The sequence below is a fragment of the Alosa alosa genome, chromosome 1, assembly GCF_017589495.1.
Source record: "Alosa alosa isolate M-15738 ecotype Scorff River chromosome 1, AALO_Geno_1.1, whole genome shotgun sequence".
Lineage (NCBI taxonomy): Eukaryota > Metazoa > Chordata > Actinopteri > Clupeiformes > Clupeidae > Alosa > Alosa alosa.
Window position 1 is genome coordinate 43891244 of NC_063189.1, and position 288358 is coordinate 44179601.

General features: G+C 42.3%; 7 protein-coding genes across 11 annotated transcripts; 4 read left to right on the forward strand and 3 right to left on the reverse strand.

Moving 5' to 3' along the window:
- The first annotated feature begins 24258 nt into the window (after positions 1-24258).
- atp6v0b (ATPase H+ transporting V0 subunit b) lies at positions 24259-38586 on the forward strand. Its single transcript, XM_048261042.1, has 8 exons — positions 24259-24527; positions 25214-25262; positions 25412-25495; positions 29556-29633; positions 29753-29822; positions 30366-30417; positions 30510-30700; positions 38168-38586. The coding sequence occupies exons 1-8, from the start codon at positions 24461-24463 to the stop codon at positions 38192-38194; spliced, it is 618 nt and encodes a 205-aa protein (XP_048116999.1). The 5' UTR covers positions 24259-24460; the 3' UTR covers positions 38195-38586.
- Positions 38587-42376: 3790 nt separating this feature from the next.
- On the forward strand, positions 42377-121989 carry b4galt2 (UDP-Gal:betaGlcNAc beta 1,4- galactosyltransferase, polypeptide 2). The gene is made up of 7 exons (XM_048249152.1): positions 42377-42838; positions 53318-53755; positions 73913-74148; positions 101627-101814; positions 110102-110224; positions 117629-117733; positions 121486-121989. Exons 2-7 carry the CDS (start codon positions 53410-53412, stop codon positions 121634-121636), a joined length of 1149 nt encoding a protein of 382 aa, XP_048105109.1. The 5' UTR covers positions 42377-42838; positions 53318-53409; the 3' UTR covers positions 121637-121989.
- A 5088-nt stretch (positions 121990-127077) lies between these two features.
- Positions 127078-131201, reverse strand: zgc:113531 (uncharacterized protein LOC541359 homolog). Its single transcript, XM_048263536.1, has 3 exons — positions 130634-131201; positions 128625-128754; positions 127078-128042 (listed from the first exon to the last, which is right to left on the reverse strand). The coding sequence occupies exons 1-3, from the start codon at positions 130970-130972 to the stop codon at positions 127876-127878; spliced, it is 636 nt and encodes a 211-aa protein (XP_048119493.1). The 5' UTR covers positions 130973-131201; the 3' UTR covers positions 127078-127875.
- A 92-nt stretch (positions 131202-131293) lies between these two features.
- On the forward strand, positions 131294-146009 carry ccdc24 (coiled-coil domain containing 24). 2 transcript variants are annotated; one of them, XM_048263524.1, is made up of 9 exons: positions 131294-131564; positions 131900-132074; positions 134657-134826; positions 138725-138868; positions 138985-139089; positions 140825-140879; positions 143506-143569; positions 144643-144745; positions 145020-146009. In XM_048263524.1, the coding sequence occupies exons 2-9, from the start codon at positions 131925-131927 to the stop codon at positions 145678-145680; spliced, it is 1452 nt and encodes a 483-aa protein (XP_048119481.1). In that variant the 5' UTR covers positions 131294-131564; positions 131900-131924; the 3' UTR covers positions 145681-146009. The 2 variants fall into 2 exon arrangements, with proteins under 2 accessions (XP_048119481.1, XP_048119472.1); XM_048263515.1 differs by lacking the exon at positions 131294-131564 and adding an exon at positions 131581-131657.
- A 7404-nt stretch (positions 146010-153413) lies between these two features.
- On the reverse strand, positions 153414-196684 carry slc6a9 (solute carrier family 6 member 9). 4 transcript variants are annotated; one of them, XM_048248732.1, is made up of 15 exons: positions 196652-196684; positions 196164-196249; positions 184919-185276; positions 160780-160936; positions 159861-159992; positions 159387-159648; positions 158247-158379; positions 157916-158050; positions 157604-157707; positions 156206-156443; positions 155923-156057; positions 155693-155792; positions 155436-155536; positions 154756-154926; positions 153414-154616 (listed from the first exon to the last, which is right to left on the reverse strand). In XM_048248732.1, exons 3-15 carry the CDS (start codon positions 184946-184948, stop codon positions 154347-154349), a joined length of 1968 nt encoding a protein of 655 aa, XP_048104689.1. In that variant the 5' UTR covers positions 184949-185276; positions 196164-196249; positions 196652-196684; the 3' UTR covers positions 153414-154346. The 4 variants fall into 4 exon arrangements, with proteins under 4 accessions (XP_048104689.1, XP_048104695.1, XP_048104702.1 ...); XM_048248738.1 differs by lacking the exons at positions 196164-196249; positions 196652-196684 and adding an exon at positions 195274-195354; XM_048248745.1 differs by lacking the exons at positions 196164-196249; positions 196652-196684 and adding an exon at positions 190244-190400.
- Positions 196685-223202: 26518 nt separating this feature from the next.
- On the forward strand, positions 223203-227070 carry LOC125302749. Its single transcript, XM_048256094.1, is given in 6 exon segments — positions 223203-223342; positions 223824-224552; positions 224554-224734; positions 224832-224898; positions 225091-225253; positions 226310-227070. Coding segments are annotated over 6 exon segments (1410 nt in total). The 3' UTR covers positions 226440-227070.
- Positions 227071-270887: 43817 nt separating this feature from the next.
- On the reverse strand, positions 270888-273043 carry klf17 (Kruppel-like factor 17). The gene is made up of 3 exons (XM_048254341.1): positions 272883-273043; positions 271711-272698; positions 270888-271600 (listed from the first exon to the last, which is right to left on the reverse strand). The coding sequence occupies exons 1-3, from the start codon at positions 272964-272966 to the stop codon at positions 271425-271427; spliced, it is 1248 nt and encodes a 415-aa protein (XP_048110298.1). The 5' UTR covers positions 272967-273043; the 3' UTR covers positions 270888-271424.
- Between the last annotated feature and the right edge of the window lie 15315 nt (positions 273044-288358).

Here is a 288358-nt window from a genome sequence, read left to right on the forward strand (position 1 = left end):
GTGCCTCGGGCATCGGCCTAGCCATGCAAATAAATCACTGTTTTACACCATTTATGAGGCTCAAAGTAGCTCCATACTTCATTGGTAGACTTCCGAGGGCCTTGACATTTAAAACGAGACATGGAGAACTTTGGAAAAGCAATGGTAGTTTATTTACAAGACGATTTATACAGACAGTACCTTAAAGGAACACGCCACCCAATGTCAGTAGTAATATATGTTCTTACCTTAACTTTCACGAGTTGAGTCATACCTCTCCGTGTCGTCGGCATGCGTGCACCCAAACGGCTCTGGTCTTGTGGCGAATGTGTTAGCATGTTGATATGCTAGCGGGCTCAGACGCAGCCAGACGTAGAAGTAATCAAAAACATCTACGTTTTCCCGACTTAAATACAGTTGCACGAGTAGTTGATAAAAATGTCTACGGTCACACAACATGAAACGTGGCGATTTTCCAAGCGAATACACAGGAGAACTACAATGTGTGGCGCAATAGCACTTGGGAGTACTTTGACCTAGCGTAGTAATATTAATTAACACCTAATTGTAGATCCTATCCACTACAGAGTTTAGAACAGGGTATATACAGCAATCCTTAAGTTAAATTTACTACTTTTTAATACCTTTTTTACTACCTTCAGATTTAAAAAAAAAACCATTACGACACTGAATTGCAAGTGTTAATCAGCGACCTTTCTATTATTTACACAGATTTTGACAAATATAACATACAAAAAGGAATAGATTTAGAGACTCACTGATGTTGATAACATATTGCACATATTTATTTCACTAAGTAAATAAAAATAAAACAAACTACATAAAATGTGCGATGGAGAGAATGGATAGTTCCAGCACACTGGCTGGCATTCACTGCAAGTAGATGCATTACAAACTGGCATCTTATGAACTGCTGATTCACAAACTGGCACCCACTACATGAACTGGTGAACTATTGTTTGCACGTGTGCTATAGGCCTAATATGAACTTGTGGGCAAATTTGATGATGTAGCCTACCCAGTTTTGTTTTTACCACACGTGAATGACTTTGCGATGTCAGAGTCGGGAAACATTTCTTTAAACAGCTCCGAAATTCCTTCATTGGAGTTCAATGAGTGGTGTTTAACTGCAGTGTTCAGACACCACAGAGCCTCCGCGCGCAGTATTGGTGTGGTGCCCATGGCCACCCGGAGGTCAGACGTTGCTGGAGCCGTAGCATTGGCCAGTAGGCCTACCGTGGCACTAATTTGTGGTGGTGGAGGTGCAGCTGCACAGACAGCTGAGAGTGGTAGAATTAACTGCTCTCTCCGAGCCCGCATTCCATTTTTATGTTTAGTGGATTGCATATGCGACCGAAGTGCGTTAGCTCCCATCCAATTGACATTGATGTTTTTTTTACACACCACAACAATAAGCCAGTCCTTAAACACTGGGTTGTTCACCCAGCTATCAGAACACTTGCATTTGCCCATGAAGACGACGATGGTTGTCCAGTCGTTGAAGATATGCCTTGAAGCAAGTCTAAAATAAAACGTAAGCCAGCCACTTCTGTTGAGCGTGCAGTGTTCTGAGATGATGCCGAACGACCACTGAATATGACGTCAGCATCAAACATAAGTTGAGACGAAAGATCTTTGATTATGTGCCCAGATATGCTAAAGCCCACATTTAAACGAACACGAACTTAAGCAGATAGAATTTCAATCAGAATAGGACAATAGACCTGATATTCTGAAAAATAATACCTAATTTGGAAAAAATAATACCTCTGAGACCACATTTAACACTTTTAATGGCCTTAAATTTGACGATTTTGATTTATCACTTTTTAATACTTTTTAAAACCCTGTGGACACCCTGTAGAATCATGCTTGATCGACCCCTCAGCCTCCCCCTCCCCTCTGAGCGAGAGAGAGGCACACACACTAGAGATGCACTGATGGGCTATTATTTAAACCATAACTGCATAGGAAAACTTATCATCCATCAGCACCAAAGTTTTTTGACCAATTTTCAATACCACACCCGCCCACCATCCGCTGGTTGTTTTAATGTATATGGGTGATGCAGCGCTGCTGACGTGAGGCTAGAAAGCTCTTGCCTGTTCTAGAAAGACTGATCCAATGCAGCAAATATATTAAAAGCCTAAAGTTCTACATTGGCTATGTTGTAGCCTATCCCCAGAATATCAGCAGCAAACTCAGTCTCTGTCTGTCTCAAAAACAGTCTCCAAATAAAACGCATTAATCGGCATGTTGCCTATTCTGCCAGCTTGTGCCAATATATCGTCCAAAATGCTTGATTGCATTGCATTCTCCACATTTTTAGCTAAATTTTCATGTACCACATCAGCATTTTTGTTCAGTGAATCTTTTGTAAATTGCTTTACAATAGTGTCGGGCCCTTGTCAGCAGCCTTCGGCTTGCCTCTTGCCACTATTCACTCCTTGTCTTCCGATGTCATTTCTGAGTCATCTACAGATGTTTACACACATTCACCTCCCTAAACAGAACCAACTTGACGTTGACTTCAACCTGTGTTATATCCTAGATGAGACTGCCTGGGTTATTTTGTTTCGATATATTAGCATATAAAACACATAATTGTAGCCTACCATTCAGGGAATAGGCATTTAAAAGAGAGACAGAGAGTGATATGACTCAGAAATGACATCGGGCGATGGCAGTGCGAGATGTTCAGAACGTAAGAGCTAAAACTTCTACAAACTCAATAACATCCACAGCGGAAAAAGAAGGTAAGAAAAATAGTCGGAAAACGTATGTGTAAGGCAAGCAAGCAAGTTTGGCAGTTGTTACTAAAAATGTGAACATGCACGTTGCACTGTTGTGCGGTGGACTTTCAGAATGAATGGAGTCGGCGTTTCTTTAATATCGAGGCGCCATAGTTTGTCCGATCGGCCTGCTGGTATAAAATGAATTGTGCTGTCTGTCTGAAAAAGACGCGCTCTCTTCCCGTGCAGTCAAAATGAATGGGAGTCTTCAGAACAAGCTTGTCATAGTGTCACCCTGACATGTATCACAGTGCGTAAAGTAGCCTATAATGTGAATGACTTGTTATTTTATCAAGGATTTCTTTCTTTTTGCACATTTTTATTTTATTATAATGATAAAATTGTAAAAGGACGTGACCGAAGCTGAGGCAAGCCAGGCAATAGGCCTATAGGCCCGACGGTAATTGTAAAGCAATTTACTAAAGATTCACTGAACAAAAATGCTGTTGTGGTACATGAAAATTTAGCTAAAAATGTGGAGAATGCAATGCAATCAAGCATTTTGGACGATATATTGGCACAAGCTGGCAGAATAGGCAACATGGCGATGTGCGTTTTATTTGGAGACTGTTTTGCGAGACAGAGACTGAGTTTGCTGCTGATATTCTGGGGATAGGCTACAACATAGCCAATGTAGGACTTTAGCCTTTTAATAGGCTATATTTGCTGCATTAGATCAGTCTTTCTAGAAGGCAAGAGCTTTCCAGCCTCACGTCAGCAGCGCTGCATCACCCATACATTAAAACAACCAGCGGATGGTGGGCGGGTGCGGTTTTGAAAATTGGTCAAAAAACTTTGGTGCTGATGGATGATAAGTTTTGCTATGCAGTTATGGTTGAAATAATAGCCCATCAGCATCTCTAGTGTGTGTGCCTCTCTCTCAGAGGGAGGGGGGAGGCTGAGGGGTCGATCAAGCATGGATTCTAAACTCTGTGGTGGATAGGATCTACAATTAGGTGTTAATTAATATTACTACGCTAGGTCAAAGTACTCCCAAGTGCTATTGCGCCACACATTGTAGTTCTCCTGTGTATTCTTCAATTTCCCCTGGGGATCAATAAAGTATCTATCTATCTATCTATCTCTATCTCTATTCGCTTGGAAAATCGCCACGTTTCATGTTGTGTGACCGTAGACATTTTTATCAACTACTCGTGCAACTGTATTTAAGTCGGGAAAACGTGGATGTTTTTGATTACTTCTACGTCTGGCTACGTCTGAGCCCGCTAGCATTGCAACATGCTAACACATTCGCGCCACGCACCAGAGCGTTTGAGTGCATGTACCGACACGGGAGAGGTATGACTCAGCTCGTGAAAGTTAAGGTAAGAACATATATTACTACTGACATTGGGTGGTGTGTTCCTTTAAGGAATTTTACCGTTCAACGCCATCTTGAATTTAGTCACGATAAGTCGAGTGACGAGTACAAACGAACAGGTATGATAAGGGATCAGATTCCAAAAATAATTCAGTGGAAATGCATGGATTCAGTTGCTGAATCCATGCATTTCCACTGAATCCATGCATTTCCACTGAATTATTTTTGGAATCTGATCCCTTATCATACCTGTAATTTTTCACTAAATTCAAGATGGCGTCGAACGGTAAAATTTCTTAAGGTAGGGGAGAGCCGGGACAGTTGAAACACTTTTTAATTAAACGTAATTTACAAAGCGATCGTACCACACTGAAAGCTAATATTTGGTCACTAGTAACCTACATCTGTCCTCCGTCAAATACAGATGCATTTTCAGCTTTGAACAAAACCGTTCAGGAATTATTACAACAAAAGTTGGACGTGCGTAATGTTTCATTCGTCCCTCCTGGTTGGGACAGTTGAAACAACATAAGGGGACGAATGAAACATACAGTTTAAGCCATATAAACGTCCAACAACTTCGAAATTTTACTACATATCATGAATGGTACTCCCAAAAGGTTTTATTTTAGATACAGTAGATTGTTGCAGGGCTATACGTCTTTGTGCATGTCTGTTAACAACTCATTGCCATCATCGTGAAGCATGTATGAAGCGTTTTTTGAAATATCATGCCCTGTGGATGATTCTGCCATGTTTACAGCTAGAACAGTAAGCTTTCCCATTTATATCATGTTTATATTGTTGAAAATGTCGTTTCACTAGGTTTTTACGTGGGTTAGGCCACTGCACATCCAAATAAGTAGGCTTAACGACCCACCGGCCGTCAGTCTCCATAGGATAACATGGGAAAACTCAACCCCCTACCTGGTGTGCCCAAATGTATTTTCATCTTCCTAAAACTGTTTTTCTATGTCTTACCTCCATAAATGATTGTTTAAACACAGATATTTGTGCATTTAATTAAAATACATGGAGTTACAGCCTGGTCGGGATGATTGAAACACGTGTTTCAATCGTCCCGACACAGACGTATGTCACTATAGCTTGTTTTGCTTTCCATGTAAACAAGCATGCGATATGAAAGTCTGGGATTGTGGAGAACACTAAATCGTCTACTGAATAAGCATTAAGTCACACCTTTACATGAAAAACACTCATTGATAATCGAAAAAATGTAACCGCTAATTAAGTTTAGTTTTGCGCATCAAAACTCGTTTATCGCCAGTAACTCCACTGCAAAAAGTTTAACGTAAAATTTACAACAACTTGCTGGCAGCAAATAACCAGCAAGTTGCTGTATTTCACTCTACAGTACACCTACTGTATATGAAATCACAGTACCTATGCCTGATACTGTAAATGCAAACTACAGTAGTACTACCAGTGCTGTAATGTATACAGTATTGAATTGTCTACCGTATTTTTAATCACAGTACTTATGGATCATACTGTAACTAAGTACAGTAGTAATACCAGTGCTGTAATATTATATACAGTAATTTTGGGAAATTCATATCCTGCTTTATCTACAGCCAGGATAAATTTGGCTAGGCCTAGGTATGGTTTAGCTACACAAACTTGCATAAATAACCATTGACAACTTGTTATCAGTTTGAAAAGCAAGTACATTTATTCACTTTTTTCCGTTTAGAAATTCTCGTGTGCTGCATCCCAACGTTAGACCAACGGTTGCAGTCAGCCTGATCCACCACCAGTAGCAGAGTGAAGCAGCACCTAGCAGAAATAGAAGAAAAAAAGATAAACAGTGTTAGGTAACAATGTTCAACTGAAACTGAAGGCTACTTACAAGTTAAAGTTTAGAATAATCATGTATATATATACTGTATGTTTTTTGAGTTTACTGTCAAAATGCCAGGCTGAAGATGGTGTTAGCATAACTCAGTTTCGCAAGGTATATTTAACGTTAGCCAGCTGGGTGAGCTCATTGATGATGTTTGCTTACAGCAATAGCCATTCGCGCTGTTTGTCCGAACAACGGTTAATGATAGTCAGATGTGACTTAAAGTTAACTTATATCAATATTGTTAAAGTTAGCCTATTAAACTCACAAAACCGTACATGATTATGAGGAGTTAACCCTTTAGGCGCCAGAGGTTTTTTTCCGAAACGATCAATTTTGACATCTTCATTTCAAAAGGCTATATCTTAAAAGTGATAAGAGATAGAGACTTTCTGTAAATTAGAGAAATATTAAGGATGACCCAATGTTTATGTAGAGATTAAATGTTTATATCTAATTTGCATATACTGACGTCATATGGTGGCGGCCATCTTGGATTATAGAATTTTCGTGAAAAGTCGCATGTTTGAATGATAAAATGCACCACTTCTATCCCCCCAAAATGTCCCTCACCTTCTGTATGCTATATTGCACAATACTGAATGCTCAGGTAAATAGTAAGTAGTGAACAAACTGTGTAAATCATTACTAATAAATGGCAGAAACAAACCAAATGCATGTAGCGGTAGACTGGCCTTTTGCTGTAGAGATTTTCCATTTACTACATACAGTAGACACTCTGATTCCATGTATGGGGCACATATATATTATTCAGATGACACACAAACACAAGTAGACAAGACCTGTTTAGTTCAAAAGCTCATTTGCCACGGCAAGGCACAGATCAGGAGTGAGATGACGAGACAAGACAAGAGACAATGTTAGTATTTTTTTTTTTTTTTGTTGTTTTTGTTGATGTTTTTTTGTTTTTTTTCTTAGCTGACAAAGACACACACATCACAAGGTCATGAACACACAAAAAGGAACACATAGTGTACTGTATGTCCTAAATGATCAGGGAAGTAGATAGCAAATCAACCGTGTAAATCATTACTAAATGGCTGACATTTTTTTTTTTTTATGTAGCAGGCCTTTTTGCTGTAGAGATAATGACTCCCTATCCCTATCCATACAGGGCCGGCATTCCCATCATCTTGTGATAGACTATGCATGACCTAATGTGTGTGTGTGTGTGTGTGGGAGAGGGAGAGGGAGAGAGCGTGTCACCACCTCCACCATGCGAGCAGCATGGCCAGATCTGCCTCAAGGCCGAAAGTGGAGAGAATTTGCAGCTTGGACTAGGCCTACTGTCATTCTCATTGCGACTCCCCACACTGCCACTACGTTCCCCCTAACTGTCCTATGAGCACTTCGACCTCGCCTAACATACCCAGTGGCAATAGACAAAGGCTTCACCCACGTTACTGTCGCCGCTGATTGTGGAGAGGCACACGCTCATAAGACAGAAGCTAAGCGCTATGGACATTATGCTACCTCCAGCCTCGCTAAGCCACACCACACCCTGCTAACTTCCTGATGAACACCAACCCGTGAAACATTATTCCCACCAGTGACATTGGGCAAACGATTCAACGTTTGTGCTTGGTGTAGGCTAAACTATGGAGTAAACTCTCACTTTGTCCAGCTGCATCATTGCAAGGCAGGGACGATCTGAAGCCTCACTAAACGAATCACCGCCATTTTCTGAAGGCAGATATTCCCCTTCAGAATCAGGGTCCGCTGAATAGAAGACCCAACACTTCATTTCAGGTAAACTTTTTGATGCCATTAGACGATAATCTAATGCAAATACTGCTGACGTTGACAATATCGCTCTGACAAAGTGGCTCACACGCACACTAGCTCCGTATTTCACGCACTGATTCAATGCGCTGTAGCTAGAAAGTTTTGTTTAAAGCGTGCCCTTTTTCGACTTCGGGATGACGATGACATGTCTGCCATCTAATGGAGTGGAAGTTGAACGAAATATGACACCCTATTTGACTAAATCGGCCGTTTTATTCAGTACCGCATCTTGTCGACTATAGTCGACTGTGGCGCCTAGAGGGTTAACGTTACATAAGTTAGCTGGTAGCAGCTAAACCTCCACGTTAACGTTAACCAGCAGCACATCATCTTCAGCCTAACATTGTGACAGTAACATACTAGGCCTAGCACTACTAGCGAATGTTTTATATAAATTATATGAATATAATAAACTGTAACTTACTTAGAACTAAGGTAGGCCTAATATAAATGAGACTGCCATAACCTTAACATAACATAAAACATTAACGTTAATGCCACCGTCATAGCAACAGCAACTATGATAGCTAGCCTAACTTTAGCTTCTACTTACTTAGTTGATCCAACAAGCATGGATGAGTTTGTAAGTTAGACAGTACAACGTACATAGACTGTACACATGCCCGAATTTAATGTAGTACAATTTCACAATGAAACATTAACGTTACATAAATAAATGCTTGCTTACCATTAAGGTGGAGCTGCGAACTTGACAGAATGCCGAACACCGTTGGTCTGACTGACTGAACTGTTGCTCAAAAATGATCTCCTGCCGAACAGTTCAAACGTCGTCGCGCGGTGCACGTTTAAATTACCCCGTCAAAATTTCCCAGTAAACCATAAATCCATGACTTTTCAATATCTTTTCAAAATGATGATTTGGATGGAAAATCAACATAATATCAATGTCACCTTGCTATCTGGGAGCTTAACTTTGTATTTATGTGCAAAAAGAAAACAGAAAACCCCAACTGATTTTCCGCCATGTTTTTTCAATATTTTCAAAAAGCTGACAAGTGAGGGAGGAGTCAGATTTATTATTGTGTTATGATTCGCAGCAAATTTTTTATTACTGTAGTTTGACCATTTTTGACTATAATTCATAGCGAAACCACAGCAACATACTGTATTCACAAATACAGTACACATTTTTCTCAAAAACAGCAGTGATGCTGTGAATATCACAGAATCTTGTTACAGTGTCCGTGATAAAATGACATAGCAGGAAGATATTTGGCTGATAAAAGGAGGTTAACATGCTCTGTTTTGACCGAAGGACGTCGGTCTATCATCATTACACTCGGAGAAAACTGGATTGTTTCATTCGTCCCGTGTCTCAATCGTCCCGGCTCTCCCCTACTGTCTGTATAAATCGTCTTGTAAATAAACTACCAGTGCTTTTTCAAAGTTCTCCATGTCTCGTTTTAAATGTCAAGGCCTTCGGAAGTCTACCAATGAAGTATGGAGCTACTTTGAGCCTCGTAAATGGTGTAAAACAGTGATTTATTTGCATGGCTAGGCCGATGCCCGAGGCACCGCAACGAAACACTGTTGGTAGCATTGGCTAACTAGCGCCAGATTTTTGAGTGCAGGGGACAAGCCGAGGTGAGCTATGAGACATACGTTCACACTCGGTATCATGTTTCAACACACATTAGGTCAATATCACACTGGAATTCTCCTTTAAGTGTTTAACATATTAATATAAAAAATGGGTATGTCAATTGTTCAAATAATGCCTGAATATGATCTGAATTGTACCACGTTGAAAGATTGTTGAATTTGACTTGAACAAGCATCTAAATGCAGCAGGATATAGTGGGCTACATATACCCTGGATTACCTTAAGATGGAATCTGCCGCCACAGCATCGGATGGGCAGACATGAGTCTATAGCCATCATTAGCAGTGGCTTTCTTCTCTCATTTTGGATAGTTAGTTTAGGCCGGGAGGCAGAAGTGCTTATGATATATCCTATAGGAATGCCTGGAGCACACTGGATTTCCACCTAGAACATACAAAATGGAGTAAAAATATATTTCTGGTACTCTTTAAGAAAAGTGAACTCGGTTACTCTGTGTTATTCATTACTGAATTCATTACTGGGTAACCACATGCTTCTGGCAAGCTGAACTGATGTGTTCATTGTGTGAAAAAAGATAGTGTGTACACACTTAAAACACACAAACAACAAATTATATCAACACAAATAAGCCAACTAATTGAAGGTACAGCCCAATATGGTGGTGTGTTTTGATGTTCGTCGTCGAGCTCAAATGTCAACAATCTTTCGCTATAATTGTGCCATCCTTTAAATAATACAAATAATAAAACAACTCTGATACCTCAACTGTCCCACAGTTACAGACATTTGGTTTTATCAGAGTGATGACTTCACGGTCAGTGATGTCTGTGACATGCAGTGTGAAGGAACGTCTAGAGGTACAGTAGTACTGAAGACAGCAGTCTTCATCTTCAGTCACTCTGAACATCTTCTGTCCAGTACGATCCTTTACCACATATGTGTAGATGATGGCGCCACCAAAACACTCTAGGAAATAAAAGCCCAAGTTGATATGGCGAGAAAGCAATGCAGTCTTCATATAAAGGTTGTCTTCATTGTATGATTATTGTGCAGTTGAGTAATATTATTTGTTGAAATTGTACAGTGTGTGTCCTACCTGTAAATCCATTGTCTTTAGATTCTTTTTGAACCACCAGATAAGGGATCTGAAAAGTATATGAAATTCAAAGCATATTTGAAAAAGAATCAGAAAATTAAAACAAAGAGGTAGGCCTATTTGTAATTTATTGTACAACCCCAACACAGAAAAAGTTGGGACGTTGTGTAAAATGCAAATAAAAACAGAATGTGATAATCGGCAAATATCGTAAAACCATATATAGCTGCAAAAGGGACACAAACAACATATCAAATGTTGAAAATGACTTTAATGGAAAACATATGTTCATTTTGAATCTGATTCCAGCAACACGTCTTAAAAAAAGTTGGGATGGGGGCAGCAAAATGCTGGAGAAGTTGTATCAAGGGTATCAAGGGGGGTAACAAAGTATCTTTATTATCCCCAAGGGGCAATTTGTTATGCAGCCAGAGAGAACACATTCATAAATAAACATAGAACATGAAGGCTCACCAACACTGCCCTACAAAAGCTAAGAGCAGTATCTGCACTTTTTCAAAAAAATGTTTTTTTACACAAATAAGAAGTACATGGTCTGCTCTTCAATCTGTTAAAATTTCATATGGCTGCCTAATAAATTTCATAGCTAAATTTACATTTTTACTTTGCAGAAAAGTACAGTGAAACCAAGGCAGAGTGCAGTATCTGCCCTTACTGCCTTGATTTCACTGGCCATTACTGCATTCTGCCTTTGTTTCACTTGCCCTTACTCTAATAGGGTGTGTGTGTGTGTGTGTGTGTGTGTGCACAGGGACAGACTGGGACTAAAAAAAGGCCCTGGACTTTCTTCTAAAAAGGCACACTACCATTCACACTCACACACACATTAGGTGTCTATCATGATACAGTCTCACAATATTAAATGCCAGTGAAAGTATCATATTCAAAATAGTCAGTCAGATTTTACAAAAAGTAATTAACATATACTTTGACAAATATAAGCAGCAGTGTGCAAAGGTGTCAAAGGTTAGGTTTTGGTGTGCAGCAATGCAATATTGCTTGACATGAATGTCTACAAGAATACCCGATTGATTTTGTTCCATTTTTACATACATGTTTATAAATGACAGAGTTGCCATTGTTAAGGCATCAAGCAGCATATCTTCACTAAAATTGTAGACTACGTTTACACGAAGCAGGGTATTTTCCTAAACGAATATCTGGCCATCTACGTTTGCAAATAAAACTGCATTTACACGAGACAAAACTGTGTTTACACGAACCTGTGTACATACATGCTGTCATGAGCACGCCAAACCACAGTGGCAGTCTAACGATAAGCTCAAGCTCACATTAACCAATCAGAATCCTGAAAAGTTGCCCGAGCCACCGGAAACGGAAGTGTACTCTCTTCTTCAGATAGCAGCGGTAAAGCAAGTTGTTGTCGATACGACAAAAAGGGTCTGCACCAACATAAACGCGATGGCTATTCTGAGCGCATCCATGATCACCTCAGCCCCAAAATGTGAAGTTGCACGTGAGAACATGTAAATGTAAACTTTGGTCGCACATTTAGTGTACTTCTGTCGCATACTGTGACGTTGGCTGCCCAAAACTCCGTTTACCACAGTTTACAACCAAACGCATAAACGAAGTTTTCCAAAAAAATCACTTTGGCCAGAGTTTTTTGGATAACCGCTTTACGGGCTTAATTCTCCATTTGCGTCTAAATGAAAGGCTCAAACGTAGGGAAATGTCTTCGTTTATAAAAATACACATGCTCGTGTAAACGGGGTCGTAGTAAGTACCTCCTCAATTAATATAAAAGTGATTATAATCACTTGCTTCACTTACTGCAAAATGTTATTGTATGGCCATGTAAGTATAAGCAGTAATGAAAAGGAATGTTAACTAAGCAATTGTTTAATGATAAAGACAACAATAGGAGGAATATTTCAACTGGCACCATGATTGTGTATACCGGTAATAAAAGAGAATCACAGAGAGGCAGACCATCTCTCATCTTAAGTCCAAAGAAAAAAAAAACAGAGAACATCAGCTGAGCAGCCACAAGCCACACAAGAGGAGGCAGCGAGCTGCAGGTTCGCAACCCCTGCTCTAGTCCTACTTCGGGTTCGCTAACTTCAACATGTCATATTTCTGGCATCAAATTCAAAATGAACATATATTTTCCATGAAACAGTCAAATTTGTCATTTCGATATGTTGTCTATGTCCTTTTTTGCAACTAAACATGGGTTGTAGATTATCACATTCTGTTTTTATCTGCATTTTACACAATGTCACTTTTCTGTGTTGGGGTTGCAAATGCATTAAACTATACCTGCATGAAATTAACTTACCTGATTAAGTGACAGCAGTCCAGGTGGACAATGAGAGGCTCTTTTAGAGGCATCCAACACAGTGCCTTCATTTGAAGCTTGAAGGGTCTGTACGGCTTCTTAAAATACATGGGAAACATCAATCATAACAGAGAATGTCCTCGATATTATGGCAATAACAGTGGATATTTTGTCAACTAATACTATCTACAACTACTCCTGTGGTATCATGAGCTTGTCTGTCGGCATCAAGTTGGCCCATGGATACAGAGCCTTCATTTGAAATTCCACTAGGAGGGGAGTACGACTTGGCCTGTGTATCTTTACATTATGGGAGACATAGTCAATCATTAGAATGCCATTTGTGATTTAAACATACCCTCTGCCACTGCTTCTGGGCCATTGTTATCATTGTCATGTTGGCTGTGAACATCAAGTGGGGCCATCTGTGAATGCATGTTCAAATTATAATATATAGAAAAATAACTGACTAAAACACATTTAAAATATGGCAAGGGGGAAGATGACTTTGCTTTGTATGTAGTCTGTCCAACCGTAAAAAAGCACTATAGTATGCCCGTTTTGGTCTAAAGATAGCAACGGGGACGTACTGGGACTACATACACAGGTTGTTATATTCAACTCATTTTAAGCAAGTCTATTGGGAGTTTGATCTCATCACATAAGCTACAACATCAAAGGTCACACCTGTTAAACTCACCGTAACATGACATTTACTGAGAGTAGGGAAAAATCTTATAGCCTAAACAAAGCAACACTGTCAGACAGGCCTATGTTTTACCTCTAGTCTATAGGAAAGGCAGGGGTACTGTAGCTCACTGCAAATAACTCCTTAGAACATGTAAATTAGCTGGTTAGGCTATATTCTTTATGGGGACTTTTCATTTGAAAAGGGGCTCTTGTGAGACGTACAGTATGTAGGCCTAGTGTATGTCTACTAATGCTTGATAGCAGAATCCAGAAAGGCTACAGAGCTCTTGTAAAGAAAGTTCATAGGCCTATATGCAATGTTTATTTACTAAGCAGTTAAGGACCTGTATTGAGGCCCAAGCTCTTACAATTGTTTTGCCAATGTTTTATGAATACCCTTTGTTGAATGGAAAAAAAATAAATGGTAATGCCTAGATGTGCAAAGTTTAGTTTAATTTTAACATACGGAACACAGAGCTGCATAAAGCACTCCTGGGGTGGCTGGTGAGGACGACACAGTCTATCTGTCCTTCACATGACCGTACTACACCATTGATGAATTAAAAGATGATACCAAAACAAGCTGCCTGATAAAAAGCACACCTTAAAAATGTGGCACATCCACATTTGCTATACTATGTTTCACCCATTAAAAGCTCAAGATAATAATAAAACTGAAAGCATAAGTTGCTGCTGATTCATATTGAATTAAATGATGATGAAATAGCAAAGTTGCAGTCACCTGGATTAAGGGTTCTGCTTTGGTGTAGCCCTCAGAAAGTATCTCAAGGCTTGCCATTGCCATCCTGGGATCTTCTGCTATTGTTCCAGCTGCAGCAAGACACACTATATCTGAACTGCTGTTTTTCAAAGTGTCAAAGGGATCCTTTTTAGACGGACCTGCAGAGCAAATTCAAATGTCCTAACAGGGTCATCTGGGAATGTGGAATAGTGTAGTAGGCCAAATGTTGGTTACATTAACCAGCGATACAATAAACCACAACTCAAACATAGTGAGGACCACAACCTTCACATGAGCATGGGAATAAAAGGAGACTAGATGTGTTGGGCCTCAATGGTAAAAGTTAACATTAGATGGCCAACATTTGATCCACTATACTCATATTCAGACAAGAAATTAATTTCTTTTGCATTTCTGCATTTTAATCAATTAAGGCATTGGCCAATATTCCTCACCCTCTTCATGACCAGTGTTTGTAGACATCCATTCTGACCAGATATGTTTTTTCAACTCATATTCGCATATTCATCCCATAGGGTTACGCTGAAGAATCATCTGACGTTAGTATCCAACATAACAATCTGTGTTAAGCAGGGGCAAAAGACAGGCCCTTTGACAGCACTGATAGACAATCCTCAGATACCTGATATACTGATCAGCATCTCGGTGAAATATGTACTGTATAATTTCTTATAAACATTCAACTGTTTCCAGTCACATACTGTGGCATTTTGTTGCGGTCTGTTCACTCATGTTCTCATTTTCAATTCTTTGTATGATCAGCATAGTGAATGCTATATTCACCATCAACTACATTAGTGTGGCACCTTTTGTTTACAGCTGTGCCAGTTTCAGTATATCTGTGCTATTTGTTTAGCCACCACAGCATGCATGGCCATATCCAGAAGGCCCACTGTGCTTATTTGCACTCTTTTGGGCTTGGGTGGGTGGTTAGAGAGGTGAGGTTGACCCCATTTTGGTGTGATGAGTGTACAGCACCGCACAACAAAAAGCTTGTGGTATAGTGGTCTATATTGAACTTGTTGGTCCTTGTTAGTCCTTCATCTTAACAGTCTTTGGGCCCTATTTTTCCGACCTGGTGCATGGCAGAAAACGGATTATCATCCCAGCGCAACGTTAAATTATTTTCTTGCATGTCTCTTTTTTTGAGCAACGCGCCAACAGGTGTGACAATTAACAACCTAAGGAGGGGTCTAGCGCGTTGTCTAAAAATCGCTATCGTACATTACCTAAAACACATTAGGCTACTGACCAAGAGAAACCTGGTCAGAAGTCCATGGTGAGTTGTTTATATGTTATGCTTCTTTTATCCACGAACGTGCACCAGTGCACATCCCTGCAATTGCAAAACATTACAAATTACACGATTACAATGGGAAACTTAGAATTAGAATAAAGATATTACAAAATACAGTTATCCCCCATCATTTGCAAATTGGTAATGACGGAGAGGCAAATATAAAGCACAGCTAAAGACGCACTGTCACAAGATGTAAGCAACTCCTCTGCTCGATAAATGTTTTTTTATTCAGTAATTCGAACAAGTGTTCCAGGCTATGTTTTTGACGGTAACCCATTGTCAGTCAATAGGGAAATAGGAATCACATCAATAGGAATGTGTTTTTTCAATTCTGTTGGATATCACAATCAGATTAATCAGATTAGGTGTGTATAACATCCAAACACCCAATACTCGTAGCGCCACCAGCTGGCCAAAGTCAGAATAGAATTTGGAATTTATTAAAAAAATATTAGTTAATATAAATCTGATGATATCCATATGTCCAAACTGTCAACCTGGTCTAGCGCCACCAGCTGACCAAACAGGAAGTGTGCTTGACATTGACAACACAAAAATATCGGATATTAGTATTATGATAATATTCACATGCCTAATTAATGTGTGTGGTATAGCGCCACCAACTGGCAATAGAAGGAGTTTTTCCATTCATTTTGGTTATTGATTTTAAATTCATTAGATTAATTCAGTTTAGGTGCACGTCAACTTACTAGTCTTACTAGGATTTCACCTTGAAGAAGTTGCTGGTATGAACTTTTACATAGTCTGCCAAGGGAACTTAACTCACCGCCTGCCACCGCCTGCCAACTTTCACACCTCTGCCATCTAGCTGCAGGCCAACGTTCCGCCACTGGACTGTCCAGGAGCAACGTACGGGAATATCTTGCAAGCGACTTTTTAATCACCATGCCGGAGAGAAGAGAGAGCCGCCCACCGCCACGGCCACCGCCCCCTCATCTGCTGGCTGATCTACTCACCGGGGCCGAAAGGGGACCTGTGGACTAAACTGCTGGCGAAGCACTATCACCTGCCTGTGGACTTATTGAGTGTTTTTGTTTGTCTTTATCTTTGTCTGCATGAGCGCTGAGTCTGTTTATTTTATGTCTGGTCTTGTTCTGTAAGCCTACTGTCTTTGTAAAGACAGGCTTGCTTTACTGTCTCTGTCTATTTGTCTGTCTGTTTATTTGTGTATGTCTTGGTGTGATGTCACAGGTACGCTGGCGATTATGCCGCTCTGTCTGGCACCTGTTTTGTTTCTTTTGTTATTTTGTAAATTGTTTGTTTATGTCTTGATGCCACGGGTATGCTGGCAACTACGCTGCTCCGTCCAGCATTGTTTGTCTTTATGTGTCAATGTCTTTTGTGTGGAGCGCTTTGGATTGTACTATGTACATGTTAAATGCGCTTTATAAATAAAAATGACTTGACTTGACTAGTGTCCTGGAACACACACACACACACACACACACACACACACACACACACACACAGATACATACACAGATACACAGGCTGACACAAAAAAACGTTCTAATTGATGTCACTAGTCAAAAAACAACTGACACAAAGAGGCACATCATTGCAGCCTACATATTTGGTGAAGTGCCACCTAGTGAGTATCATCATCACAGTGTAAAATGTCACACCCAACAGGAAGTGAGTAAGTGTTTCCAATGTATAAAACTTGCAAAAACAAATTGCACATACATCAGATATGTGCAATGACATTCACACCACACGTGAGTGCATTGTTGGTTTCCGAAATGGCACTGGTCGCAGAGCCACACATGCGCAGGCCTGTCATGGCCGCTTGCGGCTATATTTATATCTTTTTTTTGGAGATGCAAAATGTATCTATGGTGTTGTGCATTCCTTCAAGAGATATATGCAACACTGTGTTTTCCATTTTTTGAATGTGTAATATGACTTCTCAGTAGTGTTTTCATTTTGACTGCTCTTTGAATGTTCTGAAGGCATTGCTTGGTTTTGAGCACAGGTAAAACTGTGCCAGAGCTTTTGTGAATAGAGAATAGAATTTTAGATTGGAGTTTTGTATTTACAGTTTTGATAAAAGAGTGGAAGGCTTCAAAAAATGTGTTTTAGCAATTATGTATGAACCACTGTATTAAAAAATGCATGAGAGCTTGCAACGGTACATATGTGAGTTGTTTATTTAATAATTCTCTCAAAACCTTGCAATAATCATTTTACAATTGTTAGTACAATGAACAGTCTTTAACATATCTTACATTTAAAATAACATCAGAACCTTATCATCTTGAAATATTTTGGGTTAAGGAGGAGATCCGGCTGGTGCCAAATAAGGAAACAATCAGTCATGATATGCAACATATTTCTCAAGATTTTATCAGATCTGCAAAACAAGAGTTGAATTTGCACAGATTATAGATGCTGCATTTAATCATCTTGAATTCTGATGGAAAACATATCTCTCACATTTCTCTAAGTTTCCATCTTTCTGCTGAATATACTCACCATGCCAGTTTTTAATCTTCCAAAAAGTATCGTGTCCTGCAAAGTAAAGGATTTTATTTGGTTAAATGAATTTTTGAAACACATTCATGTAACACCTTAAAGATTTAATTGTGTTTACTTAAAGGGATATTATAAATATTATTTACAATGAAACATCATAAATATTATTTACAATGAAAACACAGGTTCCCAGTATGACCGCCTTCAGCCTGACATCCATGTCCAGTGGAAACTGCAGATCATATTCTAGTTTACTTCCAAAAGTGGATATGTGTCCTATGATGGTTCCATCCAGTGATGTGATCTGTTGGAATATAAAAATAAAAATATTTTCTTCTTTGTCCTGTTTATGTTATGCATTTGAGAGTGTAGCCAACACCACGCAGATAAATGATCAGTAAGTACTACTCTTATAGGGCTCTTAATATATGATCTGTATGCACCCATATCTTGTAAGTCTATACATGGGGAAGGATTGTGAATAGATAGTCTATAGATGATGGGGAAAGTAAGCTGGGCCAGGCGAGGGGCAGACATTAAGGGGCAAAATAAAGTTGGGGGCAATAAATAAGGATCACAACCGGTAATTGCATTTATTAGTTGGTGTTTAGTAATTGTGTGTGTGAGGCACTGGTGAATGTGTGGCATTTTGATAAGTTGCGTTTGAAAAGGGAAATCAAGTTCCTAACTGTTATATTTGTAAGTGCTGAGAATTAGTTTATGGTTCCGCAGATTTGGTGTATGGGGTTTGAGTGACAGGTTTCAGAAATTGTGTGACATGCAAGAATTTTGTTTGTAAAAATGTCCATATTACCGGTAATTTTGTTAATATTAATATTACGTGTACAAAATAATACCTCTGGATATGACCTGAATTGTGCTATGTTGAAAGATTGTTGAATTAACTTGACTTGACTTAACTTGAACTAGGCCTAGCTAAATACAGCAGCATTTCTGTAGTAGACCATACACCCTGGATTACCTGGAAATGGATCCTGCCACAGCATCACATTTTCACACATGTCTCTCTAGCTATCTTCAGGACTGGCTTTCTCCTCTTATTTTGAATGGTCAGTAGGGGACAGATGCCAGAAGTGTTCCATATGGCATATCCTATAGGGATGCCTGGAACACATCGAACTATCAGCTACAACATGAAAAAAAAAACAGAACAAATATACGTATGAAAATACATTACACATCCTTCCATCCATCCATCACAGATGCTTCTGGCAAGCTGAACTGATGGGAATATTCATTGTACAAAAAATTATAGTGTGTACACAAAGAATATAACAATGGCCTATCCACAGATAATAATGTAGTATTTCAATGCAATGCATGACCAACACATACTGTATGAAACAAGGTAAACCATCTTCAACCAACCATCTTCCTATGTATGAAAACTTGCGGCGTTGTCAGTTAATTCACTCAGTTCATTCATCTCTGCATGTCTTTTCAATTAATATTAATGCAAGTTGTTAAGTTGTCTCAGTGCCTCTGCTGTACAGTGTTTTAACCACCACGGCTCAACCCCTCTCAGCTTTTTTAATGACCAGGTTATCATTGTTGCGCAACCATTGAATAGCCTGGCTCTCAGTCACATTTGATTGTACTGATCTCATCCTCTCCTCAAAGAGCATCCACATCATCCCTCACTTTCTTAGTAAAAGCAATCAGACAAGGATTGTTGTTCAAGGGGGGAAACCCTGGGGTGGGTGGTTTTGGAGGTGAGGTTGACCCCATTTTAGTGTGATGAGTGTACACCACAAAGCAAAAACTTGTTGGTATTGTAGCCTATATTGAACTTACTGAAGCTCTTGATTGTCAGAGAGACAAGGTCCTTCATCTTTACACTCTTTATCATGTTAATCCACTAGCAGTCATTTTTATTGATAGGCCTACACTATTAGGAAGTGACATCAGTGTAATGTGAGTGCATGCTTACAGTTTATTGTCGAAATTGTTAAAAACACAAAGTGTAAGGACTTTTAGGAATAAACATTGCCAAACACTAACCTGAAGAATTTGTTTTTTGTTGATGACGCATGTGCTGTTTTGCCCTTTTCTGTAGGCCTAGTCTGCCATCCATCCATCCATCTGCCATGAACATGTTTTACCAGTCTGCTGTTAGTACCATTTTTCTTTGCAGCCATCTGCTGGGGCACCAGTATCAGGGCAAATGACACCAAAAAACTCAACAAGTTGATTAAAAGAGCTGGCTCTGTAATTGGAAGTACACTTGAACCCCTAGAGTTAGTTGTTGAGAGAAGGATGTTGCAAAAGCTCCTTAACATTATGGACAACACCTCACATCCACTGAATGAACTACTGGTCAAACAACAGAGTGTTTTCAGCTGAAGGTTGCTCCAACTGCGCTGTAGCAAGGAGCGTTATAGAAAATCATTCCTGCCCACTGCCATAACTATTTACAACAACTCCCCTTTGTGCCGTGAGAGAATATCTTATGCCGAGTTAACAACCTCTTTAACAGAGACTATATCCAATTGTATTTATTTTTTAACTTGTATGTATGTTTATGTGTGATATATGTTTATATTATTTAATGCTGCTGTAACACCATAATTTCCCTCTGGGGATGAATAAAGTAATCTATCTATCTATCTATCTATCTATCCACTCAGGGTTACTTTCCAGGTCATCACGCAGATCAGCCTGGTGCAATGAAAATAGTTTTAGATTGAGAACGTATTAGGATCCAGAACTTGTATTAAAATACTGTCATATGATGGTTCGTACATCTGTCATTAAGCATGTCTTGTTTGGTTAGCCCTGCCTTGAGCATCTTGACAGTGCATCTTGATTGTAGCCTTTGGCCATATTGTGTTGGCTTCCAGTTCACGTGAACTCCATGTCCTTGTTTAGCCTATCAGGATTGCTGCATCCATTTACACTTAACGCAGCTGGAAAACAAACTTGCAAACCTCTTTTCTTCAGAGAGCTGCAACAGAAATTATGTGTTAACATATTCATGAAATAGTGCACTGTCTGCAACTTAGCTTTAATAATGTGAATAACCAGCATTTTAAAATAAACTCCACACTATATTCACCTTCCTTCGCTTGTGTAATGATAAGATGTTTGCATCAATAATTCAATTAAACTCAATCCAACAGGTTTCTACTGCACAAACTAGAGAATGTCACAGATTTTCTCCAGAATTCGGTGTTGCACCTGCCCCTACCCAGTGAAACAGCGACCTCATGTGGCATTTTTGTAAAATTAGTCACTTACATCCATTGTCTGCTATGGCCTAAAAGCCTTTGCAGAACTGGACTATTAGTTGCGTAGCCCTTTTTCAATCATCATCTCATCTCACACTTTTTCTCACAGTTTCTTATAGTTTTAATTGGAATGGAATAAGACCTAAACCTGCATATTGGATCATTAAAATGTGATAGTGTGCTATTTTTGTGAAAAACAAATGCCTGAATCTCTTAGTGTAGACCCACGCCATTTTCATATGGCAATTTACATTTCAAGACACAAAAAGACGCATATAGAGGGAGAGCAGCTTCACAGAAGAGAACTTCTGACGGCAAATTTGAGGAAAAGTTGGTAAACCACCCTTCTTATCTAATTCGAGGGTGCTGATTCTGAATATTTTGTTTACCAAACTCAATTCTGAGTTCTAAGCCACATAATCAGCATTTTAACATAAAATGGCGATTATTTTAGCTTATTTTCCCCTAAATTGGGTTGATTTCAAAAGTAATCACTAAAACCAAATAAAAATGTTCTCTAAATACATGTTTGTAAATACATGATTAAAGAAGCCATACTGTAGTTTATTAATGTATTTAATGGGAACATGATTACAGTTAACATGTAATAAACTCGAAAATTCTAATAAAAACACAACCATATTTTTATTGCTAACATAGGGAGTCACTTGTGGTGTTTCATGCATTTCATCACAATAACAAACTGCACAGATAACCTTCAACTCAGAATATATCCTACAGTACATATGAACGTAGATAGCGGGAATAAGCCGAATGCAGAACTGCATCTACTGTCAGCAACAACCGACAAGTAAAAAACATTTTACTTCTAGTAACACTGGATTTGGTATGTGTGCTTGCCTCCATACTAGAGCTTGATAATGTGCTCTTCTAATGTGCCATTGAGCAGCATCACTTGTTGGTGGTAGAGCCTCCGATCCACGACATCTAGAAAACAGAGTGGCTCTGGCATAGTGTTATCACAATACCAAAATTATGACTTCGATACAATACCTGCCATAAATATCTTGATACTCGATACTGAAACGATATCCAAATCATTTGTGTTGAATTTGGTGCACTTTTGGTCAATTCTTCAAACTTCTAAACTTCCTACTTAATTGTGTGTGATTAAGTCCTTTATTGTTTGTTATAGCTCATTTATATTGTGTGATGTTTTGGCAATAAATTACCTTTAAATAGCCAAAGTAGGCTAGATCAAGGTCAGTGTTCAAATTACTGCATGCAAATCCCTTAATGCTATGCAGAAGAGCCTAATCTTTAGGCCATCTGATGTAGGCTACCCTAGGCCTTCCTGTGTTTATGGGATCTCTTTGACAGTTGCAAAAAGTGAAGATAGTCTTCTTTGCTCCCAGTGTAATTTAATAAGTATGTTTCAACCACTCTTTGGGTCTTAATCAGATAGGCCTACACCTTTATTACATTACATTTGGCTGACACATTTTTAACCAAAGCGACTAACAACATAGTTAGGTAACAGTGAAGTTTTAAAGCAATTCTCTTAACAATTTTGGGACAATTTTAAAACGGTAGAGTACAGTAAGAATAAGTGCATCAGTGTGCTGTTTTTAAACAGTTGAGTGTCAGTTCAAGATGGTAAGTGCTAGCATCAGCAAGATTCGTTGTAAGTGGTGCTATGAGAGGAAATGTTCTCTAAAGAGCTGGGTCTTCGGGAGATTTTTGAAAATGGAGAGGGATGATCCTGCCCTTGTAGGAATTGGCAGTGTGTTCCACCAACGAGGAACAACAGATGAGAAAAGTTTGGATTGGCCTGAGCGTATCTGTTGCAATATCTGTGTGCATTCCTACATTAGGTTTATTTCTTTGATAGTCAACATCATTTGCTACCACATAACAAATACCAAATAACAATACAAAAGTTTCTTACAAACTTTCCTGCATACTTCTTAAATGTGCTGCAGTCAGATGGGTGTCCTAAAGACATACAGTAACTACTGTAGATCTTGAGCATCTATTACCAGTGTTGAATGAGCAGTTTTTCCAGTGATCACTACTGGACATTCCACATTGCTAGACAGCACTTGAGTGAGGATAGACTTATTTCCACTTCACAAATAACCATCGCTATCTGCAATAGCTACAGTACAGGGACATTAATCAGTTCATAGCTGAGGATTAGGTCCACTTCCCTTTCAGCATTATATGCCGTAATGATGCACTGGAGAATGTTTCTTTTTGTTGCACTATAAAGGATATCTTGTCTAAATTTGTTGCAAATAATGCAATCTCCATAGCACTCTTCAGCAACCCTCAAATAGGCACACTCTTCCATTTTTTTGCATGGCTGGAATTTGAATGATAGGAAAGAGCACCAGTGATGTTTTAACTAGGCAAGCACAGTCGCCTTTACAGTAAAAGAAAAATACAGTGTAAATCCTCTGTAAAGACTGACAACTGTTCATAATAGTTAGTGACAAAATACTTTCTACAGAAAAATGAGCAGTCACCTACTATTCTATCAATTTATTATCAAGGAATCTATTTTGCTTCTAAACGTCATACTGAATTTTAGTTATTATTTCAATTTATATTTTAATTTTAGCTTATTTTCATTTGCTACTTGAGGGTCATTGGGGTAACTCCTGTCCTGTCCTACAACATATCTGATACATAAAGAGTATATTAGTGCCTCATTTTTTGCAATTCCTATGATATCTGATGGCAAAACCAAAAAGTATGTGAATTATGCTAATTAGCAAGCTTAAAACTAAAAATTGAGTTTGGGAAACAAAATATTTGAATTCAGCACCCTCAAATTGTATGAAATAGACCCTTTACAGACTTTTCCCTCAAATTTGCCAACAGGACTTTTTCTGAACGTTTCTTAGCTATCTGCTCTCCCTCTAATAGTGCTCGATCTTTAGCGCAACACTACCTCTGCAATGAGGAAGTAGAATTACGTATTATTTGACAGTCACATGCACAAGTAAGTACATCACATGATCAGCTGATGACTTCCCCTCTCTCTTGATGGGTATAGGATTTTCATCCTTCGCTCTTCCCATTCACAAGACTGAAGGATCGATATCCTTCTACCCTTTATTCATTAGCTAGTATTTGTAGAATAATTAGATTGTACATACGATCTTGTATATAATAAGTCAGCGAAAGTGGCGCTTTTATTGGACTGCATTATGAACGGACACGCTATTCTCTACACCGGGGTCACTTTGGCCTTCTGGAGTACAATTCTCATCGTAGGTAAGTAAACGTTTGTCATTAGCAGTCGGACGTTTTCTTACCAAACACATTTCCCGGTGAAAATGGTACGTAGCTCGATGTAATCTTGTAGACCAAAAATCACCTACAATGCAGCTGTTTTATCGTGAGAGCGTTAGCTAACCAAATGGAAAGATGTTAGGTATGAAGCCACCTTGCTAACCTGTACACAGTTAGCTTAGAGCGTTAGCTAGCTAGCTAACGAGATAGCTAACGTTAGAGATGTCTCGTAACGAATGACTACAGTCAACATTTAGATTATTTACCAAGGTAATTAATAGCTTGACATGAATTGTGTTTCTTTTGATGTCTATCGGTGTAATTGGCCATTGTTGCTAACTGTTTTGTAAAATGCTATCAGATGAGGTCGAGCTTTATCAACGCAAAACAAATTGTGAAACACGGATTTGGCATATGGATGACCACTTACTTTAACTACATACGGACAGTTAGCTATCGATAGCTTGTTTATTAAAATGTACCGCTAGACCATAGGTTCCCATGGTCCGGTGAACTTCCACACACACCCTCAACAAAACGTTGTCATTTTCTTGCCACATACTTGCTAGCAGCTATTTGTGGAAGGCGAAACATTCAACCTGAAAAAATGTTCTGCTCCTTTATTTCTGGCCAGCTTTGTAAACGTGTATGTTTGTTTCCCCCCTCAGGAATATGTTACACAATATTTGACCTGGGATTTCGCTTTGATGTTGCATGGTAAGTTTTTAGTAGCTTGTATAAGTTGCATAGTAGAACGTTATAGTGGAATTCCTAAACTGTGACATCTAAATTGTGTTCGTTTATCTCATGCTCAGGGCAATTTCTTATAGAACTAAAATATTTGGCCTCATTTTGTCTCTTTGTAGGTTTTTGACCGAAACCTCTCCGTTTATGTGGGCAAGCCTTGGGATTGGCTTGGCCATATCTCTCTCTGTCGTTGGGGCAGCCTGGTAAGAATATCCCACTTCCCTTTTCTAAAATATTTTTAGGGAAGCAATAAGTTCCTGGTGAACCTGAAATGTGGAAATAATGAAAAATCATTGGTCTCTCTTTTTATATTCAGTTTTGACAATGTCACAGGCACTGCTACGGCTTATTCCCAGATATCAAAATTTTTTGCAGATATTTGACCACTGGTGGACATCTGGTACACTGTTGGACCACCATCACTTTTAATTTAACTTGTTGTGAATATTAAGAAAATACATGAAATGTTATTAAAATAATAGGTGGAAGTATAACTGAATAAATGAAAAAGAGTTTGGACCACAAGTGGCAAAATATCGTGGCATTTGTGGTCCCGTCCGCCTTTTGCAATCTGGGTTGCCACTGCTTGCAATTTCAATCCAATATACATTTTGTCAGTTTATCCAAACTACTCCACAGTCCACACAGTTCTCAAGCTGTTCTCTAAACATCTTTTTTGTACAATACTGGCTCTGTTATGGGAAATGAACATAGTGTACAGCTTTTTTAAAAGTGCATTATTGCAACATTAAAGGTGCAGTCAGTGATCGTGTGCAATTTCAAGCCCATAACATTTTGTAACATTCAGCAAACATCTTACGATCTGCTCTCACAATGAGCTGCCCACCTCATGAGTACTCTTTAAAAAAATAAAATAAACGGTCGCTGTAGGCAGCACAGGCTCCAAAAACAAACATTTTTTTGGTAGCCTGTCCCCCAAAGAAAAACGAAACGAAACACTGTGTGGAGTTTCTCTGGGAATACTAGGGGTGAGCTACCTCTCTGGTGTATTTTGTTTGGTCCTTGGTTAAAATAAAATATATGTTGTTTTGAACAAAATTGTCTGCTAAGAAATTGAAATATAAACATAATAGGGCTGGGATAAACGATTATTTTTCAAAACGATTAATCTAGCGATTATTTTTTCGATGCATCGATTAATCTAACGATTCATTTTTTCAGTCCGATTCGATTTCGATTCGATTATTGATTATCTCCCCATTAATTCACTAATAGCAACTTATACATGTTTATTTACATATCTGAATGAAAAAACATGAATTCTTTAACATTGCAATATACTGTATGTCAAAGTCAAAGTCAAAGTCAGCTTTATTGTCAATTTCTTCACATGTTCCAGACATACAAAGAGATCGAAATTACGTTTCTCACTATCCCACGGTGAAGACAAGACATATTTTACCAATTTTAAGTCCACAGACAAACATAACATTCAAGTAAACAAAAAAGTAAGTAAATAAGTAAATAAGAGGGCACATATAATAATGAAAAAATAAGAGCAGCAAAATTTTGTTGAAATTGTGCATAGACAGTCAATAAAAAAACTAGTGCAAAGTCAGGCCAATAAGAGGCTTGGGTAGTTCTGTTTGACCTGAGTAATGAAGAAAGTGGCATAGTGGTGCAAGTTATGTAAGAGCAGCAGAAGTGTTGTGTTTTCAGGACAACAACACCAAGTTGTAAAGTGTACAAGTGTGCAAGTGTTCAAGTGTGCAAGTGGAGTAGTGCAGGTGGCCATTGTGGGTCCAATGTCCAGGATGTTATGTAGCTGAGGGTGGAGGGGGAGAGGAGGGAGAGAGTTCAGCATCCTTACAGCTTGGTGTATGAAGCTGTTGGTGAGTCTGGTAGTCTTGGGCGCAGGCTTCTGTACCTCTTCCCAGAGGGCAGTAGATCAAACAGATTGTGAGCGGGGTGACTTGCATCACTCACAATTTTGGTCGCCTTCTGGGTGAGGTGGGTGGTGTAAATGTCCTTCAGGGAGGGGAGTGAAGCACCAATGATCCTTCCAGCTGTGTTCACTATGCGCTGCAGGGCTTTCCTGTTGTATTCAGTGCAGCTTCAGCCCCACACAGCGATACAGCTGGAGAGGATGCTCTCAATGGTGCCTCGGTAGAATGTGGTCATGATGGCTGGTGGAGCACTTGCTCGCCTGAGTTTCCGCGGGAAGTACAGGCGGCGCTGAGCTCTCTTAAGCCAGTGATGCAGTGTTGGTGGTCCAGGAGAGGTCTTCGCTGATGTGCACCCCAGGAATTTGGTGCTGCTCGCTCTCTCTCCACCACAGCACCGTCGATGGTCAGTGGCAGGTGTTGGGTGTGACCTCTCCGGAAGTCAACAACAATCTCTTTGGTCTTGCTGACGTTCAGCAGGAGGTTGTTGTCCCTGCACCACGTGGTCAGATGGTCGACCTCCAACCTGTATTGAGTCTCGTCGCCCTTGGTGATGAGACCCACCAGATGTATGTGTATTGCTCTTAAGATTCCAAAATAAAAGACTACAGTATAGCCTACAAGTGCAAAGTAATGCATTCTTAGTCAGAGGTAGCATTCAATAAAGTTCAGTAGTGTATGTCTAATTGAGTGGCTGTCATTTTAAGATGTTTGTGTGGGAATCCTTGCAATTAACATTAACACAGTTAAAAGGCTGCTGATGTGTGGATGCAATTCATAACGTAGTTAGTTCAAATAACGGTTCGTACTTCTCCTTTGGACAAGCACTTTTCCAATTACATCGGGATTTTGCAAACATTCAGAGTCAATAAAATGAGCCCTGCATGAGTAACAAATACAAGCAGCTGCAAGTAAGCATGCTAAACTTGACATCCAAACAGTATTCTAACGTTAGCTTTGAGATACTGCTTGGTTGCATACTGTAACTTAACTTAGTACATTGAGGAGACTAAACTAAGTTGTGATAAGACCTTAGCAGAGTTTACTTTAACTTTAATGCAGCAGTTTTGAACAAATTTGCGCAGCATGGTCATGATGCTAAGCGGATTTAATAGCAATTTAGCCCACTGTGTTCTATGCAGTGCTTCTATGTGGCAACAACAATCCTTCAACAATCGTGAATATTTTGTTAAATGCACATGCAGAGGAGGAGCAGCGGGCTCGTTACGAGAGAGAGAGAGCGGGCGAGGAAAGTCTGTGTGAGTAAAAAGTGAAGCTCAATGAAATTATTTTATCTTATCTTTATTTAAATTGTAGGCCTACAACATAGAACATCAATGTGTGGTGGCCGGTTTTGATTTCGTGGCGAAAACACTGAAGGTGTAAAATTAAAAATATTTAGCAGCACACGTTATGCTTGATGAATCGACGCTCATATTTTGCGTCGACGTCATCGATTACGTCGACGCGTTGTCCCAGCCCTAAAACGTAAACATAAATAAATGCGACGTCATGCGCAATCGCTGACGTCACCTTTTAAGTTTTAGTCAAGTCTTTGAAATGTGTTTAATGATTTTATAGTATGCATGATTGCATCAATGCTTAATTTTGTTTATGGTTTGGCTTTCCTCTACTTATGGCCGAAATCATGTGACAAAACTAGAGGTGTGACCAAATATTGATACGGCAATATTTTGTATACCTTCTTTTTGAAATGCACTATCAACACGCTGGCCCCCAAGTGTTGATATTTTTACTGAGATATATTAAATTCTACAATTCATATTACTAAACGAACTCATCCGCCTCTTTAACTTACCAGTCATTACTAGTCACTTTCATGTGAGGGGGCGCTTATCAAGTGAATGAGAGTAATCCTGTCCAGTTATTTTTATTTTTCTAAGCGGCACTTAGACTAAGCTAGAACTCTGCATATTGTACAGTGTTTCAATTCGGTTGTGAAATGCATTGAGAAATACATAATTTCATATTTTTTCCTTTTTCCTCTTCCTCCATTCACATTGACATCATGACATATTGTAGATTAATCTTTTGCAATGTATTGAGTATTGCAGAACTGCTGTATTGTGACATCATCGTTATTAAATGCAAAGTGTCATGACCATATCAACTCCTAAGTTACTCACTGACACCCAGACCATGACAATGAGTAATCAACAGCTTTTGGTCTGAGAAAACCTGACACAGTAGTGCGAACATATGCATTGGGCTTTACATTTTTGGCTAGCCCGAGTAATCACCTTTCACCCTATGAGGAACACAAGGACCACTTCAAATAGTAATGTTTGAAAATGTGTCTGCAAAACATTTTGTGACTTAATTATACATGTTCTTGCAGGGGCATTTACATTACTGGATCCAGCATCATTGGTGGTGGTGTTAAGGCCCCTAGAATAAAAACCAAGAATCTTGTCAGGTATGATCACTCTATTTTGTCTTTTGATTTCCCCTTTAACTCTACTATTTCTTGGCGTTTTATTGTAAGTTTTGTGCTAATGTTGAAACTTGTGAATAACTTGTAATAATTTTCCACAGCATCATTTTCTGTGAAGCTGTTGCCATTTATGGAATTATTATGGCTATTGTCATTAGCAACATGGCAGAGGTGAGTTTTATGAAGAGATCTGTTCCTAAATCAACTTGCAAAGTTTCTTACTCAGTTTTGAACTCCATAGTGCTTGGAGTTGTGAGTATGTGGAGTTTTGTGGTGCTTTTCCTTGTGTCTTAAAACAACCTGTAATGTTGGCTGCTTCCCTAATACAGTACATACAGATGTAAACAGCTCAGTGACTAATCTTTTTAAGAAGTTGGGAGACTGTGGTTAAACAAGTGGCTGGGCAACATTACAGGCGTTTTAATACATTTTAGACTGTATTTGCAATTTCACCACCCAAAAAAATGTCAAGTGGCACAACCAAAAGTTTCTTAAAAATATAGTAAATAAATAAAGTAAATTATGAATACTTTATTGTGTACTTTATTTATTCACATTTTAATACATTATTTGAAAATGTGCTAGAAAATGTACTATATAAATAAAATGCTTACTTACTTACAATTGATCAACAATTTTGTCTCATTTGATGAAAAACAATGAGGTGAAGTCCATGTTATGTCTGGAGCTATTTCTACATTCTTCTCTTTGCAGAACTTCAGTGGCACCACACCAGAGACCATTGGAGCAAGGAACTACCAAGCAGGTAGAGAAATGTACCTGGTTGGAGAAAGGAAGATGCTTTTGAAAAGAAATGTGCAGCCTTAACTGATGATAATGCTGTGTATTTTTTAACAGGTTACTCAATGTTTGGTGCTGGTCTTACTGTCGGTTTCTCAAACCTCTTCTGTGGCATCTGTGTTGGCATCGTTGGAAGCGGGGCTGCCTTGGCAGATGCTCAGAATGGCAGTCTCTTTGTCAAAATCCTCATTGTGGAAATCTTCGGCAGTGCCATCGGTCTTTTTGGAGTCATTGTGGCCATCTTGCAGGTACTTTCTAGGGAGAAAATGGTTGTGCTCTTTATCATGATTCTAATCTCACTTGCTTAGATTTCATCACTGAAATGATAGATAGATACTTTATTGATCCTCAAGGGGAAATTCAAGAATGTAGCGGTTGCATGAGCTTAAATTCCAAAGTTATTGCTGTCTTATTTTATGGACCCTTAGCCTGGGTTTTCCCATGCTGCCTTGCGCGGGCGATTTAATTCACGCTGCTAGGCAGCCTGGATACCATGGAGCAAATTTTCGCCTCCGTTAGGGGACCAATCACAGAACGGAGGGAGGGCAGTAAGACGATGACGACACACCGTAGCGTTATGAGCCACGTACAGACGCATTTGATAGACATTCGTAGCGCCCAATAAACGGCTCTGGGCATTCGTAAACCACGTTTCAAATACGAGAAAATGAATGCCTAGTTCCCAGACCCCGTCTCATTTGAGATGAGGGTATGACGTTAGCCAGGCTAATGGACCCTCAGAATGCTGCAGAAAGTTCCATTGAATTGAAGGGCCATCCTATCAGGGAAGCTACACCGGGCGCTAGGGTGCATCAAATTTGAATGGGAAATTTTAATTTCAAAATATCAATTTGGCTGGCATTGCATTTTGTTCCAATTAACATAAAAATGACTTGCACAGTTTTGAGTAATTCCATTGAGATTTAGGGGTGCCACCTAACACATGAACTTTGGCGAAATTTCGAAAAATGTGCAATTTTTAGTCTAATTGCCAAAAGTCAGAGGTGGAAAAAGTATGAAAATATTGTACTCAAGTAAAAGTACCAATACCTTGATGAAATATTACTCAAGTACAAGTTAAAATACCGATCTGAAAATGTACTCAAGTAAAAGTAAAAAGTAGTTCATTTAAAATGTACTTTAAAGTAAAAGTTACTTAGTTACTTTTTTTTGGGGGGGGGTACCAGAACAACCAGTTTTACCAGAGACTTTCTAATGAGGAGATACAGCACTCAAAAAATCCTCCATAGTAATGCATGGGGTTAGTTTGTAACGCCAATATGCCAGTTGTCTACACATATCACAACCCTTCCGCGGCAAAACATTGACATGTGAATACATTGAGCCAATCATGTGGTGTGTTGTAAAATACATTGAGCCAATCATATGGTGTGCTGTGAAGACATTGTGCCAATCATCTGTTGTGATCTCAACAACGGAGCAAGATTGGTGTCGTGAAGCCTTACCCACACGCATTTCTGTGTGGGTAGTGCCCAAAAAGTGTTGCAATATGGCCACCGAGTGGAGGTACTTGCCTGATAAGGATGTTGAGAAATGGAGATCTATGTGAAAAATCACCGGAGTTCTCCTTTAAGTTTGAGCAGTAGTTGATTTTCAAAGTTAGTTGCACTCATCCTTGGGTCGCTTTGCAGTGAACAGTAATCCAGCACAACTGAAAAGCCCCTCACAGGCAGCTGAGGCAGGTAGGCCAATGTTGAGTTGAGTTCCAGTTGCTGGAAACGAGCAGAAGGTTCAGCAGATTAAAGGGTGTCGAACTGGGGGGGAAAGACTTGAAGGCAGCCAATTCAATTCAATTCAATTCAATTCAATTCAATTAAACAGTTCTGGAAGTAATCTGGAACTAAAGATTAGGATTCACAAGAGGGACCCCTGGAATCTGTTTAGAACAATGGACCAAAATCACACCTAATACTGCGACTAATAGGTTTTGTCATACAGGAAATGTCTTGAAGCTGTCTTTACAAACAAAGGCTTCCACAAAGAATTGAAGAAATTTCAGTAGGCACGTTCAATACTTTTTTCCTGTGTCATTTCACTTTAATACACAAAACTCTTTATGTTTGGATTTTTTTATATGTGTGTTAATATATGTGTGGTGAAAATTTCAAATAGACTCACTGGAAGTTTAGGCTAATTACTGGAAAAAAAATTAAGCGTTCAATACTCATTTCCACCAAATATTTATTTTAACTGAATATTTTAACTTCCAAATTAAATGTAAAAATGAATGTCAGGCCGAAATGTAAAGTTTGACTGATTGGATTTTGTATACAAAACATAGTGAAAACTGTCTAAGGTCACTCTCACTCTCCCTTGCTAAAGAGCTAAATGGTTTAGTCCGCCTGCACGATTAAGGTAGTCTATCTTTTGTTTATTTAGTTGAGCGTCGCTAGTAGTGGACTGCTAATTGTTGTGCTGCTGGTGCAATGTCTTTCTCCAAGAAAGCCAAGTCAAGTTACTAAAAACAAAAGCCAAAACAGGAAAAAGAGAGACATCAAAATGAGGGGAAACAACTGCTAATGTTCTAAACAACTAATAAACTTCTTTCCAAAGAAAGGTGAGCACAAACGTCAAAACACGAAATCCCATGGTGTTTGCTTGAATATCTCCAATAATAATAATAATCATTGGTGATAAAACGAACTGAGACAACCCATTGGAATAGCGGAAAATACACTTTCATAGGTTAGGCTAATCTGATGCATCTCCTGATCCATCTCCATCACTTTCAGAAAGACTGCATGGCGTCAGCTTGATTCATGTCCTGTCAGGCTACATGCTGATCTTTATCACTAGGCTAGTGGTTTAGGGCGCGATTTTTTTCTCTCCCTTTCTGTTTCAGTTAGTCTTAACTTTTTTTTCAAGTAATGGGATGGGATTTTTTGATGTAGCGAAGTACAATACTTCACTCAAAAAGTAATCAAGTAAAATTTAAAATACCGATTTTATAAACTACTTAAAAAATACAAAATACACAGAAAAACTACTCAATACAGTAACGTGAGTAAATGTATTTCGTTACTTTCCACCTCTGCCAAAAGTTGACCTGGAAATGTTGAGTACAGTGAACTTTTATACAGTAACATGTTCTATAGGGTTATCAAAGTAAAAGTTGTTTGTTTGCCCTTTGGGCAACTTGGGCATTTCTCAGAATTCAACTTTCAAGATTCTCCATTCACTGTCCTAAAGACAAAATGAATTGAGGTCGATGGGACATGTTCACGTGGCCTTACCCTGAATTCTGTGCAGCAGTGATGGATGTCGGACACACATATACAATTTAATTGACTTTATTGTTAAACACAAAGGGCGATACTGACAAACTTAAAAGAACAAACCCTCTCTAGTGGCTAACTCACTGACTAACAGGGCCTAATGGTAAGAGCTGACACTAACTTAACTAAACTAAACTTAACTGCTCAGCTCCACTGAGCAACATCACCAGGGAGAAATAGAGAGGGAATGGAACCTGAACTCTGAACCTAGCCAGTGTATCTCCCCCCCAGATATGTCTCCCCCACCCGTCACCCAAGAGTAACCGTCCTATTCAAGGATTAGCTTGGGTTTGCAGCGGCAAAGGTTTGGCTGTTGGTTGCAGTCATGTTCAACTCACACACACACACACACACACACACACACACACACACACACACACACACACACACACACACACACAGACACAGACAGACACACACACATAGACACAGACAGACACACACACACACACAGAGAGACAGACACACAAAGACAGACACACAAAGACAAAGACACACACACACACACACACACACACACACAAAGACACACACACAGAAAGCGCTTTCAGATATAACCTCCGGAGTATATGAGGAGGTTTGTCAAACGGAGGTCCTCCCCCTTCGGATGATTCAGATATGATGCTAACCTGCGGACCTAATACTGACCTTATCACGGACGTATGTGTGAGCGACATACGCACATTACAGAATCTCCGTGTGGTTGTCAGTGAGGGGTGGGGAGCTTGTAGAGTTAACAAGATCGCGAGATATGGCCTTAGAATATATCGCGGCCGCTGCCTGTCACAGCTGCTTTTTGTTTACAAAATGTAGCCTATGCATTATGTAGGCTAAAGAAGAGAAATGTATTGTGCATAGGCTAATACTTGAAGTAGGCTAGTCACGTAAGTGCGCACTTGAAATTGACCTAGCCTACAGTATTTGTATAGTAAACACATTTATCTGTTTTCAATGTTATGTACCAGAATAGAACCCCAAATCTGGTTTGCGTTGGAGAGAGAGCATGGACAAACTTTATGGTAGGCTACCAGCCAATTCAGTAGGTTAACTCAAGACTTCAAGATCATACAACGTTTTTAAGCAACAAACAAAATACTAACATTGATAACAGTGAAGTTGTTCGTTTTTTTATGGTTTATTTTTTCCAAAAGCATCCTCTCCCCATGTGTCGCATTTACGTAAGGAGCTTGGAACAAAGTTGGGTTTTCTTCGTTTTCATTTTCTCAGCATATATCAGCGAGCTCAGCAGGTCATGAAGGCTATCAATGAACAGAAAACCGTGTTGGCTAACAATTTATGAAATACTCCTGTTATTGTCGTCAACGACGTCGCTGTAGGCTACTGCCTTTTCAGCGCCTTCTGCTTATGATGATTCAGTCTTCTGAATTCGTTTGTCCTTGCCATGCAGTTGTAGGCTAACGTGTCTCTAACGTTCCCTTCAGGTGTTCTACCAAAATGTTATATGCCCTCATGGACAGTAGCTCCGTAATGTCTGCATCTTTCCAGGTCGGAGATTTTCTGGACAGCACTATGCCACTCCATCATAACACTGGCATTTAAGTCAGATCTAACCACATGGACGCACGAAAAAAACGTCACCAACACGCCCTCTCACTAGGTGTGAATTTTAACCGCATGTTCTACTCCTCGTTCAGACACAGCACATTTACATAATGTCCGGAGGAAATACTAAGGGGGGAGTAGTATAAACACCGGGTAAATTCGGACCGGTTATGTCATTCAGATATACGGCCCCACCGTTTAACATCGGCAGAACCTCCGGTCTTACACGTATGTCTGAAAGCGCATACACACACACACAAAGACACAAACACACACAAAGACACAAACACACACACATATAGACACAGAGAGAGACACACACACACACAGAGACACACACACACAGAGACACACACACACACACACACACACACACACAGAGACACACACACACACACAGAGACACACACACACACACACACACAGAGACACACACACACACACACACAGACACACACACACACACACAGAGACACACACACACACAGAGACACACACACACACAGAGACACACACACACACACAGACAGACACACACACACACAGACAGACACACACACACACACAGAGAGACACACACACAGAGAGACACACACACAGAGAGACACACACACAGAGAGACACACACACACACACACACACACACACACACACACACACACACACACACACACACACACACAGAGAGAGACACACACACACACACACAGACACACACACACACACACAGAGACACACACACACACACACACACACTAATAGCATTGATTAGGTATTCCGCCATATGTATGAAAACAGCGCATGTCTGTTTTGCGATGAAAAACTTGCGCCTGTTAAAAGCAGGTGTAATCAAAATTGCGCTTGAATGCGTCAATTAGAGAAACTTTTAGAGACAGCTGAATAAGTATTCAGAGCATCAGTTTTCTTCATTGTGCAATAAATAGTTCATTTTTTTTAAGTTGATTAGTAGAACTACTAGGCCTACTCTGTATGTCGCTGCTCGTTGACATCTTATTATCATGTATGATCGCTAAAGTTTGTTTCTTTTTAATGTCACAATTGGTTAACTATTCAACTGCGCTTGTGGTTCAGCTGTGGGCATGCAATTAGCTTTGCAGAGGGGCCGGGGAAACAACTACAGATATGATAGTAATATGTAATAACACATCCAACACAGATATGATAGTAATATGTAATAACACATCCAACACAGATATGATAGTAATATGTAATAACACATCCAACACAGATCAAGATCACCTCAAACAGAAACACAGATTGAGCACTGTTAACCACTTTATCCAACAAAAACAGATGTGCGGTGGCACCCCTAAATCATAATGTACTAGACAAATATTTTGCATGTGTTGTTTCTACATATATTGGAACACTTTTAGCACCCAGCCAAATCAAAATTCAAGAATTGTGTTTTTTGATGCACCCTACCGGGCGCGTAACTGAAGTTTTCCGTTCGTGACGTGTAAAAAACATTTTAGAAGACTGGTCTATTTTTTTCGAATGTACGTGCCGCTATCACGTCTGGTGTAGCTACTTCCATTGATTATAGTGGAAGCTAATTGTTGCAGCAGACACAACGCGAACGGAACGCTTCAGTTACGCGCCTGGTGTAGCTTCCCTGTTCAAGGTCCGATATTTAAGCACTATGGCTTGAGTGAGAGTGAGATTGGTAAGGGCACAGCCGTGGGTATAGGCAGAGACTTTCTAATGAGCAGACACAGCACTCAAAAAATCCTCCATAGAAATGCATGGGGTTAGTTTGTACACGTTGTCTACACACATCCCACCCCTTCCTCGGCAAAACGTTGACATGTGAATACATTGAGCCAATCATGTGGTGTGATGTGAATACAATGAGCAAATCATATGGTGTGTTGTGAAGACATCGTGCCAATCATGTGTTGTGAACTCGCCGCTGGAGCAAGATTGGTGTCGTGAAGCCTTGCGCACGCGCATTTCTGCCGAATAGGATGCCCGATGAGTGCCCAAAAAGCGCTGCAATATGGCCGCCGAGTGGAGGGACTTGCCTAAAAGGACTTTGGTATAGGCCTATCCTTTACCAACCCCACATTCACAAGACACATATTGCTTTTATGCATTAATTCTACTACCAACTAATCAATGTTAAAGACATCAAGTTGTGTTTTCAATTGTTTATTTTGATTTTTGTTGTTCATCCTACACCCCAAAAAATAGTTCAATCTTAGTCTAGGCATCTCCTGTTGCCAAGTAATGCAGCATATGTGCACACTTGTTTGACATTTTCCCTTCCTGACATCAGTAGACACCAAGACTATTGTTCGAAACTATTTCTTGGGGCGGATGAGGAATGAACAAAAATCTGAAAATGACTGTTGGATAAAACATAGGTGTATCCTTTACCAACCCCAAATGTTTTTTGTCAGTTGGATTTGTGTTATTCTACAAATAGTCCAATCACTTCTCATGACAACTTATAACTGAGTTACAATCGGAAATACTGAACTACAAAGCACCTGAAATTAATTTATTTTGAAGTGAAGAAACGGAAACAAAATCATTAAAAAAATATATGTTCTGTGGAATATATCCTCATTTTGACAAGTAAATTGTAAAATAAGTTCAGGGTAAAGCAAGACCCACTATGCTGCATGTCATGCTACTGTTTAGCTTGTCCGGATTTTATTTTCTTATAGCGATATATTACCGCCTACTTGTTGTATTTGTGAAATGCATGGAATTCCAAACATACCAAATTTAAAACTTTGTGTTAATAGGAAGACATGTGGAGCAATGTCAGATGACTAACAGTTTCATGTGACTTATTTTCAGTTCACATTACCTTTTTGTTTTTTGCAGACATCAAAAGTAAAAATGGGAGACTAGACACAAGGTGATTGGGAGGTCCCAAGGAAGACAGAAGCTGCAGAGGTGCAAAAGATGGAATGTGTAAATACATAGTACATTATTTAAATGTTATTTTTCTTCTCTTTGTGATTTATTTTTGTTTGTACATTTTTAACCATCATTTGCTGAAGAGTGATATGTTTGCGTCTAATTGTCTTGAAAGAGTGCAACATCTGGGTAATCTACTGGTCCTAGGGACAGAATCCATTTCCAAATCTGAACCAATGAATTAATTGACTGCAAAGAAATAACCATCCTCTATGTGTAAGATTAATATGGCAAGATATTAAAGGGGTGAAAATTGCTATATATTTTTAATGTGAGAACTACTTGAAATAAACACTCAGTCTGCATGATCTTTCATTTGAAAGTTAAATGGAATGTCTTATGATAACTTGCTCTTTAAGTCTATTCGGGTAAGAATATATATATCTATATATATGATGGTACATATGTGAGAATTTCATGTTCATTGTTTAATTTACTGTATGTGCTGTTCTGTACTATATATGAAAGTGAGGTGCAACAAAGTAGTGATCCTGTTGGATGGTGTAAAATACAGTATTCAGTTGTTCCATTGTATGCATAAATGTGATGACAAAGCAAATACTGTTCTAAGTCAGTAACCCAACAGTTGTTTCCAGCTCCCTGAGCAACTTCCATCTTTCTTATATTATGTAGTGTACTCATCTGTGCTTGGTAGTAGTAGAAAAAGACCAGTGTTTCAGACCCATTTGATTTCAAATTATCTGTTTTGAAAGAGGCTGTTTCTCTGAAAGGTTTGCATTGTTAAGGTTGATCAGTCTTTGGTGTCTGTGCTGGCCTCACACTTGGTGGCACTCTTCAGTTACTGGTTGGTTAAAAAAACTAGAAGATATTGTGATCTATTGTGTGAGTCTGGGTGTGTATATTGTGTGTGAGTGTATGTATATGTATGTATATGTATATATATATATATATATATATATATATATATATATATATATTATATAATATTTCACACACATACATATACACACATACACAAAGGGCACATATTTATTTTATTTTGGAAGCATGGCAGTGTCTACCATTCCAGTTCTCAACCCCTTCACCTTAATATTCTCAGTTCCTTATGGTTACTTACACAGCCAGCCTGAGATCAAATTGGTTCTGCTTCCAGATCATACACTGCCCTCCCATCCCCTGTCTGCCATCTCTGTTCCTCTGTGGCACTTGCAGAGTTTGGCTCTTGGTCCTGGTCCTAATCGCGTCAGGGATGTTCTGCTGTGATTCACAGCACTTATGAATCATCTGTCCCAAACTTTTACACAGCAGAGTAGGCTCAAACAGTCGACCAGTTTGCCTTCTGTTTCATTTTGTATTTTCTGTCAGGATTTTTTTTGTTAGTTTCTGATGTGATGACTGACTTTTTTGGCACTTTTGCCAAAAAACATGTTGAAAGACATTTGCTCTCCTTGTGGATATGTATCAATGATGTCTTTGCCCTCTGAAATGTACATGTTGGGAAGAAGCACTGGTATGTGTCAAAAATCACTTTTTCTTCTTTAATCATGTTAGCCCACAATAATAGAATGATTTGTTGATTTTATCATTTTCAAACTTGACCCTGTAAATGACACTTTCTACCATGTGTATGTGCTTGTCTGTTTTTTTTTTTTCTTTTTGAGACATTCCATTATTGTCCTACATAGTAAAACTCAATGTGCTCATGGCAGCCATTAAAACCCAAACAGGAGCTTTCACAAACCTTCTGAAGTAGGGGATGGTGGTTATGGCTATAGGCAATCCCTCCACTTTCGTGATCATCCTAATGGTGTGAAGGATCTCCAAAACCATCTTTGGTGATCTTAGTTGAAGTAGATCATAATTCTCTCCAGGAACAGATCGGCCTCGCACCTTTTTTTTCTTTCAAATGTGGCGGTTTGCTTTGTGGATGTGGTGAACCCATTGTTTTGATGTGTAAAATTGAATCCTCTTGGTTCCCTAATTGTCCTTGAACAAAATAAAAACTGTAAAAAATTAAGATCCATGTTATTTTCTATAATGGTGTGTAGCGCTGAGAGTCTTTGATATTCATGCTTTCATATCAGCCACAGTCTACAACCAATAGCGTTGCTGCAGTAATGCATAGTAATTGTTTGTTTATATAGCATATAACATTTTCCATGTAAGAAGTGCACATTACACATCGAAAATGCTTCAGTTATGTTAATCCATTGGTTAAATGTAACCAGCTGAAAATATCCATGGGCAACAATTACGTGAAAAGCACTCAGACATTGAACAGACCAAGCCAGTAGCCTTGCTGACAGTCTGGATAGCACTGGCACAAATCAGCAGCTCGGTGGACTGCTTTATGGTGGACATAGTAGGATTTTAATATCACCATGTTCACACATTTATTTCTGAGATGTGTTTAATAGGAATCCAGTCTATTCAGTATGTCATATGTAAAGCCTTAACACAGGAGAATATTAGCAGACCATTGCATTTTAGCAATAGGCTACTGTGGTCTGAGAAAATGAAATGATTGACAATTTATATTTGATTATTTGTACTGCATGATCATAGTCAGAAAGTAATTTCTTGACAAGGCTTGGAGTATAACCTGACACATGCCTGTGTGACAATTGTGCATCAGTGTATGCTCATTCTTGGGAATGGCCTTTGAAAATACTTTGTTAAGGAATAATTATGTTTATAGTCAACCATGTCTGTAACACTACTCTGGATTCCTTGGAGACATTTTGTTTTTCAATTTTGTCATGTGCTTTCCACTATTTGATGCAATAGTGTCATTTATTACAGCCCTTACTCAACGTTCCAGAAATCAGTTGCCAGCAGTCAGTTGGCACATTCAAATATGCAAAAATGGCCTTCTCCCTCTTCCACAGCTTTGAAATGGCAACACTATTTCTCTCCTCCCCTTGTAAGGCCAGGGTTATGCCCTTGTTTGGCACTCCTGCATCCTGCTACATGTTAAATAGCACTGGGACGTGTAACCCAGATAGATATGCGGACCCTGAATTTAACCCATTTGTGAGTAGGCTACCGGTATCATGGTCACACACACATACACATACACATACACATATACATACACACACACATACACACAGAGTAGTGAGTATTTTAGGGCACTTTTGCTCTGGATGTTGAAGGACGGAGAGAGCAGTTCACTACCTCCTCTTACCTGAACAATCTGAGGTTTGAATTTGAGTGAATGTGTAGGCTTGCAAAATTCAACTTGCAGTTACCAACCTTGAATACCAGCAATGTCTCAAATTTGTCACTAGGTGGCAGCAGAGAACAAGCTTTTGTGGCAGGTTGTAAACCCACATGATTGTCCAAAGGAATACACACGTGCACATTTATTTAGTGTGTTCATTGTGCAATTTTAAATGTTCCAAGTCAGACTAAACTAGGTTTTCCTCCTTCTATTATTCATCACCATGGTTTGGGTAGTGAGCGTCTGAAATCGGGGTCCTTCATATGGACTTAAACAGAAGATCTTGCCCTTCTACAGCCACCTAGACAATACAACATTCCTTGCATTAGAGTCTGACCAAGCTCATCCTTTAGAGGCTCTGAGTTTTCTAACATATATTTAACATATTCAAAATACAAGATATAATTTTGCAATTTGTAGGCTATTTGATGGGTCTTGTAAAAAGTAGGCTATGGAATTTGTGTAAAAATATTTTTTTCTTTCTTTACGCAAAACAGTTCACGTTTTGAGTTTTAATTTGATCTCTATAATTAATTTGTATCTCTATTTTGCCCAGCTACACAACAACAACGTTGGTATTCCGATTTAATGATTTAACGATGCCTCTAATGCAATGTGTGTGTTTTTGTCTTAATGATGCAGGACAGGGCCTCTTAGGCTATCTAACCACACAGCATAAGTCACATCATGATAGTGTCCTAAAGCTTAGTTTCAAAGCAGCAACAATTAAAAACATGCAACACTGTCTGACTGACTGACTGACTGGTGTGACGTTGAATGCCATACAACAAACATTTTTCTCCCCTTGAATTGACCTGATCATTTTATTTTTGGATTTAAACTGGTAACAGTAGCTGGCTTGCAGTGAAATCGGCTACTCTGATGACGTTTGAACCTTCCGACTCTCCGTACTAGAAAGAAGGGGGAAAAAAACCTGCCTCCAGTGGCTGTTTTATTTGTCCTCATATCCACGCTCATATCTAGCTTAGGAGCAAATATGTAATGCCTATTATGCCTTGGAAATCGCGGACAAATGCATAGTTAGTCTAAAAAATATAGTTGTTGGTAGGATAAATATCTGTTTATTTCAAAAAATGAAGGATCCATTTCAACTGTCTGATATTTTCCAAGACGTTTTGATGCGTGCGCAAGCAAGGCTACACAAAAAATGAATTTACCGATACCATTATCAGTTGGAAATAACGGTATCGCATTGCTTTATCGCGTTGATATTATGTAGCTTTATACTGCACAATCTATGCGTTTTTCTGTCCTTTACGCTTTTTGGCTGAACTGACAGTCTGGTATTATTTTGATAGTCTGCTGAACACCAACAAAGAAATGCATCCATAAGAATTGAATTGGTGCCCTGGCTCGCTTGTTATCACGAGGTAAGAATAGCCATAAACAAATATTGCTGCCTGTTTTAACTAATGTAATATGTGTGTAACGCTTTGTTATGGTCTTTTTCGACTCTATTATTTGAGAAATGCTGACTGCCATTTTGATTCACATTTCAGTAGGTAGAGTAGGCTATCTCGTATTGAACGAACCTGCAGTCTGAATTTTTTTAATGTTTTAGATTCTAGGATATAGCCTATAGTAGGTTGATCGTTGTTGTAAAAACAGAAAATATGCAACTCTGGTCAGTCTGTCGAATTATCAAGGTCTGTGCATACATTGCAGACATGGCATGTGTGATGCTACAGTAGAGCATCCCTTTGCTTTTCTTTTCTTTGTCACAATTGCAGTGGACTCGCTAGACCATGCACCTTTCAATTTCATCGTTCGCGTGGTGCGCAGAGCTATTACAGATAGATTGAAGGGCTTACTACTCTCTTCTTTGAAACATAGTCGGTGAGGTTTTCATTTGTGCTTCATGTCGGCGAGATTGTACCACAACTATCTATGTTATTGTTCTGCAATTTATTTTTAATTAGGCTAGACCATGCAAGTCTGGTACATGATGTTCCCAGTCTCTTTCATTAGAAAATGCTAGCCTCACTGTAGAGTAGGCCTACAATTAACCTCCCATGACGTAGCCTACCATTAACATAAACATTTATTCTGAGTTTTTACATTTGGTATGCTATTATACATTGTGTGATCCGGTGTTGATTTACTGTAAAATATGAGGGCAGTGTCACTCAACTGTGCGTCCTGTTCTTAACTGTTAAGAATGAAAGTTCCCATCTAGCCAACTTATTTGAGTATGACTATGGCATAACATATTCAACAGTGAGGACTCATTGGTTTGTTGCAAAGAAAAAACATGGTGAAAGAAGGATGCCCGAACAATTCTGTTATGGACTGCTCACTGGACGTGATACCATTATCCAGTGGACTCCATCCCTTTCGGATGCCACATTTTGCCACACATATCTGCTTTGAAACCTCACATTCATTCTTTCATATTAATGCTAATACGTTTGTATAGGCTACAGCCATTTGTAGCACAATTTTAGGGAAACATTAATGCCACATTCGTGTATTCACTGTTGCAGACACAGAGCCCATCAATGTGCTAGTAGCTCTTATGGAAAGCATGGTAACTTGAAGAATCAGCTATGATATGGGATATATGTTTCAGCTTCAAGGATCCCTCTACAGTCAGTCTTATTAACGACACTACTCTGTGGGTTAGTTCATTTGAATACTTAAACCAACTCCATAGCATTGCATTGGAGAAGGCTATAGCAGCAGCAGCAGTAGTAGTAGTAGTGCCAACCTTTATTTATTTTGAACTTCAGCATCAACATGTGTGAGATACTGTAAGTTAACTTTGTTGTCATGCAAATTATTACTCATTCATCAAGCAGTGCAGTGGTCTCCCATTCAGGTTCATGGCTGGATGGTGACACTGCTGTGAAAGGAATCTTGTCAGTCTGCACTGTGGGGTGCTTGTGTGGCAGTCATGGCCCCTCTGCATACAAATCACTGGTGCATGTACTCAAGGAATGGTGGAGTGGGTTGAGCAGGTAACAGGCAGCTGGAGAAGACACCCCCTCCAATCCTCCTCCCATCCCAACTTGATCACAATGTTTTATCTGCATGGCAAATATTTATTTGCATTTATTTGCACAGCAACACAAATGCTATTTGTGTGTTAAAAGCACTGTACAAATAAATGAAAAAATACATGATTGTTGGCAATATTTGCAAATAATTGATCTGATAATAGGCGATGGAAATTATAATCAAATCATTTGAAGAATTATACCATAGGGACACTGAATGACTGTCAATAGGCTAATTGTTATCACAGTTGGTTTTTACTAACGACAGGGCAACTCGTATAATTTGACTGATGGCCACTGAGACATCTATGGTGAAAACCCTCTCGTTGACTGGCAGAGATTTCCTCAAGATGTGTCATACATAATCTAGTAGCAGAGAAATACATACACACACACACACACACACACACACACACAACAACAACAACAATTACCTAAATAATTGGCAGATTAATCGATTAATTGTTGCATCTCTAGTTTATTAATTTCTCCAGACAGTTGTTTTGATCTTCTGTGACATTTCTATGATATTTCGAGTCTCGAAGTTATTCATGCTGACAAAAATAAGGTTGTCCTTCTGAAACATTTAGTTGACATTAGACCAATGTATCATTCTGTTTCATGACTAGATGTAGAGGATATAGGGGCTTCGATTGACTTCTGTCAGCAATGAATAAGTTATTAGTTGAACCATATTGACAATTGATCAGGCAAATAGAGTTCGTCTTACCAGTCCTCTCTCTCTCTATCTTTCTCTCTCTCTCTCTGTTCATCTTTCACTTTCTCTCTTTTTGCCGAAAACATAAAAAGGGTGTGGAATAAGGAAAGTCCAGGATGTTGAATACTGGAATATTTTCCTTCTACCTTTAAGCACAGACCTGTAGATAAGCATGCCTCATTTCTTGATCGTTAGGAATGTTTACCTTATATTGCTTCGCTTTAGATGGGTGGCTGGCTAGGAGTGTTTCATAAGTGATGTTGGGATTTGTTGTCATGGGAACCGAGATCCAAGTGACAAAGGTGCTGTCGAGTGCACTGTCTTTGTTTTCATTCATTCCCCACCTCCTCAGTGGCCTTGAGATTCCTTCCTGCCTCAGTGTTTAAGGAGGACCACTGCCTGTGTGTAGTGGTGTTGAGAGATAGGCCTACAGTGCAGTTTAAGCTGCATTTTGCTAGGATGTGTGAACAAAGCGGGAGTGTTATGGTGGACTGCCCCAGTTACCTCTAGCAGAAGCTCTGCCTCAATGCAGCCTTGAGCAGTGGAGGTTTAATTTGTGTATTGGCTTAAGATGATGCTGAGGAGCTCAACACGGAGCAGGCAGAGGCAAGGTTTAGTCCAAAGATGAAGGCTGCGCAGCTTAAATCAGTTCTGGAGAGATGCCGTGGAGATGGGATGCGATAGAGGCTGCACGTATGTTAGCCTAAACCGCACACGGACAGAGGCAGCCCTGGGAGCCGTGAGACTGGTTTTTCCCTTGTCACTGGTTTGTCTGAAAGGTGAAAGTGCTACATGTTTGAATTTATGTTGAATGATTATGCTCTTCGGAGTGTGTTATTTGTCAGACATCTTAAAGGATTAAAGCACAAGTCATTGTGCTAATGTCTGAAAGCCTTAGAGTAGGTGTTGGTAATTGCGAAGAAGAAGCAAATGATGTGTACATCAAAATTGTGAAATATGTTTGTAGGCTATCCATCCCAATAACAAGTGTAATTGTACCCATCAAGTCAGTCAGTCAATCACCTGAGCCCAAGTATGGAACTATAAGCTTTCATATACAAGCTTGATGTCACTCATTCTTTAAATTCAGAAATCAGTAAATTAATGAAATGCCATAACATACATAGGCCTAACCTTTTTCACGGCACATCTTAATACCTTTAACTTGTAGGCTGAATGTTGCACACATGACAGAAGGACTTTCAAACGTGCCTTTTTTTTGGCCCTGTGCTCTCTGCTTACTTCCATTAAATCATTTTTTAAAGGCACAATTGTATCTAAGGTTCACAGTTCTCCCAGTTACATACCAAACAAAGTTGTTAGATTGTATGTTGTATTTCACACTTCAGCTGCAGCATTGCTCCACTATTAAATATGGCATGTAGTAAAATTGACATTTTTTCCTAAATGGTGGTTATTCGTTGGTGTATATCTTTGTAAAATTGATTTAGTTTCAGATTTGACATAGTAGATATTTATTGTACAAGTAAGGGGAGCCAAGTAATGTATTGGTCTTGCTGAACTTAAACTATATTTATGTAAGTCATTCATTATACATTTGTGTATGTATAGAAATTAGTTTTGGATTGACATCACTCAAATTATTCCATAATTTTACATAAGGACTGTCTCAATGGAGTCATGTGGCAAGCATTTGATTGCCCATCAGTCAGAGTGAAGTGAACACTACTACTTGGATTGATTATTTGAAATGTGTTGAGCTGCGGATTATTTCAGCTCACAGTATTGGTTGTATTGGTTGTGGTTGTATTGGTTGTGACAGTAATGATTGGTTGCAGTTGTATTGCTTGTGAGTGACAGTATTGGTTGTAGTCTGTATATTTTTGCCTTTTTGCCTACTGTATAAAAGTCGTATTTATTCCTACTTACATTTCAGGTAGGCCAACATTATTTACACAGCATATCAAAATGCCATGACTCAGAACTAGTATTCCATGAAATACATCACCGGGAATCAGGTGACTGATAGGAACAGGAGTGTGTTAGTAAGGATGTGCAGTGCATGGGAATGATATGGCTCTCTGGAGGCACCCCAGCCCATTCTGGCTGCCTGCCCTGCCGGAGGTGTCTGGACAGGACACCTGAGGGATGATACACGCTGGAGCCACAAGTCAGAGGCCATTGAATCTGAGGTTAGAGCTTCCCTCACCTCCTCTGTGTCTGCTTATCTCTTCCTAAGTCGCACGGTGATTTGACAAGCCGCGTTAATGACCCTCGCTAAGCTCCCGGACTGCGCTGGAAAACACCTCCAGCAGGCTTAGAGGGCCCGTCCGTCAGTGTGTTGTGCCTCCCAATCCCCCCACACACACCTTTCTTGCCTGTGCAGTGTCACTCGCATCAGGGTTTGTAAATGAGCTTGATAGCTAAGGAGGTTAAAATATGATTAAATGAGTGCTTGTTTCTCACAATAGGTAGAGATTGTTATTATATTGCATTGTAGTGTAACAGCAGGATGTTCTCAATTTGAATAAAAAAATCCAATGAAAAATGAAAGCACCTCATGATGACACTGTGGCAGTCTGAATAAAAATGGAATTGAATTTTCAAGCAACATAATATCTCTGCCCCTAATATTGTATGGATTACCATGCATACCATTTCATGCTTTTACAATATATTTCCATTCAATTTCAATTTAATTTCACTTCTAGAGCGCCAAAACATTACACATGTCTCATGGCGCTTAACAGAGTGTATACATTCAGAGAGGGCCCATGAGTAACAGGGGCGAGGAAAAACTCCCTAGAAATGGAGATACATATAGGAAGAAACCTCGAGCAGATCCACGACTCAAGGGCCTGTCCCATCTGCCTAGGGTCATTTACAGAGCAGTAAGGTCTGTCTGTATACATGATAAATATATTCCTGGTGTGTCTGGTTGTGTTTAAAGTGAGTCTGTTTGCACAAACTGTTTGGATATCAGTTATAACAATCAATAATCATCAAACAGCATTGTATAAGTATAAGTATAAGTATATATACTCTTTTGATCCCGTGAGGGGAAATTTGGTCTCTGCATTTATCCCAATCCGTGAATTAGTGAAACACACTCAGCACACAGTGAACACAGAGTGAGGTGAAGCGCACACACTAATCCCGGAGCAGTGAGCTGCCTGCTACAGTGGCGCTCGGGGAGCAGTGCGGGGTTAGGTGCCTTGCTCAAGGGCACATCAGCCGTTCCTACTGGTCGAGGTTCGAAGCGGCAACCCTCCAGTTACAAGTCCGAAGCGCTAACAAGTAGGCTACGGCTGCCCCTTGTTGTGTTTGTCAAATTGGTGAATCACAGTGAATAACAGTAACTGAAGTATTAGTTTACAGTGTAACCTAGTTCACATTACAACTTACAACTATCTGATCACTGGATGTTGTGTTTAAAGTGAGTCTGGACCCTGATGCTGGATTACAGTTTTCTGAATATGCTTGATCACTTATATCCCTTTAACTCAGTAATTAATTTTAAAGCACCCAATAGTTATATAGCATTTTAAATTTAATGGCACAAAAAAGCCCACTCATTGCGCGTCATTTCCTGTGGTTCATGGGAAATCAGATTGAAAGGGGCCTAATTGCAGTGACGAGGATGAGGACCATGAAACCCAAGTCTGTGTGCGGAAGACGAAGCATCACACAGGAGTCGAATCCGTCCTCATCAATTTTGCACTCCCCGCTGAGTGCGTTGTAAACTCACTCTTGGATGAAGTCCCCGTACATGTGGCGGAAAATCTGTTTGTCTGGAAACGTGGCAATCTGTTAGGTGATTCTCTAATGAATAAGCTGGAGCTATCAGACATCAAAGCCAAAACACCCGTCACTGGGATGATAACATTCTTTGTAATTAATTTCACATAAGTTGCTGTGTATGATTCTCCAGATAGTTGGTCTTGGCTTGTTTTGGTGTAATGGTGAGCTGGCCAAGCCTGGCTGCACTGTGGGGTTAATGCTGGCTGGCCAGGGCTATCAGTTGCAGCAGCAGTCTCATGAATTTTGGATGAGGGGCAAGGGAGTGGTGTGACCATGAGTCTTGGCTGCTCGCTGGGTTGGATAGCATCCCGTGTCCGTATCCGCGCACAAACTCGCATGGATGCACCCAAACACACACAGCACACAATCACACAACACACACACACACACACACAAGGACATGCTGCATACCAAAAGGGGGTTTTGTGGGTTTTAGAATACACTGCTTGCTACACAAACAAAACTACATGTCTTGTTGGCTTTTTATCACTTTTCTCTCCCCCCCCTGCAGCTGCACATTGCTAAAAATACAGAGTGAGTGAGGTCATCAAAGTGTGCCGGGTCTCTTTGTTCAGGCTTGATAGCTGCAGGGCTGCACATCCAGAGCTGAGCCTCTCACAGTTCAGTGGGCCCCCGCCGGCTGTAGGTACAAGATCAGCTGTCATTGATCCGAAGACGTAAGCTATACTGCGTAGACTCGAGAGTGTGTCAAAGTGATGGGTGTTTGAGGGGGAGTCATGTGTGCTGTGTCTTGCAGTCAGTCTGCAATGAAAAATGAGTGTAAATGAATGTGGCTCTGTTAGGAGAGCAGGCTGTCTGATGGCTGGTAGAAAAGAAAAAACACAGAAGAATAAAGGGTGCTTCAGGATCTGAATGAGGAGGATCTTCATAATTGAGGATTTGTATATAAATATATGAGGATATATAAATATACAACACAACTACCTCTATTTTTTTTATATATATGTCCTATATTTCTATTTTGATACATACATGTTCTATATTTCAGTCTTGCACTTTAATTTAATGTTTATTGTCTATGGCTATGTCTATAGTATGTCTATGTCTGTATTTAAAGCATGTCTATGTCTGCATGGGAAAGTAAGAAACGAAATTTCAATTCTTTGTATGACCAGTGCATGTAAAGAAATTGACAATAAAAGCCGACTTGACTTGACTTGTGTGAGGGTGTGTATGCGTATGGCTTTGTGTGTGTATATTTGTTTGTATGGTCCGTGTGTGTGTGTTTGTGTATGATTTGTGTATGTGTGTACAGTAGCACTGGCTGTACGCTGCTGATGTGTCTGTGGTGACCCGGGTAGAGCCACTGTGGTGGTGGTGGTGGGGGGGGGGGGGGGGTGGGTCCAGCTGTGTGCCCTACGGCGGCCGGCCTCCTCCTTAGCCTGCCAGATGTTCCAGGGGCCAGGCAGCTGCAGGACATGCCCATTCCTCCTCCTCCTCTCACCCGCTTCTGCTCGCTGTCTCTCTACTGTGCCCGCAAAACCCCACTCCTCTGTTTGGATGGCATAGCCCTCGAACAATAGTCACACTGTGCGCCCGATTCCCTACTCTCTTATCTATTTGAGAGATGTATTTCTGGGAAATATTTCATACTTTAAATCACCTAAATGCCAGCCTCTTTCCCCTGCCAGTGTGAAGAAGTGAGGTGCAATTGTGTGGGTACGTTTTGACAGCCTCTGTTTTTCAGTTCGGAAGGCTGAACTTTGTGCGGTTTTCTTTGGATGCCACTCATCAGTCCTTTTTTTTGCAAAGAAGCTGTTAAGATGCCGCGAGTGCCTTGTAGGGGTCTTGGCACACACAGAGAAGCGTGTCAAAATGTGTGTCAAAGTGGAGTGTAGCAGATTTGAACATAAAGCACAGTGTTTAACGAGATGCACCAGCTAAGCTACATGCTATGCTGTCATGGATGCTAGGTAACATAACAGGCAGGCAGCTATAGAGGTATAACTGTAAATGCCTTTTTAAACACTTGTTTTGCAGTGTTTTTTCTCCCCTGATTGCTTTGGGAAGAATTCACGGCTCTGAGATGGACCTAGTGCTATGTTTAGGAGCTAATTAATAATGCAAGTGCTGATGAAGAGTTTGCCACCGAACAGTCTGCCTGCTATTAAAATTTGAACATATACATGCTGTACACATTTTGTTGCCAATTCCTTGGGACTATCTCCTCATGTTGTCAACCTAAAAGCCTGCAGACCAACATCCATTAGAGTATCACAAAACCACTGGGTGAAATATTCATCTCACAGTAGTCCTAGCCTGTCACAAGACACACTCATTGCTGAAAGATGCTGACACAAGAGGCTCTGTTTGTCATTCTGTTAATTCCAGGTTCTGATCTACTGCCAATGTAATAAATTAGGCTCCATTGTATGTTTACTTTTTGGCTGATGGGCATTATTGTAGAGTTGTACAGACCACTGCTCCAAAAAAGCGCTGCACTAATGAAAAATGAGTGTGGTCATTGTTGTAGTTTAGATACAGTTTAGTAATCTATCAGTGACCTGTGGCTGCTATGAAAAAATACCACATCAGATGTAATGGTACATTATGGTCATTTGGCCAAGGTTTAAATGCCTCTTTTTTTGTTGTCAGTATAAAAGCAAAATGGCAAAGCAAGCAAATGTCACCTTTTTCACTGGATGTGAAATTAGTCGTTTGGCTAATAGCGGTAAGCACTTTTGCTAGGACTGCAGTTTAACTCATCACAGTATGCAGGAGCTGATTACTGTGTAATGAGGACTTCTGAGACTTGTACTGTAGGAGAAAACGCTGGAAATGTCCCCTCCCCAGCCCGCCTGAGTCTTCTCATCGCTTGTTATTTCACACCATTGAAATGTCTGTCTCGCCAGTTTCAACCGTTTCTGATTTACTCAGTGTATTGATGGCCCAGATTGTCATGATGTGTTGATGTGGGCAAAGGCATGGTTAATGTAACAGCTTTTCAGTCTGCTCACATTTATGGATCAACAACAAAGGTGGCATATTTCACTCCACTGTGATGGCCTAAATGGCAGTGCAAATGCACAAATGCACACCTCACTCCAGAGCGACAGAAAGCAAGCGATGAGAAATTGCCGTCATTTTGCCCTTTGTTCACATGGCCATAGACTCTGCGGCTCAAAACGCTTGCTCCCTGTCGTGGGTGGGTACGCCTGGTGATTTTTAGATAGAGCAGCATGGAGCGTACAAGGCCACTTCCATTCATAGCCAAGCCTGTGGCACTCACCACCGTGGTTCAACAAATTATCCAGCGCCCTAATCCCACCCGCCCGCCCGTGCGTGTTTGTTTGTATGTGGTCTGTGCGTGTACGTCTGCAGATGTGCAACACCGCCAGTTGTGCGAGAATGTCTCCCTCTTTGACCCGGGGTCTTTCAGTGGTTGCTAGAGTGTGAAATGAGGAGGCTTTTCCCTCTACGTCTCCTCCGGCGGAGGGAAATTAGCTCCAGGCGGCAGACCCCAGTCTGTTTGGGTCCTCGCTGGCGCGCCTTCCATGCCTTCCACGGGCCCCCCTCTCATCTGCCTGATTGGAAAAACCCATCAGCACTGAAATTGCCCTCTGAAAGGTTTTGATGGCCACCCAGTGTGTCTCTGTGTCCCTGCGCTAGCCCCATCAAGCCTAAAGAAAGTCATTTTCTCACCATCGTTGAGCAAATAACCATGCCTAGAATAGACTTTATAGAGCATTTGTTTATTGCTACGTGTGTGTGTGTGTGTGTGTGTGTGTGTGTGTGTTTTTATTTTTTATTTTTTTGCTTGTGGTTTTTCACTACCATCTATCGCAATCCACAACAACAGTTATCTAAACCAGTGCATCAGATTTACTGTCTGATGCATACAAATTGCTGGCTACACACTAGGCTAGGCTATTTCAATTCAAAGCGTGTTTGGTAATTTCAGATGAAATGGTCCTCAAAAATAAAGTGGCAAAACAGTCTTGCTTTTAGATAAGTGTCCACTGTCAAAGGCTCTAATTGGAAAAACACAAAGCAAAAACTACCGAGCGTGGTAACAAAACATGACTCTGAGGCGTCCCACCATTCATGAGACAGACCTGCCTGTCAGTCACTCCCTATGCAGTGCCTAACCCTAAGCGTGGTCAGTCAGCCATGCGTGTCCCAGGTCAAGAGGGACTTTAGAGAGAGCAGTGGGTTAAAGTGCTATTTTGGCTGTTTCAAAAGAGCTAACCCCAAAATTGATCATGGCAGCTGTCATTGCTCTCCCCAGCTGTGTTTTGAATAGATTTTGCTTTGGAGTTATCAACCGTATAAAGAGTATGTGAAGTTTGATGCTGCCAAATGTTACCCAGATCACAAGAGCAGCAGGTTGAGTTTTCTGTGTGTCTCCGCAGGTGACCTCGCGGAGCCGTCGCCCGGGGGATCGGCGCGGGCTGGAGAGGAGTGACCGGATGCCCGTAGCCGAGCAGCGGCCGCGGCCTCGACCATGACCCGGCTGATGTTGGGCCGGACCCTGGAGCGGATCTGCAAGGGCGTGCTGCTCCTGTGCCTGGTGCACTTCCTCATCATGATGATCCTCTACTTCGACGTCTACAGCCAGCGCTTCGACATCTTCAGCCGCTTCAACAACGGCCGCGGTGCCAACGCTTCGCGGGCCAACGCCGCCGGCGCTCACCACTACTTCTACTACAACTCCTCCCGACCCAACGCCACCTTCGCCAGCTTCCTGGCCACCGCCGATCAGCTACTGCCCAGCGGCAGATCGGAGGCCAACCACACGCCGCCCACTCCCAAGCCCATCCCGCCGTGCCCGGAGGTGCCCCCTGGCCTGGGTAAGTGATCTAGCCCTTCCAGATTCACTCAACCATGACTATCTGAACCAGACAGCACCTCTCCTTTTCATTTCCTTTTGGAAGGTCTTTGAATAAATTGTCAAATACTCTGAGGAAGTTGACACAAAACGGTCTTGAATGGTCAAAGTAGCTAGATCATCTGGCTGGCTTGGTATGGCTCGCACTGTAGCTTGTTATTAGGTGTATCAATACAAGTAGATGAGCTTTCTAAGCAGCAGAGAGAGATGGAGAGAAAAGAATGGGCTGATGTCCTGATGAAATGGATTGCCAAGACTAGTAGATGGACTATAGGGAATGAGGGATAAAGTAGACAAAAAAGTGTTATTGAACAGTTACTACACTAAATATGTTCCTGAGAAGAAGTCAAGTCTTTGCCCAATGCATGGACACGCTTACAGTATGTGTGTGAGGGAGGATTCACAGCAGACTCCAATTACTGTAAAAGCCATCATTTCTACCTGCTTTGGAGGCAAGGGTAGAATAGATTTAGTGTCAGCGCTTTCCACAGAATGGCTGTATTTCTTTTCACAACACATCACAAGCTAAGACTCAAAGTGCTCTGAAAGCAGCACTTAAGTGGTCAACAATATACACAATGCTGTCTTTTAACAAAATATAACAAAAGCAATAACACATTATGCTGTCTTCAAGTTTTTAAAAGCTGATTCTTTTTTAACACACTCACACTGCATTTTCTTTTCTTTTACTCTGTTTGTCAGTAGTTCCGTAATGAATGTTTCTACTAACTTTAACTCAAACTCTGCTGTACAAGGGAACACCTTAACTTGAAGAATCTACTTCATCAGCTGAAAAAAATGATAAAAACACTCATTAACCACAATGTCATTGTAAGGCATTTCCGAGGCCATAATGAGCCGTCCGTTGTCTAATGAATTTGCGATGGCTGCGAGCAGCAGGCCTGCACCACCCATGTCTTGCTAATGAGTTTGAAGCAGAGCTCCTGAGGGGCCTTGGGAACCATGCCGAGTCCACCTTTTTATACCTCTCTCTTCCCCACCCCCACCTTTGTCCCGCAGTCTAAGTTTTGCTCGCCTCTCTTTCACATCATATTCCTCTCTCTCTCTCTCTCTCTCTCTGTCTTTCCCACTATCTCTCTCTCTCTCACTATCTCTCTCTGTCCCTATCTCTCTCTCTCTCTCTGAAGTTGCTGTTTGTTGACTGTATTTGCTTGAGGGCCACGTCAGCGTTGGTGGACGGCAGGTTGTTTATGGCCTTCCTTCTCCCTCCATCACTCTGGAACGAGCACTTGATGGACTGCCTCTGAAGCCGGACCCAGGGCCACGGTCCTCCAGTCTCACCGCCATGATGGAGACAGACACAGTGGGGGACACATGACCACACTGGACACACTGCAGTGTGACATGTCTATGGAGAGACGAAAGCACAGAGGATGCTTTGTCCCTGGTTCATCCCAAGGAAAGAGAGCATTGTCATGGTCTGAAGTGCATGGTGTGCAGTTTGGTTCATGATTGATTTACCGATTTTCTGAAAAAGCAGGACTGAACGTGCCATACATCCAACTGCTTATTAGAGATGAGAGCTGATTTTATGTTTGCAGGATAATCAGATGCACAGTCAAATAAACTGGGGTTCTATAAGCATGACTCAAAGTGAGCAGCACAGGTGACATTAAATTGTGCCAAAGATGTGATTGGACAATCACTGTTAACAACATACACATTATGGTGTCACAGTAGTTGTGCTTTTGAAAGACCTCATATGAATGCCTCAGATGTAAATCATATGTTATTTGAATTAATCATCATAAGTTTTGTAACATATGGTAGACATCCATTTGCAGTAATTTCCATTGCCATGTGGTAGATCCCAACTGTTATGTGTTAGTGCCAGAAAAGACTTTGTAGTGAAGCAGAGAGTAGTTGAGAATTAAATGCTGATTTCTAGTTGTTGACAAATACCCAGAGTTTGTTAAATTGGACAAACAAATCATCCCAATTATATCTGACTGCATTTTTAGATTTTAAAAACATCAGATTGTTGACACATGTACAGTCAAAAATAGTCATTTTTACATAACGATTCATAAATACCTTATTACTAACTATAACACTTAGCTTATCTTAATTAAGTAGGACCTAACATATTTACAAGCAGCGCTAGCAGGTATTGTTATCTAAATGCATTGAACCTATGGCCATTTAATGAGCAGAGCCTTATTTATAAGTCTGGCTGTTCCTATGTGGGACACGATAGAGAGATAGAGAGGAGCGCGGTGTGCAGGGAACATGTGGCAGGACTGGGCTTCCTGTGTGCTTGCTGGCCACAGGTGCAGCCTGCTGTGGATGTTATGGAGCAGCAGGCCCCGGCCGAGCAGCAAGGGCCATCTGTAGACTCCGTCCCAGCTGACAGGTGCTGCTGGTGGGGGACGGTGTGTGCTGGAGGATGGACGTTAAGGACAGACTGCTCAGAAGCTGGCACAAGAGTAGGGATGATAAAACAAATGAAGACCAGAAAAGAAAGTGTGAAAAATCAAACAGAAAATAAATTGTGCCTCATATCGCCCTAATTAAGTTCCGGTTATCACAAGGGAGCCAGAACTCACAATGTGGATTTGCTTTTTTTCCCCCAAAGATGCCGTTCTTATCTGTGCTCTGTGCTTTAGTTACACCTCTCCTCCAAAAACGTCTTAATGAAGCTAAACCTGCCAAACCTGATTTGTAGTATGCCAGAAAAGCCCCCCCCCCTTATCCTGCCCGCACACCCATCGACTACCCCTGTCCACCCTCCCTCTCCCTCTCTCTCTCTCTATATAAAAACATATAGTGTCCAGTGAGTAAATCTCCAGTGAGATAAAAACAATCACACATATAGTGTCCAGTGAGTAATGCCTCGGGGCCGGGCGAGCTCCAGACGAGACTGGCACCTGCGCCCATGAGGGTGGACAGATCATTTTCTCCAGCCGACCTCTCGGGAATCACCGCCATGAGCGGGGGAAGCGAGGGAGGAAAAAAGTGTTTATTTGAGGAGTGGAGCGAAGCAGTGGAGCAGGACCACAGTGAGGGAGGAGAGGAGAGGAGAAAGAGCAGAAAGATCCTGAAATACTTTCAGAGAACTAGATTGAGTTAGTGTGTGTGGGATATGTTGGGGGGTGGGGGCAGTATGGGGGAGATAGGGATAGATGGGTGGGAGAAAAACAGTGAAGGTGTTTTCAATGGCTTAGCAGTTGCACACGCCGTAATCACAAAGCTTGCCTTTTGCCTGGGGCCATCGACTATATTCCTTACTTAGCGAGAGGCAGCAGAAGCATTTTTTATCATCAACCCTTTACCAGGGGAGGAAGAGAGAAGCTGTGTTGGTTCCCTTCTGTAAAGTCCTTTAAAAGCTTGCCCTGGTTTCTTATTGTTTGTTATTGTGTCTGTTTGTGAATGCTCAGTAGTCAGTGTACAGCATATATATTGTATATACGCTGCCCCAGTTCAGGAGGGCAGACAACAGCATCTCCATCCCTACTGTAGGCTCAGGGACCTGGACATTCACACTCAGACGCAGCCACAAAAACATGTCCTGCTCTGTCTGTCTGCGACTCTGTGCGCAGGAAACTCTCTTTACTTATTCATCAATATTCTTCGCCGCCCTCCTCCTCCTTCTCCTCCCCCCCCCCCCTGTGCCTTTATGTTGTTTTTTCTCCCCTCGAGTTCCTGCTAAATGCCAGGCGGAGGCTGTGCTCGGTGCTGCCAGGGCTGGTCGCTGGCACCCCAGGGCTTGGCCAGGTTCTCTGAATGAGAGTGTATTATAAATAGCCGCTAAACATCAGGCCCAAGCACCCCCCCCCCCCCAAGACTACCACTTCCTCCGTGTTCACTGAATATTTTGTTCAGCAGACTCAGTGCAAGACATGTTATTAGTGGCCAGAACAGAACACCTTTCTGGGCTTTTAAAGGCACTCGCACACTGTGACAGAGAAATGCCTTTTTGTCACTTTGTCATGGTCTCCAAAAGCTTGCCTTTTTGTTTTGGGTGATACATTTGAGATTGTCAGCTTGTCAGTGTCATTGTCATTGTCAGTTTACTGTTATTCTTATTTAATTAAATGTCTGTGCAGGATTATGTTTTCAATCCTCAAAGTCTGCAGGTAGTGGCATTATGTAATTATGTGCTTGTTAACTAATCCGTATAATAAGATAAACAATTAACTGCCATATTATGTGGGTACACAGGATGTGCGCCACATATCTTCCTGCCCAATGTTTTAAACTGATGAGGCCTGTGAAGGAATGAGTAATAAAACAATATTTAGGCTTGCATGACTGCCAGATTATTTTCTCTCCCTCACATATGCACTGTTAAGAAGAGACTCAGCCATAATTAGAAGCTATATGACCCTGACAATGATGGCAATGGCCTCACATCTCTATTAGCTGTATTGGAATGAGTCATCTTCCTGTTTCCCCATGGTCGACCCTAATGAACAAATTATTATCCTCCTGCCCAGATGCGTTGTGAGCACACTGTAACATCATCGGCAGGGTTGAATCGATATCCTGACCAGGTGCCACGTGAGTGTGGTATCATAGACTTGTGTGAGCTGTCCACGTTCCCCAGAGATGGATGTTTCCTTCGTTCAGCTGATCTATAATGTGGCGGTTCCATTTAGATTGTCACATCAGGTCAGAGTCACCGAGGAGCACAATCAATGGGAGCGAAGGAACAGCGTGGCCTGGGCAAAATTGGGCCTCGTGCTGGAAAATTGCTTCCATCCTTCTCATTACCCCCAAGGCTGCTATTAAGAGGTTCCTGTCCCTAACTAGTTAAACGACAAATGATGAATGACAAAACAGAAATGTGATATTGTCATCTCTAAGTGGATTGCAGAGGTGTATTTTCCCTTTTCTCTCTTTCTATCTATCTCTCTCTCTCTCTCTTTCTGGCTTTCTTTTTTGTAGGATCGACACTGTGTCCATGTTTGTCTTAAAGCTTTGCTTTAGTAGTAGTGGTGGTGGTGTTGGGTGGGTTCTGCACTCTGGGTGTATGGCTGCATTAAAGATACATGCAGGCCCTGCTCCTTATCTTGGCTATGATGAAATGCCTGGCTCGTTCACAACTCACTGATTTATAAAAGCAGCAGTAGCAGTAGTGGAGGAGGTGGAGGAGGAGGAGGAGGTGGAGGAGTCGGCACAGCTCTACACAGCCACTGCACTAGTGGAACGTTCCCAGAGTTCATCATTTATTGAGGCCAAAACTGGTCTTCTGTGGTTTATTCATGCACTTATTTATTTACAAGCCTTATTTGTTCAAGTCTGTTCTCATTTCTTGCTGGCCAACTTCGAGACTGCTGATCCCGCAGAGGAAGCCGCCGTGGGCCATTAAAAAAAAAGATTTGAGAGACACATATTGGATTAGCCCTTAGACCTGTTAATGCAATGAGCTCGCACAGATTACTATGAGAGTAAGCTAATAGGATGAGTGGAATCTCTCTCACTTGTATGTCCAAGAGGGCAGACCCAAGGTGTTACGCGTAAAGAATGCAGGTTAATACATTTAAAAGATCGATAGAATATATTCATTCAGATGTGAACGTGTGCTCCTCACTTCCTAGGGGACAGCCAGAGAGTGACATGCAAACTGCTACAACAGAATGTGATGGTAACATGCTTCTCATTCTTCATTTGTCATTTGGTCTGTGACTGACTGTGTACCGTGATTCTGCATGCATACAGTGTGTTTTTGTAGTTTTTCTAATGACATCTTTGCCCAAGGCCTCCTTGTTGTGGAGCATTATAGAGACATACAAATGACTACAGAATGGCAAGAGTGGTGAGGACTGCAATGATTATTTGCAATGTGTTTGAGGTGCCCTTAAGAGTATCTCTGCTTTCGTTTGTGTGGTTCTGAACTGAAACAAATGTTATTCTAAGGCTCAATGGAAAGATTGCATTTCTGGATATTCTTTTAATTTAGAAAATGTATACCTTAGATCTAATGTGACTTTGTACCAGTGTTATTTTAAGGCTGTATTTTTAGATTTTCAAATGCATTTTATGGATCTTAGTTTTTTTTTTAGAAGGTTTCTAGCATTTATCTTGGAAAGCTCATAAATACTGTACTGTAGAACACATAAAAAACATGTTTATTCCAACAACATCACCATACAATGACTGTTGAATATGAATGATAGAGCTCCTGTATAGAGATTGACTTGTGACTCCTCTCTGAGTTAATTGATAGGGAGGGATCGGTAATATCTTTCCTTGCAGGGCTTCTCTTCTGGTCCTCACTCTGTTGTGGCTGGTCCTCAGCCATAGGGCCTGTGTTCAATGAGTGTGGTGAAATAAGCATGTACATCTGTCACCTCCATATACAGCACAGGCCAAAAATGGAGATGGCCTTTTTCACTAGAAAGAAAATAAATGCCACACTCAATTTATGTAGGTGTCCCCCCCGCAAGCCATAATGCTGCTTTGCAGTTTTTTCCTCCCAGTCGTGAGAAACACTCTCGGAACAGATTCAATTGTGGTGTGCTGGCTGCGTCTGTGAACTCATCTATGCTTCTATGCAAGTGTTTCTTTGCTTTCCCATATGGTTGGCCTCAGTATCTGATTCATAGTTCATAAGACTTATGAGTTATTCTGAACACAATAACAGGCATTGTATTCAACAGAATTATTTGAGTTTTTCTTCTACCTCAGCATTTCTCAGTATGATGTTATTATTACGACCATTATAGAACCATTACACCAAATGTAAAACTACAGTCTCTTCAAAATTGTATACAGTTAATGGATGATATTGGTCAAAACATTCAAGAAAGCATTATACAGGGCTTACAGCCCTCTCCAATAGAGAAATATAGTAGGAGTGGACAATATGATTGGGTTGGTTAGTCTCCGCACCTTTAGCGTCAGCACCTGAGACCCAGCAACCCCTCAAAAGTGCTCTTCACCACAAGCTCTCTGCTTGTCAGATTACCAGGAACTTGTTGCTTGCCAGGCGTGTCTGTGCATTGTTGCAATTTCAAAAAAATGTCCATGAAGTTTTTCATCATTAGGTTCTGTCTCTGTTTTTCATCACAAGTCGCTTATTTTTTATTCCGTACACTTTCTCTCTGTTTACTGTGTATGTGCCGAGACAAATCTGATCAGTAGATATAAGGCCCTGTCTTCTGCTGACATGTAAAGAGGGACATCAGGTAATGCCATCTGGACTCAATCTCTGGCTACTGACACTGGGCACAGTATACAGTTCCTCATGGACAAGTCAGCTTTAATCCAGTTTTAACCAGCAGCGCTCTGAAGATTATCTCAGACAGTTGCTTGACCACTCAGACTTTAGAGCTTTAAATTAGGCCTAAAGTATGTTTTCCAGATGGAATTGGTGTTTAGACATTTGCCAATGTATTCAAGAGGGAAATGCATGGCAGGGCTGGGAAGTTAGCATGTACATAATTAATTTAATTAAAATGAATGCAGCTTTGAAAAGGATTAAGGCGATAAACCTTTTAAGGACATGATTATGGTCCAGTGCCTAATGGTTTCATTGCTTCAAATTCCGAGATTATTTTAACTGTCATTTTCTAAAAAAACATAAATACCAAAAATCCAGTCTTCTGTATTGCCCATAGAGTTTCTTCTAATCTTTGACTTTGTGGCCAAAATGGTTTGGAAAATCCAAGATATCAGCTCCTGCACATATGCATGCTTGGTTTTCTTTTATAATAATGATAATAACAATAATTAAAAGGTGTTTGTTTGTATGGTGCCTTTTTCAAACCCAAGGTCGCTTCATAGGGGAATAAATAAACAAATATGACACACCATCAACAATGAATGCAGAAAATAATTGACAAGAGACAGCAACAATGACAGCATGACAGACAACCATAGCAACAAAACAACAAGCAACAGTGCCTACACAATATAATTGATATGATGGCACAAAGAAAGCACAACTGTTCAAGAAGTTGGCAGAGGAAAGGGGTGGTAGTGGTGGTGTTTTTGTTTTTGGGGGGCTATGAGTATCAGTAGTGTATATTTAAGAGATGTGTTTTCACCTGTGTCTTGAAATAGGTGATGTTGGTGTAATGTTGTGAATGAGTGTTCCAGACTCGGGGCTATAGCACTGAAAGATCTGCTCCCTATGGTGGCTCACCTGGTTTGGGGGACAACCAATAATCCTGTGTGAGATCTTTTCTTTTCTTTTCAAAGATGGTTTACAGTAGAAATTAAATGTTTCTGAAAGGCTACCTCAGCCACAAAACGTGCCAGGACTAGTTTATTTCAGCCCCCGTTGAACAGCTCTAGGTAATTGGATTTAGAGAGATGTAGTGAAAGACGTCCAGCAATTATGGGCCGTCTCATAAATCATCTGGGCTCTCTAGACACAGTAATGCAGCAGGTTAGAGCGGAGCTGCAGAGCCCACAGTACCCAGTCAGAGGAGTGAGGCAACAGAGCCAACTCTCTGAGGTTACGGAGCAGTGGGAGGGTTAGACAGACACTATTAACATATGCAGTAGCACGTGCATGCACACTACACATTATCATACAGAGTGGGGGCATGTAAACTGTAGAGTTGGTTTCATGTGTCTCTGCTGCTTTACCAGAATCGTTTGAAGATGTTTTTGAAGAAGAAGAAGAACCAAGAAGGTTTTGCAAAGCCTGCTTTGTTGCTCTCCACCCTGCTGATTTAATGGTACTTTAGAGAGTGTTATTGTGTAACACCTGTCTTTGTCTGTGTCCACACCTGCTCACTAAGCATAGGCCTACACAGCACCAGAGCCCAGGCCAGTGAAGCTATTTGTTGACGTTTGCGAGCGGTGGTGTCCTGAGGTTGTGCCAGGGTGTGTGTTGTGAGGAGCTGGAGGAGGAGGAAGTGCGTTAGACTGAGGAAGTAGGTCAGCACAACCTTTCTCCAGCATCTCATGCAGACCCAGCAGCCGAGCGAGCAACGCTCCCTGAAGCACCGCAGCTGCCACTGTATTGATCAGGTTCCTTTGGTGTCTGGAGACGACGCTGGAAAGCCTTTTCCCCTCATCAGAGCCACTGGGTTCTCAAGCGGTGGTTGTACTGGTGATAGAATTTATCTGAGGTGCTTTGATGGTGGATGAAAAAGGTCTTGGCAGCAGTGAAAGGTCATCGGAGAAATGAGCTGGCTTCTGTAATGTTTGCTTGACTGATGTTGCATACATTTCTTAGTCGTCAGATGGAACAGGCCTCTTTGCAACGAATGCACACCAGCAAAAGATGACTTCCGGGAAACCAAGGGCAATTTTTATTAAACGTTTATTTGAACACATTAAAAAATGGTGTGTCGTAAGAAAACGCTATAATATTGAATTTTCAGACTTTAAAAAATGTGCACTGTGCAAGTAACCCTGTAATTACACAACTGGAATGAGTATCGCCATCTTAATTAGCACCTTGTGGAATCCTTACTGCCAAGCTTTCCAGTGCTCATTTGTTGTGGAGAACATTGATACTCTACTCCATAGAGAAATCTAAAAGTGGGTCTGAGTTAACTTGGGTTGATTGGGGTCATAACTGCTCTAGAAACTGGCTCTTCGGAAAGATAAAAACACTTTTTTTTAAGACTGAAGCAGATCTGCTGCTGACTGGTGAACAGAAAGAAAGAGAGAGCTGGAGAGAGAGAGAGAGAGAGGGAGGGAGGGAGGGGGAGAGGGAGGCAAAAACAGCCCCTAGTTCCCTGGACTCTCAGTTTCAAATCTTCTCTTTGGATGCTGTTCAGAGCTGCTGCTGGTTGCAACCAAACGGTCGGTTCGGGGCTTTCAGTCCAAACCATTTGGTGTTACAGGCCCTTCTGCTCAGCACTCCATCCAGCTGGCAGGGGAGAGGATGCTGCATGTGGTCCAGTTAACGCACCGGCCGGCCCTCTCTGCTGCTGCTGGCGGCTGGCCGCTGTGTCGTGGGCTGGCATCAGGCCCTGAAACCTTATGCCCCACGTCCCAATTAAAAGCAAAACTGTTGTTGTTGGGTGCTTGATTGGGACACGCAAACTTCCCACTGCCGTGGTGCCAGTTATAATGGAGGCGGCATTGGTGGCACTGTTGGGTGGCTGTGTTATCTGTGCTGATGGTACAGTTGGTTGATCCTTTTTGACTTTGAAAACACAGCAGAGACAGATTTTATTTTTTTGATACATTTGAATTGTAGATATGGGGAGCAGAGGACTGAGTTAATGTTGGAGCAGTGAAAATGTGGTTAGCTGTGTGTGTGCTTGTTGTGTTTGTGTTGGTCTGAGTATTTTAATTTGGCCTGTCTGTATAACTGTGTATCTGTGTCTCCACCCCCCTCTCTGAGTCTGTATATGCATGTGTGTGTAGTGTACAGTATGTGCTCATATGTCATGGTGCTGTGAATTTGGGAGTGGAGTGTTCTATCACAGTCACAGAGTTGCTCCACTGGCTCAGGCTCCCCAATCTGGTGTTTCTCTCTTGCTAACTCTCTCTCTCTCTCTAACTCTCTCTCTCTTGCTAACTCTCTCTCTCTCTTCTCTCTCTCGCTGTCACTTGCAGGTGGCATACCTACAGTACAGTAGCTTCAGAACTAGAGGAAAGGACAGGGATTAGTGCCATGTACACTCTGTGTCTCACAAACAGGACAGTGGAAACAATGTGTTGTGCTAAGAGATCTAGGGGAGGAAGCATAAAAAAACACTTTCTCAGGGGAAAAAAACAAGACTGTGGCCATTCTTCAACTTCTGCCAAATGAAGCCTTGCTAATTATTAATTATAAGTGGCCAACAGTTTGCCTAAAGGGCATGGCATGATGGCTCAGAATATGCTTCCCCGGGAGAGTGAGCACAGTGTGCTTTTTAACAAAAAGCTCCCCAACTGTTAACCCCCTTTACCCCATCAGCCAAGTCACGCTACTTTATTAGTTCCTGAAAATGTACCCTGATTATGCCCCATTTTTTTATTTCATTATCTGCCGCCGTTTGTGTGGCTGGTGATAAGAGGAGCCTGTGTGTGTGTGTGTGTGTGTGTGTGTGTGTGTGTGTGTGTGTGTGTGTGTGTGTGTGTGTGTGTGTGTGTTTGTGTGCTGGGGGGAGATAGCGGTGAAGCGCGGATGATAAAAACGGTCGTCTGAATTCTAATTGTACTCTTAATCTCAGCCTCTGGTGTCTTTCCACTTTCCATGCGCTCTGTTCTCCTCAAGAGAACACAAACCTGGAGGAGTCCAGCCAAAAAAGAAATGTATCAGCGGCATGGCACCTTTTGTGTCTGTGTGTGTGTGTGTGAGGGGTCTCCTTTAGCCCAGCAGTCATCGCTAAAAGTAATGGCCACAGTTAACGTAGGTGTCATGTGTAATACATTGTGCTATACATCATGTGATGAGGTCATTTAGGTGCTCGGGAAATAATCCAATGGAGTGTACAGCTCACAGGATCAGCATGCTGCACGGTGGAATCTTTCTAATTCCCTTTGACACCAACGTTTGCTGCTGTCTGTAGAGTTTTAAGGGATTGCCTCATGTTTTTGATTCAGTCATTTGTTCATTTGTGAAGATGCCAATTTCTACTGCGGACATCTTAGGTTTTGTTTTGAAATACTTTCACAAGTCTCCTACAACTTGCTCTACTGTGTCCAATTCAGCCAGCCAAGAATCTTTGAAATGTTTTGGAGTCGTGTAGTTAACAATGCAGTACAGTGACACAGTGCATTCAACACGAGTGGTACCCATAAGGCCATAAGGCTCTGAGGCCTTGAGAAGAAGAATCTATAAAGGTCTTAAAGGTCTCCCAGGAGTGAGCGTGAACGGATATGATGGAACTTAGTGAAAGGAAGTCATATAACTAGGAACCGACATTTCCAAGAAGGATATTTTCCTCTAAAAGGATGCAATGTTAGCATCTTCGTATGATTCTAATTAGAGCCATATAGCGAATTTTTATTCTAATGTGACAAAGTAAACCATCCTTTGGTTCATTTAGATTACTTTGTGCACTGTTGGCAGAGTTATTACCCTGCTCCAATATAAGGGATCTGTAGTTTGTATTTATCACATGCAGCAAAAGAGGTTTGCTCTAATGGCTTTTCTGCTTCGTTAAATGTTTTAATCAATTATTGATCGCCTTGTTTCTTTGTAACCCTGGAGTTGAAGCAGTTCTAAATACAGTCTGGTTTAGGTGATTGTGGTGACCAGAATACTTGGTCATCAACTCCTGGATCATTAAACAGTTGCTAATATGCAGAAGCTTGTCGTATTGCAGGTAGAGGACAGGAAAGGCTTGGCGAACCCCCCCCACACACACACACACACACATTTTTCTCCACCTCTCTGCTCGGTATTTACTCAGAGGGGTTTATAACGTGAGAGACTTCTATATCTGTCATTATGGGGTTTCTTCGTCTTCGCCCCGAGTTATTATTACACCATGACTTTGGTCAACTCTTGAGGGTGCCGTAATTCAGTGCTGGCTGGCGTCCTTGAGATCTCGGGGGGAGAGAGTCCGGTCGCAGCTGCTGCAGCGTCACCGAGGAACACTCCGGAGTGCACTGAGCGGAAACGGCACAATTTCACACCGGTTGGCTCCCAGCGAGCGGACGGAGGCAGCGGCGGGTTACGGAGATTGCCGGGAGTGGAGGAGGAAGAGGAAGAGGAGGAGGAATTGTGTGGATTGCTCTGCGGTGCTGATCCCGCCAGCAGGCCAGAGATTTGTTATCAGAGGCTGCGGAGGGGAGAGCCGCGTGCTGCGCACAGGGCAGCACTGTCCTCCGCCGTCCAAATAAAAAAGAGGAGAGAGAGAAAAAAGAAATAAAAAAAACAAGTCCTCTCCCTCCTCCACTGAGATGGGCTCGTGCCAGTCCATGAGAGGTGGGGAAAAAAGGACGTTTCCCTTATGCCAGTGAAAAGCCAGGCATCCATCCATGGCGTGTGCTTGTGTTCTTGTGTTTTGCTGATGTAGGCACGGCCAGAGCCTGGCAGAGGGTGAGGGGGCAGGGCCGGATCCTGTTTGTTGTCACCTATGGAGGTGGGTGTTGGCACTGGTGGTGTTGGAGAAAGGTGGTGTGAGCATACACCACCACAACCCCCACCCTCAACCCGCCCATCATCCCAACCCCTACCACCCCCACAGATCCTACACACACACACACACTCTCCTTCGCTCCACTCCCCCTCCTCCTCCTCCTCCTCCTCCTCCTCCTCCTCCACCACCTCCTCCTCCCTCCAGGCCGGTTGGCTCCGTTTCTGTGGCTCCACATGAAAGGGCGGGCTTGACTGGGGGAGAAGGCAGCTGGCGGCCGAGCACAAAAGCGCCCTTTCTGCCTCCCCCGGTCTCCCTTTCAGCTGGGCCCTTTATGGCCAGGGCTCCGGCCTGTTTGGGAATCAAATCTGTCACGCGGACAATGGGGAAGATGGAATCCGGTTGCTGTGGTTTTGGCGCCGAGAAATGCAAAAACTCCGGTCAAAGGAGTGGCGTGAGGGGAGAGACGGATTCAGAGCCCACTGGAGAAATGTTCCCAGCATGCACCTGCCTTCCAGCCCTGCTTCTTTGTGTTTTCTTTATCCACCTTATAATACACCGTCTGATTGATTTTCTTTGTTCAGCCTTGAGCAATTGTTTCATGCCTAGTTGGACATCAATTACAGCATGCTTATTGATCTGCTAGCATTTCTTGTGAGTTAATGTAAGGTGCATTTTGGTTTGTTTTGCAAGTAAATGTAGTAAGTGTTTTACTCTTTCATGTTTTCATGTTTTCAAAAGCAAAGACAGATGTCCACAACCTCAACTCCTAGTTTTCATAGTGCACCATCTCAAATGCATGATAGCAGTGTTGTGGTGGAGGACTCTCCCAATGCATCACACAATTGACATCAGGACATTTTAAGGTATGATCACATGCATATATCAACTCCTCATGCACAGTGCTCCGAATATGAAAAGGCCTACGTGAAGAATCTCAGGACCATCGCTACCGCTCCATGTTATCCTAGAATTCATTAAGTTCCTTCAAGCGAAATGAGATTCCTCCGACCAAATCGCTCTCTCAGAATAAGCCACAGCCTGACCCTCTCCTCTTGACAACCATCATTACCACAGGCAGGCATCCATCTTCACCAGGCACAGCCAGACAGGCCAGCAGGCCGGCAGGAAGAGAGTGACAAGTCAAAACACTACAACTCCACACAGGGGCTTTATTTCCTCAGCTTTCCATTTCAGGTGCTCGTTTCATGGTTGGATCTTAACGGCTCAATTTGTTTGGCTTTTTATTTGTACTGTTTTATTTGTGCACAGTGAGATGGAGTATTGTTGAAGGCACAGGATGTTGCAGTGCATGTGTGTGTGTCTCTGTGTGTGTGGGTGGGTGGGTGGGGGATGTGTAAATGTTAGGCTGTTATTCAGTCACTGAGCCTAATTGTGGGCTTTGGTGTGACAAGTCACTTGTTTAAGTGTGGGAAGCTTTGGTGATTTAGCAGAGCATACACACATGTATCTCACAGATTGATTCACAGATCAATTGCGAGTGAGTAGTGTGTGTGTGTACGTGTGTGTGTGTGTATTTTTGTGGGAGCATGTATGTTTGCAGTTCAGGTGAAGATGCCATGAGGGGTGTGTGTGTGTGTGTGTGTGTGTGTGTGTGTGTGTGTGTGTGTGTGTTGTTAATGTTGGCTCTTTTCTATGTGTCCATATTCCAATTACCCACTCTTTGCAGCTCCAGCTTTCACAACTCCAACCTCCACCTTATTCTCTCATTCAGACTGTGACTTTCCGCAGCCTTTCTGGGTCCTTCCCACCTGTCACACTCATTAGACTGCTCCACTTTGAGGAGAGAAATGTCACACATCAGGTGCATAGTTCCTGACCTTCAGTATCTGCAGGTGGCTACCTTTCTCTTTTTTTTGCCTCAGCAGCCTGTGAAGACTAGACTATTATGCGAGGTGGGTTAATCAACCGAACGAAAGGGAGATTTTTTATTTCTCATCCCTCACATAGTCATGTAGCTCTGTTATGCCTGGGTCTTTTCTTTATGTGAATTGAAGTGTAACGCTGCTCTTAATTCAGCTTGGTGTCATTGGTGTTGAGACTGGCTTACAGTCAGCGGTGACTTCACATGGTTTTTCTAAAGGTTTCAGAGGACGGTTAATGTACCAGAGGGATCATCTCAGTAATGAATAGTGCGGCGCTATGTCCATCAGCGGGGAGCTGGCAGGACAGTGGGGCTTGGCGAAATTCAACACGGCATGAAATGCAATCACCTGTCTTCTGTTCTCACCTTTAAAGCAATGTTCTGTGCAACAGTGCACCATTCAGTAGCCTAGTTCGTAACACTAAACCCCTCAGTAGGCTGACGTAGACTTTTGAATTATTGAGTCAGTGGAGTCAATGAATTATTGAGACCAATGGGGTTGCATTTTAATCTGTTTGGAAGATTAGTATTGTGTGAAATTGACGTTGTGACGGGCAGACAGAGGACCGGTGAACACCCAAAGCTTGAAGACACAAGCGAGCGACAGGGACAGGGAGTGTTACAAATCGATGATGTGACAGACAGAAGAGATAAAGTCAGCGACTGCAGAAGCGCTAGTGCTTTGTCGGCTGCTCCAACTCAACTGGAGAGGCATTACATCAGTCTGTCACAAATCTGAGCTCTGTCTCGTCTTTCTGTGGTCCAGCGAGGCTAATTTACTGAGGGCTAGCAGCGGTCGAGCAAGCACACTGTGGCGTCCAGCTGAGTTGTCTCCTCTGTAGCTGCCTAGTGGGCCTTTTGGGACTCCTCTGGTCTCGGCGCTATGCATTACGCAGCCTGTAGTGTCCCGAGATGGCCAAGGGTAGCGTCTCCCCCCTGTCAGCGAGTTTAGAGCAGCTTACTGCAGCACCGGGCCAGTGTGGAGACGGGTAGAGATGGGCAGTGAGGGGTCGGCCGGGAGGTGGGGGGTGGGGGGTCAGCTGGTGGCTATTTGTTCTGTGGTTGCCAGGTCTGTGGGAGTTTCTGGGGAGAGATTAGTGGGTTATAAGCCCGTCCCACAGGATGGCTGATGTCAGTGCCAGGTTCTTGCAGAGGTTCAAGGGGTCTCCTCTGACTCGCGGGGGGCCAAGAGAGGGGTTAGTGCACCCGTCAAAACCCTCTCCTCCTCCCCCTGCCCCAGGAGGTTTCTTATAGCAAACTCTGGTTACCTGTTATCTTTTCAGTCTTTTTATTTTTCTTTGTACTTTAGACCATTTGTCCTCTCTCTCTCTCTCTCTCTCTCTCTGTCTCTTTCTCTCCCTCTCTTTCCCTGCTTCCTGCTTCAATTTTCTTTGGTGCCTGGCAGCAGCATTGTGTTGCATCTCTCATCCATCTGTTTCTCAGACCCCCCCCCACCTTCCCTTCACACACACTCCGCCCTTTCCCTTCGCCATGCTTCAGCTGTCACACCCAGTACCACATGGCGCTGGATCACAACAGTAAACAGGACACTAATAACATTGCACCTTTCCTGTTGCAGTCAACCCCTAGCCAAGGTTACTCCACCTTTTTGGACTGCACCAACATAAACTGGGAGGGGAGCATAGAATAAGAGAGTACCAACCAACCAACCAACCCGTCTGGGCATTTTCTTTACATGGCACGTTTCTTGTTGGGACATAAGTGGACCATCTGGCTGTGGCCGCTCCGTAACCCTGTTGTTTGAGAGGGGGAATGAGAGCGGGGCTCGGAGCTGTGTGCTAAGTGCTGCTGCTCGGAGTGTTGGGGCTGGTTCAGCACGCCCAGCGTGTGGAGGGATGAGTGCTCGGAGTGTTGGGGCTGGTTCAGCATGCCCAGCGTGTGGAGGGATGAGTGCTCGGAGTGTTGGGGCTGGTTCAGCATGCCCAGCGTGTGGAGGGATGAGTGGATTAGGCTCGCCTCTCGTTTTGGGCTAAGCAGATTTCAGATCCTACTAATCTACCTTTTTACAAGGAAAAAAAACCCTCTCCCGTGTCTGCACTTTGCACCGCAGGAAGTGCAACTGACTGATTGGATTGTGTTTTGGGTTAGATCTTCCTACTAGTGGAAGGAAACTCCTCTTGTCTCCCCCCCTGTCTCCTCTCTCCTCTCCCTCTCTTGCCTTATTTCTGTCTATCTCCTCTCGTCTTCTTCTCTCTCCTGCCAAGTCCTCATCTCCTGCTCTCCCTCTTTCCCTCTCTGTGCATTATTTGTGAGAGTGTTATGTAATGGGATGGCTCAGGAAATAGCTGGCAGAGTAACCCCCCTCGCTCAGCGTGACGCCGGGTGGGGACGGACAGAGAGGGACTGGGAGGACAGACGAACGGGCAAGTGGACGGGCAAGTGGAGTGTTTGTTTTTTTCTCTTACGCTCAGCACCGTCCTACAGCTCCGCGTCGTAATGCAGAACCATGACCCTCTCTGTCTGTGTTGCTGTCTGTCGTAATGCAGAACCATGACCCTCTCTGCCTGTGTTGCTGTCTGTCGTAATGCAGAGCCATGACCCTCTCTGCCTGTGTTGCTGTCTGTCGTAATGCAGAGCCATGACCCTCTCTGTCTGTGTTGCTGTCTGTCGTAATGCAGAGCCATGACCCTCTCTGTCTGTGTTGCTGTCTGTCGTAATGCAGAGCCATGACCCTCTCTGCCTGTGTTGCTGTCTGTCGTAATGCAGAGCCATGACCCTCTCTGCCTGTGTTGCTGTCTGTCGTAATGCAGAGCCATGACCCTCTCTGCCTGTGTTGCTGTCTGTCGTAATGCAGAGCCAGGACCCTCTCTGCTTGTGTTGCTGTCTGTCGTAATGCAGAGCCATGACCCTCTCTGCCTGTGTTGCTGTCTGTCGTTGTCTGCTGGATATTTATCAGTGAACTCAGACGTCACACATAATGCCAAAGAAAGAGTGGCAGCTCCTTCAAATGTTCATTGTTGCTGAGTTTGAGTGTACGTGTGTGCACTTATGGAGGTGTTGTTGCATCAGAGTAGGCTATGTTGTGTTTAGACCAGGAAGTGAAGGCCAGGATTGGTATTGCATAGAGGTAACCTCTCCCCAAAGCACCTGGAGCAGAGATGAGGTAATGTGTTGCTTCATTTCAGGCGGTGCTTTGACTGCCCCGTCTCCCTTTTTTTATGTCTCTCATCCCTTTCTCTCATGAAGTTGCTAATTAAAAGTGGCTGGATCCAATCTACCTTTGTAGTCGGATCACTTCAAAGAGACCTTCAGAGAGAAGGAGAGGAAGTGCAGTCGAGCACGTCAAGCAGCTCTATGGATGGGGGGCAGAGAGGGGATGGGGGGCATTTCATGGGGGGCAGAGAGAGGGATGGGGGGCTGTAATGAGATGTTTGGCCGGCACGTCTCCTAGACACTACAGTTTCTCTCCTCCCTACCACCCAGTGTGTCTTTTTAAGAGGGGCCTATTATGCCATCCTTATGGAAGCCCTCACAGAGGGCACTACAGTCAGAGAGTGGGGACCAGAGGGCAGCCATAATGCAACAATAAACATGAGTAATTTGAATAAAGTAAGTGAGGAGTGCAGAGAAAGAGAGTGAGAGCGATGAGGAGGGAGCTCAAAGCTAGCATATAGATAGCAAATCATAGGATTAGCATAGCATTACTTTGGCCCATTTCCAGGAACTTTCTTAGCTGTTCGTGGAAATGTATGCAATTGATAATGTAGGCTGGTGCACACACTGTGTACTTTTGCGTGAGTGTACCAAGGCATTTGGGATTTGTTCAAAATGAGGAGGTAGTGACTAGATAGAGGCGGAGATTGAACAAGTATCCTTTTGAGAATGTTTATTCTGATCTGATATAACGTGCCAAAGCAACTGTTGAAAAATTCACTGCCAAGCCGAAAACTCAATTACATCCCCAATATGTCTCCTATATCCTGACCCTCTCAGACCTTAGACCGCTGATTTTAATGATGCACGCTCGGCAGAAACAGAAGCTGGCTTGGGTCAGCCCTCTTGTTCAGTAAACACACACAGACATGCTTTTCGTCAGGCTTCTTACTGTCATTGTTCCACCAAAATAGCACTCAGGGGCCATTTGGGTCTTCTTACATAAAGAAGCCAACTCCCTTCTCTTAGCTGCAGATCAGCAGAAAGATGGCAAAGTGGAATCCATGCTTTTTTTTAATCTACTATCACTGACACTTAACACTAGCTTGCTATAGTGAAACAGGCCTACTCTTTCAGTGGAATTCAAAATGAGTTGGATGATCTCTAGGGACACATTCTGATTATAGACTTGCAATTTCATTATCAGCGTATAGCTTGGTGGTACATTCATAACAGTTGAAAGGTCTTTCAGGCAGGCAAGAATAGTCTTGTATCACTTTCAAGTGAAATGTATTTACACAACTCATGCACAGCGTACGTAACTGTATTTGGCCCTCTTGACAGTGACTTCATCTTCCTAGTACCATCCTCATGCTCTATTTGACAAGACCTTATTACTGCATTCACTTGTGGTACACTGACTGCCATGCTTGATGACCCATACATATTGTTGATTACTACATGCTGGCCTGGTTAAAATAGTAGCGGCATAGTAATAATGGAGTTTTCAAGCAGTATCCAATTACCATATAACTTGTTGGAGTCCATGAGGGGTCTCTATAAATATCTAAGCAGCATCTCAAAGAGTTGCGTTAACGAGGAGATTCTTGACAACAGCGCTCATCAGGAGTGCTCAGCGCCGTGGGATCTGGCATCCATTTTAAAACTTAGTGAGAGTGGAAGGGCTTATGTAACGTCAATGTAGACATGTGTGCTAAGGCTCATCTCATTCATGCTATTGATCCATTTCCTTAGCTCCGAGTCTTTGGAATCAATGGGATGCGAGCGCTGCGGGGAGAGTCAGAGGAGGTAGGGTTGTGCTGGGGTGGGGTGGGGTGGGGTTGTGCTGGGTGGATGTGGTAGAGCCCCCTCTAGTGGTTGAGCGACAGGTAGACTTGAAGGCTCTCAGTGGCTATGACCCCTTGTGTTGCTAAGTGAGACAGTGAGAGTGTCCTCCTCTTCCTCCTCAGCTGTCTACAAAGACCCAAATAATCCCAGCTGACACACTGTGTAAAGGATCCTGTCTGCACCATTTGCATCATAACCAGAGAGGGGGAAAAAGCGGTGGAGCAGCCATCTAAACACATTGCTCATGAATATAATGTTGCTTGGACAACCTAAGTGGGGTATGATGAGTACACTTTTTAAAATCCTCTCTTTGTTTTCTTTGAAACAGTGGGTCGCCTACTCATCGAGTTCAGCTCCATGATGACGTTTGAGCGCGTGCAGAGGGAAAACCCCAACGTGACAGAGGGGGGCAAGTACACACCGCCAGACTGCCGGGCCAAGCAGAAGGTGGCCATCATCATCCCCTTCCGCCACCGCGAGCACCACCTCAAGTACTGGCTCCACTACCTGCACCCCATCCTGCGCCGCCAGAAGATCGACTACGGCATCTACATCATCAACCAGGTCAGTGAGTGTGCGAGAGCAGACAGCCCTGTTTTTCTCTTCTCTCTTCTCTTCTCTTCTCTTCTCTTCTCTTCTCTTCTCTTCTCGTCTCGTCTCGTCTCTCATCTCCTCTCCAGTCCTCTCCTCTCGCCCCTACCTCTCTCTCTGCGAGAGTGCTCTGGCTGACTGTACCACTCATGATTTGTCCAGACAGTTCAAGGCCAAAAAGTTCACACGGTTTTATTATGCAGTTCTCTCCCATTTTTTTTTCCGTCCGTCTTCCATCATGGTGAAAAATGGCGTGCTTTTAACGCTTTTAGTGGTCTGTTCTTTGCCGGGCTTTTGAGTGGCAGCTCTTTCATAGAGCTGTAGTGAGAACAGAGTGGATGAACAGAGTCGACTCCATGTGAAGGTAAACTGGACCCGCCAGCTTTTCACACCTCTTTGCTTCGTGTTCACTGTGAGAGCGAAAGAGTGAATGGATGTGCGGCTTTTCTCACTAGATAGAAAGAAAGTGGTGGTTCTGGTGGTTGCTGGCTAGGTGAACTATCTCACATATTTGACTCCATTTGTTGTGAGTATTGCACTGAGGTGTCAGAGTATACTAGACACAAGAAAACTAAAGTTTGCTAAAGTTGTTCAGTTATGTGTCTGTGTGTTTGAGAGAAGTGGTCATTTGAGTACATGGGGACATCCAGATACAGCCCATTGCTTACCCACATGGCTGACTGAGGTACATATATCCACAGACATCATTATGAGAGAGAGTGAGTCAGGGAGAAGGGAAGAGGGAGAGAGAGAAAAAAAGGGAGAGAGAAATGGAGGAAGATAGGAAAAGGGAGACTCCCACTCAATCATTAGCATTGAAATTCCCAAGTCTAAGCCTGATTTTCTGCATGCGTAGCAAGTGATGGCTTTCTCTCCTCATCACTCTCACACTCACTCTCTCGCCCTTTCTCTCTTTTTTGTCTTGATCATTAGTTTTCCCCTACCCTGGTAAAAGCTATGCCATTAAGGCTTCTTTCAGACTCCATGGTCCACGGACCAGGACAAAAGAAAATGCCCTTTCCTCTCGGCCTTGTGTTTGTAGTCCTTTAACGGAGTGTTTCTGCATATGCCAGGAAAGAGAATGTGGAATGTGGAATGTGCACGCTCTTGTTTGTGCTGTCAGCGGCAGCTGTTGCAGAACGGGAGCCGCGCTGAATATTCAGTTGGCGTTATGGGCACACTGCTCGGCTCAGATGTGAGTGTATTATCAGCAGTGACAAAGCAAAGAACCCCGCCGTGCGGTTCTCTAGCTTTCACGCTCGAGTCGCTTTAGGACAATGTTGTGTTTTGATTCCTTTTCTGTTTTAATTAAAGCCGTTTGACTAATTTGCTCGGAAATGCTCTTCCAGGTTTCTGCAATCTTTCTGCCTCTGTGTTGTACAGAATTTTTTTTTTCTAGCGTTTTCTCAGTTACAGCATTCAGTGAGGTTCGGGGACTAAAAGAAACAAACTCCCAAGCACACCACCCTAGAAACAACCCATTTTCATTACCCAGATGGCACAGAGCATACATTATTGAACAGAAATACAGTATGCCCCTGCTTGTAGTCTTTTGGCCTGGAGGACTAGGTGGTACTGTAGCTCAAGGTGAGTGGATCTGGATCTGAGAAGCTCCATAGCGACCCTACAACCCTGAACACATCTCAAACCTGAATACATCTCCATATCTCCATTCCCCTTCTCCCCTGCTTGCTTGAATGAAGTCTGCGTCAGGCTCATTGGAGTGTTAAATGATTTCTAGCCTTGTTACTCTAAATGGAGTCAGTGGTGGTGGTGGTAGATGGGGGTTGTTTCTCAGCGTGTGATCGTTTTCCTTGCTCTTGGCTGGGGATCAGGGGGGAAGCTCCTCGGGAGCCCCCCCCCGACCGTCAGTATTGAGCTGCTCTAGCATGCTAGCTTGAGCCAGGCTTGAATAGGGTGCTACCAGGCTCTCCTCCAGGCTTAGTACAGCTGGGAAAATATATATTGAGCACGTCAACATTTTTTTTCAGTAAGTATACTTCCAGTGAGGCTATTTGCATGAAATTTTCACCAGACATTAGTATTAACTTAGATAATTCACACATATAAAAAATCCAAACATTAATGTTCATAAGTAGAGTTATGAGTAAAAAAGTGGAATGCCACAGGAAAAAAGTATTGAACACGCCTACTGAAATTTCCTAAATACTTTGTGGAAAACCCTTTATTTGTAATGAGAGCTTCAAGGCATTTCCTCTATGACGAAACTAATCAGTCGCAGTATTCAGGTGTGATTTTGGCCCATTCTTTTAAACAGATAGTCTTTTAATATTGAAGATTCCAGGGGTCCCTCTTGTAAATCCTGATCTTTAGGTAACTTCCAAAACTGGATTTAAGTCAGGGCCTGAATTTCCTTTCTCTGAAACCAGTTGAGAGTTTCCTTTGCTGAATGCTTTGGATCATTGTCCTGCTGGAAGGTCTAGCCATGTCTCATCCTCATTGTTCTGGTGGATGGCAAGATTCTCCCAGAAATCAGAGTTTGTGAGGGAAACTTAGGTTTAGTTTCAACTGCGGGTAACTGAATAAAGCTGCAACTCCTCAGACTGTATCTTATGTCCGTCTACTCTGTTGCGCACAACCTGCTGCAGCAGAAATGAAAGGCGTTAGCCCCGAAGGTTTTAATAACTTATTATGATGACCTGTCTGGAACTGAAGCACGAATGGTTAGCATATTTCTAGGTAATAATACAAAACCCAAGCTAAAGTAATGCAAATATAATACTAAAACACAACTTAGAACTAGGCCTACTTATGTACTTGTCCCACTAACGAGTTTGTTAATTTGTTTCCCGACCAAAGTAGCGATAAAGTGCAAACACACCAGCACAAGGCGGCTCTAGATAGGGCTGAGCTCCGGCTCTGTTAAGGTTAAATGGCGGATCATTCACGAGAGGATTTTGAGATGCACAGATTCCCAAATGAACGCATATCCACAGATTTTGTTAGAGTGGTGAAATACATTCACACCGCTAACATTATATTGAGGAAAAAGTATAGCCAACCAAGCTCAAGTAGCTCAGTGTAGCAGGACGGACCTTAGGTAGGCCTAAATTAGGACTTAATATAAATAATATAAATAAAAATATCGGCGCAAATTATCGGCCAGAATTCTGTTATCGGACCGATAATAATATTTTCATTTTTTCACTTATCGGCTAATAATATCCCTACTAATAATATATCGGCCGCCGATATATCGTGCATCCCTAATTCTCTTAGTATTTCATAGGCTTGTCCAAATGTTGTGTAGCAAACTTTCAATGAGCTTCGACATGTTTTTCTTCAGTAATAGAGTCATGTGGGGTGAGCGTGCATAGAGGCCATGGCGGTGGAGTGCATTACCTATGATTTTCTCTGTAACAATTGAACCTGCTGCCTCCAAGTCTTTCTGGAGTGGTCCTTGGCTCTTAGGCTACACTTCTGACTATCCTTCTGACTTCCTGGTCAGAAATCTTGTGAGGAGATCCTGTGCATGGCCGATTGATGATGCAGTGATGTTCCTTCCACTTGCAGATAATGGCTCCAATACTGCTTACTGGATGATTCTGAAGTTGTGAAATGCATCTGTTACCAGTTCCATTGATATGTTTTGCAACAATAATGTTGCAAAGGTCTTGGAAGAGCTCTTTGCTTTTACCCATCATGACATGTTTCTTGTGTGACAACTTGGTAACGAAAAACCTTTTTATAGCTCATCAATATGTACTAACCCAGCTTACATTAATTTGCACAGATAGGAGGGATAATTAATCCAGCTCGTTCCTTGCCATTCCTTGCCTTTGTGTACTGTTTTTTCTTAGTGTGTTCAATACTTTTTCCCTGTGCCATTCCACTTTTTTACTCATAACTCTACTTACTGTAGGGACATTAATGTTTGGATTTTTTAATATGTGTGGATTACCTAAGTTAATACTAATGTCTTTAGAAAATGTTATGCGAATAGCCTCTCTGGAAGTATACTTACTGAAAAAAATGTTGACGTGTTCAATACTTATTTTCTCCGCTGTATAAAGCAGAAGAGTGTGTGTGTGTGTGTGTGTGTGTGTTTGTGTGTTTGTGTCTCTGTTTAAAACCCTATTTGGTCTGCTGGCCAGAGAATTGGTTTGTGAGGGACACTGGTTGGACAATCAGGGATGATGTCTTGCGTTGCTCGATACACAGGAGACCAATTTAGATGAAGGAGCTTGAAAGAGATAGCACGCCAGCAGAATGCATTCGAGAGATATCTCACCCCAATCAGAGTCTTTTTTGGGGGAAGAGGGAGTGAGTCGATGAGAGAATAAAGGGAAAAAAGCAACACAGACAACAGTGAGCCAATCTCTGATCGCAATCAGAGAAAAGTCTCCAAAGAAACGCCTGGGCCTCTGCTGAAGGCAAGGTATCCCCATTCAAGTCCAGGTTCACATAAGGACCCTTCTTCCATCAAAAGTCACACACTTCCATGGTGTAGGAGGAGTAATGTGCCTATCCAGAAACAGGGTGATAACACCTCTCATTTTTGTGCAGTGCAGCCATTGTCCCGTTCCTGATCAATCCCCATCCTCTTAGCTGCACTGTTGCCATGGTGTAGAATAAAGCTTTCTTATCTCCAGGCAGATTTTGTATTGTCTGTGCCCACTACTGTAATTAATTGATCGGTGGAACAAAGGGGACGTTCGTCTCTAACTCATTCATCCAGGGTTGGTTGTGATGGCGGCGCTGAACAGATGGCTGCCGCTGTGTCCACTGGCGTGGCGGGACTAATAGGGGTTGTGCTGCAGTGGTGCGGCACGGTGGCAGCTAGCCGGACTGTGCGCCCGTGCTTCTCTCGTCGTCGCCTCCGTACCCCTGGACCGACTGCTTGGTCTCTGGCTCACCTGCCGTGGGCACACCCAGTCCCCTGGTGAGGGTATGCCAGGGCCAGCATCGCCACGCAGGTGTGTGGGCGTTCCAGGCAGGCACCACACACAAGCCTCCTCTCAGCAGTCCGACCTGACCGCTATGGTTTGGTTTTCACTCTCCGTTTGCATAAGATGAAAGGGCAGCTTGTTTACTGGAGGTGTACCAAGACAGGTAGGGCAGCCACACGCCTCAATTAGTGAGTGAGCATAACGGAATAATTGCTGCGTGGCGTCCTGTGTCGGCATTTTGTAACCTCACTACTTTGCATACTTCAGTAAGGGCTTGAATGTGCTACCTACTGTATTAATGATGTGCCATCCGTGTCTGCTGTGGTATTATGATGCATGTGGATGACCATATACAGTACCCCATGTTTTACCCCACATTGACCATTTCACCCCCTGGGAACACATTTCCTGAAAGGCAGATTTTATGATCATCATTAGTATGTTTGGATTCTACCCCGCAAATTGGCAGCATACTATGTCAGAAATGTAAAGTCCAACAGCAGCTAAATTCGCTGAACTTTTTTACCGGTCATCTGATATGAATGCTGCATAGGCCTACTGCTGCCGACTCCTCGCATAGGCTATTACAGGTAGGGATTGCTTCTGATGTCAAGTAACGACCATTTGGATATTATTGTAAAATATCGAAGGAGTTGTGGGATGTTTACATATAGCAAACTGCATGTTTATTTTGTCCCCCATCCCTGTTTCATTCACCCGGACCAGAAGAACATAGGCACGTTCTGCTGTTGTTGAAATAATTCCTGAACGGTTTTATTCCGAGCTGAAAATGTAATGATAGCCTATTTGACAGAAGACAGGTTGCTAGTGACAAAATATTAGCTTTCAGTGTGGTACGATCTCTGTAAATTACGTTAATTTAAGTGTTTCAATCATCCAGCTCTCCCTTATGGTTGGCTAGTGGTATCTCATTTCCAAGGGGAATATTCTTCACCCCTATGTTTTGCCACTCGGTTTCAAGGGACAAGGGCTACAGAAGGTAGCCCTTGGGTAAGATGGGGTAGGGGTAAGATGAAGGGATAGGGGAAGGGGTAAAACAGAGCATTGAGATTGGCCCTAAGCCCCCCAACCCCATTTTTCTCTCTGTTTGGTTGGTTTTGGGAGTTGGGTTATGGGAGTTGGTCTGGGCCGGTCAGTGCTTTGTGTGCCGCTGCGAGAGGAGCGAGTTGGCCATTTGTCACAGCCTTGTGCTGCTGTTGCTCCGGTCTCGCCGGGGCTCTCCGCAGCGCCCCCGACAGATCGGCAGAATGTGAAAAATATGGAGCAACAGATCGCCGTTAGCTGGAGCTGAATGTGGTAGCGGCGGTGACGACAATGCTACTGTTGTGCCATTGTCGTTCCTAATGAGATTAGCTGGATTTGGGCACTTCCCTGGCGAAAGGGATGGCAAATCCCTGAGGATGCGGACAGGCGATTCATTCAGTGCAACAACACGGACAGCGCCATGTCTAATCTACCTCTGATTGCGGTCCAGCACCCACACACACACACACACACACACACACACACACACACACAGCCCCATGCTACCCCCACTCTCACCACACACACACATATGAAGTCATTCTTGTTCCTCTCGCTGGATTACATCTGCAGAAGCTCCAGTACATTGGTGTCATGAGCATTGCCTGTAAGCAGATGATCAGTCTAGTTTTATTCTGAGCATTGTATTTTTCACCCATGTGAGAAAGAGATGGAGGTGGCGAGACAGACGGCTCTCATTGAGTGTCTCATTTCCAGTGGCCATTTGAACAGAGAAAAGACACAGCCAAACTAAAAAAAAACAGTTCCAGTTTGTAATTCCAAAATATGCATATTTAATCACATAGTTAATTGACACAAGCCTCAACACACACAGACATAGGGCCTCCTATCCTCTCAGATATTGTTAGTGCCCCACATCGTCATGGTTTCATGGTTCTCTCAGTGACTTAGAGTCTTTAATAATTTGATAATTTCTGTTTCCAAAAAAATATTTGGATGGGGCATCACTGGATATGCATAATGTTACCACTGAGAAGTAGTGTGATTTAAAGGGACACCAGGCAAGCCTGATGCTTTTTCTCTACGAAACTCCCCCTCACTCGGTCTGAAGCTCTTTTCCTTTTCTTTGCGTCTTCAGTCAAGGGTTTTCGCTGCTTCTTCGCCGGCTCTGCCATTATACACACGTTTGCAACAATCTCTAGCGTTTCGTTAGCCTGCCTCTGTGCTTTAAACTGATCCTGCTTCGGTCGGCGGGTAGGATACACCGAACTTGCAAGTGGGATATTCCTCCTACAGGCAGTAGGGGCGGGCGAGAGAGCCTTCATTCGCCCCGTAATGAGTCATTTAACCATATACCGACTTACGAAGATGATTAATTAACACGAAAACGTTGCCTGGTGTCCCTTTAAGCAAAATAAATAAAACTGATTTAATGTGACACAAATCCAACAGAACTGCTAATAAACAGAGCATATAAGGGTCGCATTTACTGTTAATGGGTGCAGCCATCTTGGAAGTTCAAACTCGTAGTACTCTGGGCTAGACTGAGTTGACGAGTCGTGTTTGGACTTCAGAGGGCGTTCCCTGGGCGTTTCCTTTGCAAGTTTGAACTGAAAACAGCTCGGAAAAGACAAATAGAACGGGGCATAAACCCCCTACCCTTCTTGCCCACCCCACGGGTGACCCTCTAGGAGTGTTTTACCCTGCCATCTGGTGGGTATAAAGGGGTCTGAAGTAGCCGCCTCTCTGTTCCTCTCTCTCCATCTCTCTCTCTCTCTTTCCCTCTCTTTTATTCTTGCTCATGGGCTCTCTCTCTGGCTCTCACTCTCAGACCATGGGCCTATTAGATCTAGGGTGCTAAGTGCTGCTGAGATAGCAGCTGCTTTTGCTGCAATGAAAAATTAATAAAGGAGCTAAATGACAACATTCTCTCCCCCCTCCTCCACCTTTTTCTCTCCCTGTCTCTCTCACTCTCCCTCTCTCTCTCTCTCTCTCACACACACACACACACACACACACACACACACACACACACACACACACGCTCTCTCGGTTTTTCCTATTCTATGGTATCCACTATGTGTTTATCTGGGAAACGACCTTGCCCTCAGAAAGTGTCAGTAGCAGCATGAAAACAACTCCCTGCACAAGATCAGAGAGGATCACAACTGAAGTGGTGACACAAAAGAAAGGTGAGATCCGAGTGTGTGAACCGAGAATATATAAGTAATCCTCCTGGTACTGTATGTGTGAAAGTAATGGAACTCATTCAGACACAGGTACTGACACAATCAAAAACAACACACACACACACACACACACACACACACACATGCACACACACACATACACACACACACCCACACCCTTTCCCATTTCATTTCAAAGGACCATTTCATTTCAAAGGTGGCTATTTTGGGAATCTGCTGTCAGAAATGATGGAGATTTCCATGTGGTTAGATTAATGGCTTGCTTTGTAGGTGACCACACTGACCGTCAAGGTTTTTGTTTTCTGTCCGCTTTTTCAGAGTAGAATTTAGGTAATGATTTCCGTTTCAGATTTTGCCAGTCATCTGAGGTTGAGGGGATGGTCTAATTGGAACTAGTGTAACTAGTTGTCCCCTTAACAGCTGATTTATGTTTTGTTTGCATCCATTTAGAATTTGAATGAGACTTTCAACATGTGAGGCTTCATAACTGTGCATGTGACTGACCATTCATTTCAGTGTTGCCTCCGGTTAAACTCTCCCCCAATTGTTTTCCTTATTTTTCACCACCTTTGACATTCAAAGTCATCTTTTCAAATAATCCCTGTGCAAGCCCGGGCCTCACAGCTGTTGCGTAAGAGAGCTGTCCTCAGTTCAAAGGTCAGAGTGTGCTGGCATTTCACACAAAGCCCTTTGTTGCCGGTGACACCCTGGCAGCTGGAGTGAGCCTCCTTCTCATCGACACCAGCCAAAAAGGAAGCCAGCAAAACTGTGGCCACTATAAGACAATGATCCACCCCTCTCCCCTCTTCTTTCCATGCATATTCATTCCATCTGGTTGTTAATATTAATTTCACTGAGTTCTCATGGTGTTCTTCAGTGGTGGTTTGATCTTCTCAGGCTTAGTGTCGTAGCGCGTGACAGCCAGTGATTGCATGTTGTTGCTGCCTGGGGTTCTTGTGTGACGCCAGGGTTTTTATTCAATTCGCTTCGATAATAAGCTTTCCAAACCTTTGCTGCTTTCGTCCTCCTTTCCCTCCCTCTCTCCCTCCTTCCATCCCATCCCTCCCTCCATCCTTTCCTCCCCTCCCTTTTCATTGCTTTGTGTTGCATTAGACGAATTCCCCTAGCCGTGCTTCTCCATTAAGGTGCTTATTAATGAAACTGAGGCGTAGAGACAATGGCATAATACGGAGCGGAGCGCTGTGATCGGCCCCCTCGGAGCTGAGCGGGGCAGGCCTGTGAAGAGCAGAGGGGGGGGAGCAGACGAGCCAACACGGCAGCGCTGCTGCTGCTGCTGCTGCTGCTGCTGTTGAAACAGTCCTGCTGAGCCGGCATCCCACCGCCGCGCAGAGGTGTGTTCAGATGGGATGCCGAGGCAAATGGATATTCAATCAGAGAGCTTCACAGTGAGGTCCTCTGGGCTGTGCATTGAGGTCACGCGTCTCCAAAAAACAAAACAGAAAACAGATGTGTGCCTGAGAGGCTTTTCCAGCTGAGAGAATATACAGCTTAGTGTATATAGCTGTGCTTTCTGTTTCTTTTCTCACTGTGCTGGCTGTTCACACTGGTGATGGAGGACTACAGCAAGAATTGCTTTAGTAGTGATCAGCAAATTAAGTACCGTATTTTCCGGACTATAAGTCGCTCCTGAGTATAAGTCGCATCAGTCAAAAAATGCGTCATGAGCAGGAAAAAAACCTATATAAGTCGCATTTATTTAGAAATGTATTTCACAAAATCCAAAACCAAAAACGGAGATTATGTAACTGGATTATTGAGGCCAAAAAGATTAATGAAGATGAAGGAGTGAAGGTAGCCAAGAGGAGGGCAGGAAGGTAATTGCAAAGCAAAAGATTCACTGAAAGAAAATGCCATGAGGTGCACCAAAATGTTACTAAAATGTGGAGAATACAATGCAATCAAGCATTTTGGGCGATGTGGAGTCACAAGCTGGCAGCAGATTAAATGCTCACGATAGAGAAAAAGACGGTTTTAAAAGGACGTGACCTAAGCTGAGGCAAGCCAAGGCAATAGGCCAATAAATAGGCCCGACGGTATTTGTAAAGCAATTTACAAAAGATTCACAGAACAAAAATGCTGATGTGGTACATGAAAATGTAGCTAAAAATGTGGAGAATGCAATGCAATCAAGCATTTTGGACGATGTGGAGATACAAGCTGGCAGCAGATTAAATGCTCGAGAGAGAAAAAGATTCGGATTTAAATTGATGTGCAGACCGAAGCTGCAGCAAGCAGGTGATATTTAGAAATGTATTTCACAAAATCCAAGACTAAGAATAGACAGACTATGTAACTGTACACATTGAGGCCAAAAATATTGAGAATTCTACAGGGAATGTTAATGAAGAAGAAGGAGTGAATAGTGGCAAGAGGCAAGCCGAAGGCTGCTGACAAGGCCCGACGCTATTTGTAAAGCAATTTACAAACAAAATCACTGAACTCAAATGCTGATGTGGTACATGAAAATTTAGCTGAAAATGTGGAGAATGCAATCAATCATTTTGTAAGATATATTGGCACAGGCTGGCATGCAGCAGAACAATTGCTTGGCTGGCCACCTCCGAGAGAGCGAGAGAAAAAAAGATGCACATTTAAAAGGGTCTAAATTCCAGCTGAATTATGGTATTGCCGAATAAATTATTACTTAGTATTGAGCATAATAATAAAAGTCCCGCAAATCTAGCCATCATAATGCGAGAGATTCCCACACATTTTACCCTGTACCCTGTCTGACATTAATATAATAATGGAGCGGCCTGAATGCGGGACTATTGGCGGACCAACTCTGACTTCAATTGAACCCCATGCAGAGACACACACACGCGCGCGCAGGACCACTTTGGGGGTGCCTCTCTTTCGTTGCTCTCTCTCTCTCAGCAGGATTTGTCACCGCTGGAGTCAAAATATAGCCTAGGTGCTTCAACATCAACCGCTATCGACAGGAAAGGAAAACAAACATTTAGCGATCAGGAACCGTCAGGAATTTTGCAAATACAGAAGCATGACACCTAGGCTATAACGCGAGAGAACATGGATGACTTCTCTATTTAACGTTCGATTGCGGACGTGAACAGACACTACAGACACGGAGCGCACATTAGGCCTACTTTCACTTTCTGTGCGTATTCATTACATGAAAGATAATTAGTAGCAAAACAGCGATCAAATATTACATGGCAGTGCGTTTTGTTTTCAAATGTTTTCATGCATGTCTAGATAACAGGTGAGGGATGTTTAGGAGACTCGTAAATCCTCAAATTTAGGCTGCGCAAAAGCACAGCACCTTTATTTGGCCATGGCTTGTATTCGAAGTCAGCTATAATATAGTCCTTTATTTCTTGCGTTTTATTGTGAGACATAGGCCTACTTTTTCGTTTGGAGCGGCATGGGTAAGCTATCAAAAAGCAGATGTTTAATTTGAGATTTAATTTACGTTTGGACTGTTGATTATATTGCTAAATATCGGGACTGATGACCACTGAAATCTGTGGGGTATTTAATGGCTTACTATTAAGTTTCATAGTGTCGGGAATTTCAATTGCCATCCACTTATTGCGAGATAAGGTATCCGCGCTTTCATTCATTTGTGTGCTGTGCTGCAAGGGAAACCTTATTCCGTTTAGCCAAAGATGTCTAAGATAGCCTAAATGTAGTTATTTTTTAAATTATGCATGATTTACTTTTTTATAAAATTCATAGGCTGATGCCTGGCAGCAACAATTGTGTTTAAATGTAGGCTTCAGCCTCTAGCTCAGAAGGGTGCGGCATGCGACTATAGCTTGAGAGCAATGACAGCAACGTGTTGGAGACTCATGGTGTAAATTACTTTTCATTGGCAACAATACCAACCAACAATATAAAATATTAAGAAGAGCTCTTTTATGAGTTAAATTGAAACCAAATTATACTGGCTTTTATTTGTCCAAATCTGAGGCCCGGCTATAAATAGAATCCCTGCCATAATTTGACGATTTAGGTATGCACGCAGTGTTTCAGGCGTGAGTGCAAGCACTAATCTCTGACTGAAAGTGCACAGGACTTGTGCATTTGAGAGGCTCTCTGGCTGTAGATGTAATGTTTCACGTAGGGTTCATGTCAGTTAATATAAATTAACATTTAAAACATGTTCAATTATATATTTTTTTTATATAAATTCGCACCTGACTATAAGTCGCAGGACCAGCCAAACTATGAAAAAAAGTGCGACTTATAGTCCGGAAAATACGGTACATTTTTTCATTCACCTATTTTTTGTTTGTTTGTTTTTTTGCCGTGGAGGACGCTTGGTATTGAGGGCAGGGCATTAGTAAGGAATCCCATCGAGTACAGTGTGGAAAAACTTCTCCCCACCTAAGCTCTGAAAAGCCCAGCTGTCAATAAGGCCTTCATGTGCATCTCTTTCTCAGGAAACATAATTCATAATATTGATTTGGCCTTTATCTGACAGTGGTCCCCCCATGGCCTCTCTCTACTAGATATGGAATCAAGCTATGGCTGGCTGCTCATGCAAAATTGATCAGACAAACAAGAATGGCTTGTCAAGAATATGGTTAAGAGCGCAGGACCGGTCTCCCTGTTTTTGTTTGGCCTTGCTTTTCAATGGAAAGGCTTTAGAACATTAGCTGGATGCCTTGGGTATGATAATGCCCTTGTCCATCAACAGATACTGGGCATCGATCGCTATCTATACCTTGTCAGAGGAAAAGCTCTGATGTGTGTGTTTTTAGCATCGATAAGATAGTATTTCTTGTATGTAGTAAGCTTCACTTGATACATGACAAACAGTATTACGATTCTAAACCTACACAGACCTCACAGCAGAAACCAACATGCTCTCTGTCTCACTAAAGACTAACGATGGTGTTATGAGCCTCCAATCAAAAGCAACACTGCAAATGAGAGGAGACGTTTGGCTTGCACCTGGACTATGCTGATTCCAAAGCCACTGATGTCTTTGCTGATACAATGATGCAGCGATGTGAAGTTGTGAAAGTCAGCAGAATTCCAGTCTGCTTCGCACACACAGCCAGACGGCACAGTTCAAGCCTGACTATGCAACGGGCTGTCCTTTGAACAAGAGAGAGAGAGAGAGAGAGAGAGAGAGACCGAGAGAGAGATTTTCTCTTAATGAAAGCATGTCTGCTGAGGCTGATTGGGCAGCCCTTATTATCCTTAGAATCACAATGGCTGGAAGTACTGTATTCATCACCTCCCTGTTGTCAGGGTGCTAGGTTGCTTTTATTTAGCATTTCCCACTTGTGATAATCAGACACTTGTCGATCAATCGTCGAATTCAAAATTACTATCAATAATGAAGACCCAGGTACAGGCTTTGGATGTTATGACAATGTTATGTTATGTTCAAAGGGAAGTATCCAGAAGTGAGACACTACAACATGCTCCTGTACATTTTTGTACATTAGTATTCACAACCACTGACTTGGCAGTCTATCCAAACAGCATCTAATACGATTCAACCAGTCTCCGAAGAATAACTGGCACTTCTTTGTTTGTCTGGATGGTATTTGTCCATGGCAGAGAAATTGCCACAGAATTAGGTTTGCCCAGCCTCTTGCTCCCGAGACAAATAATGATGTTCACCATATTCCAAATTGGTTGCTGCTGGGAGGTTATGTCCGTGGATCCTAGGAGGAAGTATCTGTTGGAGCAAGTACCTTGCTGCTCATTGCATTTGTGATTGTAATTCACTTCTTTTAGCACTAATGGGATTGGAAATGAAACCGTCATAACAGCAGTAGTGGTTCAAAAATCACTAATTGTACTTCATGAAAGGCTAATTTGTTAATTACATGACCTGTTTGGCTTTATCTGCTGGTGGAAGTAATGTTCTGACATCCATGCATGCAAGCAAAGAGCACCAATGCTTCATTACATATGATCAAGATGCTATGAAACAACCTATATGCTTGTACACTGAACACTGCAGTAGTGTTGCACACAGTGTATAGATGAAATACGGTACATGATAATAAAAAATCTATAGCTTTGCATTAAACGCTGCACTGTGGCCAGCAGAATTAATGGTTCAATGTATTTAACTCACTCAACCTATCTGCTCAGGCAAATTACAGATAACTGCTAAAAGCATGGAGCTGAGAAAGACGATTTTCTTCATAATGCCTGACCTTTAAAGCAGGGCAGAATTGAGGTCAAGTTCCGTGGCATTTTAATTATTCCTTCAGCTGTGCCAGATTAACTTTAAATGTCTCTGAAATGTGTGTAAGGATTTTTTCAGATGCCCTCACCCCCCCCACCCCCAGCCCCAGCAATTGTATCAAGCATGTTATTTCAGCTTTTTCAATTTTATCAAAGCAAATATGTCATCCCTTATACAGAATTTGAAGCACTCACACACTACCACAAAGAAATAGCTGAAATATCCGCTTTACATGAAAATGTATTTTATCCAGAAGCTTTCTTTGAAGTGGACCCTTAATGTTGACACTTTCCTGTGTTGGCATAGTCATTTTCCTACTTTGGCAGAGAATGAAATATTAGCACTCATACAAGGCTGAAATTGTCAGGTGAAATGTCTGAAATCAGCATTTTGTGTGTCCTCTTCTACCTTCAAGCTGCTTAAAAGAGGAATGAGTTTCCACCTGACCCGAATGGGTCGGGTCTCCCTGATCCCGATTTCGATCCCGACACCCAAACCCTTCCTGGTAAGGCTTAGAGGCAGCTCTGCTGTGGGAGTCAGCCTGCACCTACGGCTCCTCGCGGGCATCGTTAATGCTCTGATTGGTGTAATTCTTCAGGATGTAACGGAGAGTAGCGAGAGGGCCAGATGTTTGAAGACAGATCATCATGTCACACGAGTCTTCACCACGCTGCCGTGGTGCCTCTGGGACTGCGCTGCCTCTACTTCCCAGGTCTGAGCTCATGGCTTGTGGCGCTTGGTGTTTGGTGAAGCTTTTACCCAGAGTGGTTGTATTTTTTTTCTGACATGTATGCGCTTCACGTGGTAGAAAGGCCCACTGGGAAGAGCTCAGGGCCTGGAGCATGGTGTGCTCATCTCCCTCTCCCTCTCTTCTCCTCTCTCTCTCTCTCTCTCTCTCTATCTTCCTTCTCAGTCGCTCGCTCACTCGCTCTCTGTCTCTATGTATACACACATGAATTTCCACAAGAGTAAATCACAAGGTTATCTTCATTAGACGAGCAAAAGTGCTCCACACACACACACACACACACACACGCACACACAAGTGGAGCAGAGATGTCAGCATCGTGAAACAACCGTATGGGATGGCAGGAGTGCCCCAGTGGAGGGGCACGGGCGGGACAAGGTCAGCCATGCCGAGAGAGCCGAGATGACACAGCTGGCCGCCGTAGCTGGCAACCGACCACAGCTGGCCGCCGTAAATCAGACAGCGGAGTAGGCTACTCTGGACATGCCCCCGGGCAGCATTAGCGCTACATTGACGAACGAAGCACTCACTTTCAGCCTTACTACTAAAAAATGTAGCCTACTGTATCCACCTAATTCCTGAAACCTTCTTCTGTTACGGTTTTCATCTTCCATCCATTCTGTTTACATATAACTTAGAGTCTCAGTAGGCTATCTTGAGTAATCTTCAACTTATATTACTTTATATTATATCTTGACAATTCTGCACTCAATATGGATATTCTATATAATATAAGTTTACTTTTTACATGGCTTAGGATAAGTCAGGCACTGTCTTTTAGTCAAACTACCGTCATATGAAACCATAAAGTCACTAAAACGCAGCTTTGTCCGGACATAGAAAACTGGATTTGGGAACACTGAAGTGTCCTGCCAATGTCGCTATAGTCTTATAAATAAGGTGGAAGGTGGATCTGAACGATCTCAGTAGGGCTCTCTGTGCTGCTGGTCATTGACCTTTTTTATGATGTGTCTTTAACAGATTGATACCTCAGGTCAGAACTGACTGGTGCACTTGAAAAAGCTGCCAGACTTATCGTAGGCTACAGTTTTGCTTTTTCATATACAGAGATACGGTGTAGTGGTTCTTTAGCAAAGTCTTCCATCTCCAGCTGTAGCCTGTGTGGTGTAAGTCCTCCATCTCCGAGGGTGTTCACAGCTTCTACTCCATTAGGTCCATGTCTCTTAAATTGCTTAGTCATGTACTGCAATTGTTTCTCAGCATGTACAGTGGTGCAAAACATGTAAATGGCTCTCTACTTGATGCAGAGGACAGGGTTGTGTACAGAATGTATGAATGAGCATTTTAGCCCCTCAGTGCACAGTCTTTTAAACTATTATGCCAGACGTGACTTTTAAGCCTAAGTCCTAACTCATAACTCACTCCGGAATAACAGGCCTAGGTGACATTCTCCCGCCTAATAACCAAGTCGTCTCTGGCGATATGGCCGACGTCTCGGCACCATGCTGTGAGCCACAGTTAGCGTGTGAGTAGGGAACAGCGCTAACGTCCCAATACATCACCCCTCTACACCACGCTGTCATAAGAGCAATACATTTTCTCCAATCTGGTGATTTATGTGGGCTTTTTTTGCAGTAAAACTCTTATCTAAATCCCCCCACTAGCTGATAGGCTTGTGTGTATTAATCAGCAGCCAATGACAGAGGGCCTGTGCAGCCTGCCAGCCAAACGATGCCAGGGCAGATTAGTGCGAGCAGGCCAGGTTTTATTTAATTAACCGTGATCGGGATTAATTTCACATCAGCTCACTCACACGGATGGCATGAAGGAAAGCCATCGGCATGTTTCATTCAGTTTGATTTGGGCTTTGAAGAAAAAAATCTAATTTGTATTTGTTGTAATTATATTGTGTAGTTGTATCTAATTCATTACTCCTTGCTGAAAGAGTACGCTTCAAAAGCAATGCACAAACTTATTGCAGAGCCTCTGTGAAACATGCACATTTAAGAATGATTGTCTTCCAGCAGCTTGGTGTATTATATCCCATAATAGTCTAATCATCTCGCATGGTGGATTGTTTTCCCATTATAATGTAATGTGCTCCTTCCAACTTAATGTATCACATAAAAGTTACAGGCCTCCCGTGTCACACTCTCAAATGGATTTCCATCTCTTTAGCCTTGGATTTATTAACTTTCCCTTTTTTTTCTCTGTGACAGGATCAGAGGGGAACTACTCTCTCTTGCCCTGTGCCAACAACAGAGAATGGCTAGCCTCTTGCTAAATGAGATCTCACCCACTGCAGTGACTTTTATCTCCATGGCAGCAAGCCTTAATGCAGAGGGACAATGCTTTAAGCGCAGCATCGTGGTGTAGCACTCTGCGGTGATGTGACATGCCTCCTACTTTATCACACTCGTCCAGTGTCGGGGACAAAGGGAGGGAACAACAACCTTAAACATTTCCTCGCAGTTGCAATGATTAATTGTTTTCCCAGCGTGGTTGGCTGAGCAGCCGTGTGAGACGCTTGCAGCTGTCAAATAGATCGGGAAGGATGATTTAAAAAGCTGGGCTTGTGTTCGTGAGATGTGGAAGGGGCTCCTGGGCAGACATGACAACATTACAATGATATTAGCTTGCCTCGTCCTTGTCATGCTACGCACAAGCCAAAATCCATTTTCAGACAGACGAGACAAACTTCAGGGCCCCTCCTCTCCAAGCCCATCTGTTTGAGGAGGGCTGGGTGGGTGGAGTAGGTGGTGACCATGAAAGTGTGCAGAAATCTCCTTCCTTTTTGTGCAGTAGATGCTTCCCTTGTGGTTAGTTATATTGACCATTTTTCATTGAATTTACAGAATAGGTGCTCTGTCGTTATTTGTATTGTTATTGGGGTAACAATACGTTGTATATCCCCAATATGGGATATATTTCTTATATTGCACAGTCCTACTCCTCAGTGGCCCTTCCACTGGTCTTAATTTGATCCAGTGGCCATGGACACTGCATGACTCAGCCTGACCACTCAGAGGGCTCTGTCTGCTTATTGTGTCTCCCTCCTCTCTCAGTCCATTATCACAGGGGGACCTGTGTTAAAAACGTCTGGTGCTAGGCAGATACGAAACGGTGCTCTAGGTGCAATCTCTCTTTTTCTCTCTCTCTCTCTGTGTCTCTCTCTCTCTCTCTCTCTCTCTCATGTCTCTCTCTCCCTCTCCCCCTCTCCATGCCGATTCATCTCAAGTGAGAGTGAACCTGAGTCATATGTGAGGTGGCACTTCCCACCTGCTCGTCGGGCGCGGAGCACTGTCCATCATCTCGGGCCAACTGACGGGCACGGGCAGTCCGAGCGGCCGGGTCACAAGTGGCCATGCATTGGCCCCAGCGAGGTGATTGGCAGTCAGCAAGGGGCGAGATGACAGAATCAAATCCTGCAAGGCAGCTCTGACCTATGCTGTCATATCAGTCCAACGTCCAGTGGAACATGTTTACCCCGAAAATGCGTTTATCATGTAAACAGCACTGGGGCATCGTTAGATGACATATACGTATTCTATTAATGATTTACATTTTCAATGGGACTAGTGAGGCAACTCTCCACACACAGCCTACATGTTACTTATAAGAATAATGTAATATCTACAGACAAACTCTTTTTAGCTATTTTTACGTACTCTGTTTGTATTTTACTGGAATGCGCACTCCAGTGTGACTCATACCTTGGAAAACAGCTTGTTTTCTCAAATGGAAACATCATTGTATTAATGCCAACAATTAGGTATACCGTAAGCCGTGGCCGTCCACCTGTAGTAGTCCTCTCCATATAGCCTTGAGGTTGGATGTAGTGGTTCTGTAATTTGCTTATGCGCTAGTTATCTGGATGATGAGTGGCAGAGGAAACCATAGATGGCACCGGCACCTGGTGGCTGTGTACTGGAGCCTGATAAGTCTCCTTCCTGCTGCCATTTCCATAGCTCGCCTGCAATGAAAGGTCGTTGATGAAAGCCAAACTAACTCTATATTGAATCCCTGAAAACTGCAGGTGTTTTTCTTGTGTGTGTGTGTGTATGCATGTCATAGTGTGTGTATTTGCGTATTTTTGTATGCTTGCATATTTGTATGTGTGTGTTTGTGTTTGTGATGGGGGCCCTCTATGCTCTGATGCACTCCTTTCATTACTGTAAATGAGTTTGCCTGGCGCAGAGCCAGCGCCAGTGTGCGTGTGCGGGCCGTTCGTGAAGCCGTCGCTAAGCCGTAAAAGGTCCCTCAGAGGAGGCCGCGGCCAGAGGAGTGTTTTTAATGGAGGCGTGCGGATCAGATGCTACCTGCCAGGTGCTCACCGGAGCTGTAATGAGGCATTGCTTCTAAATTAGGACAGCCTCCCTGCTACTGAAGAGGGATAAGGGTTGTTTACCTTGACCGGTTCAAGTTGCTGTGTTTGCCTTAGTGGGCTGGCTTCTTGCACCGCTGCTTCATTTGCGTATGTTTTGAGAAGCCTCTGGGAGAAAGTTATGAAGGGCTGCTTAACAGGGTGAGCTTGAACACTGTGCATTTTGACATTATTATTTACTGGAGGTGTGTAAGACACATATTATGAGCAGGTACATGCACTCAAGTGCGCACACACATACACACACATACACACACACACAAAAACGCACACAAATGCATGCACTGTACACACATACACCCACTGTATCTGTGACCACCGGTCGATGCGGGTTCATTCTCTTCTCATCTCTCTCTCTCTGGCCTGCCATCGATAGTGCACCTGGGTGATAAGGTCAGCTTGCTTTAAATCGATAAAGAAAGTGCATGTGCTGCCCATCCCCCACACACACACACACACACACACACACACACACACACACACACACACACACACAAAAGACAAGTCTGAATACCAGTCCAGGAACTCTCTCAACCTGATCTGTTATCTTAACAACAGACCTGTGCTGCCCAGGGCAGGCGGCCAAGCCGCTGGTGTGTGCTTGGTGCAGCACAGGGCAGGATGCTGGATGCTGGACACTGGGACAGTGAGTGAGGGCTGCGCTCAGCCACATGTCAGACAGACTCCCACAGCAGTTTCGTGCTTTGAGGTCTGATTGGTTAGGGTGGTGGGGATCAGCAGTGGCATGGACAGTTGGATACAACATTTACCAAAGACTTAAGTGCAGTTGAAATATAATTTCCAAGTTTTCTTTATGTAGTAATTTAATGTACTTGTGGTATACTTGTTAGTGTACTATGTTAATACTTCAGACTAAATTGGCCCCACTTTCCAGTTTATAATAGTAAACTCGTAAGTATACTTTATTTTGTACTGCAACTGTACTGATAACTAAACTGTAAGTAAACTAGTGAAGATACTAGTTATAGAACGTACCCTCCAGAATTACGAGCTGTTTTCTTTAAAAGGAAGAAGGTATTACAAACAGGGGTGCCAATAATTGTGGGCGATGTGTTTTTGTTGAAAATACCTCCTGAACCTCCTGAACCACTGCCACCTACAGTACTACTGTTATATACTTCTAGTCCAGTTTTTAGTTCATGATTGTATACTTAAAGTATATCCTCAGTAAACTATAAGTTTAATAGTTTTTACTAGTATATTTGTAAGCTTTCTTTACATGGACTACACATCCTACTTTTTAAGTGCACTACAAGGTTTCCATTCAGGTATTGTGGGGTGTATCAGGAACGGGCAGGAGGAGGAGTACAGGAGCTTGGTGGAGGACTTTGTGCAATGGTGCAAACTCAATCATCTTCAACTTAACACCTCAAAGACCAAGGAGATGGTGGTGGATTTCCGTAGGTCTAAGCCCACTCTGCTACCAGTCCACATTGATGGGGTCAATGTGGAGGTGGTTAGCACCTACAAGTATCTGGGTCTCCACCTGGACAATAAACTGGACTGGTCAGCCAACACTGATGCACTCTACAAGAAAGGGCAGAGGAGGCTGTACTTCCTGAGGAGGCTGTGGTCCTTCAATGTGTGCAGTAAGCTCCTCAGGATGTTCTACCAGTCTGTTGTTGCCAGCGTCCTCTTCTATGCAGTAGTATGCTGGGGAGGAAGCACAAGGAAGAAGGATGTGGGGTAATTGACAGGCTGGTAAGGAAAGCTGGCTCTGTAGTGGGAGCTGAACTGGAGTGCATCACTTCACTATCTGACAAAAGGACCCTGAACAAACTGATCAACATCTTGGACAATGAGTGTCACCCACTCCACAGCACTATTGTTAAGCAGAAGAGCCTGATCAGCTGGAGACTTAAGCTCACTGCCTTGCACAACTGACAGACTGAGAAAGTCATTTGTCCCCAGGGCCATTGAACTGTTCAATGCCTCACTTAAGGGAAGAGGAGAGATAGACTTCTCTGCATAGTCTGTCTGCCTCTTCACCCCCTCCATGTTTGGTACTGTCTGTCCACTAGCCACTTGTACCACTGTCTTTATGCCTCACTGTTTGCGTGCTATATTAGCACATTAGCACATATGCATAACCCCCCCCCCTTCCATGCCACAGCCGAACTGTGGCCACACTTATACATGTTCTTAAATAGTCAAATATATAGATATATAGACTTTACTTTACTTTATTTCTGCATTGTTGCACTGTTGGACTTACTCATTTGCACTATCACCATTGCACTACCACCATGACACTCATTCACACAGAGCATTACATTACATTACATTACATTACATTACATTTGGCTGACGCTTTTTAACCAAAGCGACTAACAACATGGTAAACAGTAAGTTTAAGAACAATTCTCACAATTTTAGGACAGTTTAAAAAACATTAGAGTACAGTAAGAATAAGTGCGTCCGGTGAGTGCTGTTTTTAGCAGTTACTTGTCAGTTTAAAACGGCTGGTGAGTGCTAGGATCAGTAAGACTTGTTGTAAGTGTTGCTATGAGAGTAGATGTTCTCTAAAGAGCTGGGTCTTCAGGAGTTTTTGAAAGTGGAAAAGGATGTCCCTGCCCTTGTAGGAACTGGCAGTGTGTTCCACCAACGAGGAACAACAGATGAGAAAAGTTTGGATTGGCTTGGCGTGCACGGTGGTAGAGCTAGGCGTCGTTCGTCAGAGGAGCGGCGGTCTGGAGGTAGTGTAAGTCTGTATGAGGGCATTCAAGTAGGTGGGAGCAGAACCGGAGACTACTTTGTAGGCAAGCGTTAGAGACTTGAATTTGATGCGGGCATACATAGGTAGCCAGTGTAGCTGGATGAGCAGCGGGGTAACATGTGCCCTTTGGGTTGGTTGTAGACCAGAACCCCGCCCTGCGTTCTGGATCATCTGAAGTGGTTTCACTGCGCGCAGGCTGGGAGACCTGTCAGGAGGCATTGCAGTAGTCGAGTCGTGAGATGACTATTGCCTGAACCAGAAGTTGGGTAGCATCTTGAGTCAAGTAAGTCCTGATTTTCCGTATGTTGTAGAGTGCAGGCTTGGCATGACCCGGCTGACTGAGGCAACATGATCTGAGAAGTTTAGTTGGTTGTCGAGAACAACTCCTAGATTTCTTGCAGTCCTGGTCGATTGAAACAGACAGGGGAGTCAAATTTGATGTTGATGTCGTGGTGTATGGTAGGTTTAGCTGGGATGACCAGCAGTTCAGTCTTTGAGAGGTTCAGCTGGAGGTGGTGTGCCTTCATCCATGTAGCTATGTCTGAAAGGCAATCTGAGATCCGTGCTGAAACCAGGGGTGCGTCAGGTGGAAAGGACAGATAGAGCTGTGTGTCGTCTGCATAGCAGTGGTATGAGAAGCCGTCTTGACGGATAATCTGTCCCAAGGAGGTGGTGTAGATAGCAAAGGGAGGGGCCCAGCACTGAGCCCTGGGGACCCCTGTGGTGAGATGGTGAGGTGCGGATAGCTGACCAAGCCATGATACGTTAAACGGCGTCCTGTGAGGTGGGATTCAAACCAGGAGAGCAGAACCGAGATTCCCATGTCAGCGAGTATAGAGAGAAGGATCACGGTGATTAACGTGTCAAAGGCAACCGATAAGTCAAGCAGAATGAGTACTGATGACCCGGCGGTCGCCCTGGCTTCTTTAAGGCTTCTGTTACAGACAGCAGAGCGTTTGGTAGAGTGGCAGCTTTTGAACCCAGACTGATTTGGATCCAGAAGGTTGTTCTGTGAAAGGAAGTCAGAGACCTGTTTGGAGACTGCTTTCGTTCAATGCCTTTGGATAGGAAAGGCAGTAGTGAGACAGAGACAGCAGGGTTGAGAGAAGCTTTCTTAAGTAACGGTGTTACCCGGGCCAGTAGAAATGTGCGTGAATGTGAATGCTGAAAAAAGATGTTCCAGCAGTCCCTAGGAGTTGTAGGAGTGAATGCTGCGGTCCCTATTGTAGTCATCTGATCAGATCGTTGAGTGGGCATGTAGAGAATTGACTGCTGATTGCCGCCACTTTGTTTGTAAAAATGAATGCGGCGAGGGTATCTGCAGTAAGGCTGGATGGAGGAGGAGGCAGCTGAGGGTTGAGTAGCGATTTGAAGGTTGAGAAAAGTTTTCGAGTGTCTGTAGCGCTGTTGATTTTGTCATGGTAGAAAGCAGTCTTAGCAGCAGTGATGCTGGCTGAGAAGGAGGTCAGGAGTGTCTGGTAGTTTTGAGGTCGTCAGCTAGTTTGGATTTGTGCCATTTCCTCTCCGCGGCTCTGAGTTTGGTGCGCTCTTGTCCGGAGGAGGTATCATTTAGCCATGGATGAGAATGTTTGGATCGAGCTGGCCTTGTGGTAAGAGGGGCACAGCTTCGTCTAGACCACGAGGTCAGTGTGGAGCAGAAGCGAGTCAGTGGCTTCATTAACCTCCAGAGAGGAGAAGGTGTTGAGTGGAGGTAGACCGAGGCAACCACAGAGGAGAAGTGCGTTGGAGACAGGTTCGGATGTTGCGGGCGAACGTGACCATCGGCTGAGGCGGAGGAGGCTGTTCTGACAGGCTGGCGTTGAACTGGATGAAGAAGTGGTCAGAAAGATGGAGAGGCGTCACCATGAGGGTGTCTGTGCTGCAGTTCCGGTGAAGATCAAGTCAAGCTCTTTGCCAGCTTTGTGAGTCGATGGGCTTTGAACCAGTTCGAGGTCAAAGGAGTGGACCAGGGCCAAAAGTCTGTTGAGCCTGGGGCATCTAAGTGGATGTTCATATCCCGAGAACAAGAAGCGGACAGTCATGCTCAGGGATGGAGGATAGCAGAGTGTCAAGTTCGTCAATAAAGTTGCCTAGTTGGCCTGGAGGGTTGTAGATGACCAGCACGTTAGAGTTTTGCTGGGGCGATCACTGTGATGGCATGGAATTCGAATGAGACATATTTGTTTGAAGGCAGTAGCGGGGTGAATTTCCATTTGTTGGAGATCAGCAGGCCCGTCCCGCCTCCTCGTCCAGATAGGCGAGGGGTGTGGGATAGTGTAAGGTTAGTGGAGAGTGCAGACGGGGTGGCAGTGTTCTCTGGTTTGATCAAGTCTCAGTGAGAGCAAAGGAGTTCCAATGAAAGGTGGTTGGCATAGCCAGCTATGAAGTCGGTTTTGTTGACTGCGGATTGACAGTTCCACAAGCCCATGGAGAAGGAGGTTTCTGTTGGTGAGGACCGTTTAAGTTCTTGGAGGTTAAGGGGATTTCTGCCCCTTTTGACATTTCTGCCCCTTTTGGCATGATGCCGCTTTCTGCAATGGCCGGTGATAACAGATATGGAGGAACGGCACATTTTGCCTTTGTCGGTGCCTGTGCTCGGTGAACTTGCACAGGTCAACTTGCTTGTCTTGACCGTGTCCGTCTTAAACGCGGCTGGCTGAAACGAGGGCTGCCGCTTATGCTGCCGCTTCAGCAGCAGCCACTATTTTTATTCTGCTAGGAATTGCAGAGCACCTTAGAGAACCTTACCCTACCTTACTATGCACAGAGAATCACAGGCCCTGTCCCTGCCTCAGTCATTGCAAGCGCCTCTGATTGATTAATCACCACTATGTGGATACTGTTTTTAGAATTGATTTAGATTAAGTGTTAGTTAGTATAATTTATATTTTTGTCATTTGTATTTTAGTATGTTATATATTGTATTAAGTGTTAGTTAGTATAATTTGTATTTTAGTATATTTAGCATATTCTTTATCTTCTACTGTCCTTACTGCTTAGTTGTGTTTTTATATTATATACTTTAATTACTCTTTCTGCTGTTAAAGAATGTGTTTGTGTTGTATGTATGCTGCTGAGACCTTGAATTTTCCCTGGGGATCAATAAAATATCTATCTATCTATCTATCTATCTATCTATCTATCTATCTATTATTTTTAGACTTGAAGCATACTTTTAACTTTAGAGTACTCTGAAAGTTTTTTTTTTTTATATAAATAAGAATGTTCAACCAAATATTGTATTGGATGCCAAAATATAACAACTTAAGTAGTCAACCCAACCCTGTTTTAACCCAAACACAGTCTTTACAGAAAAGTTATAGTAGAATCTGTCATGCAGCCTCTCAAAGATCAGTCCCTGGCTACAAGTACAAATAAATATACTTTAGGAATAAGACTTTAAGACTTTAAATAAGACTTTTCCGTCAGTATAAGCCAAGTATACTTAAGTATAAGTACAAAGTATAGGCTAGATATATACTTAAACCTTTATGTATACTTATGCCAAGTATAATTAAGTATAAATCAATTTATTAGATCTCTGATCAGTAAACAAAAAGTAAACTATACACTAAACTAAGTAACTTATTTTTTAGTTTAAAATAAGTATACTAACAGTACACTTCCATAAACTTCTTTTTTTTGTAAGGGAGGACAGCAATGAGCCTCCTGCCAGGTACAACCAAGCCTGCATCAGAGTGCAGTAGCAAAGGTCAACACCTCAAACCCGCTCCCAGTCCCACTACGGACCTATCAAGCATCCAGAGAGATGGTTTATTTACCCACCGAGAGGCTGAAAATAATTTCCCCTCTTTTGGGGACAATTAGTCTCTGTGGGACGATGACAAAAGCGCTGGTGCTCAGGTATTCACTGGGCTCTTTGTCACGCTGGGTGGTGGTGTGTGACGCTGCAAGCGCCCCCGGCTAATGAGTATGCAGTAACTTCGTTTGGACCCTGTCGTCTAACTTTGGACTAAATGAAAGATCTTCAGTTCTTTCTGCAGGGAGGGCACCACCCACTCCTCCCCATTAAACTGACTTCTGGGGTGAACATCTGTTTTCTGTGGCCTTTTTCGTCAACAGAAGCCCTGGAGTTAGGTGTTGAAGTTATGCATATTCCAAGAACGTCTTCAGGCCTACCTCAGACTCTATACTGTATATGTAAAAAGGTTGTCTAGTCTCATAGGTTCAACAAAACCATCTGTGGGTAACTCAGTTTCTACAGAGCTCTCTCTCTCTCTGTGCGTGTGTGTGTTTCTTTTTTTTGTTTTTGTTATTATTTTTAGTTTTTTTCCTCTCTTCTGTGCCTCTGAAACAAGAATGCAGAAAAACAAACTGCAGAAAAATCCATGTCATTTTCTCACACAGCAATACAAAATGGTGTTGAATTGGGGACTAACTCCCTATTACCGCTGCATACTAAATGGATTTTTGTGATGTGTTGAGTCTATTTTGCCTTAAAGTAAAACTGGTCCTGGTGTAGGTTTGTGTACATATCAAATGCATACTCTCATAGGTATGCTGTACAGCCACATTGTGATACTGAAACCATCAAAAGAAACTACGCAACAATTTTGACAATTATTTCCCTTCATGTTCCCCGTGGTGGCAGGAATGGGGCTGTGCTTCCTTGTTTATGTGTCTGTGCATGTGGCGAATTACCTTGAGATATGCTAATGTGTGTCTGACACAGATAGAGTTGGGCGGTGCGTTTCTTTTCAAATGCCAGTGGATTTGTGCCACGAGTTTTCACTAGAGAATAATTCGGTCAAATCTCAGGTATTAGTGGATTACATGGGATTATTTGTCACATAGGATTGTTGGCACTAGAAGCTACTTATGGTGCATTGCCTTACCTGAAATACCTTGCATTAGCTGAGGATAATGTGTTGTGACAAATTGCCATATAATGATATTAACTAACTAGTGATGGATGCAAAACTGCTGTCATATAACATTAGTCCCTTTGTGTCTGCACAGTCCTTGCAATAATGCCATATTTAGAACTAGGTAAACTTGTTTCTTAAAGATTGTGTTTGTCAGTGTGGGATACCATCAGAGGTTTGGCCTTTGAGGTGCCCCCCTACATCCACTTGTAAAAGCTTTTAGAGGGTCTATATGCCTTTGCCCTTTTACACAGTCATGCCGCAGTGTTTTTTTTTTTTAATCAGAGTTTGCCATAGATATGCAGAGCTGCAGAGATGCCCCTGTCAACTCACAGTCTCATAGTAACTCATACTGTATACATATGTGTGTTTCTCTCTTTGTGGTGTGTGTGTGTGTGTGTGTGTCTGTAGTTGGGGGAGGACACTTTTAACCGGGCCAAGCTGCTAAATGTGGGCTACACTGAAGCCTTGAAGGACAGTGAGTATGACTGCTTCATCTTCAGTGACGTGGACCTCATCCCCATGGATGACCGCAACCTCTACCACTGCTACGACCAGCCACGACACTTTGCCATTGCCATGGACAAGTTCGGCTTCAGGTTAGCTTCCGCTTTTGACTAGCTACCGTTTTTTTTGTTGTTGTTTGTTTTCCTTCTATTTTGAGTGCATTTCTCGAATCACCATTAATGTTTGCGCATCTGGAAGTGCATTTCTAAAAACAGTTTGTAGTAACTGTACCACACAATGAATTACCTACAAAAGCATGTAACTGGCTTGAAATGCTTGAAATGCTTGCTCGTAGATATTTATGCCAGTGAACCCTTGTGCCAGTATTTATGACATGGTCACTTTTAGCATAACATTTACTCAGCAACAGTTTACTAACTAAACACACTTTATCTATTTAGCACAAGTTAATAGTTTCATCATTAATTAAATATTAGTTGTTTGCATAACACTTATTTTAATGTTTTAGCAAATCTATTAACTAATATTGTATTAATTTGTGTTAATAGTTAACTAAATGTCTTTTTGGCACTAATTGACAGTTATTTCTTCCATAATTTATATGTTGAATATTTATTTACAAACTATATGTTAATAGAAAAGTTAATGACTTATTAAACTGTGCTTCTGCCTATCCCAATATGAACCACTCCCCATAGGACCCTTACAATAGATAGAGAGATACTATTGATCCCCAAGAGGAAATTCAAGAAAAAAACACAGAGCTACCTTGACATGCTGCCACTCTTGTCGGCGCCGGAACCGCTTGCAATAAAGTTGGTTAAGCTTAATTAATATATTAGTAGTATATAGCTATGTGGGGCCCCTTATAATAAAGTTGGTTAAGCTTAATTAATATATTAGTAATATATAACTATCAGTATGGGGGACCCTTATAATAAAGTTGGTTAAGCTTAATTAATATATTAGTAGTAAATAGCTATCAGTGTGGGGGCCCCTTATAATAAAGTTGGTTAAGCTTAATTAATATATTAGTAATATACAACTATCAGTATGGGGGACCCTTATAATAAAGTTGGTTAAGCTTTATTAATATATTAGTAATATATAACTATTAGTCAGACGGTGAAGGGACTGAGACCAAAACTGGCTTATCACATTTATTCCTTTAGGAAAAGTTCAAACAAAACATGCCTTCAGGCACTGGCATACATAAAACAGCATCTGCACAAGCAAAATAATAAGTAGTTGAATGGGCTATATTACATGCATCATTATACCATCAATGTCATCCCTACTAGCAAGGGAGACATGCGACATGGAATGTTCAGGTGCACAGAACGACAGTTTATTAATATTCTGAGACTCACTAAACACTCACAGACGTAGACCATACGGAGGTAATGCATAAACATAATGCTAAACTAAATGTACATTCATTTCCTGCTAGACTGAATTGCACTTTCCATGCACACTAAGCTAAAATACACTGAATGCATGGAAAGTTGCTAGCGGAGTTTACAGCTAGTCACGTTAGACTCAGTGTGTACAGTATACATGGATTTCTATGCAACGTCACGAAAACATGCATGCGCAACCAAGAGGCAGAATATAGCAAGCGATTTTACCATTTACCCGCTAGACTGGATATGTATTGCAGATATTTGTAATTCAGTTTTGCCTAGTCAAAACGAACGTTTTAGATATCCGCAATTGAATTCTTCCTATCCATAATTGTCATTTCAGATATCCACAAAGACATTCTTCCTAGGACAAATGACGCCACATTTGCCATTCATTTCTATGGGGTTTATCATTACAGATATCTACAATTCAGTTGCAGATATCCACTATGTGAATTATGGATATCTGCAATTGAATTGTAGATATCTGTAATTTCAGTTAGAGATATCTACAATTTGATTCTGACTAGTCATAACTCCAGTTGAAGATATCTTTAATTCACCTCAATTCAAGATATCTACATGTTCCTTTTCAGTTTTCATGTAACTTTGTAATTAGCACTAATTAGCATCATGTCAGAGCAGCCAGAGGGCGAAGGAGTTTTTAATCGTCTTTTTAATGCTGCAGCTTTTGCAAGACAGGAGCTGGCAGCAAGAATTGATGATTCAATGTTGCTTTGATTTTTTCGATTAGCCTACAGCCAACACCATTATGAATGGAGTTTCCTGTAGATGGTGCTGGTGCATTTAGTAGCCTAGGCCTACTAATTTATGTAAGCTACGAAACAGAGATCAAGCCAGTTGATAACGTGAGAGTCTAATAAACCACACGGTGTCCCTGAGTTTTAGTTATTTTAGAGGTCAACAAGACATTACAGCCATGACTGCTTCTTCTTCTTCCATTCATAGAAATAAGGAAATAAGCCCGCTTCTTCTTCGATTATGTTGGGGAGGGGAAATTAGCCTACGGACAGAGAATGTCTAAGTAGACGGGCTCTGCTACGGATCTAAAGAGCAACGTCTTGCACAATAATTTGCACTAATCATAATGACGTTTGAGATATCTTCACCTTTCATTCTGCCTAGTCCAAACTGAATTAAAGATATCTGCAATTGTCATTTAAGATGTGTGACGAGTTGAATGTTGTTTTCAATGACATGATGACAGATATCTGTAATTCAGTTTTGCCTAGTCAAAACTAAATTACAGATATCTCTATCTGACGTTTCGACTAGTCACAATTACGCTACAGATATCTTGAATGACAATTCCAACTATCCAAAATGTAATTGCGACTAGTCAGAAAGACGTTGTTGATATCTACAATGTTAATTCCAGATAGTCAAACTTAGCGGGTAAATGTTAAAATCGCTTGCCATAGGCAGAAAGCACCATAGAACAGCATAGAGCAATGCAAAAGAGCAAAAGAATAAAATGAGTTTTTGTGCTGAAAACTGCACCAATTCGAAATCAAGATGGTTAGAGAATGTTAAATAGGTTCAATATCCCTAACGGAATGCATGTCTTCGCCAAAAATGACAAAATACAATGTTCTATTAATAATGCAAATGAACGGCAAACTTTGAAATATAGTTTGAAATGAGATGTTATTATCATTGAGACAACAGGGGTATACAAAAAAATCTGATTGTAGCTTACAGCAGCCAACTATTTAGGTTAAGTTTATAACGTTGTGGACGGCCACCAAGCATCTTCTGCCCCACGTCTGTGCGCGTATCTAGTTTTGTTGGTAAACGGGAAACCCGTGTATGGTTGTTGGTCATAATGAAAACATTAATAAACATTCTCTAAGTTGCTAGAATTGCACCCAAATCCTAACAATACATGGAAAGTAATATAATACAGGTGGTATATCGACATTTTCAACTTAAACAACATTTTACAGTTACAAAATTAAAACAAAGTGGGGAGTGCTTTATACAGTCAACCTACCCAATGCAACGCATACCGCTTCTGATCGGCTATGGCAACAATACAAGGACATAACGCAGCAGAGCTGCAGTATACCGTTTCTCCAAAGGGGGCTCCAAAACAGGGGCGGTGGTAGTGTAGTGGTTAAGGAGCTGGGCTAGCGTGCAGTAGCCTGAAAGTAGTCGGTTCAATTCCCAGCTTCCACAGTTGTGCCCTTGAGCAAGGCACTTAACCCCAAGTTGCTCCGGGGACATTTTGATCCCTTGTAATATAGCTGACATATGTAAGTCACTTTGGTCAAGAAGTGTCTGCTAAATGTAATGTAATGTAATGTAATGTAAAAACACCAATCTCAATAAAGCTGCTTAATTACGACGAAAATCACATACAAACACTAAACTACATTTCTAACTCTGTTACACCCCCCTCCCCTGAATTTTACCAAATTCAAACAGCAACTAACTAGTACTTCCAAAGGCAAAGAGTACACTACTTTCAAACGCTAGACAGAGGGTCACCAATTACAGGACAGCCAACCACAAAGGTATCCAATGAGGATGAAGTGGAAGAAGAGGTGTGCAAACACTCACACAACCAACCACTGGCAGTACTGTAGGGTGCCTTATACACCCCACAAGACCATAAAGCCATAAACCATAAATTCCATAAATTCTCCACAAAGCTAATCAGAAAAGCTAGATAAATAATAATATGTCATTAACTTTTATATTAGCATATAGTTTGTAAATAAACATTTAACATTTAAATGATGTAAGAAATAACTGTTAATTAGTGCCAAAAATACATTTAGTTAACCATTAACAAATATTAATACAATATTAGTTAATAGATTTGTTAAAACATTAACATACAGATTTTATGCAAAAAACTAATATTTAAATATTTTGATGAAAAAAAACTAACTTGTGCCAAATAGATATTTTAGTAACAATTAACAAATATTAACAAAGGGTTAGGTAATTACTAGTTTACTATTTATTATGGCACCTTATTATGGAGTGTTACCGTAATTTCAGTTCAATTATACATTACTGCAATGTTTACAAAATTATACTAGACAAAATTAGAAAAGTAAACATTGGAAACACCCCTTTGGCAGAACTACAGTAGTTCCAGTATTGTGTTACTTTCATGTTGCCTCTATAGGCATGGTTGGAGATGTTCTTTGTGTTATCTGTACGTCTGTATGTCTGTCTCACCAATTCTCGTGAATGTGATATCTCAAGAACAGATAACATTTCTTAAAACACTTTATTTTAATGTGTCGCCGTTACAGTGTACCTAGCTAATTAGGTACAGTGGTACAACCTGTGTAACAACATGTACTATCAGGTACTATCATTGTACTTGCATTATGTATTTGTGGGTACCTACATATAGTTGTTACATTGTAATACTGAGTGCTTTTACAAAACTTTGCCAATTTGCCTAAATTTTCATCAGAGGCAAAGAGCTGACCTGAGACCTGCTGGATGGGGCAAATCTGGTCATGATAGATTTGATATACAAACCAGTCTTAGCTCCAGTTAAGGCCTCATTGTCTTCAGTGTACATGTAACAGCTGTGCTGCTACAACCTTGTTACTCTTTGATACAGTGGAATAAACCTATTAAGTGTACCAGTTAATTACTTACATGTACAAATGACATGTATGTTGTGTTTTCGATGTCTTGGAACAGGTCTACTAATTCACTACATAGTATCAACTGTGTTGGTACACACTTATTGCTCTTTGATACAGTGGCATAAACCCATTAAAATGAAGTGTACAAGTTAAGTACTTACAATTACATATTACATGTATGTTGTGTCATTGGTGTCTTGGAACATGTCTGCCATTACCCTACATACTGTAGTACATGTATCAACTGTGTTGGTACACATTTATTACTCTTTGATACTATGTAGTGAATTAGTAGACCTGTTCCAAGACATTGAAGACACAACACTAGCCTACCACTAACGTCATGTAAACCACACAATAACAATACATTTCTGATAGGCCTATTTGACAGAGTAAGCATATTAACAGAGAGGTTTTATTTTAAATTGTATCATTTTCAAAAAAGTATAATTATTGCAAGTTGCACTACTTTTTAGTATTGGTTTTATACAAGATGTATTTATGAAATTTGCACAGTAAAAGTTCTGTATTTTGACTGCAATTGTCTTTGCATTCTGTATAGATTCTTCATTAGAATCATGAGTGGCTCTTTGTAAACAGCATAATTTTCTGGGGCCATGCAAAACTGCATTACCACTAGTGTGGAGTTATTCTACATCATGACAGTAAAATAGACCATCCTTAGTCAATGTACTGCAGCAATTCCTCTCTCAACCTGTAGAAAATGCTGTGAACATCTGATTATGCATGAAAAAAAATACCGTCATATACCGTGAAACCGTAAGAATTTTGAAAAATACCGTGATATACATTTTTGGTCATACCGCCCAGCACTAGGATGAACTGATTGCAAGTTTGGTGGTCAAAGCTCAAGTTCCCAATAATGCATGTAGACTGAAGCTGAACTGGTGTATGGAGTCACTCAACCATGGGGTGGTAATTAATTGTAGAATTCTATTTCTAGGAGTAATCGCAGTGATGGTAGTTCTTGTTGTTGAAGTTGTAATAGTTATTGTAGTGATGTTGGGTTTTTGCAGTACAAGTTGATCAGAGGGATTTCACAAAACTTTTGGCTGATATAAGCATATTACTGCAGATTTCTGCATGATTACTTTCTTACACTATTATGACTGTGAACACTGGAAGTAGAACAAAAACACTTCAGTCTTGATGGACAGACCCTTTCTACAGAAGCAGCAGGGTCAATGGAACTTATTTAGTGTGAGATTCTCCCACTCTCTTCAATTCGTAATAGTCTGGGAAATTAAAGTGGAGCCAAAGGTCCTCTGAAGTTTTGTTGCCGGTGAGTTTGAAAGAGGAAATGAGTCTGTCTTGCATCTGCTGCCAGACAATCTGGCCTTTTGCTCTTGCGAGGCTTCATTTCCCTGCTTTTTTGCTGGGGCCAGTGGAGCCATGCTGCATCCGGACGCTTCACCTGCCACTGTTAAGACCCCTAGGAAGCGAGGCGAGGAGAGGAGGAGAGTCATCTGAACTCATTTGACTTCATCATCACTTTTCATCCTTGGGATGATTACCATACCTAACCAATTTTACCAAATTACCAGTCTAAAATAGTGAAGCCCCTCCCACCACACACACACACACACACTCCTAACTCCACCACAACCGGCTCAAGCTTCTCCTTCTCCGCATTTGTTACCTGCAAGCTCTCTCTGAAATGTCACGTCACTGACTGACACTCTGGAAAAGTCAGCTGCTCCTTCATTTTCTCCTCTCACATTGCTGTCAAACCTGGGACCTTCAAGGGACGTGTGTCGACTCTCTCTCTCTCTCTCTCTCTCTCTCTCTCTCTCTCTCTCTCTCTCTCTCTCACTCTCTCTCACTCTTCTCACCAGGCTCCTCATCCCATCAGCCGCAGACAGGCATGGTCTCTGATGGAGAATTCCATTCCATGTGTGTGGATGCCAGTTTTGTCCACAGCTCTTAAAGAGTCTGTTCCATTAGTGTTAATGACCATTAGCTGCAGAGGCATCTCAGCCGTTCTCTCTCTAGGAAGATCGGCGTTACTCAGTTAGCATTAGCATTATCAATTAGCATTAATAATAAATTAAGATAACTCTTTAAATGTTTCTTTTCTCTGTCTCGCTCTCTACCCTCCATTCTCTTGTACGCACTCTCTGTCTCTCATACACATGCAGAATTGCAGATGTGCTCTGACTCGATTCAAATCTATTTTTTTTGTCAATATTTGACCATTTTCCCTCTATTTGCAAGATAAAGAATGTTAAGCCTTTCCATTTCTCCCCAGGAACAACGTTATACACTTCCAAAAGGTCTGGCCGGAGTCTGCTGGTAATGGGGCAGCGTACGTCACACGTGTACCATAGCAACAACACTGTGCTGCCCGCAGATGCACCTGCCTGTTAATCAGCTTGATAATATAGAATTATTATATAATTAAAATGTATAATCCCAATTGATCCCTTTGTCCGAAACATCCAAGTCCACTTAGAAATTTCAGCTGGCTGCATGTGATGAAATGTCTGGCTGATGATGGCTTCATTCAACCCAAACCCCGGCACGCACACACACACACCCGTGTCTCTTTGACGTGAGTATCTGTGCTGTGTCACTCGTTCAACATGAATCCCCCTCCATGTGTGAGTGTTTGTGCATGTTTGTGTGTATGTATGTCTCTGTACTGGGTAACATGGTATCCATTCATGTGTTTACATACACACACACACACACACACACACACACACACTCTGACTTGTTCCAGGCTCCAGTCTTCCATGTCTGTCAGTTCCACCACCACCCCCCTGGTGTCTGATGTACGGGAGACATGTGTGTGTCCCGTCTGCTCACTTCACACGCTGCGTGCTGGCGTGGCGGTGTGCTCTGGTTGTTTTTTTCGTACCCACTGCTGTGATGTGAGAAGCGCGCGGGTTGGGTGTCGCAGGAGATACTGATGAAATGGAGAGATGGAGGAGAGACAGAGAGCGAGAGAGAGAGAATGAGAGAGATCTGATATCATTTTGCCCAGTGCTGGAGCTCCTCAGGGGATGTGGGGGATATTCCTGAGGGGGTTTAGCTTGTGTGATGTGCTCGCGGAATCATGTCAACTCCAAGAGCCTCAGTGGGTTTCCAAAATCCCACTGAAGGAGCGAGAGACGACAGCTAGCTTCCCAGCCTGCTCTGGGAAGACTCTTTTTGTAGACTGTCACAAACGCAGTTACCATGCCCTGTAAAGAACTGAGAGTGTTTAGCTGCTGTCCAGATGGACTCAGTTCTCCTCTTGCTTGTTGACGGTCATACAGATGTTTACTCAAAGAGATTCTTGTGCTGATATTGTGACAAACGCCAGGCTTTAACAGACCTTTCTTTTCCCTTCCCTCTGTCACCGTTCCCTGCAGGCTGCCTTATGCGGGCTATTTTGGCGGAGTCTCTGGCCTCAGCAAAAAGCAGTTCCTCAAAATCAACGGCTTCCCCAACGAGTACTGGGGGTGGGGAGGCGAAGACGATGACATCTTCAACCGGTGAGGCTCTGGGCTCTGGGTTCTGTGCTGGGGATGTCATGAACTGCACATGAAAGTAGCAATATGGGAGATTTGTGAGGTGCTTTGTGTGTGTGTGTGTGTGTGTGTGTGTGTGTGTGTGTGTGTGTGTGTGTGTGTGTGTGTGTGTGTTGGAGGCTCATACATTTTCTTCACAGGTAGCTCACTGGGCTCCTTAGACAATTGTTGAAATTTTGTTCCCTACTTGCAGCCATGTCGTCTCCTTATCTTCCCTGGGCACAAAGTCTTTCAGATGCTCCTTGTCTGGGTCTCATTTCCCCATAACATCAGTTATATTCAAAACCCCGGTCATATGGGAACAAACCTACAGTACTTGAATTTCAAAGACTGACTTCAAAATGCATTCAAAGATCTATCTATCTGTCTGTCTGTCCGTGTAACAGCCAGTAATGAAGTATTAGTATTCAGACATTTTATGAAGATGGCGTTAATTTCCTGTCTGGTTCTCCTCTTGGGAGCAAAAGCCATATATTATTCATCAGTCATTATTGTTACTTATCAGCCGTGCGCTCTCTGAACAGCTGAGAGCAGTGGCAGAATGGTGCTGATGAAGTAGGAAAACAAAGGATTATGGGAGACACTCTGTGATTGCCGTAAAAAACTCACGTCGGCGCAAGCAATTTATGGGCTTCTTAGTCACACATCAGTTGCAAAGCTAAGTTTCTATTATCTCTCCTTAGAAGCCTTCCATGAGGCAGGCCTTCAGTGGAGAGCAAACTCCCCGGTCCTGTATATGTCTCTGTCTCCCTCACGCTAATGTATACAAACAGGAGATGGGGCATTTTAAAATAGGTAGTTTCCATATCTCTCTGTCTTATCAGGCCTTTCACCTGGGTTGCATTATGAATGATCCATTATGTTTACCGTAAGTTAGTAGCAGGAGAGATGAGAGGCACTGATGCCAGTGTGAATCATCCTCAACACTTGGGATGCGCTCTTCCACCGGCAAGTCTGTCGTTCTCCTGTGGTAGCGCCAAAACCTCAAAGAAGCTCCTGCTGCCAGTGTCACACACACTCACACACACTCTCTCCCTCCCTCCTGTCTACAGTAAGTACTCTGAGACCGGGACACGGACATGCACAAGCTGTCTCCTCTACTGACATTAGTCCCTGTGGATAATAAATAGCTCTTCCCATCTTTTCTCCCTCTCTGAGTTGATGAGTGACTTTTCTGTCTAACCTCTCTCTCTCTCTCCCTCTCTCTCTCACTCACACACACACACTCACTCACTCACTCACACACACTACACACACACACACACACACACACACACACCTAAATGTGCATGCACTCACACATGCACACAAGGCCCTTGAAACGTGATAACGGCAAATAAAAAGATACGGGCATATCATAGAGAAGCTGTTTGGGAATCACCCAGTTCCACACTTGAGCGTTTTAGCTGTTTATTTTGGTCTCGACTGCCGAGGGGCCGGGTCCCGGTGATGTGATAAAAGACGTCTCTGCTCATCTCTCCGCCCGCTGCCTCACTGTCGGCAGGAGCCGACACGATTGGGAGGATGATATAAAAAAGCTTTTAGGGCATGATAGCTGCAATAGCTTTGATGCATTAAAGCTTCCAGATTTCCCCCGAGATCACTCTTTCAGCAGGACTATTTTTATTGCAGCGGATGTAGGAGAACAATGGAATATTATTTCAGAGTTTCATTTGTGTGTTGATTTTGGGGGGGGGGGGGGTTAATTAGGAAGCTATCCGCATTGTCAGAGTGGTTGTCATATTACAGAGGTGTGTCATGGGAAGTGTTTGATGTGTCTGCTTCCTGTTCGCTGGATTAGATTCAGCCTGTGACAAGTGTATGACTTTATTACATGAGAATCCAGCGTGTGAAAATACCAATGCAATAGAGAAAAGTGTACAGTGTGTGTGAAACACAACTGACGATGGATCGGTTGTTATTAGATGAAAGGGAAAGTGTTCGTGGTTATGTTGGTGGCAGTGAGAAGAGCAGTGGTAGGAGTGTAATGATAAGAGTTGTTCCGCCTCAGCCAGAGCCTTCCTCGTGTGAGAGAAATGATACTGCTGCTGAGAGAGAGAGGCATGCGGGCACGGCTGTCTCCATCCTCCCGCTTCACTAGCCCGCTGCCCTCCGTCAGTCAGGGCCTCTTCCTCATTATCTCCCCTGGGGAGGGTGTCGGGGGGGTAGGCAGGGGGTCCTGGCTGGCTGGCTGGCTGGCTGGTGGTCGTTTCCCAGAGGCATGGCTGCTTCACTGGAGCTGGTCTGGAGGGAGCCCTTGGAGCTCCCTGCCTGCCTCATGGAGAGGTGCTCAATGCTCAGCGCCTCCAGACGCAGGCTCTGATAAGGGGGAGGACAGCTAGCAGCAGCCGCCCTGCAGACAGAGGAGAGGAAGTGCATGAGAGCTGCTTTGGAATGTACAGCAGTACACATGGTATGCAATTCACATGTACACTCTTATAAATGTACACATGCACAGTATACAAATACACACACAGTACACATATACAAGCATACATACATATATGCACACATATACACACACACACACACACACAAAAACAATGTCCACTTTCAGATGACAGCCTGCCTTTGTGCTGGTGTCTCCATTTCAGTGTCTCAGTCTGTCGGAAGGCACATCAGCTGGCATCAGTGTCCTCCCACATCTCAAGAGGGTGCCACGCTATCCTGAGGTCTTATGCCCCGCTCAGGCACACTAGCCTTTGAGTCCCCTAGGCCAGTACAAGGCCTAACCCCCCATCCCTCAGGACAGGCTCTGTCCCGTTAGACTGCATCGTGTCGGGGCAGTGTGCTAACAGGTCAGAGGTCAGCATCGAACATGCCCGGGGTCGCTGAGATCAACAGTCGCAGCCAGCAGCCTCATTTCATTATCTTCGGCGACAAAGGCGCTATGCGTCGGGCCACGCTCCGCTACAGCATGGCACTTACTGCTGCTGCTGCTTGAGCAGTAAATATGGCCTTGGCTGATGTATTTAAAATAGATTTCTCGTATTTCTCTGTGCTGCGTGAGTACATTCTCTTTTTTTGTGACCAAAATGGCCATGCATAAGATAGAGCTAGAGGGTCTTTCCAACTTAGTCGTCCTGCTCCGAGTATGGGTCACATAATGCTGCATTTGTGTGTGTGTGTGTGTGTGTGTGTGCACGTGTGGGAGTGTGTGTGATTGCTTATGCATTGTGACCATAGCATTGGAATTTTCCTCTGGAGAATGTCTGTATAAGTCACATTGTGTGTAGAGCCAGAAAAACTCAGAAAGAGCCATTCAAGGAAACTCGCAAAGTAACCATGCACCAGACCCTAACCATGTACTTTTCTACTCTGAGAGAAAAGAAACAGAGTTTCTGTAGCGTAGTGAATCTCTGAAAAGCAGAGTTTTTTCCGTGTCTAGAGGACGGTGAGAGAGGGTGAAGGAGGCTCCCACACTGCCTTAGGGAGCAGCTGAAATCACTGCCCATCAAAGAGTGACCGTCCTGGGGAGAGAGGATGCAGATGACACAGTCTCCCTCTGTCTGTGTCTAATGTTCCCTCTGACAAGCCAGGAAAAAAGAACAAAAAGAGAGAGAGAGTGTGTGTGTGTGTGTGTGTGTGTGTGTGTTGAGAGTACTGTTGTTCCCTGTGGGCACGTTTAGACAGACTCAGACCAACGACTCACATACACGACTCCCTGACTGTCAGCATCTGTGGTCTGGTGGAGTATGGAAACCCTGAAGGGACATTTCCCCTTCATATCTAAAGCCAGACAGGTGTGCTGTAAATGTAGAATGGTACTCTCTGCCAAGACATCTTGACTTGAAGTGTCTGCTACCAGATGGCAGTTCTGAAGGGCAAAGCGAGACGTCATACATAAGAGCTGAGAGACTTCCATTCGTCCTCTATAGCTACAATTAGTTTCTCCTAATGTTGACATTAGTGCGGAGGCCTTATGTCAAGACCTTTTAGTCGCATCCAATAAAGCCGTTGCTGTAATTATAGTAATTGGGGCATTAGCTGTTTATAAATGTGTCTGCTGATGAAAGCCCAGGGCAGGCTTGTTTATCTGTCTTGACAGTGCATTAGCTTATTTATCTGCCCAACAGACATAGTTGATGAGCGCATGACTCAGATGCATAGATCCCCGCTCGCGTAAATGATGTCCTACTTCATAAGAGCTCTTCCTTCGTAAGAGCTTTCCGACTGTGTGTGTGTCTGTGTCTGTGTCTGTGTCTTTGTGTCTGTGTGTGCCTTCCTTTGGCTCACTGCCTGACTCTAGACATGCTGTTGGATGAACAGCTCTGCTTGTCACGAGATGTGCATTGCTATGCTCATGGTCTGCATTTCTAATTTCCATCATGTCTTTTTCTAACAATAGCTGTGAATTTGTGTGTGTGTGTGTGTGTGTGTGTGTGTGTGTGTGTGTGTGTGTGTGTGTGTGTGTGTGTGTGTGTGTGTGTGTGTGTGTGTGAGGTGAGTGCGCATTCATCTGTGCATGCGTGGGGTGGTGCATCAGTGAGATGAGGCTCTATGTGACTGATCGCTTTTCTTCCATTTCCGGCTCTGCACTCATCCCAGACCGTCCTCCATCATCTCTTCATTCCCATCACATCCGTCTCTCTCTCTCTCATCGGTCTCTAGCTGTCTCTCTGCCTCACTGACACACACACACACACACACACACACACACACACACTCACTCACTCATCTCTCATGTTTTTCAGTCTTCTTTTTACCTCCACTCCATTCTGCCCTTTCTCCCTCTCCCTCTCCCTCTCCCTTTCTCTCTCTCTCTGTTTTCTTCCACTCTGCTCGGGAAAAATGAAGAAACGCTGATGATTTGCACTCCCCTTGACTCTACGAGTCTAATGCAATTAAATGAACTGCAGGGAAGAGGAAGAGAAAGGAGATCTGTAGAAATTCACAGCTAATCCAATCAAAGCTCGTCCAGAGGGCCTAGACGCATCGCCAGTCTACAGTATTAATTATTACTGCTGGAGTTTCAACGAGGAAAAGCCTTTGGAATCGGGCCTTGTCTCATTAGCTGATGGCGATGGCCCACTCACATTTCATTACTTTATCTCCGACAGAACACGGCAAACGCTTGGATGACAAAAGCCGCTGCTATTTTTTTCCAGTGATTCTGTGTATATATTTGTTTGTCTTCACGTCTTTGTATGGGTAGCGTTACTCTCTGAGGGCAAAATTAATCTAAAGAAAGTATTATTTTTTTTGTAGCTTTATGGCATTTTTTCCTCAAGGTTACTGTAATGTTTTACTGTAGTGTTCCCTTATCTGAAATGGTCTTCACTGAGGCATGTGAAGATTGAACAGTACACTCAAAGGAGACTCTACTTGCATGGTATAGATTCTGCAGTTTCATTAAACCATTTCACCATTCATGCATAGGAAGGCACTTTTAAGAAGTGCTGCAGTTGAGAGAGTGCCATTGCTAAAAGAGATTTAATAGCCTACATATGGCTAACTAGCATCGGGGCTCTTTGCACAGGTGTGTGGATGCTGGGAAAGCACTTCCTTGAAGAACAAGCTGTGGTGACACTCCTGAAGTCCGTATGGCACCTCTTTCTGTGAGTCACTCTCACAGCTTTAGTCTGCTCATCAGGCCATCTTGTGATCATGCTTACAAGCTTTTTGATAAAGCATAGGATATGCTATCTTGACTAATAACTAGAATTTATTTTTTATCATCATCATCATCATCATCATTATCATCCTCCTCACCCATTATAATCATCATCTTCCTCCTCACCCATCATCATCACCCATTATCCATCATCATTTTCATTTCTCCAAACACAGTCTTGGATGTGTTCCAGGCCTCATGCGGTGCCCCAAGTTAAAAATAGCCGATGGTCGGCCCTCCTTGCCAAGTGGCCTCTGGACGGGGCCAAGCCCATTTGGGCTGTAAATGATATCCTAGTGCAGCCGGTCTCTCTCCTGGCATCCTCCTGCCTGGGCCTGGCACTAGTGATCACCGCCAGTCATCTGGCTCCCTGTTTACCTACGTGAAATAGAGGGCAGCCACAAACACACAGAGACACACACACACACAGACACACACAAACAGACACACACACACACACACACACACACACACACACGCACACACACACACACACACCACATGCACGCACACACACATTTCCTGTGTTTGTGAAATAATTGTGCTGTTTCTGGGTCAAGAATACACAGAGATTATTTCAAATCCTTCTTCTGAATTATGCATCACAATGCTGTCTGTCTTGTGTTATTATGGGGGAAAATGCACAAACTGTGACATACAGACACACACACACACACAGACAGAAAAGACATAGACGCAGGCATGCATCCGTGGGATTTTCATCTAATCAGATGCTATAAGAAGGGTTTCTTGTCCTCAGCTGCACCAGTATGACTGGGTCAGGCCATGGTGTTGATGCGGGCAAACATAAGAATTCCTGTAAGTGGACTTTGCCTGAGAGCCAAGGAGGGAGATTAGAATGGTTGGATTGTTCAGGCAATTCTGTGTGGCTGTAAGCTGCTGTTCTTTAAACAATTGGGTTCATTTTTTTTCTTTTAGAGATATTGTGTGTGTGTGTGTGAGTGAGTGACTGTGTGTGTGTGTGTGTGTGTGTGTGTGTGTGTGTGTGTGTGTGTGTGTGTGTGTGTGTGTGTGTCTGTGTGTGTCTGTGTGTGTGCACACGCAGGCAGGAGTGTTTGTATGTGATTATCGGATAGTCTTCAGGAAATCCCCACAGGCCACAGCAAAGAAAGGTGTTGCCACATACAGTGTACTGTAATGCTTCTCCTTTTCACTCGTGGCTTATGCTTGCCACCGGGTGAATGAACCTTTGATGAGGTCAAGCTGCTCTGTTTTTTATTGGTTGTCAATCAACAGAAACCCCCCTGAAGACTCCCTCACCGCTATCAGGCTGGCGTGGAACTATCAGACCAACTTTTACAGGGCTCATTCTGTAACACCCAGCTTCCAGTCTGCTCCTCTCTCTCTCTCTCTCTCTCTCTCTCTCTCTCTCTCTCTCTCTCTCTCTCGTGTATCTCCATGTTCTCTTTTTTTGTTTCTCTCCTCCTTTAAAAATGCCTCACTGTCACACATCGCACTGTCGATTCAGCAGTAAGAACATACAGCTGCTATCTCAGTGTTCTTACAGAGGGGGAATGTTGCATCCCTGACGTCTGCCCCAGTAGCTCATGTGGTAAATGAGATCATAAGCACCTGTTGGCTGATAATAACACTCATATTCTATAGGCTCGGCACCCAAGGAGCACGCGTATATGGATAAGGACGGAGATTGGCTCTAAGCTCTTAGATGATGTGCATCTATAGACTGGAACAAATGTGAATGTTAATGTGGGGTGTTGTTTGTCCGTCCACAGGATCACGCTGAATGGGATGAAGGTGTCCCGGCCAGACGTGAAGATCGGTCGCTATCGGATGATCAAGCACGAGAGAGACAAGCACAACGAGCCCAACCCTCAGAGGTAAAGCTCTTATTACCATCTCAGAATTACTCTCATCATTAAGGGCCTTTTTTTTATTTAGTATTTTTTGCAGAGAGCAGGTTCCGTGCTTGACGTCTGTTGCGGTGTTTAATGAACGTGTTCAACGGCCGTTGCCGTGGTGACCCTTGGAGGAACGCTTTTCTGCTTAGCCCGACATCTGTGCAGTTCACTGACCTAATGTCGGCGCGTGTTTAAGGCCCTCTTGAGTTCAGCGCTGCTGCTCTCTCCCAGCTGCCCTCGTCCGAGGAGCGCCGGGCGTGTTTATCCGCCGCTAAAGAGCACTCTTTCATGCATGAGCAGCTCATCCATCAGGGCCTCTCGAGTCAGTGACTGCCATCGCTGTTCGCGGTGTGGATCAGTGTGTGCCATCATTCAAGGACGTGCGCTTTTTCTCAGACGCCCCAAACCTGTTAAAGAACCTCGGGATGGCTTTTGAAAGCAAAGTTGGATTGATACTTGTAATATTTGGATACGGGTCATCATCCATAGCCTGTTCACTGTGTAATAATAACTCTCTCAAAGTGCTCTCTCTCTCATTCACTTTCTCGTTATTATTTCTCGTTATTCATTTCCTTCGAGGGCCTCCAAAAAGCAATCGCAATGACTTCACCAGTGTGAGGTTACATTAGGAGCACTCTCGTCTTTCATTTCCCGTGGAGAGGAGAAAGTGCAAGGTGCTAGTGAATGAGTTGTCAGAGCGAGTCCTGCTGAACTGAAACATACCTCCGCAAAGTGGGCCTTCTGCTTCTTAAGTTTGCGCTCCATCAAACAAACAGAGGAAGTTAGTCAGGTGACAGAATGGGAAGGGAGACGCTGGTAGGATAATTACTTACTAACAGACACCGGTTTTTCGGTGCTGTCTTCACTTGTGTGAACAGGTTTCCTTTGTTTGCACATTTTGCGTTGTTTGGAGCTAATGAGCCACAGGAGATGGGTCCAATTAGCAAGCTGTGATGGCTTCATCGGAAATGGAAAAAAAGCTAATCAGATATTACAAAAAAAATGAAAAGGGAGATGAAAAAAAGTTTTGCTGTGAAAAATTCTTCTGGCAATTAAAAATCTGCTCTCTCAAAACAGCTTTTTGGAAAATAATCGTCTCTTTTGTCCTTCACTTTTTCATCTGTAGAGATTTAGAGATTTTCTTTATTTTCATTTTCAGATAATTTTTCTCTCATTTAGCCTCAGCTAATGCTGGCTAAAATCCTTGCTTCAAACCAGATAGCCTGCATGTTACGTCCTTCAAAGTCATATAACCCTCTTCACATCCCTCTTAACATCCATATGAATCTCATTTTGCCCCTATTGGTATGTTCTGTTCTGTCTGACCAGGGCGTATTTGACTTAGCATTGGTGAACACAGCACCGCGTGGTGTCAGCCACTGCTTCACACCAGGACAAATGACCAGCCCAGACGACAGGGATGGAGACGCATAGACAAAGCAGACAGGCGCGGAGTGGGTGCCGCCACTTTATGAAAATCGATAAATCAGACCCAGGGCCTTTGTGTGATGGATATCTCTTCATCTTTTCAGCTCACTTGCCATTTTCTCACATACCCCCTGTCCCTCCATCTCTCTCTTTCTCTCTCCCCCCCCTACCCTCTCTCTGTTCTGGGTGTCTGCTGTTGGTATGGATTCTGGAGGATCAGCTTTTATAAAGGTGACATGGACTCAGAGCGGACTAATAAATAATTCATAGCTTCTCATGGCTGCCATAAAAGTGGAGAAATGAAGAGCCCCATTAAGGCATTTCCCCAGATTTTTGGCCCTTTGTTAAAATACTTTGGGATTTCTTAAATACCAGTGGGATTCAACAAGATAAGGGTATTGGATTTAAAAAGGACTCAAACCGAAGACATTTTTATTTTTTTTTAAACCCCTCTCCAAAAAGTCACGGATGGAATGCAGAGGGCTTACATCAGAAGGCCTCCAAACTCTCGTGCAGCTCTTGCTGCAGTGGGCTTAGGGGCTGTGATAATCAAGGGTAGTTATTATTCTGTGGCCAGGCCATGGAGCGCAGCAGCACCAACACAGCCACGGCACAAACATCCTTCATTGTCTCGGGGTGGGACCGAGGGTTTGTAATCACTGCATAACATAGGCCAGGCCTGTCTCTGAGCAGCCAGCCGCGCATCTGTCTTCCCTCTGATATTATGGTGGGAACACTATGGAAATATTACCTTGGTGTAAACAATTTAGCGCGCACAGTTATTTGCATTCTAATGCTGGCCTCATAAAGTGTTTACAGTATCTTTCTTGCTGCGCTCTCTTTCATTCACACACACATACACACACACACACACACACACACACACACACACATACAATTCCCCAAATGGCTGGCCATGCCTCAGCAAGGAGAAAGGCTAGTTACTGGTTGACTCAGGTGTGACTGGTTTGTATAACTGGTGTGCGCGTGTGTGCGTGCGTGCGTGTGTGTGTGTGCGTGCGTGCGTGTGTGTGTGTGTGTGCGTGTGTGTGTGTGTGTGTGTGTGTGTTTTTGTGTGTGTGCACGCGCACATGCTCACCTGGGTAGGCCGTTTACATTGATAAATGTTTTGGCCCTCCACACACTCGCTTCCTCTGTGTTTGGCCGTTCGGTGAGCTCCGGGTTAATGAGACATTGTGATTGTGCTCATCGGTGGATGACGGCGCTGTCGTTAATCACCTTCCCCTAGATTAGCCAGCCCAACTCAGCCTAGCCTCCCTCTCCCGCCGCAAGCATATTAATCCCAGCGTGTGCGTGTGAGCCACCCGCGACGGCGGCATAAAATCATTCAGCATAAACCATAATCCCTGGCCGGTGTATCATGCTCTGCGGCCGCACACGAAAGATATGTAAGCTGATGACGGAGTCAGAGAAGTCGGTAGATGTGAGTAGTCGGGCTCTGGTCTCTGGGATCCAGTGGAAAGGCTGTGTGTGTGTGTGTGTGTGTGTGAACATTGTCAGTGTTGTTTACAGAGGTGATGATGTGGGATGTCTGGAGTAGGCTATCATCTCTCTAGCACCGTTCCACAGGGTTGGCTTTGACTTTGGTCTGCGGAGACTCTAGTAAATAATGCTCTCCCACTCTGGTCTTGTTTCTCTCTCTTTTTTTATATCTCTGACTCTGTGCATTAGCAGAAAAGATCAGCAGACTCATAGCCAGAGGATGCGTTTTTGTTTTGTTTTTGTTTAGTTTTATTTTATCAAGTGGATTAAAGTTAGCATTCAAACTCGTTGTTTGGAGAAATCAATGTGTGCCTCTTTGAAGACTGTGAGGGTAGTGGTGGTGGGACAGACTGTGAGGGTAGTGGTGGTGGGACAAGACTGTGAGGGTAGTGGTGGTGGGACAAGACTGTGAGGGTAGTGGTGGTGGGACAGACAGGCTTGTTGGACCAAATGCCTGGCCATGTTCCCTCATGCGCTGGAGGCGGGAGTGAGACTGGTGTCTGAGGCCGTGGGAAGGTGGACGCCTCCGTCAGGCCCCCGACTCGGCCATTTGGCCCAGCAGTTCCTCTGGTGTGGGGCACCCTCTGCTGGCTAAGGCTGTCCTAGGCAGGCACACACACCACACAGGCCCAGGCCCAGGCCATCTGGCCGGTGGTTTAGCCATGAATTAATTGCCCCTAAAACATCCCTTTGTGTGCTTGTGGGTGTGTAGTATGCAACTGAAAGGAAATGCTGATATTGAAAAAAGAACTAAAAGTCTAAAAGTGGTTTTGTTTTTGCCTTGTTTTTTTTCTGTGAAGGTTCAACAAAATCCAGAATACCAAGAACACCATGCGGAAGGACGGCATCAGCTCGCTGTTGTACCGTGTGGTGTCCATCAAGAGGTACCCGCTCTACACCAACATCTCCGTGGAGATTGGCAAGCCCCCGCCCAGACCCCTCAGGGGATAGTAGCTCAGGAGGAGGGGTCTGCACCCGCCACTTACCTACACACACACACACACACACACACACACACACACACACACACACACACACACACACACACACACACACCTGGAGGCATCGGGACTCTCCTGTTCTTGTATCAGAGAGAAAAGAAAAGAGGGTTCACATCCACTTTAATGACCTTCTCAGACATCCAAAACAAAGGGAAGCCATGGACCTGGACATCAAGTGGCTTACCTCTCAGGAAATCACCAAGCTTTCCACCTGGGGAAAGGGTACACACACACACACACACACACACACACACACACACACACACACACACACACACACACACGATTGTACTTGAGCACACATTACACAAACGCACACACACAAACGCACAAACAAACACACACACACACACAAACACAAACGCGCGCACACACACACACACACACACACACACACACACACACACACACACATTCTCTGTCGAGACACTGGAGGGGCATGCTGGACAGGAAGGCCTCCCACTAATGCACTAATGCAGTATCTCCATGCAGTAGTACCACTGGAGGGCCAGGGCTACCCGCCGGACACTGGTCAACTTGACTCTGGAGAGTCCTTTGAAGAGATCCAAGCAGTGACATATCTCATGCACAGAAAAGGACATTCTGCTGGTGCTCTGGTGCAGGGGAGCTGGACACAGAAACAAATCAAAGGACAGAAGAACAGACAGCTCCTCTCATGTAAATCTGTGTGAACATATTGTATATTGCAGAATGAATGTGTCTTGTACCTGCAGTGATTGCAGTGCTCTGTTTTTTCCTTGATTTCTCTCTCTCTTTCTCTTTCTCTCTCATTCTCTATTTCTTTTCTGTTCCTCCCTTTCTCTTCATTTATCTGAGGACATAGATCAGCTTGACAGAAAGGGGATTGATGGAACATGAGAAGCTCTGGGGTGATTTTGCCTCTTTCTTTTGCCCTTTTTTTGGTCATTTCTTTCTCATGCTGTCTATCTTTTCATGGAGAAAGCATTTTGTCTACCATGGAAACAAGTGAATCTCTGAAGACATTTTGTAAATGGACAGAGATCGATTCGAGGTCCGATTTTCTGGAAGTCTGGTAGAGATCCCATGTGATGAAAGACCTGCTGGAAGGACTACATACAGGCTGCCCTCTGTCCTCTATGGTTCATGGTGAATTTCACAGGAACAGTTCTGTACACAAAAATAGCATATCTGTGCAGAGAAGACAATTTTTCTATTGGTCCTTTCTTTGTAGTGTTCACCCTACATACTCAATGCTTTCACAAATCTGAATTTGAAGTTGATTTTTGATTGTTTGTGTGTGTGTTGGTTTGTTGTTCGGATGTTCTTCTTTTTTTCAAAAGCTGAACTGCAAGACTTTTTGAATCTGGGGGACCAGGTGCAGACGTCAGCTGACTTTCTCTTGTGCATTTGGGCCTGAGCTGTGTCACACAAGTTCACCAACCTGCAACATTGATTTGCTATTGGAAGAGATTCACCTGTATAAGAGGTTGTGCTGGTCGCCCCCTACTGGGCATCTCCAGAATGGCTTGTTTTTCGAGGATGATTTTTATGGTTATATCAATAGAATTGAACATTATATCTTGGCTTGATTTAGCTTTGCAGTGGTGTTGATATTTCAGATCACTCAGTGTGTATGGTTGTATGCCACCAATGGGAAGTAGCAATATCTCACAAACTCCCCTTATTGTTTACAGAAGCCTCTCAGTTTGGAATACACTTGTTCTTTTGTTCATTTTTTTTGTTTTTGTACTGCCTGAATCACCAAACCGATGCCTTCAAGTTGTTTTTGTTATGAGGGCCAAAACAAGATTGAGAGTATTTGTTTTTGTTGAGGTCTATGTTGTGTGAAGTGACGTGGATATCTCTTTTGTACTTGCTACTGTTCTCTCACATTCGCATGAAAGAGAACTTTATCAGTGATCTCAATCTCTCTCTCTCTTTCTCTCTATCTCTCTTTGTTTATTCAGATGAGTATCAAGGCTCTGTGCAATTGCCTTTGTTTTCTTTCTTTCTGCTCACTTGGTTTGTTTTGTTTTGATCCTGTTTTGCCTTCTCCCTCACCCTCACCACTCTCCCAATTGAGCTATGTATGTATGGTTTTTTTTTTGTTGCTGAGCTGAACTAAAGATTCAGCTGCTCCAGATGAGAGGCACAGATTCACTTCAGGACGTTCGGAGGACCCTTCAGCTCCATCTCGGCTGTCCAGCTGCTGCCTGTTTGTTTATTTGAGTGTGCTACTGCTGTGGCTGGGAAACAAAGATGTTCTACACTGGATCATTGCTTTTGTTTTACTTGAGGCCAAAAAAGTGTACAAGTCCAGCTCACTAAAGGCCTTAACTAAGTTCCTTTGCTGAACATTATTACCCTTGTGGGTATATAGTGATTATGAAGTCTTTCAAATATTTGAAAAAGTAGCATTATTGCATTCTTGACATTGATATTGATAGGAATTGACAAATGCCATTGAAACTCAGAGTTTTCAAACTGGTATAAGCCTGCTTAGAAAAACAACAACAACAAAACACATTTTCTGTAAAAAACAAATAATAATAATAATATATATATATATATATATATATATATATATATATATATATATATATATATTTATATTTATATATATATATATATGAAGAGTTCAGATGCAAAACCCTCTAAATCCGTCTGACCACTTTTCTTTTAAATGAGCATTTAAATTCAGGCTCCTATAGGTTTTTGCCTATAAATCGATATTTCAGACCAGGAAGAGAGTGGTATTTAGTGGGTTTAGAAGTTAAATTATTTGATTAGCGTATACTATGTGTGGAGAGCATCCCCTCACCATCTTTATCTCATTTTTGACATAGGTGGCATTTAGAGGCTTTTGCATCTGAACCCTTCATATATATACAAGAATCTAATGGTACGTCTTGTTTGCTTTTCATGTGCAGCTGAATATGTGCTGGTCCTCTGGGATACATATCAATGTTGAAGGTGATCTCAATTCTATAATGTTGGTTTTCTATGCTTACAGTTACCATGTGCTGTCATTTGAAGATGTTTTAACATCTTACCATGTTAAGCTTCTTTGTATAGGTGGCCTTGCAAATGCTTATCAAACCATGCCACATACCTAAACACTTTAGGCTTAACAGAGACCAGTCAAGGATTTTGCAAACTGTTCACATATCTAGCACTAATACGCAGTTGTAGTATGTCAAAAGGTCTATAGGATGGGCGAAATGTTACTGCAGCTTGAGCTGTATGTAGAGCTCCCGTCAGCTCGGTATTGGTCCTGGTCTTTCTCATGAGACACCAGCCTCATATGATGGTGTGTATGTGCTCTATCTATGTTCAGTTAGGATGGTGGAGCTGTCTTGTCACTGTAGTAAGGCATGGGTTTGCTTCTCGGTCTGGTCTGTTGCACATGCCACAGGTTAACAAATACAGGCTGCACTGAAACGGGATGAGTCACATTGCCCTCTCTTCAGTGCGTCTCCCCCCCGTCACCTTAGGGCCTGTAAACCATCACTGCTACTCTCGACTGCACAAGGAGCCACAGCGTAGGTAGGCCCTCACACAGCCCAGCTCAGTGTCATCTCACAGCCCAGTCGGCTTTCCAGTTTACCGCTTTCTGCTTTTTATGTAGCCTTGGGTCGGCAAGCCCACAGATGGACATGTTGTCCCTGACGTCATTGTACTCTACATATAGTATAGCTTCCCTCACCCCCTACTCCGTCTGCATCCCCTCCTGCCACTATCTGTGGATACTTTTTTTTAGCTTCATTTCCTGGTAAATGTCTCACCTCTCCTGTCCTCTTTCCATCTTTTTCTCACCTCTTTTCTCACCTGCACTTGTGCTTGTCCCCTCACTGTTGCCCGGTCTGTACCCCCCCATGCTTTTTATTTGATTTGTAGGATGGGCAGGACAGTATGACAGACACTGGAAGCAAACATCTACTGACCGCCTCGGGCATTGGAGCCTGTGGTGCATTTTTAAAGATTTACTGTACCGATATAGGTTTTTGTACGTTGAATGTCAAAAAAAATGTTATATCTTATATAGAATGCATAATGTCATATCATACTTTTTATATACAATCAATAAATCTGATGAGCAAAAATGGGTTAATAGTAATCAAGGGTCTTTTTCTCACTGCGGTTGTGACTGTCCACTGTTCCCACTGTGCAGAATTTGCCTCAAACTGGAAGGGAGCGACCTCTGCTTTCTTTCCAGGTTGGAGTGCTGATCACACATGGAAAAAGAGGAAACTGGAGAGCCGATTGGGCAAGCAAGTCAGCATTTCCACGGACTTGCCGCTGATGGTGCTTGCATTACACTGGAGTGGAGGAAAATAACGAGACCTATTTCACAAATGTAAGGACTGAGTAGCGTTGAGGCCACAGTCTCACCTTGGAGTGTGTCTGTGTGTGTACTGTATGTGTTCATGTAGGGGGGAAGGCAGAGCAAAACACGCTTCAAATCACTGCTGAGATTTGGACCGTTCCTCTATTTAAGTGAGCTCAAGGTTTGCCAGGCGGTTGAGTCACCTTCTGAGACAAACATTTTTAGAGCAAAGGAGCTGTGTATTTGTGTGTGAGAAGCTATATTTAAGACCTGGAATGGGTGAGTGAGCTGATGTGTAAGTGACCATGCATTCATGTATGCCTCGTGGTGAGTGAGTCAGTCTGTCACTAATACATAACTTGAACAAAAGAGGTGAAATATACATCCTGCCAAAACAATTATGTCTACAACATTTAACAGTGTGTGTGATGGCTTATTACTGGGCGGGGGGACTCATATTTAAACGTAATGTCTTTCAGCGGGCCAAATCCCAACCACAACAAAAGAACATGACAGTTTTATTAGTGAAGGGGAAATCATGTCCCCAAACTGTCAGGGAGACAGACTGAGGCTGATAGGGTAATGAAGCTGTGTGTGTACGCCGTCCCCTCGGAGAGATTTGATTCATTATCAGCCTTACCCCCACCGGATGGAGCCACATACTCCAACTTGACTCTGTCGCTTGCTGTGACAAGGCGCCCACGGACTGCCCGGGAAAAAGGAAATGGAAAGCAAATATATCTCTTGTAATCTTGTAATCTTGCCTGTAATGCAGTCGGGATGACATTTCCATACATACATTTCCATTCTCAGTGCAGTGTCTGCTAGGTTGAAGTGACGGATTAATATTTTGGAGTCTATTGTTGGTATGGTTGGGCTTGCAGGCTACGGTACTTACGGAACAGATTCATTGCCACATATTATCAACTCATTATCAGCAATGACAGGGAGAGGGAAAGGTGCCAACACCATTACAATAAGTATTTAGTATACTGGTATATTAGTGCCCATGCCTGAATGGCTTAAAGCGAATCTACAAAATATCACTGACTCCGAAGAAAAAACAAACATACAATACAACACCATATGGAATACTTTTATTACATACGTATCCCTGTCAAACACAGCAACCTTTTAATAAAATCCACCACTTCATCTAAATGGATCACATTTGAGGATTTTGTAGAAAGGTACCAATTCAGTTCTACAAATCTAAATAGATATGTATGCATGCCTTACCTTGCCTAATAGTCAAACTATTTGTCATTCAAAAAAATTTCGTCAGCTTTCCACAACACACTACCTACACACTACCATAGTAAAGTCATTTATCATGTTCCCCATGATTTGCACATTAGAAAGAAATCTGTTGGAATATATAGTAGTTTATCCAGCACAAGATGTTGTATACCTCAAATTACATGATGAATTACCCACAAAACCAGCATATATATTTGTACCTGTAAATGTATGTAAAGTTTACATAATATGGAACTACAGTAATTCCACCTACATGGCAGGGTGTTTGTGTGTGTGTGTGCGTGAGGGTGGGTGTGCGTGTGTGTCATAATGTGCTCTTAATGTTTTTGGGTGCATTCATTATGTATGCCTAATCAAATCGCTTGAAAACATCTCTTTGGTATGATTTAATGAACAAGGCTATATTAGCTCTTTGGTTCATTTTTGTTATTATTTAAAATTAGTTTGAGAAGAATACACACAGTGCACCTAATCAATAATAATGAGCACTACTACCACCATAACCAAGCTCTACATATGTGCGTAGGACGGAATTAGTGCTACACACATACACTACAAGCTCTTCTGGTGAGCCTCGTTTCAGTTGAGGAAGACCTCCATGATGATCATTTTTAGGGCTCCTATGTTTGGCAGTTCTTCACACGGGTACAGGTGGCCAGCCGGTTGCCCTCCCAATACCCAGCATCCTGGCCATCATGGCATCGACACTTGGTACAGGAGTTCACCCACACTGGTTCACCCCCAGGGATCACCTGGGTCCTAGAGGAATCCACGTAGCAGTTTGGGCCTGGGGGGGCACAACAGTGCAATGACACATAAAACCTTATAACTACAACAACTGGATTTTCATAAATGTAATAATGGCACATGTATTAACCCCACCCCATGTGTTAAAACAGTTTAAATGACTGAAGGTATATTGTGAAAACAATGCATACTTAAGTAAAAAAAACTGAGCTCAGTCATCTAATACAGTTTAACTGGCATCATGGTGAGGAAAATATGGCTCTACAAGGACAGCAAACAATAATCCAGAATTGTCACCAGACACAAAAGAGCATCACATAACTCGTGCAATGTTATGCATTGCCAGTAGATGAGGCGATACATAATTGCTTGTGATATTGAATATGGCGTGTGCTAAAAGTCATTTGTACTCTCATTACACCAAAAACAAGCACTGATGCTATCAACCTCAGTGAATCAGTCACACCCTAGAACAAGATTTTCTGACTCACGCTGTATTTCATTCTGATGTATTATTTGTAATGACCCAGGCCACACAGTCCTCATCAACACTAATCTCTTCATAAAGAGATCAGTGAGTTCATGCATGAGATCATGTGGTTGTTTTGGGGCAGTCACTTACCATCCTTACACTCAGGGCAACACTTCCCCTTCTGGTAAACAGGGTTGACACAGGGTGGGGGCGCACAGTCTGCCACCAGGCACCGTGCGATGCCATCGTCCTCACACGTGCACTGCTCACACTCTGAGGGCTGTCAAAACACACGGGACAGCAGACAGTCACAGAGCAGTGAAGGAAACTTCTCAATTACAATCCTATGCAACCCTCCCACAGAAGTCCCGGCAGGCCCTCACAACTGCAACTAACAATTATTTTAGGTTGATTAATCTGTTGTTTATTTTCCTCAGTTAGGCCTAATTGATTAGTTGTTAGCGCCATAACATTTTCTCAAAGGTTATGTCCACTAATACCTTGTTTTATTCACAAGTGAGTAAAGCAGACAATATTCAAGTTTACAATGCTGCACTGCCTAAACAATTACACAAACCAATTACCAAAATAGTTGGCGATTCATGAAATAGTTGACAATTAATTATTCAATTAATTGTTGCAACCCTAGTTATCACTCAAATATCCTTTTTTCCCAGGAACTTATTTACAACGACTGGATCTGCAAACATCCTAATCAAAGAGCTACATGTATTAGTCTGGCTGATGAACGGACTGGGTAGCCCTCATGGGCACTGCATGAGTCATCCAATCCAGAGATTTCATCAAGGACCCCTCATTACCAGCCAGACCAGGAAAACATGAGGCACATATAAATCTGCTCCAGTCTGTGCCAACAGAGATGTTTACTGTTTATATATGAAGAGTCATTTAAACACCTTTCTGGAACGTGGCTATGTTGGCTGTTGCTTTTTCTCTTTATTGTGGTGAAGATTTATCATCTCTATCATGCAGCGTTCATTTGAAAGAGTCCATCTGTTTAACATCATATGGCTAATCAAATGAATATGATGGCAGACTTATGCCTGAATCCTCTTTAAAATTGTGGTACTACTCATCACATCCACATTTTAGTAATTTTGAAATGAAAACAGTGTATTTGAAACCTCTTTTTTGAAGCAGCATTTGTAACTGGCTTTTTCTAACTGGTAAACCCCAAGTGTTCTATACAGTAACCTAACATGGAAGGAGCACTTGCAATTCAGTGATGATGAATTGAAATGATTTAAAAAGCATGTATCAACATCAGCATAGGTTAGGCCGTCACTCACAATAATGTGAGTAAAAAATTGTTATATATTTCTATAATACCTTCCTATTTAGGAAATCGATTGACTTCTACACTGCCTCCCTGTGGCAGATAATTTCAACATGCTATATGGGCCTATTAGGAAGAGTACAGGTTTGTTTTGTCTGTGTAAGACAGCAGGTAAGGAGGTTTTCAGAAAATGTGGGAGGAATCTTTACCATCACAAACAAATCCTAATAATCAAAATGCAGCCAATAGTTTACTGAATATACATGTTAGGCTATTTTTTTTCAGTAGGCTTATGAAAAAGAACTATTCTAGGCAGGCCTATATCCTATGGGTGCTACAAAGATTAGCCACATGATGGCGTAATAGACCTAGGCTAATTTAGTAAGTAACTTTTTATCTATTGAGGATTTCCTCATTGATCTCGTTTATTTGCTTGCTTTGAAGGGTTAAAATGCAATTCAGTTCAACAAAACACAGCCTAGCCTATGGGCTACAATTTCAAAGGGATTAGTCGATGATGTTTTGAGGAATTGCAAATGATTTCTGAATTATAAATGTGGAATCCAAAAGTCAGTCAAGTTAGATATTCACACGATAGGCCTATTTGGGGACATTACATAAGCCCAGAGGACAGCACAGCACTCAGCTTTGTTGTAATTTGTCTATAAAGTATGGGCTACTGCCATTAATCAGACGACATTTTTTCTAAATCTGCTCAAAAAAAAAAAAAAAAAAAAAAAAAAAAAAAACCCTATGAGGTTCTACAGCAGCCGGACAAAGAAAGCTTGCTAAAATGGGATGATTGTCGTTGCTGTGTAGAGGTTAAGTTCTGAAATCAGATTTCCACTGTACTGTAGCCTACCTGGAACTGTTCACCCAAGTCGTACACCTCACCACGGTACTCGCAGCCGATCTTCTCGCACCTTGGGCAACAGTCAGTAGGGTAGTGGCTCACATGGATGCAGGCTGAAGGTAGGGACGTGCACTCAGTTCTAGCACACGCCGAACCTTCTGCCGTGCATTCACACTGGGTGCAGTGATCTGAGTCCAAGAAGTACCATTCCCCCACGTAGTAAACGCTCCCGTTCGCCTCGCATGTATTCTCATGCCCAGCAACAGAGAAAGCCATGCAGCATTGAACATGTACCAGCAGTGCCAACCAAGTGGGAATAATCCCCATCGGGTAATTCATCCCAACCATATCTGTCGAAGAAGTTATAAGAGGCAATGCTTTAGCGTCCGGTCACCGGTGACCTAATGAACGAATCCTTAAATTACGTGTAGCTTTCAAATATGACCTACATTTTTAGCAGTATCCTAAATATTCCAGTTATGGTAAGTGCCAGTGTTCCAAGGTAGTCCTGCACTGCACGTCTTTCGAGGACTGCAACACTCACAGAGAAACATCTACGCCTCTGATGGGGTTATGTTTCAATTTACACGTGACGACCGAATACCAGAATATTGATGGGAAGCATGACATTAGCCTTCCCTTTTGTTACAGGCTAACATTATGTATTAGGCTAACTTGATTTGCCTACAGCAATAATTTATAGAAACTTTACGTTATTATCCGAGTTAATTAGCTGACTGATACTTTTCTGTGAAAATAAATACATGCTAAAGCCTTCTTTATGACAAGTAAAAAAAAATGTGGCTGACAAATTTGCTTTCAGATGCCCTAATTTAGGCTAAGAAATATTTAATATTAACGACACTGTGGTCTCGCGATGGTTTGTGCTTGGATACAGCAATGTTTACTCTAGATACAGGAAGCAACACGTTTCAGTTCGGTAAGTGGCTTTATTCCGAAAACATCAATGTTGTGAAGGACCGTTTACACACACTGCGTAAACACAGACAGTAGCAACACAGATGTCTTATTTGTAGGCTACATCACATTAGCCGTCTATCATTATGCACAAATTCTGTGTTGCCTTAACATAATTTGCATACCATCAGCAATCTCAAGGGGCAAAACGTCTCTTGTTAGCTAGCACATGATCTGAACTGAACTTGCTCAGTGAACGCAGGCATATATCGATATAGTTTTTTCAGCTAATATAGCCAACTTTATGTCAAATTAATTTAAGTGTATATTCTGCTGTTTGTCCCTTGATCTTTCAAGACGGTTGAGGCGGAGTAAGTGCCTTATGGAATCTCAAAATCGCACCAGTGGAACAGCATCGCAGAATTCTCTGTGGAATTTAATTATGGAACACGTCCCGCCCTCTGAACTGGCCGAGGTCCGCTCCATAATAGGAGAAGCATTGATAGACTTTTATTCAGACCTTTGCACCGAGGTGAGTGGCTCTCTAGTGTTCAATTGTCTTTCATTCTTAACTTCCTATCCGTAGGCCTACTCTTTGTGTGCCATTTTCCAGAGCTATTGAATAAATAAATTCATTATCTCATGTAAAAGACAGAAATAGGCAGAAATAAAGACCTTGAGAGAATTGAGGGCATTTCAGAGCTGTCATTACGCACAATTGCTTCTCTAAAATGCAATGTGTGACATAATATTAAAGCCATCTGTTTTGTCCATGTGTGTTAATGATAGTATTTTGAATAACTTATTGATCGGTCATTAGCTCACATATATCTCTTTGTTGACAACCTTAAGGTACCCTCTTCCATGTTAGCCTGGCTGACACCAGACTGAGATTTTGTCTGGGGACATATTGTTTACTTAAGATTTCCAAAGGGCTTAACCAAAATCCTTTTAGGCAAGTCCCTCCACTCGGTGGCCATATTGCAACACATTTTGGGCACTTATCAGGCATCTATTTCAGGCAGAGCTGCCCGTGCACAAGATTTCACAACACCAACCTTGCTCCAGTGGCGAGATCACAACACATGATTGGCACAATGTATTCACATGTCAACTTTTATGCCGCGGAAGGGGTGGGATATGTGTAGACAACGGCCATATTGGCGTTACAAACAAACCCCATACCAATTAATCTTCATTTCACAAATCTCAAACACATCTTTCTTGTAAATTAAGGTCTTAAATGTAGTTGTTTACTCAATTCCAAAACAAATATTGTGCCTTCACAATGCTCCTTGGAAGGTTCAAGGCTCCCTCTGACGTTCTTCAGACTGTGTCCCATATAAAGCCCATCCCATTCCAGTGTTGTAATTGGTTCCTGTTCTTTTGGTGATTCGGAAATCGGAAGGTCACCAGACGGATCTGCAGAGCAAATTCAAATGTGTGCACAGATTTGTCTGGGTTCGCCCACAATACTTCCATGCTATTTTATGGTTTGTTTTAGGTGTCAACACATATTCTCTTTGTCTTGTAATGTATTCAGGCTGAGACTTTCTGGATGTACTTAAAGAAGTCAAGTAAAACCAGGTCACACGGCGTAGTTTGCGCCAGTAATGGCTTCCTCCTCCCCAAAATCAAAGTTTTGGTGGGCAGTAACAATTCTGCACTCACTAACCCTCCCTAGCAAGGTCACGGTCCACAGCAGGCTGATTCACAGGAGATATGCTAGCTCCCTTTCATGTTTATCTCAGGATATGAGACTATGGTGGTTTCTTGAATGAGGGCCATGTGGCGGTGAGTGCCGAAATGGGCTTTCCAGCCTTTAAGGTACCAAACGGGGTTTGTTTTGTTAGGTTTGTGACCAATCTGTTGTCATTATATACTGGAGAAGTGTTTTTGTTTGAGAACATAAATGAAGACTTGAAACAAATTGCAAGAGTTAAACCCTTAAAGCCTTGAAGGGTTCATGCACTGTCAAGGTCTAGAAGATTGTGCAATGATGGAAGGGTCATTATCCAAGCATTGTTTTGTAAAGCAAAGACCTGGTTTTCCACATGCAAAAAGTCAGCCTCTGTACCTCTGTAGCTTCCTTGAATGTCCAAGCACACATTTCCCAAGACTTAAGAACTGCAATCAACAACTCATAACTACCCAGCAACAGCCGCTCACATCATAAACACCTGAACTCTGAAAGGCCTTGACTGGAACGAGCCGTGAAGCAGACAGCTGTGGGTCAGCAAGGGTTTCCCTAGTGAAGGGAGCAAGTCTGTGCCCAGCCCAAGGGAGGGGAAGGGGAAGGCAGTGGTGGGGGGTAAAGGCGCCCCAGGACCAGAGCTACCTTGCACTGGGCTCAGCTTTCCCCTCTGGTCAACTGCCAGCGTTTGAAGTGTGCTTTGGGCATTGTTTTGTGTGCTGAAATGGGGGTGGCAGCAGGTACATAGAGTGTTAGAGGCCGTGGGCTCCAGGGGTAGTTATCAACTTGTCTCTTGAGATGGGAATTGCTTAAAAAGTATTAGTTGATTTTCTTTCCTGTGTGTGATATTTTCAGTCCCCAGAAGGTGTTCTCAATAAATGAACGGAGTTAGGGGTCAAACTTTAAGAGTGGAAACCAGACAAGGATCTAAAAGTCAGTAATATAGTACAGTGTTTCTCAAAGTGTGGTCCGGGGACCACTAGTGGTCCGCAAGCTATCCCAAGTGGTCCGCAAGCAGACGTGGTAAAATATAATATAGATGAGTTGTTTGCAATATTGAACCAACTTGTATGTAAATTCAAACAGTTCTGCAACATGCCTATGTATGCTACGCCAGTTTAAATCATATGAATCCTCTGACACAATAAGCAAGGTGAGGCCTATTGTGTAATATACTGTTGAAGTACGTCTACTCTTCTTTTTTTTTAGCTAGGTGGTCCGTGAGGTTTTTTTTCATTGGTTAAGTGGTCCTTGGTCTGAAAAAGTTTGAGAAACACTGATATAGTACATGGTGTGGTGATTCAAACTGTTCAGTAAATCCCAAGTCCCAAGTAAAATTCAGCATTTTAGCATTTCGTTCCTTGACATTTTATTCCGTTGAAAAAAATCTCAGCTTGTGGTTTATTTTGGAATGTTGTTAGGTGGAGACGTGGGAGCAGATTTGGAGGGAATCGCTCTCCACCCGGCAAGGCAGTCGGCCGAAGACTATGCGGTCACCCCTGGCTGACCCCCCAGCTATTAAAGCCCTCCTGAAGGCTGAGATCCAGCTGCTGCTGCTGTCGGTGAGGGAGAGGGCGTCCAGGGGGGGCAGGTAAGAATACCACACTAATCTCAGCCACTCCTGCTCACAGACAGCACTGGGAAGTGGCTCAGTAATATTGTGTGGTTTGGTATTTATTATCAGTTTCTGGCTACAGATTGCAACAGCTGACATTTTTTCAGGCGATGGGAATGTAAAATGGCTTTCAAACCTGTCTAGCTCAGAAAATGTCAATTTACCTGAACAGGGGGTTAACTGGTGATGATCCGACTGCAGAAACCAAGGGACACATTTAACCCCTTCAGTGTTACAGCTACTAGGCACTATTATTTCTGCAACACTACTCACTAAGGTTGCTGTGGGATTGTCAAGTACTGGTGAATATGTGGCCATCCTTCCTCTTGGGCCTCACTCCCAGGCCCCCAAGACACCCTGACCCCCTGACATTTTTTTTGTCACAGTTGACAAATTGGCATGACCTCAGAAGAGACCTTTGGTTCTTTAGGACCCATGAGATGGGCTTCAAAGGTCAAGGCATATTTTACATCTTTTATTTTTGTGACAGTCTATGCATGCAAATGCTGGCAGTTAAATCGCAAATGAAGGAATGAGAACACCTGCTCTGGAAGAAGTTGAACTAGAGTTTGAGTTTTGAGCCTCGGCTACCTTAATATATAATATAAATCATTTTAAGGACCTGTATTGTTATGCAATGGTTACCAGTCAGTGATAGCGTCATAGTCCCTTTTGAAATAATTGAGGCTGTAAGTGAGTCCAGGGATTTGACATTGCAGAATGCACGTCTATGAATTATTGTACTATTGTTGCATACCAAAACACTGGCATTGAAACCACTTGTTCACTTAAGTCTCACTTTGAAGTACATGTACAGTAGCACAATAGTCAGACACAATAGCAGTAATCCTCTTTTTAGTGGCACACTCTTTGTAAACCAGGCACCTTAAGCAATGTCTTCTTGTATTTCCGTGTTCCACTTTGCCGTCCGTTATTGGAGAATGATGGTGCACAGCCGGACTCTTGCTGACTTGACTGGTTTTGGTGGCCTCCTGTTCTTCAACAATGCAGCCGGATGGTCATTTCTTTTTTTTTTTTCTGGAAAGAAGTTTTTTACAGGTGCCAGTAAGACAGAAGGGTGACCATCACTCAGCAACTGAGGAGATGTTGGAAAGAATGCTGTCTCCACCTTCAACTCTCCCCCCTCTGTAGAAAGTCAGACAATACCATTAATTGGTCCTATTATGTTCTGAAAGAACGCTTTGTGTAGCTAGCATTTGGTTACGCTAGTTTGCTTGTTTGTGCTGTTCATTAAGTTCTAAAATGCCTTTCTTGAATGTCAGAAATTACCATGATATTTATCACATTATAGATACGTCATCCGTGCGGTGTCCTGGCAGTGACTATTTTCTTTTATGCTGTGTGCTGCGTCCAGGCCCACTATTTAGTGTGTCCGCATGCACGCCCGTCCCTTTGATCGCTGTTTTAAGGTCCTCACTGTAAATCAGCCAATCTGCTTTGAGGACAAATCGGGATCATTTTTGTTTAATATTGCTCCAGTGGCTGACTTTGAAAACTGGCCAAAGCAGGAAGCTGTTGAGGCGTGGTCACCGTGAGCTCTCAGAACCGGCCAGTGGCGTCTAAGCCTCTGATAGTGAGCCGATTTAACAGAGATGGTTGGCAGTTTGGTTTTTTTTTTTTTTTTTTTGGGGGGCGTTTAGTTTTTGCATTCTTTTCTTTTTTTGGAACTCTTCTCTCCCCTCTTGTGTGGTCCGTCTCCTCGCTATTGTCTCAGTGATTTGTTTTGGCCATCCGCAGCCGAGCTGCACCTGTCCCATTATGTGGACGGGGGGTGTGCTGAATGCGTCTTTGAAAGAGGACCATACCCTGACTGAATCAGTAGCGAATGGTCTTAAAAGCGTCCCAAAAGGGCTCCCTAAATCTCTGGTGGAAACTAGCATAACAATCAGGAGCAGGAACTGAGAACCTCAAAGACTCTGTGTATCTGTGTGTGTGTGTGTGTGTGTGTGTGTGTGTGTGTGTGTGTGTGTGTACAGTGTATTTCACATGTAGGCAATTTATCAGTCCCAAAGAAGCTGGTTCTCAATAGGTTTCTTATTTATGTGAAAACATGGCGCGTTTTCTCGCGTCTCTCCTGCTTTTTGATGTTTGGGGTCTTCTAAGCCATCTTTGTTGAAGCGATTAGATCTCCTCCCTTTGCTTTAAGCACCTCTAAGCCGCTTACTGATCTCTGCTAGCACCCACAATGTGGCCTCTGTTTCTGTCATTATTCAACCCCCACACACACACACACATCCCACAGTCCACCACCCCCTCTTCAGCAGTGACTCATTCCCCTTTCTTCATCACAAAGAATCAGTCCCAGCTTTAGACTTCTGTGAACATGAATCTATTGTGTCCAGGTGTACCTAAACTCATGCTTTGCCAGGTGTCCATGTGGAGTGTTTTACATTTCAAAGGATGTTTTTCGTCTCTGTCTTGCAATTTAGGCTATTAGCATTAGGCAATTTAGTTCTACAGCCTCTAAGTTGTGTTTATCTTGTTGCTTACAGCTGTCATACAAAGGCGATGTTATGAAATGCTATTACTGATAATACACAATATTGCAATTGTTGTGTCAATAGTAATTTGTGCCAACTCTAGTGGGGCAATGATATATATATATCACTGACTGTTTATAGTAGTGTAGTGTCTATAGTAATGTAACTTTGACAGAAATCTAATTATCTATGGCAAACCTGACATTGAATTATAGAATTATAGAATTAATATAATTATATCCCTCTGGTGTTCCTTGGCCCTGGTCCTATAAAAACACCTTTACACACACACACACACACACACACACACACACACACACACACACACACACAGACACAGAGAGAGCAAGAGAGAGAGAGACACAGCTGGTAAGTGTAAGGGCTCGTTTCATGGCTGGAGAGGTTGGCTTGTGATGAAGGCAGAGGTGGCAGTGGTGGTGTGGTATGGTGTGGTGTGGTGTGGTGTGGTGTGGTTGTGTATTGTGGGCACTATGTTGCTCAGCTCTGCTGCACTGTGCTGCTCCAGTGCTTTAATCTGAAAAACATGGCCATCTCCACAGCACAACCCCAGACTGCTGGAGCCACACATCAACCTCCTCCACCACCACCATCACAACACACGGCTGGAATTAACCGTTCGTCTGCGTGCATGCGAGCGTGTGTGTGCAGCTGCATACTTTTGTGTGTGTGTGGGTGTATGTGTGTGTGTGTGTGTGTGTGTGTGTGTGTGTGTGTGTGTGTGTGTGTGTAACTCTACTGCTTGTTCATTCGAGTCCAACAGAAGGAGCAATGGTGTGCAAAAGCTGGACTGAAAGCCTTCTGTCAAGGGCCTGAGTGTCCGTACATCCCCTCAAGATACATTTGAACAGTGGCCCTTTATCCATGGGAATGAGTGATGTAGGCTTGATTTTGCTCCACTGTCTCTCTCAGATGCCTTTCTGGGGCATTAACTTTTTTTCTTCTTTTTGCTGGAGACCCCCAATCCAGGAGAAAACTATATTTGGTTGTTTGGACAAAAAGACAGCCTTTTACTGGACATGAAAATGCAGCCTCGGGCATGCTAGCAGGGAGGCTAAAATCTGTGTGTGCTAGCATCTGTTGATAGCATAAGGTGTCATGGTTTGCTGAACCCGCTGGCTACTGTTACAGCTAAAAAAAAAATCCAGAATAAAAAAATGTATGGTAATAGCACAAAGGAATTCTGCCTACAACACAGACTGGCCATTTGTGTTTGTCACCCTCATCTACACCTGTTAAGAGCTGCTAATGTTTTTAAAAAGAGCTTAAATAGGTATGTATTAGAGATCCCTCTTGAGTAAATCCACCTGTCCATCATATGGTTTGCTGAGTCTTACAGTATGTGTGTTTTATAGGGATGCAGATACTGCACTGTCCAGCTACAGCCCTAGCGTGGTCAGCTACGCCCTTGGCAGTGGCTCCAAGAGTCCCAGAAGCTCTGTGGAAAACAGGGACACACCTAGCAGACCCCAGTCCAAACAGAGCCAAAATGGAAGTAGGTCAGTCTGGTTTCCTTACCTAACATAAACATTGCGTAAATGCTTGATTATGGAAAAGAAATCCAAGTCTGTTGGCAGTTTGACTCGAGTGGAACAATGTCATGGGTTTCCCTCAGGTCCAGTTCCCGGCTCTCCTCCGCCTCCAGCCTGGAGGAGGAGATCGAGTCTGTAAAGACCAAGCTGAACGTCGCCCATGTGGACAAGGTTGTCTCCCATCTCCAGTGAGTGACAGTCCTGGCGGGGTCTCAGAGCCCCTATCTACAGAACACAGACCTCTCCAGTCTGGCACTGAGATGTTGCACGAATGCTTCAAGTCAGCCTGTTTTTTTCCCCTCCGTCACATTCCTCATGGTTGAGCTCCTCCAGTCTGGCATGGCCTAAAGTTTACCGAGCGCCCGCCTGGTCTCCTTATTGTATAAACAGTGACAGAGGGGCAGTGGCCTCTGGAGCTGCTCCTCGCTCTCCGCTTCATCTTTACTGCCCCCAACCCCCATATGCCACCATATGCCACTTCTTGCACACTATGCGTGCAAGTCAAAGATTAAAGAGACTCTAAACCACGGCTGTCGCTCTGAATCAGTCACCACTGAAGGCCCAGTAAGGGCACTAAATTGACACAGTGGATTTGGTGTTGACATGCCATGCAGGGGACTGTCACAGTCGCCACTATGCCTGCTGGTCGCTGCCTAAGGGATCTCTGATTTACCCATCAACACATCCCTGTTTTCTTTGTTTCTTCATCCTCACATCCCTTCAGTCTTATCCTGTTTTTCTCCCAATTTATATTTTCAGTTCTCTCTCTCTCTCTCTCTCTCTCTCTCTCTCTCTTTCTCTCTCTCTCTCTCTCTGTTCTCTTGCCATCAGTTTGTATCATCTGTTTCTCTTTGTCTGCATCTCTCCATCACCCTGCTGTCTCACCCTCTCTTTCTCCTCTCTGTTCTCATTAACAGTTTTTCCCCTCCATATCCCTCCTCTCTCAGCCTCAATCTGTCTTCACTGTACTGTGATGTCTTTTGTAAGAGTTTCTTTCTCCCTCACACACGCACACTTGCCATTCTCCCCATCCACCCCCCTCTCCCTTCTCTCTCTCTCTCTGTCTCTCGGCCTCTGTGTGGAGGACTTCATCATGAGGGTCTGTGTTGGGGAATGCAGGCGTTGGGGTGTGGCTCAATAAGAGTATCAATGAGGAAGGTTGAACAGAACTGAGCTGAGCAGAGCAGGCTAGATCCTTCGCTCAGCCCCAAACAAAAGCCCCTATTGTGAGAAAATGAATGCCAGACCCCTGGCATATGCAAGATTCTGGGGTCTGCAAGAGACAACGTGAGGAGATGGAAGAAACTACAGTGGTTACATAACATAACAAGTAGGTCAGTTGTCCCCCAACCCTGAGATGATGGAGTCCAGTTAATAAAGTCCATGGATGAGGGGAGTACCATCTGGAATTTCAAACCCAAACATAGGCACTGGCAGCCCTATACACATAACCATCTCTGAAGACGTTCATTTCACTGCTACTGTGAAAAAGTGGCAGTATCCCCCTCATAGTAGTTTTTGCATGTTTTTACAGTTAGTAATCCTTCATTTATGTACAGTAACTACAACCATTATTTCTATTACTGTTTATGCAGTATGCAAAATGTGTGTGTGTGTGCGTGTGCGTGTGCGTGCGCGTGTGTGTGTGTGTGTGCGTGTGCGTGTGTGTTTGTGCTTGCAACTCTGTGTGCATGCAAATGTGTGTGTGTGTGGTTGTGTAAGACACACACATCACACAAGAGAGAATGAGAGTGGTGGTTAACAAAGTAAGGCCCAAATGAGAAACACATGCCTGCTTCTCTGTGTCACCCACTTCATTCTCTCGCTGTTGGAATACTTTCACATTCACTAATTCATGTGCATGAGGCTTTTCAGAAGGCATGCCGTGTTTGGAGCAGGAAATTAGCTGTTTTCTTTCAACAGATCAGTGCTCATGGAAGACTGTGAAGCTTTGAAAATGGAAGTTCAGTCTTTGCAGGTGAGGTGTGGCACAATTTCAGCCTCTAAATGCCCAAATACCTTAGAGATATCTCAGTTCTAGTAAGATGTCAAGGCAGGAAAGACAATTATATTTTGTTTGCGTAAAGTCGGGGATTTTCTCAAGAGAATGTCCTCTTTAGTGAGTTTCTTTAGGTTTTTATTTCTGGGATTGTAGCAGGGGAGAACACTTTTAGATTGCGGAGCACAGGCAAAAACTGCTAGAGGTCACTTTTCACCAGTGCCGGCCTTGGCCAGGCCACTGGCCCCTTATTGCTTTTCCGCGTGCGTTTGCTCGTTTCCCCATGGCCGGCCTGTGCGGAAGAAGAGATAGCGAGACGGCGGGCGGCCTAAGCCTCCGCAGGCTGCCAACGGCACGCAGTCTCTTTAGAAAATCTGCCGAGATTTACCTCGCACTGGTGGTCACTTAGTTTCAGATCCAAACTCTGCCTCCCATCTGTTGGGTATAAATAAAGTTGTTGTTGTTGTGGTACACTGAAGTCCCCCCGAAGCTATTCAAGTGTGGCTCTGCCCCCCGACTGGAAACACTGCCGCCGCCTTCCGTACGAAGCGCACCTTATTGTGTTCCTGGTCTGCACATTGCCAGATGTTCCTGCTTAGAGTCGTTCATCAGGGCCCTGATATAAATTTAGCCCATGGAGGGCGCAGGTTTTTTTTTTTTTTTTTTTTTTTTTCCCCTCGCCAACTGCACAATGTGAGAGTGCTCTGCCGTAATTTACTCTCTCTCTCTCTCTCTCTCTCTCTCTCTCTCTCTCTCTTGCTCACCCAGGGCCTCTCCAGGCCTCTACTGTAGAGAGTCTACACTCTGTGAGCACTGCTGCAGCCCGTGCCCAGCTCCCTCTCCTCCTCTCCCCTCCCCTCCTCTCCGTGCTGGCTCAGGAGTCAGGACACAGCCAAAGAACAGATGTGGGCTTTTTGGCTGCCAAGCAGATGGGGGATCTATCTCCCCGTGTCTGGCACACGATGCACACACATACCCACACACACACACACACACACACACACACACACACACACACACACACACACACATACACACACACACACATATACACACACACACGTGCACAGACTGACATACACACACAACTTAAAAGCACACGGTAGACTCCCACTGTTTGCTGGGCATGAACACACATACTGTACTCATGCTTACATTAATATGTGCATCACATGTGCATACATATATGCACACACTCCACATGTATACATACGTACATTGCAAATGCACTCACATACACAAACTGGCACAACATTTAGATATACTGTATTCAGACTATATTGGGCGTGAACACACACAACACAGTCAGTCTCTCTTTCTCTATCTGTCTCTCTCTGTCTCTGTCTCTCACACACACATATATACAGAGAGAGTGAGAGAGAGAGAGACACTCCTGTTCTTAGATCTGTGGATGTACTTAAATATATACTGTACGAGGCAAAACATTTCTTTTAAATCGCACGCAGTTGCCACACACAGATATCTGCATGGTGCAAAGACTGTGATTCCTGCCAGATGTGCTTTGTCATGCTTCTTGTGTGAGATTTTTTGGAGATCCCTCCGGACAAATTTCGAAATCCTCCCATTTGCATTATCCACTTGTGTAAAAAACGTAACGAGAAAATCTGGCCCCAAAGCCTCCATGACCAACTCTTGGAAAATATTTTCCACTTTTCTTTTAACACAGCATTTAAGATAGCCTAAAGACAAGCCACTGCGCGAGAGCAACAAGAGCAAGGCTCTCTTTATGGCCATGGCAAGTAAATTACAGGCCGTTTTATTTGAGAGAGGGAGAGTGAGACGCTCCACTCCCCCTCTCCAGTCATCCACAGGCTCATGTTAACGATGCTCTGCTTGCTTTTTCCCCCTCCCTGCTACGCAGGCCGCCATGCGGTGGTGCGACCACACGTCTTAAATGAATAGCCTCTTCGAGGCGTAGAGATCGCTCCTGTTTGTTTGTTTTGCGAAAAGCCGAGACGGTTCACCCTGCCACGTTCGGTTGCGTACTCAACACCCTGCTGCCAGACAGTGGAGGCATGACACGGGCAGGCATGATACGTCTTTGGCAGGCCGAGACCTCACACAAATACCTCAAAGCAAATAAAAGGCACAGACGGGCAGAGAGGTTTGTGTTGGGTTTGTGTTGGGTTTAATGGTGCCGGCCTGCCATTGGTGATATAGTGTGTTGGACACGCTGGCTCGCTCATGACTGTCTGGGTCGAGTTGTGGTCGAGCCTGTGGTCGTTATAGGAGTCCAGATACTCATGAAACACTGCTGGGGAATCATTTAGTGGTTTTGCCTACACGCTGTGTTAATGGCGGACGTGTGTGTGTGTGTGTGTGTGAGAGTGAGTGGTATGTTTTTTTTTTTAGATTAATGGTAGTGTATGCTTATCCAGAACAGAAATAGCCCCATAGTTAGGAGCCCTTATGACACCTTCTCATAATCCTATCCGTTGGACTCCTACTGTACCTATTTGTTTTATTGGAAGTCTGTGACGAGTTTTAAATTTGACAGCATTGGTTTAGTGTTGGTTGAACAAGAGGTTAGTATGCTAGTGTGGTGCTCTGTGAACTAAAGATGTTGGCCTGTGATTTATTGTAGGAATGTGTAGAGCAGGCCCATCACAGCCAGGACGGTGGGGAACCCCTGGAGCCCACTGTAACAGGTGAGTATGCCAACCACAATGGCTACCCAAACCTCAGTCCTGTCTGTAATCATTATAATCAGTGTTACATGAAACTTTATTCACATTCAGTGTTAAATTGTTCTCCTTTGATACATACTTTCTTTACATCAACGAGATTGACATCCCTGAATACTGACATCCTAAATGTTTAATGGGGGCATGAAATACATTGTCTATTGTCAGTGAGTTTTTAGTATGTATAGGCATCCATGTGCCTGAATAGGTTTTCACTACCATCTAGTGGTTTACTGCTGAAGAGAACCCTGTATTCTGTGCACTGTAAAAAAGCATAAAGACAGATGTTTCCTGCCTTGTATGGATATGTGGTGGACAAAAAAAAACTGTATTGTTTTGAACTTTTACAGAAAATGCCACATAATGCCACACAGGTTTATAGTGGCCTTGGTCAGCCTCCTTGTCAGGCACATTGTAAGCTGCATGTCCCTTTCCCAGAATGTTTGGACCAGTGGAATCTTATTAGGATTCCAAACCATGGCTTCCCCGAGGCCCTCCCGCCCATTCCACACTGGGCCTTTAGATCCACTGTCTGTCTGTCTGTCTGTCTGTCTGTGGATCTCCCGCTCCGATCTTTCATTAGCGCAGAGCCTGCGCCCGTCTCCCGGCTGCCGGCAGTAGCCTCGGCTGGGGCGCTGTCAGCACGCCAGTGCTCCTCTGGCTCCTAATGCGGCTAAATTAAGAGCTTGTCAACCTGCCAGAGACACAGCCTATAGCAGCAATCTCAGGGAGAAAGGGGGGGAAAATCGAGAGCGAAATGAGTTCTTCCGTTTTAATGGAAACCCCCCCCCTCCCTCCCTCCCTCCCTCCCTCTCACCATAGAGTGGGGAAATGAGAGTGGGGCTGCATGGGCTGCCTGTCTATCACTGGGGTATTGTGGTGCGGCGCTGGGGCTGTTGTGAAAGGCTAGCTTGATGCGACTGTTATGCGACTGTAATGACTGTAGCATCACAGTGTGCTGTTGTCCTTTCTTCTCCACTCTCCTCCACACATCCCCACCCCCCACCTCCACCCCCATCCCCTGCGGGCTCCTGCAGAGCTGAGAGAGCAGAGGAAAGTCATCCAGATGGACCTGCAGCGGCAGCCCCAGATGAGCGGCGCGGCCTCTCCTGATAAGGCTGCCTCTCAGGGGCTCTCCAGGTTAGACGGCCCGCTTATCACTGGCCCTCATACTGGGTCACCCCACTCACAGGGTGCAAGCAGTTCATTTAATTTCTTTTTTGTAATAAACTTGCTGTAGGAAGAGATTCCTATATTGCTGTTACAGGTTTCCTTGCAATGATATAGATGCTGCTCTTCCTGTAATGTATTGTATTTATGTAGTAATGTATTTACTACTGATTAATAACTTTTGTATTCATTTTTGACTGTCTCTGATTTACTTCAGTGGAGTTAACATGAGTTTTTCTTGCAGACAAAGGACAGAACGCCATGTCAATGATTTAGGGATGTACCGCAATCCAGCGCCTCCATCAGCATCAAAGAAGCCTCTCCCCAGGCCCCCGTCCTCTCCGAGTCTGCCAGCCTCCACTCCTGGAGCCCAGCTTAGTGCTGCCCACCCAGGCAGGACACCAGGATCACCCCCCACCCTGGACCACTTGGCTTCTCGTCTCCCAGGGTCGCTCTCCCCAGAGGCCCCAGAGTGGGGGAGGGAGGGGGGCTGCAGCCGAGACACATCATTCCCCCGTCTCAGGCGTGGAGGCTCCAGACTTGGGGAACCGAGCCTCCCGCCCCTGCTCAACTCCTCCAGTCCCTCAGAGCTGCGGATCGGGCAGTGTGCGATCGTGGGAGAGGGCCAACAGGGTGGTCTCTCTCTGGACGCTAACCCGGTGTGTGACAGACTCAAACAGTGGTCACTTCAGTCAGGGAAGGGTGTGCGGTCATCTTGCACGGATGCCTCCACGCACCCACTCCCTCGCGCCAGTGGGGTCATGGAGTGCCGTCTGGCTAGCGAGCTGTCCCTGGATGCCATGGTGCCCTGTCCACCTGTGTCCCAGAAACCGGCCAACAGGGGGCAGAGTGTGGCCAGGCGTCTGGGCCTTCCCCAGGGCGACAGACTGGTTAGTCCCTCCTGACCCTGGAGGGTCCCTGAAGGGACATTGCACTGAGCAGTCAGGGAGTTTACATGTGAAGCCAGCCATGCATTCAGACGCCAAGTGATTATATTAGTGATCAGTTTGTTTGGGTTGGGTATAGGCATGTGGTTACTTGCACTAGAAAGAAACTTTCCACTGTCATTGCAGGTAGAGGAGTGATTTTATTGTGCAGTTTGCATTCAACGTAAAAATGTTTACTACAAATGTACAACAAACCACAAACTAAGACAAGGCATTTGTTATGTGTAAAAGCAGAATGTGATTATGTTGTAAATGCAATGGAATTGTGGATTAATAGAATGTGAATAAACACAACATTCTCTTTAATCTGTCTCATGTTCCTTTTCATGTGAAATGGTACATTGATTAAATAATGTCATGGAAGTGTCATGTCATAAAGTATTATCACCGCAGAGGTTTTGTGTTTTTTACATCAAACCCCTTGTGTTTCCAACAATGCTTGCATTTAAGAAAAGCAAATTTAATTTCAATTTTTATCAGAGGGCCTCACAGGAACTTGATATTTTACGCTTCTCAAACCTAAATGAGTTTTCCCATCAGCTATTGCTTAAGCCAGGTAAATCAAAGATGGCCAGGTGGCCCTGATCAGTAAGGCTATGTATTTAGTACATGTGACCATAGCCTGTTACCCTGGAAATCCAGAGTTCTTGCAAGAGCGCAATGGAATGGATGGAACAGATGGAACTCTGGCAAAGAGCAATGATGCACGTTACTTTTACCCCAACATTCCGGGGAACCAGCTAAACTGATGAAGACAGCACTGCAACGTTGGAGGACAGTACACATTGGTCGTAGTGTTATCCGATTGCGTCGAAGTCCGAAATCATTCAGAGTAAACATGGTCTAGTGTTATCCAATTGCGTGTAGTGAGATTTTTAAATGCATGCTTGTTGCCGCCCCTCGAGTTGGGCCATTACATTGTTCTTTGCCAGACCCTTAATCTTCCTAGATTATCAGGGTCTGGATTTTCCAGGCTAATAGCCTGTAGTTCTGTATGTTGAATTTGAACAAAAATGTACTCAATGGGGCCTGAAAGTCCTGAAATAATATCTTTGTCCACACTGCTCCTCACCTATATCCATCCTGGCTGTCGCACCTGTTCCAGGTGTCGCTCTCATCTGTCAGCCTCAGGTCCTTCTTTGAGTCCAGCAGGTCTTTGAACCTGTGACTGAGGCAGCTTACAGCAAGGTCACTGCCACTGTGCCAGACAAGACTTTAGAGGTGAAGGGCAAGGACTCTGCATGTATATATTATTAATAATAATAATAATAATAATACGTTTATTTTATATAGCGCCTTTCTCAAACCCAAGGTCGCTTTACATATTATATGTATTATATATAGCGCATGTATATGATGCAACATAATGTCCCAGTCTGAGCTGGGTTTTGGACCGATGCCCTTGGGCATGTGGGGCCAAGACTTTAACCTTGAATCATGCAGCCCCTTTAAAAATAAAACAAACCCAAGGCCAACACTGCAACTCCTTGGTTGAATGACTCCATTCATGCTCTTGGACGCGCCTGTAGAGGGGAAGAGTGTAAATGGAAGAAAGATCAACTTCAGGTCTCTTATCAAATCCTGCGAGATCGCTTAAAGCTTTATCAACTCTGTGAAAAAGGCCAAGGTAGATTTGTTTTACCAATTTAATAAATCAACAGGCCCACAGACCTAGAGTGTTATTTACAACCATAAATTCTATTTTAAATCCTGCTGTTACCACTATTACTGTCTACTCTCCTGAAATCTGTAAGGAATTCTTAAATTTCTTCATGGACAAAACTGATCAAATAAGAGCCAACATCTCCTCTCCTGATTCCGCTCCTCCAGAGATGCCTTATCCAGTCAGCCATCTCCAGCATTTTTTACCAGTATCCTCATCTAAGCTGTCTGAGGTGGTCTCTCACATGAAGCCCACATACTATCCCTCAGATGTGATTCCCTCTCGACTTTTTAAAAATGTTTTTACTATCATCTGCCCCTTCATTTTAGCCAGAGTCAACAGCTCCCTAACAAATGGAATTGCCCCCTCTAGCTTTAAGCACACTATCGTTCAACCACTGCTAAAGAAGCCCAGCCTTGACCTTACTGAAAGCTCTCATCTTTCCTGAACAATTTTAATATCCTCGGATAAATTTCAATCTGGTTTTAGAGTTCTGCACAGCCCAGAGCCTGCCCTGCTAAAGGTGCAACATTCTGCTTTGTGTTGATTCTGGCTCCCATGCGTTGCTGTTCTTGCTTGATCTCGGTGCTGCCTTTGACACGATTGACCACGACATCTTACTAAAATGCCTGGCACACACAGTTGGCTTGGGGGGGGCCCAGTGTTAAGCTGGTTCACCTCCTATTTGAAAGATAGGACTTATATGTATATATGATTTTGGACAATTGGACAATCCTTCTTCATCTTCTGCTGCTATTAACTGTGGTGTCCCTCAAGGATCAATTTTAGGTCCTCTTTTATATTCTCTCTCTACATGCTGCCTCTCAGTTCTATCCTGCAGAAGCATAATATTCAATATCACTGTTATGCAGACGACACACCGTTGTACTCACACCTGATAGCATCTGCACACTAAAGAAACTGTTTTAACTACCTTGACGACATTAAATCCTGGAAGGCCAGTAATTCTCTTCAACTTAACAATAGCAAAACCAAAGTAATTTTATTTGGCTCCCAATGCTCTGTCACCAACCTAAGTAATGCATGGTCCCCTGTTTGCCATCCTGCACAGTGTGGTCAAAAATGTAGGTGTTTTATTGGACAGCTCACTTAATTTCAACAAACAAATCAGTAGTGTGGCTAAGTTAAAGCAAAGTCCTTTTAGGCAAGTCCCTCCACTCGGCGGCCATTTGACAACGCTTTTTGGGCACTTGTTGGGCATCCATTTCAGCAGAAATGCGCGTGCGCAAGGCTTCACGACACCAATCTTGCTCCAGCGGTGAGATCACAACACATGATTGGCACGATGTCTTCACAACACACCATATGATTGGCTCAATGTATTCACATCACACCACATGATTGGCTCAATGTATTCACATGTCAACGTTTTGCCGAGGAAGGGGTGGGATTTGTGTAGACAACGCCCATATTGGCGTGACAAACTAGCCCCATGCATTTCTATGGAGTATTTTTTGAGTGCTGTGTCTCCACATTAGAAAGTCTCTGGTTAAAGTCCTTTTTAACTCACAATGATCTTGACATTTTTATCCATGCTTTTATCATCTCAAGGCTTGACTTTTGTAACTCTTTATATACAGGCATGACCCAATCTAACATTCCAGATTGCAAATGGTATATAACGCCGCTGTTAGACTCTTAACAGGCACTAAGAAGAAAGATCACATCACATCTGTCCTGGCTCAGTTGCACTGGCTACCTGTAAAGCATATAATAGATTTTACATTTTTACTTTTTGTTTTTAAAGCCCTAAATGGACTAACCCCTTAAAGCTATCCCCTTACTATGCACCTAGGTCACTCAGGTCTTCTTCTAAACAGCTTCTCACAGTCCCTCATTCAAGACTTAAAATAAGAGGCGACCGGGCCTTTTCAAAAGTTGCCCTGAGGCTCTGGAACACCCTTCCACACAAGTCCCACAGTTGCTGGTTTTAAATCCAACTTAAAGACCTACCTCTTCTCTCTCCTACACTTTCCTTTGCTCTTTTATGTTATTTTATTATTTTTATTTACTTTTATGCTTTTCAATTGCATGTTTTACTGTTTTTTTTAATTGTTTTTATGAATGCTTATTTATTTATTGCACTTCATCTCTATTTTGTTTGAATTCATCTTGTATGCCTTGTTACTTGCACTTATATTTTATTAAATCCTTTTTATTCTATTATAATTCTGGGCTCCTCTTTTACCTATGTGTGTACAATTAACTACCTCTCTGCCTTACCTGTGAAGCACTTTGGGTCAACTGCCTGTTGTCCTGTTGTATACAAATAAAGTGATTTGACTTGACTTGACTCTAACCACTGAGCCACCAGCACAATCACTCTTAATGTGTTATGAACTGTTTTGGTAAATATACAGAGCACATAGCGTGGAGTGACCGGTTCGGCCAGAAATAGAAAACCGGCCGAAAATAGAAAATTGGATTACTGAATACTGAGGTGTCATGACGACACCCATTGTTGGCTCAGGAATATTGTGGATATAATATGACACAATACTGTACGTAGAGAACAGCATTGTGGGCAGGCAGATGTGCTGTCATTTCACAGAACTTAACCACACAAGAGTTACTAGCTGTAATCATGAAACAAAAACGTGGTCAAAAATGATCTTTAAAATAAACTTTATTTATCATTTGTAATTGAGCATTTTAAGATATACAGCTGACATGACTAAGACAATTTCAATGCAATTTGGCCCTAAGGTTCAAAAGACATGGTTAGATATGTTTGATAAAATGTCTGTGTTTGTCCCATTTGTGCTTTGTTACCCCCATCCCATTGACTTACATTGGCATCACAAAATGCCCTACCAATACTTATACAGTAGTGTACACAAACCATTTGTAAAGGCATTTTAACAAGAGGGAAAGAACCATTTCTGGGTGTCTTAATTCATTTTGCTTGGAGATATAAGATGTGTTGTGTTTTTAAAGTGCTGATACATGATAATGATATAGTACTGTAGTTAAATGTGTGCAGAGTTTTCTGTTTGCAAACAGAAAAACCTCATTGGAATTCACAGTTTTAGTAGAAGTATGCTGTCAGGTTATAGAGCTGGTGATAGGTATTACACACTACACACAGTGAGGTAATGGAGGAATATTTTTTTTTTCCAGTTCATTGAAAACATGGAAGTGTATGTCAAGTTGCCCATCAATACATATTGTCACAAACTATCTTGTTTTAGTGAGAGTCTCTTCACAACAATGCTTCTGATTAAATTCTTCCTATTAATACTGTTACATTAAAACCTCACTTTTTTCCATACACATAGCTTGTTCGACCATGGCATTAATGTCAAAACATTTCCATAAACATGCATTAAATTGATCTCTAATGCACCAATTTGCTCAGGACATATATTGTTAAAGTACATGTATTGAAAAATACAATGGATCTTTGTTGTCAGAAAAACAGGATGAATTTGAATCAGAAACGAACATTTATCAGTGGAACTGCCCCATGCTTAACTTCAGTGCTATGAGACTGCATGTATACTGTGCAGGAGGTATAACACTGTTGGCTGGTAATCTACATCCACGCCCTCTGTATTTCAGCGTTTCTCCAATAGCATTTCACTGGAGTCGCAGGAGCTATCATACACCACACTGTTAAAAAGACTTCCTTTGTGTTTCAAGTTTCAATCCACAGTTTGGCAATACTTTTGATATCAGCTGGCTTTTAGAACAACTGAACATGGATAAAAAATGGTTAAAATCAGACAGAAAAAAAGTTTTTCTAGATTTTTAAGTATCTGTACATAAAAAATGAAAAGGAAAGAAATCTATTTTAAAGGTAGACTGTGTTTGTTAAATGACAACATGAATAGTTACATTTTGATTAGAATTACATGAAGTCTATACTGATCTAACCATTGTCAGCAGTAGGATAACAACTACACAAAGCACATATTACACTGAACACCAGTTACATCACTACAAGAGCAAAAATTAAAAAGAAAAAAAACAAACTGCCTGCCCACACCCTCCCCCCAAAGTAACGTTGACTCAAACCTTCCTCAATTAAGACAAGAAACACATACATAAACTGGTTTGATTATTTTTCTTTACATTACTGTACAAGAAACTGATAGCCAAGGAGAAAAGTACCAGGACAGAAAGGACTAGGATGCAATTGCATGGCAATGATTCTCAAGATCGCTACTCTAGTAAAAGTAGGATTGCAAGTGAACAGCTTGCCTGTAAATTTAAGGAGAGGAAAAAGACAGCCCAAGTGAACCTTCTGACAACCATTGGCACCAGACAAATGTGTCGTTACAGTGGATAAGCAACATTGTAATACCATCAAGTCTCCGTACACCCTGCCCTTATCTCATTGCAATCTGCATTGGGGCTGCTCTCAGCCTGAATGATGTGTGCTTTCCATCACAATGAGGACAAGTAAAAAATGCTACCAATAACATCCTCAAGTGCCCCCAGGACCTCTATACACACACACAAACACACACACACACACACACGCACACACACATGCGCACACACACGCACACACACACACACACACACGCGCATACACTCATGGTCCAAAAAGGTACAAATCCACTCTCATCTTCCTCCACTCTGGATCCTCCCAATCTGAAGTAAAGCTTGAGTCTCTAGGGCTTACAACGAGTGTTGTGCTTTTTGAGTTCAAACGAAACAAAGAGTCAAACCACTAACTACTCCCCTGAGAGTCCGATGCCTCCTGTTGGACTGCAAGTTCTTTTTGTTTGTTTGTTTGTTTGTTTTTTTTTTTCTTTTTTTTTTTGTCTTTTTTTGCATTCATATTTTTAGACATCTGATATAACTTGTCATGATACTTCCATAGAGATACACTTCATAAAAATGTACAGATAACATCCACTACTACCAGAGGATCCTGACCTTTATACGGTCAGTCACATGGATATTGAGTATTATTTACAGAGATGTGCTGTTATAAGATTAAAAACGGTCATTTAAATCAGTTCATAGTTCTCTAGTTCTCTAGCAGCTGCTTTGCATGGTCTACCTCTCTCTCTTCACAGTTTGTGGCCAGAACTCTAGGACCATATCTATGACATAGCCCCTGTGCTGCAGCTTTAGGACCATATCTATGACATAGCCCCTGTGCTGCAGCTTTAGGACCATATCTATGACATAGCCCCTGTGCTGCAGCTTTAGGACCATATCTATGACATAGCCCCTGTGCTGCAGCTTTAGGCTACAAGAGTGTTTTACAGGATAAAAACAAAGAGAAGAGGCTTTACTGCAAAAACCTATTTCCAGCAGTCTGGTACATACGCCTCAACCCAAGGTCTTAACGTGGAGAGATATTGTCTAAAGATGAAATCTTCAGGCAACCCCAAATAAAAAGTAAAAGAAAAAAAAATCAAGTCATGGATGAGGAATGGTAAACATTACTGTTATTTCTAAACATGCTGCAGTCTAACATACTGTAGGTTCCTCACAAAGTGGACATATTACTTCCTAATACTGTAAGAAAAACAATGGTTTGACTGAGCTCACAATGCAACAGAGATGTACATTTGACTATTGAATTAGAAATGCTGAGGCCCTCGCATCTCTCCTAACCTGGCTTCCTGTGCTAGCTTGTTCTGTGTCCAATGCCACAGTGATTGGCTCAGCTCTGAAAACAGCCACATGTCAGGGACACATACAAGTACAAGTCTTCTCAGTGGAGAGAAAGACAGAAAGAAAGCTACATACATCCTACCATACAGCTGGGCCATATTGATGGAAAAGTTTGTGCACGTTGAACATGTTTTTGGTAACATGCCTCCTTCTTTTCCTCACCCTCAGAGTGACACAACATGCAACCAGTGCCTGCCATCGCATCTGTTTACTTTACACACAAAGATATTCAAGATGCTTGTCAGATCATCCACCAGTGAAACACAACCTTCAAAGGTAAATCCAACTTTGCATTTCATACAGAGATGCCTGGAAGACTAGGAGAAGTTGGCACTTACTGTAGTGTGCTGCAGCTAAAGCAATACCCCACACACACACACACACCACCAAAAACTGCCTTTTCGTCCCTATTTAGTTTAGTGCCAAAAGTAAACCAACATGGAATCAATTAACGAGGTGTTGAAAATGGATTTCATTAGTGTGTAGAACCCTGAGAGTGGGTATTGATAAGCCATGTGCTTGGATGAGTGAAGCTACACTGTTTAAAAAGGCGAAGCCAAATGTCCTTTGTATGATTTGTGCTTGTTTATGGTTGGCTACATCATAGATGCTCAACAGGCCAAATATCACTATCATTAGGACCACAACCATAATTTCTGCTTAGCCCCTATGTTTCTTTTTTTGCCATGGGATGCCATTAAAGCAGGTGTTGACTGTTCTGTCAGACCCTGGAAAAAGTAGCTGGGCAATACCTGTAGAATGGACAAAGCAGACTAGGATCCCTACATGGATGCAATGACTGCGGTTCTTGTGCTGACACAAAGAAAATTTGGTATCCACCTTTCAACTGACCAGCAACTATTGCTATTTAAGGTACAAACTGTCGCTTCCATAAGCTGCTGTGATCTGTGCTACTGCTATCACTGCCAAAACGGTAGATGACGAAACATAATGGTAAAAACAAAAAAAAGATTGCGCTACAGAATATACATACAGTAGGTTTGCAACACCTCTTCTCTCCCTCTTGCATATGCTCACGAATGCTTTCGGTCTTTTTCAATTTCTTTTTTTTATACAAAAAACCTGCATTAAATTATGCAAACCATAACGGGAAAAGAAAAAAAAACATTTTGGATGACAACCAATTCATATCACTAGAGGTTAAAAATAAGAAAGCCCTTACAATATGTAAAGGTTTTGCTGCAGTGAACATGGAGATGCCCGGCATGGTGATGTGGCATCATGAGAGAGAGAGAGAGCAACAGTGCCAGGGCCGAGCCGTGCCACGCTGTGACCGGTGACTCTATGCGCTGGGCGTGGGGTTGTGTGTGGAGCCATTACTGCCCTGGATGGTGACGTTGATCTCCTCCTTCTTCTCCTTCTCCTTGTCGTTCTCAGGCTCCTTCTCCTTCTCCTTCTCTTTCTCCTTTTCCTCCTCCTTCTCCTTCTCCTTCAGGTCCTCCTTGAGGGGGCAGACCTCCACGCCGTCCGGCCCTGAGGCGTAGCGGCCCTTGCGGTGCTCCTGCAGGGCGGGGCCCCAGTTGGGATCGGGCTTCAGGGAGAACTTCAACCGCTGGACAGACAGACAGAAAGAAAGACAGACAGAAAGAAAGACAGACAGAAAGATAATGATATGGAGAGTTTAGTTGGAATCTTGAGTTGCTTTACTGGAGTACTGGACTGTGTTCTACAGACAATGACATCTACTGTACCTCCCAGAAGGTGGCGCCAGGAGACATGGCGATCTTATAGAGCGCGTAAATGGGTATGCATATGACCGAGGACAGAGCCATGAGGAAGCCGATGGCCAGAGACCACTGAGGGTACACGTAGGTGCCATAGGTGATGGGCCTGTACTGGATCACTGTAAAGATCAGGATGAACTGAAGGATTGGAAAGAGCAAGAAGATACCAGTAGTGAGTGTTTCTAGCATAATTATCTCTGTATCATGAGGCTGCCTTTCAGGTCTCATTCTTACTCAGGACTCAGGAATGTACTGTATTACTAACCCCTGACAACATTGCTACAACTTGCATGATTGAAAATATAGCAAGGACTTAAATATATCAAAATCCCTATGCACTAGTCACTTGTAGATTCCAGGTTCTGGTGAAGTGCAGTAATAACAGACTTTAAAAAGTAAACAATATCACCACCACATTAAATGTTTATTAGGAGTGAACAACGCATTTCGCCGTTGGCTTCCTCAGATTCGCTCAGCAGCCAACAGCCACATGCATTGTTTGTTCCTAATAAACATTTAATATTAGGTCAATGTCTGGTGATATTCTGTATATTTTAAAAACTTAAATATATAATTTAGAAATGGGTTTACAGTTCTACAATACACAATTACGGAGGGTGCTTGTCTTGTCTATAGGCTGCACTCACAGAGATAATGATGGGGGACACAAATCGCCAGCAGACCCTGAAGAAGATTGGAGGAGGGAAGCCCAGCATCATCTCCACATCTCTGAAGTAATTCTTGTGCCCTGTGCATATGATGGACAGCACAAGAGTCACCACATAGTGACCTTTACAAATGCACACTTGCACAGATGATGTAGCATGACATTTGTGGGTATGTGCTCAGAGACGGAGGACTAACCACAAATATATGGCACAGATATATGACACAGATGACTTACCATAGACATACATAATACAGATGCACATGATGCAGGAGATGACGACCAGCGAGAAGCTAGCAGCATAGTTATCCATGAGCAAAAGCCAGTATATCCCTGCCTGCACCACAGAGACAAAATGGGACATGCACGTCAGTAGATGTGTGGGTGTGGGTGTGCACATCAAAGACAGTGTGTGTGTGTGTGTGTGTGTGTGTGTGTGTGTGTGTGTGTGCCCTTCCTGTTCTCACCCGTGTGGTCAGTGGCACTCCAAGAAGGAATCCTACGATGGCCACTCCCAGGGTGACAATTGTCTTGTTCTTCATGATCCAGTCAGTGCCAATCTCATCCACGATAGCAGTGACCAGCGTCTCCAACAGACAGAACTACAGATAGGCACGAAATGATCATTCAGTCCACAAGGTAATCATTTAAAATTAATCAACAATTATTTTTTAACACATTTACTGTTAGTTAAGGGATCATAGCACACTCTTAAGCACGGCTCTTGCTGGCCCCTGTGTCCAGTCCTACCTGAGTGCCCAGGCCCAGCAGGATGAGCATGAAGAAGAAGAGGATGGACCAGAGTGGTGAGATGGGCAGCAGCGTCAGGGCCTCTGGGTAGGCCACGAATGCCAGGCCGGGACCCTGGTCAGCCACCTCCGACACGCCCACGCCCAGGTGATGTGCCATGAAGCCCAGGATGGAGAAGATGACGAAGCCGGCGTAGACGCTCGTGGCGCAGTTGGTCACGCTGATGATGATGCTGTCCCTGTTCACAAACAGGAGAATGAACAACAGCATGAGAACATCCTGTTTACGCCCAACATAAAGCGGGTGCTAACATCGTGGTCTTAGTCACAGTTCATTTTCCATGCTATTCCAAAATATAGGCCCCATTTAAAACCTAGGGTCTTAAATATCACATTGCTGCAGGCTCACTTGAAATAGATAGAAATTAGTTTTATTCTATATAAGCAGGTCAACTAGATGAGGAGCTTATTCACATTTAAAATGAGGTGTGAAAACAAAACAAAGCCACCAGCAGGTGGAGCTGTGGCAGCCCACTGGAGGGTAAGAGTGGAGCAGGATTTGGACTGGGATTGCAGAGCAAATGAGCTCCGCACATCCATGGAGCTGAGCAGCAATCAGAGTGACTCTGCTTTTCCAGCACACAGCACCCAAGGCTCTGACCCAGAAGACTTTGCACAGTGCAGTGCACCCACAACAACCGCTCCCAGTCTCAAACTCTTAACCCTCTCCTCTCTTCTCCTCTCCTCTTCTCTCTTCTCCTCTCCTCTCCTCTCCCCTCCCCTCCCCTCCCTCTCTTCTCTCTCTCTCCTCCTCTCCTCCCTCTCCTCTCTCTCTCCTCTCCTCTCCTCTCTCTCTCTTCTCCTCTCCTCTCTTCTCCCCTCCTCTCTTCTCCCTCCTCTCTTCTCCCCTCCCCTCCTCTCCCTCCCTCCCCTCCCTCTCTTCTCCCCTCCCTCCTCTCTCCTCCTCTCCTCTCCTCCTCTTCTCCTCTCCTCTCCTCTCCTCCCTCTCCTCTCCTCTCCTCTCTCTCCTCTCCTCTCCTCTCCTCTCCTCCCTCCTCTCCTCTCTTCTCCTCTCCTCTCCTCTCCTCTCTTCTCATCTCGGCTGCCTGATACACCATGATTGCCTTGTGACAGGGAGCAAAATTCCCTTAAGCAAATCATATAGTATCCATAATGCAGCATGTTAAATGTATACTTTCCTACTGGGGCAAGTCTGGGTCAAGTACATCTCACAATCATGTATGAAAGATGATCATGTTAGGATATAGGTCACAAACAGAGAGAGAGAGAGAGAGAGAGACAGAGAGAGATGAAGAAAAAGAAAGAGAGAGAAAGAGAGAAAGAGAATGGTGTGTGTGTGTGATGGAGAGGAGCTTGAGTGTGGGAGACCACGCTGTACCTGTAACAGTTGTTGTGGAATTTATTGTAAGAGGCCATGGTGATGAGTCCACCCCAAGCACAGCCCAGAGAGTAGAAGATCTGAGAGGCAGCATCTCCCCACACCTGACAGAGAGCAGTGAGAGTTATGTTTACTGTAAATCAGCATATCATAAGGGCATATGGTTTTGCACAAGGTATGGCTTTATACATGTATGTCATAAAACATAAACATGGAAGTGAATAAAACAGAGTAAAATGTAAGTCAATGTTTGAGACAATGAAAGAGAGATAGGGAGAGACAGAAAGAGAAAGGTAGAGAAAGTATGTCTACCTTTGCATCCAGGATTTTGGACCACTGTGGGGTCAAGTAGTACTTGATCCCTTGGTAAGCCCCCTCCAGCGTGATCCCCCTGATGAACAGGATGGTCAGCACCACGTAGGGGAAGGTCGCTGTGAAGTACACCACCTGCAACAGCGGGCAACACCCGCACACATCAGCACATGAGAGCTTCCTCCCTGCAGCACTGGCTCAGCACCAGCTATGATGAATACAGCGCGGCAACAACACAGCAGCCTGCGCAGGAACCAGCTGCATCACCACAGGAGGATGCAGCCGAGTGCCAGGAGCCGTTGCGCCGGGGGCATCCCCCCTCCATGCTTACCTTGCCTGATGACTTGACTCCTCTGATCAGGCAGAGGAACACCACGATCCAGGAGAGGGCCAGACAGCCCAGAATGGGCAGACGCACCTCGCCAAAGTTGCCGATACCGTCAGAAATTTGAAGAACGTAGTTTCTGTGGAAGGAACAGAAGAGGGAGGGTGATGAGACGAGGAAGAGAGAGAACACGATAACGTCAACAGTAGTTACAGTTCAGTGACGGCAGTTTACAGTGTGACAGGAACCATAAAACGACACAATCTGAGAGACACAAAGGCACTATTCCAAGTTTTCCATGAGAGCATGTATTGATGGGCAGTCATTCCTGAGTCTGTGGCCCATAAAGAAAAGAAAAACAACCAGAGAAACCACAAACAACACTCCCCACAATGGATTCCTTGAGCTGATAGGGCACTTGAACAGAGGAACCATTCTTAGAGTAGTGCCAAGACGGCTGTGAGGGTGAGGCACAAAACCATCTGTAAAGCCACTGAAGCACAAGTGGACTATGAATAAACTGTATTCATCATGAGTTCACTTCAGCTACCATGCCTCTCAAGAGCACTACAACATATCAAATTAAAGGCAGGGCAAAATAATAAAAACAAGTTTCCAGGCCCTCTTTGACAAAAACAAAAAAATAACAAGCATAAACCCTGCTTGGAACATCTAATGACCTTTCCTCCACAAAACAACTCATTGTTCTGCGATCTGAAAAGGCTGTAGGTCTTATTCACTGTCATGTAACAACACTGTAATAAAGTAGTTCATTCTAAAACATCTGTACTCTATATGATTTACAAAATAAACATCATAGGCTACTTGGACATTGTCCATTGTAGACTTAGAGTGCTGGCAAACACGAGGATGGGCTTGCCAAAATACAGTTGTCTCTGGCAGCATATCACCTAATTGAGGCCAATTGGGTGACCTTAAGCAACCAGCTGGTCTGCGTCCAGGGCACTGGGCCAAGGCATGCGAGCCCTATCAGACATCTGCCTCATTCACTCCAGTTTTATCTATCAAACACAACTGACAACTGTTGAAACTAAAAACTAAAATCTGTTTTTTTTAAAACACACACGACTAGACTCCACAGGGAGTTCACTGTACCCCAGCTGTCTAATGAAGATCTGGCCTCACCTCCAGTATTCTTCGCTGGGGCTGGTCCTTTTGGTGCGGTTGACCACCTCGGCCACAACGGCCGTGACATTGGCCAGGGTGCTGTTGAGGCGGGGGCTGCCCACCACGCCGCTGCAGTCGGGGGTGTTCCAGGGGTTGGTGCAGTAGGTCCAGGGCAGCAGGTTGGTCATTGACATGAAGAAGTAGTAGATGGCGATGCAGATGACCACATTGTAGTAAATGCCGATGTAGGTGGACACAACCATCATCCCATAGCCCACACCTGACCATGAAGAGAGGGAGCACGAGAGAGAGCGAGAGAGAGAGACAGAGAAGGAGAGGAGTTTCAAAAGATACTCATGGCAAGAGGAGAGTGTAAAAGAGATTCAAAATACATCCATGTCCATATTATGAAAATAAAATTCTCAAAACAGATAGAATAGAACATGCCACATCATTTAGAAGAATGTAGAAAAATAAAGCGGAAAACTTCACCTTTGAACATAGGGCTGACCTTCCAGACACCCAGGCAGCCCAGGCTAGCAAACTGACCGAAGGAAAGCTCAAGGAAAAACAGCGGGATGCCACAGAACACCAGCATGATGAAGTACGGGAACATGAAGGCCCCTGGAGAACAAGCAACAGGGTTTTGCAGCTAAAAAAAGATATTCTATATATTCTATCCAATCCTATACTATTTATTCTATTGTATAAAATCCTACGTTTATAAAAATCCCACAACCACACAAAAAAATCCCACAACACAACCAAAAAAATAATAATTTAGTAATGGACACAGTTTCTGGGGGGGGTACATAACCATTATTATATTACCCTCAGACCTGGCAGAATGTGGTACAAACATAACTACTTAGTCTAGTTGATGTGTCTGGTGACCTGACCACATAAAAGCCCGGTCACCCGCTCCCTATAGGCCGCGTCCAGTCTCACTGAACCCAGAGTGTGTGAGCTAAGCCTGCAGCAGCGAGGGGTGTGAAGCAGGGCCTGAGGTCCAGCCCAGACCATGTCATGATTACTGCTGCTCCTTGAGCTACACCAGAACTCCACTGCTCTTTGTTAGAAAACAACATAAAACCGGTGGCCATATATGGGCAGTGATACAGCTACAGCTATGCCTATCGTACACCAATGTACATCTGGACTTTGAACTGACTTGACTGTATTGTCTTTGAGTCTAAAACTCAAATACTTTGGCAACGCTGCAAGAGAACAAGCATACCAAACTGCTGAAGCAGGCAGTCATGTCCTGTGTTCCGTGCAGCCAACTTCACTGTTCTTTCTACCCTTTGGCCTGTAAAATAAACCTCTGTGCTTCCTGACAATAACAAGTGACATCACAGCATTTTGTCCTCCTCTTTTTTCTTTTCTCTTTTTTTTTCTTGGGCACACGTACCTCCTCCGTTCCTGTAGCAGAGATAGGGAAACCTCCAGACGTTGCCCAGGCCCACAGCATAGCCCACGCTGGTGAGCACAAACTCAATCTGGTTCCCCCAGTTGCCTCGTCTGGAGTTCTCATCCCTTTTCCCCACTTCGCCTGGAACCGCTCCGTTCTGCAACACAAGCAGACACAACAACAGCATTACTGACTCCGTAAACAACCCGAGGGAGGGGGACAATGTGTTGAGTTGACTTAAATGAAATCAGCTTGTCCTTTAACAGAGGAAATTTAATATTTAGCATCGATCGCTAAATATAGCAGGTTGTTGAGAAGTTGTTGCCATGTTTTATCCAGTATGTGGTGAGTGAGAGTCAGTACAGTACACTACAGTACATCACAAAACACAAAAGCATGTTTCCCACAGCAATTCACCACATCTCTGAAACCTTTGATTGAATGTCATAGCAAAAAACTGCCCCAGAGAAACTTTGTTGACGACAAGAAGTAAAAAAAAAAATGACCTGAAAATTAGGGAACAGATGCCAAACATATTGAAAAAGTGCACAAAAACGAGTGCTAGCGTGTCCACACGATGAACCAACAATTTCACTCTGGCTCCCGCAAATCGCATGCAAGTGCTCTGGGGCTGCTATGAGCGTGGCGGAGCGCACATGATGTGAACTGAAATCACCGTTGTATGCACAAAACAAACATTTGGTCCTGTCGGCCTGATTTGAAGTTTTCTTACTCCCATCTGTTCGTGTCAGATGGTCTCCGCTCTGACCTTTTCGGAGCAGCCTCAGCAGATGACCCAGACGAAAGCCCGCTGATCCAGCGTTTCACAAGAGCCTGTGCGCGCGGCCGGACCAAGGGCGCGACAGCGGGAGAACTGAGGGGCTTGTTGCTGGAGCAGCAGAGACAGACATCTGCTTCCATGATGTGCAAGTTATCTAATACACCTTGTGTGCTAACAGATCAAATGATCCAGTACATGAGTAGGTGCACATGCTTGTCAATGGATTAGGCATGTCATACAGATACCCTGGTGTCTTATCAGGTTGATGTGATTGATAGATTGCACAGAGAAATGGCCTAGAGTGTCCTATGCACTTCTTTCACCAGGATATATGCAGATACATCTTTACACACACACACACACACACAGAGGGAAAAGGAAAGAAAGAGAGACATTCACACACACACACACACACACACACACACACACACACACACACACACACACACACACACACACACACACAGTGTCATCTGAGTCTGCAGACCTCCCAGGGCCATGACACTCCAGGGTGATGGCACAGACACACGCAAACAGACGGCAGTGTGCTGCCATGAGCATCCAAGAGAGGAAGAAGAAGAAGAAGAAGAAGAAGAAAAACATTAAACCAAACTTTTGTTCTCCACTCTACCCTTAATCCTCATTTATCTTGGGCCAAGCCAAGCACTGGCGTCCAAAAACAAAAGTTGAGTTTGACACGCATAGCTCTGCAGAAAGGGCCTAAGCAGCCATCACATTGGGACCACCAGGGGGAAAGGCAGCAAAACATTGGGAACAAAGGCAAACAATGCAATCTGAAGGCTGTGTTTGGCATGTGTGTGGGTGTGTGTGTGTTGTGGAAGGAGAGTGTCCATGTGTGTGTGTGTGTGTGTGTGTTTGTATTTTTAAAGTGGTCGGTGTGAGAGTGTGGCCTTGCACATCTGGGACAGACTCTTCGGAGGCTGCCCTCCCCACGCTCATCCTCGTCCTCCCTCGGTGCTCTGACCGATGGGGATCCGGCTGGGGCTGCCACCCGCTGAGGTGACGACCCCGGATCGCACAGCTGACGGCCCAGGGTGCAGTGCACAGGGAGCGAAGCGGATGGACTGCAATGTGTGGGCCTTATTTGGCTGTGCATCCTACTTCGCCACTAACCTTTGCAAACTGGCAATAAACTGCATTGGCTGCAATTCTTTACTACCATTTTAATGTTTCTAGTTCCTTCCATTTCTAAACTGTAACATCATCACCTCTGGTCACCAATTGGTCTGCCATCCAGGAGGCTAAGGGAAATGCAGGTGCATTGAGAGTAGGCAGACTGTATCTCAGTGACAAAAATGAGCTCAGATACTGATGGGTGGAGACATTTTGTGACTTGTTGAATTTAATATAAAAGATTTTACAATTTTACAGGCTAAATCTACTGAAATATGTATACTGTATTTTCAAGAGCATTTAAGAATCATTTAAGAAGAGAAAGTATTTTAGAAGAGAAGCATTTAAGAAGAGAAATATTTCAAGATAAAATCCCATAAATTATGAGAGGCTGACCAAGCAGGCATTCCTCAACACACTACACAATTCATGTAATTTGGTCAGACGTCTGGTGTTCCACTTCAAATGTTTCAAACGCTACAGATGTTTCAGTGGAGGGGGGAGGCAGGGGATAGGGTTGTTGTGGTCTCCAACAGGATGGCCATGTTACAGGATTTTCCAGCTGCATGCGGATGAACAGGCCCCCCTAGGACTCCTCTGCAGACGGGCTGTTTGGCTGCAGTGCACTTGGCCGTCCTGCTGCTGCTCTCTCTGGGACCAGCCAGCTCCTCTCCTCTCCTCCCCCTGCCCGCAAGGCTCTCCTCTTCTCCCCTCCTCTCACCTCTACCTCTCCCCTCCTTTCCTCTCCTCTCCCCTCCTTTCCTCCCCTCCTCTCACCTCTACCTCTTCTTCTCCTTTCCTCTCCTCTCCTCTCCTCTCCCATCCCCTCTCCTTTCCCCAGCCAGCCAGCCAGCCTGGCTGGATCCCATCCCCTCTCTCCTCTCCCTTCCTCTCCTCATCCTGTGCCCCTCGCTTTTAAACCCAGGTGTTCTTACTGTCAGCATTTGTTTCTGAGAGCAGTCAGGCTAAGTACAGAGTGAAAAGAGAAAAATAGGGAGTAAGAGAGGACACAACTGGGCCCATCTGCCCTTCGCACATGCCAGCCAGACACACACACACTCTCTCTCTCTCTCTCTCTCTCTCTATCGCTCTCTCTGTCTCCCTCTCTCTCTCTCTGTGTGGGGCAGTCTCGGAGGGGCCTATCCCAACTCAGTTGTCCTTGGCAGAAGCCTCTCAGTGCTGCCAGCTTCCCTGTGCAGAGATGCAGAGAACTGCATAGCCCTCAGGCGCAGACATGTGTGTGTGTGTGTGTGTGTGGGGGTTGGTGGCTTCCTGACAGAGTCCCAGGCCGGCTGTTCCCCACGACGAAGCAAAGAGGTGTGGGAAGCGTCCGGTTCAAAGGTGTGTGCAGATAGGGTCTTATGCAATGACTGTGCATATTTGGGAGCCCCTTGCTAAAGGTGAGACGCACACATGGTGAGAGAGTTCAAATATTGGCACAGCTGGAAAGCCCGTCATTCATCACAAGAGGTCAGTGGTTCACTTAAGCCCAAATTTGTGCCAAGCCCAAATATAGGTTGATTGACTAGGTGTTTCAGGGGGAATTTGTCAACAGCATGTAATGTTGACAGACAAAAGATCTTTCAAAATCCCTGGTTTGAACTTATTTGCCTGAACCTATTTTGTATGGAGAGTCTTTGCTCTATGCTCTTACAGTAAGTGTGTGTGTGTATATCTGTCTGTCTGTGTGTGTGTGTGTGTGTGTGTGTGTGTGTGTGTGTGTGTGTGTGTGTGTGTGTGTGTGTGTGTGTGTGTATCTACTGGTGTGGTCTTCAGATGAACGACCTAGCTGCCGTGACCCTTCACTCTCACCCACAGCTGCCCTGCTCTGACAGGTGAGCCCCTTGGCAAGCTAAGAGCCAATAATGAAGAGTATCATCTGCACTGACACAATTACTCTGCCATTCAGGACACGAGAACATCAGAGAGTGAACGAAAGGAAAAAATTAAGAAAGAAAGAAAGAAAGAAAGAAAGAAAGAAAGAAAGAACAGATACACTTACTATACTAAAGGAGACCAAAAGGAAGACAGAAAGTAAAAGAAAAGAGTGAAGAATGAAGCGAATAACGTAAGTACGACAAAGAGTGAAGAGCAAAGAGTGTGTGTGTGTGTGTGTGTGTGTGTGTGTGTGTGTGTGTGTGTGTGTGTGTTACTGTGTGGCCTGAGTTCAGTGTGAGGGGAAACTGGGATGTAGTGTGAGTCTGCCTCTCTTAGCTATCCCCTGCCTCTGTGCAGCCACTGCAGCCCATTATGTATGATGCATCAATTAACGACAGCACAGAACATCATTTTGTTGTGTTTCACAGAGAACTCAACAGATAGAATGTGTTGGTATGATATTGTAGTCCTTTCTGTGGCGTTTTAAAAATGGCAAAAAAATAATGGAGGCTGAATTCTCTGAAATGTGCTAGAGTTAAGAACCCACAATGCGTGTGTCCATTTCACATCATTGAACAAACACACACACACACACACACACACACACAGGGGACCTTTCACACTTTAGTTTATGCACTAATTCACCTTGTTCACGATAAACCTCTCACCCTCTCACATATCGGCAGAGTAATTTTACAACTACATTTCTTTTGTAAATATTACAATTAACAATAAACCCACAAAATTGAGTTGGATGAGAATGAACACTCTGGCTATATTCTGGTATCTTGTAATGTGCCCTCAAATAAATAAAATCACCTAACAATAAACATGCACACCAGCATTACATTAACACACAAAGCATGTCTGGCATATATGTGCTTACATGATACTTTTTGAAGGGTTCCATCCGGTTAGCCGTTCTGGCTGACAATTGGTTCACCACCCAAGTCTAAAAAGTTTATGGTGCAATATGGACCTCTTGCACCTGACATAAATCTGTTCAGCATGTGTATCACTATCAACAGAGTTGCAGATGGAGTCCTTAGTGTACAGAACATGAGCATCACTTCTTCATGCACTAGCTTTTTCATTTATTTCTGTTACTTAAATTGACTTAAAAATCAAATGTAAAAACAGTTAGGGCATGATGGAGAGATGCCCATGTACAATAATGCATCTGCACTATTTCTGCTGAGAGGTGCCCAGCAGAGACGGACAAGCCTCAGGTTTCAAGCCTGCTCCCTGGTGAGGCGAGCCTTTTTAAAGACTCTCAACATTCCCCAAACAACCAAGCATTTAAATATCAAGCCATGCTGAGTGTCTTCAAACTAGAGCCAATAGAACTGCAACCAAGCATGACTGTGTCGCCAAAAGGCATTCGAGATTGGGACAAAAGAGCAAAGGACAAATGTAGAAAGAAAAAAGCATCAGAGAAGACAGAATGATAGAAAAGAAATAGAGAGAATGCGCTAGAAGCATTTTTGAAATGTGTTAAAGCTCCTGGGGGTATGGAATCTTTAGCCTTTGACCTTTGGAATGTCATGTTCCCCAGGAGTCACATTTCAAACACATCTTCAGCCAGACTACTGTTACTCAACATGGAGTTCAGCTCCACCCACAACCAATGTTGCAATCAGTTTCCTTCACACAGAAAGAGTATGTATGTGTGTAACATTCCTGTGTTTGCATTTCCACACCTATAGAGGGAGATCACGATCAATTCTGCCCTGTGGCTGATAAACTGCTTTGATTTTAAAAAGGAGGGGGAAAAAAACACTATGAAGTGGCCTTTGTGATGAGGTGAAAAATAAACCAGTGTGTCTTGGTGGTCACCCTTCTTGTCAATGACAGCTGTCAGGGTTTTCAACATGCCGTGACTTCAGAACTTTTATTTGTGTAGATCTATTTAAGGATGCAATCTGGGATTTGACTTTAATTTCACAAAAGGGTGTTCATAGTTGTCCTCAACAGCAATCACATTATACCTTCCCTTCCATAATCCGGAAGCACCATATTGATTGGCCTGGCTGGTTCTTTGGCTCGGTCTGTGCCCCTGTGCTTGGTTTCCATTTACAGAGACTGTGAGAAAACTGTGTACTAGTACTGACAGACAGCTAGTGTCAGCACTGACAGACAGCTAAAGGACTGTAAGCAATATTTTGGTCAGTCTGACAAAAAGTGTTAGGTCACTTTGATACTAAAAGTATGCTCCTGTGTTGTGACCCTGTATGACATCTGTACAGTTTTCCTAAACAAGGATAATGTAAGGCATCAGGGTTGACATCACTTCTTGTTTTCTGTTTTACATCACCGTGTACACGAATAACCGTGTTATTCATTAGGGTAAATTGGATGGCTCCTGACTTTGCCACTGTTACTGTATGATTACCGGTATCTATCCTTTGCTGTTGTGTACTTAAACCCTAACTAGTTAGTCTAGTTAGAGCAGCTGATGGATCTTTAGGTGAAGTCATGCTGTCTCTCCCTTGATGCGCATCATTGTAAATAAAACTCTGTTCCTGTTTCTTTCTTATATTTACAGTCAGTGGCGTGCTCAATCCTTTTTGTTCTTTCGTATGTTTTGTCGTTGGGTGCTCTTTGGTCCAAGGTTAGTAGTTTCATGTGAGAAAAAAAGAGAAAAAAATGTATCCGACCAAGGCACCAAGTTAAGATAAAAATGTCATCTACTCTGATGCTTTTTTCTTCCTACTGATAATTTTTAGGTCCTTTTTGGGTATGTCCAATTTGTATTAAAGACATTTTTATCTCACGGAGAGTCTTGTTCGGAGAGATTTTTTCTCTTTTTTTTTTACCTGATTTTTTTCTACCATTAGTCTGACTGGGTCTTCATTCATCTGATCACTAGTGATCCTTGAACTTCTGAAATGCTGGTACTTCATTGCATATTGTCAGGCAAAAAGTAGAGAGGGCATGTTTCCTTCAATGACAAGGACAAATACCACTAAACCAAAGACTATCATTGTCTTCAAAAAGGCAAGACAGACACAATTAGTAAAATAAAACATTATTTAGCCATTACTTAAAACACTTCAGTCTGTTTTGAGGTGTCACACTGTATTAGATGTGTTATGCGAGTGTGGTTGTGTAAATATTTGTAACGACAGCATTCCAATGTGCTAATGTAGAACAGAGTCTTGACGCCTCCACCAAAGCATCACTCAGGAAGTAAACAAGACTTGGCCGTGGACAATGTCCTCAAAGGCTCCATTATGTGGCCCCTGTGAGGTGAAAGTAATGCTGCTAAAGGCGTGGGGCTGTGGCTCCTTCACCACCCCCAAACCCCCTCACCAGCAGCACCACTTCCCAGAGCACAGGGCCACATTCCCAGCCACATCATGGGCGTGCCCCCTTAACCCTTAAACACATGCGTTACATGCTTGATTAGGTCAATGCAACAGTGAGTTGTCGGACACAAAAAGTGAAGGGTACCGGAAACTCTGGGATGAGCCCGAGCCCAAATGTGAGGGTGTGGGGGGCGTAGGGTGTGTGAGGGATGTAGAGGATGAGATGATGGGAGGTAGTGTGTTTGATGGCCTCCCAGAGGGAGGGTTGCCTGGGGGTCACGTCACTCAGTCCAAGTCATCCACAAGGGCGTTGGATTACGCCAAGTCAGCTGCAGCACATGCTCTTGAGTCTAAGGTCAAACCTCATCTCCTTTTACACAATCCAAACCAATCCAGGGCATTAGGAATACAAGCCTGAAAATGACTGTGTTTCAAGGCAGCATTTCAAACATTCTTCAACACTCACGCATTACAAAAGAGACAGGGTGACTACAAAGGACTTTGGATGACTTTCAGAAAATGTTACAAACCAAAACTCAGCAACCCAAGCAACAGGCCAATCTATTCTGAAGTTCTAGAACTTAAGTCAATAGACCTCCAACCAGCACTACAAATAGCTATGTTTAGGATGCCTCTATAGATAGTTCAGATAAAAGAGACTACGCATATAAACCCAAATGTCAACACAAGCATTGACAACACAATCCCCCAACCCACACACACAATCCATACAGTATACAAGGCACTAGACTTGAATTGTCTTATCTCTAGACTTCCCATTGTGAATCTGAAGGGTGTCCACCACACACACACACACACACACACACACACACACACACACACACACACACACACACACACTCTTACACACTTCAGTGGCTGGCTCAACTGACTGGCAAATCTGCAGTGATGCACTGACAAGACTGACAGCGCTCAAGCCTGCATCTCCTCCAACCCTGGAGATTTGGGGTTTAATGGGGATGATGTCTGGAGGCAGGGGACAGTGGGTGTGTGGTTGGGCAAAAGGGGGTTGGGTTTCACTCTCCAATACTGACTAGTGTTGTCATGATACCAAAGTTCTGATTCCAACACCATATTGTGCCAAAGTATCTCAATACAAAACTGAAACAAAAACCAAAAACTTCAGTGATAGAGGCAACAGAACAGGCCTACACGACAGAACAAGAAACTTCAAATTCTCTCAATATAATGCCCCACCATACACAGGACTAACACACAGATGATAAGAGCCAATATACACAAACACATACCATGAAGAATATCCTGATCATCGGCGTAACCTGCTCTCTCGCAGGGCAGTAAATAGTGTCCAGCGCTGCTGCCCACGGGTTCCGGGGCAGCGCAGCGCGGTGCGGGACTGAGAACGTGGAGAGAGAGAGAGAGAGAGAGAGAGAGAGAGAGGGAGAGAGAGAGAGCTCTGATTTGAGACGACAGGCAGGTCTAGCTGCAGCGACGCGCTTCGCTTAACTACATCATTCAATTAGTGCTCTGTGAGCGTGGCCGTGAAGCGAGGCGAGAGGCTGGCCCGCGGAGCTCTGGGCCAGCGCAAGCTGTTCACCTGCCTCCCTGCAAACACACACTCACACGGCCAGAAATAGAACAATTCTCGCTCTGCCCTTTCCGCCTTCTATCTTTCCCCTCTCTCTCTCTCTCTCTCTCTCACTCATACACACACACACACACAGACACACAGTAGTCACATTCATACACACACAGGTGCATGCCTTTCCTTTAATCTCTTTCTCCCTGTCAGGGACGCCACAGTTGTATCAGTCATCACCATGACAATGAGGCTGTTCGTTCATAGGTGAGAATGTTCACATGAAGCTGATTAACTGCAGTGTCCTGCTTTTCAACTAAGAAGAAAACAATCACCCTGACCCCACACTATAGCCTGTAACATGCTGAAGTCCATGCCAAAGCAGTAGCCTGGAAAAAAATCAAATATCCCATTTGTACAATGCCAATTAAGCATGTTTTTAAACCCAGCTATCTTCAAGAGCCGTTTAAAGATGCTAGAATCTAGTAGAGCCACTTCTCATTTGACTTAAAAGACGAAAGTCGTGCAATCCAGGCAGGACTCGGCACACATCATCAGGCTTGGTTAGTGTTAGGAAGTGGGAGCAAAGCGGCACGCAAAAAACATCCAAGTTTTCAGCGGCCCGAATGAGGGGCACTGGGGAGCGGTCATGCAACACTTGCAGTGCATCACAACACAAGGCCAAATGAAAAGCATGTTTGCGGTCAGCACTCTTTATTGTGAAACGACAAGACATGGCTGGAGACTGGAGAGCCGTTGGTGGAGGAATGTACAGTTTTGGACAAGCAATCAATGTTTTGAAATGAACATTCAGTTCAATGTTCTTGGCCTTAACACTCTTGACAGCCAACCTAAGAATCTAAAATCCAATTTGGTCCAACACTTTACTCCCCACACACACACCAACACATTCCAAAAGCAAACACACACATCCATGTCCCCAGCCCCTGTGCCTGAGGGTTCATCCTTTGTCACGTCAGACCCGGAGTGGCTGAACTGAATGTCAGGCACAGTTACAGAGCTAGAGTAATTTGCTACGGGACTGTAGATGCTCTTACTGATGAGGCACTGGGCTTCCGCTCCTTACTGTGAGGAGGCTCTTCACAAGAGCCCCAAGACAGGCACAAATCAAGTCATGCTTAAAAGAGACCCTTGGTCCCATTGAGCTCCCTTTCCATTCTTACATAATGTGGACCAACAGATGCATGCACACGCATGCACGCACACACACGCACACACACACACACACACACACACACACACACACACACACACACACACACACACACACACACACATAAATAACTAAATAACAAAAATGAAAAGCACTGTCTTCCCATGCTGTTATAGCTTAGTGACTTCCAAGTGGCAAATTGTTATTACCATCCTACAGATGACAGTAAACACTTCCTGGACACGGAAATACACTACCTTTCCAAGACAGGGAGCCTTTGACCTACATAAGAACAACAGATAAGGCTTGATTCCTGGAAATATGTGGAGTATGCCCAGTCCATTCAGATTTCAGCAGATTAGTTCAGGAAACTACCTCAAAACAAACTCAAAAACTTGGTCACTAGGTTGCCTGGTCAAAATAAATCCTCAGCCTGGCTAAGAATGTGTACAGCAACAGAGATTAATTTCCCTGTTCCTGTAAAATATGACTACCTAATTGTCAGGAGTAAAGAATTCAACACTGGCTCAGTTTGGTGCAATGGTCAACAGACCTTAGAAAATGGTAAAAAATAAATAAATACAAAACCGCAAAAGCTTGACCCATCACTGCTGTGCAAATAGTTTGGAAACCTTCAAGAAAGTTGCTACTCATAATTTCATTTCCGTCAGCTTTTGCAGTGGTGATCGATCACCAGGGGCGCACTGCGGCCTGGCCAGCATGGGGGAGACGTGCGGTGGGGACCAGGCGGTGGGCACAGGCGGCACACTACACGCTCGGCAGCACTCACCACTCTGAGACGGCTGGGCAGGCTGAGGGCCCGCTGCCCCTGGAGCATGCATATGGCACCACACTCTTCTATATCTCTCTCTCTCTCTCTCTCCCTCTTCTGCTTTCTTCATCTTTCTCTCTCCCTCCTCCTCCTCCTTGATCTCTCTCTCTCCCCACTCTTTCACTTACTTTCCTTCCCTCCTTCTCATTTATCATTTTACACACACGCACACACACACACACACACACACACACGCACACACAAACACGCACGCACACCCCAAGCACTCACACAGATGCCCACACACTCCAAATGCCACCTGAACAGCACACCTGGAGTTGTGTGGAATGAGTGGACTCTGAAAGCTATGTCAAGGGGTGCAGGAATGGGCAGTATGTGGACAGGTCTGACCAGAACACATTCTTTTCCTGAGAGAAGATCTCTGCTATGGGCTAAGTGGCGGCTTCACTCTGTGCACTGACATTAATGTGTTCAGACAATGCAATAACACAGAAGCACAATCATGCGGGAGCCGCACACTGAAATTTGGGAAACAATACTAATCTAATCCAAGCTCTCCTCCCCCCTCCCTCCCCATTTTGAAGAATTCCTGTTTTTGAACTCAATACCCTCTTTTCTTCTCTGGCTAAAATCCTTAAGTCAACAAATTTGAATAGGCTATCAAACGGAACGACATGATTCCATAAGAAACCTCATATAAGCCAGAGACAAACGGCACCATTCAAGCTCGACTTTGGAAAAATGCTGAATCATGACAATAAAAATGGATATGACCTAAATATGCACATTTCCAAATGGAGATACAAATATTTCAGTGTGTTTACTGGGCTTGTACGCACAAGATAAAGATTTGCCGCAACAAAAAATTATCTGTAGACACAAAACCTAGCACGCGCCCAAACCAAATCTGAATGTGAAAGGCAGTTGATTCCGGCCTCTGGAGTAAGTGGGCATGGCAGGCTAGGACAGAGGTGACTGGCGCACAATTACAGCCTTACAGTTCTTATTAGTTCAATTATTACTCAAGCATGCTTCATGTGAAGAGGTGGCATGAAAAGAGGCTGGCCCCTCTGATGGTGCCAGTGGTACGACTCTTTCCACACACGACTCACTGTGCTACACAAGATTTGATGGATAGATAGATACAAATTTCCACGGGGTGGGGGGTTCAAATGAGTCAGTCATTTCACCTTATAGATCTAAGGCGTGTGTGTTTGTGTGTGAGAGAGAGAGAGAGAATGAGAGAGAGAGAGAGTATGTGTGTGTGAGAGAGAGAGAGAGTATATGTGTGTGTGTGAGAGAGAATGTGTGTGTGTGTGTGTGTGTGTGTGTGTGTGTGTGTGTGTGTGTGTGTGTGTGTGTGTGTGTGAGAGAGAGAGAGAGAGAGAGAGAGAGAGAATATTTTAGATTGTCAAAAACTCATGGTGTACAATTGTAAAGTTTGCTTCAAATCCATTCACATCATAATGGACTGACAAAGATAACCCAAGATTGGCCAAAATCAATAACTCTGGGTTAAAAAAAAACAAAAAAACAGCTAGTTCTCATGTGCCTCCTACTCCTCCTTGAGGTGTATGCATATTCTCCATCCCCTATGACATCATATAGCAACCATGACCATGTACAGACAACATGAAAACACAGAATAACTATACGTCATAGGTAAATCTCTTAAGCCATCAACTTCAACTTTACTTCAGCCAATGTAGTGACCTCCAATACAAACATAAGATCTAGACATCCAATAACCACTTTTCCCACATTCTCGTTACCTGAAACACGTCACTAACATGAAAACTAGTCATCCAATACACTCAGTTTCATTATCGCACAGATCAGCTGATGAAGACAGACGAGAAAGCCGGATCAATAAAGACGAGAGTAAACGTCACCAGTGCCAAATATTTGTAAATTGGGCTAAACACATGCAATGTGAAATGGGTCGAGTTTGTGGAATGACAAAAAATGAACACCAGACAGAGTCTGGTTCTGTATGACAAAGTACAAAGCGGCAAAGTCCACAGGTTTGAGAGACAACATCGATGACCTTAGTGAATGGCCCGTTTAACTTCTCTTTTCCTTGTCAGTATGACATGTTTAACTTATCTTAAACCCTTGTCAGTAACTCGTATGTTCACTACAACTTCTGAGAAACCAAATACACCAAACGCAACCACATATTAGTGAAACACTCCCCCCAAAACCAGCTCTTTCAACAGTAAGGTCCTCCACGTCTACCCTCGCTCAGACGGCAGGAGGCTCATTGTTGAGAGCCACAAAGGGGAGGATGTGACCAAGCTTGGCATTCTGCATCAATCGAAGAGGAACAAAATGCCATATCGGATATCTATACATTTTATTTCAAACAAATCTTCCTCAGGGATTGTTTAACTGACAGGTCCCCGGGCCACTAAAAAAGGAGGCAAAGGAAGGAGAAAAGGCATAAATATGAGCCAACCCCCCCTCCCCCTTTCCTCTGGACACTTTGCCCCCTTTTCCTCCGTCTTTCTCTCCCACACACTGTTCCCTCCCGGCCCACTTCCTTAGAAACTTTATCTCACCTCCCTCTGCCAATAGCGCCAGGCCTTCCCACTGCAATTAGTTATAAAAACTTTTCAGCACGGTCACACGTGGTCTGGTTTTTAAAGAGCCGGGACCCCCTCCTCACGCAGTCCGTGGCCTATTGAGTCGTCACCGGCCCCCTGAGTGATGGCTGAAAAATAAGGCTGTGCAGACAATGCTTCGTCTTGATTAATTCAATTCTTTCAGGACCTTGCACCGTCGTCCGGGCAGCTTCGCACAATCGCCGCTTTGATGCTTGAATGCGCTCTCTTTCCCTCATTTTTTTTTTTTTTTTTTTTGGAAAAAGAACAAAACCCGTAGAAATCTTTTTTTTTTTTATCTATCATCTCAGAGTATTTCTCCATTAGTAAACTTAAGTATCAATATGACCTGATATTTCGTAGGGCTCATATAAGAAATAATTTCGTCGTAGATGAAAGATGCATCGGGGAAGGGAATGGGGATTGGGGAATGGGAGGGACAGAGTTAAATCAGACTGACCTGATCAGCCATACAAGCTGGATTGCTGGACTCCGACATGATTTGATAGTGCCCAGTAGTTCTCTTCTCGACTGTGCTCCCGAGTTCTTCATTCACACCTTTCCATTTGCTTCCGTTGTGCGCGCGGGAGAGAGCGAGCGGGCGAGAGAGAGTGAGGGAGCGAGGGAGGGAGGAAAAAAGAGAACAACCTCTTTTTCGCCCAGCCTTGATTAATGCCTGAATTATTTTCACCTCATTTCATCTGATGGAGTTCTGCTTCCTCTCCGCCTCTCTCAATCATTCAGCATGGAAGCCTTCTCTCTCCCTCCCTCCTGGTCTCTCTCTCTCTCTCCCTCCCTCCTGGTCTCTCTCTCCATCTCTCTCTTCTCATTCAACTCTTCCTCACTCAGCCCCTATTTCTACCTCCCTCCCTCCTTTTCAATCTCCATTCTGGTCTCTCTCTTCAAGAGTTACGGAGAATGCTCCCCCAACACACACACACACACACACACACACACACACACACACACACACACACACACACACACACACACACACACACAGACAGATTTTCCCCACACTGGAGGGGTGAGAAAGACAGGGGAGATCCACAGCCTTTGCCTCTACCTCCACCATGAATGGAGTCGTTGTCATTCCAGCACCTTGGCTGCATATTGAGTGTTGGGAGCTGCTAGCTTAGCTGCCGGGGCCCGGGGACGCTGCCAAGCTCCCCCAGCCACCCTCCCGGCCCCCAGCCCCCCAGCACCAACCCCACGAGATGGCAGACAAAAGTGAGGAGCTGAGCTCGTCCACAGGGTGCTCTACCCTCGCTGTCTCCCCATTTCTTCCACTTGTTTGCAAGGCAGCTGCACCAGGACCACCAACGCTCCCATTGAGCCGCACTTGACTCTCAAATCCTCATCCCTTGACATTGCCAGTTCTCCTGCAAGGTCCTGTAAGAGGCAAAGTCTTGGGTGAGGGGGTGGGTATACCCTGCAAACAGTCCGTGACACGTTTCGTAGTGTCAGCCCCTTGTAATTCATCCTCTCTCTGTCTCGAGGGGTCAACAGATTTCCCATTCTTGGTGCTCTTGGCTGTCAATGGAGGAACAATCAACGGGAAAGATACCATTTACCAGGATGAGGCGAACAGCACTACAATGTATGGGGAAAGGTAAAGAAGGGGGGGGGGGTGCCAAAAACCCCACTCATCACAAAGGAGACTTTTCAGTGGCGGTTCTTGGCAGTGTCGCCAACCGAGTATCCTGTTAGTGGTGTCAGAAGTTGACAGACACATGGCTCCGTGCCTAATGAGCGTTTGATGGGAGATACAATGGGGCCGGGATGAACAGCCGTCAAGAGTCAGCGGGAGGGTAGGCACAGGGTGCTGCTTGAGTTTGAGTGAAACGCACACATGACCGTCAATGAGGTGGATGTGGTCATTTCATTATGGCCATTCTGTTTCAAATAACATAAACATCCACTGCCCATAGTAACCATGCAACTGAACACGGTGTGACTACAGATTTTGAAAATAATATAATAATTTAACAATTTTCTGAAAGAAATTAGCTTTTTTTGCAGTGACAATTTTCTAAAACAAAACAAAACAAAAAAACGCTTTTGTTGCTGATGCCACATAGGGATCTGTTGCATTTTGTTAAAAAAAAAATAGTGCATGTACATTATGTGTCAAAGCTCAATACATCAACTTCACAGCGAAAGATGTGGAGTTGGAGTTACGTAAACGTTATCTGACTGAATAGCGTGTGCTTTCGGGTTACAGTGTTTTTCCCCTCCCCTCCCCATCAGGCTGTTAGGCCATGCCTGTGATGCGCGCGCGCACACACACACACACACACACACACACACACACACACACACACACACACACACACACACACACACACAGACACAGTGCTTTTCCAGCTGAATTTACATTACCATGTAAACAGTGAGTTTTTGCCACATCTGTGCAGCTCAACTCCTTTGGGAGTAAGCCTGCACTGGCCCGTGCACCAAACAGAGCTGGCCAAAAAGCCCACTGATAGAGGAGGATGACTGCACCGCCACCAATGGCAACACCAACACCACCATTACCACGACAGCACCATGGCCCTGACTTGCACACACTGAGACATGGCTACTGTTTATGGTTGAAGTCCCTACACAAATCCCCCCAAAAAGTAAATCTACCTAGTTAGATTCCTAGTTAGGAACTCATCAATATCTGCACGCAACCATGCAGATGTGAGAGAGCTAGAGAGAGACAGAGAGAGTAGGAGTGTGACAGACAGAGAGATAGAGAGGGAGACTAGGAGTGTGAGACAGAGAGACAGAGAGATAGAGAGGGAGAATGAGATTGAGAAAGAGAGCAATAGACGGATGGTGGATTAAATCCCACACACATGCAGCACTGTCCCACTCTGCTGTGCTCTGGGCTATGGGGCTGAGGCACGAGGCTGGCTTTCAGGCTGCCTGACAGCGCTGGTCATTAGAGAGTCCTCAGGGGCCAGAGCCAACTCCTATTAGTCAGTGTCCCTCCAGAGACTCCATGCTACATAATGGGTCACTTTTAATGAGGATATCTACACAACACTATTTTGACAGCCCCATATCAATGGCAGAATAGAGTGTTGCTAGGGGGAAGGGGTGGTGGTACATGATCTGTGTGTGTGTGTGTGTGATAGTGTGTTAGTGTGTTTGTGTGTATGTTGTGTGTGTGTGTGTGTATATGTGTGAAAGAACTGTAGCAAGTAATCAAATTAACTCAAAGGCGAACAAAAAAAAAAAAAAAAAAAAACGCCACTGCACAGTAACACAGCTTTTAACAAGAGTTTACCCATCTGGGGGGAATTAGTTTTGCTAATTGGCTGAATATTACTGCTGTTTAGCTCCAATTAGGAGGGGAAGCACAGATGCCGTTGTCTGTAATTGCCCGTGTCTTTGACGAGCTTTTTTAATTATGCATTTTTCAACACTTCCTTTCTCACCTGTGGCACGCCGTGCGGTCAGGAGCCTGTTATACTGCAGAGTCCACTCGTTGCCTAAGACGAAGTGGGCTCTGCAGAAAGGTCATTTTGTTGACAGGGAGAAGCCATGTTTATCTGCTGTCAATCTGTCTCCAGACAGGCGGAGCAGATGGTGAGGGGGGTCAAGAGGTCAACCCCCTCCTTGAAACACCCCCGCAGAGGGAAGAATGACGAGGTGTCTCTACCCCGTCTCTCTTTCCTGGCATAAGGGCATTTTTTAAGTAGCAGGCTAAGCACTGTCAGTCAACAGTCAATGGTACTAAACAACATCCCATGTGAATACATGATCAGATTGTGGCGCCTGCTAGAAAAGAACCCTTACAGAAATCAGATCAGTATATCAAATGCCAGTAACCAGGTCTCCAGACAACGTTATGATGCGCATTTTGACCATAGTAATACAAAATCATGACTGGAAATTTAGAAATCCTGACTTCTTGAAGTTTTGAACATCTTCTGATGCAAATAAATTCAATTTAGTTGAGGTAGATTATTTTCTGATTCATGTAAGGTATAGAATGGGAAATAATTTACTCGCATGCATTTGTGACAAACTTATGGTTTGATCCCATCACACGCCACAGAATCAACAGCAAGTGTTGATTTTTAATTAACACACAAGTGGTTGTGAATGCATTCACACTCCCATTTCCTTCAACTGAATTTCCATGAATGTTCTTAAAATATGAAAATGAGTTGGATGGACATCCAGCAAATAACATGCTTGACTTTCAAATGTTTCAAAAACATTTAATGTAATACTCCGAGGGGGTGACATTCAGCTTTCAGGGAAAAGCACGAAACCTGATAACCCAACACCCTCCCACCAAATTTAGTTTGGGACATACATGTATTAGGTGTTGTATAATATGTTCCGCGGATCTATTGCCACAATATGGCATGCTGCTCATGCTAATATATAACGCAGGCTACCTCTCAATCTGGAGAAGAAAAGGGATCCCTGTCAACAACTACAACCAACGGAAACTGTGGATCTGGTTTCGAAGCCCACCTTAAAAATCAAATGAGACTTTCAAACAGTGTTGTTTTGTTCGTTTGCTTTTATTAATCCTCTAGATCAGGGTTTGTGAATAACAGTTCTGTGGCACTCGACAAGTAGAATTGGTCATTAGATCTGCGCCTGGGATGGATTGCCGTTTCTCTGGCCCCATGAGCAAGATTAGCAATTACTGGTTGTGCTGGTTCTATCACTCTCAATTTATACCAACCTCCTTTTACTGCTGCCCACTTAATGTCCAATCACCTTTCATTAGCCATTCATGTTGGACAAGCACGAAAGTGAGCAGGACTGTTAAAAATAGCAATATCCCTACAATGTCATTATGGCTAGGGTGACTTGATCCTCATTGCAAAAAAAAGCCTTATAGCGAGGTTAGCTGCAGCATTTCAGATCTTTTTTTTTCAGTGAAAAGCAACTCTGAATGGTTCTGAGCGCAGGCGACTCAGGAGAATCTTAATCTGAGTGCCGAGGGCCTGGGACAGCGGGGTCAGAGAAGTCCTCCACTGGCACAACCCACTGCTTTTGTTTGGGCAACAAAGAGGCAAAGTTATCGGGCAAAGGCGACAAAAACAACTTCCTGTCACATTTTCTTCACCACAAGTGTGGACGTGTGGATGTGTGTTGCATTTCGGGTTTGTTTGTTTGTTTGTTTGTTTGTGTTTGTGTGTGTGTGTGTGTGTGTGTGTGTGTGTGTGTGTGTGTGTGTGTGTGTGTGTGTGTGTGTGTGTGTGTCTGTGTGTGTATGTGTGCGGGGCGTCTGCCTGGTCCAGCAGCTTTCGGGGACACAGGAGAACGATTTCCAACGCTTGGGTAAACCTGAAGTTTCCATGATAATTTCTCTCCCTCTGTAATTTGGCTTGAAGGGCCCCAGCTGCTGATTCTTTATAAATAGCGTGTAGCTCAAATCCCCTCCAGGGAGAATGGGGCTCGGTGGAGTGGCTCGGGCACAAATCGGCCCAGAAAAAGCACACAACATACACATTTTGACAAACATATGGGACCATCATGGAGGATGAAAGAGAGGTACATGTGACTCGACAGTCCCTCACGTGGATTCGACAAATGAACAAATTAGACAAGCAACCATCACATTCGGGCAGCCGGTCAGAAATGAAACAGAGAAAAATATTTTAAGGACTCCTTCGTTTCCCCCTGAATGTGACCGATACTGGACCACGAGAAGGTAGAATGAAATCCCACAGTGTGTGAGTGATGTGTACCATAAAGAATACATCCTGACTAACATTTGCTAGCTTTAAAAAGGTCCATTAGGTCAGTGCAAACAAGTTAAAGGTGAAGGCTCTCCCTCTCTGTGCTCACAAACAGAACTAGTCAGAAGCAGCTCTCTGTTGTTCAGCTGGTGACAAAGGTCCAGTTATGAACAAACGGAGGGTTATGCGGATATACATCGGGCCTCACGGCACAGGAGGCTTTATCTGTAGAGCAATGTTTGTCTATCTGCGTTTGCTGGGTCATCAATGCAGAGTTCAACTCAGTACACCAAGACTCATCTCACAGAGAGAGCAACACACACACACACACACACACACACGCACACACACCCCACACATTTATATATCAGTAGAAGAATCCAAAACTCCTGAGCCAATGCAAAGTGGAAGTCTATCAGACCGCAGTGGTAAATAATGTGGAGGGGGGTATGCTTGTGCATGGGGACCCTGAGAACGGCAGACCCCCGTCCCATGCCTGTGTCCCCCATTCACTGCACAGCGGGGAGAGCAGGTTGAGTTCAAGCGCAACAAATTATGGGGTGAAAAGGCTTGGGAGGATCTCAATTCAACGACAAAAATAATAATAATAGCGAATAACAACACAAATGAGAAGATTTAAGAAGCCTATTTGATGGGGAAACAATACTGAGCTGCTGTCCATAATTTCAACAACAGGCATCTCTCCAACTCGTCTCTCCCACTTTCTGTAACTCACCCCTCCAACCTACACCCCCCCTCCCCCCACACACACACACTTTTTGTACTTTGTTTCGCTTTTGTATAATGGGGGTACCTCCTCACATAAAAGAAAGGGGAAGAAAAACAGAAAACCAAAATTTTCAGGCTGAGTGGTTTCTCCAAATGAAATCCAAAGGCAGCCTTTCAACCGAACCTTTTTGGCAGAGGTGGGGGACTTTTTCTCCCCCCCTTTCTTTTTTTCCCCTTCTTTAAAGGAAGCGCAGCAGTGGACGTGTTTGGCATTTGGTGGCCCTTGTCCTTCCATTGTGCTCCCTCCATAGAGGCTGCCTCCTCAGTGGACTCTCTGTGCTCTGCTCGGCGCACTGCTACAGTCAGGGAACTCCGCAGATGAACTGAAATCACGTTTGACTCTGACCCCTCTTTCATTTTTTTCTCTTTCTTTCTTTTTTTTTTTTTTTTTTTTTGCTTGGACACATCTGTTCCCATGCCCCCGGAGGCACCATGGTTGCACAGCTTCGGAGATGCGAACATTCAAGCTAATTCAAGTGAGTGACTGACGGCTCAATATGTTCCTTACGTAAGTCTCTGAGCATTCCCAACCTGGGCTACGTCTGTCAGTGGCTACTGGCCACCTGTGAGTGCCAATATATTTCAAATTGCATATTGCACATACATAACACATTCCAAAAGACTTAACGTTGGAGGTTGAAAAAGCTTCAGAATTTATTTTGTTTTTTCAGCAATACATAATACATTTTCTCACTTCTCTGTGAGCATGGAGCGCAGAGAGGTCCCGCTGTAGGCCATGTGTGCACTGTGGCCCATTTTATGGCAGTGGTGCACCTGAACTGAGTTGTGTGCAGCTATGGCCTTGCGTCCTGAGGGATACAAAGGCAGTCCAAAGGGTTTCAATATTTGTTTCCATCTATTTTCCACTTCACAGAAAACAGCACACATTAGCGGCCCTTGGGAAAAGCTGGGAAGCTGCCGCCTTAGCAGGGGACGGGGTGTGTGAGAGTTACTAGTGTGTGTGTATGAGAGTGAGTGTGTGTGTGTGTGTGTGTGTGTGTGTGTGTGTGTGTGTGTGTGTGTGTGTGTATGTGTGTGTGTGTGTGTGTGTGTGTGTGTGTGAGTGTGTGTTTATGTATGCGTGTGTGTGTCTCTCTCTGTGTGTGTGTCTCTCTGCCTTAGCAGGGGGCGGGGTGTGTGAGAGTTACTAGTGTGTGTGTGTATGAGAGTGAGTGTGTGTGTGTGTGTGTGTGTGTGTGTGTGTGTGTGTGTGTGTGTGTGTGTGTGTGTGTGTTGTGTGTGTGTGTTTGTGTGCATGTGTGTGTATGGTGTGTGTGTAGGGCAGTGGGGGAGGGACCACAGGGGAGGGGTAGCCATAGGTCACTAACAGTTGCTCTGCAGCGTGTCCTTAGTGTCTAGCAGCCCAAGCATAAATCCTTCTCTTGTCTTTCCTGCTCATTACCGGCCGCTAGATATGTTCTCAATCAGCATGACAGACTCTCACTCTCTCCTGCCAGCGGGGGAGCAATAAGGAACCATTAGGCACCTCAGTCAGACGGACAGAAACAACGGCCTTCACAGTCACTAATATTCAACTGTTTCTTCATCAACATCAAGCCAGAGGTAAAGAGGCAACTTCAAAGAGGCCCAAAAATGGATTTGTGGCTCCCATGATCAAAGACACATCTGGCACCACTGTGTCTCGCCCCAGTATTAATGGCTTCGGACAGTTGCTTTGAGTGCTGACCGCCTCCTTTCCCGACTTACAGTATATCACGGTGAAAGCGGACGCCCATCAGCAGGCATGCCTGAGATGCCACAGAAGGAAGCCGAGGCCAGACAAACGTGCCAATCACAGGGCCTGGACGTCGTCACCTTTCCATCCCCAGAGAAAGCATGTTTGGGCCCTATAGGGAATTCGTTTGTGACATTGTGTGGCCCACAAATCCAACGTTAATAGATCCACAACTAATAAAAAGTGCCAGTGAAAAAGGAACGTAAAACATAAGCAGCTTTCTTTCACAAAGTTAAAATGGTGGACGTGTAAAGTCACCATTATGCAATAAAAAAGTTACCCAATATTGGTTCACTTTTAGCTTTAAGCAAATCAATAAAACTTGCACACATGGAAGTGATCTTTATGAGTATGACAAACATGAGTATGATTTTAGGGGGAGACAGATCTACTATCTATTGCAACAGCAACATCACAGTCACACAATTAATATTGCTAAGTTTAGAGCAACATCTGTCACTTAAAGAGAGGCACCACATAGGGCTGATAAGACTCATAAGAACCCCATCAGACTCTGCAACCCCTCCAGGAGAAGCCAATCAGGTGAGGGGAGGAAAACTTATGGGGAGGGGCCTTGGCCATATCTCCTCTCCTGTTCACTGTAAATGTTTGGCTGCCTGCACTTTGGAAACATTTACAACAACTTATATATATATATATATATATATATATATATATATATTTTTTTTTTTTTTTACACTTCAGCTGTTCAAAATAGAGGCAAGAAGGCAAGAGAGCTCCCTTGTCCAATGAGTTTTAGCATTTGTAGGGTGGTATTCTTGACTAGAAACAAAAACAGCCCAAGTCACATAAACAGGGTATTATAAAAAAAAAAAAAAAAATCCCATAAACCATTACCTATGGTTTAAGACAGAAGTCATGACAAGAGAGCTTGCCTCAGAGGGAGACAGAGAGTGGCCAAGTCAAACAGTAGGAGCACTTGCTCTGAATACTAACAGTGTTAGCAGCTTAAGAATGGGCTGGGCTGGGCGCTCCCATAGCTTATCCTGACAAGCCACTGCCACAGCTCTCGCTGCCGAGTGAGCGCTGCACAGAGATAAATAAATGAACATAGGAACTCCCCTGACAGATAAATTGCCCTTGCAGCCCCGGCCCTGGCCCCGGCCAGCAGAAGCAGGTGCAGGACTTAAATTTGTGACCAAATGAAGCGGACCAAAATGGACAAAGTGTTGGCTTCTACTGATTTAGGCCTGATGCGGGCCAGCGGGCATTATGGATGTGCTCGGGACCCCCTCCTCTTGACGGGACAGCTTCCACAGCATGGCGATCAGCCAAGGACACACTGTCCATCCACAGTCACAAAAGTGGCTTGAGCGCAACGCCGGGGCCAAAACAAACACTTGAGCCGTATGCATGTACCTGCCCCTTGAGGGCCAGCTGACGGATGGGAGAAGCACAGAAGCGCTAGATCAGAGTGCAGACGGCCAGTCACATCCCAATGGCTTGGGAGATGGCTATGCATGTGCCACACCTGGCACATGTATAAGTTGCTGCCCTCTTGAGCAAGAGGGACTTGGAACTAACTAACAACTAAGTTATACTCACACAAATAAATGAATACTTCTATTGTACATGCTGGCTGTCACACGGAGGTGGAGGCTAAACACGCATCTAGACATTTACTGTTGATTCTGTTATTCGCTGTGATCAAATGTTTGATCAACCATAGAGCTGTTCCACTACATTGGCTGGCACAGATGAGCTTCTGTAGGCATCTGGAGTGCATTCATCAATGATGGCGTCAGAGAGCGCAGCTCTAAAATGCCCTCTGTGTCCAGGCATTTCACTCAGCTCTAACTAGGGACTTGGTCTCTCCATTGTGCTGCCACCTCAGGCACTGCCGATATGACGTAATAAACAGCCTTTTTAGAGTCACATATAACACGCTGAAGTGTGAAAATCGCATGTGGGGCACATTGCATGAGTTTGACACTGGGCAGGTCGTACATTATGATTACATATGGGATTATGCAAGAGGCCTTCATTTAAGAATCCCACATTGTGTTTGAAGATGATTTGATTAAACTGACGGATTCATCGGTTTATTGCATTCCACAAACATCCTTGTTTTTATTGTTCTTCAGCTTTAATATAATATCTGGCATGATTGCAACAATGTAAACAAAACATTGAAATGATGTAAACATTAATGGCAACATAAAAGGTCACATGTAATCAAATTCAGTGTTGACACAGAGATAAAGACAAAATCCTCCCTTTCTAATTCGTCTGGGCACTGCAACTTTACATAGTCCATTTGAACACTATCGTTATAGCTGTTCTGCAAAATTACTGAAAATATGGGGATATACCTGAATTTACTGTAAGTGGCTTTATTATTGCTTTTTTAAATCATAGAGTATGCTTGCAAACTTTTGCCATTTTGGAGTGGTGTTTGTAGCACCCGAAGGTGACACATGGCAAGAAATCAACTTGGCAGGACAGGAGCACAGCAAACTTTTTTAGAGAGGGTTTATAAACACTAACCAATATTAACATGTTGACAAGTGGTCCAAGGTAATCTCCATTCCCCAAAATTGGTCTTGTTCTTATTAGAAAGGTGCAGTGATACCAACCGTAAATCCTTCACTCAAACTTGGCTCAGAAAGAGAGAAAGAGCGAGAGAGAGAGAGAGAGAGAGAGAGAGAGAGAAAACTCACCAGAATCCCTGAAAACTGCTTTTCCTCCATCCTGGGGAGACTGCGGGTTGTGGAGGGGGAGCTCTTGGTTGCGAGTGTCCCGTCCTGGTGGCTCTGTTGACTGGGTCCCTTTCCGCCCTGGAACTGGAACTCTCTGCTGCTGCTGCTGTTGCTGCTGTGGTCACTGGCGTCTGGCGCAGGGCTGTGCCACACAGCTCACTCGGTGGCTCGCTCTGTCTCTCCTTTGCCACTCACTCACTTGTTCAGCCGGTCGTTGGTCCGTTCGTTCGTCCGTTGGTTGGTAATGTTCGTAACCCTCCTGCTGAAGCAGCGTCTCTGCTTTGTGCTAATTCTCCGCTAATCCAGGAACTTTTCTATGCTGTGAAAGGAACATGTGACAAGGAGGAGGGGTGATGGCGACACAAATTAGTTTCTTCGCTGGGTGCAACCCCCTCACACACACACACCCAACCCCCTTTTCTTCCCAAAACTGTAATTTCATTGCAGGCTTCATGCCTTGGTGGGATTTGAAAGTGAGCTGACACTGCCTATAACAAGGAGTGAGAGAGAGAGAAAGAGAGAGATCGAGAGAACTGCATTTAAGAAAAAAAATGTCTCTTCCCCAAAGTACAGGTGCCATAACAATACTCCTTTGTGAAAGAATGAAAGTTGTGGCTTACATACATCAAAGAAAATTGCAATGGATTTATTTATGTTTTCCACAGTCAACAAGTACCCTCTGATATTATGTGTGTCTATATATGACTGCAAGCATCACTCTACCACTCTACCACCAACTGTCATCTTGAAACACACACACTGCTTATAGTAGCTACATGATTTTGAGGCCCAGTCTGACAACAAACAGGTCGCAAGGCCTCTAAGGTCCTAAAACCCAATAATCCAGCCAGTGCCTTGTCAAGATGGCTCTAGCTGCTATTCACCATAGCATGACAAATTGTAGGTTGTCAGGCCAATAGGCAACAGGCTAGGCCTCCAACATTTCCTGGAGGAATTAGGAAGTCGCTAAGATCATCTCGCTTATCACACCGACTGAAGGATACTGCCCCCACCCCACCACCCCCTACATACACTAGTTGTTGTGCAGTTCCTACACTCTTATGTAAGGAAGAGATGGGAAGATGTGAATGCTTGGAATGAGTGGGTGTTAGCAGGGTCCTTTCGTTCAATATATTCATGTACTGTAATCCTTCCTGTGGCCTTGTGGGGAGACCCTGTTCAAACCCTTCTCTATGATCTGTTGGCTCAAACCTCTGGAATCTTCATGGGCAGGGTCATGACCCATGTCCTTGTTTCCCTTAACCACAAACACAGCAGGCATGACCAGGTTTTCATCAGGGCAACATCAGTGAACCTCAAACAAACTAAAACCCATGATGTGGTTTTATAACAGTGAGTTCTTCATAATATGTGTGCCTGCCAGATGATGGCTCAGCCACTCTCTTAGCCCTTCTCATGTACACTGAAATGAGTGGCTAAAGGACATTACAAAGGCACCTGACAAAGAGTCTTTCTCCTCTGAGTGAGCATCATAAATTAGGCTAGCTCAATAGCTGTACAGCAACCATCTTCTCTGATTGCATGCTTATGACCAATGTTGACGAGATGAAGTGGGGGCAGCAGTAAAACAGTCCAGCAGCACCACTAACATCTGAGGCAGTTCATCTGAGTAAACAAAGGACAAGTTGGCCGTCTTAGAAATCAGTACAGCGACAAGCAGTGACAGTCACTGTGTGCTGGACAGTGCCATTCTGCAAACATTGTGCAGAGAAGAGGTTTAAAAAAGGGTCAGAAAGAGAGAGAGAAAGAGAGCAGGAGGGAGGGATGGAGCACATAAATGAAAGAAAGAAAGTAAAAGAAAGCAATTAACCATATTCTCCATGTTTTCTCTTCAAATATAGATAATAGAATATATTCTTTGTTACTGTTAGTAAACATGTGGATAGGCCTAAATAAAAAAAGGCTTAAAAAGTTAAATAAAGAAAACAATGCCCCTCTGCCAAAATATTTGACCCATTTGCTCAGACCTGCACTGAGGTTTTTTTGTTTTCAATATGCCTTGTGTACATAGGCCTACTAAAGAAATTTTACCACCATGAATCTTAATGAAATCTTCCTGCAAATTTGAGGTTTATGTCTACACATCCCTAGCCTAGAAATCTAGACGCACCCTAGCGGCAGCAAATTACATTTGCTTCCAGGGCTAGTCTAGCAACTCTCCGTTGGCTTGTGAGCTCAAAAAATTAAACTTCTATCAGGCCAATCAAATCGTGTATAGAGTCGTTAGGGGGCTTAACATAATGATTGATGGCAGAGTTGCAACGGTTTGGCTTGAATTCCCTGCTACTTGAAAACAAAGAAGATGGATGTTGCTGTTGGCGAACAGTGTGACACGAGTTAAGCTTTTTTTAAGTTGGCAAAAGTTTGAACTAGCCCACTAGCACCTCTGGGGGGAAACGCATGGGACTCATAGCGCTGCCGCTGTCCTATTGCGTGCAGAGGGAATTTAAAGGACAACCGATTATCCCGCCCCTCGGACTGAGCACTGCGAATGGTGAGTGCCCAGACCCTACATTTTAATGTGGGTCTGGCTCGTCAGGCTAACACATCCCGGCTTAGGGATGCAAAATTCAGTGAATTTTCAAAGTTGGAAACTTTCCATGGGAATTAATGGGAATAAATTGGGGATTTTTAATATGGCAAGTTAGTCTATAACAGGGGAACTTAAATGTAGTGGACAAAACCCCATCTTGCAGCATAATATTAGTTAAAACAACCTGACTTAATGCAATTTCAATCAAATTTCTACCCACATACGTCAATCACATGCCACAGCAATCAGCATAGGCTACTAGACATAAAGGAAAACTATGGTGCGTTCATGTTCATGGGGATTCCCAGTGAAAACATCATCTCATGCGTGGTGTGAAACTGGGGGAAGTTTGCGAACAGAGTTGCACATAATGGGTACGTCATTTCACATAAGCTCTAACGGGGCGATCAATAACCATTATGCTCATATTGTCTGTCTGATTAAGCTTGACAACTTTATAATCATAATCTATGAGGTTTGGGGTGTTATGTTGTGTCATATTTTTTATCTATTTTATTTTTTTTACCATTTTCTGGGATTCTGACTGGACAAAGTGATAGTCAGTTAATGTTCCAATCAATCGGATTTTGTTGTTGAGTGGCTGGTGTATCTTATCTTATCTATGCTAAGCAAAAATACGAACAAACAAATCATATTGCTTATTACGAAACAAAATGTTAATGTTTGCATATGAAACACTTTGTATGAATTGCCCAAAATTCCCAGTTAATTCCTGTACATTTCCATTAATTCCACTAATTTCCTTTAATTCCATGAAAGTTTACAATTTGGAATATTTCCAACATTCCCCAGCTTAACTTCCCATGGAAAGTTTCCGGAAATTTACCGGAAATGTTCTGCCATTTTGCAATCCTAGCAAATCTGCGATCTACAAAACTAATTGGCCCAATTCATAGAGCATAGCCTACCATATGCTCCATCACATGACATAAACAGAAACATGGAACCTGGCTGCAGATTCTAAAAAGCATTCCAATTTGCATGCAGCCACAAGTGACTAAACAGGCGTGGTGCCTACTTAAGGCAAATACGGTTGATAAAGTTAACTATAGAATCTTTGCTTAAGGTGAGGAATTAATCTGTTAAAAACTTCCAGAGTCAAGGATTAGGCTACGATCTTTTACTTTCACTCTTACAGATCCTTTTGTCTTAACACACAGCCTCAGATTTCCTCAGCTCAATACTGGCCTTGTCTCACTTGAATTCATGTTTTTCTGCAGTTTGTCTGCAGAGACCCTCTCCATAGTAGCATAGACATGTAATTATATTTTTGCCTTGTTAATCGTTTAAAAGAGTGATTTACTTTGACATAACGAGGTTGCCCCAAAAATGCACATTCCAATCTTTTGCTCTCTATTGAGCAACCGCACCTGCCCGGTCAGAGGGGAGCACCAGAAAAATAAATAATTAAATAAAAGCTTTCTGTGCTGATTCTGCATTAAGTGAATCCATTGATAATTGTGTCTCACTTACCAGCGTAAAGAGTTGTTGCTTGTTGCTTCTGGCTGATAACGATTTAAAAAATCGTTATCAGCCTCCCCCTCCCCATGGGGAGTAGGCTACTAGTGATGGGGACGAGACCGCCTATGCCGAGTCCGAGTCTTTGAAGGGTCGAGACCGAGTCGAGACCGAGTATGTTGGTTTTCAAATACAGTCGAATCCGAGTCAAGACCGAGTCTTTGAGGAAGCAAGTCCGAGTCGAGAGCGAGTCCTTTAGGAGTCGAGACCGAGTCTAGACCAAGACCATAAAAACATGTCAGTTTTCATATTCATAATTTAATATCACCCCAGTTAATAATCAACCATTAGGCCTACAGACTAAGCTAGATTGGGAATTGTTTAGAGGAGCAGTCTTAACGTCTTAATATGGACTATGCTGACCTACAGACACTCACCGGCAGCAGAGCCATAGAGATAAATAAACGGCTCTGACGGCAGTATCTTTGCATTGCACCGTGGGATGTCATTTTCAAATAATGCCGGTCAACATTGCATTTTATTATTATTGTTGTTATGTGTTGTGTGTTTTTTTTATAGGAACATAAAAAATGCGTTGGTCTCGAGGACTCGGTCTGAAATTACGAGTCCTTCTCCTCCCACTGTGGTCCGAGACCGAGTCAAGACCGAGTCTTTGAAGGAACGAGTCCGAGACGAGACCGAGAAAGCAGAAATTGGTCTCGAGACCGGACTCGAGTACTACATTACTATAGGCTACGTTAGCCCATCTGCAAGTCAAGACGTGAGATCAAGAGATTCTGTTCTTGGTAGGCTAAAGTAGTGGGAAAATGTCTGTAAACATATTTGGTAGCCAGAAGAAAAGAACATAAATGGAAGATAGAAAATACAAAAAAGGAGGCAGAGAACGCAAAGAAGGTAGGCCTACGGTTCTTGGCTTAAAGGAGAATTCAGGTGTGATATTGACCTAAAGTGTGTTGAAACATGATACGGAGTGTGAACGTATGTCTCATACTGTAGCTACTAGCTCATCTCGGCTTGTCCCCTGCACTCAGAAATCTGGCACTAGTTAGCCGATGCTACCAACAGTTTTTCAATGGGGGTACCTCGGGCGCAAATAAATCACTGTTTTACACCATTTATGAGGCTCAAAGTAGCTCCATACTTCATTGGTAGACTTCCGACGGCCTTGACATTTAAAACAAGACATTGAGAACTTTGAAAAAGCACTGGTAGTTTATTTATACAGACAGTACCTTCAGGAAGTTTACCGTTAGCCGCCATCTTGAATTTTGTCACGATAAGTCCAGCGATGAGTACGCTGCCCTACAAAGCCAAAGAGCAGTATCTGCAAAAATGCCAAACTGAGAAAAACAGCTTTTTGTGTTTTTCTTACACCAAGTATAAGCATCAAATTATATTCAACAACAAGGGGTATCATTAGATAGATCAAAGTGAGGTGAATATTAAACATTATGTTTTTTGACATTTAGGCAAAATTTGGTAGTTTTATAGGCTATACTGCGCTTTGCCTTTGCATTACTGCTTATACTTACATGGCCATACAATAACATTTTGCAGTAAGTGAAGCAAGTGATTATAATCACTCAGTTTTTATATTAATTGAGGAGGTAATTACTACATTTTTAGTGAAGATATGCTGCTTGATGCCTTAACAATGGCAACTCTGTCATTGATAAACATGTATGTAAAAATGGAACAAAATTAATCGGGTATTCTTGTAGACATTCATGTCAAGCAATATTGCATTGCTGCACACCAAAACTTAACCTTTGTAACCTTTGCACACTGCTGCTTATATGTCAAAGTATATGTTAATTACTTTTTGTAAAATCTGACTGACTATTTTGAATATGTTACTTTCACTGGCCTTTAATATTGTGAGACTGTATCATGATAGACACCTAATGTGTGTGTGAGTGTGAATGGTAGTGTGCCTTTTTAGAAGAAAGTCCAGGGCCTTTTTTTAGTCCCAGTCTGTCCCTGCGCACACACACACACACACACACACACACACACACACACACACACACACACACACACACAACACAAACACCCTATTAGAGTAAGATCAAGTGAAACAAAGGCAGAATGCAGTAAAGGCCTGTGAAATCAAGGCAGTAAGGGCAGATACTGCACTCTGCCTTGGTTTCACTGTACTTTTCTATACAAACTGCAAACTAAAAATGTAAATTTAGCTAAGAAATTTATTAGGTAGCCATATTACATTTTAACAGATTGAAGAGCAAACCATGTACTTCTTATTTGTGCAATTTTTTTTTTTTTTTTTTTTTTAAAGTGCAGATACTGCTCTTAGCCTTTGTAGGGCAGTACGAAGGAACAGGTATGATAAGGGATCAGATTCCAAAAATAATTCTGTGGAAATGCATGGATTCCAGTTGCTTCCAGTAGGCCAGCAGATGAGTTTGAGGATACTGGGTAGGACGATGGGGACGTTAACATCTTATCCAAAGCCTATCTAACTATGACAGCGCTTACTAAGATTACCTTTATATTTTAGGCCTATATGCGTTAGCTTCACACTGTTACTTCATAATTGCTCTGATCATTCTGAGCAGATTTAAAAATCCTGCGCCAAACAGAATGAAATGTGCAGATGTCACATGGCTATTCCAATTAAATGTGACCTAATTGGATCAGATTATTGTGCCATGTAAACAGGTGGTCTGACATCTTCAGTATTCGATCCAACAAAAAAGTTATATGCAAACAAGGCTAATGAGTTACACGTCTGGAAGTTTGTGGCCCAAAGTTTTGAGGTTTGTAGCAAGCATGAACTGTGAAGTGATTTCAGCACCATCAGCTGGCACACCCCTAGCAGACTTTGTTTTTACATTTTTAATATAGGCTTACTTGATAAATGTTTTCTGTGGCTTATAACAAACTCAGCACACATATCTATTATTCTTGCTTACCAGAATCTTTAAGCTTAAATGTTTTGCAGTTTAAAGACTGCAATAGTCAACATAACTGCCAGGAGATGAGAAGAATTATGTTGCACAGGTGTGCACAGGTTTTATCCGTGGAGATGCACCCTGCCGGGGCAGGGATGAACATTGGGTGGCTGACATGTAACCTTTACAGACATTAATTCCTGTAGCTCACAGCTGATCACATATATATATATATATATCTGTTTGTTCCTGATCACTGGCAATAGCATGCATAGAAGGCAAAAGAGAGAGTCCATATTTAATGTGTTTCTTACTAACAGTGTTTTTTACATTTTGTGAAAATGTAGAAAACTTTCAAGATGTCACAGGCATTATTGAGGTGATGTGTAAACTTTAAATTCTACCAAATTAGCATGACTTCAATCTAAAAAGTGAGAGAGGCAAGCAGAGGCATCTATGAGGACTTGTTTCTTCCTACAAAACATTGTATTAAATGTTATACCTAATAGTGTGGTTACATTGTTTTGTTTGCTCCAGGCCAGGAATCTCAGCAGATAAAGCACTACTAAAACCCATCCTACTGTCCACTGCATTCTACCTTTCCAAACAAAAGTTGGGCAAATACTGCAAATAGGAACATATAATCCCACAAACTCAAGAATAACAACCCTGTTGGTGCAGCAGTTTCTGTGTTTTGATTTTGTGTCTGATTCAAGTGACAGTGCATGGGTGCATTAATAACAAGCCATAAACAATGGCTGGAGGCTATTTGAAACATTAAAAAACAACACTGAGAGTTTAATCTAGAAAACTTCCATTTCCTGAGTAATATCCTTTAAAAACGCTGTGGGAAAAGTGCATAGGTTACATGTAGACATTATTTCCCTGCCAAATTATGTTCCTGTCCACAACCACTGTGCAGGAACCACAACTAAATATGTCTCATGAATCTATAAGATCAACCCACTGTGGGGAAACCATGCTTATCAACCTCACTGTGTTGTACAGACCATAACACCACATGCCTGAGTGACTGATTCGCCATACACACTAGTAAATTTCTGAATGTATGAGACTGTCTTAGAGGGTCTGTGGCCAAATAAGCTCCATTGCTTTGAATTGCAATTACAGTCTTAATCAATTCTAAGTACGTAGACATCTCTTGCCCAATGTGCTTTGTCTATAACACTGTGAGCCAACTGCCTGCCTGGTGGGAGAGACCACAACAGTGTGTACAATGCCATACATAACACAGCCCAGTGCCTGTTGGCTTCCACTGAAATGACTGCCGTGCTATGTGAACACTGTAAAGGCAAAACATGAGCAGCACGCACACACGCGTGCGCACACACACACACACACACACCTAGGCTATATACACACAAATTTGCTACTTTCTCCTGCCAACCAGGTTCTAGGTGCATTCGGGTCGATCAGGAGCACCATTGTGCACAACATATGTGTACACAGATTGGACCCAGATGTGGAGAAGATGAGCAGCGCATCAGCCTGACTGCTAATGGCTGGGTCTCCTTTACACTACAACTCATCTCAGCATGCTGTCTCGTAGGCTAAGGATCGCTTAGGCTACATAAGTGACTGAGCCAAGCAAAGCCTGAGACAAACAGCACTTCATTAACCAACTCGCACAACAGTACAACATTAACCATCTCGCTTTTATGAACTTCGCTGAAATGAGAACTGGGAGGCAAATAAAAAGTGAAACCTCAAGTATGTATGCTACTGTAAGGAGGGTGAAAGCTGCAAAGATCTCAAAGAAAGTTGGATGTTTGTGCCATTGAAAATGTACAGTTTATGTCTGTATCAACACACAATGAAGCTGCTGATGCATTTTTCTACATCTAGATGGTTTCAAGCACATATCTTATTTCTAACATATATCAGAATATCCAGCTGCACAATTTTACAGAGCAGTACACACTGATAAAGCTTGTTACCTGAGCTTTGCACCACGCATGATAAAAAATAAATTAAAGGGGGAAAATATCTCTCTCATTATTTTGTTGTTAGCATATGGTTAGTCTAACTATGTCATAGATGGGTAAATGAGATATTAAGCTATTACAACTCAATAAACAATGAGCCACAGCATGTTCGAGGCAACAGCATGTGAATGCTTTGATAATATGACCACGGGGTGTCATTAAAGGGAATGTCTTATCAAAACAGTGACATCCCATATCACAGATGGTGTTGTTGATCAGACTGATGACTAACCTCCAAACTACCTTACTTGTGTTCTCTAAGCATGTAACTAAGGTTTATTAATTCAACTGATTCCCTTCATATTACTGATATTAATCATCCTATGTGTGTGTGTGTAGGAGTTCATTACTTTGTAACTCCTGCTACAGTTCACAGATTTTCTTGTCATATTCTAAGTTATCCCATAGTTTTAGTAAAATACATTTTCAGTACTCCTGAAGCAATTTCAATATCCATCACAGTACATAACCTGAAAAGCCTGGACACATGTAAACATGTTGATGAAATCGTATGCAATAATAATAGAACTTAGGCACAATTCATCACCCTGAGCCCCTAATCACAGTTCATATAATTATATGGCCCCCTAACCACTTACACAATGAATTTGGGAGTATGGTATATAAACAAAATATAAATAAATAAAAAGTACACACTTATGCTGTGCCCTTATGATGCCTTACACAAGCATCTATCCTAAAATTAAAGCTCATCCATGTCTGGAGCTGGAAGACCTGAAACTAAAAGATAAACCCTGTCATTTGGCTGTTTGTTCTGTGGCCTTCACATACGTTCACGGCACGTTCACTATTAATTACATTGACTATATTAGCAAACACCACACGCGTTACCGTTACACGTTATAAATTGAGCCAACATTAGAAGTAATTGCAGGGCAGCCTGCCACGTGTAGTAGTCTACATCACTGCAAACCAAGGAAGTGATGAGAAAGGAAGCGCACGCTTTGTCAAACTGATACTGTGTTTTACGCATTTGGCGAAGTTAGGCTACAAAGTTTATATTCACCTGGTCATAAAAATGCAAAAAACAATACCAAACTGGCAGAATAGATGAAGAACACTGCTGCATTCAGCCAGTATGCCTAAACCAGACGTTGAGGACTACGTCCGCTTCAGGATATAGTGTAAATGAAGAGCGAGCCGATAGCGTGTTTGTAATTTGGTTAGTCTTGTAAACGGCATAGGTTACATCGAACACAATTTTGCCTAGACAGTGGCCATTATATATTGATTTCAACAGGTATCCATACCATACCAAACTGGTGTCGGTATACAGATATTCTTTATTGTTATTTCTGACAATTAGGGGAAAACCATACTTACCATAACAAAGTCTGGTCCGCTGAAGTATCTGAGACTCTTGGTACTTGACAATAATGTACGCTAAAAAGTTGCATCACCTTTCAGTGGGAAAACCTGTATAGTTTCGTCCCTCCTTCAAATATTGCATTGAACATATAGCTCCTCCCTGTTCAAAACCCCTCCCCCCTAAATAACGAATATCATTCTGAAATGAGAAACTACACCTGTATGGGTAACACATAATAATAATAATAATAATAATAATAATAATAATAAAGAAGTTCTTTGTTTCGAAATATGACACAATCAAACAAAAGTCTATTGCAAAAATAAAAATATATAATTCAGCCTAATCAATCACAGGGAGAGGCCTATATATATGCACTACAGCTTAACTAAAATAAATGTCACAATCAAGTCATAATCTTAGCCTACTTTTCACTTTCAGTGACTGAGTGGTCTATCTAAATTAACACTTGTCAATATAGTAGCCTAACCCCTAATGAATCGCAGTAGCCTACAATCAAGTGCTGCCACTGTAGGACACGTGCTTGTAAGCTATACATAACTGTTCCTTTATGTCTGGTTTGCCGATGTCGGTTTAACGCAGCTGAAAAACTGTTTAGACTTAATGCGTAATCATCGGGACCTATCGCATTTAGGGCGAAATTTCATCTTCGAAACCTATGTTGGACAAGGTCCAGCATAGGCTATTCGGTTAGGATAACATATGTTTTCATGGGCTACCGTTAGGCTATACCATGGGATTATGATTGAGACAGGTGTGGTTTGTGATGATTGGGTGATACCCTACATGATCAGACTGTGGAATGCATACCGACGTACAGAACAATAGGCTACCGTATGCGCATGAAGTAATGTATTCGGTAAGAACACGGTAAAACTGTTACCTTTAAGAAGCGTCAGACTCAAGACCATTCATGAGCATCCGTTCTCAGCAACTCATCGTGGCGCAGCTTGGTATAGCCGGTATTTCCTTAAATATGACCAAGGTGGGAAGGTGAGTTACTTTTTATATGCATGACCCTGGTGGAGATATAATCAGATTCAATGTAACATGATCCGGTGAATAGTCTTAATAGGCAGCACAATGCCAGCATTAGGCTACCACGAAAAATATAGGGTAGAGATGTTCCTTGCCAAGCCCAGACTTTTGTTTACTTTATATCCTCTAAAACATCTAAGGCTGCAGCCTATAGGCTAAGTTTAACTGAGAAATGAAACGACATCAGAACACAACAAATGAGCAAAGCCCCCGTAAATATAGGAAATTGTGAAATCTATTGGTTTTCAAATGTAAATAAACTTCTGGTAAATAAGATCAATCCAAATACAGCACATTAATAACTTAATATAATTTATATGCATACTTGCCTACCTGATGATGATTCCATACAGCACATTGATAGGCTTCACCTACCCCATAATCTCCACCAACATGTGCGGCTGGCATGTGTGGCTAGTGAGCATGTGCAGAACCTTATTAGGCTATCTTCCACTGATTCCTGAGAAAATTGGTATCAAATATTAGGCTATATGACATTTGTTAACTTTGTGTGAACTTCCACTGTATAGCTAATGAAAGGAAACTCCTGTACTGGAATTAATCAGTTAGTCTCGTTTTGATGAACTATTTGTAGGCTAAATGTATAATAGACATAATTGTGGGGCAGTTAAACACAAAAATGGATCAAATAAAAGCATCAAATTTGGTATAAAAACCTCACAAAGGGGGTCTGATCAGATTTATAATCAAAGATGCCTTGGATTTGGCCCCTGGGGGACATGGCAGCCATTTTTTTTTAAATTGCCGTCAAATAAGGGTTTTGTTAGGTGAAACAGGATTGAAAGCTAGGAACTAAAGTTCCAGTATGTGAGAAACTTGATGTGCTTAAATATCTTTAACCTTAATATGCAGCTAATAAGGAAATGCAATTATTATTTAGAAAAGGTGAACTTTTCCCCACTGTGGAAGTAGAAATAGGGGACCCAAATCTAAAAAAGGAAGAGAATTCAAACACACCCAACCAGGGTCGGACTGGGAACAAAATTCGGCCATGGCAATTTTCTCCTGGACCGGCCCACTACTGGACCGACGACCCCCCCCCACACACACACACACACACAAGCCCACCGATACCAAAATTCCCCCCCATAAATAACAAACACACAGTATCATGCTGTAGCAACACTTCATAAACTGAACCCAAACATTTAGATTTGGACCTATAGGTTATTATATAATCAGTATCGTAATTTCTGTCAACTATGACGATCTCCATGCATGTTCAGTAGCCTATATTTTTTCATTTAGTCAAGCAGTGACATGTGGTTTAATCAGTGTTGGGCAGTTTACTTCAAAATCGTAATATATTATGTATTACTTATTACTGTCATTTCAAAGTAATTCATTACATTATAATATTACTGTCTCTGAATTGTAAGGCATTACACTACTATTGTATTACTTTTAAGTTACTTTTACCAAAATATCTGGAAATATGGATTTGGAATTCTAAATGCAGTTTATTATGCTCAATGCAGGTCATTGCACTTCTAATGGAGGGTGATGTGGTACAACATAATGACTGAGCTAGGCTTAAGGCTAACAACAGTAGAATGCAATAGGTGCAGTGATGGCTCATGATGCAATACAAGGAACAATCATAGACATAATTTTGTTTAAAGAAGACAAAAGATCAAAGTCTGGTCAATTGTGATAGAAATGCTGTAACTTTAGGCTTAGGCCTACTCATTAAAATCAACAGAGAGCCCACTACCTGTATATTGTAACCCAAAACATGTCAAGATAGGCTACACAGTGCAGCTACTGGCCATTTTTGTGCCCTAACTGGTGAAATACAGTATTAACCTAAGTATGTCATTATATGGCCAACTAAAGATGTAATTTGCCTGTTCCCAGGGATGGGTAGTATTTCTGAAACATGTAATATGTGTTTCAAATGCAAAATAGTAATTTTGTAATTTTAAAAATACTGCAAAATACTCAACACACAAAAAAAGTAGATACTACAGACAGGTGTAATGAATAATTGGTAATTAGGCAACAATGGTTTATGTTTATCGCAATCAGCTAATGTGAGAACAGCTGTGTTCAACAACACTTACAGCTTTTCAGTGACAGCTATTGCTGAAGCATCAGCTCTGGTCTGAAGCACTGGTGTGAAGTCGTATGCAAGTAAAGATGAGCAAGTTTACCTGTGCAAGTTCACATAAGGACACCGACAAAGGCAACCATGTCCTATTCACTAGTTCACATTCCTGAATTTGCATAAAGACAAAAGCATAATACATAAAAGCATGATAGAAAAGCATGTTTGGCGAGGTCCTGAAGGGCTTCACGGAATCGTGGCGGAGTCGACTGCGCAGGCAGGAGTCGGGCAGGATTCCGCCATACACCCCCTTATCCTTTAAACATGGAAGACGGGAGGCGTAAGGGGAGGTGGTGGGTTGCGAGCGGAGTAACACCGATGCTGTAACTTCGGCAGGTAGACTGCGAATAAATAACCTTATTAGCTGCATACTTGAGGTTGGAGATATTAATGCATATCAAGTTTCTCACATACTGGAACTTCAAGATACATAGCCTTATGATTTTCTTATTGCCATGCCATGCCATGCCTCCTTCAATTAGTCAGGTTATTTATTGCTTCAGACCAGAGCTGATGCTTCAACAATAGCCGTCACTGAAAAGCTGTTAGTGTCTTTGAACACAGCTGTTCTCACATTAGCTGATTGTGATAAAAATAAACCATTGTTGCCTAATTACCAATTATTCATTACACCTGTGTGTAGTATCTACTTTTTTTTAGTGTTTTTCACATATAGTATTTTGCAGTATTTCTAAAATACAAAAATACACACCAATAAAGTATTTTGATACAAAATACAGAGCCATTTCCTTCAACCCAATAAAATACAAATGACGAAATACTATTTTGTATTTGAAATACAAATACATATTACATGTTTCAGAAATACTACCCATCCCTGGGAACAGGCAGATTAGCCTACATCTTTATAGTTGCCCACATGATGACATACTTAGGTTAATACTGTATTTCACCAGTTAGGGCACCAAAATGGCCAGCAGCGGCACTGTGTAGCCTATCTTGACAAGTTTTGGGTTACAATATACAGGTAGTGGGCTCTCTGTTGATTTTAATGAGTAGGCCTAAGCCTAAAGTTACAGCATTTCTATCACAATTGACCAGACTTCGACCTTTTGTCTGCTTTTAACAAAATTCTGGCTATGATTGTTCCTTGTATTGCATCATGAGCCATCACTGCGCCTATTGCATTCTACTGTTGTTAGCCTTAAGCCTAGCTCAGTCATTATGTTATACCACATCACCCTCCATTAGAAGTGCAATGAGCTGCATTGAGCATAATAAACTGCATTTAGAATTCCAAATCCATATTTCTAGATATTTTGGTAAAAGTAACTTTAAAGTAATACAATAGTAGTGTAATGCCTTACAATTCAGAGACAGTAATATTATAATGTAACAAATTACTTTGACGATTTTGAAGTAACTTGCCCAACACTGCCTGTAGGTGGCATTAATTATATAGTGACTGCATTATGAACGGTCGGAAGTTGAAACTTAGGCTCCATGGCACATAGACTGTGGGCTTGCCCTTCTATGAATTGAAAAGACTACAAGCTGCCCCACGAAGTTTGCGATAAAGTAAGCAAGAAAAGGTTTTTTTCAGGATAGGGCGAAATCAATGGCATTTATTCGGCCCAAAGTTACAGACCAGTTTCCATAGTGCACATCTTATCAATAGTTTGAATGTCGGGTGTGTTTCTGCTCATTGACGAAATAGCTTCAGTATGATTCATGCCCAATTAATTTCCCCTGTTAAAGTGTTCGCCTTTGTTTCACTAGTTTGGTTTCATTTTGTATGATATTTTGTGATGTAGGCTAGCCTATGATAAACGGCTTATGGCCAATATGTAACTCAGCTAGGCCTAATGTTAGTTTCCTCAGCCATGTCAGCTAGCCTCAGACTCATTATCTGCTATTGCTGCTAGTGCTAGTGCAGAGTAGCTTACCATGCCAATGACGTAGCCGATTGTTGAAATCCAACATGGCGGCGCCCGTGTAACAACAACAACACTTTCAACGTACAATTGTATCCCTTTTAATAAATTCAGCCATTTTAATCATTGTACCAATGAGAAGAAATAAAATACATCTGTTATATCACCTTTACTTCAAATTCCAGTTCAGTTCATCTTTAAAGGACAAATCCGGTATGAATTGATCCATAGCTGTTATTGGAAATCACTGTGTGCTGCTCATAGGAAAAATAAAATGTGGCACAGCCAATTCTGAGTTATGGACAGGGAAGTATAGCCCAGAGCCGTATAGAAGTACTTTTGGTATTCCTGACCTAATGCAGGGTAGCCGCGGGGTCTTAAAAGTCTTTAAACGGTCTTAAATGTCATGTTCCTTAATTAAGGTCTGAAAAAGTCTTAAATTCTGTTGCCGAAGTCTTAATTTTTTAAACGAAGGTCTTACATTTTAATTATACTAGCCTGCAAGCAAGGTGAAATGGGGGAAAAAACAACAACAATGTGAAAATTCAACAGGGGGTTGCGTAACATCAGAGATTGTCTTAGCAGTTGTCACAATACCTAATTTTATTAGTATCAATACTTTTAAGAATGACCGTGTTCTTGTTCGGTGGTGCACAAGGCATGCTTCTAGTGCCTCCTCCCCAAGCCTGTGGCTGTGCGCCTTTTCTCCTCACACACATATGCAGCTTGCTGTCGCCATAAACAGCCAGACATGGCTGCTAGTTTAGCTTAAGTGATTCTTTGTGGTAACACATAATAATAGGCTAACATCAAGTTGATTTGCTCACTTGCACCTCTCAACTTTGTGTTGCTAACCTACCTAGGGTATGAGATGTGTACGTAGGGTCTACTATTGGGTTTAATGTCATTTAGAAATAGGCAGCAAACTTTTACATTTGGAGAGAGCTCCTTGCTAACTAATTCTGCTAGCTCAGGTCATGTATGTCATTCGTCATTAGTGCTAAAATCATTATTGAACATGATCCCTTCTATAAACTTGATAGTTTTTTATTTACATTTATTTTATCTAATGACAGACAACAATGAATTGCATCCACATATCCTTATGCATTATGTGCAACTATTATTCACTAGCCTAAAACCGTGGAGACTGAAGGCTACAGTAATTACCACGACTTACTACTAATATTTGCTTCCACTGATTCCTGAGAAAATTGGTATCAAATATTAGGCTATATGACATTTGTTAACTTTGTGTGAACTTCCACTGTATAGCTAATGAAAGGAAACTCCTGTACTGGAATTAATCAGTTAGTCTCGTTTTGATGACCTATTTGTAGGCTAAATGTATAATAGACATAATTGTGGGCAGTTAAACACAAAATGGATCAAATAAAAGCATCAAATTTGGTATAAAACCCTCACAAAGGGGGTCTGATCAGATTTATAATCAAAGATGCCTTGGATTTGGCCCTGGGGACATGGCAGCCATTTTTTTAAATTGTCACAAATAAGGGTTTTGTTAGGTGAAACAGGATTTGAAAAGCCAGGAACCAAAGTTCCAGTATGTGAGAAACTTGATGTGCCTAAATATCTTTAACCTTAATATGCAGCTAATAAGGAAATGCAATTATTATTTAGAAAAGGTGAACTTTTCCCCACTGTGGAAGTAGAAATAGGGGACCCAAATCTAAAAAAAGGAAGAGAATTCAAACACACCCAACCAGGGTCGGACTGGGAACAAAATTCGCCCTGGCAATTTTCTCTCCTGGACCGCCCACTACTGACCGGGACGACCCCCCCACCCCCAATAATAACACAAGCCCACCGATACCAAAATTCCCCCATAAATAACAAACACACAGTATCATGCTGTAGCAACATCTTCATAAACTGAACCCAAACATTTAGATGGTGGGCGAAAGGAGTAACACCGATGCTGTAACTTCGCAGGTAGACTGCTAATAAATAACCTTATTAGCTGCATACTTTGAGGGTTGAGATATTAAGGCATACGTTTCTCACATACTGGAACTTCAAGATACATAGCCTTATGATTTTTCTTTATTGCCATGCCATGCCATGCCTCCTTCAATTAGTCAGGTTATTTATTCGCAGTCTACCTGTCGGTTACAGCATCGGTGTTACCCCGCCGCGAACCCACCACCTCCCCACGCCCCTCGGCCTTCCATGTTTAAAGGATATAGGGTATGGGAGCGGAATCCTGCCCGACTCCCTGCCCGCGACTCCTCGACTCCGCCACGATTCCGTGAAGCCCTTCAGGACCTCGCCAAACATGCTTTTCTATCATGCTTTTATGTATTATGCTTTTGTCTTTATGCAAATTCAGGAATGTGAACTAGTGAATAGGACATGGTTGCCTTTGTCGGTGTCCTTATGTGAACTTGCACAGGTAAGCTTGCTCATCTTTACTTGCATACGACTTCACACCAGTGCTTCAGACCAGAGCTGATGCTTCAACAATAGCTGTCACTGAAAAGCTGTTAGTGTCTTTGAACACAGCTGTTCTCACATTAGCTGATTGTGATAAAAATAAACCATTGTTGCCTAATTACCAATTATTCATTACACCTGTCTGTAGTATCTACTTTTTTTAGTGTTTTTCACATATAGTATTTTGCAGTATTTCTAAAATACAAAAATACACACCAATAAAGTATTTTGATACAAAATACAGAGCCATTTCCTTCAACCCAATAAAATACAAATGACGAAATACTATTTTGTATTTGAAATACAAATACATATTACATGTTTCAGAAATACTACCCATCCCTGGGAACAGGCAGATTAGCCTACATCTTTATAGTTGACCATATGATGACATACTTAGGTTAATACTGTATTTCACCAGTTAGGGCACCAAAATGGCCAGCAGCGGCACTGTGTAGCCTATCTTGACAAGTTTTGGGTTACAATATACAGGTAGTGGGCTCTCTGTTGATTTTAATGAGTAGGCCTAAGCCTAAAGTTACAGCATTTCTATCACAATTGACCAGACTTCGACCTTTTGTCTGCTTTTAACAAAATTCTGGCTATGATTGTTCCTTGTATTGCATCATGAGCCATCACTGCGCCTATTGCATTCTACTGTTGTTAGCCTTAAGCCTAGCTCAGTCATTATGTTATACCACATCACCCTCCATTAGAAGTGCAATGAGCTGCATTGAGCATAATAAACTGCATTTAGAATTCCAAATCCATATTTCTAGATATTTTGGTAAAAGTAACTTAAAAGTAATACAATAGTAGTGTAATGCCTTACAATTCAGAGACAGTAATATTATAATGTAACAAATTACTTTGACGATTTTGAAGTAACTTGCCCAACACTGCCTGTAGGTGGCATTAATTATATAGTGACTGCATTGGGTGAACGAAGCCGAAGTTGAAACTTAGGCTCCATGGCACATAGACTGTGGGCTTGCCCTTCTATGAATTGAAAAAGACTACAAGCTGCCCCACCGAGTTTGCGATAAAGTAAGCAAGAAAAGGTTTTTTTTTAAGTCAGGATATGGCGAGTCAATGGCATTTATTCGTCCAAAGTTACAGACCAGTTTCCATAGTGCACATCTTATCAATAGTTTGAATGTCGGGTGTGTTTCTGCTCATTGACGAAATAGCTTCAGTATGATTCATGCCCAATTAATTTCCCCTGTTAAAGTGTTCGCCTTTGTTTCACTAGTTTGGTTTCATTTTGTATGATATTTTGTGATGTAGGCTAGCCTATGATAAACGGCTTATGGCCAATATGTAACTCAGCTAGGCCTAATGTTAGTTTCCTCAGCCATGTCAGCTAGCCTCAGACTCATTATCTGCTATTGCTGCTAGTGCTAGTGCAGAGTAGCTTACCATGCCAATGACGTAGCCGATTGTTGAAATCCAACATGGCGGCGCCCGTGTAACAACAACAACACTTTCAACGTACAATTGTATCCCTTTTAATAAATTCAGCCATTTTAATCATTGTACCAATGAGAAGAAATAAAATACATCTGTTATATCACCTTTACTTCAAATTCCAGTTCAGTTCATCTTTAAAGGACAAATCCGGTATGAATTGATCCATAGCTGTTATTGGAAATCACTGTGTGCTGCTCATAGGAAAATAAAATGTGGCACAGCCAATTCTGAGTTATGGACAGGGAAGTATAGCCCAGAGCCAGATAGAAGTACTTTTGGTATTCCTGACCTAATGCAGGGTAGCCGCGGGGTCTTAAAAGTCTTTAAACGGTCTTAAATGTCATGTTCCTTAATTAAGGTCTGAAAAAGTCTTAAATTCTGTTGCCGAAGTCTTAATTTTTTAAACGAAGGTCTTACATTTTAATTATACTAGCCTGCAAGCAAGGTGACATGGGGGAAAAAACAACAACAATGTGAAAATTCAACAGGGGGTTGCGTAACATCAGAGATTGTCTTAGCAGTTGTCACAATACCTAATTTTATTAGTATCAATACTTTTAAGAATGACCGTGTTCTTGTTCGTGTGCACAAGGCATGCTTCTAGTGCCTCCTCCCCAAGCCTGTGGCTGTGCGTCTTTTCTCCTCACACACATATGCGCAGCTGTCGTGCCATAAACAGCTTGACATGGCTGCTAGTTTAGCTTAAGTGATTCTGTGGTAACACATAATAATAGGCTAACATCAAGTTGATTTGCTCACTTGCACCTCTCAACTTTGTGTTGCTAACCTACCTAGGCTATGAGATGTACGTAGGTCTACTATTGGGTTTAATGTCATTTAGAAATAGGCAGCGCAAACTTTTACATTTGGAGAGAGCTCCTTGCTAACTAATTCTGCTAGCTCAGGTCATGTATGTCATTCGTCATTAGTGCTAAAATCATTATTGAACATGATCCCTTCTATAAACTTGATAGTTTTTTATTTACATTTATTTTATCTAATGACAGACAACAATGAATTGCATCCACATATCCTTATGCATTATGTGCAACTATTATTCACTAGCCTAAAACCGTGAGACTGAAGGCTACAGTAATTACTCACGTAATTACTACTAATATTTGCTTCCACTGATTCCTGAGAAAATTGGTATCAAATATTAGGCTATATGACATTTGTTAACTTTGTGTGAACTTCCACTGTATAGCTAATGAAAGGAAACTCCTGTACTGGAATTAATCAGTTAGTCTCGTTTTGATGACCTATTTGTAGGCTAAATGTATAATAGACATAATTGTGGGGCAGTTAAACACAAAATGGATCAAATAAAAAGCATCAAATTTGGTATAAAAAAACCTCACAAAGGGGTCTGATCAGATTTATAATCAAAGATGCCTTGGATTTGGCCCTGGGGACATGGCAGCCATTTTTTAAATTGCCACCAAATAAGGGTTTTGTTAGGTGAAACAGGATTGAAAGCTAGGAACTAAAGTTCCAGTATGTGAGAAACTTGATGTGCCTAAATATCTTTAACCTTAATATGCAGCTAATAAGGAAATGCAATTATTATTTAGAAAAGGTGAACTTTTCCCCACTGTGGAAGTAGAAATAGGGGACCCAAATCTAAAAAAGGAAGAGAATTCAAACACACACAACCAGGGTCGGGACTGGGAACAAAATTCGCCCTGGCAATTTTCTTTCCTGGACCGCCCACTACTGGACCGACGACCCCACACACACACACACACACACACAAGCCCACCGATACCAAAATTTCCCCCATAAATAACAAACACACAGTATCATGCTGTAGCAACACTTCATAAACTGAACCCAAACATTTAGATTTTGTTTGAAACATGGAAGACGGAGGCGAAGGGGAGGTGGTGGGTTATGCAATGGAGTAACACCGGATGCTGTAACCTTCAGGTAGACCAAGCTAATAAATAAACCTTATTAGCTGCATACTGAGGTTGGAGATATTAATGCATATCAAGTTTCACACATACTGGAACTTCAAGATACATAGCCTTTATGATTTTCTTATTGCCATGCCATGCCATCCTTCCAATTAGTCAGGGTTATTTATCTACCTCCTGTCGGGTTACAGCATCGGTGTTACCCGCCAAGAACCCACCACCTCCCCCTTAGATATTTGACCTATAGGTTATTATATAATCAGTATCGTAATTTCTGTCAACTATGACGATCTCCATGCATGTTCAGTAGCCTATATTTTTCATTTAGTCAAGCAGTGACATGTGGTTTAATCAGTGTTGGGCAAGTTACTTCAAAATCGTAATATATTATGTATTACTTATTACTGTCATTTCAAAGTAATTCATTACATTATAATATTACTGTCTCTGAATTGTAAGGCATTACACTACTATTGTATTACTTTTAAGTTACTTTTACCAAAATATCTGGAAATATGGATTTGGAATTCTAAATGCAGTTTATTATGCTCAATGCAGGTCATTGCACTTCTAATGGAGGGTGATGTGGTACAACATAATGACTGAGCTAGGCTTAAGGCTAACAACAGTAGAATGCAATAGGTGCAGTGATGGCTCATGATGCAATACAAGGAACAATCATAGACATAATTTTGTTTAAAGAAGACAAAAGATCAAAGTCTGGTCAATTGTGATAGAAATGCTGTAACTTTAGGCTTAGGCCTACTCATTAAAATCAACAGAGCCCACTACCTGTATATTGTAACCCAAAACATGTCAAGATAGGCTACACAGTGCAGCTACTGGCCATTTTGTGCCCTAACTGGTGAAATACAGTATTAACCTAAGTATGTCATTATATGGCCAACTAAAGATGTAATCTGCCTGTTCCCAGGGATGGGTAGTATTTCTGAAACATGTAATATGTGTTTCAAATGCAAAATAGTAATTTTGTAATTTTAAAAATACTGCAAAATACTCAACACACAAAAAAGTAGATACTACAGACAGGTGTAATGAATAATTGGTAATTAGGGCAACAATGGTTTATGTTTATCGCAATCAGCTAATGTGAGAACAGCTGTGTTCAACAACACTTACAGCTTTTCAGTGACAGCTATTGCTGAAGCATCAGCTCTGGTCTGAAGCACTGGTGTGAAGTCGTGCAAGTAAAGATGAGCAAGTTTACCTGTGCAAGTTCACATAAGGACACCGACAAAGGCAACCATGTCCTATTCACTAGTTCACATTCCTGAATTTGCATAAAGACAAAAAAGCATAATACATACAAGCATGATAGAAAAGCATGTTTGGCGAGGTCCTGAAGGGCTTCACGAATCGCGGGCGGAGTCGACTGGGCGCAGGCAGGAGTCGGCAGGATTCCGCCCATACACCCCTTATCCTTTAAACATGGAAGACGGGAGGCGTAAGGGAGGGGAGGTGGGTTCTGAAAGCGGAGTAACACCGATGCTGTAATCCCGCAGGTAGACTGCAAATAAATAACCTTATTAGCTGCATACTTGAGGTTGGAGATATTAAGGCATATCAAGTTTCTCACATACTGGAACTTCAAGATACATAGCCTTATGATTTTCTTATTGCCATGCCATGCCATGCCTCCTTCAATTAGTCAGGTTATTTATTCAAGAGTCTACCTGCCGGGTTACAGCATCGGTGTTATCCGCCAGAACCCACCACCTCCCCTACGCTCCCCGCCTTCCATGTTTAAAGGGATATATGGTATGGGCGGAATCCTGCCCGACTCCTGCTCATGAGTCGCACTGCCACATTCCATGAAGCCCTTCAGGACCCTCAAACATACATGTTTTCTATCATGTTTATGTATTATGCTTTTTTGTCTTTATGCAAATCCAGGAATGTGAACTAGTGAATAGGACATACGTTGCTTTGTCGGTGTCCTTATGTGAACTTGCACAGGTAAACTTGCTCATCTTTACTTGCATTACCCACTTCACACCAGTGCTTCAGACCAGAGCTGATGCTTCAACAATCAGCCACTGAAAAGCTGTTAAGCAGGTCTTTGAACACAGCTGTTCCTCACATTAGCTTGATTGTGATAAAATAAACCATTGTTGCCTAATTACCAATTATTCATTACACCTGTGTGTAGTATCTACTTTTTAGTGTTTTTTCACATATAGTATTTTGCAGTATTTCTAAAAATACAAAAAATACACACCAATAAAGTATTTTGATACAAAATACAGAGCCATTTCCTTCAAACCCAATAAAATACAAATGATCTAATACTATTTTGTATTTGAAATACAAATACATATTACATGTTTCAGAAATACTTACCCATCCCTGGGAACAGGCAGATTAGCCTACATCTTTATAGTTGCCCACATGATGACATACTTAGGTTAATACTGTATTTCACCAGTTAGGGCACCAAATGGCCAGCAGCCAGCACTGTGTAGCCTATCTTGACAAGTTTTGGGGTTGACAATATACAGGTAGTGGGCTCTCTGTTGATTTTAATGAGTAGGCCTGCCTAAAGTTTTTTTCACATTTCTATCACAATTGACCAGACTTCACCTTTTGTCTGCTTTTAACAAAAATTCCCTGGCTATGATTGTTCCTTTGTATTGCATCATGAGCTCATCACTGCTCTGGCCAGATTCTACTGTTGTTAGCCTTAAGCCTAGCTCAGTCATTATGTTATACCCACATCACCTCCCATTAGAAGTGCAATGAGCTGCATTGAGCATAATAAACTGCATTTAGAATCCAACCATATTTCTAGATATTTTGGTAAAAGTAACTTAAAAGTAATACAATAGTAGTGTAATGCCTACAATTCAGAGACAGTAATATTATAATGTAACAAATTACTTTGACGATTTTGAAGTAACTTGCCCAACACTGCCTGTAGGTGGCATTAATTATATAGTGACTGCATTAGTGAACGGTCGGGTTGAAACTTAGGCTCCATGGCACATAGACTGTGGGCTTGCCCTTCTATGAATTGAAAAAAAGACTACAAGCTGCCCCACCGAAGTTTGCTTTTATAAAGTAAGCAAGAAAAGGTTTTTTTAAGTCAGGATATGGCGAGTCAATGGCATTTATTCATTCAAAGTTACAGACCAGTTTCCATAGTGCACATCTTATCAATAGTTTGAATGTCGGGTGTGTTTCTGCTCATTGACTTAAATAGCGTTCAGTATGATTCATGCCCAATTAATTTCCCCTGTTAAAGTGTTAGCCTTTGTTTCACTAGTTTGGTTTCATTTTGTATGATATTTTGTGATGTAGGCTAGCCTATGATAAACGGCTTATGGCCAATATGTAACCTCAGCTAGGCCTAATGTTAGTTTCCTCAGCCATGTCAGCTAGCCTCAGACTCATTATCTGCTATTGCTGCTAGTGCTAGTGCAGAGTAGCTTACCATGCCAATGACGTAGAGCGATTGTTGAAATCCAACATGGCGGCCCGTGTAACAACAACAACACTTTCAACGCATAATTGTATCCCTTTAATAAATTCAGCCATTTTAATCATTGTACCAATGAGAAGAAATAAAATACATCTGTTTATATCACCTTTACTTCAAATTCCAGTTCAGTTCATCTTTAAAGGACAAATCCGCATGAATTGATCCATAGCTGTTATTGGAAATCACTGTGTGCTGCTCATAGGAAAAATAAAATGTGGCACAGCCAATTCTGAGTTATGGACAGGGAAGTATAGCCCAGAGCCGTATAGAAGTACTTTTGGTATTCCTGACCTAATGCAGGGTAGCCGCGGGGTCTTAAAAGTCTTTAAACGGTCTTAAATGTCATGTTCCTTAATTAAGGTCTGAAAAAGTCTTAAATTCTGCTGTCAAGTCTTAATTTTTTAAACGAAGGTCTTACATTTTAATTATACTAGCCTGCAAGCAAGGTGACATGGGGGAAAAAACAACAACAATGTGAAAATTCAACAGGGGGTTGCGTAACATCAGAGATTGTCTTAGCAGTTGTCACAATACCTAATTTTATTAGTATCAATACTTTTAAGAATGACCGTAATTCTTGTTCGTGTGCACAAGGCATGCTTCTAGTGCCTCCTCCCCAAGCCTGTGGCTGTCGTCTTTTCTCCTCACACACACATAAGCGGCTGTCGTGGCCATAAACAGCAGACATGGCTGCTAGTTTAGCTTAAGTGATTCTGTGGTAACACATAATAATAGGCTAACATCAAGTTGATTTTGCTCACTTGCACCTCTCAACTTTGTGTTGCTAACCTACCTAGGCTATGAGGATGTAATGTAGGTCTACTATTGGGTTTAATGTCATTTAGAAATAGGCAGCGCAAACTTTTACATTTGAGAGAGCTCCTTGCTAACTAATTCTGCTAGCTCAGGTCATGTATGTCATTCATTAGTGCTAAAATCATTATTGAACATGATCCCTTCTATAAACTTGATAGTTTTTTTATTTACATTTATTTTATCTAATGACAGACAACAATGAATTGCATCCACATATCCTTATGCATTATGTGCAACTATTATTCACTAGCCTAAAACCGTGAGACTGAAGGCTACAGTAATTACCACGTATTTCTTAAATTGACAAGCACTCAATTACACCTAGGCCTACACACCACATTAAAATTTGCCTAGGTGTAATAGTTTAAAAATAAATATTAAGTATTCAAATGACTAAATATGTTTAGCAATTAAGAGAAATGTTTAGTTAAAAACATTTAGGTTTAAAAAAAGTGTGACTAGGAGTAGCCTACTCAACGTAAAAAGCTTTGTGAGTATGGGCTCACGCAAAGTTGTAAAAATTGGGGTAAAACTGTAACAACGCTAACACTGCAATGACCGGATTATGTAATAACTAGACAAAATGTAATACATTTTCACGTCATTAGCCGTCAATCCGAAAAATGAATAATTAAATAATTTAATGGCTCAACTCGCGGGGCGACACCAAGCATGCATTTGAAAATCTCACTGCACGTAATTAGATAGCACTATACGACCAATGTTTACTGACTGATTCTGGACTTTGACGCAATTTGATAACATTACGACTGTCATCTGTTTAGCTTGTCTCTGGCCCGCCTATATCAAATACACTGATGTCATTGGTTCCCCGCAATACAAGGGACAAAAGTAACGTGCATCATTACTCATTGCCAGAGTGACTCACTGAACAAATAGAAATTTTGCTCCCGCGATAACGCTGGTTTCCCAGGGTAGTCATTAGCTGTCATTATGCAATGAACTGCTTGAACGCAATATGTATATTTATGTATATATGTATATATAACACGTGTACATGCACATATTGCGGTTGTTATTGCAAAATTCATAGTTACAAAAACAGATTATTTTCTGTCCAAGAACTCTGTGGCTTGAATGGGATGACATTGCTTCTGTCATAACTAACACACACACACACACACACACAGAAACAACATACACTTACAGGTGGCCTTGGGTGTCCTAGCCTGGGAATACCCATATGAACCTTAAGCAAATTTGGGATTTGCTCTGCAGGTCCGTCTGGCCAAGAGGCCATTGAAGCCCATTTCCAATGTCACTAAAACACTGGCACTGGCAAATTGGATCAAAACATTAACACAAACAACAGATTGAGATGGGGGTTTAGGCCTATATCAAGATCTTGACAACAGTCAGGATGATAGAACACTAACCGGTTTTGTTTAATTACTAATGTTCTAAAACAATTGTCTGCATCTGTCCTCTTTCTTCAAATCACCCTATGGCACTTGTATGGGAATACAATGAAGAGGGTCACCAGAGATGTAGCCTACAGTACCTTTCAGATGGCTCCTCCACTCTGCCCCCTGCTTCTGACACCGCAACATCTGTTTTAGGGTGAGCCACGGTCAAGTCAGCAGCTGATCTCGAGACCCCCATTGTGGTTGTATCTACCAGCAGCTTCTGGCAGGCCAGGCATGCCCATCAGTGACCTCGGTGGTGAACGACAGCTCCATCAAGAGCTTCCCCCTTGGGTGATTGGTCATGATAACACTTCTAAAACAACAAATCTAATGGTAGCTTGAAACTGAAATTGGACTGGTATCAGAACAAAAACTACATTTAATGGGAATTTCAATTGCCTACTCTGATATAACAAATATTTTTTTCCTTACTTTGTGCAAAGAAAAACTATAAATCGTGCGTCCTTCATTGATAAGGAAACAAGCTGAGGTTTGTTTGTACTATGAGCAGGCAATGGTAGTCTGAGCGCGATTCAGGATCCAGATCCGGCCGCCTTGTTTTCTCGATCGATTCGTTCGACAGCACACATACAAATCTTTTTGCTCCAATTATATCACCTAGCGAGGTGCAAAAGTATCCGTTACTGGTAGAAGCAGATTCCAGCACTTGTATCAATTGACTTGTAGTCGTGCAAGAAAATCAAAGCGATCTGTAGAATTTTATTAATGAAAAATTATTTTACAGATGCACAACTTAATGCATTAGTTCAAATTTGGGTTTAGAAATGCACAAATGTTGTGCATGTTCTCAGATTATGAAACACTGATGTGCAAATGTGTTTCGCACCAACTGCACTGCAACGATTAGAGCAAAAGTGTCGAGTGCATGACTTGAAAGTTGTGACTCACAGGATAGGATTTGTGTACCTATAACAAGGATTTGTGAACCTGTAGCCCCTATTTTGTGTTAACAAGATATAAAAAAATATGTACAACTTCAACTTTACTGTTACACATTTATGACTTTAGTGTGCGCATGCAAAATCTGCAGTTAAATGTGCTCGCCACTTTTGCACCAAATATACCTTCATACTTATTGGCCAATCAACTTCCTGTTTACACTGTACACAGTAAGCGAGAAAATGACGGATCACTAACCTGTTGGTTTTAAGGCTATGTCTAATTGAATAGCATATCACTAACCTGTTGGTTTTAAGGCTATGTCTAATTGAATAGCATATCACTAACCTGTTGGTTTTAAGGCTATGTCTAATTGAATAGCATAGCTAAAGTTATCTAACCAGGAACATCAGTTGCTTGATTAAGGTTAAGAACATTTTAAAACCTTTTCCTGTTTGCTGAAGGGAGTGGCACACAACATTTCCACAAAGTCAGTCTACATTGTCATGAGATGAGGTCCTGAAGACAATGACTAAAAAAACCTTGTTTGCCAATGTTTGAACAAGAAGATATAGATATAAACACGAAATTGATATCGGTACAAGCAAATCCAAAATGGAGTCGTGCATAGATACTATTGTGGCATTGTGGAGAAGTCCACTGAAGAAACTCAAGAGACCTACTTGACTCCCTGCACTCTCGATGTGTAACTGATTACTCCGTCACACACTTTTATTTTTGCTGAGGGTATACAGCACTGAGGGTGGAGGTCAGATGCTGAGGCTAGAGGGGAAGAGATGGAGGAGATCCAATAACCACCCTCTATCACCCGCTCCCCAATCACTGTCTTATCCTTCGTCCAGCTCACTCTGCCTGGCCTGTCCCTCTGCACTATAGCCACAGCTGACACATCACCCTGGCAATATTCCTGCAATCTGTATACAATCTAGGTCACTTGGTCTGTGCCTTGTTCAAACATGTCCATCTAGCTTGGTCACTCTGCTTACATTAACTGCTCTATGATGTAAAGGAATAAATAAAACAAGGAAATGTATAGCTGGTAAATTCAACTGAGATCCTGTCTGTCTGCAATATGTGCCGTGGAAAACATGAAGAGCGAAGGCAGTCTGACACCTCAAGAGAACCTTGTTGTACTGCTTCTGTACTCTCTCTCTGTGTGTGTGTGTGTGTGTGTGTGTGTGTGTGGTGTGATGTCTTTGTTGAGCAAATGTAATTACGCACATAGCAGTGATTTCATGACTACACGCCTCAGCTCTGAAAACCCCATTGCTACATGGATGGGAGTAATCTTTCATGGCCTTTGACTTCAGTGGTCACAGCCTCAAGTGGACTTATGTAATGCAAAGGAAGGCATGGCCCTGGACCAGAAAGAAAAATCTCAGTTTGTTGTGTTTGCTACCCACTGCGGGAAAATAGGTCTGACTGATTTTGAATGTTGTTAGATAAATAGATAGATACTTTATTGATCCCCAAGGGGAAATTCAAGTCAAGCCAAATGGAAATTCAAGAAATTTTCTTGAATAAAATGATGCAAATACATTAATGTAAATATGTAACTGTAAATAATGTAAATATGTACATGTAAATAATGTTCCTGCAACAACCATGAGGGTATTGACTGTTTCTATTGTGTACATTATCAGGCTATTGAAATATTGATGTCAAAACCTTGCGTCTAAATGGTTAAAAGGTAAAAAAAGTGGATGGTAACAATACAGAAGTATTTAACTGATCCCGTGCTTGGAGTGAGCAGTGAGGTGTGGTGTGTATTTCCCCTCCTCTCTGTGCAACTCCTTCACCCATGAGTGCAGGACTTGTGTGCACTGATACAGACCAACCACTGAGGAACATGGATTCAACTAACTGGGCTTCCACTCCTGGCATTACATTGTTGTCATAGCAACACAGACAAACTGACCTTTCTCTCTCTGGGTCAACCATAGCACCGGTCACTCGGATGACTATGAAACATCGAGACAGTGAATGGGTTTTGGGCAGGATGTTCTAACAAGCATGAGAACCCAAAGCAACACACACACACACTGGTAGACTGGTAGTCTGTCAGGGTACAATTACAAATGAAGGTGTGCATTACAGAGGCATGTGTGATGGCTCTTTGAATTAGTAGGTGCAGGTGTGGAGGGAACTTACACAACCTCTACACGGTGAGGCACGGGGGTCAGACAACTCTTTAGGTGTGTGTGTCAAGATTAGCCGTGTAGGTCTTATTTCAATTTGTTTTTCAGTTAGTTTATGTGGGCTAGCACGTCCCTCCTGGGAGCCAGTAGTAGGGTTATGGCAAAGAAACAGCAGGGGGGTTAGCTAATATGTTTGCACTGAGTCCAGCAGGCCTCTTTGCAAAGAAGAGTGTGACTCATATGATCTACACAGGGAGGACAATGAAATGCAAATTCAAGACAAAGCCAAAAAGAGATAAATGGCAAATATGCAATGTATGGGCACGGAGTGACCGTCTATCATCTCTGAAAATAGCAGTGTTCCTCTGGGTGAGACGGTTGTGAAGAAGTCCATACAGTAGAGTTCTAATCTACAATATGACTCTGAATGACAATCGTAGAACTATGTCACCTTAAAGTCACTTCGATGTAATGTGCCATAAAACACATTTACCATTCTTGAACTATTGAGATCTTGACTTAAATCGAGCAAAAAACAACATTTCTGAACAGGTCCAAATTTCTTCAGATGTAACCCTATCCTCTCAAAGCAGTTACCATATTGGTTGACTTTACCATAGCATAATGCAATCAATGTGGAAAAAACTATTACTTGTAAACCCAGAGTCTGCATTTAGCCAAGAGAGTGTTCATTGTAACATGTTCTTACACTGCCCTCTTCTGGTCATTACATGAAAAGCTTGAGAAGCCATATATACATCTGGCTTCTTCACATCACACTACACCTGTAAACCATGCATTCAAATTTTAACTATAGGAAATGTTAGACACAGCCCGGCTGTTCTTTTGGAACTGCTACATAATAAGGCCAGAACTATGCATTGCCTGTTATGATCATAATTTGTGTCTTATTGCCTCCTAATTTACCAGTTATAATCAGTAGGAAGTAATATCTACTTAAGTCTTAGTTATTGGTCTGTTAAGGGTGGAATATGGTCATGCCTTGTAAATTATTAATTAATGAGTGATAGCTGCTATTTAAGGGATAGTATCTTACTAACAATTATGTTAGTTACTAATTAATGATGATTATGGGTGTGTTCATTTAAAGTGTTACCAAAAGCATAAAAGGGCAATAGTTTAAAATGTGTTTTAATTAAAAGACATAAACACACCCCCATCCTCATCAACGGGACTGAGGTGGAGTGTGTCACCAGCTTCGTTTCTGTGTGTCCATGTAACAGAGGTCGTCTCTCCCCTCCCTCGATCACTCTGCGTTGTGTTGTAGTGGAATAGTGATGGACGCCACAACCGACCTTTGCTTTAATATTTATTGCTCTCTGGAATATGACAAAACAAACACAAATTAGGCAGGGAGCGAGCCAGTCGCGTCACAGCTCCTCTGCCTCAGGACAGTAGCAAAAGAGCGCGGCAAAACCACGAAACACGCAGTTGCAATCAAACAAACATGGCATACCTGGAATATGACAAAACAAACACAAATCAGGCAGGGAGCGAGCCAGTCGCGTCACAGCTCCTGCCAATCAAACAGGTAACCCACGTTTAAATACATTCAGTCAATTCACCAGTATGAAGGTCTGTAAGCTAACTAGTTAACGCCGCTACACCTGCAGCCACGTTAGCACACTGTAGCATGTAAAACTGAGGTAATATGCATTGTGTAACGAGCTAACATAAAAACAGTGATTAAACAAACGTAACTCGTAAATAAGGTGTGTAACACCAGAAAACAGTTCTATGTGAAAAATGTATAATACAAGTATATAAAAGATATGATGTATTGTATGCAAGACTCCACATACCTCTGCCTCAGGACAGTAGCAAAAGAGGCAGAGGAGGGGGCTGCATGAAGACTTAAGGGGTCTTCAGCGCGGGAACCAACCCCTGCCACACCCAAGCCACACCCCCCTACGACCTACTGTACCTCAGAGGCGTGGGAAACTACACAATATGTCCATAGAACTTGTAGAAACGATGGGGAAATTCAGGGAAGCATAATTGACCCTGCTACATCCACATCTCTGAGGCCTTCTCTTGGACCCTCAACACCTCTACCCTAATCAAAAAGGCTCACCAGCATCTTTTTTGGCTAAGGGGCAGTCCGTGCGGCATGGGGGGGCTTTGGGGGGCCAGGCCCGTCCTGGAAGTCATCTGTGCCCGCCCTGGACGAGCTTGGCTGCTCCAACCAACCCCAATCCTATAGATTGATTTTGAACACTTATTAAATGTAGGCCTATATTATACGTTTGTCAATCTAGCAAGTAGCAAATAAAACTTGTAAAATCTGTATTAGCCTATTCCGTAGCTAATCAATCAGGAACATTAGGTAAGCCCATCACCTAAATGGAGAGGAGGTTACGTGGCGCAGTCTACTTCACTTCTGCACTAACCCCTGTCATCCGATGACAAATAGCTTATCGGCTCGCAGGTAGGCTATATCTCATATCGTAGTTAGTTAGTAGAAGTAGGCCTAGTAGTTTCTGGGTTTGTTTGATAGCGTTAACCTTTACTGTTTCTTTCTTCTGACCTAGTCGGAGAACAGGCCCGAAGTTATCCGTAACTTAGGGGCTAACTCCCTAACACTATCTGAAAGTGGTTAGCAAATGAACAAGGATTTTGGTTTTATCTGCGGATTTATTTTTGCATTATTTTGAATATGACTAGCCCCAGTCTCAACAGCACGTCTACTTTTTCCACACGCATCTCAGTTCTAACACATATATCCCCTCTCGCTTTCTCTCTCCATCTCTGCGCACGGGGCTCTCTTAAAGGAGCTGCACCATTTTACAACAATTGCATCTACATTTTCATATTAGAATGTTTTGTCAAGTGTAAGCGTGATCAATTTAAGTTCCCGTGCCCCCCCTGGAAAGGTGTAATGCCCGTCCGTGATTTTGTGTCTGCCGCTGGGTCTGCTAAGGGGACTTTTCTTTTCTCCTCAGATCTTGGTGAACTTCTACCACTCCTACCATCGAGAGCATCTTCACCAACTGTGTCTGCCTCTGACCAGAAAGCACTGCAGAGGGTGGTGAAAACTGCCCAATATTTTATTCCCGTAGGCTATACTACATTGCTGGTACATTTTGGAACATTATAGCTACATTAACTAATTATCTTTAATGTCTTCCAGTAGCCTATCGTATAGGTTACTGTATATGGCTTGTGCATGAATATGACGATGTTTTGTAGCCTACATTTCCGTCAGTCTACAGTCTTTTAGTCCATCTTTACCCCTCCAAGATAGAACCCTTTCGACGCTCTGAGAGACCAACCACCACTCATGCCATCGATGTTTAATTTTGGGCGTCTGACGGAAACTTATCAATCTGACCAACAATTAACATCGATTTGACACTTTTGCTGTCCGGGGTTGCAAATCATTCATTTAGAACATTTAAGTTAAGTTTAAGTTGTTTAAGTTGTTTGTTATTATAATCACAGCACGGCCTTACGTTATCATAACCACATCATTACATTATCGCAATTGATAAGTCATCATAATAATCATCGTCAGCATGGCATAGCCTAGGGTAGACTGAGTACAGTTGAGACGTGTACAGTTGAGACACCTTAAATATCTTGCTCGCACAGCAACCCCAAGTTGTGATTTTTGCTATGCACATGCGTATTAGTGCCCTCTTTGATCATGGCAAATTTGAACGACAAAAGTATCTCCCATCCAAAGGATATCGGCACATGTTTTTTTTCCAAAGTAAGAATTTCACTTCACCATGCACCTTCGACAATGAATAGCTCATTACACTTATGTTACTGTTAAATGTAACTGGTATCATTACAAACATTATTCTGTGTCCTAAAAACTGGCATATTTTATGGCATTGTGTCATGTAAGGTCATTGAAAAATCTAGAGAAATGTGTGAGGTGGTCAGCGGGGTACAATTGAGACACACATTGGATTGTGTTAGGCTACTTGAACATTCCATTTATAGGCTACTGTTCGCTATCTGTTCCTGTGTCACATTTTGTTCATGATGTATTCCTTTTAACTAACGCTAATTTAAATGAAATGAATGAATTTGAACTACAAACACTTTGCAATTGCTATGTTTTTATTTATTAAACTTTCCAACTAACGGTTAGTTAACTATACATCATTAAAGATGGGTGTCTCAACTGTACCAGTGTTTCGTGTTTCCTATAGAGTACAGTTGAGACACAGTCAAGACAAAAAATGCACCTTATGTTTATGAGCTAATTGTGGAAAATATAAACTACTTATGGGTATTATTGATTTATAATATTTTAGTCTACAAGCTAAAGAAATGGCATGTGGAATGTTGTGTGGTAAATCACTTCTTTTCAGTATCTATTTTTTGTTTGATTTTGTGTGGGCAAAAAGTGTCTCAACTGTACTCAGTCTACCCTACCTACTCCACCACTGAGTTCTTATCATGTAGCCGCAAGGCTCCACCACCTGCTCACTGTCCCTCGTAGGCCTATTGCTTGCTTACATTCTCGTTCAAACTCAACGAACTTCAACATGTTGCTGACATATGCTAGCCTACTTGCAATATTGTATTTTTGAAGCTTCTACATTGGAGTTACTTTTGCACTATTGTCACGACCGGCATCCGCCGCAATTTCGTGTAGGCAACTGCGATTAACTTCTGATGGCTCACAAAATCCTGGCTCTGGTCCAAAATGCGAGGGGTGGGTCTGACGTGAGCTGTTATTGGATCAGTCGACATGAAAATGTGACCAGTGGGCCGCTGATTGTCCTTCCTTTGGGCCGATCGTTAGCCAAAATGATTAAATTATATATAGCCTAGGCCTATTCTATCGGCCGCAAAGGTGCGTCGGCCCACCGGGAAAATGCCCGGTATGCCAGATGGCCAGTCCGCCCATGCCTGAACTCATTCATGGAGAGCGAGCGAGCTAAACATACCGAAAGCAGCTTTGCCAGAGTTCATCGGATTGGGAAGAAAAGATCCTACGCAAATGCACTTCAAGAAGGGAAATGGATCCGTCGGCCAACAGTGAGGGTCAACTTCCACAACCTCCTCCAGACACCAGCTTATCCATAACGCCCGGACCCAGGCCTATCGTTGCACGATTTGACCAACCCAAACAACGCGACTACATCAAAGGCCTTGGGAGAAGACTCCAGGGCAAGCCGTTCGGCATGAACGAGCAGTTCCCGAGTAGGCTACCATACTGGAGCGCCGCCGAGTGCTTCTCCCTAGGCTATAGGCCTATCGCAAAAATCGAAAGGACGGGCGCTGGGTGAGTTTGATTGCAGACAAACTTTATATTGACAATCAACTATTTAAGGATCCAGATATTACTCCATGGCTAGAACAAAGACAACACTAGAGTAATGGTCATTCCAGCTCGATTAGTGCGAACTTCCCTGCGGCTATTTTCACTTTAAATTTGAGAACAGGCTCCAGTGAATTGAAGACTTCAGTATTAAGACTACCGGTATAAGGTTGTTGAGACATTATGCGGATGCATGAGGCCGTGAGAGACTAATATTAGTCACATACAGTAAATTCACAAATCTAATGGCTCTGTCTGTATACATCACTTAATTGCCAAAAGGCCAATCCAAAACCTACTCATATTTGAGTTATACCATGTTCTTACTTCAACTCATGTATCAACTTATCATTGTTTTTCATAATAAGTGGTCAAGTAAGCTTACAGCATGTCAGGGGCGGAGCCAGAGGGGTAGCTCCGGGTGGCACAGGCCACCCTTGAGATTCGATTGGCCACCCCAGGTGCCACCCCCAAATCCTACACTGTAAAAAATTGCTGTAATTTTACAGTAAAATCTTACTGGAAATTACTGTATATTTAACTTTACAGTAAAATTATGTAATGTGCAATGCATTGTGGGTTATCATACAGTTTACAGTCCAGCATTGCAAATTTACAATAAGACCAACGAGATTCCACAACATTTTCCACTTGCTGGCCCTAGTGTTACACTAGGGCCAGCCTTAGGTAGTGACCACACAGGTGAGACTAGTAGTCAGTCGTTTGACATTCACAATGATGGTGAAGAAAGTGAGTCAGGTGGGCAGCAGGATATATTTGATGTTGATGAAACACTCTACCTTAAAAATCTGGCACTGTTTTATTTGAAGCTTCAGGCTAAGCTGTTATTACCAGCTTCTGTAATTCAAACAATTTTTGAAGAATTCCAGGATGTTCATGATGTTGAACAATGCCATATGTTTGGAATATTAACTGAGAAGTTGACCTCGCTAGGCATGTCAGAAAGCACGATCAAACCAGTAATTGAAGAACTTAAAACAGAAAGTCTGCTAACACGCTTTAACTGCCTTTTCAAAACAGATCAACGGCGTAAGACCATCTTTAAAAACAGTTTCCAATATGTTGAACCATTACAAGTATATCTAGGTTTAACTGATGCAGGAAAAGTAGCCTATGCCCAATATGTTCCAATACAAGAAACACTTCTTGCTCTCTTTAAAAATGAGTCTATGAAGCAACAGTATGATGAAGTGCGAGTCGTGGACTAATGGTGGTGTTATGCAGGACATTTGGGATGGAGAGGTTGTGTCCAAACACTTTTTATTCCAGTCTGACAGGTCATCTTTAGCTTTGATACTCTATCAAGATTCATTTGAGGTGGTGAATCCACTGGGATCAAGGAAAAAAAAGCACAAGGTGCTAGCTGTGTACCTAACCCTGGGTAATATTTCGCCATGGTACAGATCAAATATTGATCATATGCAGCTTGTTCTTTTGTGTAGAGAACAGGACTTCAAGACATTTGGACAGGAGTTAGTCTTCAGTCCTTTGATAAAGGATCTGAACAACTTGGAAGATAATGGCATTGTGAAAGATGGCAGTGTTCTTAGAGGTGGTCTGTGTGCCATAGCTGGAGACAATCTGGGCTCTCATAACATTGGAGGCTTTGTATTTGTATAAATTTCAGTCGAAGTGAATATTTTTGTCGGTTCTGTGATATTAGCAGAAATGAATTTGAATCAAACCCTTTGTCAACTGCTACCTCCAGAACTGTTGAGAATTATCAAGAAACTCTGCAAAACTTTCAAAACAGAGAAAGAACTGACAAGAACAATGAAAAGGGTATCAAATATGATTCCATTTTTAATCAGCTTCAGTACTTTCATGTGTGTCTGCCTGGATTGCCGCCTTGCTTGGGTCATGATCTCTTTGAGGGTGTTGTTTCCTTTGATATGGCATTGTTGATTAATCAGTTAGTGGTTCAGGAAAAACATTTTACCCATTTAGAGTTAAACAGGGCAATTGATCACTTGCAGTTTCTTGGTAATGACGCTAATGATAAGCCACCAGAAATTAATTCAGACAATGAATAATTATCCGGACATGCTGTCCAGAACTGGTGCCTTTTAAGAGTGCTACCTTTGCTAGTGGGGAACAAATTACAGAGCCTGGCCGAGAGTAAGATATGGCATCTAGTTCTGCTCCTTCGAAAAATTGTTGCATACATATGTGCTCCTGCTATAACTGCAGATCAGGTGGCATATTTGCAAATTCTAATCGAAGAGTACATTTCTGACAGAGCTGAATCCTTTCCTCAGAAGCCCTTGAGACCAAAACACCACTACCTGTGCCATTATCCAGAGCTGATCTTGAAGTTTGGGCCACTAATACGTCTTTGGACCTTGAGGTTTGAGAGTAAACACAGTGTGCTCGAAAATTGCATAATTTCAAGAATTTGTGTTCCACCTTAGCAGAAAGGCATCAGCTTCTGCAAGCCTACTTGAGTGCAGGCAACATCTTTCCTTTTTTGATTCGCAATGACAAAGGAGATGAATTTCATTCGAATGATTACAACTCAGAAATTGTAACTGCAGTATCTCAATTCAATTTTTCTCCCAATAACACTTGTGCTACGAATGATGTCACCTTCAAAGGCACTAAGTACAGAAAGGGACTCCATGTGATCATTGGAAAGGAAGAGGATGTATTGCTTGTTGGGGAAATCAAACTAATTCTGATTCACACTCAGTCTGAAGTTTACTTTGTTGTAAAGAAATATCAGGCAAATCTGGAAGTTAATTTGGGTGTATATTCAGTGCATGACTTAGAACAGGGCTCCCACTTTGTTTGTCTTAGATATGAAGAACTGCTTGATTATTATCCCTTGCCAGTCTATAAAGTGAATGATATGTCAGTGCTCATCCTTCACCACTCTTTCCCTTCTTTATAGAGCCATGACTCAAGAAATAAAGGAGGCAATCCTGCAGGTATTACCTACATTAGCAGAGGATACCCTGTCTTTGCTGCTGACCAGACTTAACAGCATTGGCGTGGACCGCAAGTCGGATTTGAAATATGTGAAGGAGGAGGATCTGTCAGAATATCTTTGACCTATAGAATCGCGAAAACTGCTAAACAAATGGAGCACTGATGGTATTGTACTTTGCTTTGTTCTTATATTAGGAAATCACTCATATCTTGTTTAATATTGTAAAAAGTTTATTTTCAGCTAGGCCACAAGATGTATAGTTACATCCCCTGAGTGTGACAAGAAAAAAAAAAAAAAAAACATAGTTCATTTAATTTTGACACCACGGTCTCTTGTTGTGTTACAATGCACTGTACTCCAGCTTTGCCCAGAGCTCTGTGGAATTGCCACAGCACTGCATAGGGAGAAAAGTGATGACATAGGGGCAGTCTCAGAAGTTTTTAGTTGTTTGTTGAGGTTGTATGGGTTCCATATTGTACATATGAATGTGAAAGTTGATTTATGTCTGTTTTTAAAATGCATATCTGACTTTCCAGGGCAGCTGAAATTTACAAAGTGACAATTCACAATCAGACTCCACACGTAGTCCATGCAGACTGGATTCATCCTCCTCATCCTTCTCATCCAGCCCAACCAGCACAAATAGCAGCACCAGCACAGTCGACATAGACTCTTGGCCAGACTGTTTTAAAGTTCCTTGGGGCAAAATGCCTCATGCCATATCAATGGCTGTGCATTCACAAAAGCGCCCAGCTCCAAGAGACCGAAGAGAAATGGTAGTAGATGAAATGAGGGTGATTGAAGCCAATCCTTCTAAATCTGATTGCTTTTCTGTTGCTAAGAAAATAGTTAGACAGTATCCCAAGAGCTTTGCCGATGTCTTGAAAGATGGCACTAAAATTGGAAGTGGATATGCTTCCCTTGTCAATCAGATTAAATCCAGGGTTGAACACCTGAATAGGGACAATGTTACAGCAAGACGCCGGAGAGGAAAAACACTGCCAAGCTCATCCACCACCAAGAGCACCAAAGGACCATCAGATCAATATGGGTGTATCAGTTGGCAGCCTGAGTGTCCTACTGGGGAAACTGAAGACAGCCTTAAGGGAAAAAAAGAACAAATGCAAGAGATGTTTTCAAGAGAAGGTCCAGTGGGGGGAGAGAGAGGATGTGTCGACCAGCTAATGCATGTTACATCCTACCTGCAACGTAAGTCTATCAACGCAAGTCCACCTCACACAATTGCTGAGCTTAGAAAAGATTGGCCATATCTCTTCACTCAGAAAGGCCTCTACAGTCACTTTCAGCATCTTACCTGACATAATGGAGGGATCCTGGAAAAAATGGAGGATCCTCCAGTTTTTTAAGCCAAAGCAATTGAAGCAGGTGCTGTCCATGTTTGAGGCCAGTGGGTCTACCGTAGTTGGACCTTGTGTTATCCTGTGCTTAATGGCACACTTCAAAGAGAACCCAGATGGACTACTGTTACAAGTTGATGTAAGTATACAATATTTCACTATATCTGTCTATGTATGTGTCTAGTTTGTCTATAATCAGTTGTGTAATGTTTTGTTTTGCTATTCTTCTGTTTCAGGAAACAGCCACTCCTGCAGACGTGGAGAGATTGCCTTTACCAGATGCTCCAAGATTAGTTATTCAAGGTAAGTGTTCCAATTTAGCTTTTTGGTAGTGGTAAAAAATTGAAAAGGGCAACATAAGACCATAATAAAACTTAAGAGGAAATGTATTATGTATGATATTTGTCCTTTGCTGGGTGTTTAATGTGGCAGATGTCAATTTTGTTTGTAGTCTGCAGTCCGAAAAAGACTCTTGGTTTCTTGGTTTCATTTCAGGGAACAAATTTGTTTCCAACAAATGGATGCTAACCATCGAAAAACAAGTGGTGATGACTCCACATTCAAGCTTCACTGCAGGCCTGGCCACTTTGTTTGCAACCTTCTATACCTTGGCTCTATACCAAGAGGAGGCTTCATGTGTCCTTGAATTCATCCAAAGGTATTATAATATGAAAAATATGATGACACAGCTTCTTGAGTGATAGCCTAGTGTTTGTTTTAAAGTCTTTTCTTAGAATTTTAATTAGGCCATGAGCTACGGGGCCTTACAATCACCCCCTCACCTCCCAAGGGAACCAACTTTTTTTTTGAAGGTCTGACCATGCTGAACATGAATTTGAATGTTAACATTGAACATTTTGGATTGAACTTCCTGTTTCAGCCCCATGAATAGATTTACATTGAAAATCAATCTATTTTAATACATTGTTAATACATTAGAAGAACATCACTGTCCATGGCATAGAGGAAGGAGTGACATCTGTCTTTGCATGTTTAGTCACAAGATAGATATGTAAATAATAGAGACCAAAATGTATAAGCTTCTCACCAGAGTCACCAGGCAAATCAAGTAGAAAGACTATTTTGGTCTCTATTGTTTTGGGAAAAAACCAATTAAACCACTTTCGAACTATACATTTTCTGAAAGCTTATGCCCTCTACATGTGATGAAACATGCAAAGACAGATGTCACACCTTCCCCTATGTCAATGTCATGGACTGTCATGTTCCTATAATGCATTTCCAATGTAAATCTATTCATGGGGCTGAAACAGGTACTGCAACCGAAAATGTTCAATGATAAAGGAGAATTCCGGTGTGATATTGACCTAAAGTGTGTTGAAACATGATACCAAGTGTGAACGTATGTCTCATAGCTCATCTCGGCTTGTCCCCTGCACTCCGAAATCAGGGGACAAGTGCAGGGGACAAGCCGAGATGAGCTATGAGACATTCGTTCACAGTCGGTATCATGTTTCAACACACTTTAGGTCAGTATCACACCAGAATTCTCCTTTAACATTCAAATTCATGTTCAGCATAGTAAGGCCCCGTAGCTTGCGGCCTACATGTGCTGTGTATGTGAGTAAATACCATCTGGATCTGGAGACTGCTCACCACTCCATCATTCATCTTTTAGTATATCTTATCTACTTGTCCAATCCTCTCAACACCACTCTTCCCCCCTCTCTCCCCCTCGCCCCTTTTTTTGAAGGTGCTTTGTGGGAATCAACCCAGACACCGGCTCCAAGGCTTCAAGTGGAAAGAAAAAACGTCACACAATCAATGTAAATGTCTGCACTCTTTTATGCAAGCTCATGGACTTTGACTGGCTTGGTTTTTAGGCACTCGCAAAGCCACTCTCTCATTTTCTAAATGTTTTTTCCAGGCGTTTATTGCTTTTGGTAACATTCATCTTGTTTTAAAAATCCACTCATGGACTTTGACTGGCTTGGTTTTTAGGCACTCACAATGTTTTTCCAATGTTCAATTTTCAGATGTTTATTGCTTTTGCTAACATTCAGCATTCTTGTTTTAAAAATCCACATAATGTTTTGTCATTGTAAGTGCGTGCTACCAACCCCAGAATGTTTGTCCGGTTTGTGGTGTATTGGCTGCGTTAAAAGCCCTATTGGCGGCAGGAAAAACAATGAGAATTGGTGCAACATAGACCGAATTAGTGGCCCGCCAGCTAAAGCTAGGACACTTTCCTTAAGTTTCACTCAAAGTGCCCCATCAGGTTAGCCTTAGCTACCGGGTCATTATTTCGGTCTATGTTGTCCCAAATGTTGTTATTGTTTTTTCTACAGATAGCACTATACTAAGTGACGTTAAACAGCAGGGCTATGGATCGAATATTCGGGCTATGTCCAGCCCAATATAAACAAGAAATGTGTCATATAGTCACAGTGCATTGAATGAATGGTCTGAAACTTCTCAGGTTAATAGATATTATTATGATGATATCTAGACATCCAATGGGCCTGCCTGGCATAGCGCCACCACCTGGCCAAGTAGGGAATGTGCCAGAAATGGACAATGCTTTAAGTGATTGATCTGAAACTTTATAAAATATTGGATATCATTATTGTGATGATATTCACATGTGTAATTCACATGCCTAATATAGCGCCACCATCTGGCCAAATAGTGTATCAGAAATGTTCTTTGCTTAAAATGAATAATCTGAAATTTCTCAGGTTAATATATATTATGATTATGATGACACACAATGGGCCTGCCTTGCATTGCGCCCCCACCTGGCCAAGCAAGTAAATGTGCCAGAAAATAACATGCAAAAACAAATAGCACACACATAAAATATGTACATTTTACAAATGCACCAAGTTGGTTTTTTGTTGGATTCTGAAATGTCACGGGTTGCGGCCCGCAGGTGCTCGGGCCCGCCATTGCCGCTTGCGGCTATATTTAGGCATTGCATCCTGTCACTCTGTTTGGAACATCGCAGTTCGGGTTGATAAGATTCAGTTAATGCGAGTATGGATCGTCTCAAAGTTTGGGACAACCAAACAGCAGTGTAGGCAAAGCAAATCCTAATTGTTAGGTTACCATAGCTGTCTTTTCTCTAGGCCTGGGCCTATCGGAAATCGCGACATAAGCACATTGGTTTTTTTTTTTTATTTTTTTTGTTTTGCTGTTGGGTAGTGAAGCGATAATGCATTTAAAGCAGTACATCATGTGAGCCAGAGACGATATGGCCAGAGCTGCTGCTCTGTATAGGTATTCTGTCCCACCCAAACTACTTGCGAAGTAGCCTATTATCACAGACATCACATTTATCACACGAAAGAGCTTTTTCTCAGCTTTTAAACGATGTTAGTGGTTAGTTGTTGTGGTAAACGGTTCATGAAAAAAGTAACTTTAATTTAATCATATTTTTTTTACCGCCTCCCTACCCATTCATCTTGGTGGAATACTTCTGCGAACTTTACCTCAACACATGACAAACCATATATCAGAATAAACAGCAGACCTTACCGAACACAAAGGTGTAAAGCATGCCCCTGTACGTAGAAAACGTTGGCTAAGTTAGCTAAGTAGCATGGTTAGCATGTTAGCATTATTAGCACTGCTATACAACATTAGCTAAGTAGCATGGTTAGCCTAGTTAAAAATCTTAACTGCTAGCAAACATTAGAGCCATTCCAACTTTCAGTTATCACAAATATCTACCTATACACAGCCATTAAACTATTTGAATATCAACATTCATTAAACTTCCAGTCTGTCAACAACTTTTAAACTATTTACCTTCAACTTTTAAACAGTCTACTTTTAAACTATCTATTAAACTATCATTAAACTATCTATTAAACTAGCTGCCTATCAACAACTTTTAAACTATCTACTGTCTATCAACAACTTTTAAACTATCTACATTCAGCTTTTAAACAGTCTACTTTTAAACTATCAACTTGTATTAAGCTATGCAACCACCATGTCTATCCTAGCATCACCGTAGTAACCATCTCTGTATTATCTGTTTTAACTATACATGATATTTTACATCACACCTTTAGCATTTTCATGCACTGGTAATTCCTTGGAATTGTCTTTTCAACTTTGAAACTTTTATACTTTTTAAACTATTAAAGAAAAACTTTTTAAAAATCCCCATAGACTTAACATTGCTGATTGTGACATCATAATACGGCCGTTAAGTAATTAGAATCCTATGGCAGGTGTTCAGGCCAGCTGGATCAACTGCCAGTCTCAGGCTTTAAGCATACAAACTGGCCTTATTAAGACTACACATCCTGTTCAACTGCTTCCTCTGCCAAAAAACTGTTTCAAAATAAAAGTCCTCACTACAATATTTCACTGTTAAACAATTTAACCCTTTAAACTACTGAACTTTTCAACTGTTCAGCCATTGTAACTGTTACTTGTCATCAACTATGACTCCTACCCACTGTAGCTAGTTAGCATGGTTAGCATAGTTAGCATGTTAGTTAGCATTTTTAGCAAAACTGCTAAAAATGATTAGCTAAGTAACATGGTTAGCATAGTTAGCATTGTTAGCATAACTGCTAAAAATGATTAGCTAGGTTAGCTAAGTCACATGGTTAGCATAGTTAGCATGCTAGTTAACATAAATAGCATAATTACTAAAAATGATTAGCTAGGTTAGCTAAGTCACATAATTAACATAGTTAGCATGTTACCATTGTTAAGCATGCTAGTTAGCACAACTACTAAAAATGATAAGATAGGTTAGCTAAGTCACATGGTTAACATAGTTAGCATGTTAGCATTGCTAACATAGTTAGCATGTTTAACAAAACTGCTAGAAAACATTAGTTAAGTTAGCTAAGTAGCATGGTTAGCATAGTTAGCATTGCTAACATAGTTAGCATGTTTATCAAAACTGCTAGAAAACGTTAGCTAAGTAGCATGGTTAGCATGTTAGCATTGCTAGCACTGCTATAAAACATTAGCTAAGTAACATGGTTAGAATAGTTGCAAATCTTAGCATAACTGCTAACAAACATCAGAGCCATTCCAACTTTCAGTTATCGTCAAATATCTACCTATACACAGCCATTAAACTATTTGAATATCAACATTCATTAAACTGCTAGAAAACTTTATCTATTAAACTTCCAGTCTGTCAACAACTTTTAAACTATTTACCTTCAACTTTTAAACGGTCTACTTTAAAACTATCATTAAACTATCTATTAAACTAGCTGTCTATCAACAACTTTTAAACTATCTACTGTCTATCAACAACTTTTAAACTATCTACATTCAGCTTTTAAACAGTCTACTTTTAAACTATCAACTTTTATTAAGCTATGCAACCGCCATGTCTATCCTAGCATCACCGTAGTAACCATCTCTGTATTATCTGTTTTAACTATACATGATATTTTACATCACAACTTAAGCATTTTCATGCACTGGTAATTCCTTGGAATTGCATTTCTAGTTATTATTATCCTACCCACTGTAGCTAGTTAGCATGGTTAGCATAGTTAGCATGTTAGCATTGCTAACATTTTTAACATTTTAAGCAAAACTGCTAAAAATGATTAGATAGGTTAGCTAAGTCACATGGTTAGCATAGTTAGCATAACAACTAAAAATGATTAGCTAGGTTAGCATAGTTAGCATGCTAGTTAGCTCTAGCTCTAATGAGGAGACACAGCACTCAAAAAATCCTCCATAGAAATGCATGGGGTTAGTTTGTAACCCGTTACACATATCCCACCCCTTCCTCGGCAAAACGTTGACATGTAAATACATTGAGCCAATCATGTGGTGTGATGTGAATACATTGAGCCAATCATATGGTGTGTTGTGAAGACATCTTGCCAATCATGTGTTGTGAACTTCGCCCGAACAAGATTGGTGTCGCGGAAGCCTTGGCGACGCCAAGATTTCTGCTGAAGAGGATGCCCGATGAGTGCCCAAAAAGCGTTGCTATATGGCCGCCGAGTGGAGGGACTTGCCTAAAAGGACTTTGGCATAACTACTAAAAATGATTAGCTAGGTTAGCTAAGTCACATGGTTAGCATAGTTAGCATGATAGTTAGCATGCTAGCATTGCTAGCATATTTAGCAAAACTGCTAGAAAACATTAGCTAAGTTAGCTAGCTAAGTTAGTAACTTTTATTAAAATGCAACTTTTGCATTTTCATTCACTGGTAATTCTTTGGAATTGCATTTCTAGTTTACTATAGCTGATCCTGCCTTCTGGCTCCCCAAAATGCCGCATCATGTGAACAGATCAGCAGGCCGGCAAATTTTCACCTCGCTTTCAGACACAAAAAGACGTCTCCTTCCCGCAAATTTAGCGGGATCTCTGTGTGAAAAGGCCCAGTGCCTCACTAGTGCCACCTTAGTTAAAAATGTCTAGAATCGCCACTGCAGCATGTGCTCTGCATGTTGTTATACATGTCATTTTGTTCAGGGTGTGTTTTTTGTTTTTTGTGGGTATAGGTTGTATGTTCTGTAAGAATGTATATTTGTCTGTATGTCTAAGTGTTTGCTTGCTTTCTCATGAAGACTTAAGCTTTAAAGTAGCAGCACAGTACGCTCTTGTGGGAAGATACAATGTAGGGTCCTACAGGTCCCATAACTGACTCATGGTAGTCCCAGTAAAGATGACGCCTTGGAACGTAAGAGGATTCAGCTCCCCAGCAAAAAGAACAAAAAAATTCAATCATCTAAAGTACCATGGATAGGACAGACATACCCAGAGGCGTATCAAGCTTTTTAAAAGTGTGGGGGTTGTGGGATAGGAAAATGAAACAATTTGTTCAAATTATAAATAACTCCCTACAGGGACGTATTTTCTGAGAGGGGTGCTATATTGGTGTCCGGGAGTTTCTCCCCCTAAAAAGTTTTGAAATTCTGATTGCTCCACACCATTTTAATGCAGTTTGAGAGGGACAGAAGAAACAGCGCCCCTCATACTGTATGTGTGGCTCATGTGACATGTAGGCCTACATGATCTACCTGCTATCACTTCACTATTTGACACTACCCTACATGGAGACATATCTCATGTTATAAATCAAGAAATCATTTCAGAAATTATGTTTTATGCATATGGGTTAGCAGGCTACAATAAATTGTCTTACAGACAGCAGCCTAATTTCGAGGTATCACTAATACCTACTAAATGTAAAGGACACAAAATAGTGACAGAACTGTAAGCTCAAATTCAAAAACGTTTGAAGTCTACCCAAACATATGCAAAGGAAATATAAATAAATTGTGTTGCATATAGCCAGCTTAATTAATGACAATTTAAAGATTATGATTAGCAGTTATATGCTTTTTCCATTGATAGTTACAGGAAGCTACGTTGTTAAACTATTGTTGTTTCTAGTCCACGTCACCTCCAGTTTAACTTGCTGCAGGGACGCACACATTGCATGAGCGCTCATAAGCGTATTTGAGTTATACATGCTGGAAATCTTAGGCTACGTTTATACGGTGACGATGAAAAGAGAAGACGCAGAAGTGGCGTCTCGTATTCATTTTTTTATTCGCGGTTAGACAAGCATTCTCAGGGGGAAATCTTTGTTTATATGAAGACGCAAGAGTATGTGATATTCGATTGGATATGCATTCCAGACCGCTGGGTGGTGGTGTGATAGAACCCCGGTATGTCACGCGCAGACATTCTAATTTGACAGTTTAGCCAGAGAGGTAATCAAGGATCTTTGGTTTAGCCAGAGCCCGTCTACGGAGAGCCTCCCCACTCTCTATTAATCCCATACAAACCGAATTTGGCTGCAGTTCACCAGAGTTCACCTAGATGGCGATCACGGGCGAGTCCAAAATACATGGGGTCCTATGGAGCTACATGGCTACATTTATTGTTTTCACCTATTTAACAACTGAAACCCTCAGATTTTATTTCATTTTTCGCAAAATGGATATGGATTATCAATCAAAAGTGAAATAATCCGGGAGTCGTGTCCTTTCGTTTTCTTACAGGTTGGGTCGTTGTTGCCCATGACACGCTAGCATTGATGCTATGCTATGCTATGCTATGATCATGCTAATGAATGACGTCATTGACACGTTTGAAAGGCTTTTTAGAACAATTAAGTGACTTTAAAAAATATAATACTCAACCAAGTGTATTGTCTTTGTCTCCCCTTTCGAATACAATATTCAAATTACTTGAAAAAAAAATATATCCCGAGAACAGTGGATTCCGAGGGGTACAGCTCCATAGACCTCCATTCATTCTGGACTCGCCCGCGAGCGCCCCCTAGATGCAGTACCACACCGGAAGAGTTCCGAGAGTGAAGGTTCTCCCCTTATTAGACATTCTCTGGTTTAGCCAAAGATTGGTAAGTCAGAGCAAGATACTTCGTCGTAGTTCATGTCTATGGGCGCGAAATGGGGATCGAATCCTGTCTGCATAAAGAGGCGTGTCGATGACGTATTGATGAGCGTACATTGCAACCGGCCAACAGCAAAGGCATAATTAACCGGCGCACACCTGATATAAGGTCGATTTTCTCCGGACTGGAATGTTCAAAAGTGCTAAAAATGTACCTGAAATTTTCAGAAGAGTTTGAGGATCATGAAAACGTGCACGAAATTCACATTCCTAACTCTATAGAACCAAGACCTTAGCATATGTGGTGAAATTCTGAGCTATGCCCATAGACTTCAATGGAGCAGTCGCTGCCTCTGCTCTGCATAAAGCGGGATTTTGACCCCCCCTCGTGCGATCCGGGTTCCCGGAAGTGGCTCCTGATGAAATATCTTGCTCCGCCTTAACAATCTTTGGTTTAGCCGTTTAGACTGAGACGCAACCCGGGTCGTCTTCAAAACTCTACACTCTGGAAGGAGTCTTCAGATTTTTGCGTCTTCAAGCCCCGATGGCGGGGTCGCCGTGTAAACGAAAGGCACTTATGATAAAAAATATTTTGTCGTCTTCCTTCGCAATCGTTCTCGTATAAACGGCCCCTCAGTTCTCAGATGTAGAACTCAAATGTGTCTTGACGCCGCCGTTTGTAAGATCAAAATAAGATGTTCTAAATGGAACGCGATCATTACAGTAAGATCTCGAGTAGATGTAGCACTACGACACACATTGACAGTGAAATGCCGCAGATGTTTAATCAGATCAAATAAGATGTTCTAAATGGAACGCGATGTAATTAAGCTGTTCAGATCTTTTCCAAGCGTCTTGGAGACGTGTATGTGCTGACTGGGCTATGTCTATATAGTTGATGACACCAAATTAATAAGTATTTCTGATTGGGGAAACTTTCAGCCTAGTTTTTTTTTTCAGTCCGGTTCCATACCATTCAATCTTGCTGCAAATGATCAGACGTGTGAAGCACCGGGCATAACTTAATTTCGCGGCTACGTGGACCAGTAGGTTAATTGTTGAGGAGGCCCATAGTTTAAGAAAAGCTGCAGATCATAGACAGAGAAAGCATAATGCTCTGAGAACAGTACCGCTTTCACTTTAACTCCCTGCATTTCTACATTGTGACAAAAACTGTCAGTCAGACAGTGAATTTTGGATTACTAAATTAGCATAATGCGGTAACAATTATCATTTCAATTCTACCTGAAATCTGCTCAATGCAGAGTGCAGACGTTATAATGCAGACCCAAGCAGCAGCACAGCCTTGAAAGACGCACACTTTGAATTTGATCAGAGCGGCGCTGGTTTTTCACTGGCTAACTTGATGTGATTGGCTGGATGACCGTTCAATCAAATCAACAGACCTATTTGTGTCAGTCTGTGTGTGCGTTATGGTAGATACGGTTCCAACTCTTTAAAGGAGCGTTTATTTCCATATTTTACTTTCATTTTAATCTGACAGAAAGTGTGGGGGATAGAATCGTGTTCCAGCAAAAGTGTGTACGTTATAACACCCACATCCCCCACGCTTGCTACGCGCCTGGACATACCATTCTACCTTTAACTCTAAAAAGCGAGGGGTTTCTATCTTAATTGCCAAAAAAAATCTCTTTTTCATTTAGTTCTTAATTGATTGACTCAGAGGGGCGTTATATAATTGTGAACGGACCATTGGGAATAACAACATAACATTAGCTAATATATATGGTCCCAACACAGATGACCCTGCCTTTTATCATTTCTTATTTGCTGCACTCTCCAACTTTTCAGATTCTTTTATTATTTTAGGGGGGACTTTAATACCATACTGGATCCACAAATGGATCGCTCTTCATCAACTCCCAGACAGAAAACGAATCACTATTCTTCAACACTTAAGCAATACATGCTAGATAATGGATTGATTGATGTGTGGAGACTGAAAAACCATGCCTCTAAAGAATACACTTACTATTCAACTGTTCATAATAGTTTCTCCCGACTAGATTATTTTTTGGTTAATAACTCTTGCGCATGCAATATTAGGCTATAGACTCAACTATTCATAGTATTATCATCTCAGATCATGGTCCTGTGAGTTTGGGCGTAGATTTAGGGTGGGACGCTAAGGACTAGTCCTAATCAAAATTTTAAGATGACAAAATTGTCCCCACCCTTATTTGTGCTGCTGATCATAGACCTCTCCAGAATAAGTCCCGCCTCCTAACTTCCGTATCCATCCAACCTTCGGTCGTCAAATGTCTATGGGAAATAACATGGCGTTTTGAAAGATCGTACCTGTCAAACTCTGTAGTTGACAAAGTAGAAAAAGCTGCTGGGCAGATTGGCCTACACACTTCTGCCATCTAGTTTCCACTGGATTTTTTTTATTTTCGGTGCCGTTTAAGTAGTATAGTCTACAGTATACTACTTAAACGGCACCGACAATCAAAAAAATCCAGTGGAAACTAGATGGCAGAAGTGTGTCTTATTCTGGAGAGGTCTATTCCGACAGCCAGCACGACAGTACAAGAAACGTCATTTGATTGGCTGAAAAACCGAGGGGGAGGGGGACGGTTATCTGACACGCACACTACACGCATGGAGAGTGTCTATGCACAGGCTACTTTGCACTGGCAGTCAAGCGAGCACGTCAAAGACAACGGTAAGTTACCAGGGCTGTCTGCCAATACATACCCCATAAAAGGCCAAAGTAAAACATTTTGATATTCCTTTTGCCCTTCAGCATGTACATGTTTGCCCCTTTTTGTGGTTTGTAGATCAGCTATGCCACACAAGAAGAAGAAAGGGGACATTTAAAAGCTTTTTCATTATGCAGAGTCTAAGTAGGCAAACTAGCCATAATAACTGGCAAAATTCGGTTTTTACTGTGTAAAATAACATTAGCTGTTAGGAATACCCAGGATATTGTCACAGCTAAACCTAGCTTCTGTAATCTTTCAACCAAAGTTAGGAGTCATATTGAATATGGGTGTGCCGCACGGACAGTCGCGTAGGCTAAAGCACAGAATAGAAGTCACTGGGCTGCCAATCTTGCAGTGTATTTGTGAATGTAGTCTGCACGATGCAAAGAAATAAAAGATAAACTAGGTGCATTTCCATAGAAATGAACATTGCGAGACACCAGATATTTCTACCATGATCTCATCCCATAAAGCTTTTCTTTGACTTGTTGTTTGACATTTATTTTATCTAATGACATAGCAAACATGATGAATTGAATCCACATATCCTTGCACTTGCGAAAACTATTTTTCACTAGCCTAAAACAATGAGGTCGCAAAAACAATGACTTCAGATTTGACTTGCGACTCCACTCAAAAGACTCACTTGACTCGGACTCGAGCTTCGAGACTCCTGAACAAGCTGTATTTCATGCAATTATTGCTTTTTTTTTATCTAAATGTATTCATGTATTTCTATTTTATTTTATTGCTACATACAGTATACTTTGGAAAACGTTTAACGAGCGGCATGGCCCCTTTGCCATAATGTGCACACTCACAGATATATATATAAAAGACCATGGCGACAAGATCGTCCTCCCGGAGTTGTGCCTTTTATCATTACTTTCGGTTACAATAACTTCGTGCACAGAGCAAATAAGCGAACAGCTACATGCAAGGTGTGTGGCACCAGGATAAATTATGCCTATTCAACAACGTCTGATTTCATCAGGCATCTCTAAACGCACCCAGATAGTTCAGTCACTTAGGCCTAGCTTATATCGTCACAGGTGATAAGCTAACCATCGCAAAGTGTTTGTGCTAATGCTGGGAACAGGCAGGGATGGACAAAAATACATCAGAATGTATTTCAAAATAAAATACCTAATAGGCCTACCCTCATTTTTAATGTATCAAAATAAAATACTGTATTTGTGTATTTAGAAAATATTCAAAATACTTTTTTTAAGGAAGTATGGAAGCATTGCAAAAACTTTTTTTATCCCAAACATTTAGCCTATTAAAACTATATGGTAAAAACCAATACAATTTGGCCCCTGTCATACCAAATAGTATACCGTATGCAAGTTCATGTAGTGTGATTAGAATTAAAAATAATTCAAGAATTTAGATTTAGTCATCTAGCTGATGCTTATCCAAAACGACTGACAGAGCTTTTAATTGGGCAGCCGTGTCCTACTGGTTAGCGCTTCGGACTTGTAACCGGAGGATTGCCGGTTCGAACCCCGACCAGTAGGCACGACTAAAGTGCCCTTGAGCAAGGCACCTAACCCCTCACTGCTCCCCGAGCACCGCTGTTGTTGCAGGCAGCTTACTGCCCCGGGATTAGTGTGTGCTTCACCTCACTGTGTGTTCACTGTGTGCTGAGTGTGTTTCACTAATTCACAGATTGGGATAAATGCAGAGATTAAATTTTCGGGACCAAAAGAGTATATATACTTACTTAATTAACCACATAATCAATAGGCCAAAATCATAATTGTGTATCTGTGCCGAATTTTGTAATACAAGTCCAGTGCAGAACTGAACTAGATGTACCGCATAGCGGTACAAAATATGACCGCCGCTCAGTCCTGTACATCCGTTCCGCGAAAATAAATCACACTTCAGTTTGTCTCCATATTTTACTCCATCCCCCACTCTTGAAACTTTTGTGTATGCTTGTTTGGCATGCCTGAGTGTGTGTGACTGGCTGCACAGAAAGTAGCCTACTGGTGCTGAAAAGGTGAATAGATTGTAGAATAGCCAAAGAAGATGTAGCATTGTTATAAAACCTTTAAAATCTCTAAACAATCCCAAGTAAGGCAGTTCATCACAGTTCATCCATTGCAACTGGATTGATGAAAGGTCACTTGTCACACCTGTAGGCTACATTGTATTTGGGAAAAGCAAAAGGTATCAGCATAATGTTATTTATTTATTTTTTATGTATTTTTAAACAAAAACATCTCTGTCAGTTCCATGCCGTTTTCAACAGCTATCAAAAACAAAGGTCATTTTTTTTTTTGGATGGATGGATTTTTTTGTGAATGTTTCTTCTTCTACATAAGATTTTAGTCATCTTTAGTTCATGTAATACTTTATTGTCAATGCACAAATTAAGTAACAGTAGTCTGAAACGTTATTGTTAATGCACAAATTAAGTAACAGTAGCCTAGTCTGAAACGAAATGCTGTTTTACATCTAACCAGTGGTGCAAATAACTGACATGTCCAAATGGGCCTTGATGAAATGCGTCGCTAGACTGTTCATACACATTTTAACGGGCCAAAGTTGAAGAAACTTTGTCCGTTATTGTTAGTGCAAATATAGGCTGATTCATGTTCCCTTGCATTGTTTAACTGAGGTCCATGGCTAGTCTGGCTTTCATCAGACCAAGCTCAATCTTTTAAGAAATCAAAAAAATAAATAGCGGGCAGATCAGGCTGGGTTCACCCAGCCTAGTCCATAGGCACCGATATTGTTTAATTTTCCGATTGAGATATACACGCTCTGGCTATTCTAAATGCAAAAATGCATCAGGGAGTTATGACAAAACGGTAACTAACAAACTAGATCCTAATAGAAAGCTGTTAGCTTCCCTAAGCTACAGGTAGGATTATAAGGTAGGCCTATTTACAACATAAATTGTCAATAGGCTATGCTGGCGACACAAATAAAATCTCCTTTGAAACCAATGGCTTACATGCTTACAGTATCAAGCGGGACTTAAACTGTCATATCGTGGCGAAAAGTTGTAATAACATTCACGCAGCTCCATGAATCAAGGAAAAGCTGTGAATGAAGTAGCCACTTCTAAATGGGACCCACTACACAGTAGCTTAAGGTGTGTTGCTAAAGCAGCCATAATGAAATGAAGGTGTCATTGTTTGGATACTTCACACACACGTTCTTTTTTAATTTCACAGACTACAACTACCAAGCTGTAATCAAAGTACATGATTCCCCTCTCACACCCTGCACGCACTTAAAACAAAATAAACAGGCGTCTCAGTCTCACGCATGTATAGGCAAAACTGTATCAGACCGGGTGTAACGTTGGTAAATCTTCCATTGCACAGAATGATTTTTTGTAGCACGTGCAATAAATGACAGTCGAAAGATACAAACAGTGCTGCTATACATTTGCTTGGTATAACCGCATTTATAGTTTTCTACAAATGCAATAAATCAAATGCCTCCATCACTCAACCAACGCTTAACGGTAACATTACCTAGGTCCTTATTGATATTACAAGATTAACGCATTACCTGCGGTAAAACCAAGCATGTCCGATAAACATCCTCAGATTTATTTCGCTTCAAGAAGAAATGGGAATTACACTTCATGTGAACATCGTCCTATCCTTATTAGATGTTCGCTGCGTTAAATTACAGTCCTTGTATGAAGCGTCCATTGTTTTTTTTCAACCCACTTTTAACTTCCAACAAAATTACGCCTCACTGCAACGATCGCCATCTAGTGGACAAACGACTACTTCACCCATACTGAAAATGCAGCCATGATGATGATGATGAATATTTATTTTGGCTTTCTTTTAATCCTACTGAATTTGTAATTATGTATCGGGGCCGTTCTAATACCGATAGTATGTGGGTGCCTGTTGTGTGCATGTGTATATGTGTGCACCGCCATTTACAGGCCAATGAGTGTACAGTCACTAAATGTACACATAACCTAATTTTTTTAAAATTGGTGGTGGGGGCGAAATGACATTTTTCCGTAAAAGTCTAGTTGGGGCTACATACCCACCAAATTTCATGTACCCCAGTGGTTTCGGTGTCCCGGGTATCAATGACCAAAAATTCAGGGGAGTAGATGATGGAAAAAAATCTTGAATTGTGTGCATGTGTGTGCGTGTACAAATTTATGTTTATGTGTGTGTGTGTGTGTGTGTGTGTATGTGCTTGTTTGTGTGTTTGCCTGCGTATGTGTGTTTGTGCATGTGCATGCATCGCATACATATGTCTACTGTGTGAGTATGTGTCATGCATTATAATTACTGTAAATGTATGTGTGTGCGTGTGTATCTGTTTATGCACATGTGTGCACATGGAATGGGTTAACATGACCCCTGGAGGCAAACATCTGGAAAAAATTGGTCATCCTAGGCCCTACAGTTCTCAAGATATTCACAGAGAACTGTGTCTGCCCCTACCTCCTTTCGGGGTCCAGTCCAGCGGGGGGCTACAGATCAAAGCGAAGAATGACGGTTCCATGCTATCCATGTGGGGGGTACATGCCCACCAAGTTTTGTGTACCCCGGTCTTTCAGTGTCCGGGAATCCTTGTTGGTGTATCGTCACTAAATGTACACATAAATTATTTTTATTGTAAGGCCCCATGAACGAAAGTACACAAAACTTGGCATGCATTCGGAGGTGTCATAATGATCCTACACTTTTAATTTTGTGCAGTTTTGACCTTGTCAGCCAGAGATATTGTGATGAAAACACCTCATTTTTTGCTTTTTTAATTTTAACTAGGTGGCGCTATACATGAAATAAGTGGTAATGGGATGGGTTGACATGCCCCTTAAGACCAACATACATAAAAAAGGTGGACCTCCTAGGCCCTACGGTTCTCGAGATATTCACAGAAAACTGTCTCCGGCCACCTACAGGCCAGTTGGTGTATAGTAACATAAATTAATTTATTGTGTGGCCCCCCATGAACGGAATTCCACAAAACTTGGCGTGCATACAGAGGGTGTCATAATGATCCTACACTTCCAATTTCGTTGCAGTTTGACTATGTTAGGTCACAGATACCTTCAATTACAACACCTCATTTTTACTTTTTTGTGTTTAACTAGGTGGCTATACATGAAATGAGTGGTTATGGAATGGGTTGACATGGCCCCTTGAGATCAACATACAAAAAAATGGTCCTCCTAAACCCTCCCGGTTTTGAGATATTCACAGAAAACTGTGTCTGCCCTACCCTCCTTTCCGGGGTCCAGTCCAGCAGGGGGGCTACAGATCAAAACGCCATGATCCATGTGACGGAATTTTTTGGGCATTCAGTGAAAAAAAAAAAAAAAAAAATCTGACTAAACCTATATGACCCCCGGCTTGCCTGGGCGTCATAATAAGAAAATCATAAGGTATGTATCTTGAAGTTCCAGTAGGCTATGTGAGAAACTTGACATGCCTTAATATCCCCAACCTCAAGTATGTAGCTAACAAGGAAATAGAATTGTTATTTAATTAAACAAGGTGAACTTCTCCCCACTGTGGAATGCAGATAAGGATGCTACAAGGAAGGGAATTCAAACACACTCAACACCTTAACATCAATTGATGTCATTGTGGTTCATTGAGATATCTGACATTTTTTCTGTTAAAGATTGGCATGGAGAAAATAGGACATTGTTGCCTTTGTCGGTGTCCTTATGTGAACTTGCACAGGTAAACTTGCTCATCTTTACTTGCATACGACTTCACACCAGTGCTTCAGGGCAGCCGTGGCCTACTGGTTAGCACTTCAGACTTGTAACCGGAGGGTTGCCGGTTCGAACCCCGACCAGTAGGCACGGCTGAAGTGCCCTTGAGCAAGGCACCTAACCCCTCACTGCTCCCCGAGCGCTGCTGTTACAGGCAGCTCACTGCGCCGGGATTAGTGTGTGATTCACCTCACTTTGTGTTCACTGTGTGCTGAGTGTGTTTCACTAATTCACGGATTGGGATAAATGCAATGATAAATGAAATCAAATTTCCCTCACGGGACAAAAGAGTATACTTATACTTATACTTACTTATACTTCAGACCAGAGCTGATGCTTCAGCAATAACCGTCACTGAAAAGCTGTGAGTGTTGTGGAACACAGCTGTTCTCACATTAGCTGATTGCGATAAACATAAACCATTGTTGCCTAATTACCAATTATTCATTACACCTGTGTGTAGTATCTACTTTTTTTAGTGTTTTTCACATATCGTATTTTGCTGTATTTTTAAAATACAAAAATACACACCAACAAAGTATTTTGATACAAAATACAGAGCCAATTCCTTCAACCCATTAATATACAAACGACAAAATACTATTTTCGTATTTGAAATACATATTACATGTTTCAGCAATACTACCCATCCCTGGGAACAGGCAGATTGCATCTTTATAGTTGACCATATGATGAAATACTTAGGTTAATACTGTATTTCATCAGTTAGGGCACCAAAATGGCCAGCAGCGGCACTGTGTAGCCTATCTTGACTTGTCTTTAAGTTTTGGGTTACAATATACAGGTAGTGGGCTCTCTGTTGATTTTAATGAGTAGGCCTAATTTGTAGGAGTAGGCCTTTGATTTCCCCACTCTTTATTAAAATGGTAGCTGAAATACAACAAAAGGGTACTATACCCCATCATATGAACACGGCATATATCACAATGATTCCAAAGCCGCATAGACCATAGCCAATGCTCCAATTATCGCCCTATATCATTGATTAATGTAGATATTAAAATCATAAGCAAAGTGATAGCAACTAGAACGGAGTCAGTATCACATCTTTAATACATTTAGACCAAACAGGCTTCATTAAAGGAAGGCGATCTTCAGATAACACCCGAAGAATGTTTACTCTAATGAATGCCCACAGGAGTAGCCTCACTAAATCCAACTCGTCATTCATCATAGCCACCCTCGACGCTGAAAAGGCGTTCGACAGAGTAGAATGGTCCTTCCTTTTTGCAACATTAAAAGAATTTGGTTTCCCCCTTTATTTTATCAATTGGATAGAAACACTCTATAACTCGCCACAGGCCTCAGTAATAACCAATGGAGTAATCTCCAAACCATTCCAGTTACAAAGGGGCAGCCGGCAAGGATGCCCCCTATCCCCAATGCTTTTTACTTTATTTATGGAACCCCTAGCAGCTGGCATTAGACCATGTGGAAAGATATCAGGAATAAGATCAGAGTCCTATCACCACAAAATAAGTCTTTATGCAGACGATATATTACTATATATTACCAACCCCTCGTTATCACTCCCACTGATCCACAAGCTGATAAAAGACTATGGCAATGTGTCAGGATATTCTATCAATTGATCAAAATCTGAACTATTGTCGGTACCAGACGCAGCAGACATGGTTTGGAAGGCTGAGGAGTGGAATCTCCCTTTTAAAGAACCTTCCAAAGTAATTAAGTACCTCGGCATCCAAGTACCTTCTAACCTGAATGATCTATTCAAGATTAATTATAACCCCCTCCTGCAGGACATCAAAGATAGCCTTGAAAGGTGGAATAAGTTGCCATTATCGTCAAAATGAATATCCTTCCGAGAGTAAACTATCTTTTTTCCATGATCCCTGTTATTCCTCCCTCTGTATGGTTCTCCTCTCTTAATAGTGCCATCACCAGATTTTACTGGAAAGGGGGTAAAGCACGAATCAGTCCAAGCTCGCTTCAGAGGCCAAAACACAGCCCCAAACTTTCATTATTATTTTTTATCACATCAGATCCTACATGTTTGCCATTGGATTAAGTTTGACAATCCTCCCTGGTTAGATATAGAAAATATGTTAACTATAATGTTAAGGGCCAAGACTGCAGAACCTTCTATTTATGGATAAAACCATTAAAAAATATATAGGTTACGGTAGTTGTACAATCAATACATCATTACAAGCATGGTGGAAGACAAGATAAATAGATAGATAGATAGATAGATAGATAGATAGATAGATAGATACTTTATTGATCCCCAGGGGAAATTCAAGGTCTCAGCAGCATACAGACAACACAAACACATTCTTTAACAGCAGAAAGAGTAATTAAAGTATATAATATAAAAACACAACTAAGCAATAAGGACAGTAGAAGATAAATAATATGCTAAATATACTAAAATACAAATTATACTAACTAGCACTTAAATCTCTAAATCAATTCTAAAAACAGTATCCACATAGTGGTGATTGATCAATCAAAGGCGCTTGCAATGACTGAGGCAGGGACTGAGCCTGTGATTCTCTGTGCATAGTAAGGAATGGTAAGGTGCTCTAAGGTGCTCTGTGTTGTGTGAATGAGTGTGATGGTGGTAGTGCAATGGTGATAGTGGTCATGGTGATAGTGCAAATGAGTAAGTCCAACAGTGCAACAGTGCAGAAATAAAGTAAAGTAAAGTCTATATATCTATATATTTAACTATTAAAAGAAAATGTATAAGTGTGGCCACAGTTCGGCTGTGGCATGGAGGGGGGGGGGGGGGTTATGCATATGTGCTAATGTGCTAATATAGCACGCAAACAGTGAGGCATAAAGTGGTAAAAGTGGCTAGTGGACAGACAGTATCCAAACATGGAGGGGGTGAAGAGGCAGACAGACTATGCAGACAAATGAAATCCTCAAGTCTAACTTCTCAGTTTCCACACACACCCCACTGTGGAACAACCACATGTTTCTTGTGAACAATAAACCCCTTTTAATGCCAAAATGGAAGAGGGAAGGGGTAACAGAATTGGGGCATTTATTTAATAATGGGTTCTTTATGTCCTTTAAGCAGATTCAAGAGAAATTCAATATCCCAAATCAGTGCTTTTTCGAATATATACAGTTACGGGAAGTGGTTAAGAAATATGTAAACATCAAGAGCTTCAACAACCTCAATTCTCTTTTATACGACAAACTGTGCTACATAAAGCCAAAGAAAAAACTTTCACAAATGTACAACTTGTTAACATCTAACGAAGAAGCTGTGTCAATCCCCATACATAAATGGTCCAAGGACATAAAGAATCTACCTAGAGACCTGAACTGGCAAAAAATATGTACCAACACATTCTCTATGTCTTGTAATTCTAAAGTTCAGCTGATCCAATATAAAGTCCTACATAGAGCCCATATAACTACGAAGCAACTCTACCAGATGGGCTTTAGTCAAAATAATAAATGTCTACACTGTCCAGATTCTATTGATGATTATTTCTATGCTCTCTGGGACTGTATATGCATCAACTCCTTTTGGACAGAAGTGATCAAGATACTATCTGAAATACTGAACTATGACATCCCCTTATGCCCCATTATTGTACTCCTTGGTGACTTGTCTAACTTAGATGTCAATAAGAGAATAAAAATCTCTATAAATCAATGGCTCAATCTTTTAACTAATCATTAAAATCTAGAAAAACTTACTGCATCTTTGAAAAACAACATGACATCTTATGAAGACTCATGGTCCCCCTTTTTGCAGTATTTGCAACGCTGATTCCTCAGCCGATGGATGTTGTTAAAACTATGTCTGCTCCTTGTAATGATTGTGAGCGTGTTGCTGCTCAATACAGCTAGTTAAGCTTAGGTAGCTCTGTGAACAGGTGAACTTTGTCATGTCTATGTCTATGTGTATGTTAATTGTTGTCACTGTGTACTTTGTGTGTAATTTAAATAATAATAAAAAAAACTAGTGCATTGTGTAAAATGCAAATAAAAACAGAATGTGATAATATACAAGTCTTATAAACCCATATTTGGCAGCAAAAAGGACATAGACAACATACCAAATGAAAATGAAAAATGTCATGGAAAATATATGTTCATTTTGAATTTGATGCCAGCAACATGTTTCAAAAAAAGTTGGGACAGGGAATGTTTACCACTGTGCTGCTTCACCCTTTCATATAACAAAATTCTGTAAATGGTTAGTAACTGAGGAGACCAGTTGCTAGAGTTTTGAGAATGACATGTTGTCCCATTACTCCGAAAGGACTTCAGTTTCTCAACCGTATGGGGTATTCTTAGTCATGGTTTTCATACCATCATGCACCTAATTTTTTTTAAAGTACCGTATTTTCCGGACTATAAGTCGCTCCTGAGTATAAGTCGCATCAGTCAAAAAAATGTCATGAGCAAAAAAAAAACATATATAAGTCGCACCGGACTATAAGTCGCATTTATTTAGAAATGTATTTCACAAAATCCAAAACCAAAAGCAGAGACTATGTAACTGGATTATTGAGGCCAAAAAGATTAATTAAGATGAAGGAGTGAAGGCAGCCAAGAGGAGGGCAGGAAGGTAATTGCAAAGCAAAAGATTCACTGAAAGAAAATGCCATGAGGTGCACCAAAATCTAAAATGTGGAGAATACAATGAAATCAAGCATTTTGGGCGATGTGGAGTCACAAGCTGGCAGCAGATTAAATGCTCATGAGAGAGAAAAAGATGCAGTTTTAGACGTGACCGAAACGATAGGCCTATAGGCCCGACAGTAATTGTAAAGCAATTTACAAAAGATTCACTGAACAGAAATGCTGATATGATACATGAAAATTTAGCTAAAAATGTGGAGAATACAATGCAATCAAGCATTTTGGGTGATGTGGAGTCACAAGCTGGCAGCAGATTAGAGAAAAAGACGGTTTTAAAAGGACGTGACCGAAGCTGAGGCAAGCCATGGCAATAGGCCTATAGGCCTGACGGTATTTGTAAAGCAATTTACAAAAGATTCAAAGAACAAAAATGCTGATGTGTTACATGAAAATGTAGCTAAAAATGTGGAGAATGCAATGCAATCAAGCATTTTAGACGACGTGGAGATACAAGCTGGCAGCAGATTAAATGCTCGAGAGAGAAAAAGATGCGGGTTTAAATGGACGTGCAGATCAAAGCTGCAGCAAGCAGGTGATATTTAGAAATGTATTTCACAAAATCCAAGACTAAGAACAGACTATAACTGTACACATTGAGGCCAAAAATATTGAGAATTCTACAGGGAATGTTAATGAAGACGAAGGAGTGAATAGTGGCAAAAGGCAAGCCGAAGGCTGCTGACAAGGCCCGATGCTAATTGTAAAGCGATTTACAAAAAAAACACTGAACTCAAATGCTGATGTGGTACATGAAAATTTAGCTAAAAATGTGGAGAATGCAATCAATCATTTTGTAGGGGAGAGCGGTGTTAGATGTCACACTTTTTACTTAAAATTAATTTCCACAAAAACCGTGTCCTGCACAAATTCCCTTTCAGGACACAAAGGAAGCCTCATGTGTCAGGGACAAATAGAGGGACCTTGATCTGCTTGAATCCAGTCAGTTAGAAGAATGTGGGCTGTCAAATGCACCTTGTGCAAATGTGACAACTATCCCCATCACGGGGTAAGTTGTCACACGCTATGGGGTTAGTTGTCCCTATGCAGGGGTGAAAGTAGTTTTTATTTCTTGGTGGTACTATGATATAGTTATAATCTTGTGGCATAAAGCGTGCCGAAAAATTTCACTTAGCCTAATTATTTATTATTTATTTTTTGTTTATTTACTGTATTATAGTCTACTTATCAAGCATTCACTAGGACTTCTTATCACTCTAGTATCACTAGATATCTTTAACCCACCTGTATCTGTTTTTGATTATGAATAAATTGCAAACACTTAATTTCAACATTTATTTATTTATTTTAGCCTAGTTACTCTGCTCGCTCCCACTTCCAATCGTTTTTTTTATATAGGCTACTGTATATCATGAAACACGTTTCTTTGAGTCATGCCTTTTATTTGGGGAGACTGCAACATACTGTAGCGTTTCACTATCATGAACTGGTTTATTGTCACAAAGCACACAATGCAGCATATAACACAGCGGGCCGTGTCAGGCCCAGAACCGAAAGAGGCAGAACTTTCTCGAACAGTAGCCTATATTCTCCGGGGGTCCCGCCCCCCTCTCGCCAGGCTGCCAACCATGAGCATGCCCGGGGTTATGCATAGCGCGGGCACTCCCTGATTGACAGCCGGTCGCTACAATACTTCTGTCCGCTAAAACACTTTCATTATTGCTGCGCAAGATCTGGTTAAACCGTACACACGCTGTCTGTCTCTTTGTCTCTCCAGCGAAACACTGCACACATAAAACCAGAATAGGCTATTGAAACATCAACATATTTTTCTTTAGCCTGTATGTTTTTTAATTTATTTCGAGACTTTCCAAGAAACGTCCGTCTGCTAAAACACTTTGGATACCAGTGCACGTTGGCGCAATTAGGCTACTGTACGCGCGCTATAGCTTGCTCGTTGTCTGTCCAGCTGCAAGGGAGGTTTAGACACAATTTAGATACAGTTCAGAACGATGTATATGAAATATATTTTGGGGGAAACGTGTTGCTTCTGGTAATTTGACGTTAGCAGTTGTGTTGTCATGCTGAAAGTGCAATATTTTTCAGAGACAGTATAGTTTTTTTTTTTTTTTTTCGCACAGTACCCTCTCCAAATATTTTAGTGGTACTCCGTACCGGCCAGTACCGGCTTACTTTCACCCCTGTCCCTATGTTATTCCAATGGAATAAAATCACAAATTGAGATATTCTTAAAAATTATGTAAAAAGTTTAATTTGAACTTGATATGAAAAGGAAACATGTTATCTTCATTCATTGTCATTCATTTATATAAATATATACAAAAAATTCATTAATTTACATTCATTTTACAATTTTGATAAAAACACCAGGGTGATAGGATGAAAAAACTTCCAAAATCAATAATATGAATGAACAAAAGTCTGTGTGTGTGTTTTGTGTGTGTGTCTGACTGTTTGTGTGTGTGTGTGTGCGTGTGTGTGTGTGTGTGCGTGTGTGCGTGCATGAACGTACATAGTCTAATAGTTAAAATACTGAAGCAGAACACGAAGAATAAAGTGGTATGTGTCTGTCTGTTTGCAATGAACTTGAACCTATATGACCTATATATGGCCATAACAGAAGTTAACAGTTTTTATCAACCATAGACAGCTTAAAGACGATTAAATTCCATCACTGTCCGGATCAGAATCACAGTTCTGACACACGTAAACTGCCAAACCAGGTGTACAGTCCTTGTGGGCCCACCCCTTACATATCACGCATTGTAGCCATGTTTCTTTTGGCCGACTATTTGAAAACGGCTCTACACAAACCAGACAAAAACAATCCTCTTCGTCCGAGGAGGAATCATTTCTTCTCTTTTTAGATGATTTCTTCTTTTTGACCACAGAAAACAAGGACTTTTTCATTTTCTGCTTTGTTGCTCTCTTTTCTGCCTCTATTCTCTCCTTAACTGGAGTGTTGGTCAGTATGCAACTTTTCAAGGCCCTGCTTTTTCTGATGGTCTTTCTGGGTGGGGCCTTTGGGAAAGGCCTCAGCTGTTCTGGAGACACACGAGTGCTACTTGTGCTTGGTACCACAGGGTCTGACAGGATTGTGCTGACTTCCATGTTCTCCATCTTTATCTCTACCTCATAAGCGGGGCATTTAGACTTGGGTCAGTCACAGAGGCAGGAAGGGGGTCAAGAGGTCTGTCAGTCACAGAGGCAGGAAGGGGGTCAAGAGGTCTGACAGTCACAGAGGCAGGAAGGGGGTCAAGAGGTCTGTCAGTCACTGAGGCAGGAAGGGGGTCAAGAGGTCTGTCAGTCACAGAGGCAGGAAGGGGGTCAAGAGGTCTGTCAGTCACAGAGGCAGGAGCAAATGCGGTGGGTGGGAATGTATCCCTGTTGAAAGGATAGATCCCACTTGCACTGAAACCTGACTGGATATTCATTATGTCAGCAGCTTGAGGGAAGGCCACCGACACTATTTTCGGGACATCATAAATAGTCATAGTCTTTCCCGGGTTATTCATCATCCAGGCAGATGAGGCTTTGTTGACATACGTCTTCATGGGGCCATAAACAGAGACATCAAGCGGATGCAGGCGGTGGGAGCAATGGGGGGGGAGACAACATCACGATTCCATTGTCCTTGGCTACATTCAGCCCATCCACTGATATATGTGAACTGTGGTTGTCCAGGAGCAGGAGGCATGGCCTTTCCTTGCTGCACCTTGTATGATTGATGAAATGGCTCAGAAAGTGGACAAAGTGGTCTTCTTTCATCCAGCCAGATGGATTTGCCCCTCCTATGCTTCCTGTGGGGGCACCTATCAGGAAATGGTCATGGAAATGGACTCGGGGGAATATGAAATAGGGAGGTATAGTGGTGCCTGTTGCGGAGACCGCACAGGTAAGGGTAACAAGGGTTCCCCTGTCGGCAGAGGTCAATGACCCCACTTGTTTATATCCTCTCCTGGCTACCACCCTATTTGGCCGTTGTGATGCCCGTCTCATCCATATTCCATATGGACTGTGGCTGAAATTTGTGCCTTCTCATCACTTCCTCCAGATTATCAAAAAACGTGCCAACATCTGGCGTTCTGATTGAGAGAGACGGATGCCGCTCTAGAAATCCAGAGAACCAGTCGGCGCCAGCCATCTCCTTCTCAACCCAACTCTGCCGAAAAGGCACATTATTGGCCACTGCATATGTGAATGCCAATTTCCTCACTTCAACCGGAGAGAGGCCAAAATAAATATCTGCTGCCGTCAGAATATATTTTTCCAGCTGCCTCTCCTGCTCTTCACTGAAAACAATTCTGGGTTTGAGGTACCCTACTGGCAGGGACAGGCAAACACATTCTCCCTCTATCTCCACTGGACTTATCTTTTGGCAATATCTTGCCAGTGTGCGGTAATTAATGCCAAACTTCTCTCCTGTGCTCCTGATGGATTTGTTGTTGTTCCTGACCTCCCTGACTGCCCTGAGCATAACATCTGGTGCTGTTTGTCCACTAGTTGTCTTCCTGACATAAGTTCTTCCCATTTTCTTATCTAAAAAGAACAAAAGGACCAGCTATATCATCGCATGCATGCATGTGCCAAGAATGGGGTAAGTTGTCACGCGTGACAACTAACCCCTCCAGGAATGTGACAACTAACCCCAAATGACATTGCTAGTTCTTTTCACTGCTAGCAACCAAATATTTTAGCCTAGCTAAGAGCAAAGCTTACTAAATTGTAGCCCTGTCTTTATACTTTTAAATGGTACTAATTATGTTCTTGATACCCCATTGTGTAATGAGTCAGAAGAAAAACCATGCATGTCTTAAAATTTATTTTTACAAATGAAAAACAGTTAAAGTTATCTCACCTCAAAGTTATGCTGCTCTGCTCTGAAATTCCAACTTAGATTTATTCTCACACTAATTCCGAACATTTCTGTACTAATGGTTTTGACCAGCGCCATCTAGTGGCTGAGATATGACATGTGTGACAACTTACCCATGTGACATCTAACCGCACTCTCCCCTACGATATATTGGCACAGGCTGGCATGCAGCAGAACAATTGCTTGGCTGGCCACCTCCTAGAGAGTGAGAGAAAAAAAGATGCTCATTTAAAAGGGTCTAAATTCCAGCTGAATTGCGGGGTATTGCCGAATAAATTATTACTTAGTATTGACCATAATAATAAAAGTCCCGCAAATCTAGCCATCATAATGCGAGAGATTCCCACACATTTTACCCTGTACCCTGTCTGACATTAATATAATAATGGAGCGGCCTGAATGCGGGACTATTGACGGACCAACTCTGACTTCAATTGAACCCCATGCAGAGACACACACACGCGTCGCGCATGACCACTTTGGGGGTGCCTCTCTTTCGTTGCTCTCTCTCTCTCAGCAGGATTTGTCACCGCTGAAGTCAAATTATAGGTGCTTCAACATCAACCGCTATCGACAGGGAAGGAAAACAAACATTTAGCGATCAGGAACCGTCAGGAATTTTGCAAACACAGAAGCATGACACCTAGGCTATAACGCGAGAGAACATGGATGACTTCTCTATTTGACATTCGATTGCGGACGTGAACAGACAGCTACACACAGGGAGCGCACATTAGGCCTACTTCACTTTCTGTGCATATTCATTACGTGAAAGATAATTAGTAGCAAAACAGCGATCAAATATTACATGGCAGTGCGTTTTGTTTTCAAATGTTTTCATGCATGTCTAGATAACGGGTGAGGAATGTTTAGGAGACTCGTAAATACTCAAATTTAGGCTGCGCAAAGCACAGCACCTTTATTTGGCCATGGCTTGTATTGAGTCAGCTATATAGTCCTTTATTTCTTGCGTTTTATTGTGAGACATAGGCCTACTTTTCGTTTGGAGCATGGCTATCAAAAGCAGATGTTCAATTTGAGATTTCATTTAGGCTACGTTTGTACTGTTGATTATATTGCTAAATATCGGGACTGATGACCACTGAAATCTGTGGGGTATTTAATGGCTTACTATTAAGTTTCATAGTGTCGGGATTTCGATTGCCATCCACTTATTGCGAGATAAGGTATCCACGCTTTCATTCATTAAATTGTGTGTTGTGCTGCAAGGGAAACCTAGCCAAAGAGGTCTAAGATAGCCTAAATGTAGTTATTTTTTAAATTATGCATGATTTACTTTTTTATAAAATTCATAGGCTGATGCCTGGCAGCAACAATTGTGTTTAAATGTAGGTTACTGCTTCAGCCTCTAGCTCAGAGGGGCGGCATGCGACTAGCTTAAGAGCAATGAGAGCAACGTGTTGGAGACTCATGGTGTAGGACAATGACTTTTCATTGGCAACAATACCAACCAACAATATAAAATATGAAGAAGAGCTCTTTTATGAGTTAAATTGAAACAAAATTATACTGGGTTTTATTTGTCCAAATCTGAGGCCCGGCTATAAATAGAATCCCTGCCATAATTTGACGATTTAGGTATGCACGTGTGTTAGTGCAAGCACTAATCTCTGACTGAAAGTGCACAGGACTTATGCATTTAAGAGCGCTCTCTCGCGGCTGTAGACCTAATGTTTCACGTAGGGTTCATGTCAGTTAATATAAATTAACATTTAAAAACATGTTCAATTATATATTTTTTCATATATAAGTCGCACCTGACTATAAGTCGCAGGACCAGCCAAACTATGAAAAAAAGTGTGACTTATAGTCCGGAAAATAATCCGAAAAAGTCCAGTATATTTTTTTGGGGCTTTTTATGCCTTTAGTAATAGGACAGTGGAGAGTGACAAAGCGAATGGGAGAGAGAGTTGGGGTGGGATCCGGAAAGGACCACGGGGCGGGAATCGAATCGGGTCGCCAGCGTATGGTGCAGGTGCCCAGCCAGTTGCGCCACAGCTGGGGCCATCATGCACCTAATTTGACAAAAAATGGACTACAGACAGGCCATTTTAACTCTATGGAGGAATACTGTTTAAATGGACAGAATTCATTTTGGAATTGTTTTCCTGAAATATTCAAGGTCTTTGGAAAAGACATTGCCTAGATGGCAGTATATGTTGCTCAATACCTGTATACATCATTCAGAATTGATTGTGCTTTGCAAGATGCCCATGCTGTAGGCATGAATGTTCCTCCCTGTAGTTATTGGGTTTCAAACTGAGCACTAAAACAAGTTGGAAAGGTTGGATACTTCTCTCCTCTTTAGCCCAGATCAGAGCGGTAGAACCTTCACCTTCACCTCAGGTGCTTTAAACACCATGTCCTTCTCTCCACATCTGACTGTCATATGCATTTGTCATTGTTATAGACCTTACTATCCGTATTGACCCTAGGCAGATGGGTCAGGCCCTTGAGTCGTGGATCTGCTCAAGGTTTCTTCCTATATGTATCTCCAATTCTAGGGAGTTTTTCCTTGCCCCTGACCCATGGGCCTTCCTTCCTTCCTTCTTTCTTTCTTCTTTTCTTTTCTCCCTCTTTTCTTTTTCTCTGATTGCCTACATTCTGTAAAGCGGCATGATACATGTGTAATGTTTTGGCGCTATATAAGCACAATAAATTGAATTGAATTGAAATATAAAAACAGAGTGGCGACACTCCCATAGACTTCCATAGGAAACAATGGCGGAGCTTTTTCCAGGCTACTTCGGCGTTATCAGAGCCCGTCTACGGAGAGCCTGGCCACTCTGTATTAAGTCCCATTGTACCGAATTTTGGTTGCAGTTCCACCAGATTTCCACTGGGGGCGATCGCCATGAGTGCAGAATGAATGGGAGTCAATGGAGCTAGACGGCTAAATTTGTCTCTTTCACCTGATTGTCGTTGACAAATCTCAGATTGGATTATAGTTTGTATAACTTCAACATGGGTTATAGGTAGGGGTGGGCGATATATATCGTCTGCGATAATATCGTGATTGTTGTTTTAACAATGTGCAATTTGACATTATCGAGTATTTAAATTACTTATGGGGAAAAAACACTCGAAATCACGCATTGAAGACTCATATATTCCCAGGAGGTGTATGCGGGAGAAGCCCCTGGCTGCAGCAGAGCAAGTGTCACGTGATCACTAGTGGGTCACAACGTTGTCCTACGCACGCCTAATGTTTATTTTGTGCAGCAAGAGTAGCCTACTTGGGATTTTATGCGGCTACTTTTGTCAAGTATCTGTTCAAGTAGCATTGATGAGACAGTCATGTTTTTTCCTACACGGTATTACTGTATATGGAGAGAAAACATTAGCCTTTGAGTATTTTAATACTCAGTTGTAAACAAATAACTATTCTCAAGTAACTATCTTGTAAATGGACTGGTTCGCTGTAAATATCTACGTTTACCCGATTATGCTAACCGTTAGCATCTCTATGGGATTTCTCATATACATTAGCCATAAGCTAACTCATTAGTTTCTATTCTGTAACTTGGAATGCTAGTGCTCTTAAACAAAACATAGAAGGAAATAACTGATATGTACTCTGTTGGTCTGCTTAGTTTTACAGTGAATCCTATGTAAAGGTTTGAAAGGAACTTCAGCCTCAGACTTTCTCTTGGGAAACTGTTAGGCCTATTCATCTTCTCTAATGTACTGTAGCTGGCTAGACCATGTCATTGCCACACACCCAAGTGGGGGCAGAATTGGAAATGTGTCATAGAGTGACAATGCATTGGTTGATTTGGTTAAAAAGTCACAGGTTAGATTATTGGTTATTATTGTAATGATGCTATTCATAAATAATTAGCGGTAAAGTAACTCAGAATTTAACAAAATTTTTTTTAAAGGATATTGACTAATTATCGTTATTGTCAAAATCACAAAAAATATCGAGATATTATTTTTTGTCCATATCGCCCACCCCTAGTTATAGGTCAAAAGTTGAATGAACGAGTACTTATGTCCTTTTGATTTCTTACAGTTTGGGTCGTTGTTGCCCATAACACGCTAGCATTGTGCTAATGAGTAACATCATTGACACGTTTGAAAGGCTTTTTAGAACAATTAAGTGACTTTAAAAAATATAATACACCACCAAGTGTATTTTCTTTGCCTCCCCTTTCGAATACAATATTCAAATTACTTGAAAAAAAATTATATCCCAAGAAAAGTGGATTTTGAGGGGTACAGCTCCATACGAGCGCCCTCATGTGGAACCACAGAAGGAACTGCAACCAGTTCAGAAACCGGAAGTTTTCCGAGAGTGGCAGTTCTCCCCTTATACATTTAGACATTCTCTGGCGTTATGCAGAGCTCAAAAGTTCCTAACTTTGACATTCACGGCTTTAGCCCCATTCACTTCCATTGCTTTCTGCCTGATATTGTCAGTGGTAAGTAGACGAAGGTACAACGTTTTTTCAATTGACATATGCATTTCCTACACCAACTGCACTAGTAGATACTGGTATTGTTCTTTGAGGTTTTTGTGCTGCTTGTTTAACTGATATTTATTGCTTAAATGTTGACCGAAATTTTAAAGCCAAAAGTTAGCCTGCAAACCTTGATGTGGAGAGAGGCTAGCTTAAAGATAATGTTCCTACGTCAATAATGAATTTCAGACAAAACACATTTGGTTAGCCTATTCTAGTAGGAACTTTAGATGATAGGTTGGTTGTCAACAGGTTTTTATTATGTTTATAATGCTATATTTTTCAAACCTGATTGCGTTAGCTTACTAGCTTACGTTAGCTAGTCAGCTCATTCACATAGTGTTAACGTTAGACATGCTATGAGGGGGAACACGAACTTTATCTTGATAAAATACATTTCATACAGCATGGTAACTCTATATTCAGATGTGCTGTTTATCAATGGGTTTGTGATTAACGCTCTTCAGGTGAAAAATCGAGGAAATTAATGTGATTATTGTATTGAAACCTGATATAGATTAGCTTGCTAGATGGCGAGTTTTATGGCGTTATGAACTGAACCGTGGGCTGAACATGATATGAAGTAGGCTAGTGTCCACGACTTATGAAAGAGGGGATTTCAGTTATGTATTTCAGGGGAAGCAGTAGGAGCAAAACCTAGACTATTATAAGTTATTGTTGTTGTTACTGGTGCGTAGCTGTTGTGTCCCTTGCCAGCCCAGTCCTGTGCCACTATCACTGTTCCAAACAGGACAGTGGCACAAGCAGTAGGCGAGTGTGGCACGAGCGTGGTCGTGGGACAGTATAGCGTCTGCATAGTAGCCTACAGTAGGAGTTTTTGCTCCAACTGATGATCGGTTTCAGTTCATTTTGTTTTCAGTAATTTTAAATTTCGTGTTGGTGTTCTTGGTGTAATAATTATGACCGCCGCGCATTAGTCAGATTTTTTTTTTTTTTTTTTTTTTTTTTTTTTTTTTTTCGCATGCCCAAATTTCCGTCAATGATTCCCGGGACACTGAAAGACTGGGGTACACGAAACTTGGTGGACATGTAACCCCACATGGATAGCATGGAACCATCGTTTTTCGTTTTGATCTGTAGCCCCCGCTGAATTGGACCCCCCGAAAGGAGGGTAGGGCAGACACAGTTTTCTGTGAATATCTCGAAAACCGTAGGGTTTAGGAGGACCATTTTTTTTTGTATGTTGATCTCAAGGGGCCATGTCAACCCATTCCATAACCACTCATTTCATGTATAGCGCCACCTAGTTAAACACAAAAAAAAAAAAATGAGGTGGTGTAATTGAAGGTATCTGTGACCTAACATAGTCAAAACTGCACGAAATTGGAAGTGTAGGATCATTATGACACCCTCTGTATGCACGCCAAGTTTTGTGGAATTCCGTTCATGGGGGGCCACACAATAAATTAATTTATGTTACTATACACCAACTGGCCTGTAGGTGGCCGGAGACAGTTTTCTGTGAATATCTCGAGAACCGTAGGGCCTAGGAGGTCCACCTTTTTTTTGTATGTTGGTCTTAAGGGGCATGTCAACCCATCCCATTACCACTTATTTCATGTATAGCGCCACCTAGTTAAAAATTAAAAAGCAAAAAATTAGGTGTTTTCATCTCAATATCTCTGGCTGACAAGGTCAAAACTGCACGAAATTAAAAGTGTAGGATCATTATGACACCCTCTGAATGCATGCCAAGTTTTGTGTACTTTCGTTCATGGGGGGCCTTACAATAAAATAATTTATGTGTACATTTAGTGACGCATACACCAACAAGGATTCCCGGACACTGAAAGACCGGGGTACACAAAACTTGGTGAGCATGTACCCCCACATGGATAGCATGGAACCGTCATTTTTCGTTTTCATCTGCAGCCCCCCCGCTGGACTGGACCCCCGAAAGGAGGGTAGGGCAGACACAGTTCTCTGTGAATCTTTTTATGGTATGTTGGTCTCAAGGGCCCACATCAACCTGGCTCATAATCACTCATTTGTGATTTTGCCCCGGTAAAAAAATGAAAATCAGTAGGATTGAAAGAAAGCCAAAATAAATATTCATCATCATCATCATGGCTGCATTTTCAGGATTGGCGAAGTAGTCGTTTGTCCACTAGATGGCATCGTTGCAGTGAGGCGTAATTTTGTTGGAAGTTAAAAGTGGGTTGGAAAAAACAATGGGCCTTCATACAAGGACTGTAATTTACCGCAGCTGAACATCTAATAAGGATAGGGCGATGTTCACATGAAGTGTAATTCCCATTTCTTCTTGAAGCGAAAATAAATCTGAGGATGTTTATCGGACATGCTTGGTTTTTTTACTGCAGGTATGCGTTAATCTTGTAATATCAATAAGGACCTAGGTAATGTTACCGTTAAGCGTTGGTTGAGTGATGGAGGCATTTGATTTATTGCATTTGTAGAAAACTATAAATCTTGGTTATACCAAGCAAATTGATAGCAGCACTGTTTGTATCTTTTCGACTGTCATTTATTGCATGTGCTACAAAATCATTCTGTGCAATGGAAGATTTACCAACGCGTTACACCCGGTCTGATACAGTTTTGCCTATACATGCGTGAGACTGAGGCGCCTGTTTATTTTGTTTTAAGTGCGTGCAGGGTGTGAGAGGGGAATCGATGTGCTTTGATTCCAGCTTGGCAGTTGTCATCTGTGAAATTAAAAAGCACGTGTGTGTGAAGTATCCAAACAATGACACCTTAATTTCATTATGGCTGCTTTAGCAACACACCTTAAGCTACTGTGTAGTGGGTCCCATTTAGAAGTGGCTACTTCATTCGCTTTCCTTGACTCATGGAGCTGCGTGAATGTTATTACAACATTCGCCCATGATATGGCAGTTTAAGTCCAGCTTGATACTGTAAAGGCGTAAGCCATTGGTTTCAAAGGAGATTTTATTTGTGTCGCCAGCATAGCCTATTGACAATTTATGTTGTAAATAGGCCTACCTTATAATCCTACCTGTAGCTTAGGGAAGCTAACAGCTTTCTATTAGGATCTAGTTTGTTAGTTACCGTTTTGTCATAACTCCCTGATGCATTTTTGCATTTAGAATAGCCAGAGCGTGTATATCTCAATCGGAAAATTAAACAATATCGGGCTGCCTATGGACTAGACTGGGTGAACCCAGCCTGATCTGCCCGCTATTTATTTTTGATTTCTTAAAAGATTGAGCTTGGTCTGATGAAAGCCAGACTAGCCATGGACCTCAGTTACACAATGCAAGGGAACATGAATCAGCCTATATTTGCACGAACAATAACGGACAATAGCTCTTCAACTTTGGCCCGTTAAAATGTGTATGAACTGTCTAGCGACGCATTTCATCAAGGCCCATTTGGACATGTCAGTTATTTGCACCACTGGTTAGATGTAAAACAGCATTTCGTTTCAGACTACTGTTACTTAATTTGTGCATTAACAATAACGTTTCAGACTACTGTTACTTAATTTGTGCATTGACAATAAAGTATTACATGAACTAAAGATGACTAAAATCTTATGTAGAAGAAGAAACATCCATCCATCCAAAAATGACCTTTCTTTTTGATAGCTGTTGAAAACGGCATGGAACTGACAGAGATGTTTTTGTTTATAAATAAATAAATAAATAACATTATGCTGATACCTTTTGCTTTTCCCAAATACAATGTAGCCTACAGGTGTAAGTGACCTTTCATCAATCCAGTTGCAATGGATGAACTGTGATGAACTGCCCTACTTGTGATTGTTTAGAGATTTTAAAGGTTTTATAACAATGCTACATCTTCTTTGGCTATTCTACAATCTATTCACCTTTTCAGCACCAGTAGGCTACTTTCTGTGCAGCCGCACACACACACTCAGGCATGCCAAACAAGCATACACAAAAGTTTCAAGAGTGGGGGATGGAGTAAAATATGGAGACAAATTGAAGTGTGATTTATTTTCGCGGAACGGATGTCCAGGACTGAGCGGCGGTCATATTTTGTACCGCTATGCGGTACATCTAGTTGTCATAGTTTTTGTGTGGACTTGTGGCACCCCCAACCAGCCTTGCAAATGGTCAGCTGTGTATGGGTATGTAAAACTTGCTGGAGATGGCCTCTTGCTTAGGTTTCTGTGTTACCTGCTCTGTTCTCTCCCTCCATTCTCCACTGTGCCTGTTCTGCTTATCCAGGACCAAGGATGCAGAGGACAAGAAGGGTGTGCGATATATGACTGGAATGGTCAGATAAGATAATTTTTTATGTTTGAGGTCCACACGATGGGGCCCTTACACAAATGGAGTTGTGTTGATCCAGCATCTTCCACACCTTCCATAACACTCCCGACTCCAGCCAAATGTGTTGCATCCTCCTTACCATGTCCCTCTTATACGTACAGAGTACACAGAGGGCTAGCCATCCCTTCCACATTGTGTCTTGTGTAGTTCACACACAATTGTTGTTCAAACTTTGGAAACTGAAATCTTTTTATTTTTTGGAAACCTAAATGAGTGTCAGACCTCCTTTTTATGTTGCAGTGTCACCATACCTTCCTCCCAGTCTGCATTTGTTCCTGTTCTTGTTTTAAACACACATTGAAAACTTAATAAAAATTCTATTGAAAACCTAACATGTATCAGTCATCCTTTTCATGCTGTAGTCTCACCAGCCGGCTGAAAGTTATAAGTATTTTACTGAAATAGTTCATTGCTTATTGAGTTACAAGTGTGTTATTGAAATAGTGGGGGTCTTATCTTGCCGTATTAATCAAAATTTTCACATTTAAGTTGTTATTGATTCTTATTTAGCCTATGTGTTTTTGACATGTTTATGGCTTAGTCTTAAAATGTTACCAAGGCTGTGTGGCCACCTTTATGCTATTTCTCTAAAATAACTGAACAGATTTAATGCATTGATCAAAGTTTTAAAATTTAAACTGCTGTCACGATTCAAGGATGGCAAGACGCAAGTGCGTGGCAACTTAGAAGTTTTAATCTTTATAACTGGCTTCACAAAGACACTTGAAGAGTCACAAACACCAGAGCAGTCTAACTCAGTATAGCAACCAGTAGACTTTGCAAGGTGCAAGCCAAACTAAGGGGTTCAATTTCAGCTACAGTACAACTGAAAATAAGTGGATACAGGTGCAAGTAAACAATACAGGTGCTGACAATCTAGTGAATAGTGAACACAGGTGCAGTCCATAAGTGATCAGTAGGTGGGCGATGCTGAACATCGAAATGTCATTGGGCTTGACGAGTGGGGCTACACACACACACACACACAAAACGGGGACTGAGCTTCCTGCAAGGTAAGTCTGACAAGTCTTGATGTCTCGAGTCGAGAGCCAAACCCGGTCCACAGGTTGGAATTCTGCGGGATCCTGCGGTGGCGATCAGCATGGATCCTTTGTCTGCGGATAGCTCTGTGGAGGTGGACATGGGCCCTCTCTGACGCTCTCTGCCCGCCGAAACCAATTATCCATTGCTGGGGCCTCTTTCTGGCTATAGTTCCACGGACACAGGGATGGTTGGAAACCAAGCACACACTGGAAAGGGGTGAGCCCTGTGGAGGAATGACAGAATTACGAGCATACTCAGCCCATGGCAGGAAATGGGACCAGTCGTGCTGACGGTTATGGCAGTAGCTGCGCAGGAACCTTCCCAGATCCTGGATGGTCCGCTCTGCTTGTCCATTGGCCTCTGGGTGGTAACCAGAAGTTAAACTCACCGACACCGAACCTCTCCATGAAGGCTTTCCAAATTCATGAGGTAAATTGGGGACCTCGATAGTAGAGGATATCTTCTGGTAGGCCATAACAAAACACCTGGTGGAACAGTGCTTCTGCAACCTGGAATGCAGAAGGGAGAGAGGCAAATGGAATGAGACGGCAGGACTTGGAGAAACGGTCTACTACCACTAGAATAGTGGTGTATCCATCTGACAGAGGGAGATCTGTGATGAAGTCCACGGCCAAATGAGACCATGACAAACTGACCAAGCATGTCCCTCAACACATAATTGACCATAGCCTGGAAGACAGAAGGTGAGTTAAAGGAAAATTCTGGTATTTAGCACTTTGAGTCCCTTTTCTGGTTTGTTTTGGATGAACTAGAGTGGTGAACATCGAAATTTTGACGATTGGTCCCGTCTCGACTTTTGACTCGTTTTGAATCGCCTTTACTGCTTCAGAGTAGCTGCCTACAGGCATGCACAAACATGTCCTTAAAACAACCCTTAACGTTAGTTTTCAAAACTGTCCAGCTCACCGAGTGGTTAGTGGTGTTCGTTGATTATAAAAATTAAATATATCGGCGCAATGTATGATTTCCAGCCGTCTTATTTGCTATTGTGGAACTATTTTTTCAGACCTCACAACCGCATATAAACTTCCGCTCAATATGAGCCTGAAGCATAGACGGTGGCGCAGTCATATCAACGTGCAATAAGTCTTCCAACAGAAATGAATGAGATTTTACAAAATGCCAAATAAAACACAACAGAAACTGTATTTCGCTATGCTACCTGTTTTGGAACATCAACAAACACCACTAACCCCGGTGAGTTGCACAGTTTGCGCTTCGGACTTGTAACCGGAGGGTTGCCGATTCAAACCCCGACCAATTGGCAAGGCTTAAGTGCCCTTGAGCAAGGCACCCAACCCCTTCACTGCTCCCCGAACGCCGCTGTTGTTGCAGGCAGCTCACTGCGCTGGGATTAGTGTGTGCTTCACCTCACTGTGTGCTGAGTGTGTTTCACCAATTCAAGGATTGGGATAAATGCAGAGACCAAATTTCCCTCACGGGATCAAAAGAGTATATATACTTTTTCCTCCTGCCTCTGAATCTAGCAGGGCCAGAAGAGAAGAAAAATCACCAGAGCGGTTCCGGCCGCGTATGGAGTAGACGCAAAAACTGAACGATCCTGCTACTTTTCATCTAAAACTTTGTTAAAAAACCCTTTTATTGTTTTAAAACAACCCAGTGTGACATTGTACGATTTCCTCATCCTACGAGAACCTGTTGCATAGATATGGCTGCTAGATCCGCTAAACAAAACAAAAAGGACGGGACAGTGGCAACATCCAGTGACCTCAACATGACAGCTCTAACTGCCCTGTCAATGGAGTTCAAGTCTGCCATCTCAACATTAGAGGTAAAACTAGATCGGGTACAGGCTAAGGTTACTGATCATGACCAACGATTTGTGTCGTGTGTCGGTGACATGTATTGACTCTGCCATGGATGACTTTGATGAACGCATACGGGGGCTCGAATCAACCTGTGCTGCGCTTACAGACAGCAACGCCAAGTTGAGGGCTAAAATGGCTGACCTTGAATCACGTAGCCGCAGGAATGTTAGAATAATCGGCCTACCTGAATCTATTGAGGGTGGACGTCCTACAACGTTTTTCTCCGAGCTTCTGCGTACAGTCATAGGCAATGACATCCTGCCTACTCCACCTGAGCTGGACCATGCCCATAGGTCTCTTGCACCCAAACCAAAGTCGAGTGAGAAACCCAGACCTGTCATCATCCGCTTTCACAACTACAAGGTGAAGAAGGTGGTCCTTGAAGCCCGTAGGAGGAGGGGGGAGCTGCGGTACAATGGTAGACCCATTGGGATCTACGAAGACTACAGTCCTGAGGTCCTGGAACAGCTCAGTCCTTACAAGGAGGTGATGGCTGAGCTATATAAACAAGGGCTCAAGCCTAGCCTTTTATACCCAGCCAGACTGAGGATCACAGCAAGGGATGGCAGTAAACTTCATTCGCAGAGCGTGAATGAGGCCATGGCGTATCTAGCTGCGACGGAGGCAAACAGGGCAGTCAATCACCAGATCCACTCTTCCGGCCCTGGCCATGGTTCTGACCTTGAGTAGCTTGCTAAGCTAAAGCTAGTAGGCTAGTGAACTTAGCCGCTAGCGCTAACTTTGTTGAAGCTGGAAATTTTGATCGACGGATTTGACCTTTTCTTTTTTTTTCTTTTCCGTCGTGTGCTTAGTATCACTCAGTGTTAAATGGCATGTCAGTTCGTTCTGTTTTTCTGTACTTTAAATGTTTACTATTATCCAATTCAATGTTATGAGGATAGTCTCCCACTGACGGGTAGCATACGGACAACTGTTCAATTCGATCTGCTCCAAGCACGCCGCCACATTAACTGATCTGCCGCTCAGCTCTACACTTTTATAGTATTCACCCTGGGCCGGCATGCTTCCCAGTTCTGTTACGCTTACTACGCCCCTTGTGGATGGGGGTAGAATTTTTCTGCAAGCTGTACTCATTCTGGGAACTTCTTCATTGTTTATTACTTGTTGGATGGATTTGTAGTTAGTGATTGACCACACTGGAATATCTTTTTATTGATGGGGTTTGAAATAGCAATAAGGGTTTTTAGGTAATGAAATGAACTGTGAAAAGGAAGATGGAGAGATATAGGAATGATGCTTTGAAGCTGTGTGTGTGTGTGTGTTTGTGTGTGTGTGTGTGTGTTTGTATGTATGTGCATACACATATGTATATGTGGGTTGGGGTTGGGACAGGGGTTTTTTGTATGTGTGTGTGTTTGTTTTTTTTCTTTTCTGTTTTCTCCTTTCTCCTCTCTTCCCCCTCTCCCTTATCCCTTCCTATTCTATGGGCATGCTCTGCTTGGCTACAGCAACATCCTGTGTCAACCAACATTGTCTAATAGGCGATCAGGATGACAACATTAAATGCTAGGAATCTACGACTGGTTTCCTGGAATATCAAGGGAGTGAACAACATGGCCAAATCTCATAAGGTACTTTCACACCTTCAACACCTTAAAGGAGATATCATATTTCTACAAGAAACACATCTTCGTGCGTCTGAAATCCGTCGTACAAAGAGGACATGGGTGGGTCATCTATTCCACTCAAGGTATTCTGAGAGGGCGAGAGGGGCTGCTATTCTAATTCATAAAGATATCCCATTTGAGCCAGCTAACATACTCAGATCCCAACGGTCGCTATGTAATTGTCTCAGGCAGGTTACAAGGCATTCCTCTAATCTTGGCCTGTATTTATGCTCCAACTTGGGATGACGATACATTTATTTCCAATTTCATCTCCACGCTCACCCAAGTTGATAACCACCCAGTGACGTAACAAACTAATGGTGGGCCCAGGTGCAAGAGCGCTCCGCAGGCCCCATACCGACATTCTTTGGCCCAGGATGAATTAGCTCTGATAAATGCAATACACATTAAGGGTGACTTCAATTGTTTATGCAAAGGGCCTGAGGCACCGAAGTAGTTTAGGAGTTACAGATTACAATTTCAAATAAAAAAATTAAAAAAAACAAACACACGACTACATAGGATCCATTACATGTGAAAACATTAAAAAATAATTTTATTAACAGCCTGCAGGCCAGGGTAATCTAATATTACTGCATTAACATCAACTCGCATGGAATTATGGGAACACTCAATGCGCCTCTTCAACCCTCTGCTGAAACTGCAAGCATAGATTGCTTGCTTATAAACTTGCACTGCGCAGAAACAAAACTTAATGTAGCCTAACTTATTTAACCGTGCAGAAACCAAATAAAATCATTCATATGCATACAATCCCCAATATGTGTGAATTAGGCCATTAGAAGAAGGCCATCTTACGAGCCTATCGTTGTGCAAAATCGTCAACGATGTTCCCAATATTTAATGCTCTGGCTCTAGTATTTTCAATGGACAGGATAGCTAACCCACTGAGCCTCTCCTGCCCCATGCTGCTCCTTAGGTAGGTCTTAATAAGTTTGAGTTTGGGAAAACATCGCTCAGCTGTTGCAACAGTCAAAGGCAATGTTAGAAACATCATGAGCAGTACACACTTCCCGAGTTTTGCCACCCTTTCCCCTTGCTCTTTACGCTCCTGCCGCTTCTTGCAGCCGCTCTTGTGTTTGAAGGGCATTGTGGTCGGAACGATGACTGAAATGTGCAGCCACCATCCATTCAAAAAATCACAACAAATCACTTACAGTAGCCTACCCAGAACTCCTTGCTGCATCTCAGTAGAAAGAAAGACTCTGGCGAAACAGTATGACGACAAGATGGTAATTTGATTTAGCCGTTTTTATTTGATAGTTTGATTCTTAATGGTGAAGTTCTAAAAAAAAAAAAAAAAAAAAAAAAAAAAGGAGGCAGGGCAGGGGTAGCGACGGGCCCTGGGAGGTCACGGGCCCTGGTGCGACTGCACTTGCTGCACCTACTATAGTTACGCCACTGTAACCACCACATTGTTATTGGTGGAGACTTGAATCTAGTCCAAGATGCTAAACTTGACAGGTCATCTAAGCCTTTTTCCCCATACTTGCAGTCGCCCATTCTAATGCTCTCCCTGCTAGGCGAGAGATCACGGTGGCGACTTTGCTCTCATCGGTAGACTTGGGTATCGAATATCGAGTATTGGTTGGAACCGGGACTATCTTTGCGATTTTCCCGGAATCGTTCAAAAGTTTAAATTTCGATTCCTAGTTTTGATTCCCAGTCCGCCGACCGGAAGAAACGGCTGAACATCAACGAAGAAGCTCATGGAGAATGTCAGACTATTTAATTCAGAAAGCAGGGTTCCCGCGGATCCTTAAAAAGTCTTGAATACAACTGAATTTTCGAAAGAGGTATTAAATGTGCGTATGGGACCGCCAGCGAGTGCAAGAGAGCGAGTGATGTCTCCATCCAGTTTCGTGTAAAACGCAATTGTATAAGTGATTAGGCCATTAGGCTGTAGTGGTTGTAAAGTGAAGTGGTTTTGTAAAAAGCGTGAAGATATGTTTTATGCCTGGGTTTGGTTAAAGACCCGGTGTGGCAGACAATCAATCACGGACGGGCATTACACCTTTTCAACAGAACTAAATTGATCATACAGTTTAAGCCTATATTGACAAAACAAATATAGTAGATGCAAAAAATGGTGCAAATCCATAGATAAAACCAAAATCCTGAGATGTTCAAAAGTTTGTTGAGACTGGGACTAGTCATATTCAAAATAATGCAAAAAATAAATCCGCAGATAAAACCAAAATCCTCGTTCATTTGCTAACCACTTTCAGATAGAGTGTTAGGAAGTTAGCCCTGAAGTTACGGATAACTTCGGCCCTGTTCTCCGACTAGGTCAGAAGAAAGAAACCGTAAAGGTTAACGCCATCAAACAAACCCAGAAACTACTAGGCCTACTAACTAACGACGATATGAGATATAGCCTACCTGCGAGCCGATAAGATAGGTCATCGGATGACAGGGGTTAGTGCAGAAGTGAAGTAGACTGTGCCACGTAACCTCTCCATTTAGGTGATGGGCTTACCTAATGTTCCTGATTGTTTAGCTACGGAATAACAGATTTTACAAGTTTTATTTGCTACTTGCTAGATTGACAAACGTATAATATAGGCCTACATTTAATAAGTGTTCAAAATCAATCTATGGGATTGGGGTTGGTTGGAGCAGCCAAGCTCGTCCAGGGCGGGCACAGATGACTTCCAGGACGGGCCTGGCCCCCCAAAGCCCCCCCATGCCGCTGGGACTGCCTGAGAGATAGACAGGTAGCCTACATGGAATGAGGGAGCCTATGGTAGAATGAGCGGGAGAAAGAGTTGGTAAGCCAGTTAGCGATAGGTTGGCCATATGTTCGAATTTAGGCCGGACATATGGATTTTAAAAGCCCTGTCCGGCGCAGCCTCAAGCCAGACGCTCATTTGTTCTCCTTTTTGGAGTTGAGAAAGTCTTTGCTCGGACGCAGCATCGTTTCACAAACTATGGACGCAAAGACTGCTGGTCAAATTATGTGCAGTGCTTCGCAATCAGGAGGAAATACTGTATTAAGTTGATCTGTTTGCATCTTTCCAGCGTGTATTGCTGGCCTAGCCTAGGGAAGAAAATATCTAAGTTATAATAGCCTACCTGTAATATCTGCCAGCAGCTTGCTTGCCAGCGTTTCCCAGTAGGCTAGGCCTACTTCGCAAAAGTTGTGAAATATAACCGCATATTTTTTGAATGTCGGCGACTGCTACATTAAAAAAAAAAAAAAAAAAAATGTCGTGCTTGAGATGAAACCAGCAGTTTTCAGCAGGATCATGCGAGGAGGACCTGTCTCTTAATTAATTTAAAACAAGTCAATGGTTTTACAATGTTTCAGTCAAGCTTTGGTTGGTTTAGATACAACTCCTATGCAAAATGTAAAGTAGTGGATTAACTTTAATTTGCTGTGCTGCATATTGGACAATAGATGCACATAGTAAATTATATAAAGTAGGCTTATTAAAATATGTAAATAGCTTAGTCTAACTTTGAAATAAATATTGAATGGAATCCAGTCCAGTGCACATGTCTTTGGCAAGTAGCCCTAGGCTACTACAGACACAGGTGAAGAACAGTCAGCCTCTGCAGTAAGCAAAACCAAATATGTACAGCCAGTTTCAAAAGCAAGCAGCCTAGACCCTAAAATTGGGCATTTATAACTGTGAAGGTAATTCACAGAATTATTTTTCTTTCGCCAAAATATATTTGGTAACTTCTGTAGACATCCAAAATGGGGTGGGGGTTAAAATTGCATAAACAGTCATATATATCTTTTTGTTGTGCTATAGTCTTAATTTCCATTTAGATGTCTTAAAAAGTCTTTAAATTTGCACTTAAAAAATACCCCGAGAAAGACAGTTGGTTAGCTAGCTCATTTAAAATATCCTAAACTTTTTTTTTGACCCTGCCTTTTAAAAAAAAAAAAAAAAAAAAAAAAAAAAAAAAAAAAAAAAAAAAAAAAAAAATCGGAATCGAGAATCGTTAGGAACCGGAATCGAAATAAGAAATCTGAATTGGAATCGGAATGTTCAAATTGAAACGATACCCAACCCTACTCATCGGGCAGGGAAGGATGATGGGACAAAGTACAAGTGACACTGAAGGAGGAAACCCTTACGTCACGTTGTCGCGCTACCGGTCGGGTGCGTCAGGTATATAGAAGCCCTTACATTCCACAGGAGCACCCTCAAATCGCTCAGGCAGCTTTACCGGGGAGTCAGATGATCTTGGGACGGTTGCCATGGGCTCGATGAGGTGGTGAACTGATTGATTTGCTGAAGCTGCTGGAACTGGATGATGAGTTTATTGAGAGCAGAACTGACACAGGAGAGCTCACGTTGCTGTTCCATCACAGCGTGGGTAATGCTCTGCGTCGCTGGATTTGGAGAGTTGAATTCAAACGCATCCATAGGTAGAGGTACACTCGCTGCGTCCATGGTAAGGCAAAGTCTTCTGTCACGATTCAAGGATGGCAAGATGGAAGTGCGAAGCATTTTAGAAGTTTTAATCTTGTAACTGGCTTCACAAAGACACTTGAAAAGAGCCACAAACACCACCAGAGCAGTCTAACTCAGTATAGCAACCAGTAGACTTTGCAAGGTGCAAGCCAAACTAAGGGGTTCAAATACAACAGAAAATAAGTGGATACAGGTGCAGGTAAACAATACAGGTGCAGGTAAACTATACAGGTGCAGGCAAACAAGTGAACACAGGTGGAGTCCATAAGTGATCAGTAGGTGGGCGATGCTGAACGTCGAAATGTCATTGGGCTTGACGAGTGGGGCGATGATGTAATTGAAGTCGTTACAACGGCATATCTACATTATTTTTACTCTTATAATATTACTGCTACTACACTACACATCTGTACATGTTGTTCGTACACTGTTTGTACTGCATATCCATATCTATTCTGCTACTGCTAATACATTGCACATTTATATTTATATGTAAAGGTTGTATCAGCGATGGCGGGGTAACGTCACTTCTGTTGACGTTCAAACAGAGAGCTATAGCTCGCTACTCCCTCCCGTGTTGTTGTCTCTGTACCTGTACTCAGCACTATGAAAATAAAGTTGAATCTAATCTAATCTAATCTGAAACTAATTCACCTGCATGATTTATGGTGTCCTAATAAGCCAACAATTTAAATTAGTGATAGTGATCCAAACACCCAGTGAACAGCAGCACTCTATATGGAGATTCTTGACTTGTGCATTATTGCCATTCAACTCAGATCGATCTCCTGGGAAATAAATTATAAAAACATACAGTAGGCCTATACACAAAGTATTTTACACACCTGCCATGTTCACTGCTGTGCCACTAGATGGCAGCACACTACTGCATCCCTGCTGGCAATTATTGCAGTACATGTCCTGGCTTTGAGTCTGTCAGCCTGTTTGGCCCTATTACTGTACCACTTGCCAAATCTCTCTCCCTCTCTCTCTCTCTCTCTCTCACACACACACACACGCGCACACTCTTTCTGTGTGTGTGTGTATTTGTAGGCCTACCCACATTAAAACCAATAAGAGTATCCTATATTGCAATATGACTGTGGCATATTACCCTGGTGTATGATCCCCTTGGTAAAAAACAAACTTTTGACTTTACCCAAAATGGTAGAGCTCAGAGAGGCAGTGAGTGCTCAGTTGACCTCCACTAAGGGCCTTTATACGTGATGAAAATTGACTATTGCCAGTGGGCAGATATAGTCCACCACCTCCTGGTTCTTGTTGATACACAGGTCATTTTATTGTAGTTATGACTAATAAACATTGTTGTCTGATTTAGCCTAGTGAACAAGAGGTGACTAGGTGTTTGAACTATGAGCATGAAAGAGATAATGATGAGCCCACCTGCCTTTCCCACTACACTTACTATTGATGGTTGCAAACTGGTTCTGGTCATCGTATTTAGCCGACTCTTTTGTCCAAAGCGACTTACAGAATATGACTTTGACAACAGTTAAATGAACAGTTTTTGTTTTGTTTTTAAGTTGGTAAACCTAAGCAAAATACTAATAAAATAATAATATCAATAACAATATAAAATATCAATAATGACAATAAACAAAAACATCCAAACCATAAGTCTAAGAGAATTAATCAGTGAAGTGTAAGCTGAAAAGATAAGTCTTTAGATGACCCTTCTTGAAAGACCCAAAACTATTGCAGGGATGCTGATCAGCACAAGACTGCAGTGGGCAATTAGAGTATAGTATAAGTATTTATAAGTATATATACTCTTTTGATCCCGTGTGGGAAATATGGTCTCTGCATTTATCCCAATCCCTGAATTAGTGAAACACACTCAGCACACAGTGATCACATAGTGAGATGAAGCACACACTAATCCCGGAGCAGTGAGCTGCCTGCTATAACAGCGGCGCTCGGGGAGCAGTGAGAGGTTGGGTTGCCTTGCTCAAGGGCCGTTCCTACTGGTCGGGGCTTGAACCGGCAACCCTCCGGTTACAAGTCCGAAGCGCTAACCAGTAGGCCATGGCTGCCCCTATAGAGTGATTATAGAGGAGAGCTGGAGCATTATCAGATGACCAAAAGTATAAAATAAGACCCAGTACAAAACTTGTTTTGCTTAAAAATATTGTAAGTAAATTTACATAGCCAAGCAGGCTCAAAATAACTGTTAGATTGATTTGAGAGGAGGTTTTGTACAATATAGCACATTTACACATTCATTGTGAATACTCTTTAGAATGTTTTTATTTGTTTTGACTGCTTTTAAGGACATTCTTTAAAACCAACAATAGTCTGTGAAACAGAACTGCCATTTTCAAACAGGGATTTAAAAGAAAATTCAAGTATACAGATAATCTTGTTAGCGCTTAAATTCCATAACTTCATCATGTCATTAATTTGATGGCAATTTCTAAAATGATAAATGAAACTGTCAGTCAGTCTTAACTGCTATAATACAAACACACACCACTGACAGATGCGGTGGATACAAAATGTACAATTACAATAAAAAGCATGAAGCAAAACTAACCCAATGCATAGGCCTATAGAAAAATATGAAGTGGGTCCTGCCCCGATTTGTCCCATATCCATTTATTCATGTCAACAGAAAATAATTTACAAGGGATGCACAATCAGCATCTCATCTTTCTTAAATACAACTATAATTTAACCTAATTTATCCAAGTCGCATATTTACAAGTAAAAAACTAACACCCGCTAAACAGCGAGATGAAAAATGATTACAGAATAAAAAATTACATATGCCTCTTCATGTGCAGAGCCAAATGGTCGGATCTCGAAAAGGCCCTCTCGCAAAGGTGACACTGAAATGGCCGGTGTCCAGTGTGTTTCCTGTAATGACGGGTCAGCTCGTCTGACCGGGCGAATTTCCAGCCACAGCCCTCCCAGGTGCAGTGGTAAGGCTTTTCACCTGTGGGAGAGAACAAACAAGACATTAGCATCTGATCTGATCATCTTCGGGTTTAGGAAATTAGTGTAGAAATCATAACCGACATTTCAGAGGGGACAAAAGAAACATACCTGTGTGTGTCCTTAAATGCGCTTTCAGGTGTGAGCTCTTGGTGTACGTTTTCCCGCAGCCAGGAAATTCACAGCTATGCGTTGCTGTTCGCTTCCTTGCCCAAGATCGACGGCCTCGCTTTGGCTTAGTATCTTCGGCGGCGAAGAATTCCAGCAATGGCGATGATGGTGGGGTCAACACCGCGCCAGGCATGCCCGGATGATGGGCATGCATAGGCTCCCTGAACATGCCGTATTGTCCATGGTATTGCTGCGCTCCAGGGTGCTGGGGGTACTGTGGCGGGTAAGGCGCACCTGGCAAGTACTGTTGGGAGTGTACCAAATGGGAGTGGTGGTGCGCGCTCATCTCCGCCAGGTGACAGTCTTTCCGCGGCATTCCGTCCCGGGACAAACTGTGAAGGATCTGAGGTGCAAACCCCTGCGCGCACCCCTGCTGTTGCATAAGTCCGTTGTGCATGAGCCGCGGGGATTTTTGTTCGTAGCCAAGTCCCATGAAGTCTGTTGGCATCATGCACGACTGTTCCTGACTCTCCGTTTTGATTTTGTATCCCATATGATTTACGGTGCTTGCAGCTAAGTGCACATGGTTCTCTGAGCTTGGGACTCCAAGCTCAGTATACTCTCTCTGCTCAGTGAGTCTGTAATCTTGCTGCGCGTCGCCCTGATAACCCATGTCAGGGGTCAGCAACTCCGCCACTAAACTCTGACCCGGACTTGAGCCATAACTGCCGTTGCCGTAAGTGTTGGACGTTTGGTGGGAGCTGTCGCTGTCATACACTGTACTACAGCTGTCCGGCGATTCTGGCAGTGGATACGTAGACTGACCGCCGGGATTATTCCCGATTGTGTTGGACAAGATAAACTCTAAATCCAAAAACTTCGACAGGTCATCCTCCTCCTTTCTCAGCGCAGGAGCCTCCACGATGCTGAACTCCACCTCGATGAGCGGTTTCATGTCGTCACCGATGCTCGTCTCCACTATCCAGTGCTGCAAATAAACATTCAGTTAAAACCGGTGCAACAGGCAAACTTGTATTGTATCACTGGTTTTGTCAGGAAGCCACCTCACATTGCACCTTAACTATAACCCCTTGGAGGTTACTTTAAATGCGGAGGCTATTTATAATATTTCCCAGTTGGTAAAATGAGTGGAGAAACAAAAAGAAACTTACCTGAGCAGGCTGTTTCACCTCATGTGTCTGATTTGCAAAAGCAGATATTGACGGCAGCATCGCGTCAGCGAGGGCCATTGCCATATATCGTGAAGAAATTATTTTTAAACAAAACGATACTCTTTACTTATCTAATAGAAAGTACCCAACATATAAGCACTCTCTTGACACTAGACCTGTCACTGGCGGGCTGGAGGCTTGTCTCTTCATTATAAACGATTTGGGGAGTTGGAGGCGGACTGATACGAGGTGGTAGGAGGGGTTACAATCGGCTACCTGGGGAGTCAAAAATAGCCGGGTATGGAATTATCTGTAATGTAATAATAGTAGGCTTACTATTAAGCTGAATTACTTTCAAACAAAGTTAAAACTAGTTTGGGAGTTCTGATAGGCTATGCGACATTAGGCCAATTATCAAATAAAATTAGGCTATTTGGCAGGCTATGATTTATTTTTTTTTATTTGAATGGGACACTTGCTTTCAACATCATGCAGTTCCTATTTTCAAGTGGCAGTGTGTGACATTCTGTGTGATTTAAAAATGGGCTTTATTTAATTATTTCATTATATTTGATTTAGAATTTGTAAAATGCAACAAGAACCAAGAATAAAAAATCAATATTTATTCAGAGCTAAAGAAGAGAAAATGTATTTGTAAACAAATAGCCTTAAACACAAGGTGCTTTAGAAACTACGATTAGTCTACTTTACCAGGCCTAGCCATTGACCATTTTCTGCCTATTAAAATATGCTTATAGTCCATGTTCTATTCAATAAATCTACCGTTGAGTGTGCGCATCATTCATCTATGTTTAGCACGTTTTAGATGTAGGCTAGACGTGGGTTTATTATCATACCTAATAGGCTATCGTACGACAGGGGTCTCCAAACTCCCTGTTCACTTGAGCCTTGCCTTTCACCATGCAATGAATAAGCAGACAAGTTTTGAGTAGTTAGTTATTATCGATTAGATACAAGTTCTATAAGAACAGCGGTAGCCTACATGCACGGCGGTAACATTTTAACTGTAAATGGCGGAATGGATAGGCCTTAACATGTCATTAAACTGGTTGTTCAACAAGTGCATCGCAAGTTTCACCCCCATCCTACAGAAGGATTCCGAACTAAACTCTGAATGATTTGTATACACGGCATCATATTAGTTTGGAGGAAAGTTAATATAGCAGGCTGTTTACAATGGTAATTAGTTCATAAGAGAAGTCCCGGGGCAATCGAAACGACGCCATAATCGGAAAGTTAAACAATGATTTTGCATATTTGCTAATTATTTTAAAGTATCAAGAGAGCAATTGACGCGTTGATTGTTGTGCAAATAAATGATGCTTGGTGAGTTTGAGTTTTTGGTGAGTTTGTGTACAGCACCAAAAATGACAGTTTCATTTTGTCAAGAAATCAGGTCATAAATTGTCATTTCGTGCAACAATATATGTTTGGGCAAGTAAATTCCCGTGAAGAGAGAACGCAAAATGTTAGGTTACTTCTTTATAGGTTCAAAGTCTGAATAGACTCTTTCTCTTTCCCAGTAAATTGAGATTAAAGCCTAAACATTCTTTATTTTTTTCCAAAGGTAAACAGAAACGAGACTGCACAGAATGGAATGTGACATGCAGAACAAATGGATAGGCCAGCCTACTTAAGACTATCTAACGGAAAACTTTCACAATTTTTCTAGCAACCCATGAATGAATTAACCAGTGACAAAAAATACGATCGTTCCACATACGTTCCGCAAACCAACAAAGGCCATACACCGCACCGCACTTTTACGCACACACATTATGCCCACTCCCCAGAATATAGTAGCCTAACGAAATAATTAACGAAATGTGAATATACCTAATTAATGTAGATGATACAGTATCTAATTATAAGACACAATTACACTTAGTTATATCATAATTATCCTACTTTTTTCATTGAAGAAAAATGAATTGGCGTATATCTTCAAGTATGAATAGAAGGGGTAAACGTGTCAGGGCAATGATCCGTTACAGGGCAATCACTGGTCACGTTTGCAAATTTTGCAGTGTTCAAAAAATGGGAGGTCTTTCTTGTTTTATAAACATAATTAAGACGATTACATATTGGCAGGCGCTCAAACGTCTTCCTGGAGACCTGCTGCTTTTATTTATAAGATTCAGTCTAATTGTTTTGATGAATTCCACACGCACCTCTAATGCAGCCTTTTATTTAAGAGATAAGTGATAATCTAAAGTGGTAATTCACTGGTCTCTTAAACTTAATAATAAATGTTTTTTTTGTAATTAACTATGTGTTTAAAACATCACATAGGATTGGATTGTCATCTTTTGAGTTATTTGGTGTATCACTATTGCTGTTGCTGATCAGTGATAACAAAAACAGAAGTACAAATAATCCAGAATTTCTAAAATTCTGTAAAAAGCATGCAATATACAAATAAATGTATTTCTGCGGCATGTGTAATTTATCTCAAATAGAATATTGTTTGGATTGGGTGATTGCATGACAATTACCATGAAGGTCAATGGAAAAAAGGTGTGTGTGTGTGTGTGTGTGTGCTGAATTCCAGCACAAGTTCAGGTCTCCACCCATTTCTTGCTGCTGAAAGGCACATACTGAAGTGTGCATGTATTGTGCATGTATTGTGTATGTGTGATGATGTTTTCACAGCCATGTTTTTATCCAAAGACATGTGTATTTGTTCATTGTCCACATATCCTGTTGTTCTTGTAGCTACATCAGACAGTCCAGGACCACTCAAAAGGGCAACCCTTTCTTGTCCATCCAGGTCAACTCAGTCGAACAACAGTCATGTTTGGTTGGGTGGCTTTCACTAAGACTACAGACACATGCTGCTCATTATGACTAATAGTGAGTTACTCATAATGTTTACACCTGTTATCAGCCAAGCCTCTACAGCAGTCTACTGCACTAATGTAGATGTCGCCACATGTGGCAACTTATCATTTTTTTGTTCTCTCGCCTTATAAAACACACTTTGGTAGCAGCGATCCTTACTGTGCAGCAGTGCAGTTTGAAAAGCATGCAGTGTTTGAACAGTCAACATTCACTAGATATACTCTACATGCAATGCAATAATGGTGTTGATTTTACACTTAAGTGCTTGAAGTATTATATTTGTCCACCTTTTGCACAGATACATGCAAGAGAGCATATGTTTGGAGGTCTGCATTTATTTGATAATATGCCACTATGACTTACAGCGAAACTGGCAGACTCTCATGTTAGCTCATCCAAGGAGTTTGGTGATGACTCAAAAGGGAATTAATGGCAAGTTAGAACAGGCTCTGGTAATCATTAAATTTAAAATGATTCATTTTAGCAGACCCTTCTATCCAAAGCAACATATGTGTGTCAACTACATTACAAGGGCCATTGTCCTCAGAGCAAGTCGGGGTTTAATGCCTTGCTCAAGGGCACAACGGTGGAAGCCTGGAATTGGACCCACAACTTTGTGGCTACTTTCTACTAACCCAGCTCCTTAACCACTGCGCCACCAACACCCATCATCATGTCATGTCAATGTGAATTCATCCATATAGTTTGCCCATGTTTCCCAGACAGATCTATGCAAATCACGCCATAGCTGAGCCAGCACTGCACTGTGTGCAGACTGCGGGTTCTCTTTTTAGTGGAGGTGGACCATGGAGTCCCAGGGATGAGAGACGGAGTACAGTGTGCAATATATATATATATATATATGTATATGCAAACTCCAATCCTTTGGCCAGAACTCTGTGGAGTTCTGTTTCCAACTCATTTCTTAACATAGCAAATATGGTGTTAGATCAGAAGCATTTCACAAAAAACAGCATACTACCAACATGTATATGACTTTTTTTTATAGTGTATTGTCTTATAATTGTATTCCTAGCTTTATTACCAATCTTACAGAGGATTTGGAAATGACTAAGGACTGGGACTTGGTTGCTTGTCATTATTTCCTTATCTTGTCCCCAAGCTTGCTTCTTATACCATAGTGTTCTTATTCAGCCACAGCAAAATAATCAATTAAAATCTAATCTAAAGAGTTCAGAATAGCAATTATCCTCGATCACACACACACACACACACACACACACACACACACAAGGGGGAAATCCACAGCAACATAAAGTAAATAACCCAGAATGTATGACCGAACAAGACCACCTCTCCCATTTTATCAAAGGAAAAGGGCCCCGTGGTCAAACGTGCAGGAAGTCAGAACAGATTTCTCACCGTAATCATGGAAAAAGAAAAGCAAAACAACAGCAGATCACCAATTCATTTACAGACCATCATATTTAAAGGTGAACTGAAAGAATGTGCAATAAATATAATGGTGAGTTGACCGTTTGTATAGCCTTTAATTCCCATATAATCACAATTATTAGCTTAGGTGGCAATAGTACTTGTATAAGTGCACATAAATATATATGGGCCTAATAGACATACATTGGAGTACAAAGGTGTGTAATGAAGGTATGCTGATCTGACGGAATAATAGTGTGGCACTGCTAAGCTACAGAGTAGCCGTTCTACATTCCTGCCCTGTCCACTGGGCTATTTGTTTTCCATAGATTTCCACATGTGCAGGGTTGCTTTCTCCTGGGGAGCTTGTGTACTGTTCCCTCTCACTCATCCCTCCTCTGGATCCCTTTGTCCCCCCCGGTGGAATTGGCCTTGCTGCTCAGGAGAAAACTTTGTCTTAGCACACAAAGCCGCCTCTCTGTACGTCTGGCCCCCCGGGGTCAAAAGGATACGGTTTGAGCTTGTCAGACCACGCCGATGTTCGCCACAATGGGAGCTTACCTGAGAAAAGCAATTATTTACTCTACACTCTGTTTTCCAGCTTTTCCTATTCTGTATGGGACCCTTTGCTTGTCTGAAGGAGCTTCCCTGGAATATCCACATAACACTCATAAACACAATACTAGGTCTTACGCAATTTTTTGCACAAGCTAAATAGAACATCATCCAATTTGCCCCAGAGGAGGAGATACATTCTCAACACTGAATTTCTACAGACTAATACTATAGCTGCAATCATTTGCAGAATAAATTAAATGAGCCATACACTGATTGCTTCTTGTCACTTGCAATTGTGTAAGTGCAGATATTTTCCTACATGTTCTCATCAACGGATAATTCAACAACAGGTGAAATATGACTGTGGGTAAGAGCCAAAAATATTAAGCTTCTTTGTAATACCTGACCCTCTCAGCACAGACTACCTTTGTTTGCATGGATCACAAATTTCACCACGAAAATAAACAACCTCTGGACTATAACAAGCCATGGCAGTATGGCCTCTTTGAGTGTGTCAACTGTTTACCTCTCTTTCTCTCTTTACTCGTGGGAGTTCTTTGAAAAGATCACCGAGTCTTTTTTCTTCTTCTTCAGTCACTGAAAATTGTCCATTGGAGACGTTTGTGCGACGGGAGGGCACTTGAGGCAGGGAAAAGATAACACCTGCAGCTGAACAGTCGGCCTTTGTCCACCTGCAGACTCTACGTCTTGCCCCAGCCTCTTCAACACTGACTTGGGTGCTGAAGAATGCAAAGGAGCCGAAGGAGCGTGAGTGGAGGCCATTATCTCATGGGGCGAGATTGTGCTTTTCACCTCCAAACAACCAGTCAACCCTGACCCCCCACCCCCCTCCACACACACACACACACACACACACACATACGCACACATACTCCATCCTCCATTCACGGCCATTGTCATTACTCAGTCTATTCATGCGGCGTGACATGCAATATGTGATGAAATTAGAATCAATAGAAAGAACCTGGCAGTAAATCATGTTGGTGTTTCATTTAAACGTGAGGGTCCAGAAGACTCAGCTGAGGTAATTTATTGTCCATGATATAAAATAAATAAACACAAAGGAGTTCCAGAGTACAGTATGTCATAATCAAACACCCATGAAGCTCTCTTGATTACATCATTGGGTTATCCTTGGGTTATACCACGTAGTGGAAAACTGAACGCAACACCCACGTGCGTTGTGAACTGCAGCACACATGGTGTTAGATCCATTCAGGACTACAAGGGTGTCGTGGTGAAAGGACTTGTTATTTTGCAACACAAAGCTTGAGTTTCACCGACAGAGTTTGTCATGGTTCCAATAAGATGACCCAACTGGGGCAGTTGTCCTGATGGTCATCAGTTGTGGACCTCCAGGGTGTATAAAGTAAGAGAATGCATTTGAAAAGATCAACTCTCATAAGTGCATGATGCTGAGAAATGTTTTTTTTTTACATTTATTTTCTAGATGTCAGTCCACAGTCCTCAGTCTTTAACAGAATGAGGCAATGCAGTATCATTATATTGTGAAAATTAGGAAACTTTCATTTATCCATAAATATGCAAGTGGTTTTAAACACAAATAACATTTCTGTATTTCTTTTGTTTAAAGGCAATTGATTGTTGAACTTTCCATTTAGTCAAAAGTAAATATATATTAGCACTGGAAATGAAGTACTGAGTGTGTGTCAAAACCAGGCTAACTGCAGACACTTCATTATCATCTCGTGAGTCAGGGAGACAGAATCTAATGAGATTAGACGGGTATCAACAAGTGACTATTTACCAGCTATTTGCTGAAAGTCAATTATGTCGGCTCTATGGTGATGATAAGAACTCATCAATTAACATATTTACTCTGCAAACAGCTTTGGAGGTGAGGGCTGTTTAATTGTAGAATGAACAAATGAGCAAATACAAACAAACAAACAAACAAACAAGCACGCAGAGATGGGTCCGTGTAATCCACCTGGGCTTACACCTGCCTCATGACTGTGTGGGGGTCACCACGGCAGAAAATACACAGCGTCTCCAACATTGTAATCGGTGAACAACATTTGAAACATCAACACTTTACAGAGCAGAAACCTGAGCAACCACATTGCTTGATTACATCTTACAGAGATTTTTGGGTCACTGAAATCCTCCTAAACACCATGTAAATTAGGGCTTGTATTTGATGGCCGACTGGGGCAATGACTGAAGCTTCAGTAGAAAGAGACCATGAGAATCCAGGTGGAAAGACAGCATGTTTCATTTGACACCTCCATTTCTGACATCTAAGGTGAGGATCAGGCAGCAATGATCCAATAAAGAAAGTGTGGATGTTGAATTAGCATGTGCAACTGTTGGCCATGTTCAGCTAAACATTGACTTGTGTCCCACTTGCCCTCCATCTGTCTTCATCTAGCATACATTCCCTGTTGCCCTGGCCTATTGTCTTGGAGGGAAAACAGGAAAGGTAGTTCACATCAAACACAGCCAGCCTGCATATCATATGCGTAAAGAAATAAAACAATTAAACCAAAACATGTGGAGCAGGTCTGGCATATAATAAAGCCATGCCTCCCCATTCCTGATTTAGCCTTCCAATCCATGGTGAGTGCTCGTGTAAAAACAGGTTTACACTGCCTCAGAATGAGCAGCTGTAGTGTGACAATTGTAATGATAATAGCACACTTTTGATAAGAAAACTTCTCACCCCAACCCCCACCGAAACCAAAACAGTAGAATGGAGTATGTCTGTGACAACTCCAGCTTTTTCTGTACCCAGGACACTCTATAATCTATCTATCTATCTATCTATCTATCTATCTATCTATCTATTGTATCTATTTCACTTTTTTTCGACATTTTTATCCAAAGCGACGGTGGCAGCTGAGAATTACAGATTTTTTTTTGCACAGCAGTTAGTGCATTTCTCAAAATAATTAGTGCAAACTGCAAAACCTAGTGGATAACCTGCAAAAGCATGTCACTTGCTCAAAATGGATAGTCCATTCCTCAAAAGCAAGTATTCATGTCAATGAACTGCCAGTGTCATCAAAATGAGAAGGACTGCACCTCCTTTCCTGCAGTAAAAAGCGCAGCTGGATAACCCAGAGCTCCAGTGAGGGAACTCCCTGGAAATGGACTGAACACTTTCTCCACAGGCCAGCATTGGTCATCCTGACACGCACATCCCAGGAATTCCTGAGGTGGATATACGCCAGCTGGCCAGAGCTTGTGCAAGGAACCACATCACACTTTCAGTTTGAAGGACCAGACAAGGCATTGAAGAGAGAGAGAGAAAGAGAGAGATAGAGAGAGACAAAAGAGAGTGAGTGAGTGTGTGTGAGAGAGAAAGAGAGTGTGTGTGTGAGTATGTGTGAGAAATAGATAGAGAGAGGGAGGGAGAGATGAGGATAAGTTGCTGGCTTCATTTTTGGCATGCGCCCAGCTCACCCAGCACTGGCGCTTGGAAAAGAAAAGCATTGAATAGCATTGGCACAGTGCAGGTAATAGCATAGCGTGTGAAGCTCTTGTCATGTGCCTGCAACATGTGACAAGCATTCATAGAGAAGTACTTCTTAAAACACCATGTTTATCTGAAACTTGAGCACACAGGCACAATAATGTGCATCTACATTTGCAAATGTCAGTGGGCAATTACTATTTTAAGGGTCAAATCAGAGACAATAACATCCAGAGTTTATTCTGATTGTATATTAGAACATTAGTAAAATATTAGTATAATTTAGACGTTCCAAAATGTAAGGATTTTTCTAATGTTTAGGCGTATGGCCTGTACATTTTCTAACTCTTAATAATCTAGTAAGTGCAAGGATGCACAGAAGCTTTTCTTTTGTCTGCTGTAAAAGAGAAATTCAATCCATCGCTTGTTGTCATGTTGACATTGGGAGGAGCCAATGAAGTTTGTCTTCCTCATGTCTGTGTCTCAGACATTCAATATCACACTGTGGCCACAAACATGTTTTCAAGACACATCAGAGGGAACTGCTTAGTTTCACCTGCATCAGCATATTTGCACATCAGTGTTTTTTAAAAGCCTATTTAAAGGCTCTCTAAGTCTTGTTACTGGTTTCTAAGATCGAAAATTTATTTTGTCTCAAACAGAAAACATCTCCTAACAATCCACTAGTTGCCCGTCCCCTGAATACACTGTAAAAAAAATGTGGTCCCTGTGGACAGCCCAGGCTCCAAAAACTGCAACAAAAACAGCCTGGTCCAGCCTGGACCATGAAACATAACAAACTGTTCCAGCCAATCACCAATGAGATGCGCGTCCATGACAGTTTCAGTTGCAGGGGAGGGAGAGGGAGGGAGGGGCGAGCATGTTTGAAACATCAACAGAAGTGACGTTGCCCAACCATGCTTAGACAACCTATAATTGGAACATTTGTGGTAGGCTCCCGAAGACACCTCTAAGCCTCACAACCAGGGGTAATGGGTGCACTTCAGATAAGAGTGTTTGAGCTCAGTCCATTGCCTGGCCATTTGTAACAGTGAGCAAACAGCATTGTGGTGTTTGAGAGGCTGAAGAGAGCTCATTCAGAGGCAGAGGGAGGAAGCACAGACCTGGGGCTCAGTCAATCATTAGCTAGACACTGGCAACGGCACCGCCTGTCCTGTATCAGTATGCCATATTCACATTCCTGAAGAGCCTAATCCCAAGGACACACACACACACACACACACACACTCAGAGATGGCATCTTGTGCTGTGGGTTGTTAGTGGATGAGGTCTCTTGTGTATTCTATGAGATAGATAAATTGCACTGACATGTTTGTTTTTTCCTCTTTGTTGGAGACAAAACAAAATATTGCCACAGCTGAATGAATTGGCAGATGGAATTTTCACCTACATTTCTAAAGAGTTGTATCAATTTATATTCACTGCATCGGGGTGAGCTGTTTGATGGATATTACAATGTGTTTGGGAAACCTTTGAAAGATACCAAACTCCCTGTAGCTACCAAGCCCCTTGAATATGCCCCTCCCCCCCCAATCACAATAGGTCAGCTTGATGCTCCCCTCCTCTCTGTGAGAAAGGCAGAAACCTGAGGATGTGCAAAGGCCTGAAGGGCTTGCCACTGCACCATCAGTCATTCTGCAGAGCGACGCTTGCGACGCTATCAGTCTCAGCTGCAGCAGGGGTAAGGGTCTCTCCAGGCTCCTTATCATGCGGCCCAGTCTCGCATTTCCGTTAGCGCTGCGGCGCTATCTCAGCACACCGCTGGTCAGCGTGCGCTGCACACTGGCAATTACTCACCACGAAGGCCGCGCAGACAGACGCACTGGGCTCCTGACCAGCGTTTGGACGATGCTCGTCAGACGCCAGGGGGACCTTCGGCTGGGAAATTTTCTCTCAAACAGTGAAATGAGTAGACTTAAGGAGAGGCAGCAATCAGCCATAATAGAAGCAAATCACATAAGAGAATCCATAGATATGTAAGAATCATGAACAGGTCTAATGCATAAGTGATTAGCAGCTAAATTGGGTTAGGAATGGAATTAGTTCTTGGTATGGAGGGTTGGTAGACATAAATCTTATACTCAGACTTGTACAAAATGAACTCAACCACGAAAGAGACAGAACAACTAATTCCAACTCATCAGCATTCCTAAAGAAGGTTCGTTTAAGAAACAAACAACACCAAAAAGAAAACATGTCTCTTTCATCAGAGACAGACTGTCTTATCCACTTGGGTGCTTGACATAAGAGCTGATGTTTTTAGGATAACTCCTCAATACCAGACATCTCTAAGTCATCACTGGATGGCAATTTAACCTAGAGCCAAGTTTGGAGGTGAAAGGATAGCAATGAGGAGAATGAGAGTGCAATCAGATAGCTGTGGGCCCCGCCAGTGCTCTGAAATCCTGGATTAACTGATTCCACCCTGATGAGCCAGGCAGCATGAGCTGCTCTGGGCATGTTCCTGGGCCTTGTCTACCGGAGGGGTGAGTCATCATCTGCTAAACAGGACACACCACTCTAAGAAAGTAATGAATAAGGGGAATCTGTAATAATATCAAACTAGGAAATAACGCTGCAACATTTGCCATCTTGTTTGCCCATTTGGTTTGAGATTGATCTGACAATAAACATTGGCTTCCGTTCTATGATATAAGGTTAAATATATAAATCAGCTATTAGGCTTTCACCCATGTAATACAGTATCATAACTTGTCTATATGATGCAATTGAAAAATATATGGCTCTCACTGCACCTTTTTCTACACAAAGTAAACATTTCTTTGTGGGTAAGAGCTAATTTAGTAAGTATGTGCACTTCATGTAAATAAGTAAGTCAAAATTATTTATATAGCACATTTACATCCAAAGTGCTTCACAATAAAGGACAGTTAGAGTTTAAAAGGTGGTTCCAACACCAATTATACAGCTGATACCTCCAAACAAAAAAACAAAACAAAAAAAGGTACCTCCAGACAGAGACAGACATACAGTACAGACATAATACAAATAGAATCTCCATCCACACAGTTTCCACAGACTCAATGGCTGTTGAACGCAAGTTGGAAAAGATTAGTCTTTAGCAATGATTTAAAAACAGTCACAGAAGACACTGATTTGAGGTCATCTGGTAGACTGTTCCAAAGGTGCAGGGCATGGACTCTGTACACCTTTTTTCTACACAAAGTAGACATTTATTTGTGGTCAGAGCTATGCACAGCGGAAGGGGAGTGCCAACTACGCTACGGGGCCAAAAGGCCAGCCAGAGGCCTGTTCCTGGGTCCGTCCTGGCGTGCTGGTCTCAGGGCCCCTGCGTGTCCCAGCGCCAGCTGCAAATGAGATGTGACAAACTCATGGTCCAGCCGGAACAAGGGAACCAGCCCCTAAACAAACACGCAGGCAGCAGCAGCGGTGCCAGAGCAGACCACACAAGGTCTGTCCGCTGTCCACTGGACGCTCAGCGGAAAGCAAGTCGTCACTTTTGCACAGGTCCACTCGAAACGGCGCCTGTGATAGTGATCAGCCCAAACCACATCAAATGCAAAAAACAACATGCAATTACACAATTATTGTTGGGGGTAGAGGGGGGGCCTGATAAAGAACCCAAATGGCAATGTTCACAGCCACAGGCAAAGAAACATTTTCTTTCTGTTTTTCTTTCTTTGTTGTCTTCGCTCTCTGTTTTCTTTCTGTTGTCTATTTTCCCTGTAGCCTACTGCAACTAAACATGACCCGTTTCCGCGACACATGAGATGATTGCCATTTAAAGCTTTTGCTCCCTTTCTCAGAATGTTCTTTTTTCTGACAAAACATAAAGAGGAAATAAGGTTAGTGAGTTACCTACTACCTACTACCCTGAATTTCAGTTCATTTCCATGCCTACCACACCTCCCACATCTGCCTGCCGCTCTTCGCTCTCCATTTCATTTGCTCATGTTTGACACATATTTCTGTAGTGTTGGTGAAACAGGAAATGCACACAAATGAGTAATGTTTACATATATGTTTATGCTCTCGTGTTTTGGCACAGATTGTTTATGAAACTGAGTGAGACAGTCATTCAGTGATCCAGCTCATCCCATGCTTAACAGGTTCTCCACTTGCGTACAGCAAACTGAGCTTGCAAAATGCACTGCAAAACACTTTAGCAACCAACACAAAGCAAACTATGAATCTTTTCGACGCAAGCATCTTTACATTTACCACATTTTGAAGCATAATCAGAACCTGCAAGAGTTTTAAATCAGCAGCAACAGAAGGCTTTTTGAATCATGAAAAAAAAGAAGATTATAATATGGATTATTTATTCGGAGTGTCTATTCCTACCCCTGGTACGAATAGCCTTGGCCACACAACTGGGCTATTCACACCCTGTTACATAACAACAAAAACATGTTGCTCGCGTGCCCAAAAAACATGGCCGACATTCGTTTTTTCGTCAGCAGAAAGTGAAGAGTTCTGAACGGTTTCAGCACTAATATCTGTTTAAATTAAAGTTGAGATGGAAAAGTTGTGTTTTATTTTCATAATCTTTGTTCAGTGAACACATACAACCGTCAGTTTGTTAGCTAACAGAAATTTTGTGAATGTGACGTTCAGGCCTATAAACTATAAGTTTACCTGCAAACCTCAACTTTTTGTCGAAGCAGATAGTGCAGTGGTCCTAGGCAAGGGCTGGCACGCGGGAAGCCGGGGTTCGATTCCCGTTTTGGCGGAGTGAGTGTGCATGTGTACCAACGTCTCTGGAGAGAAGGCGCGCAATTTGAACAAGAAATCGGTTCTCAAACGGAAGTTTTGATTGCAACAATTAGCTAGTTCATGCACCAGGGTGTAAATAGCATGCAGTACTATAAACACCTGGGTTCGAATAGCATCCACTTCTAACTGTACATTGATGCAAACAGCATACCTTATTCAGAGTGTCTATTACACAGCTGAGCTATTCACACTCTGTTATGTAACAACAACAAAAAAACATGTTGCTTGTTTTTAAAAATATATATATATTATTACATTGTGTGATCAATATGCCAGATTAAATGCACAGGGGTGCAAATAGCATACACTGATATTTGTACCAGACGAGGTATTAATAGAACACCTTGCTGTGTGCACCGGGGTACGAATACCATACACTGATATTTGTTCCAGACGAGGTACTAATAGAACACATTGCTGTGTGCACCGGGGTACGAATAGCATACATTGATATTTGTACCAGACGGGGTACTAATAGGACACATTGCTGTGTGCACCGGGGTATGAATAGAATTCACTTCTTATTGCACCAGGGTACGAATAGCATACACTGCTAATTGTACCAGGGGTGCAAATAGCCTTACGCTTATTTATTACATACATTGCAAAATCCCAACACTGACATAACCAAGCAAATTGTTCTCCCAGGTGTGTGAAACCATATAGCATTCAAAACAAAAGTAATTAAACAGCGTGTAGCCGAAGTAGGGAAACTGTAACGCAAGTTGGGCCCATTCTCTGGCGTGCTTTGTGAGTGCTGTCGGGGCAGGTAAATGGATCTGCGGCAGACGGGTGAGGAGAAGAGGAGTGCTCCAGGGGCTGGACCAGCATGGCCAGGTATGGCTGATTCATTTGCCTGAGAGGAAATCTCCATCCATTTCCACTCCATCCATTTTCCTCACCTGCTCTCATGGCCCGGGGACATTTTACGGGGCTCGAGGGATTTCGTAACTCAGTGGATTGGTTTACCATTAATGTAACTTTTTTTGGCAGTGTGGGGTGGGGGTGGGGTCAAGACAATGTGACGGTTAACTCTGTATTCCTGTCTTTCAATAGCTAGTGAGGCTTCATGAATGGCAGTAGGTCCTCACCAGAGGCCACAGACTAAAAATAATCCTTGGCTTCTGTTGCTCTCACCTCCCTCACTCCAAAAGCCTGCTTTAATGACATAGTTATCAGACATAAGTGGCATTAGTGGCACAACAAAAAGCGTGTGTTGTAGACTCCTAGCAATGGTTCCATTATTTCAGATTCAGTTCTGCTGCCACTGTAAACACGACCTCACTCACCTCAAAATGAACTCTGTAACTCACTAATGAGCAAAGGAGGAACTGTGGAGCCTATCAGAATCTATGTTGGTCATCAAATCACACACAATTTTGACTGCTTCCGTTAGCTCATTCCCAATTTTTTTATGATATGAGGGAAGAAACTTTAAATCATTATGAAAACAATAGTTTGACAATTATAATTGTAACTGATTAGGTTAATTGGTAGAATGGTAGAATGATAGAGATAAGTAAATTTGATGGCTTTTATCTAGCATACAAATAGTTGGATCCCGCATCCGAGTCTGATAGCTTCCTACAAGGAAACAGTGACAAACAGCCTTGATCTTTAACCTTTGGCACAAAAAGACTGACCCAGAGAGAAAAGCAGCTCATTTGTCTGACCACGGCTTAGTCAGTGTCGGCTTTCCGAGAGCAAGCCTCCCCTCTTCCTCTCCGTCCCTCTCACCTGTCACTTTCTCACGTGACCCAGCCTTACAAATGTGGCGGTCTCTTTCTCCGAAAAACCTCAGACATTTTGACATATTGTGTCCACTGTAATCAAAGCCTCTTCTGACTCTGCCACCCCACCCCCACCCCCCTTTCTCCCCCCTCGCCCTCTCCATCTTCCTGCTCTATGGCAGTGGCATTGCCTCGAAGGCACTCACCACCAGAGACTCTTTTTCCCACCGACACCGCAGACGTGGGGCTTGGGAGGTCAGAAGTCCCCCATTCAGGAGATCCAGAAGAGAGCCCGCGCTCAGACATGCTGTTTACAAACACATTATATGATGAGTAACTGACCAATCCTGATCATATCTGTCCACACTTTCCGTGTCTGGACACTCTTATTCAGATATGGGCTCCTGCCAGTCTCATCATCACAGACATCCCAACTTGCAAAAAGTCATTTCAGGGAGGCATCACGGGCCCCCCAAAAAAAAAAAAAAAAAAAAACTTTAGCCTATACAATAATGTCAGTACAACAAATAAGGAAGGCCTATAGATAGAAATTGTGAAAATAAAATATGTAGATTTTGGTAGTTTGGTCTTTTCATGTAGCCTTGGCAACTAGCCATCTAGTAGGCTATAGGCCTGAATAATATGCACATGAATTGACACTTGTTAAACTCACCTCAACATGTCTTTTGCAATCA

What these genes read in the sequence shown, in the direction of transcription:
- atp6v0b (XM_048261042.1), top strand. Translation starts at nt 24,461, where the DNA reads ATGAACGGACACGCTATTCTCTACACCGGGGTCACTTTGGCCTTCTGG. An exon ending in GAGTACAATTCTCATCGTAG is followed by an intron (nt 24,528 to 25,213) that starts GTAAGTAAACGT and finishes TTCCCCCCTCAG; the next exon opens with GAATATGTTACACAATATTT. An exon ending in AGCAAGGAACTACCAAGCAG is followed by an intron (nt 30,418 to 30,509) that starts GTAGAGAAATGT and finishes ATTTTTTAACAG; the next exon opens with GTTACTCAATGTTTGGTGCT.
- b4galt2 (XM_048249152.1), top strand. Translation starts at nt 53,410, where the DNA reads ATGACCCGGCTGATGTTGGGCCGGACCCTGGAGCGGATCTGCAAGGGC. An exon ending in GGAGGTGCCCCCTGGCCTGG is followed by an intron (nt 53,756 to 73,912) that starts GTAAGTGATCTA and finishes TCTTTGAAACAG; the next exon opens with TGGGTCGCCTACTCATCGAG. An exon ending in ATGGACAAGTTCGGCTTCAG is followed by an intron (nt 101,815 to 110,101) that starts GTTAGCTTCCGC and finishes CGTTCCCTGCAG; the next exon opens with GCTGCCTTATGCGGGCTATT.
- zgc:113531 (XM_048263536.1), bottom strand. Translation starts at nt 130,972, where the DNA reads ATGGTTGGGATGAATTACCCGATGGGGATTATTCCCACTTGGTTGGCA. An exon ending in ACTTGGGTGAACAGTTCCAG is followed by an intron (nt 128,755 to 130,633) that starts GTAGGCTACAGT and finishes GTGTTTTGACAG; the next exon opens with CCCTCAGAGTGTGAGCAGTG. An exon ending in TTGCCCTGAGTGTAAGGATG is followed by an intron (nt 128,043 to 128,624) that starts GTAAGTGACTGC and finishes GTGCCCCCCCAG; the next exon opens with GCCCAAACTGCTACGTGGAT.
- ccdc24 (XM_048263515.1), top strand. An exon ending in CAGAGCCAAAATGGAAGTAG is followed by an intron (nt 138,869 to 138,984) that starts GTCAGTCTGGTT and finishes GGTTTCCCTCAG; the next exon opens with GTCCAGTTCCCGGCTCTCCT. An exon ending in CCTGGAGCCCACTGTAACAG is followed by an intron (nt 143,570 to 144,642) that starts GTGAGTATGCCA and finishes GGGCTCCTGCAG; the next exon opens with AGCTGAGAGAGCAGAGGAAA.
- slc6a9 (XM_048248722.1), bottom strand. Translation starts at nt 174,510, where the DNA reads ATGTCGGAGTCCAGCAATCCAGCTTGTATGGCTGATCAG. An exon ending in CTGCTACAGGAACGGAGGAG is followed by an intron (nt 159,993 to 160,779) that starts GTACGTGTGCCC and finishes CTTGTTCTCCAG; the next exon opens with GGGCCTTCATGTTCCCGTAC. An exon ending in CTGGCGCCACCTTCTGGGAG is followed by an intron (nt 154,617 to 154,755) that starts GTACAGTAGATG and finishes CTGTCTGTCCAG; the next exon opens with CGGTTGAAGTTCTCCCTGAA.
- klf17 (XM_048254341.1), bottom strand. Translation starts at nt 272,966, where the DNA reads ATGGCAATGGCCCTCGCTGACGCGATGCTGCCGTCAATATCTGCTTTT. An exon ending in AGGTGAAACAGCCTGCTCAG is followed by an intron (nt 272,699 to 272,882) that starts GTAAGTTTCTTT and finishes GTTTATTTGCAG; the next exon opens with CACTGGATAGTGGAGACGAG. An exon ending in GCATTTAAGGACACACACAG is followed by an intron (nt 271,601 to 271,710) that starts GTATGTTTCTTT and finishes TCTCTCCCACAG; the next exon opens with GTGAAAAGCCTTACCACTGC.